The sequence below is a fragment of the Schistocerca piceifrons genome, chromosome 1 (genome assembly GCF_021461385.2).
Source record: "Schistocerca piceifrons isolate TAMUIC-IGC-003096 chromosome 1, iqSchPice1.1, whole genome shotgun sequence".
Classification (NCBI taxonomy): domain Eukaryota; kingdom Metazoa; phylum Arthropoda; class Insecta; order Orthoptera; family Acrididae; genus Schistocerca; species Schistocerca piceifrons.
Genome location: NC_060138.1, coordinates 537,485,198 through 537,773,555, shown reverse-complemented (window position 1 = coordinate 537,773,555; position 288,358 = coordinate 537,485,198). Strand labels below are relative to the sequence as shown.

General features: G+C 41.5%; 1 protein-coding gene across 6 annotated transcripts; it reads right to left on the bottom strand.

Moving 5' to 3' along the window:
- Nucleotides 1-49,177: 49,177 nt before the first annotated feature.
- LOC124799246 (trafficking kinesin-binding protein milt) lies at nt 49,178-265,523 on the bottom strand. Of its 6 annotated transcripts, none has more exons than XM_047262795.1 (14): nt 246,456-246,567; nt 245,378-245,482; nt 228,256-228,360; nt 62,480-62,556; nt 61,888-62,092; nt 61,637-61,807; nt 61,396-61,526; nt 60,700-61,001; nt 59,796-60,092; nt 58,202-58,460; nt 56,002-56,276; nt 54,955-55,241; nt 54,121-54,242; nt 49,178-51,512 (listed from the first exon to the last, which is right to left on the bottom strand). In XM_047262795.1, exons 1-14 carry the CDS (start codon nt 246,550-246,552, stop codon nt 51,063-51,065), a joined length of 2,883 nt encoding a protein of 960 aa, XP_047118751.1. In that variant the 5' UTR covers nt 246,553-246,567; the 3' UTR covers nt 49,178-51,062. The 6 variants fall into 6 exon arrangements, with proteins under 6 accessions (XP_047118751.1, XP_047118757.1, XP_047118791.1 ...); XM_047262835.1 differs by lacking the exon at nt 246,456-246,567 and adding an exon at nt 265,391-265,523 and having other exon boundaries at nt 49,179-51,512; XM_047262821.1 differs by lacking the exons at nt 228,256-228,360; nt 245,378-245,482; nt 246,456-246,567 and adding exons at nt 92,290-92,488; nt 120,179-120,290 and having other exon boundaries at nt 49,179-51,512.
- Between the last annotated feature and the right edge of the window lie 22,835 nt (nt 265,524-288,358).

Genomic DNA, 288,358 nt, shown 5'->3' with positions numbered 1-288,358 from the left:
TAACTGCTACCAGTGTTTGTTCCGCTATCATATAATCATACAATAAAGGATCCTTCTTTCTATGTATTCGCAATACATTACATTTGTCTATGTTAAGGGACAGTTGCCACTCCCTGCACCAAGTGCCTATCCGCCGCAGATCTTCCTGCACCTCGCCACAATCCTCTAATGCTGCAACCTCTCTGTATACTACAGCATCATCCGCGAAAAGCCGCATGGAACTTCCGACACTATCTACTAGGTCATTTATATATATTGTGAAAAGCAATGGTCCCATAACACTCCCCTGTGGTACGTCAGAGGTTACTTTAACGTCTGTAGACGTCTCTCCATTGATAACAACATGCTGTGTTCTGTTTGCTAAAAACTCTTCAATCCAGCCACACAGCTGGTCTGATATTCCGTAGGCTCTTACTTTGTTTATCAGGCGACAGTGCGGAACTGTATCGAACGCCTTCCGGAAGTCAAGAAAAATAGCATCTACCTGGGAGCCTGTATCTAATATTTTCTGGGTCTCATGAACAAATAAAGCGAGTTGGGTCTCACACGATCGCTGTTTCCGGAATCCATGTTGATTCCTACATAGTAGATTCTGGGTTTCCAAAAACGACATGATACTCGAGCAAAAAACATGTTCTAAAATTCTACAACAGATCGACGTCAGTTTGCGCATCTGCTCGACGACCCTTCTTGAAGACTGGGACTACCTGTGCTACATCTCAAGTGTAAAGTTACTCCCTAAGGAAAGGCGAAAACAGACAATGCAAGCCTTACCTTTCCTTTTACAGTGTAGTGGAGACAACAAAGTTCAATAATTTTAGAATTTTTACAATTTTATCAATGGCACAGTTTTTTTTTTGTTCATTCCAACTAATTTTTTCTTGGCATTTACCTGATGCATTTGTCATGAAACAACTAAGAGGAAGTTATAACAACATGACAGCACAAATGCTTTACATGTCACATACATTATATATACGCATGTATCTGTGTGTGTGTGTGTGTGTGTTTCCAGAAAGCTTAAATAATTTTTGATACTTATGTAAAACTTCATCGAAATTTCTGTTAGTCCATTCCAAATGCATCATATTATCTAGTGGCTGGAATTAACATATTTTGTTAACTATGGCCCTCAGCTCAACATCTGTATCCATGTCATTCATTTTAACATCATCATCCACACTTCCTATGAACAAAACAATACCTGATAAGTATGTATTCAAGTATAAATCATTATTGTAGAAATACTTTTAACGTGAATTAACACTAACATATTCAGTCGCTACCAAGTGGAGTCATTCCCCATGAACTCTGAGTTGAGAATGGCATCACAAAATGGTGCCTCATATTGTTATCTGCATCTCACCACATTCAGACCTCTCAGTGTCATTCAGACTCCCTAAAACAAGAGTTTCGATAATTACACAAGTGTAAATTGTTATTATTAGCAACTCTTATATAAATTGAAACTTGTGTATTCGATCATTGACAATGGGAGCCTCTCCATAAGAACTTTGGCTGGAGACTGGCATCATGTCATGCTCATTGTGAACAACCTAGGCATAGAGCCATTTACAAGACTCAATAATCTCATCCAAGTATGCTAAATACAAAACACACTAGCTAAGCATTGTTTTCAAGTGTAAATTATTATTGTAGAAACACTTCTAAAGTGAATTCACACTTGTATACTTGTTTGTTGACATCTGGCATCAGCAATGTAGTTGGCACAATGCTAGCCATATCATCACACTCAATATGAGTAGCTGCAGCATCAGCCCCCTTGCTAATCTCAGTAATCACGTCTACAAAGGCTAACCTCACAGAACTACAAAAGGCCTAATTGACTTATTTTTTAAATATGTTCTAAATCACCAAAATTAAACTTGACTACAGGGATCCACGATTTTAATATGATTGTTTACAGTTTTTAAAGCTCACTATTGAACTTGTTTTTATTGTATAATTTTTAAATTGCTTATACTGCCCAATTATCTGTGGGAGATGATCTAACGTTTTGTATGATATTTGAAGATTAAAATGCATCCTAATATGTTTTTTTTGTCATTCTATTCAAACATTCCACAATACTTGCTGTACGTCAAGTAGTGCTGTATCCTGTACTGTTCCATTACCATCTTAAAATATCTATTATAAAATTCACCTCCATACTCAATTTGAAGGTTTTCTGTCCCTGTCTGCAGCAGCTAGTCAAACACATGTGCAACCTCCTTCCCCATTTTTGTTTCCAAAGATAATACCAAGCCAAATTTGGAATATGTATCTACAACTATTAAAATGTATTTGAAAACATTACTCCCACAAGAACACTGCATCATATTTATGAGACCTGTTTGCTGTAGATCGTCCAACACTCATGTGATGTATTGTTTTGTACACAGGTTTGTGGATCTTGCTAACTACTTTCTCCATAATTATTCAGTGATGAGTCTTTCTCTAAGCTCAGACATGATTGATATGATTTCATTTATGTGAGCCAATTCCTGGTGGCGGTCCCATCACTGTGAACGGTCACAAATGATCATAATATATATACTACAGAGATCGACTGTTCCTTCTTTTATGCTGCGTGTCAATATCTTCAAGGATAGTATATCTAGCATCTAATGTCAGTTTAATAATTCTCTTGTGTTACACACTGGTTGGGCTTTTTGGTCTTCTAGTGGTCTTCTTAGGAACTAGAGTCAAATGTAATATCTCAGTATACATTCCTAGATCTTTTGGTAAATAATTCTCGGGTTTTGGGATCTTAAGAACATTTGCTCCAGTAAACTGAGTGTTCTTTCAAATTCTTATAGGATGCCCAGTATATATGGTTTTTCCCTGTTGACTCCATACATTTTATTTATTTTAGCATTGCTATGACGATTAATGAGTTTGGTAATGCCATTTTGTTCTTCTTTTCTTGCCTTTGAGGATCATTCAAGAGATTCGGTAACTAGTTTAAATGTTCCTATGAGAGACTGATCTCATTCCATATGCATTAACCTTAGCAGCCATAATTTCCATCGAATGGCCTTATTCACCTTGATGACCTTAAGTTTTGTTGACATGCTGTTGCATACTAAACTAACTACAGTACTATACACAACTTACATATTCTCACAAACGTTTACACATTAATTAATGAAGCTTTCTTGTGATATGTCTAAATTGTTTGCAGCCTCGCCAATCTTTGCATTTACCATACCAATTAACCTCAGAAAATTTATTGATTTCTTCCTGAGCATTTCTTTCCTTATTATTATTATTTAAAAGAGGTCTTTTTTATATGTTCTAATATTTCATGAAGCTTTACAGTTACCATACTCATACTATCCACAACGTATCCCAACACTTCCATTACCATAGTATGACATTTAAGAGTTTCGTTGATTTTTCATCTTCCATAGTAAAACTTTGAAGTCTTTCACAAAATACTGTTTCAGTTTTCGTATCCACATGTGGACGAATGTTCTGTCTATGCCAGTGGCGAATATAGCATTTTTTTTTTTTTTTTTAGTGTGAGGAGCGCAAAATTAATGTAAAGATAAGTAATTTTAAGTAGACACCCAATGATATTTTGTATCAGTTTTGCTGCTCATATTCAGAGGATAATTTGCGCTGAAGCCCCTTTTACTTTACCAAGATTAAAGTTTTGTTATTGTTGATATTAAATCATAAGAAATACAAATATTATTTTTAAAAACCAAATGGCGAAAAGACCTCAGTTATTATTGCCTCGTTATGATGGTTGTCCAGCGGCTCGCTTTGTTTCCTCTCTCCTTTTACAATTACAAGATGCTGATCAGAGCGACAATGTCGAATTCAATAATGTACTGTAAACTGTCGCGGTAGTCGGCGTCTTGTGATTTTAACAGCATCGAGGAAACAGAGTCGCTGGAGAACCAACATAGCGAGGCAATAATATTATACTTCAAACATTACCCAATATTTTAAGAATGTTTCATCTGCAAACACTTATTCAAGTTAAAAGAGTGAAAACGCCATTGTGATTATCGTGTTTGAAGTGGTTCTAGCTATAAATATTGGTTTGTTCTGTGATGTATGTATAAATTGGCAACACCCCTATTTCCTTTTTTGTATACATGCGTATGTGTTTTAGAACCATAATTCAGAAGACTGTTTTGAGTAGGTATTGTTCTGGAGTGACCTTACAAGAATGTTTATTAAATTGACTTGACAAATGACAATGCAATAAAATTTATTTTATTAATCGTTTATCGAACTGACAATAAAAAGAATACGTAAAATTGAAAAGGAACTTCACTTTTTGAATAGAATAATATTTACAAAACAAGGTCCAGTTTTCTTCGTGCATTTTCAAACTTATCAAGAACCTCATCATCACTAACTATAATGTCTCTGGCAAGACCGTTAAGCCTACTTCCGTATATACTGTTCCTTAGATAAGTCTCCAGTCTTCTCAGGCTGAAGAAATTTCGTTCTACCGTTGCGACAGAAACGGGAAGAACTGTGAGTAATTTCTGAAGAGCCGGCCCGGCTAGCCGCGCGATCTAACGCGCTGCTTCCCGAGTGGGAAGGCGTGCCAGTCTCCGACACGAATCCGCCCGGTGGATTAGTGTCGAGGTCCCGTGTGCTGGCCAGGCTGTGGATGGTTTTAAGGCTGTTTTCCATCTGTCTTGGCGAATGAAGGCTGGTTCCCCTTATTCCGCCTCAGTTACACTATGTCGGCGATTGCTGCGCAAACACTGTCTCCACATAAGCCTACACCACAATTAAAACATTTGGGGTTACACTTGTCTGATATGAGACGTTCCCGGGGGGAAGGGGGAGGGGGGGAGGAGGATCCTCTGAGGGCTGAACCGCACAATAACCCTGGGTTTGGTGTGGGGCGGCAGTGGCGGGGGGGGGGGGGGGGGGGGGGCAGCTGTGGCCTGTTGTGGGGTTGAAACGAAATCTGTTACACAACTGTGGAAGGATGTTTTGTAAGCATGCAACTGTGAGATTCAAAGCGTTTTTAAATGACTTACAAAAATTGTCCAGGTATGACATAAACATCGCGTTGATAGTATTCTTCTTCTGGGGTGTAAGGAACGTTGCTACATGCTGAGTGAAGGCGGCAGATTCTTGGGATTTCTTCCTTAACGTCAAATTTGGCTGCGAATGTCTTCACTTCATTACACAAGGCTTTAAATGAGTCATTTGCATTTACCCTCTCCTTTGACAGAAGGTGTAAGATGCTCTTAACATTAATCAAGGCCCGCGGAAGATCAATATTGTTGTTTTGAAGCTGCTCATATAAGTTATGGGCGGTTGACAGCATCTAGCTCAATACAAAAAGATTAACAAGAAATGGAAATTTACTAATAGTGCTACTTAGAGTGTGAGCCCTAGATGCCGTGTCACTTAATTCCTCTTCTATTCTGCAAAGAGAGATAAAGATAGACGCCAAAACGTATTTAAATAAAAGTACTGAGTTTTGCCTTTCTACCCATCGGGTTTCGCACAGTGAAGTAAGTTTCTTTTTCTTTTGTTCTGGACAACATTCAGAAATCGTTGATTTCAATATTTATGTTCTTATGGCTGAAAAATGAAAGAATCTACAGACTTCTTTATGACACCCTTACAGTTTCTTATAGAAGGTATTTTACTTGCAGATTCAGAGTATGTAAAGAACAATTTATATACAGGGCCTACGGTAGATTTTCGCCGATGGAATTCTCTGAACTGCCCATCGTCGTGGCAGCGCCATCATACCCTTGGCCTCACATTTTGTTTAGATCAAGCCCTAATGTACACAAAACTGCTCCAGGGATGTGATAAACGGAGACGAATCTTCCCTGAATTTGAAAGTTTGCACGTCTACGTAACGTACACAGAGAGAAAATTCTACGATTTGACAGATGTCAGTGGTTTCATCTGCTAAAACGGAATAAAAAACACTTTCTCACGTTTTCTACAACTTTTGATTGTATTAAGTGACCAAATGTTCTAATAAATTCCTTTTGAATGAAAGAACTTGTATATATCGTCTTCCCATCACTGGTCGTTAATTGGTCTTTAAGAACATTATCTTGACCGTTGGCTCTGAATCTTAACAACGATCGAAAATTCCCATCATGTTCGTCCAGTTATTCAAGGTTTATTCGTCCAGAACCACGATGATCCCTTAGAGCTATTTGCTGCCTCCCGCAAAATCGAATTATTTGTATTATAGGGATTAGCAACTTTCTATTATTGTCAATATCCAGTCTTCTTTGAGCATTTACTTGACTGATAACATTTTCAGATTTTTTTCTTAAATATAACTTCTGTGTTTTCAGCGATCAAAACATATTTCTTATAATATGATAAGTTCTAATGTTTGCTAAACATTTCCCTGCCTTTTTTAATATTGGTACAAGCCTGAGTAACCAACGCCCCTTCTACATGGTGGTCTCTTTTCTCTACATTTACCGGTATGAGAAAATAACATGTAGTACTTGCAAAACATTCAGGTTTTTCCGCTAAATGTTCTAACCACGTAAATGCTTTTAGCCACTTCGTTTGAAAAGGCCTAGTATGGTTTGAACGAGTAACGGAGGTACATTTGCACCCAGGTTCAGGTTTCCAAATATTTTCTAACAAAAATACCTTTTTTCGTTTGTGGAAGACTGAACGTAATTGTTTTGGCAGTAGTTTCCAATATCATACATATTTTTCCTTACTTGATCAGGCTCACTATCCGCTGTAATTGGAACCACAGTAATTGGGCTCGAAGTAGTGACGTCACAAGCAGCAATTGTACCAAAGCAGCTGACTTCAGAATTGACACCGTCAGGCCCATTTGCAATCTGTACTTTCGTAACACTACCGACTTCAGGAGTGTCTCCAACAGGCATATACACACTTGTTTTTTGGCGAAAAAGTTTTGAATTGAAGCTTGCCTCTTCATTACGATTTTGGTTCACTTACTGCCAACTTCAGTACACTGAAAAGTAGGTAAACATAAACACTTAAAACACCACCATACTGCAGTACAAGTACAACGGATGTCGAACAAATAACAACCTACAACAATGAGGTATAGATCGTTTTGTCGGTGTTCTGTTCGGAGAACTTGGTTCCTGCCGTCGTTCTGTGATTATCGGTAACCGTCGCCGTTGAGACAAACGCCAGAGTATATGAAATGACAATGGGTAGCGCTACATAAAAAGAGGCTATTATATCATTACCTTCGTTCACACTATGACAATCACTATACTTGAACATGAACGTGTTTATAATACGCTTTTACGAAACATTGTTACCTCCGAGGCATTCCTACTTGAGCCAATTATCGGTACGACGCGAGTAGTTCGCAAGCACTGCGCATTGCTGCCACTCCGCAACATTCCTTACCTAGTGTATGCTGTTACAACACAGTTTTCTGTTCCTCTATTATTATGCCTATCGAAGGTTATGTGATATGCTTTAATAGTGAACCAGTGTATCGCATGTACACTACGCACTTATAAATAAACTAAAACATCACACGTCAGAAGTTCTTGTAACTTTAAGGTGCTGTTGAGGACGTACTTCAGCTAACAGAACTTAACCACAAAACTTTTTGTCCAAAACATAGCTTCAGCTCAGATGAGGCTAAGATATATGACATTTGAGCAGGATGTCCTAAAACCTCTTTCAGGTATTCCTTGTGGAGAAATCAGCTTAAATTTTTACGATTACTTAAAGACAAATAACATGTTTCGAACGTTGTATATTGATAGAAAATCAAGTTGCGTTTGAATTGGAGCGGTTTAACGGGTATTTTCATATATTCCCTTGTGCTCAGGGTATGAAACTGTTTTTTTTTTTTTTTTTTTTTTTTTTTTTTTTTTTTTTTTTTTTTTTTTTTAATCCATTATACATCTACACTTCGTACAGAAAGAGCTGGACGATCAGAAATAGGAATCTGTCACGTCTACTTACGGAAGGATGACGGAAGCTATTTTGAATGCTACACCATTTTCTGAGACGGAACGGACACTGAAAGGAACAGAAACGAACAGGAGAGGAGACGGGTAGTGTGAACTGGCTTTTATTCCGACCGTGGCATAATTGTCCGCATAGGTGCAGGTGGCCGGGCGCGAGCCAGACTCGGATCGAATCAACCGCAACTGGCACGAACTCCACACCACTAACACCTCACTACCGTCACCAATGCAAGGAAGTACAACTGTCTACCACGGCAATGCCTTCACGCTTCATTCATTCACATAATTCAGATATCGTACTTTTTTTTCATTATATAAGCCCCTGGTCTATGCGCTCCCACCTCTTGGACTGCATGCCTGAAATGCGTGTGAATTTGTCCATGGTGTAATGTGTACTGACGTACTTACCTATATGCCTTACAGTATATATGAGGTTAAAATGAGTTCTTGAAAGATTCATCTATATCATTCTTTGTTCAGTTTTCTAGTTTTATCATTAACCAGAAACCCGTACTGTATGTGATTCTAACAACTTCCACTTTGCTTATAAACTGATTGAATGTTGTGTCAATTACGCCATGTGCTTGATAAATATGTTTAAGGTTCATATTGTCTTTTTTAAACTGATGATAACGTCAGTATTATCCGTTGCCAACAGTTTCGGAACTGTAAAATATGTCTGACACAAACAAAAGAAGTCAGCCCTTGTATGATGGCCAAAACTGAAGTATTTCCGCATTTTATCCTTGTCTTCTCCTGGAATATTGGCAAATACGAGGGTTGGAACTTTAATAGTGGCAACTATTTATTTACAGCTCGTACAAAATAGATACGTGTTTCAAAGTTTTACTGAACTTCAAAGTAGTCGCCAGCATTGTGTATAACCCGTTGCCAGCGATGTGGAAGTCGTAGGATACTCTTAGCAGTGCCAGTTGTTTTGATAGTTTGAGCGGCGCGGTCTATTGCCCGACGAATTTGTAGCTGTGAAATGTTTCCTTCAGTTTAGAAATCGAGTTAACCTTACGAGGGCTTAAGTCAGGGGAGCGCAGTAGGTGTTACAGCACTTAGCAGCCCCATCAGTCAAACAAATCAGTAACTGCTTGCACTGTACGTGCTTGAGCATTGTCCTGCAAAGTGATGGTCAGGTCCTGTAGAAAGTGTTATCACTTCTGTCTCTAAGCTGGTCGCAGGCTGTGTTCCAAAAATGAAGTTAGTTCTGTCACAGTTCGCCACCTGTCTTGTTTTCACCAGTCTGCCCAGCCTACAATGTAAGACACCTGTAATGAGGGGTGGCCACCCAAACCCATGACATCTTGTCATGGTTTTACCTTGGTTTCACCACGTGCTGATGACACTTACCACGGCCCATCACAATCTGCCTTGGGTCAAACCTATTGTTAGATGGATCACGTGCCTCTCCCATTCTACAGAGTGACAACATGCTCACTGATACTACATGCACCGTGCATACGTCTGACTAGCAGTCATTCCTTGACAGGTGAAGCTGCTTGATGTTGAAAGGCGAAGTTTCTTTCCATGAGGACGAAAATGCCTGTTGGAGATGTCATCAGTCTCAGGAAGAATGTGACAGAACAGGGAAAGAGGTACCACTCGTTAGCAACTAACTGTACTCATATGGAACCATTGTGGACGTGAGGGCTGCTGCCATAAATGTTAGTGAAATGGAGTCTTGAGCAAAGTAAACCTTACATAAGGCTGAAAAAAATCTTATGGTGTTGTCTGAAACACGAAAACGCCATTTTCCTTCTGTATGCAGCACATGCAATGAGTTTGAGACATTCTGAAACCATCCTAACTGAACATTTAAGTTGATGAATATTTAACAAACAAAACACAGTGCATTGTACTGGATGAAGAACGTCCACATCCCAATATATGCTCTAAGAATAAGAAAAAAAACCTACAAAGGAATTATCTGAATGGAACAGAAATCGGTAGATGTGATGTACATGTGGATATAAGCAAATGTTTGAATGATTCATTCGAGAGAAAGAGTTTGTCAAATTGAGCAAGCCAACAATGAATTGGACCACCCATGGACCTTATGCAAGTAGTTATTTGGCTTGGCCTTGACTGATACAGTTGTTGAATGTCCTTCTGAGGGATATCGATCGTACCAAATTCTGTTCATCTGAAAAATTAGATCGTTAAAATCCCGAGATGATTGGAGAGCCCTGCCCATAATTCTCCAAGCATTCTCAAATGGGGAGAGATCCGGCGACCTTGCTGGCCAAGGTAGGGCTTAGCAAGCATGAAGACAAGCAGCAGAAACTCTCCCCGTTTAGGGGAGGACATTACCTTGCTGAAATGTAAGCCCAGGATGGCGTGCCATGAAGGGAACAAAACGGAGCACAAAATATCGTCGACATGAGTGCCATGGATGACAACGAAAGGGGACCTGCTACGGAAAGAAATAGCAGCCGTGACCATCACTCTTGGTTGTCAGGTCACATGGCAGGTGATAGTCAGGTTGGTATCCCAATGCTGTCTGGGGCGTATCCAGACGCGTCTTCGTCCTAGAATCTCATTGATCGGTGTAGAATTGTCTTCAGTGATGAGTCCTGTTTCTAACTGAGCCACGCTGACCACCGTAGATGTGTGTGGAGACGCCCTGGACAATGGAAAGATACCGACTTAAGTGTTACATGCCGTTTAAGCGAGCTGACACTTCACACTCCTTGTATGACACAAGGAAAGATGATCGTTACAGAATAATATTAAGTAGGGAGTGAGTCGCAGAACATTTACTTTGCGCAGGTGTTTGTTTTTTGTATGTGCAGACATTATAAGGGAGGTGTGGAATACGAGAAACGGGCAAGGTGAGACGACAAGTAAACAGCGTCACCTACTTTGAGTGGAGCCTTTTACGGTTTGGCGCAGCGACTTAGTGGTGACTTGACCGTCAAGGAGCAGCCACACTGTCCAAGAGTGAAACCAAAAGACAAAATATACGTATCGTAAGCTTGGATGTCATGTTGAGCCTTCGAGGCGTATGGCATATGAAAAGTTGTGACGCATACCGTATGAAAAGTTGTGTTCCATTCTAATTTCCCAGCTACTCTATTGATCTGTACACCTATTCAAGGAAATAAATCTTTGTACAAGTAGTGGACGTCCTTTTTCGTGAAATAAGGAGAAGTTATCTTATTTTACTCCAATAACAGCTGCAGAACGTGAAGAATTCAAGCCTTTCTTCGGCTATACACAGGATTTCAGAGGCACTGATCAGCAGGACCTCTACTTCAAGAGAATCAGTTACGGCGACCGGGTTAAAAAACAAAGGTAAATCCGTCAGATATTACTTCGGATGACAGATCTCATGAAGCTTCAATTACGCGGAGCGAGCCAGCAGCTATATAAAAAACACTTCACTGTGTTGCCAGTGTATAGGACGTGGAGCATTGAAGCAAAAGAAAGAAAATAAAGAACTATAAATTTAAAAAATCTTGAAATTCAACGAGCGATAAATTACGACTTTGCTAAGAGCAACAATGATTAAACAAAAGCTGGGACGCAGTAGTAGCTGAGCAACGCTGCAGAGGTACTGCTGTACGACGCAGTGTAGCCACCTGTCGCTATGCACAAAACGTCAGCTGCGTTGGGTGGTGCAAATCACCGCGGTACATCGCCACATACAGATACACGCCGTTGCGTCGGCTATACAACAAGAGAGTGCGGTTCATCGGGAAGAGCGAGCTCTTCAGAAAATACAGAAATCCACTTTCAAACCCTTTTTCGTCTAGTCAGTGACACAGCGTTTCAGTGTCATCACGTTTAAGAAAACTGTGCAGTGATCCTTTGTTAGCAGAACAGAGGGTACATAATAGAGAATATTTGCATTGTATGCCCGTCACTAGTTGAAAAATGGCTGCAGAGGTTCCAGAATGGTTTAAAGGTTTATTACATATGAAGAAATGAATTGTAATATTAAAGAACTATCTGACAAAGTAGAGTCTAAAAGTAATGAACTGTCTGTTGAGGAGGAAAATACGAAAGGAGAACTAGAATTGGAGATAAAAGAACACATCAAACAGGAAAACAAAAGCTAAATTAACTAACATTGTAAATACTTTGATCTAGCTGTCTCAGGAGTTAAAGAATGAGATTAGTAACCAATGAGATTTAGTTCACGAGGAAGTAAAAGAGCAATTCAAAAAATTAGATGGTAAAATTAACAAAGTATATCAATTTACCATTAGAGTGTTCAATCAAGTTGAAGGGCATATCTCAGAGGCGTATGAGCGGGTAACTGTTTGTGAACAATGCAAATTATTTAGAGAAATAGATAAGACACCTGAAACGCTATCTGATTTGGAGGAACGATTACATGACTTTGTAAATTCTACCATATAAGAGAAGATAGGATCGCTTAGTACAAACACTATTTCTAAGGAAGGTACAGAAGAACACAAAAAAGAATTAACAAGACTATGGGAGGCTATTGAGAGTACTAAGCAGGAAATTCATAAGATGGCAGGTGTAAATAACAGTGGGCTATCGAGAAGATTATTAGAGGTGTTACAATTGGGAACTAATATGTGTTTATCAAAGCAATTTCCGAAATTCAAACCTGATAGAGAAGTTCACTCCACGAATTTTTTGAAAGTATTTTCTAGTTCTTTACCAAAAACCCGGGAGGGTAGCAAAAAGATAGATATGATACAAAAAAGGGTCAGAACTTGTAATGATAAGGCTGTTGCACCAAACTTACAAATAAAAGATTTGGTATTAGTAAGTGATTTTCATCATAGCCCGAATTTAAAGAAGGAAACAGGCAAATTTTTTTCAGCGTTCCAGTGGACCTTTTCAAGTTCACAATATACCACACGCAAAAGCAGTATATCTAGTATTCCCTGACGCATAGCAAGATAAAGAATTATACAGTATCTATGATTAAAAGATTTAAGGCCCCAGGAGAGTTCGCGCCCGTTACGAATTCGGTGGATTGATGACCACCAGCCGTCAGAGTTAAATTGTTTCCGTATTTCTATCTTAGTTTTCTCCGGGGCAATTTCTATCTTCGTTGACTATTCTATTATCTTTTATTAATATTCTATCTTTTACTAGCACGTCTTCCAGAAACATAACTATTTTTTAAAAAATACCTCAACACTGTATGCATAGCGCTAGTGTTTATTCACTAAAAATAGCATCGGTGTGTTTACGAAGCAAGTCATGAGATTAGTTAACAAATTTTACTATAAATTAACGTTTCAAGGATAATTTTGAAAATGTACGAAGTACACGAAAAGTCAAAACAAAGCCGGGTTCGCATACGCATCTAATGCGCACCACAGCTTGTTGGTTGCTGTAGTGCCATCGTGCGCTGCCGTTCACACAAGACGTCACAAATTCTACGCACTAATTGTTTGGCCACGATAACATGACGACTTCGTTAGTGCTGCCAGAAGCGGAGAAAATCGGCACTACTTGAAATATATTCATTTGTCTCCGAGCGCTGCCAACGTCAAGATGCCCCTAGATGCGATGTATTACGAAAGGCTAGTATCTGCTACAAGTACCTTCTGTAAGCACGTGCTGAGATGTTTGCATTAGAACAAAAACTTACTCAAGTTTACTTCTTCAAGTCACTGGGGCAATTTTATTTCAGAAACTTGCTGCAAGTACTTGTTGCAGAAGTGCAGTTATTCTTAAAAACCTGAGCAGTCGCCCCTGTTATTGCATTATTATTAGTGAATAAAAATTGTGAGGGAACACACAAATAAAGTTATAGAAAAAAGTGTTAGAGGAGTACATATTCATGTTATCTAGAAACACTATTCAGTTAACTTAAATCAAGGACTTACCTGGATTAAAAACTTTGAGGATGTCATATGCAAATTTCGCACATCTCTTGTCTATTGTATAATCAAATATTCGATAACGAGAAACAGCGGTATCTCACCAACAGACTATCTTTTAATTATGCTTCCATTTGCGCAAGCTGTATCGCAAATATAATGCATTTGCGCTAACATTTAAAAAAATCAGCTAAAATTTAAAGGCGTCTATACTGCCGTTCTGCTCTCCGTTCTGGTGAAACAAATTGCTAAGTAAAGTCACTTTGCAATTCATTGACTGGTGGTGCCAGTTATGTGTGTCTAGGGGTTCCAATGGACATTTGTTTCGGCCCACCTGTCTTTGTGGCATCCTGCTTTTCGACAGTAACTTTCGCACCGGTACTGAACACACAACTTCTATAACTATGAACGAAACTTCCAAGAAACGGCAAATTTGACAAGTAGTTGCAGCAAGATGCAAGAAACTAGAACTAATTTTCACCCTGCAGCGGAGTCTGTGCTGATTTGAAACGTTCTGACAAATTAAAACTGTGTGTCGGATTAAGACAAGAAACTAGGAATCCTGTCTGGCACACAGTTTCAATTTGTCAGGAAATTTCATGCAAAAAACCGTTTCCACTAACCTGCAAACTTTACGAAGTCGACGAAACTAGTGGACTTCGGTAAGAGGGGCAGAGGGGTATGCAGATATGGTGTTTCCTAATATTCCACCCAGTTCTGTGATTGTGTGGGTTATGAGCCGTACCACAGCAGGAAGTTCGACAGCATAAACATTATTTCAGAATTACAATGTTAGAGTGGTTGCGAATCAGGCGGATAAACTGCAACGATTCAATTAGGAAGGCTGTACTGTTGTCTAAAATAAAGGAAAACAAACCAGTCGTGAAAATTTACGCCGCTGATACAAACGCTGAGAGAGGAAGCCACAATGTAGTCCATTTACCGCCCTGTGACTGCGATCTAAATCCTCTAGAATTGGCATGGGCCAAAATGAAAGACAATTTGAATGAGAAAGAAAGAAAGATAGCAGAATCTTGTTAATGCTGCTTTGCTTTGAGTTGTTGCACAGGACTGGCAAGGTTACTGCGGGAAAGAGGGAAGTTAAAAACGACTACACATTACTCCCAATCACCGGATGAGAAGACAGCTAAAACCAGGGACGTGGAGAAAGGTCTATAAAATACGCCATAAAGAAACGGAGATCCAGAACTAAAAACTAAATGGCCTTCGCCATATTGCTACGACGGATAAAAAGTAAAACGCGGTCGACAGCCCGCGGGTCGTTTGCTAAAACGGCCGGTAACTCAGACGGCAAACACAAGCGGTAACGTAAATGGTAAAAAATGGGCATTCCATCAGGAAGTGGCGGACAGTTGAAACTTGTGCGCAATGTGTACAAAGTGGTGAGGGAGTGCCACTTAACAAATGACAATGGCTAAAAGGCAGTGCCCAATATGCAACCTAGTTAAAATGATCTCTTCGCGGTTGGAGGGCGGAGAGGGGGTTGTCCACGTCGCTGGGAGAGGCTTAATGACCTGGAGCTTATTCCGATGAAGGGAGGACTAGTGGCGATGCCATAGTGACACCACCTCCTGACAGACAGTAACGCAGAAATCATCGGAGGGAATATAGGAACTAGTGGGCTGAGCTACGAGGATTGCAGCCTTGGCAGCAGCGTCAGTAGGCTCGTTTCCTGTCAGACCTACATGACCAGGAATCCACATAAACAGCACAGTGACTCCATCAAGAGTGAGCAAGTGACAGCTTTCCTAAACCCGTTGCACTAAGGGATGGGCAGTGTACAGCGCACAGAGGCTTTGAAGGGCGATGAGGGAGTCTGAACAGATGACGCAATTGAAAAGCCTGTGTCGCCGGATGTACTGCTTGGCCTGATACAGGGCGAAGAGCTCTGCTGTGACCACTCAGCATTGTTCGGCACCAATGACGAAGGCACACCCGACATCACAGTCAGTCAGAGAGTCATTAGTGTACGCAAAGGTACTCTGGCGAAATTCCATGTGAAGGCTGTGAACCTTACAGCTATTGAGCGAGGCTGGAGTGGTGTCCTTAGGAAGCGAATGAAGGCCAAGGTGAACACGGGCCACCACACGAAGCCAAGGCGGTGAAGGGTTCACACCCACCGGGAAAGTTGCAGTTAAGCCGCCAGAGCAAAAGCCGAAAGCGAACTCCAGGAGGTATCAGAAGAGGGACGAAACTCATATTGTCTGTCAAAGCAGTCATCGAATAAGGAGGCACAGAATGAGTGGCTACGCATGACAGACAAATGGCATGCATATCTGTCGAGAAGAAAGTCACAGCAGTAGGACAGTGGTAGTTTGGCAGCTTCTGCATACAGGCTCTCAACCAGGCCATTGGCCAAACGGATGCCACGATGGTGGATAGTATTGAGACGGTGTAATGGGGATGGACGTGCGGATGCATAAACGAAACACCCATAATCTAGTTTCGAATGGACAAGGGACTTGTACAAATGGAGGAGGGTGGTTCGACCTGCACCCCAGGAAGTACCATTGAGAACATGTAGGACACTGATGAATCGCATACAGCTGGCTGACAGGAAAGTCACGTGGGAGGACCAAGAAAGTTTCCTGTCGAGCATGAGCCCCAGGAATTTCCTAATTTCAACGAACGGAGAAGGAACCAGCCCTAGACGTAAAGACAGTGGAAGAAACCAATTGCGCCGCCAAAAATTCGTACAAACGGAAACAAAAGCCATTGTCGATATTCCATGAGTAAAGATGATCGAGACAGCGCTGAAGACGCCGGTCAATGAGACAAATCCGTGGAGAACTGCAGTAGATGGCAAAATCGTCGATGAAAATGGAGCTGGAGATGCCTGGCAGGAGACAGGCCATTTTAGGGTTAATGGCAATAGCAAAGAGGACGACACTCAGGATGGAACCCTGAGGCACACTATTTTCCTGGATAAAGGTGTCCAATAAGGAAAAATCCACACTTACCTTGAAAACTTGGTCTTTTCCTGAAGGAAATGGGGCAGGTGGCCACAGAAGCCCCACGTCTAGAATACGGAGGATAACAGTCCTCCAGCAGATGTTGTAGGCTTTCTCCAAATCTAAATACATGTCCACAGTCTGGGATTTCCGTAGAAAACCATTCATGATAGGAGTGAACAAAATGACGAGATGGTCAACTGCAGAACGGTGCTCTCGAAATCCACAATGTGCAGTGCTTAGTAAATTGCGAGACTCGAGCCACAATACCATCTGGCCATGAATCATATTTTCCATCACCTTGCAAACACGGCGGGTAATAGAAATGGAGTGATGGCTAGAAGGGAGGTGTTTGTCCTTACCAGGTTGAGGTATGGGTATAACAGTGGCTTCATGCCAGCATATGGGAAACATGATCTCTGCCTAGATGCAGCTTTACACATTAAGCAGAAAGTGCTTGCCCACAAGAGAAAGGTGATGCTACAAGTGAATGTGAACAGCGTCTGGCATGGAGCGGAGGATCGGGATGAAGTGAGAGCATGATCTAGCCCAGTCATAGTAAAGATGGCATTGTAGCATGCACAATTCGGAGAAGAGAATGGTATCGCCCGAGCCTCCTCTGCTCGTTTCTCACGGAGGAAGGCATAGTGATAGTGGGAGGAGCTCGAAATCTCCGCAAAATAGCGGCCCAAGGTGTTGGAGATAGCAATACAGTCCACTATGACATCGTCTGCTACTGTCAGGCCAGAAATTGGAGAATGGACCTTGGTCCCAGAGCCGTCAGAAGTTCGCCCATACAACGGAAGAGGGAGTGGAACTGATATAAGAACTAGTGAATGAAATCCAGCTAGCTTTTTTGCTATCCCGAAGAACTCAATGACACTGTGCACACATCCGTTTACAATGAATGCAGTTTGCCATCGTAGGATGACGGTTAAAGACGGGGAAAGCACGTCTCCGTGCACGAATTGAGTCGCGGCATGCCTCATTCCACCAAGGGACCGGGACATGGCGTGGTAAAGAGGAAGTACGAGAAATGGAACGTTTTACAGCGGTAAGGATAATGTTGGTAAGATATTCCTGGTCATCACAACTGGAGAAATGTTCATCGAAGATCGCCAGGGAGGAGTAAAGCCTTCAGTCGGTCTTAATAATCTGCCATTTGGGTGTGCACGCAAGTGGGAAAGGAGTCAGCAAACGGACAGCACATGGAAAATGGTCGCTCCAGTATGTGTCAGTGAGAACAGATCACTCGAGACGATGGGCAGTGAAGAATGTTAGGTCCAAATGGGAATAGGTGTCCGAGGAGTCTGAAAGGAACGTGGGTGCTCCTGTGTTAAAGCAGAAGAGGTTAAGTTAATTAAGAAGATCAGCCAAGAGGGCGTCTCTCACACAGGTTCTGGGAGAACCCCAAACGGGATGGTGCGCATTAAAGTCACTGAGCAGCAGAAAGGGCTGAGGTAGCTGCCCAGTAAGTTGGAGGAAGTCCGTCCTGATGACATCGTATGATGGAGGGATGTAATCGCTACAAAGGGAAAAGGTCAAGTGAGGAAGTAAAAGGTGAACTGCAAAAGCTTGAAGGTGGGTAGTCAAGGAGATGGGTTGACTATGAACATCATCCCGCATGAGCAGCATGACTCCCCCGTGAGATGGAACGCCGTCCTCAAGCGGAAGGTCAAAATGGACCAGGAAGAAATGTAAGACCTCAATGTGGTCATGAAGATGCAATTATGTTTCTTGAAGGCGGAGAACAAGTGGACACTGAAATCCTAAGAGCAGCCGTAAATCCTCTTTGTTGAATGGAAGGCCACAAACATTTCATTGGAGGAGAGTCATGATGAGGAAAAAATGAAGTGGTATCACCTCGGCGGCTGCCGAGTGCCAGTCTTCGAACGCCCGCAGCTACAGGGCACAGACGCAGGAGGATCCTGCCCCATGGAGTCTGCAGAAGCATCAGCATTCTTCTACTGTCGGCCTGCGGCATCCACGGCAGAAAAAGTGTTGGTGGTGTGCACCGGCGACACGGAGGTCAGCCGGGTGAGGGTATCATGTGGCCACATCGTCGAAGAGGATATTTGAATCGGCGAAGGAGAAGACCTTTTGCGTTTGTTTGATTTCTTTGAGCCTCTCCGGTTAGCAGAGGAAGACTCAGGTGTTGGTTGGCTGGAGGGACATAGGAAGTCTTCATGGGAGTATTCCTTATGTCCTTCCCGGCCTGCCAATTATGTAGCTGGTAACATTGCCCCAGCAGGCGAGAGAGTTGGCGTGTTGCACAGCTGGAGGAGGAGACGGGGATGCTACCATGATGCTGGGCGATCTCACAACTGTGGTGCTAAATGTGAGGTCGCAAGTTTGCATGGCCATGTCCTCCATGGAGCTAGATGTAACAAGAACAGTACTGTAGGTGCCAGATGGTAGAAAAAAGGATTTCCAACTAGCCAACAACTTTTTCCTTCACACAGATCTCCTGGACAGTCTGCTCATCGAGATACATGGGACAATGGCGGGAGGAGAAGGAGGCACACAATCGTCCTCGTGAGCATGCCTACCACAGGTTACACATTTGGCAGGGTATCGACAGGACTCTCGAGTGCGGTTGTAACGATGACACGGTAGCAGCACATCAGGTTCGGAATATGCGGTCTGACTGTGATAACTCCGTAATCTGCTCTGATTTTTGACCGAAGAACCACTCTATCAAAAATGAGGTAAAGAGTGCGTGTGGGCACTAAGGAGGCATCTACTTTTTTCATCACCCGATGGACGGCAATGACACCCTGATCAGACAGGTATGTTTGGATTTCTGCCTTGGTCAGACTATCGAGCAGCCTAGTGTAAATAACACCACGGGAAGAATTCAGCGTTCAATGGGCCTCGACACGAACAGGATAGCCATGGAAGGGCGTAGCTGCAGGCAATTATTGTGCTTGAGAATCAGAAGCAGTCTTCAAAAGCAAAGTGCCATTTTGTAAACGAGAACAGAATTTCACAGGGCCAGCAATTGCTTCAACACCTTTCTGAATAATAAACGGATTTATCGTAGGAAAGGATTGACTGTCTTCAGTACAGGAACAAGGAGAAACTTTAGTGCAACTGGTAGGATCTTTGAATCATTAACCTCATTCCTCTTACGTTTCGTAGCCATTGACTGTAAAGACGATTGGCTCGTTGCGAGAAAATCCCCCATGATTGCCAGCGTCTCCGATGGCGCGCTCCTTCCAACTGGGGGCCCCCTTCAGAAGTGGGCGCAGCTGCCTTAAGTGACTGTTTTCACCTCAGGTCACACCTCCCAAACACCTGACGGGACCAATCGGCAGTTTGGGACAGTAGCAGCTCAGACAGTCTCTCCTCCCTAGGCTTGCCTGTACCGTGGGATGCGTGCAAACCCTGCCTGTCGACCCGGGACTGGGAATTACGTGTTACCCTGTCACCTGTTGAGCGTCAGACGCGTGGGCCGGTCTTCTGGAGTGCACTGGGAGGAAGAAAGGAGGAACCTCAAACGCCGAAGCAGAGGGAGGATAGGAAAAGGTGAAAAAAAGATAGAAAAAGGAACAGTGGAGAGTATTCAGATATTGACTACCGAAAATGCAGAATACATTTCCAAAAACAGCCCAGACATGTTCCCCAAGGGAGGGGAAAAAGAGCAGCATGAGGATAGACATCAGCATGGAAGGGAAAAGATGCTGCAAAGGCTGGGGCCCCATAGTAGCCAAGCACGAACCCGCCAAAGAGCGGCGAGCCCCCTGGCGGGACAACGGCTATTGATGAGGTTGTTATCAAGCGATGATGATGGTGATGATGTTGAATTAAACACAAATGATAGTGATTTTTAGCGAACATCATTTTGACAGTTTTTTCAGTCACAGTTAATTACAATTTGTAAACATTACTGCTATGCTGAATTTAACAAATGCAGTGTGCAAACAGGTTCCCAAAACTACTTTTTAACATTCGCTTCACAGTTTTTCATCATTTTTGATAAGTAAATAATACAGAACTTGTAGGTAAAACCCTCGAGCACGAATATGTCAACAAATTAGGTGATTTCCTATCTGAAGGAAGTGCCACTTAGCGGGCAATATTTCCGCGAATATCGCCTGCAACTTCGTATTACGCACAAACCGCGGGTAGCAGCCGACGCTGCCTTTCTCTTAACCGTTCCTCTTCCCTCGGCAGCTGTAATGCGGGGGCACGGCCGTTCTCGATAACCATGGCGGCAATTGGAACTATATGGGCGGGTATACTGCAGCCTCAAAGAGCTGTGACAAGAGTTACATAAAAGGAAGACGAAATCCGAATGCTGGGGATGAAAATAGATTTCGCACAGGGATAAATCAAGGGAAAGAAACACATCTATAAATGAAATAACACTCAAAGACGAAAATGCTGTCTACAATGGCAAACTAACCAACGGCTGGCATATAAATATCACCCGTAGACACGCTACTTTTCCAAGATTTTAGAATCTTGTAATCGTTGATACAGGCATTCCGAATAATTAGTTTTCAGTTTAACAGCCGCCACATCACATACTGGATTTCCTGCATATAATCCACAATTTATACAATGCTCGGTCTCACAAATTACGGAGTTTTATACGACTCGCCTTTTTGGTTACATATGTAAGTTTCCGAAAGGAAAGTGGCGCAACAAAATACAACCAAGCTGAACCTTTCGTGGCGCGACGAAAGTAGCTTCTCTTAAGGTGCACCACTAAAACCTGGGAATTTACACATGCAATTGCTGTACGCCACTAGCTGAGGCGACACGGTTGTTGTGTGTGTGAAAGCTTAAGAATGATTGTAGCTCTATTACCATATGATAGTAACAGAAAGTGGATGAAAGCAGTAAGCTAAACATTCTGGAATTTAGAATAGAAAGTTATTGGTTTTGTACATTTTTATACATAAAGAAAGAAGAATAGAATGGTTGGATTTGTATTTGAATTTTTTTAGGGGAGGTAGAATATCATGTCTGTCAAGTATTGACCGACGAATAGAGTGACCACAGAAATTATACTGATCGATGACTTACGTGAATATGCTTGCTTATTCCATTGCATTTCATAGAGCTTCGTTACGATCAATTTTCAGGGAGTCTACATTGGTGAAGCCGTGGCAAGTCCGTTCTGCAACGAATGCTGCAAGACTTCTCCCTCCAACACCACGGGAAGTACCGTAGCAGGTGGAGTCCCTGTTTAATGTAAGTAGGAGAGAAGTAAGGTTAGACAGACCGATAGAAGGGATGGTCTATACTTTGGTCGGGTGAATCCATTATGAGAATGACCTGTACCATATTTTCTTTAGGGGAATAAGGGGACACCCACATCTATATCGGTATAGAGTTTTGACAGAGTGACTGCCCTTAGAAGGACTGTACGTGCTGTGAGTACAGAAATGACTGGTGGTCACGGTGTGAAAGTTTTCTCCAAACTAGTTCAATAATTGAATAGGCTTACCCGATAGTAGAGACGAAAATGTTTGGACTTGGAATGTTACACGCTTGTTGACTAGAGCGTGTACTGAGATTTGATTCTAGAGACCGAATAGTAGACATAAACACGACAAGCAACTCCTCAGATGATAATAATGTGAGAAAGAGTACAAGGTAAATAACTATGTACATATGCAAGACGTAAACAAGAAACTTGAGTGTACTGGCTTGAAGGAAATGCATTGTTAAATGAATACAAAAACCATAAGTAACTTGAAGTTTATTTAAGTTGGATCATGACACACATATACATTAAAGTGATATCTTGCTATAGAGAAAGACTGGACATTACAGGTCAGTTTCCTGTATCACACAGGATGTGACACACTGTTTAGTACAATTTACCCGAAATGAATTAACAAAATTGAAAATACAGTGGTGACTGTCCTTTTTCATGATATGAGTAGAAATTATCTTCTTTTGCTCCAATAACAGCTGCAAAGAGTGAAGAAATCAGGCCTTTCCTCGGATATATATGGGATTTCAGAGGCGCTGATTAGCAGAACCTTTACTCCAAGAGAATCAACCATGGCAATCAGATTAAAAGAAAAAGGTAAATAAGTCAAATATTACATCAGATGACGGATCTCATGAAGTGTTCTGACCAAACTTCGGCTACTATGAGTGAGCCAGCAGCTACACAAAACCCTAAACCAACAAGAAAAACACTTCACAACCTGACTGTCCCCTCCATATGGCCCGACAATCAGGAGTGATGGTCTCTTGTACCATTTCTTTTCATTGGAGGATGTCTTTGTTTGTCATCCATGGTATCCTTACAGCACAGTTGTAAGTTGATATCCCTTCCCAGTTTGTTGTCCTTCATAACAAGCCATCCTAGGCTTACATTTCAGCAAGATAACGCCCAGCTGCACATGGCAAGAGTTTCTTCTTCTTGTTTTCATGCTTGCTAAAACCTACCTTGGCCAGCAAGATCGCCGCATTTCTCTCCAATTGGGAATGTTTGGAACTTTATGCGCAAGGTCCTCAAACCTGCTTGGGATTTTAACAATCTAGCATGCCAATTGGACAGAATTTGGTACAGAATCCCTCAAGAAGATATCCACCAACTCTATCAGTCAGCGCCATTAATTGCTTGCATAAGGATCAGAGGCAGGTAAACACGTTATTGACATGCTCAATTTGTGAAGGTTTTTCTTTTGAATAAATCATCCAATTTTACTGAAATTGTAATCATTTGTTTGCTGTACATGTACATCACATTTACCACTTTCCATCCTATTCAGACGATGCCTTCGTGGTGTGTCATTCGTTTTTTTCTTAGAGTGCACATAGTTTAGCAGATAGAACCATGAGCTCCATAAGGTGGTTGTTTAGAGGAAGGTATAATTGTTGTGCTATCATAAAGAATAGCAGAAAACCAAAGACAAAATGTATGAGGATCGCTATAATGTAGAAAAAAGATCCTTATAGTAAGTGGCTCAAACAATTCATTATAGGGAGAAATGTATTGATATTGGCAGGGTTTAAGCTGAGAGATGGTAAAATTTTCATCTTGAATTTTTGAATGTTTCTCATAATTACAATATTAACACACAACTTTATTTATTTAGGGATGATACAAGTACCTGAAATGATCATGTTAACTCAGTATTAGGGACATGCTACTGCCACCAATTCTGGAGTATCATTCCAATGTTTTGAGTCCTTGGAAAGGTGAATGGAAGTGTTCTGGGTAAATGCAATGCAGCGTTGAAGGAAACTGCATACAAGCTGGTAGTGCCACAGTTCTGCAGTATTTTCAAGTGTTTGAAGCCCTGATCTAGAAGGCATTACACCAGACATCGAATTCAGAGATGGACTGCTAGATCTTAACAGGCCAATACAGCCCCCATAAGAATGTGCAATGGAAATGCTTGGGAAAATTAAATGGGATTGCCTGGAAGAATGAAGACATAGTTCTCAAAAACTGTTTTGGGTAATGGGAGTGAACTTGAGGATGGAGGAAAGACATCAGCCATAGGAGTACACAGTATAGTGCATACATACAGTGAACTTTGCTGTTTTCCCTCTGTAAGAGCTGTGGTATTGTATAGCATTACCTAGAGAATTCTTGAAACAGGTTGATATCAATACCCATCCCATTGACCAATATAATGAAAGCAAGCAGAAAGGGCAGAAGTGTTTGAGGTCTGAACTTAGTAGTATGCTGCAAATATTATATTAATGTTGTGAACAAGAACACTTGTTCATCCTGATCTATCGAAATAACTATCAAGCAAATGGCTCCAGAAATGTGTACTTAGTGCTGTCAGACTCTCACCATCTCGGTCACAGGCTCAAAATTACAACGGTTAGGAAGCTGAAAGAGCCACAAATAATCATAAAATAAGTAAGTAATAAGTAAAAATCATAAAGTAAGAAGTGATATGAATAACACCTCTCCTTTGGAATACAATTTCTAACTATATGTTGGATGTAGACTTACTCTCTTAGTTGTCAGTGCATCTGCTACTGTTATGGTGGTGTTTAACAGGGTGTATACGTGGACGAGGAGAAAAAATTCCCGGATTTTTTCCTGATTTCCCGGTTAAAAATACCCTTTCTCCCGGATGAAAATACTTTACCTCGGAACTGTAAAATTTATCAATCCTTTCAATGGTTGTGGTTTAATACACCGGCGTAGAATTTCCCGGCACTTTAGAAAACGAAACTCAGGGGAAAAAAACACGGTTTGGAAAGGTGTCTGATGTCCAGCAACATGAACAGGGGTGTAAGCCAAACGTAGCCCATGTCAAGCGATCTCAGCAACCGATGACAGGGATATCCAGAGCACAGGACACTTGATGTAGTCAGCCAATAGCAACATAACTGTTAGGTAGCACAGCACGAACACAGAAAAGGTAATGGTTTAAATTAATATACATAGTGTTTCCACAAGAAAAGAAAAGCTTTCACGTATAATATTGGTCTCTAAGATTAAAAAGCTGCAAGAGAAGCTAAGCTTTCACACATAATGTTGATATTTTTGCGCGTGTTACACTTTAAGATACATCACACAAATGTGCCAGTAAATTTTTTAAGAACGACATAAATGTTTGGTCTTCTGGGCTCGCAATTATTCTAAATGGTCATCCTCAAAGAGTTGATTTTTAAATGAGAGTCAAACGCCCTGTGATTTAAGAAATTCATCGTACATTCGAGCACAGAGTTCATCTTGCGTAAAAGGAAATTTACTTTGAAAGTATCGCTTTTCACACAACCATTCGGAATATTTTTCCGCGACCTGTTAGAAATTGGTTCGCTTTAGCAGTTGCCAGGGAGCGCCAGATATCACGCGTCACCGCGCTTGCACAGCTACGATGACGCAGGAAGCCCGTACGTTGGTACGTGTAAAACATTAAAAGATCTTACATTATGTCAAAAAAGAAACAAGCCATTAGAGGATACTCCAAGAGCATGAGAGTTTTGGGAACCATACTAAAATGCATAATTCGGCTTAAAGTGCACATTCGTATGTCCAGATTCGGATGTAAATTTTCTTGGAGTACCAGTACTGTATTCTCATGTTTGGTTCTTTATTATGGCATAATGCCATACGTGCTAGAATATGAAAACGTGCACCTGAAAAGCAGCGAACAGTTGAAACTAGCCAATAGCGTGGAATTAAACACACTGCCTCAGGAGTAAAGATTAATAAAAGTAAAATTTCTTTAACAAACCGATAAAAATAACTTCATTGTACTGCAGGGCTATTAATGCTTGACTGTCAGAAAGGTGGAATAAAATAAAATCTGAAACTAATAACACATTTTAGCCTTCCGTGATTATGTGAATGTATTTTAATTCACTTGATAGCTCCCGGTCACAGAAATCCGTTTTCTTTTCATTTGGCGTGAGAGCAATAAACGAAGATGAAACAGCAAAATCACTTAAACGTAAACACGGGTCACGCGGAGACTACCACCTCCCCACTACAACTCAGACTGCTCTGTGCATCGGGTCCGGATCTACGATATTCCCGAACCGGGGCAATATTAGATAGTGGCGCTCCTCCTCCCTCGAGCGTTTGAGGCAGGACGCCAAAAGTGTAAAAATCGACTTTTCAAAAATATCTTCATTTTGTACTGCACATCTTTCTCAAAACATGTATGTTCGAGGGAGCGTAAGACATGTTATTTCGCCGTAAGTGTGCCAAAGTGCAGTGCCACGCCTCTTCACACAGCGTTCTTCCACCACGTCTCTGTATTTCGGTCTGTGGAATTTAAACGTGTAATATTTTGTAATGGGTGCCACCAAACTATATTCAGGCCAGAGAAAATTAAAATGTCCTGTGGTGCCTCTCCTGCTCCCAGTCGGCCGGTTTGACACCCTGCCCCTCTTTAAAAAAAATCTCGCAATTAATACTAGATGGGATTATTTGTAACCGGCAGAACAAGAACTCTTCAGAAAACTTGCAGTCTTTATTGCCTATTAGCTAATAACTTGCTGTTTTGTGTGACGTAAAATTAAATATAGGATACATAAAACCAGTAAAGACAAGCAAGACAGTACACATTTCTTCAATCCTTAAGTCCTAGCATTTTTTTCTCTCTTATCTTGCCACTGCTTTATATGACGTACTTCCCTTTCTGGGAAAGAAATTATCACCTCATCAACGTTCGTCAACGTTTTGCTACATGAGAAAACGAAATTTTGTTGTCTAATACTAGAAAAGATGTTAATACAAATAGTACCCAAGACTGGTGTGGTTTCTCGATCTGATTACGTATATTTTGTCATTGTCTGCTAGATAAAACGAAATAGGTCTACCTAATATTGAAGCAGTTGTTACACACACCAAATAAACGAGACTGTTTTGGCACAAATTCACGGACAAGCAGTATCAAATGCCTGTTGGGCCTACTACAAGCAGAAAGTTTTATGTTAGGAATCAGTTTCACATTTCATCCATACTCTCTAGCTTCTGAAGCATGAGATCGAAAAGTGTTAGTAAGAAATTTTTATATAAAATTAGAATCGTCACATTCTTCCATAATTTGTGAGAGTCCCCGTTTCTTCTCCTTCCTCGTTCTAACAATCTTGTCATCACTAATTCTGCAACTATTCCCGCCAGTGTCAAAACTTATTCTCTTGGTTAACTTCACTAACCCTGCCACAATCACCGGTTTAGTTATCCTGCATTTATTCTCCGGTTAGGCTTTATTAGGTGTTCGTACAACGCGTTTTCCGCGCTACTCCCAGAATAGAACTTAAGCGGCTGCTAGCCGTGGACTGTTTTACTGGCCCTTACTAGTGTAGCGCTCTGGTCAAAAATTTTCTGTCCAAATTTCATCTTCTTGGATACACGGAGATCATACGTAATCTTTGTTACCTGTAATTCCTGTTAACGTTTATCCACTCTGGTAGTCTGAATCTATGGATTTCGCTAGTAATTATAACAACGCTGATCATTTGCAAACCCAGTCCACCAGATAAACAGCGATTGGCATTCACCCGTTCGGCTTTATTCCGCTCAGCTCTAGATTCGACGGGGATTCCCCTGGCAGAGACTTCACGTAACTATGCATGTATTCAAAAATCAACTTATGATTCATTCCGAAATCAACTTAGAATTTGTTCAAAAATGCTCACAGACCAACAGGGATGCGTTTCAAAATTATATGAATAATCGATAGACCAACGTGTGCTGGATGCTAGGCGCTTTGTGAAACAAGGTCTTTTTCCTCCCTGAAATTGCCGCCCGGGGCAGGTACTCCGGTTTGTCCCCGTCCCCTAGTTCCGGGCCTGTTGCGCATACGTGAATCTGGCAGCGTAGGCGCACCAGTAAAATTTTTGCGGATAGCATCTGGCTGCTTGCTGCTATTGCTTATACTGCCTCACTTCGGTAGCCAGAAGCGGGAGAAGGTACTACTCATAAGCCACTCAACTGCGCATGCGCATGAGCTCGCTCGCAACCACTCGAACGAATCTCATTAAACAGTTGTGACGTCACCCTCTTCGGAGGCAATTTGCCATTAAGAAGTATTGCATAGTCTTTCTAAAGCCTTTGACACATTTTGCTTTTGGCAGACGCATGTATGAGCACTGTGCTTTGTTGTTGTGTGTGGTGCATTTCCTTTGCAACTTAAGTTTTATTTATTTATTTTTTTTTCTCTCGTTCATGTTTTATTGCTCCATTATTATTCTGCAGTAGCGAGATACAGTAATATCCTTTGTTAGAGAATTGGTTCTTACCAAAGTTAAAAAATTTAATTGAAAACTAAGACAATGAAAAATTCCTGGAATTCTAAAAAATTCCCGGGTTTTTCCCGGATATCGAGGATCTATACACCCTGAGTTAATAATGTGTGATACTTGGTCTAACAAATATCGAATGAGGGGAAATAGGGACAAGCGTCACAAATCTACGAGAGGCATATAGAGATACTGTATCTTGTGTTACAGTAACATACAAGTTCATAGGGAAACTTCATTTGTTAAATGGGAATAATAACTAAAATTAGTTACAGGAGACTGCCATTACGATTATGACTAGGGTCAACAAAAATGTGGGACAGGAATTCGAAAAAACATGTGATATATGGAGCCCTTGTTAGTCTTTTACTGTAATATGGACAGTTTGTTACAATTTTGCTATAACATGGGGTGGCTTGTTACAGTTTTCCTGTATTGTGAGGCATTTTGTTAAAATTTCGTTGTAATATAGGATGTTTTGTTACAATTTTGATGTATGTTAGGATATTTTGTAACAATTTTTGCTGTTACATGAACCGTCTTTTGCACAAGTTCTCAGTGGTGGATGATTGTACATACGTGATTCTAAATTTCCCTCCGTGAGAACTGAAGTAATATGGTGACATAGGATGTATGTGCAGGACATTGCACATCCGACACACTTTTAACCTCCAGCATTCTCAGTTTCCTATTTTTCATTGTGGGCAGGTGGCCTCTTGGGTTCTGTAGTCAGTGGTAACTGATACTTGAGATGCCACTGGACAGAGGATGACTGGAAGTGAGTGATTTGGAGGGATAATACTATACCCTGCATAAATCCGATGGAAAAGTTTGGGTTTGGCAAATGCCAGGAGAATGTTACATTCTATCACAGGTGTAGTGCCAACAGTGAAGTACAGAGAAAGGTGTTCTGATAGGGGTCATTTTTTGTTAGAGTGGGTCCCCTGTAGTGTGCTTATGAAAATGCAAAATGTAAAGGACACAAACACATATTACACCATTCTGTACTATGTAGAGTAGAGGAACAGCTCAGAGATGATTGATTATATTGATAGAACTCCTTGTTGTTAAGCAGCATATGTGAGGCAACAATTTGTGGACAATAACATTCTTGAAATGAACTGGCCTTCCCAAGTCCCAATCTAATGCCTTTGTAATTAGTTAGAATGTCGACTTTCCACAAGACCTCGACATTATCATCACTGTCTTCTCCGCTTTCTGATCTTGAGGAGGAATGGACTGCCGTTGCACCACAGATGTTCAAATCTCATTGAAAGTGTGCCCAGCAGAGTTGAAGCCATCATTAAAGGCAAAGGGTGGAACATCCCATATAAATGTTCACTAACAGGTGTCTGCATAATTTTGATCAGACAGCATACTTCTAACAATTCCTGTAGACTATATGCAAGAGTAACTGAAAAGTGAATACTGAAGTAAATTTCATTTCCTTGTCATATTCCGTTTATTCTTTAACTTATTGCATGACACAATGGTGTACATGTGTTTCATCTGTAGACTCAATTGCCCCCACACTAGCTTGTGTTAGTCACACAGAGACAGCCCAAACTACTTCTGGGCCACGTCAAATTGCTCCTCAGCTGTTTTAAAAAGCTGTATCAGTGATAACAAACTTAAAGTGTCTTGCCTGGAAATCCTGGGTGGCAGCATCTCTCTCTCTCTCAAGTAGGGCAACATGACTTCCTAACCCTTAAAGGCCTTATTTTACTGATATTTTTCCCATTCATTCTTCTAGAATAATTAATCATTCTGTTTCAAATGTTCGGGAATCCAGCATTCTGCTGCCATCTTGCAAGTAAAAGTATTTTTACCTTTTTTTCACTGGCATTAATTTCATATTATTATTTTCTTTTACACAATCTGCTTTTGTGTAGCTAGGTCCAAGCTAATGATCAAGTTTCTCACCTATTGGTAGTAATGTTAATTTTCACAAGTTATTTTGATTCTTAGTATAATGCAGTCAGAGATGATCAGCGCGTTCTAGCCATATCATTTGTTTTCCGGTAGTGGGAAAAAGGTGAATTTAATTTGTATGTAAAAACAAAACTCAGGAATTTGTTACTTGCTCAAATACAGCTCTTTACATCCATGAAAACTCATGGTAGGAGTTATTTTGTACAAAAATTTAGTTGGTCCTTTGTTTTTAAATTTTCCCCCCATGTGGATTTTTATCTACATCAGCAGCAATATTGTGGAAAAGCTACAGATTAATAATATGCCGAATTTTTATACAAAACATACGGTGTGTGTGTGTGTGTGTGTGTGTGTGTGTGTGTGTGTGTGTGTGGAGGTGGGGGGGAGGGGAGGAAGAGGCAGACTTTGTTCAGCATAATAACCTTATGTCACGTTTCGACATCAGTACAGGCTATTTGTTCTCGCTATATCCTGAGTGAGGAAAATCCTGAGTGAAGTTCGAACAGTAGGATGAGTAAGAAGTAATCATAGTATAAGGGCAACTCTGAGCAACGAACAGGCACAGAAACTGAAACTCAGTAACTATGATGACAGACCAGTATTCATCTTTAGACAGAATAGCATATACATGTCATATAGTCTGTACCTATATGCAGTATTTTTCAGCTTACTGTCAATTTCACAAGGAACCTTGCACTCTTTATTGGCCATAAAATACACATAGTATAGTGTTTATTGCAGTGCTCAAACCTATAACCTGTTGATCAATGGTAACTCAAATTAGTAAACAATCCTACAATGCCAGCACCAGGATAGGGGAACACTATATGAATTTTTGTACGCTCTGGACATGAACACCATTTCATAATCTGTGGTAAGTCAGAAAACACCTCACAATCTAAAGGCTGGTTTGTACACCACAAAGCTTAATCAAGCATTGTCCTTTTAGAGATGCTACATTACCTGACATTCTCCAACCCTTGAATTATGGTACTCAGCCAGCTGTGAGCTATAAACTACATTTCCAGAAACAAAGCAGCAGTGGGAGAAAAAAATACTTTTCCACAGAATCACTTTTACTATACCAAAATGCAGTTTCAACATACAGTACAAAGTATGTAATGCTTACATTATAAAACAGAAAAAGTTCGATGAATTCTAATGTGCTCTTATTTCATCAGATGCCTGTAGTATGTTTCACAATAAAGCTATTGACTTCACGTACAGATATTCCAATACCAGGTTCAATTCCGTATCTGAAACTGCATTGGAACTGCTGTGGAACAAAAGTATCATCAACCACAATACAACAGGATATTTGTTGTGTTATGTTTAATTATTATGAGCTTTCAGAGAGGTTTATCATTTGTGGTTTATTTAATTTCTGTACACTTCCTGTTGGACAGGAGTTACAAAGCAAAATGTTGGAAATATATGATGAAGACATGAACCAACTAGAGTAAAGCAAAGTAAACAAAAAAAAGCACTCCGTCTTCAGGCCACAAGAGGCCCATCGGGACCATCTGACCGCCATGCCATCCTCAGTTGATGATGCGGATGGGAGGGGCATGTGGTCAGCACACCGCTCTCCCGGTCGTTATGATGGTTTTCTTTGACCGGAGCCGCTACTATTCGGTCGAGTAGCTCCTCAATTGGCATCACGAGGCTGAGTGCACCCCGAAAAATGGCAACAGCTCATGGTGGCTGGATGGTCACCCATTCAAGTGCCGGCCACACCCAACAGCGCTTAACTTTGGTGATCTCACGGGAACCGGTGTATCCACTGTGGCAACGCCATTGCCCTAAAGCAAAGTAAAGTAAGTAAAAAATCAAATCAAACTTATGTAGGTCAATAAGAATACCTAAAGACAAACAGGAATATAGGCCTTTAAACTAATTTTATGCTACATATGTTACATTATTTGAAGCAAAAAGTCATGTCAACTAGAATGACTATATTTCTGATAAACTTTTAGAGATGTTTACCAAAAAGTAGATTTCTCTATTATCCCTCATCACCAGTTTCATAAAGGCCTCCTCATTACTGCTGTGGAGGCCGAGTTGCCTCTGTTGTTAAGGTACACCAAGCTTGTGGGTTCGTGAAATGGCTCCTGATGCAGCACACCACTAAGACAATATCTCCCTGTCACTATTACACAGCTGTGGCTCAGGGTCAAGTAACAGGACAGGAGAACGAAGGTACTACAACACTCCAACGAATTAGTAACAAAGTCACACATATGAGTTAAAAGCTGATTGAATGATTAAGTCTGCAATACTGCTTGTAATATAACATAAAAAAGGGTCTCAATGACTAAACTTCACAGTACACAGCAAATGCAATTTACAGCAACTGTCTGTTCACTTCTAAGAGTTCACTAAATGACATTCCCTGTCTAAGTCAGTCCAGAACGACGGTCTATAACCAAGTGGGCAAGAGTTGCTCTTCTATCTTCTGGGCAGGCTTCTGTCGTTGTTGTCCAGTCATTGGCAGATTGTACTCAGCTGGCAACTGGCCGAGGCGAAGTCAACATCTTCATCCTCAGTGATGCTGGTGCAACTCATGCAAGTGGCGAATCTCTATGGCATTGGCACCAGTTTGCATCTTTGCACCTGTTGTGCTTTTGCCCTGGCTGTGCCTTGTTTGGACGACACAGCAATTTTACTTCCAGATTTCAAGGGGGTGGGAAATTAAAGTCTAACTGTCCTATTGACAATGAGGTCACTAGAGATGGAACACAATCTTGGACTGTGAAAGAATGGGAAAAGAAATCGGCTGGGCTCTTTTCAAAGAAAACACCCCAGTATTTATGTGGAACAATTTAGAGAAACCAGAAAAAAACAAAGTCTGGATGGCTGGACAAGGATTTGGACAGTCGTCCTCTCAAATGTGAGTCCACTGTGTTAACCACTGCACCATCTTGCTTGGTATATTTCCAAAAAGGTTGTTCACAAGTCACTGACCCATGCAAATAGATTCTAAACATGTTTCCTTGAATGATGTAAACAGAACTGTACTTACCATAGTTTTGAAATTTACCATTGCAAATATTAGTACTGTTTGAGCTGAGCAGTCAAATAATTCATCATTTCAGTTATCTGCAATACTGTTATGTACTTCCTAGCCCAAGACATCTACAGGAACATATTCTTAGTGTTTCACTTAAGGCACTCAAAAATTATTGTATCACCAATATTTTTATGATCACAGAAACCATTTACTGAAGAAATGAATACAGATCAAATTTCAGGTGTTCCCCAGCAATGTCTGTGGACTTTTGCTTTTGTTCTGGCAGCTTTTTATTTGCATAGAAAACCATTCTTTGGGAGTATCCCTGGGGTGAATAAGGCATAGTTACTAGGAGCCAGATGCAGTAAAGATGGAGGATGCAGTAGCACAGTAAACCCTCCTAGTTCACACATTGTGGTAATTGTCTACAACTGGCATGTGGCTGCACATTGTCGTGTTGCAGCAAAACACCATCATCCCATCTTCAGCAGCAGCATTATTGAATGAGTTGGTGCAGTGAACTCCAGTACCAGTCACTGTCGAGGGTTGTACAGAGAGGAAACCAATCCACCAGCAATATTCTTTCCTGATACCAGAACGCAACTGCCACTTGTTCCTGCCAAAATAGTCCCAGCTGCAAGTTCTTGCAATAAGGGCTCCCAGTATGCTTCCACTCCATAGACTGGCATTTCTTTCTTAGAGTATTGTGAAGGAACCACGACTTCTCGAAGGTGACCAGACGCTCAAAGAACTCTGCTGGATCTGCACTGCACTGTTGGCGTATCTCCAAATGCTTCTGTTTCTGTGCAGTGGTTAGAGAAATGGACACTCCTAGTAACACACCTTCATATTCAAATCCTCGTGGATGATGATTTGCAGAGTTCCCGTGGTCAAATTTGATTCACCTGTGCTCCATAATTAAGTCACCAACACTCTGGCCTTTGGTTTGTATGCAGATGCTCTGATAACCAAGTGTGACTTGGTGCTGTTTCCCCAAATGGCTAATAACTTCTTGTGGATGCCTGAAGCTGCCACTCCTTCCATCCAGAGAAACCATGCTGTCCACCATTGCCGATGCTCAAGTGCTTCCACATTGGCTTATCGATGTCCACCAGTGTACTCACAAGCAGGAACAAGTGTTGCTGCAATGCGCCACACATTGGAAGCAGCAATGACACATGTTCAGTTAGCTTTTCAGTCAAATGTGGTTACATCAGCAATGTGAATGTTTTTCAGTGAGGTTTGAGAGGTCTCACTCAGTGTGAGAGTGAAAGGTCTAACAGTTATGTCAATGTTTTCACTCAGTCTCAGGGTTTGAGCAGTTTGTTACTTGTCCAGTCTTTTCAGTTATACGTGACCCACAACCAGATTGCCAATTTTGTTTTAAGACATACATACCATCAGGAAGAGGTAATTAGCTATAATTTTTAAAATTAATTTCTATTTACATAAATATAAATTTTTCATACTAAAGCCATTAAACATTAATTTTTGGTTGATTTTAAAAGATTAATAACTCATACATCATCATAAATTTATATTTAAATACATGAACCTTTACTTTAACTTCATTAGAGCTATCTTTCTCTCCCCTTCATGCTGGTTTACACCCATCACTGATAACTCTCAAGCAGTAAATCCTCAGGTGATAAGAACAGAAAGCATATTGGATACAATATTTTTTTCGTTGACATACACTGCCTCTTGGAAGTATTTTTTGTGAAAATTTATCTATTTTCATTCATTGATTTTCTTCAAAGTTCTTTACATAATATAGTTTCAGAATAGGAACCAACCTTGCACATACTGTATATTACATTGAGTTATATATAAAAACAAAGATGAGGTGACTTACCGAACAAAAGCGCTGGTAGGTCGATAGACACACAAACAAACACAAACACACACACAAAATTCAAGCTTTCACAACAAACGGTTGCCTCATCAGGAAAGAGGGAAGGAGAGGGGCAGACGAAAGGAAGTGGGTTTTAAGGGACAGGGTAAGGAGTCATTCCAATCCCGGGAGCGGAAAGACTTACCTTAGGGGGAAAAAAGGACAGGTATACACTCGCACACACGCACACTTCTGCCTCGACTGACATCTCTGCCCAAACTCTTTGTCTTTAAATATGTCTGCTTGTGTCTGTATGTGTGGATGGATATGTGCGAGTGTATACCTGTCCTTTTTTCCCCCTAAGGTAAGTCTTTCCGCTCCCGGGATTGGAATGACTCCTTACCCTCTCCCTTAAAACCCACTTCCTTTCGTCTTCCCCTCTCCTTCCCTCTTTCCTGATGAGGCAACAGTTTGTTGTGAAAGCTTGAATTTTGTGTGTATGTTTGTGTTTGTTTGTGTGTCTATCGACGTGCCAGCACTTTTGTTCGGTAAGTCACCTCATCTTTGTTTTTATATATAATTTTTCCCACGTGGAATGTTTCCTTCCATTATATTGAATCATTACATTGAGTTATTCTTGATATCTTATAACTTAACTTGATTTCTCCCATTCCCACATTATTGAGCACTTCGGCGTTTTGATCAAGCCACAAAATTCATTATTAAGTGAATGCACTAATCACCAACACAGTCATAAAGCTGAACTAAAAGCTACTACAAAATAAAAAGCATACATCGGAACGACAATAACAGCAACAAGAGGAGATACATGTATATGGTCAACGATAATGATCTAATACCACCATAAAAATCTATTTTTCCTGATCAGAATTGACTGCATCGATGATTAGGCTCACCCAGTTGATGTTCACAGCTGCCCTGGGTGAACTCAATTACAGACTGTTTGTAGTGTTGGCCAGAGATGGGTGAAATTGAAGTACCAATGTGTGAATCTGAACAGTACTACTTCACACCCGTGAAACACTATATCTGCTACATTTCACAGAATGTGAAACATGTATAGGTTTGTGTTCATGGCTACGATCTGTGCTGTGAAGGTGTAGAGGATGGTACAACACCTTGTAAAGGACATGGACTGGGCATGGGTGAGTAATTCTCTGGTGGGGATGCAGAGTAGGTGCACAAGATTGAGGCAGCTGGTGGTGACAATTTATTGTGTTTTTAAGTTGGACAGATACAGATACAGGTTCCACAGGTGATGGGCAGTGGCATTCAGTTAGTGCACTCAGGATGGGATCAACAGCCAATGGTGCCTTGGTGTCAGCTCGGTCACATCCTTGTTAGCTTCACATTTTTTAGGCGCAGATCAGCATCAAGAGGCGGTGTCACTGCTCTTGTAACTGCAGTCAGAAAGAGCCAATGCTCAGCCCAGCAGCAGGTGACTGCATTGTTTGGGGTCAAGCCCTGCAGCGTTGGCTGGAGGGTGGTCAATGATGCTGGTGAGCCTGGAGGTTCATAGCTGAGAGGACTTTAGCTCAACCCCCGGCCTATTCCGGCTGCAGCTGGTCCTCTGGCTGGTGGTCCTGTTGAAATGACAGGGGAAGGTTGGCAGCCTCGCAGAGGAAGCCAACACATCGTGGGTGCCAATTCAAAGCCCAGCTGTGGCAAGAGGCTCAGCCAGGCTGGATGCTCAACTCTTGCTCACAACAAAGCAGGCCTTGTTGTGAGTGAGGCCACATATTTTGTAAACCCTCGTCACCAGTTTTGTAAAGGCCTCGTCGCTACTGCTGTGGGGGCCAAGCTTGTGAGTAGCGAAGTCTGCATCACTACATGTAGTATAATACAAAAAAGCCCCCCAATGGCTAAGTGCAAATAATCATAGATAAACTTCATGTTACATAGCAAATGCAATTTACAACTGTCTGTTCACTTCTAAGAGTTCACTAAACGACATTCCCTGTCTAAGTCAGTACTGGATAACGATCTATAACTAAATGAGCGAGAGCTGTTCTTCTATCTTCCGAGCAGGCTTCTGCCCATTGTAATCTGGTAATTGGCAGATTGTACTTGGCCGGCAGTTGGCCAAGGCAAAGTCGATATCTTCATCCCAGCCGCCCGCGGTGAATCTCTGTGGCACTGGCACCAGCTCGCATATTTGCACCTGTGGTGCTTTTTCCCTGGCTGTGTCTCGTTCGGATGACACAGCAACATACATGGCCTGCCTAGCATCACCAAAATGTCACAAAATGCTGGTTATTGCCACAGTGCATTGGTTGCCGTTGCAGAGCTGCTGGTATTCCCCAAGTGCTGAGCTTGCAGGTGTGGACAAGTGCATGTATTTCATCATCGATCCTTGGCTTGTGCTTGCCCCACTATAGCACATACATACCCAGTGACATAATTTTCTGTACAATATATTTACTGTCAGCATAAATAAATGATTAAGGGCTAGATTCAAATGATATTTAATTTATGGAGATCACACCTTTTCATGACAATGGAATGCAAACTGTCAGTAAAATACGGTAATGTTTCTTTCTTCCTTCAAACACAACTACAGGAACATTTATACTCAACTTCACACTCTCAATGATACATCAGTTGAGTTATTTTCATGTCAATTGCATCTGGACGAACTTAATGCTTGGTGACATAGTAATCAGCTGTAAGTGATGAAAAGAATTAGTCTGTATAGCACATAATTAAATGAACATGTATAATGCATATTTTAATTTTGGATTGTGCTCCGAGATGTTTCACATACCCTTGGGATGGGGGGTAGTTCCTCTGGCAGTATGTGTATCCCATTCTTACATTATTGCTTTACTTTAACCAATGAAAGTTCTACAGACTGGTTACACACACAGGAATGAATGGCTAGCTAGCTCAGTCAACTAAGCACTCAACCCTTTATAGGTTTGTGATTGATATTTTAACCAGGCCGTAAAGGATCCTTTTGCTTTCAGCTACTGCAAGGGAATTCTCAGCGGCCAACACAGCAACCACAATAGGCTTACATTCTCGTCAACAGACAGTAGCACTAATACTTTGTGGTCAATAAAATAACCACAAAACAGTCTTAGTTTTCAGCGCATGGACTGCTTTGGAATTTTGCTGTCAAGTCTTCAAATTTACAAAATTAAGTCAATTTATTATGTTTTTATATGTAATACAGATATGTTGACAGTAATCTGCCACGAGTTTCCCTGTATCTAGAGCAAAATGTAGTGAAACGAATTTTTTGTTTTCTGCGCCGAAAAAAATATACATACCTTCAATTTTCCTAGAATTCTTGTAATATGTCACTTGTAAACAAATACTTCTGCACTAGTTATATCACAATATATATCAATATTTATTTGACACTTTTGAAAACGGTTTCTAACAATTCAGCACTGCACTCAGATGTTACAGGAAATTCTACAGATGCTGACTTCCATGTTAATACAGCAAGGTCAACTTTTTGTGACCAGTGAGCTGGACAGAGCACAGGAAGCCGAAGGAGGAGTTTTCAGAGCATGAAATGTATTGAATTTTGCCGTTAAGTCTTCACATTTACAAAACTGAATCTACTTACCATGATAATATAGTGTACTATAGTTAACAATAATCTGCCTCAAGTTACACTGTACCTGGTGCAAATCACTGTGAAAACAAGTACATGATCTTAATTTCTCACGAATTTATCGTAATGCTGCACACAAATGCATCCGCGTAAGTTACTTTTGGTACGTTACCTCATTATTTACTTGAGACTCTTAGCAAATACTTTCAAAATTATAGTATTGCACTACATAAATTGTTTCACTCTTCATTCCTTCTACTATACGGTATTTTCACATGTCTGTACAACAACTGTTAAGTCTTAACATAAATAATGTTCTTGTTTTATAATTTGTGTCGTCATTTCACAGGGAAAATCAAGCTTGAGCCCTTCTGACATAGAAAAGCTTCTCTTGGAAGATGTGATTGATGACATTGGCTCCAATTCTACGAGGGTAATCCCAAAAGTGAGGTCTCCTATTTTTTATAGGTACATAGACCTGTTTATTTCTACAATGGTTTACATCAGTTTACAGCTTGAACATTTAGCTATTTTTCGACATAATCACCATTTCTGTCGATGCATTTTTGTATGTCCATATCATACCAGCTCGCCTCCATGCTGTTCAGGAAGTTACGAACCTCTTCTTTCACCTTGTCGTTGGAGCTGAATCGCTGGGACCATAATAAACGCTGACAGGTACTGTGAGACTCTGAAAAAACTCAAACGGGCAATTCAGAACCAGAGAAGAGAAATGTTGAGCAAGGGCGGACACATTCTCCATGACAACACTCGCCCCCGTATCGCTCGGCAAACTGTTGCTCTCCTGCAACAGTTTCAGTGGAACATAATCACCCACCTACCTATAGTCCTGACTTGGCACCCAGTGACTATTACTTGTTTTTTTTATTTTTATTTATTTATTTATTGTTCCGTGGGACCACATTTAGGAGAAGTCTCCATGGTCATGGAACGAGTCAATACATGAAATTATAACACGATTGTAGAAACAGATAAAATGAAATGTAAGAAACATATTCAGGCGACAAGTCGTTAGTTTAAATAAAGAAAATCAAGAATGTAACACTGGAATTTGCTTAATTTTTTCTCTCTTCCAGGAGCTCCTCGACAGAATAGGAGGAGTGAGCCATGAGGAAACTCTTCAGTTTAGACTTAAAAGTGTTTGGGCTACTGCTAAGACTTTTGAGTTCTTGTGGTAGCTTATTGAAAATGGATGCAGCAGAATACTGCACTCCTTTCTGCACAAGAGTCAAGGAAGTGCATTCCACATGCAGATTTGATTTCTGCCTAGTATTAACTGAGTGAAAGCTGCTAACTCTTGGGAATAAGCTAATATTGCTAACAACAAACGACATTAAAGAAAATACATACTGTGAGGGCAATGTCAAAATTCCCAGACTATTGAATAGGGGTCGACAAGAGGTTTTCGAACTTACACCATACATAGCTCGAACAGCCCGTTTTTGAGCCAAAAATACCCTTTTTGAATCAGAAGAATTACCCCAAAAAATAATACCATATGACATAAGCGTATGAAAATATGCGAAGTATACTACTTTTCGTGTTGAAATGTCACTTATTTCAGATACTGTTCTAATGGTAAATAAAGCGGCATTTAGTTTCTGAACAAGATCCTGAACATGGGCTTTCCACAACAGCTTACTATCTATCCGTACGCCTAGGAACTTGAACTGTTCCATCTCGCTTATAACATGCCCATTCTGTCTGATTAAAATGTCAGTTCTTGTTGAATTGTGGGTTAGAAACTGTAAAAACTGAGTCTTACTGTGATTTAGCATCAAATTATTTTCCACAAGCCACGAACTTATATCATGAACTACATTATTTGATAATGTTTCAATATTACACACAAGATCCTTCACTACCAAGGTGGTGTCATCAGCAAACAGAAATATTTTTGAATCACCTGTAATACTAGAAGGCATATCATTTACATAAATAAGGAACAGAAGCGGCCCCAGCACCGACCCTTGGGGAACGCCCCATTTAACAGTGCCCCATTGGGACTGAACATCATTACCACTCTCAATATTGCGGAGGATTACCTTCTGATTTCTGTTCTTAAAGTAGGAGGCGAACCAATTGTAAGCTACTCCCCTTACTCCATAATGTTCCAACTTCTGCAGTAATATTTTGTGGTCAACACAGTCAAAAGCCTTCGTTAAATCAAAGAAAACAACCTTTTATTTAATCCGTCCAAAACCTCACAGAGAAAAGAGACTATAGCATTTTCAGTTGTTAAGCCATTTCTAAAACCAAACTGTACATTTGACAGCAAATTATGTGAATTTAAATGCTGCAGTAACCTTGTATATACAACCCTCTCGATAACTTTAGCAAACACCGATGGCATAGAAATAGGTCTATAATTGTCAACATTATCCCTGTCTCCCTTTTTATAAAGTGGCTTCACTACCGAGTACTTTAATCGGTCAGGAAACCGACCACTCCTAAAGGAAAAGTTACAGATATGGCTAAGTACTGAGCTAACATACGTGGAACAATACTTCAGTATTCTGCTAGATACCCCGTCATATCCATGAGAGTTCTTGGTCTTTAGTGATTTAATTATTAACTCAATCTCCCTCTTGTCAGTATCATGGAGGAGCATTTCAGGTAACAGTCTCGGAACACTTTTTTCTAAGAGCGCTATATGATTCCCTGTTGGGACTAGGTTTCTATTTAGTTCACCTGCAATATTCAGAAAGTGATTATTAAGTACTGTACATATATGCGGCTTATCAGTAACACGGACATCCCCACTACGCACTGATTCTATATTCTCGACCTGTCTCTGCAGACCAGCCACTTCCTTTACGACTGACCATATGGTTTTAATTTTATCCTGAGACTTAGCTATTTTATCTGCATACCATATACTTTTTGCCTTCCTAATAACTTTTTTAAGCACCTTACAATACTGTTTGTAATGGGCTGCTGCATTTAGATTTTGACTGTTTCTAACGTTTTGATATAATTGCCACTTTGTTCTACAAGATATTCTTATCCCTTTAGTCAGCCACCCAGGCTGCCTGTTTGTGCTAGTACCCTGTTTTGAACGTTCTAACGGAAAGCAACTTTCAAAGAGCACGAGAAAAGTCTTGAGGAAAGCATTATATTTATCGTCTACTGTATCAGCACTATAAGCATCTTGCCACTCGTGTTCCTTGATAAGGTTTACAAAAGTCTGTACAGCAACTGGATCAGCTTTCCTAAAAATTTGGTAACTTAACATGTGTTGCAGCACAAAAATCTTTTAGACTTAAAATTTGTGCATCATGATCTGAAAGGCCTTTCACCTTTTTGCTAACAGAATGCCCTTCTAATAATGACGAATGAACGAGGTAAAAAGAACATTTGTCCGGAAAGTGATTCAGCTGTGACGATGGGGTGAAAGAAGAGGTTCATAACTTTCTGAACAGCATGGCAGTAAGCTGGTATGACATAGGCATACAAAAACTGCCACAGTGTCTATAAAAATGCATCGAGAGAAATGGTGATTATGTCAAAAAATAGCTAAATGTTCAAGCTGTAAACTGATGTAAACCATTGTAGAAATAAACAGGTCTATGTACCTATAAAAAATAAGAGACCTCACTTTTGGGATTGCCCTCGTAAGTATGGTGGAGATTCTAATGTAGAGGATGATCTGGTTGTGGAAACATTCCTTGGAAGTCTCTGTGAGGATGGATGAAAGTTTTCTATTACTTCACAGATGCAGCAACAGTAAAATCATATATATTTTATAAGGAGACTAACTTTCTTGCTGGGAATCCTAAACCTCTGATACATAAATTTATAAGGACTCTAACCAATTTGTAATTTCTGCTCAAAATCAAACAGGGGACCAATATCCAGCCCAAAAATAGTAATCAGTAGGTCAAAACTTAAGAAAAGAGCTACAGGATTCCAAGGGATGCAGTTCAGAAATGTGAATCAGCATATGCCTACAGCAAGTACATGGAGATGTGTATTTTGCAGCACATAAAGGAAAACTAAACGTAGTAAGCTAGCCTGCACTACTCCCAATGCAGCTTTGTGCAGACAATGCTTTGGGCTCTTCCACTGGGAGAACAAAGCAACAAGGCAAGTCTGGTTTATATTTATGTATTTTGTTTTTATATATCTATATAAACCAACAAAAGAAACAACAAGTTCTGTTTCTTCTATTTACTGCCATTTTAAAAGCCCACATTAGCACAGAAAAAGCACTTGTATGGTATAGACTTGTCGATATTTTGTTGAGCATAAAAATTGATAATAGTAAGTACTACAAAATTTTTTGAAACCTTAAACATTTTTATGTATCTGGATATGATAAATGATCATTTCAATGCTCTCTTTTAAACAGAAAGGTTTTCCCTATTTAGGGTTATGTGTGGTTGCAGCTGAAAGAATGAATAAGTTTCAAGTGATGCTAAAACTAGTTTTGTTTCACTTGAAAAGAAATAATGAATAATTCACAATGCGTAAAATCACAACAGACTACCAATTTTCTCATACAGTTCTTCCTACCCCCATGTTTAACACATTGACTGCCACATGGCTGCCAGCAGCCACAGCAGAGCCCGAGACTGTGGCCTGGCCTGCTGGTGAAACGTCCAGTACTATTCTTGTGGCAGTCAATGTATTGCATCAATCAATGTGTTGCATAGTGTAAAAGCCCTCCCATACCATCCACAGATAACATTTTGGGGCTCTAAGTGTTATCCAGCAAAATCAAACTCACATTTCACCAATTTGAAGCACATGTTTCAGTCATCTAACAGATTGAATTCCACCTTGTTTTCACATACAGAATGATGTTTTTTTATGTAGCATGATTGTCCATCTGACTTTTTCCAACTGATTTGAGCATGTTGACTGTCAATGTACTACACAATTCCTGTCTTCTAAAATGCAATGGCAACAAGTCACAGGTGCAGTTGTAAAAAAAGTCTAGGTGAAGCATTTCACGTAGACGTTTTCAAATGATTTTTGTTTTCCAGAGCTGCTAAGTGGAGCACATTATCTGTCAGAATACTTATTGTTTGCCCTCTTAAAGTCCCAATAATTCAAAAAGCACATTGGTGATCTTTGCTAATATAGAGTGGTAGAGTGTGATTTTAAATTGTTTTGTTACTGTGGTAATGAATCTCTCATAAAACGTGCTTCCTTACTCAAAAATGCCTTATTCTGAAATTTCATTGTTATTTTTGAGAGAATTGTTTGTTGATAAACAAATAAATTAATTTTAAAAGAATCAACCCATGTCCGTAGCCTCCTGCTTCAAATTCCACACTAATTCTATTCTTCTTCCAAATGAAATACAAAAAGCTGTCAAGTTGTGTACTACCTTCATAGTGTACAAAACTTAATAGGGAATTTAAACTCTTGTAACATAACTAAAAGAGCCCTTCTGACTTTGTCCATTTCAAGGTCAATTTCATGTTCTGTGCAGAATGTGGAACCCCTAGATGCCTATGGGTCACAAAGAACTACAGATGTGGGAGAATTTTTTGTATATTGAAAGTTACATTTATGTTCTAATGGTTTATTTTCAAATCTTTAAGAAATAATATATGCAAATTTTACTTTTGTGAAAACAAATATACTGTCATACTGAGTGGTGTACTAAAGTAATAAATACTTAAGTTTATTTTACACAGGTAAATTTCATAAACATCACATTTGAATTTTTTCTTAATACAATCACTAATTCAAAAACATATACCCATTTACAGTGCTGATGTTCTATACACCTAAAGAATTAGCTACTACAGGAACAGACCAAATGATCTGTGTGTTGCACGTTTCAATGGTAGCAAAAATCATTACGGAGATAATTAACACATACCCCCATCCTTTCTGTTATATTAGTCCACATTTTAAGTAACACCTCATAAACAAACTCCATACAAAAAAGAAAAATCATTAAAAAATGATTCAGGCAACTGATTAAAAAATGTCATTCACATTTCGAACATATTCAGGATTTCGACTCAAATCTAATATTCCCTCTTCTCACATCACTTCTTGTGCACTGATTGCAACCTGCTCACAATTATTTGTTGCAAGTATGATTCCATTGTTTCCTCCGTTGTTTGTTTCCTTGTATCTAAGTATAACGTATTAGGTTTTCTTTACATTCTTTGTAAGTGATATTTTATCAACTCTGTTCAATACAAAGCAGTAGCAGCTGGAAAACCATTTATAGGGTGAAAAGATCAAACAACTAAGAAGAAAATTTCTGGCTTATTTACAACAATGTCCATAATTAATTTTGTCTATATATTTACGACTTTGTAAATTAGAAGAGCTCTGCAATTATAAGGTGTTATCTACATGTTCTTGTCATCTGTAGGGTGTGATGACATTGTTATTTTAAATTACGTTAAATGACCCCAAACACTCAAACCAAATCACAAAAGATAAACCAGTAAATCAGTCAAGTCACAGCACATAACCTCAACAAAAAATCTATTTGGCATAATACGAGGGGAAGTAAAAAAGTAAAGGGACTTCTGACATGTAAAGATCAGGAAAGATCAGGCAGGCCATCAACATCAACAACGTAGGACAATTTGCAAATCGTTAAGGGTACGAAGATGAAAAAACAGACAAATCACAGAGGATAAAGCCGCCAATACTTTTAGTTATGGTGCAGCGTATTCTATTTTACATGACGTGCTAAATTTTAGGAAAGTGTGTACAAGGTGAGTACCGAAAGAATTGTCACCACAGCATAAGGCACAAAGGACGGCCGGCCATCTCTCTTACTCATTTGCCCCTTTATCATCGCAATGGAGATGGATTTTTACAGCAAATTGTTACTGTAGACGAAACATAGGTGCATCACCACAAACAGAAAAGTAAGACTCCGAGCGTGGTTCGGAAACACACACCACCACCACCACCACCACCACCACCACCACCAGAAGTTAGCAAATTTATTAAATGTCACACAACAGCTCTTAAGATTATGCTAACACTATTCTGAGTCATTGAAGTTGTGATAGCCGTTCATTTCACCACAAGAGGCGAAACATAGAACAGTGAGAACTATTGTGATGTGTTGCGAACTGAACTAAATCCTGCAATCAGGTATCAGAATATTGCGGAAAACTGTGAAAGCTGCAGCAAGATTATCGTTCAGCCACATTCTGCCAAACACACAGTAGAAGCAATAAAGGAGTTGGGATTCAAAATGCTGCAAAACCCCCTGTACAGCCCAGATTTGGATGCTACAAAGTGATTTCCACGTATTTGGCTCACTGAAGGAAGTGCTCAGGGAAAAAAGATTTGACAAAATACGTTTAATTGCAGGGAGGTTATGTAGAAAAATGTATGTTTCAGTTTTCTGTCATTACAATAAATGTTCCCTTCCTCAATAGTCCCTTTACTTTTTGACTTCCCATCAGAAAATAAACAAACTGACTGAAGCACAATATATGACCAAGAGTACATACAACAAAAATGGTCTCTTAACAGTTTAAAAAACGACAACACAGCAAACAGTCACATAACAAGAAATAAAATATGCAAGCAAAACCACTTTTGAAACTGCTAACACTGCAGAAATAGAATGTTCAAGATAGAAGAATCACAAGATCTATAAACAAAAAATACCAAGAAAATGGAAAAGGTGGGAAGTACAATTGAAACATCACAAAATAGATCAGGACAATAATAAAGAAATTATGGGATAGTAAGAGCAACATTATGTGGATTATAGAAATCAAAAATTTTATGGTGAACTACAAAATTACAGCACAAGTTTAAAAAAGAAAACAGACAAAAACCAAGAAACCGAAAAGACAGACAAACCGAGCAAAGAAAATGGGAAGAGTGATTTTAGACAAAAGAAAAGGAGAGCTTTGAGAAAACGAAATATAAGGACTAGATAACTTAAGAACCCTTTTTTTAAAACTGACAAAATCTGTCCAAGAAGGCCTGACATATCTCAGATGTTATCAGCAGTTTAAATTTTATTACAGCAGACCCCAAAAAAAATTATTTTTTCAAATAAGTCGAAATTTCTTAGTATCTCACGTCAACAAATCTGACCTTTCTTGCTGTGTTTCCTTACACACTCAACAAATACCTGTCTCCATCCAGACTGCATGTTACAAATACACACGGTTTTCTCAAAATCTTGTTGCCATATTAAACATTCAAAAACAAGCAGTAAGAATCATAATGAGAAGTACAAAACAAGCAGTAAGGATCATAGTGACACACACACACACACACACACACACACACACACACACACACACACACTCACTCTTGTGTTTTGAAAGTCAGTAAATTCTGCTCCAAATCCAGCATCTGATATGTAGCCTAAATTTAGTTTTATATGTATTCATATAAGAGCAATAATTTATGTGCCTATCTTACATATCTATTTCTACATCCATGTTGAGAGAGACTTTTGTGGGATCAGCAAGAAAGTTACTATTTACGATGATTTAAGCAATGTAAATACGGTATGGACTGAAATTTATGTAATTGTGTTTAATACTGTAATTGTGTATTTCTAACTTCTACTTCCAAGCGAATGAAATCCATAGTGTAAACAGACTTTGATAAAAGGAAAACTCAAATATAACACTATGGGAATAGTTAAAAAGTGCTAAAAATAAATAATTCATGTACAAACTCTGTCCATTTAGAATGCATCTTGGAAACCAAAATTTTTTAGCTATCTCATCACTACTTACCTCCAGACATTTTTCATCCTTCATCAACAAACTGTGTGTCACTTCAGAGTTTTTCGACAAGATTCAGCACTTGCATAGCTTAGGACATGAACTGAAATTACATGGTTGTCCAATCTCCACTTATACCAAATGTTTTATCTTTAATACATGTACAAGTGATTCTTCTACAAATGTTTGTTTGTGGATGTCCTTCAATTACAAGTGACTGCAATTTGCCCAAGGCAACACAAAGGTTACTTTGGTATTTTGGCATGCTAGTACAATAATTTTCCAACCTACATAGAAACTTAGCTAACATGTCTATTGGTCAACACATTGAACTTTTTTCGGCATGAACACGATAAAAATTCAACAGAGTTCTGAGCAACATAATCCACCACAAAGGCCACTTTGCAGAATGCGGGTACATATGGTATGAAAGAAAAGATTTAATCAAATGTAAGTAGAAATGCCATGTTTAACTTAAGTTATAAAATGTTGGTCTTTTTTACCTGAAGTTATTTTATCTGTTAAACATATGTTGTTACAATATGTTCTCTCCCCAATAACCTTGTCCACATGCTAGCCACTTCCCCACACTTAGCCGTAGGCCTGTTTGCGAGCACTTTCCCCACACTGGAAACATGCAGTCACTTGTATCTTAGGTTTAATCTCTGTCAATGAAATATTAACTGTTAAGGCATTTCAGGGAGTAGCTTGGAAAGTCGTGATAACATTAGCTCTCTCTATTTTTAAATAACAACAACATATTGAAAGACATTTACAGCAACTGTACACTGCAATGCTTTCCATTGAAGGTGTGTGACTGAAGTAACAAACATAATACAGTTGCAGCAGAGCTCAACCTCATCACATACTTTTCTAGATGACTGACTTGTTCGTATCACGTTTGGAAAGAACCATTTCATGTAACAGTTGTAACTTACAGCCTCCAAGATCTATCAATGGCATTTGCTTTTAAGAAATAACAGTGCACCCCATGTACATCCTCCAAGGCTCATTGGATGAAATGTGCTGAATAATTCATTGGTACCCATTGACAAGGTTTGAGAACGACTTCAAAACATTTAAGATTTTGGACAAAATATTAGTCCTGAAGTAGACATCACACATATTCCCCCAAGCACAACTCGCACACACATTACCACTGCCTGCAATTTCACAGTATATCCATTTGTTTTGTAATTTTTTTTTTTTTTTTTTTGACATCCTTTACAATCTTTTGCCCTACATTCTCGTAAGATGTATCAATGCGAAGAAGAAGGAAAAAGAAGGGTGAGGGGTGAAGCCCATCTAGCAACACAACTGTACGCTTAATAAGGGCAGCTTGTTTACAAGTTTACCCTCTGCTGATTGCTGCTTCTGTTACTTTGACATCACATTCACTTGCCTAATTTTTACTCAGTGAAAAAGAATTCAACATCTTTGCTGAATTTGTATAAAGGAAAACTTATGCATAGTTAACTCCAGAATGGAGTGCTGCGATTTTTATCAATGCTTGGAAGTGAAGGTTATTTTGATGAAATGAATCCTGAAGTATATTTTGTAGCAACTGAAATTCTCGTCATTATTAATATCATTTCTTCACAGCAGTAAAGTACTACATAATGAAATTATGAAATGAGATTATACATAGAGATATTTATTAAATATCTTTACATAGATACGTTTTCTAGTCATAGAAAAAAAGCACCATGTTTTTTTACAACACATGTAGAAGACAACACACTAAATTAAAACTATGCAGATGAAACAACATGACAATGCAAGTCAGTTCAAAACAAAAACACTGTAGTGTAAAAAATAATGAACAGAATTCAACCTGACTGACAAATGGGAGAGGCAAAATATATTGATATTATTTCTCAAATATTGCATTTTACATGAAAATAAATACATCTAAAACTTCAAATGCATCACTGTGTACTTTTGAAACTACAGGTCTTTGTAAGTCTAGTTACCTGTTACAAAAATACATAAAATTAAATCAATATGAAATTACAATGAATAAGCACCTACAAAGAAGATATGTGACGTAATTGTTAGTCAATATTTATTATTTACTGAAATGTAAAAATATAAGAGCACCATAAGCACATGTTGTGCCTTTGGAAACAGACCCAATTATGCACAATACAGACTGGTGATCCACTTTACTACACCATTTACCGTATTTTTATATTGTGTACTGTCCATAATTCACATCAACTAGGAACACATCCATGTTAGCCAATACTGGCAATGATGGCACCTATTACAGCTACCAATAAAGTTCACAGTACTGACAATTTAACTCCAACTTAGACAACTTGGTTACAAAATGGACAAACTAACAGCACCACTGATGCAAAACAATAAATAATATTTATGAAAAAATGAATTTAAAACCTCAATAGTTAAGTATCAAATTTCAGAACAATGCTGCTTCAAATGATTAAGAAATGATGTGGTGTCTCCTGTACAGGCATTTCAGAGTCATATTATTTACAATCTGAATAAGAAAATCCGTATATACAACTATATACACCATATAAATTTAACAATCTCAACAAAATGGGCAACACACAGTCAAAGGCTTAATGCACAGTCTTGTACCTAAGACTAGCATAAGCCATATCCCCTAACTTTCGTAACCTATTTCACTCTAGTTCCTTAAAATTATAATACTGCCTCAGTCAACATGGAGCTTCCTGGTTATTACAGAACAAGGAAAAAAATATCTATTGCATGAAATATTGTGACAGACATTCAAGTAAACTCATTAGTACAGATCGTATGTCCCTCTGATATAGGAATCTTATAATAAATACATACCATGTACCAGGAAGCTGAGACTAGTTTATATTTAAATCTGATAAATAACTACATCATTATAACATAATCTACTCACAATTTAAATGCTGTGCTAGAGGCAATTTTAGCAACCTGTAAAATACTGTAGATTGTAGATAGCAACTGCACAAGAAATATTACCCAGAACTATATGCCTGCCATTTAGAAGCCCTTCACATACGGAAACTCCAGTTTTTTAAGGGACATGCTTTTCTGAATTGTGAAAAACATAGCTAATTTTAGATGGTTTTCACAATACAAGTAATACATATTCAATTAATTCAAGTACTGCTGTTATATCAAAACTATCTTAAGGTAATCCAAATGAAAACTATTTCCCTTTGTAACTATGCAGCAATTCAACGATGTGTATAGACAACTGACTTCTACACATATTCAACAAATGTAACACAAGACACAACATAGTATACATAGTTATCTTTCAAGATGCAATATAGTAATCGTAACTTTTAAAAAATTTCACGAACTTTATATGAAATTATTACATTGTAAGCACTTCATCTGGCAAATTATGGTGATCAAATGTTGTAACTCTTACCCATAAGTTTTTAATACATCTTCTCATATATGTAAGAAGACATACAAAACAGTAAAATACAGACGGCAGTTAAGTTCAAATTAAATGAGACAGTTGCTGTCCACAATCTCTCTACTACTGTTCGAGAAGTAGGATTTCAACAACATTTGCCACTATTGGACTTACAGCAGCCCACCCTTGCGTCCGAATAGGAGCTGGCTCACTGTCCCCAGTGCACTGCTCCCCACAGTCCCAGCAGGCCCATCTGCTGCACCAACTGCCACTTGGGGCCGCAACAGTGGAACCACTCCCAAATCTGGACGTACTGCTGTTGCTTGACGCTTCAGGGGAGGTCGCAGTGGCCTCTCGTCCAGTGCTCCGGTGCCAGGTCGTGCAGGAACCCCCAGTGCTGGAAAAGGTTTGGGACTCGAAGATGGTTCCTTCTCTTGTGCAGAGACGACAGGTGCAGTTTTCAGACAAGTCAATTGTGCCATTGGACTCTTCAAGTGGTGTCTTGTGTACAGAGAGCCCTGCAGTGCCAATGGTGTGACAGGTGCCGCTGCCGATGTTGTTAGAATCGTGTCCAAGCCAATGCTCTCCAGTCTCTCCACAAGACGAATGCCCGACAGTGCCTGGAAGGATGCTCTGAACATTAATGATGCAGTCTCAGTCCTAATGGCTACACTTCAGATATGCATTACAACTAACAGAGCTAACACTGCAGATGCATAATAAATGAAAGCACAGAAGATGAGAGCTTAATGCCCTGTAAGTGATGGGGTCATTAGAGGATGGAACACACACACTGGAGAATGATTGGGAAAGAAGTTGATAATGTCCTCAGAAGAATCATCCTATTGCCTGTCGTGACTTAGTGCAGTTTCAAACAACATCATCAACAATTCATTAAGTTATGGTAAAAATCTGAAGGAGGTAGGTTTGGTAGTACCTGAAAGCAGTAAATTGAAAATTTCACTTATTTTCTAACTGCTGCGAAATTATTTGTCAACTCCAATCATCGCCAATATGTACAATTATAAAAGGAATGTGCACTTTTAAGCTTTGTCGCTGTTATTCCATCAATAAGACAGTTTTGCATTACACTGTCTACTAGTCACATACCAGATTTCCTCATAGCAACCACCTCTTGAGTAACGCAACCATTCCTGCTACTACACTGATGGGCCAAAGAAACTAATACACCTGCCTTTTATAACATAGGGCCCCACAAGCACACAGAAATGTCACATGGCATGGACTCTACTAATGTCTGAAGAAGTGCTGGAGGGAATTGACTCTATGAATCCTGAAGGGCTGTCCATCAATTTGTAAGAGTACGAGGGGATGAAGATCTCTTCTGAACAGCACATTGCAAGGCATCCCACATATTCTCAATGATGCTCACGACTGGGAATAACGCTCACGACTGGGAATAACGCTCACGACTGGGAATAACGCTCACGACTGGGAATAACGCTCACGACTGGGAATAACGCTCACGACTGGGAATAACGCTCACGACTGGGAATAACGCTCACGACTGGGAATAACGCTCACGACTGGGAATAACGCTCACGACTGGGAATAACGCTCACGACTGGGAATAACGCTCACGACTGGGAATAACGCTCACGACTGGGAATAACGCTCACGACTGGGAATAACGCTCACGACTGGGAATAACGCTCACGACTGGGAATAACGCTCACGACTGGGAATAACGCTCACGACTGGGAATAACGCTCACGACTGGGAATAACGCTCACGACTGGGAATAACGCTCACGACTGGGAATAACGCTCATGACTGGGGCGTCTGGTGGCCAGCGGAGGTGTTTAAACTCAGAAAAGTGTTCCTGTAGCCACGCTGTAGCAACTCCAGACATGTGGGGGCATCTCATGGTCCTGCTGGAATTGCCCAAGTGCATCGGAATGCACAACGGACATGAATGGATGCAGGTGATCAGGCAGGATGCTTATGTATATGTCACCTGTCAGTGTCATATCTAGCCGTAACAGGGGTCTCATATCACTCCAGCTGCACATGCCCCACAGCATTACAGAGCCTCCAGCAGCTTGAACAGCCCCTGCTGACATGCAGGGTACATGGATTCATGAGGTTGTCTCCCACAGCCGTATGTGACCATCCGCTCAATACAATTTCAAACAAAACTCATCCGAACATGCAACATGTTTCCAGTCATCAACAGTGCAATGTCGGTGTTGATGGGAGCAAGCGAGGCGTAAAACTTTGTGTCGTGCATTCATCAAGGGTACACGAGTGGGCCTTCAGCTCCAAAGGCCCATATTGATGATGTTTCGTTGAGTGGTTCGCTTGCTAACATTTGTTGACCCTACATTGAAATCTGCAGCAATTTGCGGAGGGGCTGCACTTCTGTCACATTGAACGCTTATCTTCAGTCGTCATTGTCTCTGTTCTTGCAGGATCTTTTCATGGCAGCAGCAATGTTGGGGAGTTGATGTTTTACTGGATTTCTCATGTTCATGAAATGGTCGCTGGGAAAATGCCCACTTCGTCACTACCTCAGAAGTGCTGTGTCCCATCACTCATGCACCAACTGTAACACCATGTTCAAACTCATTTAAATCTTGATAACTTGCCATTGTAGCAGCAGTAACTGATCTAACAACCAGTCTTATAGCATTGCTGACTGCAGTGCCTTGTTCTGCCTGTTTACACATCGCTGCATTCGAATACAGATTCCTCTACCAGTTTCTTTGGTGCTTCAGCACATTTTGGAAATGTGAAATTCATTTATATCTGAAAATCAATTTCCCCTCGTATTGCTGACCAGTGGACTTATTCTGTGTAGTTTTTGAAGAACTCAAACATCCACACTGGGAAAGTGTTGATGGCTCACATTAAATGCTATGATCCACCATTATCGAAATTTAACATAATATTTATTTATATTCATACTGGTTCTGTTAATGGTAGTGCCTAGCACGACAGATCTATACAGTAAACTGTAATATTGTTAAAGGCATTGGCTTCTGAAAAATGTAGACCCCAGTCTGGAAGAAGTAATAGGGAATGAGAAAAGTATTTTATCGAAACTACACTTGCAAATTTTAGATGAAAGCTGCACTATAAAATAAAGAAATACACATTAACAAAGGAAAGTCTTACTTCACCTATGAGAGATGACAATACTAAATACAAAAATTTCTAAATATAATTAACAGAGTTAGGATAACAGTATTGGCAAAGGTTACTCACCTTCTTCTCTTGCCTAGAAAGTGCAAGTTTGCTCACTCTCTTCGATTTTCTTGAACGACTTGTTTGATCTGCCTCGGCACTGAAAGTTCTCCTCAAGAAATCAGCTCCGCTTGTCAAGAAACCTATACCCAAGAAAATATTACTTACTAATGTAATGTTTTTCCAATTAGTAATTTTATTCCTAAAAATAAACAATAACAGCATTAACACTTAGCACTTGTGAGTCCAGAGCAAATAACTTTATTCACATGCCAAAAAGGTATAGACAGTACAAATATTACAAAAGGACGGATCAGTGTGCAGTGTAGGAATCATGAGAGAAGACCATTCAGTAACAAGAACTGTCCAAATGCAATGTACACAACCGGGTCACAAAGGAGGGATTGAGACACACGGAAATACACAAATTCTGAAAAAGAAGAGATCAGATATTTTAAATGGTTTTTCATGAACACCTATTTTCTTATCAGACTTATAGCAATATGCATCAGTGTGCCTTCATTTAAGAGAGCCATCACTTGCTTCAGTGTAACTGCTTTCCATTTTTGGTTAGTTCCCTTTATTTGCATTTATCAACAAGTAGATAGTACACAGGAAGTGACAAAGTGCTATGTTTCTTTAACTGTGTCTGTAATAAATTTTTTTCTTGTATGATGGGAAACACTGAAACTACACTAATGATTTCTCACAAAAAAAGCACCAACACCACTGACTTACTGAACTCTGAGAGTTCATTTCCAATCATTCATGCAAATTTACAACAAACACTGAAACAGATGATAACTCTTGCAATGTGTGCTTTCTGAAAGGAAAAGTACATAATGTTTTCTGTACCTGGAAATTTTATGGGATTGAAAGGTGGAGGACTTGGTGGAGGTGAGCTCCTTGGACTACCATCAGGACTGTTGCATGGTGTTGCAGTAGGAGAGAAAGTGCTGCAAGGTGTGCAGACAGTAGATGGAGTCACAGCACGGATACCACGTTCATTCAGTAACTTCGCCAATCCCAAAGTGGTCGAGAATGTTGATGTAGAATTCCGACGTGACCGCGTCACAGGGGTTGGAGGAACTGCGGTGCCTGCGCGACTTGGGGCGGCTGTACACATCTGACTCCCACGTACACTACATAAAGAAAATGATGTTAGTTCAGACGCTAAAATGAATGACATCTCAGTTACTAAGAATATTTGGAATGGTTCATTTTAACAGCATTCTCAGTCTGCAGTAATGATACATGCTAGAAAGCAGACTTAAGACCATAACATAGCTTTCCCGATTTTATTTTAAATTTGTTGTACGCAAGATAATACAAAAATAGACAAAAAGTTTTGCCTTTATCGACTAACTTTCTGAATATTTTTCATCAGGACTAATCGTCGCTTGCAAACAAAATTACAAATAACTTTGTTCAATTCTGAGTACTTATACAGGCTGTAATGTGCTACAAAACATGTTATATAGCATACCTCATGACTATCAGTCACTGAAGAAACGAAAGCATTTCTGCCCTCATTGAGGGCTATCTGTAATGCACTAATTTGCAGAAATGACAAAATATTTCAAGTTCTTGGCCATAGTATATGTTGGCATCACAAGAAATTTGAATGCCCTACACACACACTACATACTCATTCAAAACTGAGGTATTAACTATCACAATTATTTCTTTGAAATTTGCATGTCTACCCACATCTTTAGATCATGTTCAATGGCAACAATAATAGAAACTAAAAACTCACAAAAATTTACTGTAGCAGGTTTTGAGTGTGTGACAAGACATTCACCATCTGCAAAAAGTTTGTTCCATTCCCTGGCTTAAGGAATAAGATATTCATATTATGACAAAACTGACTGTTTTCCAAAATCTTCAAAAAGCACACACCTGGATGTCACATTTGTATTGTCATCTGGATGCAGAACAGTGCTGTTCGTAAAAGTGTAGACTGATCCAGTATTTTGGAAACTTTTTCCAGGATTTTCATATTCTTCATCCTCCTCCAGATCAGACAACGTGTACATCTCGAGACCAAGATCCTCTAGTGGTCTGCCACCTCTAATCTTCACTCCGGGGCGTTCTTCTAAGAGCCCACCCAGAGTAGGTGTAGCTAATTGCGACCAGGCGGCAAGTGTCAGTGAACCTTCCATTGGTTTCACAATCTGCAGAGTACAAAACATAAAATAATGCAGTAATATTAACACAACTGGGATTCGCATAGATGAACACACTAATCCCAGTCAATACAAAGCCATTAGGCATCCTCCACCTCAAAAGCACATGAGCTGTATATGGCATTATTGTGAGAAACTGTCGTAGAGTATCTACATAAATTAATACTGAAGGCACAAACTGATTTCATACCATGCCCTGTGAACAATATTGTGTGTTCCAATGGAGCAAATATTGTAGTAAGTAATTTTTCTGGAGCTGTGTAAACAAAATACTCTATGACAAATCTAGTGAGACACTTTACTACAGTCTCTCAGTGACCCAATTAATGGTGCACTGGGGGGAGGGGGGTGGGGGAGGGAGGGAGGGAGGGGGGGGGGAAGGAGAGAGGGAGAGAGAGAGAGAGAGAGAGAGAGAGAGAGACAGACTTGCCTCCACAGTGCCTTTCTGACACTGAAGTTTCATGTCTGCTATTTACAGGAGCTAGTATTGTGATACAGCTGGCAAATCCAAATTTCAAATCTTTGGGTTTCAAAGAGAGACATGGCATGCCACAGGACTGAAGTGGCTCCTTTGTTGGAGCCTCCACCCAAGTACTTTCCCACTTAGAATGGAAGCTGAGAGAGATTCCTCACACACATCTATACTACATTAAATTATAATGTCGTATTAGGGGATATAGTTTAACAATTACATAGGAAAACTCCTGCTAATGTTAGCTGCTCATGGTTTGTTAGTAGTTGCTCCCTTCCACTATTTTAGCCACATTCCCTGACAATGTTCTCAAGGCACAAATTTTGACACACAACATGAAAAACATTCCCCCTGTTTAATAGAAAGATTAGGGCTTAACATCCCCTCAACTGCCAGGTTATTAGCCACAAAGCTCGGGTTGGGCAAGGATGGGGAAGAAATTGTGCTATGTCTGTCTTGAATTTTGCCTTAACCAATTTAGGGAAATCGTAGGAGACCTAAACCTAGACAGGCAGAAGGGGATCTGAACGGTCACCCTCCCTAATATGAGGTCACTTCGCATGGCCTCAATTTCACAATGTTTACTATTACGAGGAGGAAATGAGAGAGAAATTATCACTGTTTGCATTATAAAAAAAGTAACTTTGATGATGTGTTATTTCACCCAACTTTCTTAATATTTGGTACAAGCTACATTTAGCAATACAAAGCAATAAATATATTCATTCCTCAATTTTTCCTTCTATTTGCTCTTTTTTTCCAGTTATCAATTTTCTGCAGTAAAAGTAGTGCATAAGTCTGATAAAAAAAATTGTCAATTTCATTCAGCACTGTAGTATGCAAAACACTGTGTCCTTTTTCTTGGGATTCAACCAGATCTCTCTTCACTTCACAAATGAAGAGAAAGTCAAGATTGCAGTTGGAGTGATTAAATTTACACTTTCGTATCACAAGCTGGAACAAGTGATCATTCACTATTATTTGCACTCTTTTTGTGTGTTAAATGACATAATAGAGACATAATTTTTTGTGGCCACAATGTTAGCAAACACCATATCCACTGAGGTAAGAAAAGCCAACAGCAAAATGGTATAACTGCAACAATTACTGATCACAGTCCTAATGTATGGCTTTAATTCTGAACCAAATTTGACTATTTTTAACTTTAAAATATGAAATCTGCAAAGAATCTGGTTTTTCATAGTACAAACACTGAATTTCAAAATAAAATTCACAACTCTGTGTATTCCACTTAAGATTTACTGAAATAGCTGCAGTCTCTCTGAATAAATAAAAGAAAATGAAATTGATAATTTAATGTGTATAACCATGAAGCACAATTACTAAGCATGCCCCAGCCAATTTTGTGAAACAATTGTTGGCACTTTTTAAAAAAATGGTCAATTTTCTACACACATTTCATAAATGACTGCTTACATACCTGAAGTTTTTCAGGCAACCTCCAAGCTCCACTATGAGCAGAAAACCCACTACTTCCTGTAGACATTATGCTGTCAGGAGTGCGACAGCCATACGGTAGAAAGTTGGGTGGAGTATGCGAATCGTAATCACTGGAAGCAATGGGACCTGCACCCAGAGTTGCGCGCCTTGCTATGATTTCAGCTGGAGTCAAGCGCCTCACTGCTGCTTCCAGGTCTGCAGCACCAGGTACACCAGGAACACCAGTACGTGGAGCACCACTGTAATTAGGTGGGGAAATAAATCCCAAGTTTGGTTTGACTCAGTTTTTCAGACAAATAGCTTCTAACAATAGCTCAAATTCAGCAATAACATGAGTGACTTACTAAATTTAAAATATTGTTTATACAATTATCTACCACTGAAGTAACTTTATTCCTTAGTTTAAATAAGGATGGAATTTTTTAGTATTCCCCAGAAATTTGCTCATTTCTTACAATTTATATACCTTGTGCTTAGTTATGTTTTAACTTACGTGCAGGCCATGAAAGTATAAGGGCACATACTGGACTTTAAAAAATTATTACTTCCTTCTATAATTTATATATGTGATTATTGTATTATACTTTTACCTTGCGAAAATGTAAACACCACAAGTGACATGAATCAGTCGCAAGTGTACACGCTTATGTATTCATAATCACACCACAAGTTACAAGAAATGGGGGAAGGGGGGGGGGGGGGGGGGGGGGAGAGAGATCTTGCTTAACATCCCATATAATAATTATTTTGTTTGGCTCAATGGCCTAATACAAGTCTTTCCATTGGACACCGTTTAGAACATATGTTGCTTCTGGTGATTCTTCACATCACAGAGGTGAATACTAGATTATAAGCAAACTGAAAAAACCACAGCATATTGGCTATCAGGCACACGCTTTACCATTAAACCATTACATCCCATCAACATCATGGTCTTAAGCAATGTAACACATGGCTCAGATTGGGCAAAGATCCTCTCTCGTATCTATTTTATCTTGTTACTCTGCCCCTGTGCCTTACATTTTACTGCATTTGCTTTTAATAATGATCTACCAATTATTGAAATCTCATGATTATTGGTACTCTGAATTGTAAATCCTAGCTATTATCCCATTTGTTACTGTTAGTAACAATGTTTTATGTTCACTTCAAATAGAAAGGGAAGTTAAAACTATGCACCAGATGAGCACTTCTATGCTTGTTATAAGTACTCCTGGTGCTGTTATTTCAGCTGAAACGAAGGTGGTCACTTAGTAACACTTTAACTTACAATAGGAATATGTGGAACAAAAATTTTGGTCATGCACATGATTAAAGTGGGGGCGGAAGGGAGGGGGGAGAAAATCAATTTCATCTTTGCAGCTTAAAGTGAATGGAATATCTTTTTTGATTTATTTTTTAGTTCGAAATCAGAAGTCATAAGAAGTACTTGATTTTGGATTACTGTCTTGGAAAAATTAAGTTGTTTGCAGATTAAGAAACTCTGGAACAACAAACACGTATGTCAACCCCTGTAATCGGTGTGCTGTGCCTTATATCACTTACACTATACCAGTAAATAAGTTAGAACTTACGGGTAACTCTCCTCCGTGTCTGTGGTAGCAAGTGAGCTGTCGTAGTCACTGTGCGCTGTTCCAACACTATCCAAACTAGGGAAAGCACTGCTGCTGCTGTAGTACCGAGATGACTGCAAGTGTGATGCAGCACTAGCAGGAGGTGCAAACGCACTGACACGTGGACCCGATGACATTGTTGTTGATGTACTCATCAGCAATGACTGGGATCGTGGTACGTGCAGTGGGCTGTCACTACTGGAATTGGAATTCCGTGATGCACATCGCACAGTCTCAAAAACTTTTCTGTAGCTCGCCCTGCATCAAATGACAACAACCGGAATAGCAACATTTAATGATAACACAATGATAAACAATGGGCACAGTTTACTGTAAAATTTCACAGAAAACATAATACAACTGTCATTTGTCATTAAAACATCTACAGTATCTTTCATCAAATACAATATTCTTGCTTCGTAAAAAGTTTGGCTTCAAAATTTGATTCCTCACCAAAAGTAGCTCTTCACCAATGGTACCACTGTCACTGTAGCTGCACTGGTTTCGCTTAATGCAATCGTTCTGTCTACTACTTATACAGATTTCACTCAAACAGCAATAAAAATAATTCACATTAAATAAAGCTATCTTTGTCATGTAATGATGGCACTACAAGGGGAGTTTTATTCTAACTTGAAGTTCAACAGGTCCCAACCTTTCTGAAGTACCTTGTAGCTTGTGTTATAAAAACCAACTGACACAAGCTTGCACAAACTATCTTATACTTTCAATATACCACTAGAACAAATACTGAGCAAGAAACAGGTTCACATGCATCTTAAACTGATTTAAAACATCTAGTTAAGATATCCAACAGTGTGCAGTAACATATATTGAATACTGAATTAAGTTTAACTGTACTCACCCTCTATCATTGCCAATGCCCGAGTCTGTGGACAACTCTGAATAAAGTGAAGTCTCGAGCAACTCTGAAGCGAGAGAATCTGGCTGTGGAGTCCCAGTGGAAAACAGTGGGCCACCTCCACAGCCACGCACAGTGGGCTGTCCACGCTTCCGCTGCTTCCGCAGCTGTTCTTGGGTCTCTCGCAGAAGTGCAACCACTTCATTGTAACGATCTTTGCTGTCAGCTAATTCTGATGCCAACTCTGCCTGTACTTCACGACTCACAGTCAACTGTGTTGTCAGCGTCTCATTTTCAGCTCCCAACTGCCAAAAGTGTAACAAATAGTTTTCAGACATGTTTTTCGTAAGTATACAATGCTACAATTATGAGCTGTAAGCCTCCTCATGTCATGAAGAATGAAAATTTACAATTGAAGGGCAGCAAGCACGTTTTAGTAGAATCACCAGGGGGGAAAAAAAGAGCGATATGCAAAGGGAGTAAAAGTTTTACAACCTGAATCACAAACTATCATTGTTACGAGAAATTAGAGCAAATACGGAGACTTACAAGCAGTCGTTCTTCCCACGCACAATTCGTGAATGGAACAGGGAAGGGGGGATCAGATAGTGGTACAATAAGTACCCTCCGCCACACACCGTAAGGTGGCTCGCGGAGTATAGATGTAGATGTATTGAATATCAGTGGATGAATACTGACCTTAAGAAGCTTCTGCTCTGCATCAGCCAGTTTTGCAGTGAGGCTAGCTATCTGGTCTTGCTGCAGCCTGTTTTCATCTTTACAGCGATCTAGTTCTTCTGACAGCCCCTCCACCTCCATGCTACTGTTCGCTGAAACACGAAGTCAAACCTCAATGACTAAGAACATTATCATAGAACATCCAATAAACCAATTAAGATAATTTTTCTTGTACGTAAACATGTCAACTGTACAATCTCACCTAGTTGCTGTGCGATATCCTGCACGAGCCTCTGCTCAGCTGACTCACATTCTGCCGTATCGGATGCTAACTGGCTAGCCTCTCTGCGTAGTTGCTTATTCTCCTCTTCCAAGGAACCAATGCGTCGCTGCATAAGTTCCACATTGATGCAGCGTAACGATGTAGGTGTTCCTACAATGTAAATATGTTAATGATTAAAGTTCATATTTGGATGCTTCGTGCAAGATATTGTGGGAGACTTTACCACTTACCACCTTCAGAGCCTGATTCATCAACATCATTGGTGAGTATCTGGATGAGTTCTGTTTTCTTGACAAGCTCATGACTCAACTGAGTCAGCTTTTCATTAGCTGCTTTTAGTTCAGCTTCGAGAGAAGCAACATTTGTCTCTAGCTTCTGATTGTGTGCAAGAAGTTCTTTTCCAATGCGAGCTGTCAGTTCCAGGTCCTTTTCTTTCTGTACACAAACCACACAGGCATTTATGATGATGTATGACCCACAGAAATCATGACAGTGCAATGATAGGTATACTAATCACATGCATATTATCTGTGTCACAATAAATGTTTAAAATGCATTCAGCATTTGGTGTCAGTGACAATTTCCTCAGAGTGTCAATTAACTCTCCAAATATACTGATATTCTCAATACTGAAACAAGCTGAAACGATTTTGAAATTTTTGTTTTCTTTCTGGTATTTTACTTCGTCAAGAAGCCTAGCTCCTAAGTGGGAAACTAACTAAAAAATAGTGTAAAACAATAATTAAAACATGTTTGAAAAGACAGCAACATTTTCAATGTGCATATCATCTAATTTTTGCTATGGAAGGAAGTAAAGCCTACCTCTTCTAGAAGCCTGGTAACTGCTTCTATGTCATTGTAGGTCTTGGTCATTTGGCTCACACGGTTGCTGCATAGAACTGTAAACAAAAGAAAGACATAACTCAACAACAAATAAACAACAGAAAATTATGGACTGAAGAAACTAATGCACTGCAGACCAACAACACTGCAAGAAAATATGTATTAAGAAATTAATAAGCAATGACAAACGTCACTGCACCAAATTAAAGTGTGGTTCTCACAATCTTTACAATATGCATTGAATGAGCAGTCTTAATGCCTCACTGCCTTGCTCTACATTCTAATCATTGGAGGGATGAAGGAGTCTGATCAAAGGGTGGAACACCATCAGTTCCCACGACGATTTGGGCAAGACGTGACAGCAGATTCCACTAGATCTTTGAGTTAAATGTGATGTCAGGCAGTCTTACGTTGTGAACCATGACAGATAGTCTACTGCTACTCCTGTTCGTTATATTACGATAAATGCAAAACAATGTTCAGGTGTTTTATTGTGCTCATCTCTTGACCTGTGATACTCGAAATAAATGAGGATCCCTAAGAATGCAAATAAAGATGATATCATAAAATGCAGTTTGATAATATCTCCCAATTTCCACTAACATTAGCGCTCTCTCTCTCTCTCTCTCTCTCTCTCTCTCTCTCTCTCTCTCTCTCTCTCTCTCTCTCTCGTGTTCTGGACTGGTGGTGTGACTGGAACAATCTTTAAACAGGAGTTTAAAGAGGAGAAAAGAATAGGTTTTGCAACTATAAAAGAAATAAGAACATGGAAAGTACCGAAACAAATACTTTAAAACTAATTCAAAGTGAAAGCAGGTTAAAATATGCCATTGGTTTCATGAATGTGAAATGCTATATTTCATTCCCTCCAGATTATTATAAATAAGGGATATTTACATTCTGATGACATTCTGTCACAATCAGTACAACGAACTGGCCTATCTGTTTGCTCCATTTTCTCCTCGACAATTTAATCTAAAAGAAATACAGGCACAATTCTAAAAAGGGAAACAATGGTGACTGACTATTGTGTGACTACCACATTCAGCGGCCTAATATTCAGAAATTCCACAGTCTAAGTATTACAGTACGATACATTTCTGCATGCTGCACCTTTAGTTGTCAGAAAGAAATTGAGGAAAATAAGAATTTGCTTATCATTCAGTAGGCAACAGTGATGTAAACAATCATTTTTCTGTGAAGCTACTAGGAAATAATCTATACATCAAATTCTAACAACGGTGGCAAAAAAAGCATGAAAACCTTATAATATTACGCAATATACACTCACAGTCAATCCGCTGAGTTAAAGTGCGTCTCATGGATAGAAGCTGCTCTGCTGAATCTGTGCGAACGTTCAAGGTGATTCCGAGACTACAAAATTAATCCGTCACGCAATTTACAATAAAGCCGATTTTGGGCCTAGTCCAGGAGCATATTTTCTCGCTGGAATAAACGTCTCTCGAATGTATGTGTGTGTGTGTGTGTGTGTGTGTGTGTGTGTGTGTGTGTCTTCGATATTCTGTCTCAGTACCCTCACGCGTCAAATATATACTATGAAACATTTAATTATTGCTTCAAGAGTTTACAAGCGTCTGCTGCAAACTACTGAAGGCAAAGACGTTCTAGTCGCCGGCAAGAATATATTGGAGTTCTGTCTGCTCTTAGGCGTCAGGCGTATGTTTGTATATTACGTCGCGGTCCAAGCATCACTGTCGGATGCTGGCGCAGCACCCCATGTATCGATCCCGCGCCACGCCGTCTGCCCGCACTCTTGCGCCTGCGTCGCCACGTGTCCTCTACCCGTTGCTACTGGCAACTGCGCCCACCCGCCTTCCAACAGGCCAGTCAAAACAAACGACGACATTTCTTCCGCGCGACCGCCCACAGCTTCTAGATTTCCCGAAATGCAATAATATCGTAAGGAAACTAGCGTCCGACGTAAGTCAAAGAAGTGATATGGCCGTGGGCGTAAAGTGGCACGACTCGAAATTTGCCATTCTCGATAATTAAGTGGTTGAGTATGAGAACAACTACATTCAAAGGGAAGTATCCCTATAAGTAAGTATCCAATTTTTTAAGGTAAATTACTCTGACATCTAAATGGTAAACGTATTTCATTGTTATACGTCCGTCCAAAAGGTTCTGAAACTGCTTTTATTCCCGGAGAATAAGTGACGTCAGCACAACAACATCGGTGGCAACTTGGCTGTACACAACAGATGCGCGTTCGACTGTTCAGTTGCGTGCAGGAACTGTTAATTAGTGAGCGTGAGGGGATGGTGTGTCAACGTTGTCACAAACCACAAAGGAGCAACGAACTGTTCATCTCTACATCAGGTATTCAAGGCATTTTCCAGAATGGTTTGAATCAGACAAGGGAGAGTGCAAAGTTTGTCCCACAGACCTTGACTCCTGAACAAAAACAACGAGCGGATGCCTGCCTCTATTGACAAACGCGAAACAACAGTTGTTCTCTGGAAGACGGTGTTATCAATACGAATCTACCACAAAAACATTATGTGACCAGTTCACATGAAGGATCACTGCTTTGACAACATAACAAACATTAATGCCAATGTGACCCGCGAAATGAACATCATCCCAAAGAACTCCGACGTTTCACACGGTTCCCTACACAAGTGGGAAAAGACTGTCTTAACATCTGAAGCATTAAAATCGCAATCTTAATATCTCTCATTTTTTACTAATAGAATCTCGAAACCTTTTGTACTTTCATATTCTTATGTTAGTAATCCGAATATGAGTGGCACCTTTTTGGTACACCGATCTGAAATTATCCTCTACCATGAAATTCTGTGTGTCCAACGAATGATTCAAATACAATATTTTATTCATATAACAATAATGTTAGGATAACGTTAAAAATGTAGCTGTGGATTTGTGTGTGAAGCTAAAAAACTCAAATTGGATAGCAACAAAAATAACCTGCCAGAAATGCCGTATTAATGCTCGAGATGGAGGAACAGGAAATTAACTTGAAAACTTTTATTTAAATTTGATGCCATCTATTATTACTTACATCTGTCCATAAATAATGCAACAGATTTTCGCCGTCGATTTTGGTTCAGAAATTTATAATTTTGTTTGCGACCTCCCTAAATACCCCGCAACAACTCTCATTTCCCTTTAGATGGCAGCGCTGAAGCAAGTCTTCAAAATAGTGTCTGCAACTGAGGTCCATTAATACAAAGGGCACTTATTGACTTTCTTTTTGTGGAAAACCACACCATCGCAAATATTCACTGGCCTGTACAGAACGCCTACAGGCGGCGGGTATGTAAGTAGCAAAACGTCCGACATCAACGAAACAAGGCGAAGGAAATTTGTTACGCTGCTGTAGCGCCTTCAATTATGTAACGTGCGGACACTTCTTCCAGCGATCGACGAATAACAATCAACAATTAAACTTGACATCTGAGTTGGTAGTGCTGACATGTCCACCAGTCGGCGTATTTCCAGGGTTGTCCCGCTGGGTTCCTCGAAACCTAACTGATGAGCATGAAGCGGAAAGAAGGAACATTTGTGTCTAACCTGCCTGCTCTTTATTGTGGATAATGGTGACGATTTCTCGTCGAACACTGTAAAGCAGATTCACCACTTCGAGCCTGAAACAAGACAGCAATCCATGGAGTGGCACAACAGTCTTCTTCAAATACGTAGTTAAAGAAGCAGCCTCAGCTGGCTAGTCTTCTGAGATTGGGAGGTTACTCTGATTCACGTCCTACACCGTGGTCCAACTATCAACTCCGAAGCCTATTGAGAGACTCGTTGGAAATTGAAGAAATGACTACAGTGGGTTCGCAGCCGTAAAAACGAGCGCGTTTCGCAATAACGCCAAGGCCACAACCAATTCTATCATCCAGAAGCGATCACGAAATTTCGGTGGACTGTTCCTCATCCGCCCTACAGCCTCGATCTCGCGCCGCCTGACTTCCATTTCTTTGGCCCACTGAGGGACATAGTCCTTGGGAAGCATTACAGCAATGACGGGGTACGTTACTGACGCTTCAAAAATTGGCTGAGACGCAGATAAGTTATCCCACACGCAACGTGAGACCATGAAATCGAAAGGCAATTAAGTTGAAAAACAGGGACTCAGGGATTTACAGTCAAAAAATTGCAGAACAATTGTTTCCATTTAATTCAGGAATACACAACCGTCTTGCATGGAGGAAAGTGTTGCATTACTTGTTGAACGATCCTCCATCTAATTTAAAAGGCTAATTTTTATTATTATTTTTTTTTTCAAATGAGAAACTTGTTGCCTTTAGTGGTTACTTCGATTTTAAATCCTTAATAACGAAGACATCAAATTTTTTTTAAAAATTACCGTAAACATGTCAAAAAATTGCCATGTTAACAACAGTCTTTCGCGGGCACTTATTGACTTCCCATAGAACAGTAATCGACTTTACAGCGTGCGATTGAAACAAGGCGGTGTTACTCTACACTGTTTGTCAAATACTTGTGTAGCCATACCAAATGGCATTTCCCTCCGGTTTCGGCAATGTTAAATCTGAGGCTTAGCAGAAACGCAGACCATCACTGCTAGACACGCGTGAAAATTTGGTGATCAGTGAAAGATCAATAAAACGCTCCCCGGATAGAGTGAATGTACCCTCTTGCCGCCGCCCCTCTCCTCCCCTCTCCCTGTAGACACACATGGAAGGGTCGTTCTAGATCGCATATACAAATTACCTGCCAGATAACGTCTGTGGCTGCCCGCAGGTGAAGCTGTATACCATACAGAGTTATACTGTTAGGAAAGTGTTATGAAGTACGCGGAGAGACTTAACACGATGAAGTGCTTACTAGCGGTTGACAAACATTAATGAATAGCGTAACATGTGTAAAACTCGAGAAGGGCCCATGTTCTATGCTCGAACTGCAGTCGACTTGACTCCCTTATTAACCTATAATATACTGTAGATACCTAGAACAAAAATTTGTTCAGGAAAGTAAAATTGTGGACTTCACAAAACGCAGAAACACCATGTAGCGTGAACACAATAGCGACGAATCACAACTAGAATCGATGTTAAGCAAGCAGATGGCCGATTCAGTGCAATCATAGGATACTAGGAAAAAGCAATCGTTTTACAAGAGAGAGTACTTACAAGAATACGACCAGACCTGTAATATTAAGTATATGTGACCCGTAGCAAATGATACTAGCAGGCGATATCGAATGTACACAAATCTTGGCAGCACAAATAGCGAAATGTTCGTTTGACCCTTGGCAAAGCGTCACGAAAATATTGCAAATCTGATGACAACGGAGACTTGAAGACAGACGCCAATTATCCCGCGAAAGCCTGCTTGCAATGCTTGAAGAAACAGTTTTAGGGAGAGAATCTAGAGACATACTACAGACTCCTAGTGATCGCACACTTGGCCCCTGCGAAGACAAGGTCAGTCTAGTTACAGCGAGCACTGAGGCGTGTACATATTTATTCGTCCCGCGCTCCATATGCGAATGGAAAGGGAAGAATCTCTAATGCGTGGTACAATGAGAAGTATATTTCGCCATGCACTTGACAGAAGTTCGAAGGATATGGGTGTAGATATGATTTGACAACACTACCAGCAATCAGTCATCGGAATCTGTAACGGCCGTGAAAACCTGCATGTATATCTGCAATAAGATTTAAGATGGGATGACCAACGTAAATCTAGATGTGATGGACGAAAGGCAGATCACTACCTTTAGACTAATTTTGAATTTTGTTCGTCTCTATAAACCTAGAAGCTGTAGACCGAACCCACCTAAGTGCACAATTACTGTATAATCGTAGTACTGCAGCTAATTTAAGCCTGTTTGAACCAACGCAGAGAACACTGAACCAGTTGCAAGACGTCTTACTATGAGACGTACAAAAAAGAGCAAAGAATTATCACAAAATAATCTATATGCTGGCGCAGCACCGCAAGAAATGGGCGAGGAATCTAGGTTATCTTCTGGCCAATTGAAAAATACAAGAAACCTCTTCGGAAGCGTGAAAGATTACACCCTTGACGAAGCGGCGCAGTCACGCATTGGACAGACACAACGCTGATTCTCTATACGTTGTACTGAACATGTTCGCAACGTAGAACTTTGCCTTCTAGGAAGATTAGCACTGGCTGAACACATCTTAAAGGAGCACACTTTCGATTTCGAGAGGGCGTCTATCTTACCAGCGAATGGTTTCTGAGAAGGTATTATTAAAGAGGCAATCGAAATACGAGCTACACCAAATTTCGTTAACGGAGCTAGAGAGAGGCTCTGGTCTCGGCGCTGCTTCGCAACATTCATTGGAAGAGTGACGACATTCTGCAGTGCTTGGACGGCGACTGGCGCTTACCACGTAAACCGTGTGCGCCGCCGCGATAACTACATAAGTAGGCACACTGCGAGACTGTAGCACTTCGCCAGAAGATGCATGGAGAGAAAATGCCCTCTGAAACGTCGCAGACATACTGCAGCAGATTGACGCGCCAAGAAACCCGACAATATTTAATTGCAGGTAATATTTTGTAGATCTTGACATCGCGAAATGCTCAGAGAACATAAAATAGCACTCAACGCCTGCAAGAAGCTGAAGCAAAGCTGTTGTCTTAATATGAAAGATATTCCTGGAACAAAAGTCTCCATTGTTATTTGATATTTAATCTTCGTTCCACGCCTTTTCTACAGACGAACCTGTGATGTCACCGCAGCCCGTCTCGTGTCCAGCTTCCGACGAAAGTGATTTTAGCTTACTAGCTTAACATTATACAAATTTCTTAGGCTGAAATACCGGACTGGTCCTGTGTCTTCAGGTAGCTAACAAATGCCTACTGTGCCTTTCACGAAATTTTCTGCCGCTAAACAACGGAGAGCAGTTAATTGTCATATAACACATGCAAACCGTTTTTGCCTGGTGTGAGACAGCACATCGCACTACAAACCTTCACACCTGTGCGCAAAACAACGTGGAAAACCCAGCGTCTCCTTGGAGCACTCCGTGTCCTCTGCGGCTCCAGCGGCAGATGCGAGGGTCGTAGGAGTGTAAGGGAGGTGGAAGGGGGGAGGAGAGGGGTGGGGCAGCGAGCAGCAGCTCTCACGTAGGCCAACCTGCACTCCATCCACGTTAGCAGCACTGCTACGCTAAGGAGCAGATTTTCACTACTAAAAATCTACGTTGTCACTGCAGCCAATGGACCTTCATTTCCACAAACAAGGCACAACAACAAGAAGTGATAGCGCCCACTTTCGAACGCCTGTGGTTGTACTTGAAGACACCTCGCCGCTGTGGCCGAATTAAGAGATTTTTCGCACACAGCATACATATCATTTCCATGGGTAGTCACCTAGCACGAGCAACGAGGAGTTGTTCAGCCGCTGCGACGACGAGGCAGGACAAACAAAAGCCGGCCACAGACAGATGACTCTCGAAAAACATGACACACTCTTGCTATTTACGTTCGTGTAGCGACCTGGTATATCTATTTCATTCGCTGAAATTTACTCATTTTGTATTTTCTGCATTGAAGCATAGTTACATGTAATTATTATATGTCCACGGTTTTCTAGCTAGTAATTTCCATAGATATCCTTAATTCAATTGTCACGACGTAACACCATGAGCAGCTCATAGCGATCTGCCAACGCTACTTTAGTAAATATATAAATCTACACAATGAAAGGCACCAATTAGGTTTATTATTCAAATCAGTAATGACACTGCTGCAGTATTTATAAATAAAAGCATGGATTATGGTGAACGAAATTCAGTTCTGAACAATGGACGGGAGGAACAAATCATGTACGCGCAATTCTACTACACACTCGAGATTCCGAATTTGCAGTCAAGTTTGTCGGTGCTAAGTTTAAATGCATTATGAAACGATTTTCATGAACAGTATTCTCTATTCAGTTTTGGCCGCATATAAATGCAGCCGTTCTACCTCAAACTCTGGCAGCTATTGTAATACAGCGAGGACCGATAGTGGCATATAGTTGAACTTTCAATGTTAGATTAAATTGGAAGTTACTATTACCATGTGTTTTTGGGAGCACGACGTTTGATGGTTATGTCAGTACGTCAATGGGCGACACACTTACTTTTGGTGGTCAAGCTGCTGCGAGGTAAATCCACTTTGGGGTACATCTGATGGTAATATCGCTACGAGTGCAAATTGTATGCTTGGATGGATCGCCATCGCGGATGAAAATAATCGAAGATGTAATTGTGAATATAAATAAATAGAATTCTGGTCATACTGTTGCACTGAAATTGTGATATGATGGTCTCATGGGGACACTAGCATTACTGTACGTCGCAACCATTTACAGAATGTGGAGCCAACGTGTCACCACCACATGATTCATTTGTTCTCAGCGCGTTTGCCTCATCTCTAGATGCAGTAACATAACAAATGCAAACCATTTACTTATTTCGCAGATCAGAAGAAGAGTCATAATTTTTTTCCAGGATGGGGAGTAAAACGGTACCGAAAAGTATCAATAGAAACATTGTCAATTACAACGAAATTGGGTTAACATCATTCCATGGTGTACTGCGCCCTTAATGTAGAAACATCGTTAAGTGTCAAATGAGACACCACTGCGGCTCCAAAGAGTTCTCTGGATGGTATTAAGAAGACTGTCACTGTCACGTGGCGCTGTAGTTGTTACGGACTCTTGTCAGTTACAGCTGGGTTCTGTTTGTACAAGTTGAGCAAACAGCATCCCACATGAAACTGGTCCATCTTGTTACTGCTGTCTATTCGTGACCACCAACGCTGCCAAAGATGTGCGTGAGAACGCAAGCGCCACTGTTGTGGGACAGAGAGCTAGCGGAAGAAGGCACGCAACGGTAAAACCACCGTGTACAATGCCTGGGCTGCTGGAGTTGCGGCAGGACAATGGCATGTAGAAGCGTGAGAGGCGGCATCCGATGGCACACCAAGGGGTCGCTTTCCCAGCGCACAGCACCAACATCACTCGGTCAAGGTGCGCGGCTGACTTATTCACTCACTCGCAGACATGCAAGCACTCGTAAACCACTTGCACGCCACAACAAAACGCTTAGCACGAAAAATATTACCACGAAATACGTTTTACACTCTCTCTAGAACGCAGGAGCATTTGACCTTTCAAGTACTAACGTACTATATCACGCCTGAGAAACCTACAAAAGATGCTCACTTACAGCAATGAATGTTCGTGTTGTGTTTAATCTTACATTAGCTCTTCAAATCTAGTAATGGGCATAACTAACTTTAAACATTTTCACCAGTTTGCGCGTCCAGCACTGTATGTGTAATATGCATTAAGTAATGGCATGTTCATTCATTCCGCCCATTGTTCGCAATGCGCAGCAATTAAAGGTGTATCTCAGACGTCCCAACTACAAAAGAAATTGATGATTCCTTAAAGCGAGTATCGTGGCTACAAGTTTCATTTTTCTTTTTCGCATCCAGAAAGTGGAGTGTACATAGCCTTACGTCCTTGATGCAAATTAAAATTAGCTGATTATACTCTTAACCCTAAGCAGACGAAGTGAAACTGTCAACAATGTTACATGGGGGAGCCCAATTCAAGTTTCTTCTCGTTATACTGGCACTAGTTTGCAGTCAATTGGCCAACGGCAACAAAGAGACAGAAGGCAACATTTTTCCTCTTACTCCCTGGAACGAAGACCTGCGGACTGAGGTGCAGTTCTACCGGAGAATGGCTGTTGGCAGTGATAGCTCTTTGCGTGGGCGCCTTATCTCACACAGGTATTTTGCTGAGTGTTTACGACAAGCAAATAAACATTTCTAGAACTTTAAGGCCGCAAAAGATCTCTTATCGCGTCACAAGAGTCCACAGTTTCAATAACTGCTTTGAAACAACTGCGAAACTAAGCTTGTTGAACGCTTCAATAGCAACGCACAAGATAGCCGTTATCTAAGTATTTATTTTGGGACAGAAAGCACTTTAAGGATTTAGGTACAAACTGTAGTTCAAAGAATTCGAATAAAAGAAACGCTCCACACAGTTGCGTTGCCTTAATATAACTACTTTAATAGCATCATGGCACAACGTTTGTTTTCGTAGACGTAAAAAGTAATGTATACGTAAAAAGGTAATCTTCACACAGCCCATAAGTTTTTCTACACAGCAATTTGCTTTCTATTTAAATAGAAATAAGAAGCTTTTCATTAATTCACATGCTCGAAGAATTACATCGATACTGAATGCAACCACGTACGCATGTGCCGATTATTCGGTTTGCGAATTATCGGAGCATAGTTCTGTAATTTCTGAAATTAAAAAAAAAAAATGGAGCTAGAAGTACTCCGTTATATTAAAAACGAATATTTTGGTTTACAACACAGTAGTACGTACTGATAACTTTAATCGTAGGATGAAGATGCGGGGCCACAATTGCACCGTCTGACAACCCCGAAATATTTTCCTTTGTCTCTACATTTCATCTTGGCCTAAATCCGGGGATTCCACCCTGGCAACGTGTTCGCGATTCGGACATCCTCAGTTTCTGGAAACCTCTGAACATGTTCGACGTAATCCACGGCACTTGTAAAGCTTCGAACAACGTAAAACATAACAAAAGCTCGCTCGCGGAAAAAAATTTAATGCCTTCCGCAAAAAGTGGTGTTACTCGTTTGCCCCATCTTACGAAACAAATATTGGACTGTGAAGAGACAGATGAAAACATCCGACAGTGGTTAGTGACGTTTACGAACCGGGACCTGAGCAGCTAAGTGATGTGGATATGGTGGACGAAGTGTGTTCGGTAGAGGCAAAATTAGGTTGACTTTACCGATGTCTTGGTCTCCGGAAAATGAGAACCGTCGTCAGGAAAATAGGGGAAAAATGGACGATTGTTTTTGGAAGTGAACTGACGATTGTTTTTGGACGTGAACTAAAAGAAAATGACAAAACTGTGTTTTAAGTGTAATTTCATAAGTAAGTTGTCAGTTTCCGGCGAATAACGCCTAACAAATGCAGTGGACTTTCAAATGTCACTTTTAGCAAAGTTTGATAGAAATTTCCGATAGAAATGTGTATTTTGTACTATTTGCGTTTTTCGGTTATCCGTCTATTCTTCGGTCCGTCCTCAGTACCGCGGACAATCGGGAGTTGCGTGTTTCATAAAACAGAGCAGAATGTAATTACTTAGGGCAATTATCTACGTATGAAGTTATAAAGTATCAGTACAAAAATGTTTAGCTAAACGCGAGATTCAGAATTTAACGGATTAGCGAATTCTCGTAACGCCTCAAGTATTAAAGATTTATGTTACGTGACACTGAGATGTGCAAAAACCACTTGCTTCCATAAACCGTCACACACCATGTTTTGCAATCACTGAAGCTACATGAAGTATGATCTATGCTTGTTACGACCTGGCAGATGCTACATAATATGATCTCGTATTCGCGTTACTGTAGTATTAATGAATGTGAAAGAACTGTATCCCGAAGTTTCAATGAATCCATTACTTGCAGACAGCTGCGACGGAGGCCGAAGATCATTCGCTTGAAAACAAGTATTGTGCAGGTACCGGTATGCCTACCTAGATCGAAGGACTTACGCAAGGTCGACAAGAAAAACAAACACAGAAAAACCCGATGACGGAGAGAACTCAAGATTACTATTCAAGCTTTGGTGGGCCGTAGCCACCTTACATTCTATGTTCGCTAAATTTATGTCATGGTACACAGGCCCGATTTTTCACTTTGATATTTATACGTTCTGGTCCTTCCGGGTAACTGACGGGGGAAATTTTAAGGCTTCTGTCAAATGGCTGTAACAGATCTCCAAACTTTTGGCTTAACGACGTTGTCAAAATATGAACGTTAAGGCTTCTGTCTCAGCGCCATTTAATATTTAATAACAGTAGCAATTTTCTGACAACCACATTACAGTACTTTCTATATTACGGCTTTATACAAAAATGTTGCAGAGGGAACTACTATGACAGGTGCCATTGTGTGTACACTTGGTAACAGCCATAATTTCGGAAGTTCATTAGAATTTATTACGCTGAGTACTAAGTAGGAAACCAGAAACGCTAACTCTTTTGCCGAATTAAAATGCTGCCGAAATGTGTGAAAACTCTGCCACTGTATGCACTTGCAGTTCTGGTAGTCCAACAACTGTCAATGAACCGGTCTGAGAAAATACCCTCAGACGCCTCGCCAGATGGACGCATTGTTTCTGTAAAATGTTCTTAAACATTCTCATACTGTACGCACTCGGAAAATACTTTTTGTCGTCTCGGTAATTCGGCTGGGCAGTTCGCTGCTTTCCCAAACACCCAGTCTGTCGTGATTTTCAAGATGCGAAAAACTATGCAGCGCGTGCCAAACCACTGATTGCCGTATGATCACGCACTCCTCTAATAAACCGTTAATAATGATGTACTTACACCAAATAAGAAACAAAATAGATTCTTCCGAAAGAGTCACTCTTATGAGGCTCTCATTAAGTTATTGTTCCCAATAATCATCACTCATACTACTACTCCATGATACCTGCACGATGAAAACTATGAAACTGTAACCTAAAATACTGGATGCCTCGATAACAGCGTTAAAACTGAGTAGTGGCAATAAATTTACATAAAATTAAGACTCAGCAAGTGGCGTTGTACAGAATTTCAACACAGTAGCAGCAATTCCGCAGTTGTATCTGGCGACCTCAAACGATCACTGTTTCACTACGAAAAACCTGAATCTACAAAAACGGTACATTGGAATTTTAGTACTACATATGGCACAAATCTTTCAAGCAATCCAGTTATTTCCGAGGGTTTTACTAAGGCCGTCTGTTCAGTATGCCCCAATTTAGTTAACAGACCGAGTTCCAATATCAAATCGTCGCAGGATGTGTGTTTCCATATTCTGAAATCATTTTAATAAATCGATTAAGATGATCAATAATTCATTTACACATTTCCAACAAAATTAACTGCCATGTATCTTAATGCAATCCCAGATTTTCTGAGCGAAAGATTTCCTCGTCACTTGCTATATCGATCCGGGCGTATTATACTGATGAGACAAAAGTCATCTCCTACCTCCTAATATCGTGTTGGACCTCCTTTTGCGTGGCGCTGGCGCAATGCAGCAACTCAACGTGACATGGACTCACCAAGTAGTTGCATGTCCCCTATATGAATACTGAGCCATGCTGCCTCTATAGCCGTCCACAATTGTTGAAGTATTGCCGCTGCACGATTTTGTGCACAAACTGACCTCTCGATTATGCCCCATAAATTTTCGATGGATTCATATCGGAATATCTGGGTCGCCAAATCATTCGCTCGAATTGTCCACAATATTCTTTACACCAATCGCGAATTGTGGCCCAGTGGCACGGCGCACTGTCGTCCACAAAAATTCCATCGTTGTTTGGGAACATAAGGTCTACGAATGGCTGCAAAAAGTCGTGCCTAATTGACAACTTGGGTCTGAGGTTACGTGGAAGGACTTATACTTTTAAAAATATCGAGAATCTGATACAGCGATATTTAAAAAATATAGGTAGTATCGACGTACAAGCCTATAAAAATATCGGCGGCACATTGTAAATATACTGCAGGTTTTAGAGTTGTATATCCAAATACTGATTTATTATTAGATATTCTGTACATCAACAAGCTAGCAGCCTGCCTATCCCCCTCAGAGCAAGAATTGAACGGAAAACGATGCGCGTTCACTTTTGGCGATAACCACTTAGCACAACCTGGTAACTACTGCTTGTAAGTGGCACAATTAAAGATGCCCGATGAATCCGTCGTTCGGTTTCGTTACGTTTGGGACGTGTCCGGAACACTTCATGTAGAATTCCCAGTTTTCATTCCTGCCAACGCCAGCGATCTAGCAGTTCCAGTTTCAAAATTGCATGGTGACGTTAAGCGTTGCTATTTCCGTTGGTAACGACAAGCGCTGATTACGCCAGCATTTTCCCTCAAACATCTCCACCCGCCGGAAAGACCTAATCTTATCATTTACATTTTTGTTCATTTTCAACAACTATTTTTGAAGACTGCCAATCTGAAGAAACAGCACACTAGCTGCATTAAAAATTGTTTTTTAAGGCAACTGGTGAATTATTTCCTCAAATTCGAAATCTTGTCATTCCATTCATCTCCCCCGCACGCCCACCCCCAAATGCAACAGGACTTCTTTGTGCCGCCTACACTTGCTTCGCACACTCAAAGAGAGACTGGAAGTGATGAAAGCTAAAAAAGTAGTATGACTCTTTCACACGTGAAAGTAAGGTTATGTTGTTCTACAATTTCAAAAGAACTACTTGAATATTTACCGAAAGTTGCAAAAAAATATACAAAAAAAAATACTGGCATTCGATTTTGCCATTCTGATACCGATATTCTCCAGAAAAGTATCGATTCGATAATTTATCAACCTACTTCGTGGTCTACGCCTTAGCGTTAGATACCGAGATTTTAAAAATTATCGACATATCGATATTTTAACAACAGTACTACTTTGTGAAATCTACGCTCCAGCATTAAATGTCGATATTCTCCGGAAAAGTACCGAATTACCGATATTTTATCAACATCCCTTCTTCGTGGGGTCTGCGCCACACTAACTTAAAGCGGGACTCATCTGACCACGATACGGTTTTCCAGTCGTCTAGCGTCCAACAGAAATAATGACGAGCCCAGAAGAGGTGCTACAGGTGATGTCGTGCTGTTAGCAAAGGCACTTTTATCAGTTGTCTGCTGCCCTAGCTCATGAACGCAAAATTTCGTCGCAGTCCCGAGGGTGACGACGTGCGCCTCCGCACTGATTTCCGCGGTTATTTCACGCAGTGTTGCTCGTCTGTTGTGCTGAAAACTCACGGAAAACACTCTGCAAACCGTGCTGCTCTAGGTCGTTGTGTGAAGGTTGCCGGCCACTGCGTCGTCCATGGAGAGAGGCAATGCCCGAAATCTGGTATTCTCGGCACACTCTTAACACTTGTGAATCCCGCAATATTTAACTCCTCAACCATTTCCGAAATAGAATGTCTAATGCGTCTAGCTCCAACTACCATTCAGCGTTCAAAGTCTTATTACCCCCAATGCGGACGTAATCACGTCGGAAACGTTTTCACGTGAGTCACAAATAACAGCTTCGCCAATGTACTGCCCTTTATATCTTATGTACGCTATGCTACCACCATCCGTGTATGTGCATATCACTATGTCAAGGCTTGTCATCTCAGTGTAGACGGCTACCTAATTCTTCCAACTTCGCATCTACGTCCACGTATGCACTCCGCAAGCTACCTTAAGGTGTACAGCGGAGGGTACTTCTGGTACTACCATCTCTCCCTAGCCGCTCTTCCCCTTTCACTCACGAACGTGCCATGTGAAGTTCCGTATGAGATTAGTTTCTCAGATTTTCTCGTCGTAGTCACTTGGTGACATATGTGGCAGTAATACTTTGACGGAATGCTCTTGGGCCAAACGCTCTCTAAATTTCAACAGCTAAGCTGTTCGTGGTGTACAAGACATACAGCCTAGCAGTATCTGAGTATAGATCGAACGGGGTTTTAGTAAGCTACCTCATTCGCGGATGAATCGCATTCCCTCAATCTGTGTTCATGACAGCTACTGTTTCCAATGATTTGTTGCCAACAGTGTAATCGAAACGTAGTGCATCTCTCCGTCTATTTATGAGCAATACGTTCCACTCTTCACGTTCTCCGTCAACTACGCTACCCTGTCCTACTGTCGATCTTTACATATTTCGGTAGACTTATAGCGCTGCAACCTACCTACAGATAGCAACATCGTTCGTTAGTAGCCCTACAGACCCTCTAACGTTTTCAACTAGGTCAATGATATAGGTTGGAAAATATGACGGCCGTATCATACTCTTGGCATATTTCCGAAACTACCTTTACACACGTAGATTTTGTTCCGTTAAAAACTGTATGTTGAATTTTATCTGGAAGTAAGTTCTGAATTCATAACAAATGCGGTCCAATACCCGGTTACGTCCGTAACCTCTTCAGTTATCTTCTTCTGTTCGAGCTTTCGTATACTATACCTGCAGATTTTATTTTTCTTCTCTGAGGCGTACGCAGCAAAATTTTTTCTTGCATGTGGTATAATGTACCACAGACAACACGCTTGCGACAGCTCACTCTTCCGTTCCGCCGAACACCATAAGATGTCAGCAGTGGTCGGAAAGTTTGGATTCTGCAACTGCACAGCATGTCTAGGCGAAATACATGTGAAGGCACGTCTCTTTTTAATTACATGTGTTTGGATGTTTTAGTATTGTATTAAAACTGTGCAGACATCCCTCAGTTAATAGTGAACTGTAAATTAACGTTATCCCCAAGCAAAACAATTTGCGCCTGGGCGCGGCTGTTATTAAAGAGCTGCGCGGAGGGCCCGACGAGAATAGCAGGCGACAGAGGTGGCACCGAACGCGGCGGGGCTTCCCTTCCCTCCCCCTGCCGGCCAGACAGGATCAATAGCAGCCGCCGACGCCGCCTCCAAGCCTCCACAGCCGCCGCCCTGTCCACCGCTAGTCCCGCCGCCTCAAATCACATGCCGTCTTTCGCCGCTGAAGAGCCACCTCTTAAGGTTCCTTGAGACCAGCGCAAATGGCAAACGATTAAAACGCATACATAAATAACGTAATCCAGGCCTACGTATTTTAAAAAAAAAACCAAACCGTTTCGTTTGAACACGCAATCTGCTACCGCTCACTAAAATTATTCACTACCTAAAAGCGCGTAGGCGTTTTTCCCCAGAGCAATTTAATGTGGACGACCACATATCGCCAGTCGTGAGCAAGGCATTTAAGAAACTCATTTATTGGAAGAACCCTAAGTGCAATTTGCTGTACAAAGGAGGTCGTTTACAACCCATGTTCAGACATTTATTTATTTAAACTGATTACAGCCATCAGGTCCTCTCTCATATCGGACCAGGATTTCACACATATGGTATTTTTTTTACGTCAGTTACCTAAGAAATAAGTTTTAATATGACAGTATTAAAATTATCTGAGTATTTATAATGGCAACGTGGACAAATAGCAAAGGTAATACTGGTAATACTGCTGCTACTGCCACTACTGGCAGATATAAGAACACTTCATATGTGTACAAAATAGATGTTTTCTAATATAGCGAGTCCTGGAGAGGGAAAATTTAAGGAGACTGCACCAGCTAAGAATACCTGTACATGAGAAAGATCTGTTTGGAAAGACGGATGACAAGGTAGTCGTAGCTGGTTTAGTAGACACGTCATTGGCTCTCTACTGAAGCTCGGTATGTTATACAGTTCTCTTAATAGAATGCGCAGTCGAGTTCCTGCTGCCGAGAAAGACTTCGTGAAAGTGGCTAAAAGTGGGACAACGAATTTTGGTCGAAACGGGTGTTTTTGCCATGTTCTTCAGACAAGGGCGTTATGATCCAGGAGATATATGGGGGTAGTATAGGCTGATAAAATAGTAGAGAAGACAAAGGGTATGGGAATCTCTGCACATAGCCAGCTGTCCACGAGATGGTGAAATCCAAGAGATGGTGAAATGTGATCAAAGAGTCGAAGATCACGGATGTAACGAACACAGGCATTCACAACCAGTTCCAGGCGCCTTGAGCTTTCCTAAGAAATGTCTTGCAGGATAACATCGCTGTTATCAATAACTGGATGTTGAAGTGTTTGCACAAGTTTCTTTTTCAGGTCGAGAGGGAAGAGCTTTTTAAATTTTGTAAGGAATGGAAAGATGCTGATGCCTTCTTGCACACTGCAGTTACTTGCTCACAATCAGTTCAACATATATTTTCATCTATTATTTCTCCTAGACACACTGTTCAATGATAAGTTGAAATTTGTCCTATTTTGGATTAAAGATGGTTGGGATTCTCGATGTTTCGGGCTAATGAGCCTAGAATGATTAACCAGTACCTCTTGGGTTTCGTACGGGTTGAGCTTTAACGCTGTATCCTGCGCCCTCTTCGTCGCCCTGGGACTGTCAAAGTTGGGATAACGTAAATGCGAAAAAAGATTCAAGGAAGAGATGAACAATTCGTTACATGTTTGTTTAATCGGCGTGCGGGCGTCACGAGAAATGTTCAACGAATTGCAGCGGAAAGTCTGAGAAACCGCGTTCCAAATGATGAGAATAATAATGTTATAATGCGTTGCAGTTGCTTGTACGGCAATTGCATTGTGTGTTTTTGGAAGAGAACTCGCGGAAAAAAGGGAAACATACAGGGTGCATCAAAAAGAATCATTCTTAAATTAACAAACATATACAATAAATTTTGTTTTTTGATGAACGGTAAACTCAAAAAGTTTTTTCATACTTCTCATACGTATTTAATATACCCCACCCTACAGTTGCACATATATCAATGTGGTATTCAATTTGTTCACACACTGCAACGAGCATGTCTCAGTTCATTCATTGGTGTTGGTAACGGAGGCACATAAACAGAGTCGTTTATAAATCCCCACAAGAAATAATCATATAGAGTCAGGTCCGGTGATCTTGGAGGCCAGTAATGTAAGGCAGATCATTTAGTCCAGTGCGACCGATTCCGCAATCCTTTGATTTAAGAATTCCCGCACTTCCAGATGCCAGTGTTGCGGTGCCCCATCCTGTTGCTAAATGAATTCGTTCCAATCACTCTCCAACTGTGGGGAAAGAAAGCTCTCAAGCATATCGAGATATATGCTTCCTGTAACAGTATTCTCGGAAAAGAAAATGGAGAGCACACCTTTTCCCGTCAAACAGCACAAAACACAAATTTTGGAGAGTCCGCCTCATTAAGTACAACTTCAAGTGGTTGTTCGTACCCCATATTCTCACATTATGACGGTCAACCTTTCCATTTAAATGGAATGTTGCCTTGACACTAAACATGGAAGGAAACTGTCATCTTCCATCTTGCCAAGAACGAAATTACAGAACTCCACGTGTCGTCGTTTGTCACCTTTGCGAAAGGCTTGCAGTTGCTGAATTTTGTGCGATATCGTGTACATGTCGACGCAACACACGCCACATGGACATCGGCAGCATGTTGGGCTCTCGAGCTGCACAGGGAACTGATTTCTGCAGACTCCTTGTGTGAAACTATGGCGGACGCGTTCGAAGTTCGTGTCATGAGACTCGGGGGCGGTCCGGCACTTTGCCTCTACACGAGCATCCACACCATACCCAGAGTACGAAACTCAAGCTGAACTGTTATTACTGCCTCGCAGTGCGCGAAACGTAGAACACAAAACGCTTTCTGTTGTCCTGACACCATTTTTACTAGAACTGAAGTGGGCACACACTGCTGCTATCTAGCGAGAACCATGTGAAACTCGAGAGTTTGCTCTTTCCAACAGTATGTTGCTCTCGCACTATCTCTAACAACATAACAGTTATGATTTTTTTTAAATCCGGTGATTCTTTTTGATACACCCTGTACTTGGGTGAAGTCGTGGGTTTTACGTCGAAATGATAAAAGTATCCAGCAAAATTTGTTACAAGAGCTGCAACGGAGGCCACCAAATCTTATATAAATTACGAATGGAGGAGAGTTCATTTCAGTATTTGCTCAGTAAAATAAAGTGACTACACATACTACAAAGCACAATAGTCACTTGAGAAATGCTATATGTTAAGAAGACAGGCTCACCGTAACACTGCGTTTTCTCGCTACAGGAGATAGCTACTCTAGCTTACAATATGGCGCTAATACAACTGTGCACATTAACGAAAGGAACATACTAACTAAACTTTTTGCTGCCTTGTTTACAAACAGACCACAGATGTCAAATAGCTGTAGCGATGTCAGCGGTCCGTGTAGTTACATTCCACATTGCAGTGACAGAATGAGAGCGACTGTTAAGATCAAATCTACGGCGAGGCCCTAGATTTGATCATATTTCTTTGACGAAAGGCGAGCTTTGACAACGTTCCTTATCCTATTACACCACCAAATACGTCTGACAAATATTTGAAGTAACAACATATGACAGTGTAATACTGGCCTTAGCACTGATTACAGAAATCAGGGGCTTATGACAAGTTGCTTGACCGTTGTACCACATTATTTTGAACACTACATGGACAGTCATCATCCTAGGTGGACTGTTGATACCACTTTGGAATTCACAAGTTATTTCTCCGTTGATATAGTGAGACTTTTGTAACCAAGTTCCGCAATGCTCGACTGTCCTGTCCGTGAGTACATTAGATCTGTCTCGATTTACCTGTGGTTGTTCTTCGCGTTTCCACTTCAGTCACACCAACTGTCGACTGACAGCTTTGGAAGAATCGGAACGCCCCTGATGGACATGGTACCTAGCTGGCATTCAATATTAAGTTGGATTTCGAAGCCACTGAGCTCTCCTGACCGACCCATTCTGCTGTTACTACAGTTCGATTCAACAACCATTGCGGTCCGCGCACGTCGAGGCATGCACGGGGATTCATTGTTGCCTGTTCCAAGCGACAGTTGCAGTACGTCACGAATACGCATGATTTGCGCTTTAACAAGACATGTATTCTATAAATTATGTCTCTCGCGTGCTTGTGTAGAATTTGTCGCTGACCACCATCAGCGATGACAGCTCGCAACAAATAGATTAAAAATTCACTAAATTACTCGTTGCGATCAAGTTTGACGCTGGTACTGGCTACTACATTCACAGCCGAGCGCTCATAACATTACTGAACCCCAACCGATTGTCGGGGAATGCGTGACGTAGGTGCGCAGAACAAGCCTAAGCTCGACCGCCATCTTCGTGGCTCCAACCATAGTTGTCTATTGACGACACAGTACTCCCCGCCTTCTTTTATACTGGCACCTGCCTCTAGTTTCAGCTAGTGGTCAAACTCGCATCAATAGGCGTGTCTGGATACTTTCGACCAGTATCTCGCGTCAAGACCACGAACCTAAAATTAGAGAAATTCTATTTTATACAAAAGAGTCCCGACAATATGTTTTTCGCGCTTAGCTTACGCGAATAGAATATGGAGGGAGGGGTAACATATGATACTGGCACATAACATAGACCCCCACCCCCACAAATACACCGTACGGCGGCTTTCGCAATATAGATGCGCATTTGGGAGAGGCCTAGTAGCGCAACTTAGTGTCCAGAACACTGCGTTGAAGTAGATTTGTGTGCTGTGCCCAGCAAAAATAATGAGGTTGTAGAGTGGAGTCATTGTAATGGCGCACAAAAATCAAGTCGGTTGTAAAGCGCGAAAAGTCCCGGCGAGGACGTACGCGATATTCTAGCGTAAGTAGCGGAAACTTTAGTTTACGACCAGCCAAAATGCTTTCAAGGCGGAAATTAAGCTGCTGCCGAGTCCTTCTTGGTCACTGTCGGAAAATCGACCACCTATTGTCTTGCATTAATGTCGACGGGCTTGGGGGTTCTGAAGAAAGTTGGACGTCATTAATTCACGAAAATATGGATGTGTGGCATATTTGCTCCGGACCAACATCGGACGAATCAACGAGCAGGAAGCAACAACAAAACTTACAAAAATAGAACAGAAAGATTTATAATGGACCCATCTGTTAGGCACTTCAGTTCGACGAGTAAGATAAGTAACCATCAGGGTCGAAATGCGTAGTAGTTTCCATCCAATTCTTGCGGAGCCCTGTGGCATCAATGCTTCAATCGACGCCAAAGGAAGTCTACACTGAAATTTTAACAGCTTTATGAACACTACCAAAACGTGTTAATTCAACGGCGAGTAAATAATATTTTTATCCAAAATTTTTCACGGAATATTTCTATAAGCAAAAATGGGTATGAGGTAGTGATAAGCCAAGGTTTTAAGCATACTTTGTGAAGGTGGGCAAAATTAATCTCCTCATGGCGCATCTCGTGCGAAAAAATACCCGAAACACACTTAAGCCGGAAAGTAATCCTCACGCTATCAGCACAATAGCACTGTGAATCAGTTATGAAGTGTTATCTAGTGTTTAATCCGTAAAATGTAGGGCAGCACGACAGTTTTCATCTACTACGTTTTATGGAGAAAATCCGGGCGAAAGTGTTTCTTGGAGCTCCCTCTGCCATTACGAAAAACACCACTATGCAGGGACCAACACACCATGGTACACAACTTTCCAAATTCTGACTGCTATTTACTGTGCGCGTTCATTTGGGTTTTCGTCACTATCTGGCTCCCTTTTCAACGAAAGGTAACGCAACCAATGTCTCCAATTTCAGAGAAACTGCATACAGTTTTCATTACATATAGAAATATCTAACACACATTACTTCTAGCAAATGTTTAATCTTTTGCCAAATAATATCTCATTTATGACATGTGGATCTATTTGCCGTAGCTGCTTGTTACACGCCATTATTCCTTCAGCGACTTGTGCTTTCGCAGTCTAGATAAGTTAAAATTCAAACAGATTACACACATGTAGAATTTAACACATTAACGACCTTTATTGCGGTAAAACCGAGACATCTCCGTGTTTCAAAATCATTTTTATTTCAAAAACGGTTCAAATGGCTCTGAGCACTATGGGACTTAACTTCTGAGGTAATCAGTCCCCTAGAACTTAGAACTACTTAAGCCTAACTAACGTAAGGACATCACACACATCCATGCCCGGGGCAGGATTCGAACCTGCGACCGTAGCGGTCATGTGGTTCCAGACTGAAGCGCCTAGAACCGCTCGGCCACCCTGGCCGGCATATTTATTTAGTTTTAGTCTTTCGAGCTGGATATTTCCCTTGTTAGCGAGAAGCTAGAAACATGTAATTTTCGTTTAGAGAGTTTTTCGTGACTACCAACAAACGACACATATCTTGTTTTTTGGTTAATGCTGGATAAGAATTCTTCCATTCGTGTGGATAACATCGTTAGCAATAAACCGCAGTGTTTGTTGGAGCGCCACTGCAATATTACTTCAAGGCCACATAGTACTACTATAAAATGGCTGGAATGTTTGAAAGCTGTTGGATACACGCAAATTCATTGACAGTTTTCAATACAGTCCCTTGGATTAATGTATGTACGCCCACGGTAAACAAATCTGTCATGGAGACAGGAATACCAAATTAGGCAAACTAAAACGAGAAAAACGACGTACATCGCAGCGCTAGGGAAGCGCTAGGGAAATAGGGTAATCTAAATGCCGAGCAGAACACTTGATTAAGAATACTCTTATTTAGCAATGAATGTTGCTATTTGTGCGGAGCGCCAGTGTCCAGTGTTTTACGAGACAAGGCTGTGTTATTACTGTTCCACAGCTTCTGCCGAGCCTGCGACAATTTTACTGGTGTAAGTTTCCCGATGCCATTAGCATCTAAAGAAGGTTGCTTAGCCGATATCCACACTGCTGTTTGCTTCGAACAAATAGCCGTATACCACTCAGTTTCGTTCTCTACCTATGGGTAACAGTTCAAGCAAAGTGTACTTTGTTGATTCAAAATCAAGGGTTTGGCTAGTCATTTTCCCAATGCTATGTCCTCTTTCAACATATGGAAGCCATGATGAAACTGGCTGGCGGACTCTAAAATGTTAATTCTGCGAAATATTACTAGACGGTTTCATGAAACTGCGATATTATTTAGTTCGTTGGACGATGACAGTGGTATTGTAATTGGTCGGTTTTGTTTAAAGAAGACCAAAAGAAGACGGATGAATGGTATAAGGAGTGACAACAGGTCACACATTGAAAATTTGTTAAAGTTAGAACGAGGAAAGTTATAAATGTTTTTAATACATTGATGGTTCAACATCTAATGTCATACTGTATTCTTTAGCTCCGTATAAAATATGAATGGTCTGCATCCAAGCCGAAAACACCTGTATGTTTTCTTCACGTGACCATTATCCTGGAAAGCGAATATTTTTAATCGTGTTCAACATATAATGGGCTGTCAAATGAACACCGACAACCGCCGTAACATTACCATTGAAAGTTTCGATTCAAAGTAATCACCAGACGCATTAAGGACGCATTAAGACATTTATCCCAATGAAGATGGTATCTGTTCTTTCGGACATGTCCGAAAGAACACATATTATCTTCATATAGATAAGGCTTACCGGCCAATGGTCTTCTTCAGTGCGGATGCACTCACGTTGCTCAACTCTTACGGGAATCGGTAGATTGGCTGCCGGGAGTTATGAGTATAGTGGACAGGGGCACTGCACTACAAATGTAGTGTGTGGACACTAAGTTGGAAAAGTGGGTCTCAGGGGGAGCGTGCCAGAGATTAGTCCCTTAAGTCGCACTACCCTGTGTGTTCTCGATGACTCAGTCGGATAGAGCGTCTGCCATGTAAGCAGGAGATCCCAGGATCGAGCCTCGGTCGGGGCACACATTTTCAACTGTCCCTGTTGATATTTATCAACGCCTCTAAGCAGCTAATGGTCTGGATTTCATTGTAATTACATTTATCCCACTTTGAGACGAGACGATCTATTCCTGTTTCGTAGAACGGGGTCGGTCACTGCCTTGTCTACAACTACACCCACTCTTGCACTCCCTCGTACGACTGGAACCGACGTCCACGCATGTCTTTCTTCAGGTCGCCAAAGATGTGAAAATCATACGGTGAAAAATACGGGATGTACGGAGGACGTTGCAGTGTTTCCTAACAATCGCTGAAGCGTAGCCTCCGTCCAACCGGCATTGTGGGGGCGGACGTCATCGTTCAACATGGTCATCCCGTACGACAGCATTACCTAGGCATTTTATTTTGATGGCGCGTCAGTTACTACTGCCAAGTGTCTTCACAGCGCTGCGCACTGATCGTGGTTCCTCGCATGAGGAAGTCAACGAGCAAGAGGGGCCCCTGCAGTCAAGAAAAGTATCATGACCTTACCATAACTCGTGTGACCAGGTTTGGCTTTCTTTGGCGGGGATGATGTGTCGTGTTAGCACTGGTGACTTTGCCGTTTGCTGTCTGAATATTGTCGGACGGAATCTTCCTGTTGCACGAGACCACCCGCCCTCACACTGACAATTGGACGAAGGCTACGCTTCAGCGATTTGCTTGGTAAACACTGCAACATCATCCGTACAGCCCGGACCCTTCACCGTGCGATTGTCACATGTTTGGCAACCTGAAGAAAGATGTGTGGACGTCGGTTTTAGTCGGACGAGGAAGTGCAAGAGTGGGGAGGGTTGTGGATTCGTCAACGACCAACAGCGTTCTACGATACAGGAATTTATTGTCTCCCAGTGGCTGCATGTGTTAATTGCATGTGATGATTAATTTGGAATGGAATCATTCCATGGTCCCGCTGTGCCAGGTGAAATTTTGATGTCCCTCATATTATTGGAAATCTCATCACCAAAATCACTGTTTTCATTTGTGCCCTCACTTTCTTTTTCTACCTGTTGACCGTTCTCAAAAATTTAGGCTGTTCTTTTGTCGCATACCTTGAGAAAGGACTGTGCTATGTATTCCTTCCTCCCCCCCTCCTCCTCCTCTCTCTCTCTCTCTCTCTCTCTCTCTCTCTCTCTCTCTCTGTGTGTGTGTGTGTGTGTGTGTGTGTGTGTGTGTGTGTGTGTGTGTGTGTGTGTGTGTGTGTGTGTGTTTGTTTTTCTCCATTTTGAAATTCCACAAAACTGGTTAGCTGCGGTGCGGCTAGGCGTAATCGATATCTAAGGATGATGGTCAGTTGAAATAATCAATACAGTTGGGCGTTCATAAAGTAAAATTATTCTTTAAAAGTAGAAGTTGTTCGTTGCCTAGAGGAAATATATACCTTTTTAAGAATATTTCCCACCGTGTTTTCCATATTCTGATGGTTTGATAGTTTTCAGATATGAATCTCGGTACTCCATTATTCTGTTCCTCTACCACTTGAGAGTATGATGTTGCGTCCATTAAATGAGGATAAATCCGCAAGGAGGCCTATGGAAATGACAGCATTAACCATGCAAGCAAGCTGGTGGCATTCTATTGAAAGAGCCAATGGTGTAATAGGTAACTAGTACAGCAACCGCACAGATGGCAACAAGTTTCTGCTGTAATCAGAACCATCTGTGTGTTGATAGCTGAAGTGACAGTTTCTCCTATTATTTGAGTTTTCTCAATTTGCTGTGAGATTTTCGATCTTCCGATTGTTTCAATAACATGAGTTTCCTTGTTTAAATTGTGTTCAGCGTGATTTGTCGTGAGTTATAGCAATAAAAACAGCATCTGGGACAATTGATCCAGCGATGAATATTTTCCATTACATTCAAAGTCATCCAATATTAATGTTTTATATTTTCCCATTATTTTACACCAACATTAATAGTTCTTGTTTGGGTGCATTAAGTACCTCTGAGACCTAACTGCTGTAGACAAATTCTCTATTAAAGTAAAATGACAGGTGGCCATTCCTAGCTCACCAATGACGGTGATTTTGTCTCAACAGGAAACTGCACTAAGACTAATATATTTTGTATCAATGACTGGCACACTATTGTTGCGAAGTTAACGGGAAAAACCCTAGTGAGAAAGGAACTAATGACAACTTCTTGTCTATGTAAAACTTGTTGGAGTCTTTCACCAGAAGGACTAGCACTGAAAAACAACCAGTGTCATGGTTGAAGATGCAATGGATTCCGTAGCAAACGAGTGAGCCATTCGCACTCTTTTTAAAGGAAACGCAACATACATGGAACTTCACAAGCTGAACTTCAAGCCGAAATCTAGAAACGGATGCAAAGTTTCTGACAAACATACCACGAGGAAAGCTGTACCCAGGACCACTGGCTGTTACAAAAGCGAAGGACGACATGGAACTGTTCACCCCCAACTTTCAGAGTCTTATTTCGGAAGACAATGGGCTACTGAACTGAATTTGTAGTACTGACGATGAGTGACACCTTAGGTTTAATTATGTACATTCAATGTTATTGACTGCCATATATATTCTTATAGAACATAAAATCATTTACCCACTTATGTCACAATTGGCAGAACTCCATTTAGGGCCTTTATCAGGCCTGGATGAAACTGATTGAAATTGTTAGCTAGAGTCAGAAAAAAACTCTACTGATAATACATAATATAACATAAAAGTACTGCTGAATTCTTTATAACAAACCTAGTAAACTATTAATTATTTCGAAATAAGAATAAGGCGATTTACTTCACTTGTGCTCTAAGGAGCTCATACATGAGAACTGTAGCACGTTTGTTCGGGTGTGGTATGTGTTACGTCCAAGAGTTGGGAACTGCTTAAGCAGGCTAAGTCACTGGCGGGGAACCCCTAGCATTCTCCAAACCACACTTGTCAGCGGCCTTGCGTGATGCAACTTTACTCGTAACGACCTTCTCAGCTGCGCAAGAAAACAACAGGTACGTATTTTACGTCGAAGCAGCGACATTGCGCGGAGCAGACTAGAGAGGGATGCGTACTTTCGCGTTTCAGAGGACCACACACCTGATGGCTCCGGTCAGCTGTCACTATATCCACAACGCGACTCCATCACTGCACTTCTGTCAGACTTCGTAATTGGGGGATACGACTTTTTCCTCGGTAAATAGATTAATGGTGTGCGTACAATTTTACTGCCACTGCAGATTACTAATATTAGCGAATGGGATATATTTTTGACAAGGCAGAGTTTTACTGAGGTCGTAGGCAAAAAATACCTGTTTCTTTACGAAAATGATCAACCTTTGTGTTATAATGACTACCACCGAAATGTTTTGCACGAAGTCTAATTCTTGTAGAAGTATACGTCATTTTGCTTTACCACCGAAATGTGTGTGTGTGTGTGTGTGTGTGTGTGTGTGTGTGTGTGTGTGTGGGGAGGGGGGCGGGAAATTAATACCTTCGTGCCACGTATCTGTAATCCAATTATATCTACCTCTGGGGAAAAAAAACTTAAAAGCTATGATTTCATTCAATGCCATGCAATACAGCGAAGCATGAATTTTCGTTAGTGCAGAAAATGTGATTTCTATGCTAGCCACTATTTTAAATCCATATTACGTACTCCACTGACACGACCGGAATACTACCGATAATCCTCCTACGTGCTTCCCAAAGTGAGAACCTATGTTTTTATTCACGAGGCAGTTTATCCGATATTCCAATAATCGTGACAAGGTAGTGAGTTTCTCTATGCGCGGAGAAAATATTAGACTACAATTCAGCCATTCCTCAACGACGTTATCATTGGAGACGTCATATTAAATTATCTTGAGGAAAAAAGAAAAAAAAAGATCTGATTAGTGACACTCGGGAGAGCCAGCAAAGTGGAGCAGTCTTTTGAACCTCGCGTTCGGAAGGATGGCAGCTCAAATCCCCGTCCAATCACCCATATTTAGGTTATTCTAAATCGCTTAAGGCAAATGCCGAGAGGGCTCCAAAGGGACACTGCCGATATCATACTACAAAATCTCATCGTCGACAAGGCAGGCGATCGTGAACAGTAATATTAGAATAAAGGTATTCTTTCAGATTTAGCCCTGCGAATATTTTTGCATCAAAAAACAGGATAAAAGCAGTTCATTTAATTTCTGTAGTGCTAATTTGTATCGCATATAAGTTGTCATGTAATTAATGAATTTCTGGACATAATACATGCACGCTTGGCAACAGACACTTAAACTTCCGTCAGTCGGATCAATGCTGTTTTATGTAACGAGATCAAGACTTACGTAACGCTTCGCCAACAGGGAGATAATTGATGTCTAGCGCCTGCACGGGACCTGTACTCTATTGTTCACAATGGAAATGACTGTGGTGAGCAACCTTTCTTGCCGCAAAGAAACTTCCATTTCAAGTCTTACGTAACAACATATTTACCCTATCGTACAATTTTTATGTTCTACGCTCTACGAACTAAATAGGTATCTGCACAGTTGGCGAACAGCGAAACGAATGGATGAAATCAACTATTTGTTGCTAGTGTCAAAATAGATGAGCTCTTGTGCTAACATTTCTGAATGTCTCACTGCGCAGTTTGTCGACGAACAAACTTGCATAACTGTGTTATAATAACGTCTGTATTTTCTGCACCACCTGACAGGTGCCTTTCGAGCCTCTGGTCGTACAAGGAAAGGGACAAAAGTTTGTCCTCGACATTGCTTAGTATATGGCACAATACAGGTTAGTTTACACTGAAGAGATTTTTTGACACCAATCTTACTTTTGTTAAGTTGTTTCTGCGTAGTTAACTAAAAGCCCCCACCACCGAGCGGAAATCTTAATGAAAACACTTCAGAACGATAAGATCGACAGCGATGGAGAGGGCATTTGAATTTACAGACAACACCTTTTAACCCGTCAGTAACGATTGCCCCATACGTGTTATGTAATTTATACATGTTACGTAATTTTCAGGTCTCAACAATCAATGTCCAAAAATAAAAGAAACGATTTCTGAACGTACTAGCAATATCTCCTCACAGTCATTCCAAGGGAATTTTGTCTGTCCATACGGAATGGCCTAATATACAGAGGATCAGGACAATGCAAGAGCTGGAGGAACACCACATCATTAACTACTTTCCGCAGTAATCACAAGAGCGACGGCGTCACCCACATCTATGACCGAATACAGAAAATGTACGCCAGAGGACACAAAAAGCTTGAAATTTACCTTAGGGTCAGAGACAAGTACCTATAGTCTTATTTACGTACTGACATGTAAGCGATATCCTGAAATCGTTTTCCTCTCCGAGTGCAGCGCTCGCGTAGACGCAGCTGCCGCATAGCACTGGACAGACGCTGGCGTTTCCTGGAAATCTGAGCTCTAGCAACACCATGCGGTTCTACACGCGCGCTGGCTGACCTCGCAGACGTGCGTGGTCTACCTTCTAAAATGAGGTCATCGTCCAAAGACCTCGGCGGCGGCGGGGGAGGCAGCTCATCGTCGTACTCGTACGGATCGTCGTCGTCGTCGCCGCCCTCGTCGGAGCTCGTCGCCGCCTCGTCGCCGTCTTCCAGCAGCAGCTCTTCCCCATGAGTGACGTCCTCGGACTGCTCCTCGTCCAGCGTGTCCAGCAGGTGCAGCTGTGGGGGAGGACACGTCACCAGAGAGCTCCTCATCCACATGGTGACGGGGTTGCTGCTGAGACTTTCCGCTCTCACTGCTGGACACGCGACGATAACCTCGCCCTGCTCTACGGTGCTTGTCTGTGCTCACGTCTCGGATCGAACTGTCGGCCTGCCGCAACGGCGTCGGTGTAACGGCGCGCCGACCGGCCACAGATAACAACTGAGCGCTTTTATCTTTGCCAGCAGGCCACCACAAAATGCCATCAGGTGCAGATCGCGATATGAGCTGATAGCCCAATATATTCACGTGCAGGATTCTACAGACTTGAGAGTAAAGTATTTTCTCGCAATAGCGTCTATAGGGCATCAGCATAGGGCCATAACAGATGCGTTACTTGCTATCGAAAGTGGTATGGCCACACAGCTTCTGTTCTGCCTCACCTACAAAACAAGAACACGGTTACGGGGAAAAAAATGTAAGTACAGTTGTACTAACAAGTTGCTATCAAGGATAATAAGAAATCTAATTGGTTGAACACAGAGCAGAAAACCCTTTTTTTCCTTTAAGAAGATGGTCTTATGAGAAAGTTTACCATCTCGTCACCTCCAAGCACTCTGTCATCAACAGATATCGTATGGGAAAATTGACAAACTCCACAGAAAATAAAACAATGCAGCTAATATGAAACAAAGCAAGTTGCAATGTATTATGCATTGTAACGGGTTAAGTTATTCTGTCTCGCGTATTTACTGGATCACGTGTTTGACCGATCAAGTGTTTGACCCGTTCATTGGAACTGTAACATTGAATATATCTGTTTTCAGCATGACAACACAGAGCTTCACATCAACTTGACATTGGGAGATATTGTAACAAACGATTCGGGTAATTACGGATAGGCCAAGGTGTATAGCTTGATTCAACACCATAGGACTTTTTCGTATGAAGGATTTAGTTTCCGGAACTCCTGTAGAGAAAGTTCTGCTGGTCGCTGCACGAAAAACTGATGAGAGAGAGTATGACAGAGTTAGTTAGCTAACATGATTCGTAGGACCAATGTGTGTATAGAGCCGCTGTTGTTGTGCAACACTCCCGTGTGCCAATCACAGCGTACTCTTCTTTTTCTTTGTTTTATTACCGGCGAAAGTATTAAAAGTGCGAAATGGATAACTTTACTTTTCCACTGGAATTGTTACTTAATCGAATGCGGTGGTTAGATTCGTTGCACGTCACTCCTAATTAAATTCCTTAAACGTAAGTGGATGAGGTAGTGGCCTGATTTAAAATGGTTACAACAGACTTAGGTTCCTATTCAAAATAATGTGTACTCGGTCCCCTCTCCCACGATGCACAAATTAGCGACCGGAATTTCCGAACGCTCTATATGTAATACCCTGCGTTGGTTATACTGACAAAGATACCAACCAGAGATGAAGCAGCAACTGCTTTAAGTGCTTTGAATCTGGGGAGTTTAAGAGCGTTACGGCATGCTATGCACTCAACGAGGTCGCGCACACACTGATTGCAGAGGTCAGCCAGCGGCGAGGTCGACGGAAGTCGCACGCCCTTGTATCCAGCGTGAATCACGTGCAAAGGGCAGGTCTGTACCGCAACAGGTACACCATGACGCATCGGGCACGCCGCTGTCGTCCGAGGATATCGAGTTTGTACTTCGGTAACCATGCAACACGAATGACGGCACACTACCGTTCCAGGCCTGCTACGCGTGCATTTTGCTTTCACTACGAGCCACAACTGAGTTACGCGAGGGTTCCACTACAAAATGTCTTTCAGCGCACGGAGGGAACAACATTCGTCCGCAAGCTGTCATCAGTTAATTCTGATTTTCCCACGAGGGGGCTGAGGTCTTATTTATGCATACAAGGGACAGGATCTGCCTAGAAAATCTGACGTCCTTATCCGTATTATGAAGTCATTCCTAATTTCTTTCTCTGAGCAGCTTAAATTAATAAGAGTTCGGATGTGTATTTCAAGAAAAAGTACGTAATGTTCACAAGCCTCGTACAATCCCTTGTTTAAACTGGTAACTTATTAGTAGTGAAGAATTTTGTTTGCTGACCCAAGCGTCGAGCTTTTAAAGCTTATGAGTTGACAATGACACTTCTGATGACTTAGGATCGTTGAAACAAGATTTATGGCACAAGGGAAAACCGAGTTGAGGTTAGTGCACGTTTTCTCAGCATGACATCTACTGTAAGACATTCTCCCAGGTAACGATCGTGCATTAAGAGCAAATAGGCTTCTTGAGAGACTGCGCAACGTGTGCACCAGAAGGTCATACCCTGGCAGTTGAGTTTCTTGGAACTGCAGGTGTCTTCAGTTCCTCATCGAACACATTACTTCGTCATAGGTCAAGTGCGTACGGCTGTAGGGATACGCTGTCTACAATTCGTGTTTCGCTACACAGACTACTCGGCTTTCAGTATTCTTGTCACACAGAAAGTAAATAGCTGCCCACTTTTCACGCTGTCTGAAAATACGTCACAATTCGCAAAGCACATGCTGGACTACGCGCTGAGTAGAAGGTTGTCAAATTTTTGACAAAAAAGAATGCTTACCTACATAACACTGCGTGCCTTTTATCCTGTTTAAGAGCCAAGAATACTGCTGACGTGTAATCAAGAAAATCGTTTACTATTTTGTTCCCAAGTCTAAACCTTTCTGACGAACTAGTGACCAGAAGAACAAAGGGCCAACACGGGAGAATAATTTTGCAAATACTGATTACATCCTACTATTCCCGTACATTTACTCCTTAGCATTTAGTGTGAATCCATGAAGTGAGAATGTCGAGGCCTGTTTTAACTAATGTCGTCTTTAATGGATCTTTTTGCAATAATGATCTTAGAAAAAATTTTCATCTCTTAAAATGCGTCACTGTAAAAATAAGACTTTGTATCACTGTCTAGGAAAATATCTGGATGCAAAAGAAACTAGACTGTTCATTTTACTAAGAAACTATAATTTTACTACCTTGAACTGTATGTTCTTGGGCTGTGACAAGGTTGTCCAAATTGACCAACACAGTGCTAGCTAGTGGATGGAAATATACTACGTAAAGGGTCAAAAGTTTACAATGGAGTTCCCGCCCACTCTCACGGAAAACGACTGGCAAGAATGTTTTGAGCAGGGGAAGCGACAAATGCAGTGTTGTGTGGACTCGAATGCACCACACGCTGAAGGCAACCTCAATTATTTCAATGTCTGCAGAGAAAATAAAAAGTATCATGCTCTCTTGTTGTGTGTCAGATTTCGGATCCGAAATTTTCCGGCGGAATTTAATGAGAGGTCATTAGTTAGCCACTCAAACATTTCCAGAGAATTGATCGAATGTAATAAAATTTACCATAGCTAAAGAGCACAATTCACGTTCGAAAACCAGTCGTGCACTATTTCTCCACAAAGTACAATTCCTTAGTACTACGAACTATCTCGTTTGTTTTACGTCGCAATAAAAGTAACACTAAACATGTTCTGCACACAAGCAACGTCTGAATGTTACTGAACCTTAACTTTTTGTCTCCTACATATTTATTACGGAAAAGTAGTTTCCTCTCAAAGTGTACAGTGGACATGTCGACCGCTCAGGTCCCAATCTAAGACTTTAAATGTTTCTTTCACAGTACTTGCTAAGCGTATAAATTTCGGTAAACAGCGTTTAAATGGCGCTTTTTAAGGCGTTTCTGCTCTTAATTCATGTCTTCGTTGTGAGAGTTAAGACCTTCACATCGCTCAGTCGGTAGCGGCAGGAGCTAAATGGAATTGAGTGGTAAAATAAAAACGAGTGTGGGAGGGTGGGAACAGCGTAAAATGGGAAGCTCGTCTAGTGAGAACGCTCTGTGGCGACGGAGCATTGGAGCCAAGCAGAGCAGAGCGGCCGCACGAGTGACCCGCAGCCGGCTGTGACGCCTGCCGGCCTTGGCTCAGGTGGCGGCCCTGGCGGTCGACGAACGAAAGCGCCACGCGGGAGCACCCAGTGGGTGACGCACCGGCAGCCCGCATGCCGTGACTTAACCGTGTTCGCGAGGTATCCCCAGTTATGGGCAGCTTTTTAACATGAACTACATACAATCTGCATTTATCCACCTGAACGTGGTACACTGAGCTGCTTTCTACAAATCAGCCGATAGTGTCATTGACCAATGGAAAACAGCATTTGATGCTTCCCTTATTGACCCTTTTCTCTCTTCCATTGCATCATGATCGTCGATCAGGCTAATGAACCGTAAATTCCTCCATGCCTAACACTATTTTGACGTAAGGATTTCTTTTATTTTTTTTTACGAATTTAATACAACACTATTATGGTGTACTGCAATATGGCCTCATGGAAAAATACTTCACGATGGGAAGAATTAAACTAGATGCGATCGATTTAGAATTGCAGATTGTATGTACAGGACGAAACGAAAATATGAATGTACATGTAGGTATTATAAACAACGCAGGGATAAAAGCGCTCCAGAAAGTTAAACTTCAACAGTCAACGAAAGATGTCGAAGGAAACACACACACACACACACACACACACACACACACACTGGTTATGTCCAAAAATTCTAGCGTAACAGGGAGGCTCCGCGCCAATCAGCCAACAAAAAACACGCACATAGCTTTGGCTGGAAGAGCCGATTATGGTTCTAGGAACTCACATTTCTACTTCACAACGAACAAAGTTCCTTGTCTTGCCAAGAAAACACTTAACACCCAATGCAAAACACTTAAATGCTACCGGGCCGACAGGCAACATTAACGGCGCTGAACAATTGCGTAAACACCGATTACATCAAACACTATGAAACAGCAATTTACAAAAGCTTTCCTATATGGGATAGCTTCACTTTCGCTTACTAAAGACAGCTTTTGGAGAACTACAGGCGGACTAAACAAGCGCTGCCACCGCTAGAAAACCCTGAAAAATTCCTCTCATTGCACTGGACTAGGACACAAGAAACTGTGCATTTACGAATGTAGTGGTTTTATGCCTGTACCGACGAAATCAGTTTGTGAGTACGGACGGAACTGATATGCAATTCAGGACGACAGGCACTCCAGGTAGCTTCCATCTTTCTCGCGTCGGTTTCCGGCGCCCCGTCTGAGGATGTAATACACTCCGTACTAGAGCAATCCGAACAGCAAAAACTCGGTAACAGGCGACCAAGCCGCGTACTGAGGTTACTCGCACATGGAGGAAAGGCAGCGCGTCCGCGGATCAGAGTCGATATGAACTAAATGCTGCACAAGGTTGAAGAGTGGTCCGTTATTCTCGGAGCCCTGCGCCGCGCAGTGGGTGCAGTGTGTCATCGATCGCGTTTCCTAGGTCACGCTTCAGGACGCTGCCGCAACCTGCTGTTGTAACGTCACTACAAGAAACGAAACACTCGCGACTAACAAAATTTGCGCCCACTTTGCGTCTCAAAAATCTCAGGGATGTCACGCTGGCCCCATTATTTCTTTCCGTACATAATTTACACAACACGAGAGTGCAGCGAAACACATTAAAATAAGTTCAGCACTAAATACAAATAATCAGTGTCATTTACGTCCTGTGTGGCGTCATATTAGGACAATGTCAATAATTATTAGGAAAAAAAATACCTAACCACCATCAAGCTGACGCTCTACTCCTCGCACTTATGGTGTTTTCAATCAGTAGCAGGTGGGAAGCAGCATTTGAGACAGGAAATTGGATGACTTCCGCATCATTTCATAATTGCCGTAGTTTTGAGGGTCAACTATTGTAATGGCACCACGAAAGTGTTACCATACCGAGATAAACTTCCATTTATAAACCGTAAAGACAAGTCGCTGCACACCAAGTTTTTTTGCAAGAGAGATTTGCGCCGTTATCCTTGACATCAACTGTCACTCAACTACCACTTGCATCTCCAAACGTCTATAAACATTCCTGCGTGGATCATTTATCGCGTGAGGTTTGACACGCAGGGGCAAAGGAACACGTGGAAGATAAGCTAATAAAGAAGTAACCAACATCTATTCAGATCCTGACGTAATCTTAATGGACTCGGGTCGAATCAGTTACAGTCGCTGTAGTCAACTAGCGGTTGAATCTGTGACCAACATTTCAGGATTCGCCTTCACTTTCCTAAAACCACCAAAGTTAAAGAATTAGCATAGACACAATGCTCCTATTCATTATTAATAAAAACATGGCAATTTTGTTAGTTTGGTGTTTAAAAAGGGTTCTCAATAATTAGGGAATACTTTACACTGCTTTCATATACACCACACTAATAAATGTGACGATACTTTGCACGGCTTTGATATACACCACATTAATAAACGTGACTGCCTTTCTTAGCTGTGCACTCTTAAGGGCGTTACGAATCTGGTACAGGCAACAGGGCAGTGAACGTAACCAACGAACGGCAAATTATGCTCAGAAGAAAAATCAATATTAATAGTAATCAATATTAATAGTAAAGAGAGAATTTAGTGTCTGCGAAACTTTCAGTAGGCCCGAGAGTAGTAGACGTGTCCTAAATATGTTGAGCGCAAACACCTCCGGTAATGTAGTTGGATTGTGCAATGCCAGCTGACGCAAAGGTTCGGTTATATAGCTCTGCTGTGTTACGAGCAAAGATCTTCAAGTCCTTTTCATCAATGCTTTTTCACAATTTATCTACGTCAAAATTTAGTTTTATTTACATGGTAAATGAAACAAACATCGTGGCTCTGCAAACTGTCCCCAGTTCTTAAAGTCATTAGACACGAAAATGTCATTGTTTCCAGAAACAAGGTTCATTCGTAATGACTTCACCTGTTAATCAACACAAATGAAACTTCAACAAAGTGGTTGAGCTACCGTCAATTCAAGGGTTATTAGGCATGTTCGTTGAACCCGTCTCTCTATTACCCTACGAACTGACTTATTCGATTAGAAGTACACCTATAGCTTAACCTGGAATCCATACTAAGGACAACATTCTTCTCACAAACAAAAAGCAATGCCACAGCTAAAAGAATGTAGCCCCTTCCTCCTGTCGAGTACGTGGAAAACGCGTCTGATATCGAAGCAATGTAAGATTTCGTTGACCGTCCGTAGATAATAGACCAGCTACCTACACGTTTGTTTTAAGCCCGTGTGTTCTACAAATCCAACAAAACAGTGTGCAATTATCCGTCACAATATCTCAGCAAAAATGGTTTTTGGTTCCCGCAACTCCTTTGCTATCTGAGCATTGATGACAACTTTGCAGCTTTTCGCGACTGAAGTGGGCTACGAGTTGCTGGTGCCTGCCATATACAGACCACCATAAATACTGAACAACTGCGTCTCCGATCAATCTAATGTAACTAAATCTTTACCGTTTCATGTACTGTTAACAGAATACGGTAGACCGACATTTAAAAATACGTGAAATGAACAACTTACGGCTTAATAACAAATCATTCTCGGTCAGTGTACATGAAAGTGCTGAAGCTGTGTAGACACACACTAACGCTTTTTTTGTCTCTGGCAAACGCAATTATGTGATAGAGGGAATGAGAACGACTGGGCGTGGCTAACCAAAGTGGCGGTGGCGGAAGGGGATGTGTCGCAACGGACGGGCGGTACGAGGACGTGGGACCTGTTTGTGCCAGATACACGTGGGAGGAGCAGACACGTGCGAACACAACTGGCTTGGAGTTCGTTGAACTCTGCTTCGCACCGGAGAAACCTATGACACGATACTGTGCTCACTCTCGCAATGTGCCCTCGCAGACGACCACCCTGCGATCGCAAATCTATGATACAAACTCTAGTACACACAAACTGCATTAGCGGGCAGTCCACGATGCAGATACCTGCTCCCAAGAACGCCGTATCGCATTACCAGTCTGCATGGCCGAACTTAACGGTACATATCTGACCCGGAGAAATTTGATCGATTCGACATCCCCTAGCCTACCCTGCACTCGCTACGTTGTGTTTCACTACGAAGGATAAATGTCTGCAGCGAAATCAAATTTGATAAACGCAGGACTCAGTACGAAGACAACTACCGTGGGGGTCAATCCATCCTATGTCCGCTATTTGTTTGGGTGACGTGTAGAATACCTCTGTCACGCAAGTAGGAACTTCAATCAAACTCGGTACACTCGTGATATATTATCTGCAGAAAATACTCTGGGTTTTCGACATGCCTAGCACTCCTGTGGAGGTGGCTGGGGGTTAACGGAAGGAAAGTGGTGAAACTGAAGAGCTGCTTTGAAATGTAAGCAAAAATTTCCTTAAAACTTAGTACACACGTCTTACTATCCGGGGAAAAATAATGAGAGGGTAAGACACTCATAGAACCCCTGTTTGTGGGGTGGACATTAAGTATAACTTTAGAAAGCCTGGAACAGTTTCAGTCAAATATGGTACGGATATGACTTACTAAGACGAAAAAAGAAATATGGTTTGGACACAGAAAGATTAACTGGGCAGTTAGCATTTGTGTTTTAAAAGGTGTTCTGTTATTTGAGTACTAGAATTATCAAAATGATTCTAGTTTGGGGCCGTTCATGCGAATGTTACTGCTAAAACATAAATACACTGATTACAACTTCAAACATAAGAGGTGGGGGTCGGGGATCGTTCGGATCGGTTAGAACACTTCCTTTGGGGTTCGAGAAAAAAAATGACATCTCTCCTAGCGTCACACTTACAAAAACCGCGAATAAATACTGTGTACTCGGCCTACATACCAACGTAGCATCCTCGAGGCCACAGCCAATCGACACAAAGAGATATGGATTGATAACACGGTTTTCACCTGTCAAAGAGTGTATAACGGACTGCACTGTCAGGCCAAGTGAGATTACCTGAAATGCGCAGTGAATGTGAAACTCATTCTGGCATGCATGCGGCCGACGTCTGCTTTTTGACGTGTTGTTCGTGTACAATTGCTACAATATCCATTCAGCAACAATGAGTGAGGGGCGTTATGGGACCAAACGGTGAGGTCATCAGTCCCGCGATTCCTAAGTTGCTCGCGGAAGAGAGAGGGACCACTAAAAGTGGACGGATCCAGTCAGAGGAGTCAAAACTATAAAGCGAGGAAGTTAAAACACAGTACAAGGCATTAAAACATAGACCATATTTAAAAACTGGAGAAGACAGGGGGGTGAAACAGCAGTCTTTCCACGGGGCAGTTATGAGATTCCAGACAGAGAACGAAGATAGGTCCCAACCAAAACCACTCTACCCCTGCACCAAGAGTAAAGTAAAACCTCGTATCTGAAAATAATCACTTTCACGGAGGAAACTGAGGACCAGTCCAACCATCCACAAATCGAAGGGCCAAAAGATGAGGACCTTCGACCAATATGTTGGATACTGTCAGCCTGGCTCCACAACCACATCGTGGGGGTGGTTCTTTATGCAAGAGGAAACAATGGGTGAGCTTGGTATGACCAATGCGTAGACGGCATAAGACACAGGAGAGTAAGGAAGAGCACCAAGCCGCTGTAGACTCCTTGATTGTGCGAAGTTTCTTACCGAGAGCAGTGGCGCACCAGATGTAATTGCACTTTTGGTCTCAGATTTGACGTAGATCCGCATATGCGCAGCTCGAATCATGAAAGGGAATGGGGGTAAGTATCTGCCTCCCTAGCCAAACGGTCAGCCAGTCCACTCCTTGGGACCAAGAGAAACGCGAATGAGCAGCGGCACGGCCAAGCATAGACCACAGGGTGACGAGAGCAGCATCGGTCGATTACCTGTAGGACAAGGAACAGATCTGACGTAGATATGTATACATATATAGAAGTAATGAATAGCTACGCACTGTGTGCGGGGGAACATTTTGGGGGAGTACCGAAGTTCTTTTGTGGGAGACGTGAATCACACTAAGTACACCGCCAAAAATACTGCAACAATTGCAATGAATAGCTTAGAGATAATTTGTATTTTTGTTCCAATGCTCCATTACTTTCAACTGCTGACAGGCATAACACCATACATACAACATTAAAAGCATCATTTGCAATTTACAATTCTGTTACGTCCGAGGTGTAATTTTGCATTTTATTTCCGTACGTTATGGACTCTTCGCATTGATGAAGATTAAAGTGCTCTGATTTCGTTACTTTATTACAAGCTGGAAGTTTGACATTTTTATGCGGGAGTAACTGATAAAGAGGCTTTAACGTCGTTACTTATGACAAATAAAGCACTCAATTGTGGCTGTGTAATTATTTCCTGAAATGCCACTGGATAACAGATTAACATAATAATATAATAATATAATAACGGCGTGTGACGAGGGCCTCCCGTCTGGTGCAAGTCTTTTCCATTTGACGCCACTTCGGCGACTTGCGCTTCGATGGGGATGATATGATGATTAGGGCAACAACACCCAGTCCCTGAGCGGAGAAAATCTCCGACCCAGCCGGGAGTCGAAACCGGGCCTTTAGGATTGGCAGTATGTCGCGCTGACCACTCAGCTACCGGGGGCGGACAGATTTACATAATCGTAACTATTTATAATGAAGTGACCTACTGAGTCATGTGTATATCTTAACATCAGCCCACTCATCTGAAAAGCTAATACGATCCACAGTAAAATGCTAGACTTGCCAATGTAGCAGATATTCTATGCGCTACCAAGACTGACTGTGCCTCCTTAAAATTTATGACAATTTGTTAGTATATTATGTATAACGCTCAGAGTGCTATTCACAGTAAGACAACTCTTCTCCACCACCTTGTAGCGGACCGAGCTAAGTGGCGCAGTGGTTAGCACACTGGACTCGCATTCGGGAGGACGACGGCTCAATCCCGCGTCGGGTCATCCTGAGTTAGGTTTTCCGTCATTGCCGAGTATTGCAGTAACTTGTTTTTGTTTAATAGCACACGTTAACCTAACGAGATCCATTTGCAGGGCATTAAAATTCCAGCTGCCGAAGCCTTAACGGTGCGCACTCAGGACTTCCGTTACGTAAGACCATCACCAGCACAATGATAAATAAATGTGGTCCGCGCAGATACCACATTTCTCCAGTGGTATCACTGAAACACCTGCTATGAATGCACGGATAGCAGCACTCTCAAGGTAACACAGCTAGTGGAAGCACTGACTCATCCCCAGTATCAAATAGTACTTTATAAGTACGTGCACAGTTAGCTCTTACATGTGGCTGGTTGATGTTATACTACAAATGTTTAGCTTCGCAGGTAGGGTTACCAGTCAGTTCCAGTACTTTTCTTGGTGTTTACGGTGTTTCTGGAAATATATGCATAATGCGAAGTTGCACCGTGGTTGAAATGGCGGAGTTCTTTAGAAAAAATGAGGAGCAGAAAGAATGCATTCTGCGTTAAGGTTAGGACGTCCGTGCTGCTTAACCGACCGCCCATAAAACGTAAACGAGCGTCTGTGTACCGCCGCGTCACGCGGACTGACTGGAGAGGTGTTTGCTTCTTGCTAAATATTGCGGTGACGCAGGGAGCTTTTGCCGAGGTGACCGCGTCACGGAAGGAGGAGGAAACCGCGACAGAGGCGCAAGTAGTCCTTGTGGTGTCGCATTTCGCGGTCAGCCACTGCACAGGCCCCGTCACCCATGATAGAAGAGCGCCATTGAACAATAGGATGCACAACACCTAGCCACACCTAAAGCCGATGGCTGAGAGCTGTGACAGAAAGGTGCTGGCTAGTGGTTACAGCGGGACTGCACAATCCCGAAATACCTGTGACCAGGAAGCAAGTTCATTTTCCGTGGTGCCGTGAAACAAACTTGACCTAGTAGTTTATGCACTTAAAGAACAGGTGACCCAAATGGGCAGGTCACATAATCCGTATGCTAGAGACCCGACTTCTTAAGCAAACTTTCACTGCCCACATTACAACAGAGAGATTCCTGGGTAGGCCAAGAAACAAATGGGAAGACAATTCAAAGAAACATGCGGAAGGTTTGAATGTAGTCAATTGGGAGGCAACTGCAACGGATAGAAAGCAGAGGAGACATTGCTGACGCAGCGCATGGTCAACAGGGCCGGTGACTGCCGGGTAAGCAAAAAAACAAAGCGGGCAATCAGTAGTTTCTTCGTGCATTTCGGCGCCATACGAGGGATAATAAAATAAATTTCACTTCAAGAAAATAAAGTTTGCTCTAATTTTTTGTTTGTTTGGAAGTACGTATTTGCAGTTCTGGTACACACTGAAAGGCTAGTGCCACAGTACCTTAGTGTAGCTTTTCTCCACTTTACAAATGGGCATTTTGTTTTGGCTCGTCTACCTGTGTGCTACGATATTGTCGTGCGACGATTTCAATGTGTCACAGCGCAACATACGCGTATATTTATTTTTTCGTCTTCCGAATACGAAATTGAAACTGTGACCCGCATGCACACAAGTCACAGTATGCTATTTTTGTGGCACATACACACGAGCCACAGTATGCTATTTTTGTGAAAAACAAATGCTTTTCAAGAATGAAAGAAAGGGGGTCTGACATTTCTCGTCGACGACACGCTCTAATTGTCCAGGGACGAGGGAACGGGATCAGCGATGGCCTCGTCGAAGGAACTATATCGGCATTGGTTCGGGAACTGGAGCAAAAAATGAGAGTGGTAGGAATGGGATTATGATCCCGCCATCCTCAATGGTACGTCTTAATCACCACCCGCTTCTGACGCGCAAAATTATTGCTTTATTTCTGACACCAGCTGAAAAAAAGACGCCCGCAAAATACATCAGTCCCTTTCAAGAGAGACACGAGAAAATGAGGAATTACTTTCACGACGATACAATCCGTGACTAAATCCCATTGTCTGCAACATGCGTTTTCCCTTAGCACCTGGGTGCTATTTTGCACGTTCTGTGCACCGAACTACTGGCGCTAGTATGCCAAAGGCTACGGGCTGCAGAGCTTACGTAAGAGTTGGCGTTACAGCCGTTAATAATTACGTGCTACGGCCAAGCGTGAAAACAGCATAATACAGTCACACGCGAACTACAATGTTAACAGAAAACCGAAAATCGTTCGTGCGCAGCCGTGGTCGCAATAAAACTTGTGCTATTTGGCTGCCAGCTTGTGACAACAGCGCAACTGCCATTTCAGTTGATCGACGACAAGCGCTAGGGATGAACAACAACCTCTACTGGAATCTTTAATTTTGCTACTGATCTCTGAAACTTCTATATCGCTACAAGCACTGGCCTAACTGGGGTACGGCAGCCAAGGCGCGTGCTCTGTTCTCGTTGGAGAGGCGTTTTGTGACAGGAAACGAAGGACAAAGAATGGAAATGATTAGGTGAGGGGCTACATATAAGAATATCCGACAGCTGAACGAAGATAATGAGGAGATTCGACAAGGTCTATGTTGAGCAACAGTTCTGTAAAGCTACGCCTCCCTTGTACGGAGACTTTTGTTTCTTGTTTTCCGTCACAAAGTGGAGCCGCTTTCGTCATGCCTTGCGAGAAAATGAAATGTGAGTATATGACAGTACCTTTTGTTGCGGCTTTTTAATGATCAGCGGTGAATCAATGCTAAATGATTGCAACTTTGGACTGCGTTGCTCCATGTAAGGTTGTGCCTACGAAAAAGAATTACTGAAATTTGCAACTTCTACTTCATTATATGGTGTGTTGGTCTCAAATCACTGAACACGCTAACCAGCGATGAGGACTAAACAAAAACTGGGTAGTTACCGGCAGCTCACGGTGGAGTGTAGCTAATAATCAACTTCTATACAGTATTTTAATTTGTTTACTAAGCTGTGCAACAATTCCCATGTAGGTATGGTAATTGCAAACACAAGGTGGAGGAACTGGAGACAAAGCCCAATCTGAGTGATTTACTTTTCCGCCTGGTGCTTACTACTTTATGTATAACGGGTCAAAATGGCAAATTCTACAGTGTACTTTACTCGATTTGGCAGGCAACGGAAGGGAAAACGAACTCCGGGAGGCTGTATGCCATGTGGCAAGAACTCGTCTCTAACATACTACCAAAAATATTCGATAGATGTCTGAACAGCAATCAGGTACAACAAAAAGATTTTTTAGGGTTTCCGCGCGTGATAGATCTAGTATTTATGTTTCAGGTGGTCAACTTTGGACGCTGTCAGCAATGGTGTTAACATATGATCATGTCTCGTAGACTGTTCCGAGTCCAGGAAGTAAAAACCGCAGCCCACAGTACCTGACGATTAAGACTAGGACAAAACTAGAAATATACAAAATATATTAAGTGGGACGGCAGTCTCATGGAAATGAATCTAGACTACTCGTTTCCATTCGGTAAACGAAGAAACATGGGAACCCACAGAACTTGTGGCCGCTGTGTTACGAAACATCTCACTAGGTCTTTTCCTCGGGTTACTTCAAGGAATGCTTCACTGTGACAGAGCTACGTTATGAAGCACACTGAATTGGCGGAAAGCATTGTTCTTAGAGTACACAAAAAAAAACATCACTGTCAGTAGTAGCAGACGCCACAACTGGGCGTTGTGCAGATTGCACGCTGTGAGAAGAGAATTACAGAAAGGAAATGCGAATATTCGCTGACGAATGGAGGTACCGCAGTTCAACGCTGGTAACAGAAGAATTCTTATGAAATGTTATTTCTGCTTACCCTTCTGCTAAAGACAACCAAACTAATTGGTTAGTTCGCTTAAAGTTTAGGATTCGCTGTTCCGTTTGGTTCAATTAGCTTTTCGCACGAGGTTGAAAAAACCCAATCAACCGCATAGTTGTGATAGACATGTACAAAATAGTTTAGAATTTTATGGTTCGTGAATACGAAAGCCACTTGTTGAATCCATGCGTCTATGCATACTATATATTTTGAACATAGATCTATAATATCCACTACGAAAAGTTGCTTCACGTTGCAGTCTGCGAAGAGGAAGGATCACAGGCTTGCCACAAGGTTCCTTATTCAACAATGAAAATTTTATTTAGATGATTATAAAATTGGCATATATTTGGGGAAGATTATATATATATAAAGCAATGCTTACAGAATTACAAGGCTGAAATATAGTTGTAGCACAAAATTTCTCAACACATTCAAAATTTTACAAATAAGCTGCAAACGTTAACAAAATGAAAAAGTCATCTTAAGCACATAAAAGACAAAAAGCATATTCTAAAAACATTTATAGCGAATAATACGTTACACACATTTTCGAATTATCTCTAGACATTACAAATACACAAACGTTTAAGCAGATAAGCAAAGCATGCACATAAAACACACACCAACTACAAATCAAAAGCGAGAAGCTTCAAAACAGCCCACAGTTGTTCGAAATATAAGCCAAACTAAACAGAAGAACAATTGCAGAAAATGTTATATTATTAGAAACGTACATCAAAAAGCAATGCCTGAACGAACGTTATGACAGAACCAGCAGAAAAACGAGAAGAAATACAAATACAATGTCATGGTAAAAGTAGCCAAGCCTGTAATTTGCAAGTAAATTTCATCTTTGCAACAGATAACATACAGCGAAAACCACAACTAATAAATGAAAATGCTAGTCATAGCACGTTGACAGCCAATACACAGAAGTGTCAAAATGAATATAAAATCTGCCCTTTCTGACGTCAGGCAGTGCCGTAGGCTGGCTACATGCAGACGCTTCAGGACAAGTAAAATCGGATTAGTATTATCGGTAAATTGTTGCCAGTGCACGTGCAAACCAAAATTTAATCCAACCTACGCCCAAGAATTACTGGCGCTATTATTTACAAACGATAATTTATTATCTATACTGTTCTTTTCGTAATGCAACGTAGTGTTTATTGAACTTTTCAACTTCTTTCTTTCAAATATCCGCCTGAAGATCTGGCTGTACAAGGTATCTGACGTGTCTACAATCGGTGTGGCATGCAGAAAGAAGAGAGAAAATGCTACAACTAAGTAAGGGAAACGTTCCTTCTCGTCCGTTGCTTGAAGGTTCCACGGCGTTGCGCGCAGCCGCGGCCTCAATACACGTACCTTTGACGATGCGCGGCGCTCGTGACTAATTATTGTGTGACGCAGCACTGTCGAGATTCAATAGCAAACGTTTGTTGGCGGACGCACATTAATTCTCTGCACTGCTAGCATATAAAATCGGTCTAAAAAGGGTCGCCAGTCTCGTTTCCACGGGCGACACAGAATTAAACTTCTTACAACTCTAATGTCAATGAAAGCCTGGTGGCAATCCAACCACTTTCAGAAAGGTGCCGAGATCGGGCCACTAGAGTGGAATACGCACACCACTGACATTTCATACACCGACTCCAACTGCAGCAACAGCATCTAATGACTGCTGCTACAACAACAAAATATGAAAACAGTTCAGAGTCAATAGGGAAGTTACACAAAAACACAAATGAAATTTACACGGAAAAAATGAAATTTATTGGTATCAATTAACCTTAGCCAAGTCCGTCACTTTTATCCAACACCATTACCCGCTACCTAATGGTTGCAAGCTCTGAAGCCTCTTTCCACGGAAAAAGTTCACGCTCACTAATCCGCAAGAAAGAAGAGCAGAAGCAGAATTCTACGCCCGTGCATGTGAGTGCACTTTCTAATACTTCGTTGGCTTTTTGTACCGGAAAATAGCCTTGTTGATCGCGAAGGTTCATGAACTCCGGGCTTAAGAAACAACGATTTAAAACAAACTATCTGCGAGGGACCACGACTTGCCACCTGAGCGCCAATATGTTACCGTCCGATTTCCGACTTCCCTGCGCTCAGGAGCGCTCCACGAAATAATTCTGCATACAGATCTTCCCGCCAAGCCTACTGAGGAGCAAAATTTAGGTATAATTTCCTGCTTCCATTAATGGCGCTGCAGTCCTGCCAGGACTTTTACAACTTTTTTTGCGACGTGTCTGAACACCGGCCGTCATGAGAAAATTTGTCCTTATGACAGCCTAGGTGGCTCCTCGAACCGCCAGCCATTTAGAACGATTAGGTTAAGTCCGGCCCATCTTCATGCCAAAGAAAATCTATTCTTCCCCTGCAATCGTGAAATTTCAGAGGCGACTATATTATAGCGACCAGAGCCAGCAGCCCTGGGTGGCTGGGGAGTGATACAAAAATAGTCATTAATAATGATTCCTTGTATGACTAACCTTAACCTTTCAAGTACATTGAAATAATGAATACGCTTACTATGATTCCGCGCAGACCAAATCACAATCCCCCCCCAGTATTCAGATAATATTGCCGCCTGAATCAAAATCTGTTAGTGGGATATTACACAAATTGCCCATTCGATCTGCCTTGGGAATCCGACCGAAGCACACACAGAGATGACGATACGCTTTGATGTCTGTTGACATTAACATCATGTCATCTGCAAGAACTTCGTCGCTACGCGATTCATTAGTATCAGTATTATTATGCGACTATTGCGAGCATTTACTGTGTGTTCTTAACGAACAAAATGGCAAAAGTGAACGAAATACGCGGAATCTTTAATGAATTTAGGAGTGAGTAACTTCTGTAACTTCATTTACAGGTGATTCTGCTGCAGTGTTCCGTTGTGTTTTGCTATGAATTAGCGGACACAGTGCGATTTTTACAAATCTTACACCGACTATGTAGGTTCCAGAGAAGACATTTCAGGAGTAAGAAAATTGTAATGTAGCTGGGTAAACAAAAAATCGATTGACTGGTAGTGAGTAAGGAAATTGTAATGTAGCTGGAAAAACAAAAAATCTATTGACTGGTAGTGACTTCTGAAGGTACAAAGTAATACGAACACATGCAGTCTCTCCTGACTCATTCGATTAACGAAGGGGGCCGAAGCCGATGACTATTAGTTTAGAGAATATCCATGTAACGATTCATTCATTTGCCAGTCGTTTTTCTGCGTACAGAATACACCATCAAACAAAGCGTGGTGCACTAATGCTATCAAACAATAAGAAGTGCATTACTGATTTAGGTGGAATTCATTCGGGTGTCATTGGGGGGGGGGGGAAATTCGTCCCAAGATTTTGGGAGAGTTCAAAGAACAAGTACTCGAGAAAAGCTATTAACTGCATGACTATTTTCAGCAGGCGACTGTGTTATAATATTCAGTTTCTTTTCTTCCACGATCGATGTAGGCCTGCAGGCGTTTTGAAATGCCTTGGCTCAAGTGACAAACTGAACGATCAATATGAAAATATCTTATGCTGTCAACTTACTAGGCTGCATACCGGACCACCAAATGGAGGATCTATTGTCTTAATTCGCGACGTTAAGCATAGTATCATTACTGAGGCAAGAAAAACTTTGCGCTGGAATACCGTGAATATCGTAATAGAGAAAATCGCACGTCAGTTCATAAATATGTCGTCACTATGAAGGTAGAAAGAGATGATAAAGGCTAATATCAGTGGGCAAGTCATAGCGTTTAAATATTTAGCGATATGGAATGGGATGAGGACACAATATTGTAAAAGGTGGTTGGAAGATTTTTGTTGGATTCTGGGAAAGAGCAGTGCACCTCACGGAAATCGTATAGAAGATGCTAGTACGACCATTTCTAGAGTGTTGCTACAGCGTTTGGAGCATTTATCGAGTAGACACGACAGCAAACATCGAACGACTTAAGAAAAGCATTGCTAGGATCGTAACAGATCGGTATAGCACAAAACAGAAGTATAACAGGTAATGTTCGGAGAACTTCAGTCGGAATCTTCTGGAGAAAGGCGTTATTTTCGTGAAACTCAGGGAACAGGTATTTGAGGAAGACTGAGCCACAATTCTGCTGACACCGTCGTATTTATCGCATAAGGATTACGAAAACAAGAAGAAGAGTTAGAGCGCCTAATTGAGTCATATATAACGCTGTTGGAGAACAGAAGAGTTAGAGCGGGTAATTGAGTCATATATAACGCTGTTGGAGAACAGCTATCTTCATTGCCATAAAATTATTTAAAAAACATCGGCTGTGATCAAGACACTCTTAAATTTAAATCGATGTTTGTTTGATTGTGGTGTAACGACTGGCTAATGGAAGACCACCACGAAGTGAGTACTCTTTCCTACCGTAGCGATACGTCTTGCAACACCGAGATGGACCACAGAACCCACTCTACATCTCCCAATTCGTTCACTAATTTTTCGTCCGCTTTGTCGCAGTCACATTGTTGGATGGACAGACTGAATAGCACCCCACAGCATCCTCTGGAAGGTCTCTGCCGAACCAGAAGAGACGCTTTTCCGCAGACATTGATTTCTGTTTATTTTTATTTGCTTCCGCTCTTCGCCGTGGATTCGATCGCCTTAACGAGGCAAGCTGCACCCAAGAGAAGTTACATCCTAAAACGAAGATGAAAAGTGAAACCGCACTCCCTCTCACTTCTATGTCGCTTTCATTCCAGCCGCCCTTGCCCGTGCATTCACTATATAAGTCGGCTGAATGAGCGGCTGCTGTACTGGAGCCGCCAGCTTTCACGGCTGAGGTCACTGACCAGTGAGCAGAACACCTTCTCCACGCCAGATACAATCACACCACTTTCAACCTACCGAAGTTCCTTCGGCTTAGAGATAACTGTCATTAAGTACAGAACAGATACCAGGTTTGACCACATTATTGCTGCTTTATCGTCCAAACGTCCCAAAAAACGCCGTCATTGCGCTCAATATTAATAGTCACAAAAATATGAGAGGTTGTGGCTATAGGCGCAACAAACAAGCCCTTTTAATGATATACAACGAAGAAGAATGGTGTTTATCGGATATAGACCCTACATGATGTTCTGACGGATAGTAAGCAGCTGTTAGCTAATGACGCTCTGGTGTACAGGAAAGTATTGTCGTTGAGTGACTACGAGGATACAATATGACAAAATTTCTATTTGCGTGGTGAATAACAGCAAGAGGTAAACTGAGAAAAATTTAAGTTAATGCTGATGAGTACGGAAAACTATCCTGTAATTTTCTAATATAGTATTAATGTTGCGCTGCTATACGCAATAACGTCGATTAAATATCTTGGCGTAACGTTGCAAAGCGATATGAAAGCGAGCGAGTATGTGAGGTCGATAGTATGGAAGGCGGATGGTCGATTTCTGTTTATTAGGGGAATTCGATGAAACTGTTGCTTACGTATAAAGCGGCGGCGTACAGAACACTAGTTTGATCCGTCGCGTGTGTGGGATCCGCATCACGTTGAATTGAAGGAAGACATCGAAGCATTTCAGAGGCATGTTGTCAAATCTATTACCGGCAAGTTCTATTAACACGCAAGTATTACAGATATGCTTCGGGAAATTAAATGCGAATTCCTGAGGGGAATGCGACGTTTATTTCAAGGAATACTATTGAGAAAATTTAGAGAACCGGCACCTGAAGTTGACTGCCGAACGGTTCTATTGCCAATAACATACATTTCGCGTATGGATCACTAAGAAAAGAGAAATTAGGGATCATATCGAGGCAAATATATTCGACTTTCTCTATTTGCGAATGCACAAAGGAAAGGAATCACTGGTAGTGGTACAAGGTACCCTCCACCATGCGATGCCTGCGAGAAAATGTGAGAAGCAAATTGCCTGAAATGTAGCGAGACAATTCATAGCTGTTGCATCATGATAATGCACCCGTACATCGATCCCTGTTGGTGCGTGACTATCGAAGAAAAAAATAAAAAATAAAATAAAATTAATAATAATAATAAAAATAAAAAGGTCACTATGTTGCCTCATCCTCCGTACTCTAAGAACCTAGCCCCTTCGGAGTTTTTTTTATTTCGAAGTTGAAAACCCCGTTGGAAGGACGAAAATTAGTAACGACAGACCAGATAAAATTCGCAGACGGTGCTTCGAGCGATCCAGCAAGTGGCGTACTAAGACCGCTTCCGGAAGTGGAAACGCCGTTTGGAGCTGTGTACCAATTGCGGAGGAGAGTATTTCAAAGAAGACCATGCATGGTAAATAAAAGTATTAAAAAAAATGTGGACGAAGTCCCGGAAATTTTTGAACACACCTCGTATTGTTCCCAACCGTGACAGTATCTTTTATTACCACATGACAAGTTTCAATGCCTATGCACTCTCAACAGATTAAAAAAAAGCACACCATCAGGGAGAGTCAATGAGAAACTTGGTAATGTATCAAACAACTGAACACCTAACACTGCAAGAATGTACATTAAATTACTTCTATAAAATCCTTGGCTACGAATAACACGTCCTGTTAGCTGCGAAGTAACTCAGCAACAGACTAAGAGCTGCTCATAGCACGAGATAACAGCTGAAACAGACGCCGCTGGATATTAACAAAATAAATACTGTAACACCGGGAGTTTGAAAGTTTAAATGCGTATTACACGTTTGTACGAGATTGCGATCCACACGGATGTATTTTTTTTTAGTTACAAACAGCATTACGATCGATGCATCCAAATGAGAAACCAACTCACTTAACCTACAGGAACCACAGGCGAGTATATTCTGAAAATAGAACTAATATATTCTGCAATGTCCCATCAGATTGTCCAATGCAACATCTAGGGACTCTGCGAAAATTGTCCTCATTACTGTCCCGCGATAAAGTAGTCTTAACAGAACTCTCTTCTGAATCGCCAGAACGAGACCGCAGAATATTTAATGGTTTTCGTACACAGGGGAGGGGGAGGAGAGGGGGAGGGAGAGGGGGAGAGAGAGAGAGAGAGAGAGAGAGAGAGAGAGAGAGAGAGAGAGAGAGAGAGAGGGGGGGGGGGTTAAAACAGCTGAGAAAATAAGAGCTTGCTCCTCTCCGTTGGCACGCTGCCTTATGATTCTATTCAAACAAGAGAAGGAATTTGGCAGAGACCTGAAAACATTGCTTCCCTGCACAGCGAGCGGCGTCTCGATTCGCAAGTCAGCTGTCTAAGGTCCCGCCCACGTGACTATTTGCACCATGATTTAGTTAGCCTGGCATCTGACTTCAAATATATAGTCACTCGAAAGGAAATCCCCTGCGTTAATGCATCAAGAGTTTTTTCAATTTACTGTCGTTGCCAATCGATATAGTTTTCCTGAACTGACCGTGGGCTGGGCAATTCTGCCACTCGATCGAGTCGAAGCACTGGTTATACAGTTCTTAGATTACAATGCTTATCGCGACACTACAATCATACACAGAATATCCCTCTGTGCTTAAGGGCTGTGTCCTGAATTCCTTCACATTTGCCTGGTCTATCGTAATGAAATACCACAAGCTCACCATGTACTGGAACACCTGACGTTATCAGTAGCACTTCTGTGTCGAAACCAGCAACGTTCCAGAAATTTTGAAGCAGACCTAAGTGCTCAGTTTTCGAAAGATTCTTTTATCGCATAAACTCGCCACAGTGGTTGATTAACCCACGGCATGTCGGCAGTAAATACATTACCATGAGAAGTACGAGGATCACCTCAGATTTAATCATATGTCAACAAGCAGATTCACGCAGACCATTTTAATTTAATGTTAATTGGTGAGTCGAACGGTGCTTTGCATTAGTTTCGAAACTATGGCTGACTATAAGAAAAGGAGCCAATTATGAAAACAAGCTCTTACGTATGTCTTCGTAACTTCATAGCATGTTCTCAAATCAGTAACTGAAACCGTCGCCTCACATTGCAGAAACACATAATGGTGGAATGCTTAACAGAATATGCTATAGATCAGGAGTCGCCGATGGGCTGCGTACTCAAGACTCGCATGGCCGTTGAGCGTACGTATAGTCTCTAAACAAACACGATAGAATAGGTCGGTATCGGAGGCTGAAGCGTCAGGCAACGATGGAAACATGCGAACTATTGACATCTTGCTAACCTAATTTCTTTACTGCTCTTTCGATCAGGTCCATGAACTGCGTGTTCGCATCCTTTACGCCCTAAACCTTACGGGTAACAGGCTAAATGCGATGGGTGCGATGGGTAGAACAAGTAGATTTTATCCGAAACAGTATTTTCATTATTCTTATAATGTGTCTTACGTTAAAATCATCAAACAAAAAACTGTTTCAGTGTTTAATGATGATTCATAACCATCCGCAATTGATGTAAAAGAACACCTGATCGTCTACCCGGTCAGTAACACTATTTTGCAACTGGTTACACTGATGTATTATTTCTAAGCCTGTATTTTATGTTAGTTAATGGTCTCCAGGCATTATGAATTCTGTCTCCGAAACATACTCTAAAAATTGTGAATCATCAAACAATGTTAATTTATCCAAAGATGACTATCTCAAGAACGCTGCGTATTCCAGAATTACCAAATATATTTTATTTGTTGTTCCCTGTATCAAAAGAGATCAGTATCGAAACTTAAGTTACATGAAAGGAGCCTCACGTTAAAACACTTTACTCGTTGTATTTTGCCAATTTAGACATGGGCTGCAAATAAATTCTGGAGGAACAAAGAACCTGGAAGTTGGCTTTCCTACAGTAAGCCGTCAATAACGCAGACACCTCAAAGTGCAATTATCAATAGCGTCCTTGAGATATACAAAAACATCAAACACGTTGTTCTAACAATGTTCGAACTGAGAATTACTAAATTGAAGTGGACTGTTCTTACAATCGTTGAACAACATGAACCCGCGACTATCGCCACAAGTGTATTTTCATTCCTTTCCATAAATTCACGGTTTCCTAGTCCTACATCCGCAACACAGATCTTGCAGAGCAAGGACACAACAAAGCGCTGTTGCTACAGCAATGAAAAGTATTTGCGAAAATCTTAGGAAACGATATACTGACCAAGCCCAACGTCACGTGTCTAATAAATTTACAACGTATTGCAGTGATGACCAGCCAAATATCCGCTCTTTTACAGGACAATTAACTGACAAAAACTGGCGGCCATGATCACGTTTGTCGCTGCAAGACTATATCATGCACTACAATGAAGAACAGCAAATGTTCATAGTAAGCGCAATCCTTGTCTGAGATGCGCGGTGACGTCAACGCCCCGGAAAAAACTGCGTAACTACGCCAGTAAGTAACCACACTATCTCCATGTGGACACCTCTAGCAACGTCACAGATATTCATACACATTCTGCATTTGCTACACTTAATACACGTCAATGAAATATGTTCCAGTGTAATAATTAAACGATTCGTTAAATCCCTTTTGTAGATCCCGTACAAATCTTTAAACTTTTGTCAATAATAACGAGATTTTTATAGGAATATTGTACGTTAAAACAGCATCTTTCTACCGAACGAAAGTCTAGTGGGGAAGACAGATCTGTAAGACTCACGGTTAAGAAAGATTGGCATCACAGAACCTGCCTGCTGTGCTAACATTGCAGTGCTGCAACTACATCTCATTCTGATTGTGTATCTGGTTCATTTCTAGACAGCAGTTCACCACGTGCATTTTGGTGCGACAATTATGTCAGTAACCCTAGCACCACTAGGGGGCAAAAATTGCCCGCAGTATTTGTGTTATGTATCTATTTGTTGGAGTGAAGAAGCAAGAATTTATGTAGTATGTGCCGTCATGGTTTTACAATTTTTGTGAATTATTTAAATCTGCCTATTATATTAAAGTGCGGGCAGATTTGCCCCCCCCCCCTCCCGTCCCGTCACTCATCAAATATCGGTGACAACTTCCGCATTAAAATATTTCTCAATATGGCAGAGAGAAATGTAGTTTCTGACTGTTGGTACCGCTGTATTGTGTTGCCATTGTTGTTTTAAAGTAAATCTCATTTGTTGTTCGAGCAGTTTTACATTACTCGCAGTTCTAATACATGTCAGTATCCGAGGTTTCTCAGAGATGAAGAGGTGTCAGCTATAATAAATGAAGCAAGCGAAAGTGATGAAAGTGATCCAGAAGGTGATACAGTTGTGACATACGACACTGACACAGCAATTGAAAATGAGTCAAGTTCACGGAGTTCATCCCCTGATGAACAGCATGCAGCTGCTTCTAGCATCATTGTTACAGCAAAAAGCGGTAGGGAATATATTACTGCGCCTCCAAAGCAAGTACGCAAGTCAGTACAAAATATATTGAATTTTCGGGAGGGTTTGACTCATGAAAGCTTGACCTCAAGAGTGTCAGAATCTTTCAAAAAGTTTATAACTCCAGAAATAATGAAGATTAAATGAAGATAATCGTGGATTATACAAACCTAGAAGCTCGTAATAAGAACTTAAACTTACAACCGTAGATGAAATGTACACCTTCATTTGTATTTTGATACTCATGAGCACAAATAATGACACTAAACCTGTTGAGGACTTATGGCAGAAAGTACTGGAAAAGAATATCTATACAGCTACAGAGAGTAGTATTCGATGTGGAGAACTTCTGTCCCTGATTAAATTTGATGGTAAGGAAACAAGAACCGAAAGACGAAAGGAGGATAAGTTTTGCCCACTCAGTGGAGTTTTCGACAAAATTGACGAAATGTTTGTGAAATACTACATACCCAGTGCAGATCTAACCATCGATGAAATGCTCTCCCTATTTCGAGGAAGATGTCCCTTTAAGGTCTTTATGAAAGACAAGCCTAGGAAGTCTGGCATATTGATTAGGATGTTATCCAGATACACACACCCAGTGTGTTCTAAAAATGGAGGTCTATGCGGAGATGGATGAACGACCTGCCGAGGAATGAAGTGAAAAAGGCAGTTGTTAGGCGCCTAGTGAATCCGCTGGCAGGAAGTGGATGAAATATAACAACAGATAGACCTAGCCGAGGAGCTTTACAATGACAAGTTAACTTTGGAGGGAACATTGAAGAGTAACAGAAAAAACATACCAGAACAGCTAAAGAAGACACAGGGTCGGGGGCTATATTCCTTTATTAACAGATCCGAAAACAGGCAACGAACCAGTTACATTACATTGGTTTCATACATCTCCAAACAAACCTAGTAAGAATCTCCTACACTTCTTTCCAAACAACACAATAACAAGGTGGATGAATCGACAGAGAAAAATGAGACAAACATTTATCTCTACTACAATGAAGCCAAAGGGGCAAAGCATTGATCAAATGACGCGACATCATTCAGTAAAACGAGGGTCGAGAAGGTGGCCATTATCTCTCTTTTTAACCTTGATAGATATCGCCTGTCTCAATGCTGGAACGATTTTCATGACAAACAACCTAAACTGGAATAAGAAAGAATGTAAGAAGGCTGTATCTACTAGAGTTAGGCCAACAGCTCGTTAGGCCAGCTGTGGAAGAGGGCAAATAATGTCATGGGTTTACAAAATCCTATCATCTCTGCAATGGAAAGTGATCTAGGGAAAATGCTGCCCAGCATTAGTGCAACTGTTCAATCTGTTGAATTTTATTCAAGAGGAAGATGTCACATCTGTTTGAAGAGTAAAAACTCTAAAAAGGAAAAGACAAGATGAAAAAAGTGTCTACAGTTTATTGCAGGTGTACCTAGTGTGTTCCACTCATTCTGCAAAACCAATCATATGCAAAGGTTGAGAGATTGAAAGTGAGCAGTAAGAAAAAACTCAATTGTAATTTAAGACTTTTGATTTTCTGTTTTCTTATTTGTGATTTGCTATTGTACGTTCTTTCATGATTTCTTAATATAACTCTGATGTATATGAAAGTGTTAGTTTCATGTTAAAATATAATATTTCTCATATTCATTACTTTATTGTATTTGTATGTGCTACAATGTTCCTGATAACTATGGAAAGTGGGTAGCAACCAAATAAAGAAATTCCTAGTTCATTAAATAATCAAAACAAAAAAATGTTAAAAACGTGAATAGAATGTGAGGGCAACTTTTGCCGCCGCCGCCCCGCCCCCCCTCCAGACAACCACGTGACAGATCAGAGCTTAGTGGTGCTAGGGCTAATACATTATGAAATGGTGTGCACTACGCCCACTCTGTAGGCGGCAACGGTTCATCGCTTACGAAGTTGGCAGCGCCGCCGTTGCATGTGTCATCTCGTTGCCAAGGACCTTGACTTCAAATATATATCAAGAGAACGTCTCACTTTCGCTACTAGAGAGATCACTGTTCATTGTATTAGATATCCTTCTGCTACAATGACATGTCAATGTACTAGAAGTATATACAAAACATTACGATCTATAGGGCAAGGCCACTTCCCTGAAGTAACAGTTTTGTAATGCACAGTAGAAACTTCAGTTTTCCACTACAACGACTATGTTAGAAAGTGAACGTCTTTAAATTAATGAAAGTATGTAGAGTTTTCAAAGGATTTTTACAACCATTACTGGCGTGAGCTCCCTGACGAGGAGTAAAATATGAATGTGGCAAATACGATTTTTTTTTCTCATTAACAATCCAAGAAAGTACACAAAGCAGTATTTCATAAAGCACCTATCGGCGAGCACAATTTGCCACAATGTTACGAATTATTTGTACTATTGTCAAACATGATAAACTGTTGAAATACAAATTACCAGCGGTTCTTCTGGTATTCGCACTACAATTGTCACACATAAAACTGTTGTCTACTTGTATGTACAATGATAAAGGCAAACAAAAACAGAGATTCTAGCCAAGACTAAAATATACGCGTTCGTCGGTCCCATGTTTATACTACTTACTACGCAGAATACAGAAGACGCGTACATTTTCTAAGGTCTTAAATTGTTCAGGATGCAGCCCCTTCAGACTAACAACGTTGAGACAGCACCGAGACGTGAGCTCCGACTCCACACATTCTCACATATTTCCTTGTTCTGGCGGATTATTTCTTCTCAGCAGCACCCCAGAAGATATTATAATTCTTAAACGTCATTGGTAAAAACAGGCGGAATTTTACCTGAGAGCAAAACGATGTCACATATCTCCCGCTCTACACAGGACTTCCAAAACAAATCCACACACCCCTTCGATCACAAGCACGACGCATGGAACACTGAGCAACTGTAAACGCGTACACTGCCATCTATCGTCCTCGCCAGGGCCGACTACCGCACCGCACAGCAAGAGCCATCTATCGGCCACAGCGGAAACCATCAACATTCGCGCCTGCGCTTACTGTCCGGATGTCGCGGCCTATTCGAAACTACGGGCTTACTGTCCTAACGTCGCACGGCCTATTGCAATTATGGTCTTATTGCGTAATGGATTCAAGGATTATTTTATTTATTTTTTCTCCATTTTGTCAATGATCTTATGCGCAGCTTTTAGTAGTGACAGTTAGAAATTAGGTTGTCCCAATTTACGAGCAAGTATTAATCACACATTAGATCATTCGCATAAGATACGACAGGAAGCCTATCGACTAAATTTAGATATACTCATTACTATTACACGAGATAAACATTAATCGTTATAATACCGGCGAATAACTGACACAACGACTACGAATGATGTTCCATCAACTATAAGCAAACACGTAACTTGGGTACGGCTCGTCTGAAGTTTGCGGCAGCACAGGTCAGTGTTATAAGGCATTTCATCCCTTCGGGCGTCGTCGGTGTCTCCTAAATAGTCCATTTTCGCTATAGATAAAAATATGGACGCGTTAAGTCTGATGAGTGTCCAGATCATTCAGCATTTCTGGAACGACCGTGCCAATGCTCTCCAAATGTTCTTTTAAGAGTGTGTGTCATTGTATGTGCGGAATAAGGGGACATCCCTCTTAGTGACATTTGCTGTTAAAATGCTAAGTTTCATTTCTTTCATGAGTTCATCTCCTTTTCCCTTGACATACTTATTGTTCACACTTCCAGTTTCTAGAAATTTTATTTTATAGTACTTGCAAAGACAGATCGTCCGTGCTTGTCACGTTCTGAATAGTCTCCAGCACCTACTACATTTCTGCTCTTAAAACTCTGGCGATTTACGATTTTCCGAGTATCGTGTACATTGTAAACGTCTCAATAACTTTACGAGCAAGGTATTCCATTGCTATAACAGCAACACAGACAAGAATCATACCTGAGTTACGTGCTTCCTTACAGTTGGTTATAAGACGATAGACGTTTGTGGAACCACTTCTGATCGCCGGATACTGGTTTGCCGAGCTGTTATCTTTATACGATTTGATCAAGTCCCATAAGTCACATTGCTGAATTTCTCTTTGAAACTTCTTTCAAATGCCACAGAGAGAAAGTATACAGCCCCATTACAAAAAGTCGATGTCATATAAACGATAAAAATTATTTGCTGACCTCAGGAAATTCGTCATGTTATCCGCTATAACTTGGCGAAATCCGCACCTCGGTAAATTTCGTTGAGGGTTGCCTGTCTTAGCTGCCTCACCTTGTATAAGTATGATGACCGTAGTTAAAAGAAAATGTGAAATTTTTAGGCATTAAGTACGAGAAAAAAATGGAGACGATGTGAAGGAGCATATAAAAGCCACCTAGCTCTGCCACACTAGTCTCTCCTGTGTAAACCTCTTCGTCTCTGCATAACTATTCCAAAATCTCCTTGATGCCTCAGGATGTGTTCATGATTTTTAGTCAAGTTATGTCGTATTTCTTTCTTCTCCCCCCCCCCCCCAATTACATACAGTATATTGTCATCAGTTATTCGACGTACTCATCACATCTTCTCCATTCTACATAGCTCTACATTTTAAAAGCTTCTATTCTCTTCTTGATTGTATTGTTCATCGTTCACATTTCACTTCCATACAAATACCTCTAGAAAATTCTTCCTAACACTTAAATTTATTTTTTAAAGGAACACACTGCCATTAGACTGTTTTATTGTTCATTTAAGTACAACCCAGCTATTGGCCTTTTATGCCATTTTTAAGTATTTGATGTTATGTCAAACATATACTCCAGGACACTTAACATGTTATTAAGCTAAACGTTGGCCGTAAATTATGAACTTTGATCTTAACAACATGTTAAGTACCCTGAAATATACGTTAAAGACATAAAATTAAATACCTGAAAATGGTATAAAAGGCCGAAACCTGGGTTGTACTAAAATAAGCATAAAACAGTCAAATGAAGGAGTGTTCTTTTAAAAAATATGACTGTTGCTGAGCAACACAAAAAAATTTATATTGGACGTCAACAAATTCCTGATTCTCGGAAACATATACAACAAGACTCCGATGGTTATGTGAATGTGGTTTCTCTTCTTTCCGGGAGAAGTTTCGAAATAGAGGAAATGTTGTTTTCCAAACTAGGTACGAACCTATGTGATTCGGTGTTTGGTATGCGATAGGTAGGACGATCGCGCGTCAGACGTTTGTTAAATCGACCGCTGCTGCCGTTATACACAGATCGCTTATAAACTCTCACGAGTTTGTTCAGGAACGGTGACAGAGACAACACGAGATTTTTTTCCAGTGGCTTGCTGAGAGTGGGGACGATCACAACATGTTTCCTGAACTTGTGACCTCCGCCTCAAGGAAGATAAGCTGCCGATAATTCTACACTCTTATGTGGTAACGAGGGCGTTTCCGTAACAGCGATCAGCGTGTCTGGCTTGCAGACGACCAAGGTTCATTTCTGGGTACTGCGCGGGGTTTTTCCTTCTTGGGAGGACTGCAACTGTGTGGGCACAGCCTAGCGATGACGACTGAGAACCTACTTTGCCAGAGAAGTAGCGGCTTCAAGGTTCTGAAGTTCAGACCGGCTGGGAGTGCGGTGCGCAGGCCACATGACCCTCCATTCGGCATCCAATGACACCACTGGCAGAGGATGACACGGTTTGCATCATGTGGACCTCTGGGCCTAATCTTAGAGCTAAGATTTTGTTTATTTCCTTATTTACTTTTTTACTTTGTGGAGTGCCCTTGTAGGTCGCGGGGTAAGCTACGGAGCACCTGGTCGTGCAATTTGGGCAACTATGGGTTGGTCGCGGTGGTTCTGTTCCGTGGCCAAGCCTGTCGCCAGGGGTCACTGTAGTTGATACACAAGTTGACATCCCTCATAGATCAGCCAGTATAGCATTACCGCGATGTGTATCCAGCCTTGATAATGGTTGAAGAGTGTGAAAAGTCAACTGCAATAATGGAGGTCGGCATTTTGACAACTACTGCAGAGAACGGTTCTGGGCAGTAGCAGCTGAGATAAAATGCAAGGAAAAAGTAAAATAATTGTTGATTGCGTTCCACAGCATCTACATCTACATGACCAAACACTGTTTCGATATGTTTTATATTGTGTCATTCTGATGTAAGTAAAAGTATTTTTGTAAGTACAATCTCTGCTGGATACTGTTCTTTCGTCAAAACCGGTCGAAAAAGAGAGAATAAATTGAGCAGCAGCTTGACATGCCATATGATGTCATAAATAGCAACAGTTGACAAGTTACATTCTTTAGAACATACAGGGATATTGAGGGATACCTTTGAACTGGTGCATCCGGCAATTACAGGGGGATCTACAGCTTAAGAGATCGTCCAACCATGATGACAGTCACCAATTTTCACATCCACAAATCACGTATCATAGCCAGCGATGTGAAAAGAATTACGTGTGAAGAAGAAAAAATCTTACCGCCAATTGGGTATCGAAGACCGAATTTTTGTATTATCAGTCTGACAGCTGTCCGCTGACCCTCATCACTCTTCAGAGACAAGTGAGTAATTAGATAATTTCAGCAGCTCTATGAAATCCGATAGTAGATGATGCCGCGATAAGAAGTGTTGTAGCATTCAGGAACATCTGCAAAAATTTAATCGTCGCTAAAAGAACACAAGTGAACTGGCGTTCTCTTAGCGTGAACAGTAATTCCAGGCTGCATTTCGCTGGGAGTAACGTGGTTAGAGTCGGTTCTCCGAAAAATGTAGATTAATATTCTGTCTTGAAACCATACAAAAATATTTTCTAGTTGTGGGATTTTTATTATAAAAGAGAGTCTGAAGAAATTAAATGTTGAAAGAGGATTTGCATAATTCGTTACAAATTTTTATGTTTGGCTATGAGCACCACAGTCATTTAAGAACACAGTTTTCAGCGATGAACAGATTAATTAGGAAGAAGGAAAATATGTCCGTCATGAACCCTATTGTCACCTATGGTGAAGAAACATGGACAATGACAGAAAGGGACTGGAGCAGACTGCAAGCAGGGGAAATGAAATTTCTCAGAGCAGTTAAGGGAAAAACAAGAATGGACAGAGTAAGGAATGTAGAGATTAGAAAGGACCTCAAACAAAAAAGTATGAGAGAAGAAACTGAAAGAGATTAAGATGGTATGGGCATGTTAAGAGGATGCATGGGCGGAGACTCCCCAAAATTATGGAAGAACGTAAGATGGATGGGAAAAGACCTAGAGGGCGCCCAAGAACACGGTGGAAAATGGGAGTGAGAATATCTGTTGAAAGGAGAGGTGTGACCTGGCAGCAAGTGGAGGAAGAAAAGTGGTGGGAGGACCGAGCCAAATGGAGAGGACTCGTCAGCACCCCAGCACCCAGACCCGGCAGTAGCTGGAGCGGGATTCGGATATAGATAGATAGATAGATGAACCATATAAGTTCAAATGGTTCAAATGGCTCGGAGCACTATGGTCATCAGTCCCCTAGAACTTAGAACTACTTAAACCTAACTAACCTAAGGACATCACACAACACCCAGTCATCACGAGGCAGAGAAAATCCCTGACCCCGCCGGGAATCGAACCCGGGAACTCGGGCGCGGGAAGCGAGAACGCTACCGCACGACCACGAGCTGCGGACGAACCATATAAGTGTTAATGACTACTACTACGAACGGGTCATTAAATACCACGTCTATACTAATAAATTTACTACTGGAACATTAATACGTTGTATTCAATATGTCTAAGTTCCTATAAGAACCGTCGTAATATTTCATAAATATTAATAACAATATCTGTAAAATCGTCGTGTCTGCCTGCCTACCTTTCTTTCTTTCTTTCAACACGTTAATCTCGAAAACTACTGAACAAATTTTCATGCGATTTCCGAAGGTATCTTGAAGATAGTTTGGAGCACCGTATGGACTTTGGTTCATCAAAATCGGACCACAAAAAAAAGATACAGTCATACATATTATCACTGGATCGATTTCAACAAAACTCGGTACGCATTATCACTTACTGTTTGAAAAGAATCGATGTGCGAGTTAAAAACCACCTACATATCAAAGGGGTAAGGGTGGGGGTTAAAGAGAAGTGTAGATGAGCACTTAGTGACTTGCAAAAAACTTTACACGCAATTTCATACTTATACGAAACATTTTTCGCAGATCCCCCTCCCTCACATAACGATGAGACGAAAAAAAGTTAATCGCTTACTACATTTTAGTTATTCATTTTCGCATCAGGTATGACGTTTTAATTTATTACTTCTTTACTACTAACTGTATTCATGACACATGTTGTGGACAGTGTGCATACATATACGTGCAAAATTGTATCATTGTATGAGGCATAGTTCCGGAGATATGACGTCATCAACACTGAGATGTGTAAAAAAACTGCCGCATCGCGCATGGGATTTGAATTTATCACTTCTTTGATACTACGCACCTTTATTCGCAACACATTTAGCATACAGTATCCACATACGCCGCTGAATGTACTAACGAAATCATACCACTGGGTGGAGCAGCGATTGGGAGGTGGACAGGAAGGGGAGACGAGTAGCAGATGGAGGGAGAGAGAGAGAGAGAGAGAGAGAGAGAGAGAGAGAGAGAGAGAGAGAGAGAGGGGGGGGGCGACAGAAGAGGAGATGGGCAAAGAATTGGAGGGGGGGATGGAGGAGGTGAACAGAGGGGAGGAGAAGATTGACTACCAGAACTGACATAAATGGATACCCGGGCAACGCCGGATACTCAGGTAGTAGGTAAATACTAATTTCAGGAACACTTACTGCTGCAGCAACTGTTCTATAGTACAAAGTACAGCGGTACTGATTGCATCGCGCGCATGCTCATTTCCCTTGTCGTCCAATTTACTTTAAATTTCTTTAATAGGATATTGGTTGGTTCTGACAGAAACGGGATTGTTGGGAGGGGGGTGGGGGCTGTTTGAAAGGCGGCGCGTCGGACTGATGTAGGCAGGAGACTGCCGTGGCTAAAACGTGATATCCGGTGGGCAATCGGAGGGGGAAAGCGGAAAGTGGTTCCGTGACAGAAGCAAACAACGAATTGGGGAAGCAGTCGAGGGCGGTGGCCACGCCCTGTTCTCCCGCAGCACGCAGCCTTGTGTGTGTCACGTTTGTCTGTCTAAACAAGCGGCCGAAAGCGAGATACGCTTGCAACTCACTTGTTCATCTCAAATGGTTCAAATGGCTCTGAGCACTATGGGACTTAACATCCGAGGTCATTAGCCCCCTAGACTTAGAACTACTTAAACCTAACTAACCTAAGGACATCACACACATCTATGCCCGAGGCAGGATTCAAAACTGCGAGCGTAGCGGTCGCGCGGTTCCAGACTGAAGCACCTAGAACCGGCCGGCACTAGTTCATCTCATGCGTTGCTGGTAAGAGTCACACATTTTATGCTGCTACTATGTTTAAAATAATGTCACTAGGATCTAATGCCTGGGATCTAGTTTAAAGCTGCTCTCCATTCTAGTCCATTCTGAGCAAGTCCGTCTCTACATAACGACTGTAAAGTGTTCCTTGCCATCAAGTCTCGATCTCTCTCTACAGCTATGGCGCTCCCACCCCTCCCCCTCCAACTTCCTTCCATTACTAAATTATTTATTCCTTGTGCCACTGTTTTTATACCTTCTCTCGAGATCTTGTTGCAACCCACAGAGCGGACACAAAACCACCGCGAGGAAAACTCGAGGAAGATGACTAGCTCAGTGTCTGAAATATTGTGCGTGGAGTGGAATTTTCAATTTGGATATTGCGGTCTTCAGGTTTGATGTCGCTCTCCATGCTAGTCTATCTCTTGCAAGACTCACCATCTCTGCGTAACTACTGCAACCCACATCCACATCAAACTGTTTATTGTAGTCCAGCCTTCATCTACCACTGCAATTTTTACCTCTCCAACTCCCACACTTCCATTCTTACCAAATTAACTATACATTTATGTCTCAGGAAGTATCCAATCAACCTAGTCCTTCTTTCACTCAAGTTGTGCAATAAATCTTTTTCTTCAATCTGATTCAGTACCCCCTCATTAGTTATTAAATGTAACGCTACATTTCAAAAGCTTCCATTCTCTCCTTGAGTGTACCGCTTTTTGCTCTATGTGCCGATTGAGAATTATGGTGGGTAGGCTGCAATCTTATCTCACTCCCTTCTCAACTACTGCCCCTCCCTTTCAAGTCTTCTAACAGTAGGCTAGTTGTACACAGCCCTTCACTCTCTTTAAGGGAAGATTGTTTACGTAATTTTTAATTTGGACAGCTATACACACAGCATACTTTTAGATGATTGTAACGAATTCCTCAATATTTTTCTCACACAGAGGATAATCTTTTCTATAACAAATCCACTGCAAATAATCTTACATAGTGTGACGCAGAAACTGAGGAATGCCGTCCAACAGGGTATTCCTGCACCTTATTCCACCACGGTTAAAGAGCATGAATAAGATAAGAGACGATTGTGCCATATAATGTTCCATGGACAAACCTCAGGGGAAGGCTACGATACTGAAAGGACTTAAATTCATTGCGCCAAGTGGCGCATCTGCGAGTGTTATTATGCCGACTTAGAGACCTTCCAAGTTAGGACATATGTACACCTTTAGTATTCACTCCTTAGTATTCACTAACTACAAAATTTCACGTCTTATCTAATTTTCTTCACAGCAAAGACGTCAACTGCTGTGTAATATTTAACCACCCCTCCGAGATGGCATAACCGATCTGATGAAATGCGCAGTGTGCCTAAGGTGGTTTATTTCTACAGTGTTAGTAAACTAAGCACAACAGACAAAAAAAGTCCCCTTCCTTCCCCAACACATCACATTAATCTGCCAATCTGGAAGTTGGGAATGTCCACAGCATACTCGTCATGAAGATCCATACAAAAGACACTTGGTCACCGAGAATGTTGGAATAAACACACTTTTTCGTGATCATAATAAACTGAATCAGTGGACCCAAGTTATGACACGGAAAATACCGCTAAGTTATCACAGAACTACACCCCTCACACACAGCAGGATAAATGCTTCACTAGGCTGCGTTGAACGCCTTGCATTTTTTTTTTTTAATGAAAAGGCAAAACCGTGACTCGTTTTACCAGACTACCCGCCTCCAGAGAGCTAATGTCATATTTCTGTGGTGTTTGGTCCATATGAAGAGGTACAGCTATCGTGGCACTTGTCAGTAATGGACTTTTGTGAGGTACTCAACTCCAAATGTGCACTGCATGCAGTTCCCTTTCAAATGTTCGCTCGAAGATTGGTTGACATGGACCTGCATTCCCCGATAGCACCAATTTCCGTCTGGTTTGGAAAAATTGGAAATTTGTGGTAATTTCCTATGGGACCAAACTGCTGAGGTCATCGGTTCCTTGGCTTACACACTACTTAATGTAACTTAAACTAGCTTACGCTAAGGACAGCTTATACAACCATGCCCGGAGAAGGGAGCCGCCCGAACCGTGGCAAGGCGCTTGAGACGGTGCGGTTCTGGTTTGGAACCGAATGTTATATACAAGGTGAGACACTTGTCGCCGGTCCGTAACGGTTAGAAAATTTTAATGGTCACTGTTCTTGCGCCGTCTTATATTGCTACGTGTAGTACACGATTCTTTGCAGACATGCTGGACATTCCGCGTTGATATACCAACAGACCGGCCAGCTACACCGACGGTGTGGCGATGTGACATCCAAATACGATAGCTCCTTTTCTGCCATACTGTCACGTATCCACGACAACTCATTTCAGTGCGTTAATTTCGTACTGCCGACTGCCACACTCACATCACTTCACTGTCATGACTGTCATCAATGGGGTCACATGACTGCCTGGTACCAGTACTACACGGTCTACGGCACACCACCGCGACCGGTCAGCTTAGCAGGAGGCTTTACAGTAAGGATCAGATAACAAAACGACAACTGTTCCTTTTCTTGTTCCAGAAAGAGACCTGAAATTAAGCCTGAAGTAGAGAACGCAATTTAAATTCATTCCAAGCAGTGCAGCTACGAGTCTTTTGATGGCGACTACGTCATTCCTACTTTATGAAAGAACAAACAGTCTCGACTGCAAAACTGGAGTTTTTTTTTATCCTCCAAAGACGCGTTTCACTTTACACAAGACATCTTCAGATTGGCACACAGGATGCCGCGGATACAAATGTCCACGGGAAATCACTCCTAAAACAACATTAAAACCCCAGCGGGTAGTTGACCTTATCAATTTTTTTAAAAAGGTCACATTTGATAAAACGGGATCAAGTCTATAATAGGCGCATCACACAGCAAATACGTAGGAGATGCAGTTGCTCATGGTGCCGGCTGTGCACCTGGAGCTTTCATGTGATTTTAGGCGCACAATGTGCACGGCGATTTCATGCTGCGACTTTTGCATGCGCGGCATCCTGTGTGCTTAACACCATATTTTGCCAGCCAACATGAGAACATTTTATATAGGGCGAAACGCATTATTGGAGGATAAATAAAAGAAAAAATACAGTTTTGCAACCAAGACTGTTTGTTCTTTCATATTATTACTTCTGGTTGCTGCACCACACCGCCATGGATTGGAAAAAAGTTCCATTCCAACTTTACTATTCTAAATACAAGATTACACATTCTCGCGCCCGGGTTCGATTCCCGGCGGGGTCAGGGATTTTCTCTGCCTCGTGATGACTGGGTGTTGTGTGATGTCCTTAGGTTAGTTAGGTTTAAGTAGTTCCAAGTTATAGGGGACTGATGACCATAGATGTTAAGTCCCATAGTGCTCAGAGCCATTTGAACCAAGATTACACGTCTTATCTGATTTTCATCAGAACGAAGTAGTTAACAGATACGAGATACTTAACTACTGCATGGTAACGGCATACAGACGTGATGACAAACGTAGTGCGCGTGAAGACTGTTTATTTACATTCCATAGGTCGAATGCATCAACAAAAACATAATCTGTGGAGCCCTGTCTAAGCACGCAACGTGTCCCGACCACCGCTGCTGCGACAGGAATGAAGCAGCTAGTTCCTGACGTGGCAAAGACCACAAAAGTACAGGCAGTTCTAAAAACGTTTTTTAAGAGTAGTTACGTCGACATTGTAACTGTGACTGAGTCGATAGGGTTCGAATATCGTGTATATATACAGTCTCAACTTTTCGATGTGGTGATATTTCCAAAACAAAAACGGCCAAATTTTTCGTATTTATGTACATGGTATCAGTAGTTGCCGTATCGAAAATTTATTAATACTGTGGAACTACTGAAATGTGTTTTTGGTCACGATAAACGTTTCGTTTTATTCAACAAAAAACCGCCAATGGTCATTTATCGTCCGTTTCTTGTTTACAAATGGTTAAAATGGCTCTGAGTACTATGGGACTTAACAGCTGAGGTCATCAGTCACTTAGAACTACTTAAACCTAGCTAACCTACGGACATCACATACATCCATGCCCGAGGCAGGATTCGAACCTGCGACCGTAGCAGCAACGCGGCTCCAGACTGTAGCGCCTAGAACCGCTCGGACACCCCGGCCAGCTCTTGCTTACAACTGGGATGTGATGTCCGCATGCACGTTTCATTACTGTTTTCCTCTTTTACTCTGGTATTGTACATACAGGGTGACAATTACTGAAATATATGAAAAAACGTAAATTAGTTACAAACTACGGCGTGCACACACTTTATTCAACATGTAAACATAGCTACAGATATTCGGATTAAGCTTATCATATGTTCGATATGACTGCCATCAATGGCGATGATGTGGCGCAAACGAATAGCGAAATTCAGCATGAGCCGCTGAAGTGTTGGAACATCGATGCTGTCGATGACCTCCTGAATTGCTATTTTCAGCTCAGCATTGGTTTCGGGGTTACTGGTGCTACGGCTTGTCTTTAATATAGCTCCACAAAAAGAAGTCGCGTGTGTTCAGATCCACAAAATACGGCCGCCAATCGACGCCCATGCCAGTGGCCAGAATGCGATCCCCCAAAGTTCTCCTCCAGGAGATTAAACACTCTCCTGCTTCGACGCGGTCAAGCTCCATTTTGCACGAACCACATCATATCGAGATCAGGTTCACTTTGGATAATGGGAATGAAATCGTCTTCCAAAACCTTCACGCAACGTTCGGTAGTCGCCGTGCCATCAAGGAATAGCGCACCGATTGTTCGTGACTTGACACTGCACACCACATAGTCACCATTGAGCGTGAAGCGACCTCTCGATTGCGAAATGCGGATTTTCAGTCCCTCAAAAGCGCCAATTTTGCTTACTGACGAATCCATCTAAATAAAAGTGTGCTTCGTCGCTAAACCAAACCATACAGCGCATACTAATTCCCATCATGCGCCGCTGCCAACCGTGCAATTTGAAATTCCTAACGCAAACCGTTCAGAAGTATGATGAATTTATTTCATACAGTTCAATAACTGTCACCCTGTAAAAATGAAAGAAAATGGCAGACCATAAACTGCCAACAATTAGAGACAAGTATGACAATGAATATCAGTAAGGCAATCTTTTTCTGAAGGTCAATACCACGGAACATCAGTAGCGGTCTAGTGGAACGAAACGAGGGTAATAATTTCCCCCTTCCCTCTGAGGCACTCTTTTCAGCTGCCTACTGTAAACAGTTCACAGTTTACCGGAAAAGCTCCGCAATCGTTGCGCCGGATTTGCGGCACGCGCCGATGCGTGCGGGAGCTTCCGGCTGTGAAGGCCACCAACCACATCGATTGGGGGTGGAGGTCGCGGCTTCGCGGCATGTGCCCGCTCGCACATCTATCATCCTGCCAGACGATTAAGGCTTCCGTTCGTCCATTCATCGTTTCGCGGAATGCCACTTGGCAGACGCTCAAGATGTTGCTACGGATCGATTGCCACGAGAACCCCTTTTTACCTACAACTTCGATCGAGGCTATATTCATAAACGCTGACGCTTTTTTATAACTTGTACCTGGATTTCGCAAGCTGCTATAAAACGAGTCGTGACGCATATTCGTCGCCATAAAAGAAATGAAGCAATATTATGGTGTCAACACCTCATGCCATCAGAAACGGAAAAGTTGGACAAGGCTGCAGAAAAAAGCAGCATTCCGGCACTAACGTTGTACGATTATAAACTACAAAAAAAATGAATGGAAGGGGAATTGAAGCCCGTTCTTCCCGAAAACGACTCCAGTGCTTTGGCCACTGCGCCATCTCGCTGGTACCTTTAACTGTATTCGTGCTAACGCATACGCATAAGTACGCAAACTCGCTCATTCAAAACCAGAGTAGGTCAGTAGACCGTTCGATTAGAAGATGCTGGACTTGCCGTATTTTGCTAGCGTCACAGAAAATAGAAGAACTCTAATTTAGTGATGCTGACAGCGAGATGTTGAATTAAAAGATCCTAATCGGATGGCACGGTTGGATCGCGCTTGAAAATAACTTTTTGCAGGGATATGTAGACCCGAATAAGAAAAGAACATCAAATGCTCGTTTTTCATCTGGTTATGCATTGATCAGCCATAACATTACGACCACCTAACAGCTGGTATGTCCACTTTTGGGACGGGTAATAGCGGCGACGCTTCGTGTCATAGAAGGAATGAGGCCTTGGTAGGTCGCTGGAAGGATTTGGCACCACATCTGCACACATATGTAACCTAATTCCCATACATTCCGGAGAGGGGGCGATAAGCTCTGACGCCATGTTCAATCACATCCCAGATGTATTCGATTAGGTTCAAATCAGGTGAATTGAGAGGCCAGCATATCAACCGGAACTCGCAACTATTACCTCGAACCGATCCATCACACCCCTGGCCTTGTGACACGACGCATTATCGTGTTGAAAAGTGCCACTGCCGTCGAGAAACATGATCACCATGAAGGGATGTAAATGGTCTGTAACTAGTGTAAATATTCCTTGGCCGTCATAGTGCCTTGCACAAGTTCCACTGGACCCATGGATGACCATATGAATGTTCCCCAGAGCATAATGAAGCCGCCACCAGCTTGCCTCCGTCCCGCAGTAAACCTGTAAAGGAGCTGTTCGCTGGAAGACGATGGATTCCCGCTCTCCCACTGGAATGATGAAGAAGGTATCGGGTTTCGTCAGACTATGGAACGCGCTGTCACTGCGCCAATGTCCGGTGCCGGTGGTCATGTGCCCATTTCAGTCGTACTTGCCGATGTCGTGGTGTTAACATTGGCACATGCATGGGTCGTCGGCTGCGGAGGCTCATCGTTAGGAGTTTTCAGTGCACTGCGTGTTCAGATAAACTTGTAATCTGCCCAGCATTAAAGTCTGATGTTAGTTCCGCCACAGTTTGTCGCCTGTCCTGTTTTACCAGTCTGCCCAGCCTACGACGTCCGACATATGTAATGAGAAGTGTCGCCTAAACTCACGACGTCTGGACGTGGTTTCACCTTCGTTTCGCCCCGTGTTGAAGACATTCGCCACAGCACTCCTCGCACACCCGACAAGTCGTGCAGATGCTGAAATGCTCGTACCAAAGCTCCGGGCCATCATAATCTGACCTTGATCAAATTCAAGATAGATCGCGCGCCCTCTTCGTTCTATACACGGACAGCAAGTTCACTGAAACTACATGCACTGTGTGTGTGTGTGTGTGTGTGTGTGTGTAGCAGGTGACTCTGGTGTCACCTGGACGGATTTATATCGATTGTAGGACTGTTGTCATAATGTTATGACTGATCAGTGTCTGACTCAGGAATGCCACTCCAGATGTTAAAAATCGACATATTTTTTTCCATCCCCAGGTCTTTCAAAGCAGACCATTCATGCTGCGGAATAGTTTGATGTTTTTTTTTCCGGTACTTCTGTATCAGCACAAAGACCTTCTCATTTCGAGCTCCACTTCTTTTTTTTTATCCAGCAATTGCATTTCGAAGTTACCAAGGTCAAAATTTCTGTTACAGCATTAACATTTAAACGTTTTCTAAAAAAGGTTATATCTCTTTGTTATTTCTGATTTCCTGAAATCTGCCGAGAAAAGTTCCCTTATACTTAAAAGTGCTGTTTTGAAATAGAAAATGTCAGTATCACAATTATTTTCGTGGTGATATTTCAACTTGCATGGAAACTGTATCAAAATTTCTCTTCCAAAATCTGAAGCAGAAAAAGAGAATCTATTTCTGAAAAAATAATTTCGAACACCGAGACCGCAGCGACGCACGGATGCACGCCAAGACCGTACAATCCTACGCAGTGCCGTAGGGGACCGCACCGCCACTTCCCAGCAAATTAGGGACACTATTGCTCCTGGGGTATCGGCGAGGACCATTCGCAACCGTCTCCATGAAGCTGGGCTACGGTCCCGCACACCGTTAGGCCGTCTTCCGCTCACGCCCCAACATCGTGCAGCCCGCCTCCAGTGGTGTCGCGACAGGCGTGAATGGAGGGACGAATGGAGACGTGTCGTCTTCAGCGATGAGAGTCGCTTCTGCCTTGGTGCCAATGATGGTCGTATGCGTGTTTGGCGCCGTGCAGGTGAGCGCCACAATCAGGACTGCATACGACCGAGGCACACAGGGCCAACACCCGGCATCATGGTGTGGGGAGCGATCTCCTACACTGGCCGTACACCACTGGTGATCGTCGAGGGGACACTGAATAGTGCACGGTACATCCAAACCGTCATCGAACCCATCGTTCTACCATTCCTAGACCGGCAAGGGAACTTGCTGTTCCAACAGGACAATGCACGTCCGCATGTATCCCGTGCCACCCAACGTGCTCTAGAAGGTGTAAGTCAACTACCCTGGCCAGCAAGATCTCCGGATCTGTCCCCCATTGAGCATGTTTGGGACTGGATGAAGCGTCGTCTCACGCGGTCTGCACGTCCAGCACGAACGCTGGTCCAACTGAGGCGCCAGGTGGAAATGGCATGGCAAGCCGTTCCACAGGACTACATCCAGCATCTCTACGATCGTCTCCATGGGAGAATAGCAGCCTGCATTGCTGCGAAAGGTGGATATACACTGTACTAGTGCCGACATTGTGCATGCTCTGTTGCCTGTGTCTATGTGCCTGTGGTTCTGTCAGTGTGATCATGTGATGTATCTGACCCCAGGAATGTGTCAATAAAGTTTCCCCTTCCTGGGACAATGAATTCACGGTGTTCTTATTTCAATTTCCAGGAGTGTATTTTTGAAGTAACCTATGTTTACTAATACCGCATTTTATTACTCACGAAGTAGGACGCGTAATATTTTGTAAATATAACTGGAAGACATTTACAGAATGGATTTTGTGCCATGAATGAATCAAAAGGTGTAGTTTAATTAATTTAAATGCGACAGCAGAACGGTTTATGATTTATCCACCTATTAATTACACGCTTTTCTTCCTGAACTGATGTCAAAACGAAACGCGTGAGATCATCCAACTTCTCAGAGCCGTCTTTCATCTTTGGATCAACAGGAGGCTTTTACCCTTGATACGTCTTTAACTGATATTTAATTGCTAGCTCTGAGTGACACTCGCTTCTCCCTAACAGAAACGTCCCCCAGGTCCTGGCTTTGTGTCAACACGATCACAACGCCTTTGTCGTTAGATGGGAGACCTCGTCTCTACGAGCCAACTTCGAGCAGAACGCCTCCCATCCACCTTCCCCAAAGTTCTTATTCCCTTCACATACTTTACTTCCGTAAATCACGATGCGAGCACGAAACTGGATAGCAGACGACAAATGTGTTGGAAAGTACACGTCACTTTGACGTCACCTCCGAAATGGGTCGGAATGAAAGTAGCTTCTTCCCTAAATACGCGGATTCGCAGCGAGTGGAGCGGAACAGATGACGGTAGGGAACCTTAGAGGGGATTCGGACAGAGGACGGGTGGAACTGCCAACCATAGGCGTGCAGATTTTAACTACAATTCTAGTCTTTCGCGGACGGAACGCGAAATTTCAATCACACTGCACGTGCGCGACCACACGTGCTGTTTAAGTGGAAGAGCTACACTCGAAGAAGCCAAGGAGCCGAATATGGCTCGCGAGCCGCGGTTTGGCGACCACTTTCCCTGCAAATTACTGTCGCAATTGGGAATACGTATCTGAAAAACAAATTATGTGTCGTTGGGTTGGGAATTAAATCTCTGTTTACCAAAATTTCATTTTTCTGTAGATACGACAAGAACGACAGTTCGATTAAGGGGCGTACCTGGACAGCTCTCTAACTACAAAATGGTTTTCTGTCACCTCACAATACAGCCTCCACAATGCGCGTCACAGTGGGGCGTACAACACAGCATCAGGCTTAGTATTATGTGCAAGACAAATACGAGAATTCAGCTCCAACGGCCGTGAAACTTGACGCGTCATGCCGTGGATCACTGCTCTGAGGACTGATTTCGCGCTTGACTGGCCCAGAAACTTCTTTTCACCTCTTTCTCCTATTGTATGACAATTTTCTCACATCTCGTCCTTTACTTCTCAGTTCCAACACAAAAGAAAAGTATGCTGATATGCATCATCAGAGATGATTAATCTACGGTTTGAGGCCTTGTTGTAACCATGCAGCGTGAACTCAGTCAATTAGTCAAGGCGGAACTTCTTATCCGCCATTATCGAAACAGAGAGATACGTGATTAGTAAAACATAAAAAGAATAAAAGAGAGACTGCAATAGGCCAAATTTTTTTAAAACTATTTGTAGGAACATCAGTCCATTTAACATATATGTTACTTTGTTTTACTTTCCACTGGGCTTGCGCGTAAACACACGAAACGTGTCTGCGAGTTATACCACAGTAAGGAACGGAAGGTAAGGACAGTGTGTAAAAGCATACTTTCAATTTTCGCCGATGAATACGGAAGGAACCGTAACAACGTTACTAGGGGGGAAATTATTTTTAATATATTTAATCTAGGAATGGTAATCAGGGATCGATGTGGAGTTTAGGTATAACGAAACCATACTTGCTTTCTCGTTCGAAGAACCGCGGCAGTTTTATTCTCTGTTCTGCAAAACGTCGACAAAAACTACCATGCTGTAACGCCAAGAAGTATGGCGGCAGGTAAGCTTTCAGAAATAAAATATTGTGGTCATTCATGCCTAATTTGATAGAACCAGTTTAAAAGGAGATTACTGCCTTCGTTAACATGTAATGCCTCTCTGTCTTTAAATTGCTACGTCATTCAAATACGAATCATTACATCCGAGTAGGAAACGCACGCGTCTTTTGTCACCTCTCTCTACTTTCGTGGCATGACGTGAAAGTGGCAGCACGAGGAAAGAAATTATTCTCATGCGATTTAGAGATCCCACGGGAAACTTAAAATTTGGACGACTGTTCGGGGATATGAACTGCTGTCCGCCGAGACGACAGTCCAGTATCCTAAGGAAATGCGCCACGTCTCTCGGTTTATAAAGGATGAAACATCTGCGTTCTCATGAGGCAAACCACTGCAAACAGCAGGTGACTAGTCTGCTGTGAGCAAGTCATCCGGAATTCACCTGCGTGACGCACCTGCACCTGGATGGAACAGGTCCTCTTCATCACGAATGAAGTACCGTTTTCACGTTGAGCCAGCTGCATTATGTGTCGCTGATGATATAACCAGTTGGGCGCCTCGCCCGCTCGTTCATTCGCAGGTCTCCATTCAACGCTAGTTTTTTGCTCGCCAGCGATGAGGCGTGCCTGGAAGCAGACGGAGTCGGCAGGAAACGATCGCTTTGCCGCCCGGAGGCTCGTCGGAAGCGCTCCATTAAAGTGGGAGACACGGCGAGAGAAAGTGCTTTAAACACTTTCTCGCGTTAGCGCTCGGATGCGCTGTGCCCGTGTCCCCACTGTGTATTCGAGCCGTTCCGATTCGTAGCATGCGACGAGCCTCAGCGGTCGGACCGGTCCCGACTGCCGGAGCTTCCGCTGGACAGTCGGTCACGGTCGAGTAACCGCTACACTGCTATCTGTGCCGCCTCTGACACCTGCTGGCTCACAGCTTCTGCCACAGCCATGCGGAGCTGCACATCACAATGCAAAAGGCAGACTGGAGAATTTAAGATTTGCCTCACTTTCCCTCATCTGACCCGACTCAAGAGCATTATGCTCTAATGCTTCTAAGATGAAACGTTATGCGGGTATGGGAGATAACGGAACTTCGCCTCAAACTCCGAAAAGTGGAACATTCGTTTGAAATTCCGCTTCCAAACACGACAGTTTTGAAACGGATATCATATCGATGGTGAAATTCAGAGGTTGAACTTAAAAAGCAGCAGGCAACAGCGTTACCAACTGTGCGTACACCCTGGCTGTTATTTGTTTCCCGATCTTCAACGGCCCACCACTAAGGAATGTCACTGCTTGCAAATGGTCTCACGTATATCCATTGTGGTGAGAATCGGTGAAATTTTCTATGAACCTTCTGTAACACAGAAGAGTATTCGGGATGCAGAAAGGGGTTTTAGGTGACAGCTAGAGGTCTGATCAAGCTAATATTATAGGACAATTCTTAATCTCCTATAGAGTTATTCCGTGTGTGCACTTCTCAGCCGCTACTGACGCTGAAAAACGATCATAATAAGCTATAGAGAAATATGATGTGCATACTTTCGTGACGTTGAAGCAAATACTGCGCAGTGTAAAACTTCCGTGAAATGCTGTTCAAGGAAGAGGACGTACAACTACTTTCAGAGGACATTTAAAACATTACACACTGCTGAAACTGAACTTGATAAGAGATAAAAAATTGGATACATCGGGCCCTAAATAAACATATTTCAAACCATTGTCCTTTCAGACCTCTCATTTAATTTCGTGGTCGAGCTTCAAGGCAAAATGTAACTCGTTAAACCAAACTACCGTTAATGCCATCCCGTTTCGTTTTACTTTCAGTATGCGATTTCCAAAGTATTCTGTAGTCATTAATTACATAAGTAATTTGTGACAAAAATAATTCTCAAAATTACACTGCGCGTTGTTCGTTAAAAAAGGGGAATTACAGAAGTACCAACTCCGCCTCAGACAGAACAACGGCGCAGCCTCAGTCTCTCACAGTGACAGCCGTAATCTATATACAGACGCGAGCATAAATTCCCATTTAACGATCAAAGATCGCCCTCGCTGGTCAGTTGAGGCGCGGGTTTTACTAATTTCTTCTCGGTTATTGAGACAATGCATTCTCACTGCATCTATGTTTGCCTCACATATGAGGATTGGGACGAGGGAATACGTCACGACTTTTTTTTCACTAGAATGCAAAACTAGGAATTTGGAAGCATACCAACAGAATTATGAATCAAGTCAAGTAATTTGTATACTGGTATGAAAATGTGAACGAATTCTGACATCGACCGCATTATCCAGCAATTGCGAGGTGGGGCAGTCGCAACACAGTGGTTGCGATCGGGAGATAGCTGTTGAAATTCCTGTACGGTCACCTGGATTCAGTTTTTCCGCCTTCTCCTGAAGTCGTTTCAGGAAAATGCCGGGATGGTTCCTTAGAAAAGGACACAACTAATTTCCTCCCCAACCTTTCCTAATCAGACTTTGTGCTCCGTGTTTAACGATCTCGTCATCGTGAGACATTAACTCTACTCATGCTTGTTTCCCTTTACTTTAAAGAGTCTCTTGTGTTATCATTCCCAGAATGCTACCGTTATTCCGACGTTTATGGTAACTGGAGACAGTGTAATACGCACACTGCCTACGACGAGACCGCGCATCATTTGTTGTTCATTAATTTCTGCTATGCGTCCGGAACATGTAAAGGAAGACTAGTTGTTCTGATCCAAAAACAAATATATAAACTACGACTGCAGCTCTGTTCGGAGATCAGGCTGGTTCGAGATGAATTTCACCGTAGTGGTAAGATGTCGTTAATGCGACTCCAGTGTTTCAGCCGCTACGCCTTTTTGCTCGGAGTAAATTTAATGTTCGGTATCACAGACGAAAAGCTGCGTGAGGCTTGGCGACGAGCAGCCAGCTGTATAGAAGATTATGAGGCTTCTTTCTTATCAGCTGTCACGCGCTCAACATCTGGCCTCTTTCAGCGTAACTCTTCTTCAAATAGCAACACCCAGATCTAAATATAAGGAACGGCACTTCCAAACATCCACTTCAAACACTTGCCATCTAGCGATTCCCGAAGTAAGCAACGCGCATTATCACGATTTAAAACTGAACGATTCGACGATGGTGTGGTTATATCTAGAATCGCTTGTGTGCCGACCGATTACATAACGACGAACAACTGCATATATGGAAGAAAGTAACTAGTGGACATCTTCGCTTAGTAAAAATATTTTAAGCCTAAGTTAGCAGAAATCTTTGTCTTACTTAAAACGCACTGGGATGTCATGATGTTGCTAAATAATTAGGAAATAAAAGAAATTAGCTAAGCAAGAAGACGGCACCAAAGTAACACCAGTCTAGACAAGCATAGTTCTCGGTGAATACTTTACAAACATACAAAATATATACAACTATTGCATTATGCTGAGTAGCAATGCACAGCAAACACACAAAATGACATGGTGCAACGGTCTGTAAGAGCCATCATTGCCTTAGTTGCTGGCAGCTAACGCCTACTCGTATAGCGTAACGCGCAGGCCCTAGCTTGTGAGAGAGGGAGGTGAGCCAGACCTGGAGTGGGCTGGTAGACTAGCATGAGTGTGATTTTTAGAGGTTTCCCACCCCTTTTTGGGTAAATGTTGGACTGGTTCCGAAATTCCGCCTAAGAGAATAAGGTACACAAACAGTTAAAATATGAGAGCACTCGATTTATAGACCGATGGCGCACATGCTTGCCTCCCTTAAGGTGCGTTTATACCTGTGCGTCTTGCGGCTCGTTGCCGTGTGGCTGTAGCTTGCCCCACACGCAAGTAGAGGCGCCCAGTGTGACTGGAATCACTCGCACGCACATGCACAGGAAGAGTCATGCAAACTGCACGGTTGGCTCTACTTGTGTGTGAGGCAAGCACTGCCGCACGGCGACTAGGCACAAGACGCACAGGTGTAAACGCCTTGACGAAAGTGGCGTCAGGTAGCATATCCGGCCACAAAGCTAAATAATAAAACGAAACTTGCCAAATTCTGAAAATGCGGACTCCATACTAGACGGGATAAACGCTAGAAAAAAGACGAAGAAGAAGGAAGTCATAGATATCTAACAAAAAAAAAGTGATCACAGAAGATTTTCAGCTTTTAAGTACGGTCACCTCTCCGGACAATTAATACATTAAGGTACCGTAAAGAGCGTGGCACGTCTTGGACGATTTAACACGGCAGCCACCTAACTGGGTCGCCCCCCCCCCCCCCCCGCCCCACCCACTGTAAAATATCGGCTGATTACGATGGCGATGGCACTTCCCTCTACGAGGGAGCTCATGGTGTAAAGGGGGTCGCAGCATTTTGTGAGAAAACAGTTGTTTCTCTTATATACGTCCCACAAGCAGATCCTACAGTTAGCGCAGCTTGGTGAATCGAAGCTACTTTCACTCACTGTGTTTTGAAAACAATGTTGGAATACGTGTCACACACGTTGGCTTAAGAGCTCAACATTGCTACAGCGCAAATATCGGATACGGCAATGTGGGAACAAATCTACGTTGTAGCGATGTGCACATTAATCTCAGATGCTCTGACAATAAATTTTGAATGCATCGATGGGAGTATAAATTTCGGATGCAGCGACGCGAGTTCCGCTCTTCCCAATGTCTAAGACCACGCGAACGTCGTCCGGTGCCTCCTAAATAAAATATATCATCTAGCGGGCTGGCGTAGTGGAAGTAATGGACTCGCATCTAGGAAGGCAGCGGCTCAAATCTCTATCCGTCCATCTATATTTAGGTATCCCGTAATTTCCCTAAATCGTTTAAGTAACACGCCAAAAAGGTTCCTTTGAAAAGAACGCGGTCTATTGCATTACGCATTCTTGCCCAATCCGAGCGTGTATCTAATCTAATAGCACCGTAGTCGATTGAACGCTTAAACCATATTCTTCCTCTCTCTCTTTCCCTGCAGCTATCTAAGGTACGGGTACTTCATAGAACGCGGAGAGCGTGTCCTTGAAGTTGCAAGGCTACACTGCCGTAACTGCAAACTTACTAATGTCACTGCAAGACAGTTGCTTTTCTTAATTGTGGCTGTAACGAGTAACTAACACATAATGACGTCGCTGAATGCACCGCTGCTCAACAGTTAGAACTGACAAAGGAGCATCGCCCGAAATATACACCTCTGTCAGCTGATCGGAAACTTAATATACTCGTATGTTTTTCATGATCCGAAAGTCTCTGTACAATCGAAGGGAGACATCAGTTGCGAAGGGAGTGATAAGAAATGTAGCCTATCCTTTATGTTATTCATGCATTGATCAAGTAGTAAAGGAAACTAAATACCTCCCAAACTTCAGCTTAAACTCCAGGGAGAAGAAAAAAATTTATATAAGGTTTTCCGATAGCACTGTAATACTGTCAGATTAAAAAAAAGTCTTTGCTGATGGATAGTATATTGCAAACAGGTTATACCAAGAACAAATCGACGAGATTTGCTATTCGAGAAGCAAAATAGCTTACGGCGACAGAAGCAAAGTGTATTTAAAAACAGCAAGAATAATTTTACTGAAAAGAAGTGTGTTAACACATAACACCAATTTAAATGTTTTCTGAAAGTCACCTTATATGGAAGTGAAAAGCGAACAATATTCAATACAGACAACAAGAGCGCATAAGATTTCGAAATGTGATGTTAAACAATAACGCTGAAGAGCTGAGGGTACATCAGAAGAGCTCAAACTGGGAAGAAAATAATTTTTTGGCACAACTTGACAAAATGGACACATCCTGAGGCATCAAGGAAGAGTTATTTTGGTAGAGGACGGAACCATAGCGGGTTAAAATTGTGGAGGGGGAACAAGGCTTGAATGTAGTAAGCAGGTCTACACGAATGTGGGATGCAGTAGTAATGCAGATAAGACGTCTTGCGCAATATAGACTGTGCTGCATCAAATCGGTCTTCCGACTGAATAATAATACTACTGAAGAAGTAGTTTAATGCAATTTCAGGAATATATTTCACAAGTGCCTAGCACGATGGTTCTTCCACGGTTGTAATACAAGAGCGCAGCAATGCGTAAGGCTAAGAGTCTGTGATTACAGTTAGCTGCTCACCTAACAGTGAACACCAGAAACTTCTAACGTTTAGAATAAATAAGCGTAAAATGACGTGGCCTAACATCCTAGATTTTAGCTTTCCTGAGAGAACTGTTGCCAGTGGAAAGTGACAAATAGTTATATGTAAGCAACAGCAGCAGATAAGTGAAAGGCGGTACGCCACGTACAATAGTGTAATAGTTCACTTGAGTACCTCGGCGTCGCGGACATGGTGAGCAGGTGGGCCCCCCTGCGTGCCACAGCCGTGTCGTAGCGCGGGCGGCAGAGTCCAAGAGGTCCGACGAGAATAGTTGGCGCCTCCCCACGAGAGGTACGCCGGGCACGCCCTCGCTGCTGCTGCTGCAGCAGCAGCAGCTACAGCCAGGAATAGGCGTAAACAGTGAACGCAGCCACCGTTGCCTAGCAACACCACGCCATTAGCTGGCCGCAAGTAGTAGTCCACATATAGAAACTGCTGCCTAGCAACGCGACCCTAAATGGACGATAACGGTAGGGCATAGCTGGTCACGAGTCGCTACCGAGGGCGCATATAAGTGAAGGAGGAAAGGTTAATACTTAACAATCCGTCGACGGCGATAAGTTATTAGAAACGAAGCAAAACCCCGGATTGGAAAATAATGTGAAATTAAACCGGCAGTGCTGTTTACAAAATTAAGATCTCGACTTCAACCTAAATGATTTAGGGAAAACGCAGGAAATCTACCTCTGGATGGCCACAAGGAGGAGATTTGGTCCCCGCTCCGCTATTGCGCCACCTCACTGAGTAACAGTTAGAAGACGCTATATGAACTATTTCTGCAACAATTCGTAAGCGTGCTGCTATGGCTACCGGTAGGTTCGATTAACATGCAAAATTACATAAATTCGCCGTGAACTTAAATAAGAATCTCTGGAGGGAAGAAGATGATGTTTTCGCGAAACACTACTGAGAAATATTGTTAATATTTGCAGCCATTCTTCCGTTGTTATTACTTCAATCACGTTTATGATGCAGGTAACAAATATTTCGCCTTTTCCGACCAAATCAGTTGTTTCCAATCAAACCTCGCTTATTCATGCTAGGCGCCAACAGTGGCCAATAACATAAAGAAAATTATTTAGTTATAGATTTTTTTAGGAGATATTTAGTGATTCTTGACAGTTAGTTTACATTATCTAACTACTCACAGATATATGGTTGTGATTTATCACTATCATTTTTCTTAGACCACTGATGATGTCAGGTATGGAAGACGAGACATGTTTGGGTCGAAACCAAATAAATCTTCCGTTGCAGAAGACGGAATTTTTCTTATCAAAATAATATACGTCATTACCGAGAAGGTATAGGGAATCGATATTTGTGACAAACTACAGAATGAGTCTTACTGCCACAACGCACTTCTCTCGTAACGACCGCAAAGACCAAGTAAGAGGCTCCTTCGGGCGAATGCAGACAGTCTTTTTCCCTCGTGGAACGTGAAAGGGATTGTAAAAGGTATCCTCCGCCACGGTAGCTTCCGGAAAATGTACTGTAGATACATCGGGTAGGTGAATAAGTTCGTAGCGTTTTTCCGTAAGTTTAATAAACACAACGGATACACATAACAGAAACTTTAGTCATCAATAATATACTCTCCTTCACTATTTACAACAGTCTGCCAACGCAAGGGTACCTTTTCGATCACGCAACTGTAGGAATCGCGTGGTTTTGATGCGAAAAACTTGTAGACCCATATTCAGAGCGCATTTTCATCCGGAAAGGAAGTTCCTTGAAAGTTGTTCGACAGAGAGAGGAAAAGTGAAAATCTAAAGGCGCATCAGGTAAGTAAAGTGGGTGCGGAATCACTTCCCAACTCAACTTCTGAATAGTGTTTTTTGTCAGTCTAGCAAACTACGGGAGGGGGGGGGGGGGGAGGAGGCGGCTTTATCTTCCTTGGCGTTGTTTTTGGAGTGAGACTGCAAGACGTACAGCTCAGTTGCAGACAGTAAACGTCAGGAGTGACGGTTACACTTCTGGTAAGCAATTCCTAGTAGACCGTCTCTATTCCACCTGATGCATAACATTACTTTTGTGGACGCGCGCTGGTATTTGTACGGAAAGTTGCTGCTTTGTTTGGGCTCAACCATTCCTTTCTTTTCCTTATGTTTGTATAAAGAAAGCGTTTCTCGTCACCAAGATGATACAATATACGAACGGTCGGTGTTGTTCACGAGCCAATGAATGACAAGCAAGCAGATATGCACTTATGGCCACCAGCTGATTTTTGCGATTTTGGCTTAAAGCATGCGGTACCTCTACACCCGACATTTGAACCTTCCCCATTGCATGCAAACGTCGCACGATGGTGGAATGATCACAATTCATCACATCTGTTAGTTCTCGGGTACAATGACGTGGATAGTTGTGGATTAATGCGTTTAAACAATCTACTTCAAACCCAGAGGTCTTCCTGAACGTGGAGAGTCACTCATTTTAAAAAGAGTAAACCCATTTTCTTGACGCACTCTGTCCAGTGGCATTATCCCCACACAAGGCGCAAATGTTTCTGTTGCCTCCGCTGTTGTAACCCCTCTACTGAACTCAAACAGAAGAATATGTCGGAAAAGTTACGATTTCTCCACTTGACACTGCATTTTCCAGCATCCACAGCTCCTCTCACTATCTCCAAATGAGAAAATGACCAGATCTAAACTCAAATATCATCAGTGAACTACAAATAAAAAATGGCTATGGATAAATTACCGCATAGCAACCGGTATACCAACCCGCAAAACAAAAACTCTACGAACTAATGCACCAGCCTAATACTAGTTATGTTAGAGGAAGTGGTGGTAATACGGACCCCCAGTTTGTTTTTCAATAAAATATTGTATACTAATGCAATAATAGTACCTTAATTGATAGTTATACTCTACTGACAGTTAACTAGGACAATATGTTGATTAAATTCCTTAAAATGTCAGAATATATTTAACATTTTGTTTACCAAAGATCGTAAATTTGACTGCGAACAAGATGTGCAGTTAATATGGCTCCCATGGTGTTTGTTATATGGACCCCCAGTATATTTTAAGGATTTTTTGCTGCAAGAGAAACGAAGAATTGCTTTTTAATTAAGATACGTATTTTATTACGAAATATAAAACCATAAAAGTACAAAGTAACACAGTACTAGCGACAGAAGTCAAGAACATAGTCCTCTTTCTCCGCCCCGCACATTCGTTGTGAGCCCATAAAGAACACATCAGGCATTGAAATGAAATGTCGTGTGGCTAGGGCCTCCCGTCGGGTAGACCGTTCGCCTGGTGCAGGTCTTTCGAGTTGACGCCACTTCGGCGACCTGCGCGTCGATGGAGATGAAATGATGATGATTAGGACAACACAACACCCAGCCCCTGAGCGGAGAAAATCTCCGACCCAGCCGGGAATCGAACCCGGGCCCTTAGGATTGACATTCCGTCACGCTGACCACTCAGCTACCGGGGGCGGACACATCAGGTATTGCACCCATAGTTCGCCACGAACATCATTTGAAAACTTCCCGTCACATAACAGGCAAAGAGCATCGCCTTTATCTTACTGGAGTTTACCAACCGGAAGGTCACATGGAGAGTCAGCAGAACCAGTTGAGAGTCCCACGACGTCATCGTCAACACAATCTGAGTCATCACTGTCCATTTCTTCTTGCTTAAGCAAAGTTTTCTTTAACTGTCGATTATTCTTACTAACGCCTCTTCCACGACCAGATGCACCACGCCCTCTACTACGAGTTTGGGATTGTGTTCCAGAACAAGAGGGCTGTGTTGTAAGTCAAGTTCCTTTTGATAGCTGTTATTTTCCCTCGTCCACGTCCACGGCCACGAAAATTAGCTGCAGCTTTTTTCTCTTCTATGTGAGCTTCTAATTCGTTTTTATATGGAGATTCTGTCACAAGACTAGCAACACACGGTTTTCGCCCATGAGACGATGTTTTCATCTCCTCAGGTATGGGATGGATATCCCTTGGAGACACACTAAATGCAATTTTAATAGGCTCGTGGACACCAATTTCAACAGCATCAAGGTCTCCTTCAGTCTCAACTCTCTTTCGGTTGGTCGGCAGGCGCAGGAATCAGGACTTCTTCCCCAGCGATGAATTCATCATCTTGAAATATATTTCTTTCTATGCATGGTGCTTACATTAACCAATAATGGTACGTTAATAAAGTGAAATTCACATACGTCTCAAAGTTTTGAACAGGAGCTTGAAAAATATAACCTCACTGTCACTCAACCACTGTACTGACCTGCTTCCAGCGCTCCTACAGGCCAGTGAGGATACTAGTAGACTAGTTCCAACTATCACCACTAGAGTTCAGCTAAATGTTATTCAGGTATTACGGGGGGCAATATTTGTTGCAGAGGCTATATTACCGCCACTTCCTCCAATATTAAAACAAGGGGGAAAGCAATAGCAGTGGGTCATACAGATGTGTTATTCAAGAGCATAGTGACATTATATGTCCAAGTTTTTAAACATAAAGTCATCGACCTCGAAACGTAGCTGTATGCTACACACAGCGTCCACTTTGGAATCAGGTAACAAGAAACGAACGAAGTGATACTATCAAATCGACGCTGAGCTCTTTTGTGGACGATATAAGCGTGCGGTGCGCACTGGAAAATTTAAATGTAATCAGTAGTCTTTGCGATGTTCAACATGAATAAGGGTTCTTTATGAACCAAGAATCTGGAGAATTGCGGAAACCACAAAAGGTCGAGCACATTCAGCACAGTGCAGCTGCCGTTTAAGTTCAATACTTTGTTTCCAACCAATATTATCTGATGATGATAAATCCTGCTTATATCACTGTGAGTACTAATTAAAACCAGAGCAGTCGTCACAGAGTGTACCGCGTATTTTAGATAGAAAGTTGTCAGCCTTGTGCCGTATTCATATAGAGTCCTCAATCTTGTAGAAGAAATCGGTAAACATCGTTGACCAACGTTACAGAAAGTTTGTTTTCTACTTCATCGGTAGTGAAGCAAGAGGAGGGGGGGGGGGGCGGACAGGAATCTTGCTAACTAATATATTATTCCGATAACGAGATATCGCATGACAACGGTTTCCTACCTGCGATGGGAACCGCAGGATACAATGCGAAAAAAGCAGCTAATGGATGTGTCGAGCAGAAGTGTTGGACCGTAGCCTCAAAAACGTTGTGGGCTCTGTGGAGAACGTGAGGCAGCAATAAAGCCAAACGGCGCACGAGGCCGACCGTTGTGCAAGTGGGCTGCGCACGAGCGCGTCGCGACAGCGGGGAAAGGCCGGCCAAGCGCACGCGCACAACCCAACTTCCATGTTGCATCTTTCCGCCAGTTTACATCGGAGTGATATTTTCCTACCTCGCAGAACTAATTTCGCACCCAAGATTCCTGCTGCTGCTCTGGATACCTAACGAGGCCCTGTGCACACTGTGTAGAAGCCTCTCTTCAGCGCGATGAGCTGCGTGTCTCACCTTTAATCGTGAGATCGCTGCGTTAATTAAACTTCTAGCATGTCACTGCAGACATCACTTACTGCTTCCTTACTCACTTAATAAACCGACCCAAAGAAAGCCGTCGAGAAATTACACTATGACCGAAGTCCTCCATCGCATATACTACACAGTCTTGTCGTAGTGCTGAAATCCAACTTCAGCATGCATAACAAAAATTTCCGTCGAAGCTACTTAACCAAAATGATGAAGTAAGACAATTTCTTGGAAAAATAAACGCGTCACATGAATAAGAGAGACGCAATCACCGCAAACGACATGCAACAACTTTAGAATCTTCTAGGAGTTTCCATCATCATCCTATCCTACAAATGTAACTGTTTTCCTACTCCCGCAGAGAGCTCCTGTGCGATCCAATCAAACCATGAGTCAGACAGTAGTGCCATTTCAAATTATTGTTTAAGCCCAACCTCCACGGAGGCTATCGAATAAGTTGAAAACATAATAGCAATTAACTTTGGAACAAATTAGTATCATTCTTTATCTCCTTCAGTCATCTAAAGCAATTGCAGTTGTCTTCAACTATGAAGTGTTGTCAGATATTTTGTGGTCTACACAACCCACAGAAGTATTTTTAATCATAAGATGTGAAGCCTTTGTAATAAGATGCTGGCTGCACGATGCACATATCAAATGCTAACAAAAAAAAGTAAATACTAAAATACAATGGTATGACAGGCCCCTACGGATTCACAATCCAGATGCCAACAGTTCACGAAGAACGTCGTGGGAGCTGCAGATTACTGCGGCCTCGTGGATAACGTCACATTATCGCGGAGCGGTTTGTTAACATTTGGCAATGTTGCCCTAAAGCAACATCAAAATTTCATAATGTTTTCTGCAACGTGTTTCAAGTTTCCTCCTTGGCAACGGGGCTTACAAGCAACATTTAAGCTCTCATTAAAGTGATTTTCTGTTGTGCCTGGTGAAAATTTTCTAAGTAGTATGCGGCTTTAGCAGTCACTGTAGATTATGCCAACATGAGTAACCGTTGAAGCAGTTTCATTCGATTTTGCGGCACTGTTTCTTCCTGTGCAACGAAATATGCTTCTAAACAGAAAGGAAATCTTGTAGGTGAGTCTTTAAACACATATATTAGCGAATTCTGGGGCATTGCAAATGGACTGAGCTTTCCTGGGACGATAAAGTCTACCTCTGACTACTGGATGGTCAAAACGTGAAGAAGAAGAAGCAGTGAATGATTTATGATTATTAAGATTAAGTCACTGGCCAGAGAATGGACAAAAAGGAAGATATAGAGATTGCCCCCAGGGGAATTCGAATGTAATATGGCATTATTCTGTACTTTGTACCAAAAATGAATTGTTTTAAGTTATTTAACAAGAAAAAGTGCGAAATGCAACCATTTTTCAGTCACAGGAACAACATTTCAGTATTTATATGGTGGACCAAAGTGCCTTTTGCGGGCAATGACACATGCAGGCAACGTACCGTATTTTGAAAGTGCATGGAAATACAGGGTTAAGGAAGGAATTGTACGATTTTTGCGGTACGTCGACACCCAGATCATAAGAGGTAGGCGTACAAACTCGGTTTCGACAAGAATGTCGAATGAAACCGGATATGGCGTGGTTTAAGAAAACACCTTAGCATTCGCCTCAAATGACTTACGGAAATCTCGGAAGACACATTTTAGAAGGTTCGTCCAGAATAAGAATATTATGTCTGACACAACTATACCATCTTGGTCGATGCAGTGATAAGCGACTTGCTGAAAGACAGATGATGTAACAGCAGACTCACTCAGCATACCAGGCCCGGTAGCTGATTTCTTTGAAGCTTTAGATTTGAAGAATGAAGGAACGAATACTCACGGCTAACAGATTTGTATTAATACGTCTTTGCGCGTCTCACATTAGTTCTCATACGTCTATTCGTTAAGCTCACTGAGTACCCATATCTTCCATATCCAACAGAAAACGAAGAATGGGGCTACGACTGGGTTGTCTTTGGACTATTGTGTACAAGGGCCGAATACAGTTTCCTAAGAACGAAGTCAAGTAAGTTAAACGACGAGGCACTTCGACTGAAAATACGCTCGATGAAGGTTGCCTTTAGATGAGAAGCAAAAACAATGACACCGTGTTATTGTCAGACACTTCCATAATCGTTCAATCACCATCAGAAGCAAAGGCAATGGACATGAAAGCAGCTTGTGGCGATTCGTTGCATGTAAAATTGTCCACAGTGTGAGCACCAAGACAACTGGAAGAGAGTACATGCTCCTTACAGATTAATGAGGTACTTTCTAAATACAACAGTGATGTGTTATCCAACGAGCTCACGTTTGTTAAGCCGTTTATTTCAATCCATTTTTCTGGTATTCCTGAAAATCATCTCAAAATAATATCATCAAGTTGAAGAAATTCATAAAGAGGTGTCTCCTGATTTTCTGGTAAGCAGAAAGACCGAACATGCATTAGTTCCATTTTACAATACTGAAATGAAGGTAATCACTGCGGAAAGAAAAAAAATACAGATTTGCCGACAGTACCGTTAACACGTGAAGCGGTTTACATAAATTCGCAACAAACTGAAGGTCGTGGAAAAGAAATGTTAACCCGCGTTAGTTCCGTAAGAATGAAAAACTATTTCGGAAGGTATGTCCATAAGCCTATACGGTTAGTTTAATCAGAGATGTGTTCTGAATACATGTTCTTCACCCATACGACAATGTTATTCTAATAAATTTAAAAAGCAGATTATGAAGGGCAAGAGAAAACTTTGTTGAAATTACAGGTGAAGACTGAATCACTGCTAAGCACAGTCATCGATTATGACTATGTCATACTAAAAATCCTGTGTAAGATCGAGACATGAGGTCATAACTCGTAAGATGCAGAGCTGACACAAGGTAGTTTGCCAAGCTTGCGGTCGCCAACGGGTCTGAGAGATTGTCACACCTACCAGCCTCGTGATTCATGCGAAGCCAGCACGCTCTGCAGCCACATTATCTATTCTCCCAGCACCCCTAAAAGAAAAATGAATCAAACTATTCGGCAAGCTTAAAAGTATGTAAGTACGAAATTATGCTTCCCGACTGTACTAAATCTACGAGGCTGCTCGCACTGGTAGTGCAGGAATAACCAACTGCAAACCAGTATATAGTTCGTTGTATTTCGGTGCTATAAAGTAATAGAGTGCATCGATTATTACTGGTTTTTCCAGGTTAAGCTTGAAGCAATTAAAAAGTGTTCTTCTCATGACTCGTTCGCTTTTACTTATAAAGCATTGTATGTCGTCATTCCGAAAATATTTATACGTAACGTTTCTACATTTTTGCATTTATCGAATAAAAATAGTAATTCCTTAAAACTGGTGTACAATTTACTTGCGGTATTTATGCCTCTACTTTACATGTGCAGCAAACCACTGCTTTTTCCTTTGAGATTGTGGAGGTTCAAGTAGAAAGAAATTTCGTTGAACATTCACTTTTCGTATTTTTTACATTTTTAATCCACTTTTTTCTATACTGCATTGATCTTTTTTCACTTCACATCACTTCTGAAAAACTTCACAAGACAAATGGTATTGTAAATGAACAGAGTGTTTGTGTTTAATCATTTGTTTTCTCTGTAGGTTGTTAAGACTCTCAACCTACACAGAAAACAAATGAATAAATACGGTGCTGAGCGCGCTACACGTGAAACTACAGTACTATATTCCAATAGTGAAGTTTTACACGAGTGACGTAGAAAAACCAATGTAGCGTAAGAAAAAATGGATTTAAAAACAGGAGGGAAAAGGCCAGAAATGAACGTGGAACCCCCGTTCTTTTCCGACCTCAAACTCCGCTAACAACGAAGGAAAAACCAGTGGTTTGCAAAATATGTAAACAATAAGCAAAAACAAAAATGGCTCTGAGCACTATGGGACTAAACTGCTGAGGTCATTAGTCCCCTAGAACTTAGAACTAGTTAAACCTAACTAACCTCAGGACATCACAAACATCCATGCCCGAGGCAGGATTCGAACCTGCGACCGTAGCGGTCTTGCGGTTCCAGACTGCAGCGCCTTTAACCGCACGGCCACTTCAGCCGGCCTAAGCAAAAACACCGTCAGTACAATGTGTACCAATGTTTTAAGGAAATGCTGTTCTAATACACGAATACCAAAATGTAGAGCCATTCTGTATCCATATTTCCAGAAAAAAAAGTGAAGTGCGTCTGGTGAAAAATACTCTTTATTTGCAGTAAGCTTAAGCCGAAAAAAAACCAGTAATTAATTGTAACAGATGCTGCGAAACACGGACATGCAAACAAATGTACTAGTCGAGTGCAGTTTCCATCTGCGAGGTATATGTCAAGAAACGTTTGCTTCAGTGTTTAACGTTAGATAGGAAACTGTTTCTAGAGAGTAGGACAGTATTCACCTTAACTGCACTTTTACAGTTTGCCTAGCTACACATACAACCACGACGATTTGAATCTTGGCCAAGTGAAAAAATTCGTTTGATGTTAAGGAAAGATTCTGTCACCGGAGGTCCACTAAAAGCTACTAACAGTTCGACACACGTAAAAACAAACCTGCTATCTATAAATCAGCTGCACCGAGAGATGATTGTTTTTACACTGTACTGCCATCACCGAGTGACACAACAGTTCTGAAGTAGATGGAACAGCATGCCACCTTCTCAATGACGGCTCCACTGCCGATACGATACCGTGAAACAAGTCTGGAATTGCGAAACCCGATCTCGCCTGCCTTGGAGCGCCGACATTCTGCTTTAACCTTACGGGCCCGTTAGTTATTACAACGACAGCCGGCTCTTCCTTGCCGTTTCCTTCGCTTCAGATGATTTTTTTGTGAAATCGCTACAGAATATTATGCCCCATTGTAATGAATGCTGAACACAATATCGTTTGACGAACGCATATCCATGCTGCCCAAGTTAATCACGTCACGACTTCCGAAAGGTTTTAATATCGTAATAAAATATTTATCTTTTTATTTTCGTTTCCATCACTATTATAGTAGTAAGTATTACTCTCGAGCAACAATAAGGATTTCATATTTTACTGTAATCTGTCATAATATGCCAACTCGCACACTGGCTGCGCAAAATTAACCTGCAATTTACCGAAGTGGCACCGTTACCAGTACACGACTCTAATTAAAGACTATCGGAGTTTTCCCACCAAATAAGTTAATAGAGACGTTACTCTTTCCTGATTCTCTCCATGGGGGAACATGAGGTTTCACATGACTTCTTGCATATTTTAAGCCTTTAAATACTGTACGTCAATCACAGCATCCAATCGCGTTTCAGACCCTGAAACGATTTCTCGCCGATTTACGCACTGGACGCTGACCCTCAGTTCTCACACTCTGTGTGAAGCTGTCTGCAGCAATTATGGTTTCTAGTCATTTCCTTTGTCATTGTAGCTCACATCGCATCGCAGAAGGTGCTACTGGGTTCACCTACGTATTCCAGCGATTTTATTCGCTGGTACTGTGTCGCCAGAGCGTATAAGACGATTACTGGTACTGTAACTATTCGTAACGATAGACTTACTGAAATTTCGAGCCATTTGCTGGAGCAGTCCCTAACTTTAATGTGGGTCGGAATGTAGGCGAATGGGGAAATAAACTTCGGTATACCCCCACAGATGCTAGTACTTTGCAAAAGTTGAGGTTTACAGGAAGACTGACGTCTGTGATACGCTGTTGCTTATGCAACCTTATATTCGTTCCGTTTAACCCCTTTTTCTTCATCAATGCTATGAACAAACCAGTCAGCTTCCATTCGCTTTTTGTGTGTTTCAACTTCCAACATACTGTCGATGTGTGCCAGTGTGTCATTCTGAAACACGACATTCTGGAAGGACAGCCTTCAACTACAGGCTGGTCAAAATAAAACTGACCAGAAATGTTTCCGGGTTTTGGTGCCAACATAATCCAAACAGCAAAAGATCCAATAGAAAAGGCTAACTGCGAAAGTGCTAATTAAAATTACGTCGCTTCAGAACGTTCTCAAAAAATACCTGCACCGTACACTCTTACAAATATTTTATTGAGAATGTATTGAAGCGTCTAGATCGGCCAGTCAGTGTTTATTTCTGTCGTTGGACGTTAAATTTAGTGGAACCAAATGTTGTCGGGACGAACGGCTCCTCAGTTCCTTTTTATTTATTTTTGGTTGAGGTGAGGCCTAGCTCAGTCCGACCAGGTACATGGCCGCACAGAACACGCGCCATGGTGCATCTTCAGGAAATCATAATCTATACGTTGAACAGCCTTGCACACTATAGCTTCAGAAATGACACCTTCAAAAAGTCAAAAGCTGCCATGCTAATAATTTTTTATTATTTTCGACTAGTTTCGTTCTGAAATTATTTTCAGGTCGACAAATATTATCAGCCGAACAACGGAGGGCGACTCGTTGACGTCAAAAATAGAGGCAGAAAACTGGAGTCGACTGTATCAATCGCCATGGTTTTACAGTGTAGTCCAGCTTGTTGACATCGTGTGAAGAAGTTATGAGTGCCACTGCAACTTTTGGGCTGTGCAGTGGGCACTCATAACTCGTTTATTTGGTATCAACAAACTGAACTATATTGTAAAAACATGATTCTTCGTACAAAGGACTCCGGTTTTCCGGCTCTACTTTTGACGTCAACGACTCCCATGTTCTGTTGGTATTTGTTGATCTGACAATGAATTTAAGAGCTGGTTAACTTGTTAAGACAATAGCTTTAGGCGGTTTTAATACGTATTTTCTTAATCTACTAGGTGCCGTGGGCTAGAACGTACCCAAGATCTGAGCTTGGGGGGGGGGGGGGGGGGGGGTGCGGCAACTGATATTGGTTTCGCGGTGAACAGTGAAATTATTTTGAGATTTCAAGACAAATGTTTCTAGGTACACTTGCTACGACATAGTACGTACCTATTACTCGTTCCACCTATCTTCTAACTGATACTGAAGTGATGGGGGAGGATGCGAGTTCCCCGGCAGAATACTAGGTTTTATTTTGGCCACGCTGTTGCTGTGAGTTAGGCGACAGGTAAGCTACTGCTCAGCCTCAGCCTCAGCCTGAGTCAGCGAGGGCGTGGCACCACCCAGACTGCGACGTGACGGCCGCGCCCAGCCAAGCTAAACACCTGGCGCCGCGCATCTGACACGCTAAGTGACGTCTTCCGGACCGTCAACTGATTACCTGCTGTCACAGATACTGTATCGACCTTTCTGCGTTCGGTTATCAGATACCCTATCTGAGTATTGATCTTCAGTATGGTATCCTGAACGTCTCCCTCAAACGTAAACAACAAAGTTCTTTAACTGAAGCTGCTACATTTAACACAAGAAACAATTTACTACTACTACTACTACTACTACTAATAATAATAATAATAATAATAATAACTGGTTCCAATACAACCCCTTTTACTGTCGTTAACGTTGGCATTCAAATTTTTCGCGAAAGTATCCGAGAACTGCATTAACATTCAATGGCAAGGCGGCCGGAGTTGGCTGTTGCCGTGAACTCCGCCTAGTTGGGGTCTCGTGCCAGGCTTCATCGTCACATACAGCAAGATAGGCCTACGGAACTCATATAAGGCGTTTTCCTCCTTGCTCCCTACTTCATACGTCGATACAGGAAAAGCTATCGTTGTTGTAAATGGAGCAGTAAGCTAACTCCTAGCTTAGGAAAACGATTTCCAATGTGTGTACATGCGTTGAGGTTACAACTTGTGATAAAAAGTAGTAAACAGCTGAAAGGCCTGGCGCACCGGCGGAGCCTGGCACGAGACCCGTCACTTGGCGGAGCTTACACAGCAATAGCCTACTCCGCCACTTCGTCTTCAAATTTGAGAACATTTCTCGGATACTTCTGAGAAAAGTTTCATTGCCAATTCTGACGAGCGTTATATCCCTACACTCGTGCTTCCAAAAGCTCTCTAATGCCGTTAAGAAAAGTATATCGTTCCATTTAGAACAGTCATACAATCTTCAACATCTCGGTTCATAGGAAGGTTAAGAATATCAACAACAACAAAAAAAAGCATGCCAGTATGCCTCCTACCGTTTGCAGGGAGCCTTATTTCTATATTTTGAAAAGTTCACCAAATAAAATGTGCGCAAACTTTAGGCGATAAAATTAAAAATAACAACAATAATTATTATTTCTCAAACGACCATGGACATAAAGTGGAAACAGCAACAAGGTTGAAAGTCCAGAAGCACGCCGTCAACAACAGCTCTTTCATGTAGGGCAACTCTCGAAAATCTACGCTAATTATGTATTAAATCTTGAAAACAAAACAGTGGGATTAAATCAATTCTCGCGCATGCAGTCAGGTATTAGGGTCGTGCTAATACAATATTTTGATAATGTGCGAGCTCATCGCTATTGTCGCATACTGTAGTTGGGAACTAATAGTTTGGCACATCACAGAATGCCTATTATTCACTGCAGACCAGTGCTGTAGACAGGGTACACCAAATGGCGCAGGAAAGCGTGCACCATGTACAGGTCCAGTTAAAGGCGGATGATCGGATCGCGACTACACAGATGGCCGATCTGCAACCCGCGATCGCCACACATTCCGCCAGTCATCCTAACCCCTCTCACTCATCTACCACTTCTTCCCACTGCCTACTAGATTATCGCTCTCCGACGAAAGCTCCGGCCGTTCTGGAACACGATTTGTGAGCATGGTTTATCAGAGGACTTACGCGACAAGCACCAGAGTTTCGCAAGAGAACTGACAATCGGTGAGTCTGGCACGCGATTCTCGATTACATCAAAAGCTTGGAGTACCTCCCATATCCGTATAGTATGCTGTGCAGAAGTGTTAAAAATCTCGCAATGTTGGAAATCCGGACAGAAAATGATACCTACCTGCCATGCTACCCTAATTAGTGGCAGAGAGTTGAGACAGTTCCACCCTACTTCCATCTATCCCATGCGCCTCGTAATATCTTAGCAGCTCTCCATGCTGAAAGAAAAATTTCGTCTCTCGTGCGCTGTTATCTGTACAATAAACACACGTCCACAACACTGCCTTTCTAACATCCAGTTTTCTTAGGAAAATGCTGTGTTTCTGTGAGTCTCGTTGCCAGATAAAAATGTTCGTGTACAGCAACGCGTACGTTATCGTCGCATCAATAGCATCCATTAGACTTGGTCGAGCTTCTGAGTATCTGACGTATGTATCGGCTTTTCTACTGCCAATGTAAACAATTTTGTAATAGTATAAGATTACTGTCTGGTTAGCGTTAATGAGAAAAACTTTCAACGTGTATACATCTAGAATGAAAACTTAAAATCTGTTGTAGGACTAGAAGTCTAACCTGGATTTTCAACTTTCCCTGAGCCGTCGCCTTGACGTTAGGCTATCCAAACACGCCTCTTTGACCGACTTAAATTTTCTGTTGCACTCTATGCTTCCTCCTATATACTGAACATTTTCAGAATTTAATTATAACTGTCAGTTCGCTGTTCACTAAAAGGGATATGCACATCTCTTCAGTGCAGCCAAGAAGGTCTACTGGACGAAACCACGTCAGTCAACGAGAGAAATACTAAATTCACACACTCTAGTTTACTGAATGTGATAATATTTTGTCGTCACAGAACAATGCTGTAAATCAGACTTCAAAGCTGACGCTAAAGTTTCCATTTAACACGAATCAATCAATCCTACAATTCAAGTAAGCACCGTCTCTCTCTCTCTCTCTCTCTCTCTCTCTCTCTCTCTCTCTCTCTCTCTCTGTCTGTCTCCCTCCCATGTCAGTTCAAGTTTTGAAGTAAGCCCAACGACACGCTCACAACAGAGTATCTCTGAGGCTTTACGGTCTCAGACACTGTGAAACGTGACTAGACTAGTGGAAAACTCCGCAACGGCTGATATATCTGCATTGCTATAAGCTAATATCCGGGGGCGTCGGGTTTTAAATGTTGTAAAGGAGACTGAGGAAGTCGGTAAATACTGGGCCGACACTCGAAACATCTGAAGCGAACACACTGTTTTGTCACAACTTAAACAGTTCGATGACGCGATCGTCTCAATCTCCTCTTAAGACAATTCTCGCAAACCCTGGTTGGACCCCAGCCTTGTAGGGAGATATTTTCTGACATTTGCGACTGACTGTGTGTTACGAGATTAACCTCGCATGCAACAGATTTCACACTACACAGCAACGGAAAAAATACATAGTCCTGGTTAAGTTTTAACAATGCAGTCGTATGTAAACAGGAGGCTGTCAGCATTGCACCGAAGAAACAGCAACGTAACGAACGAAACTTCCAGCTCGTGTTTACAGATGTTACTGCAGTACTTATGATGAAACGAGAGGAGACAACAAGTCACACAAAGTGGGAATGTCTTTCAGGTGGTATATAACGCTCGTAGCTCTTAACTGTCCAGCTTTTCCAAATATTGGCATATACAGTAAAAGTAGGTCTCTTCATTTATAGACACACTGCAACGGATGCGTAAACCGTGTAACGTTAAAAAAAAAATAGTAGTCTGCTATTGTAGTAACTACACCTTCTTTTCATTTTCGTCTTTGTTGATAGTACTAAAGCACACAAATTTACTTCAGGAACATCTCAGGTACGAAATTATGAACAGATGTTGGGTGTATTTCATGTGATACAGTACTTAGATACTTGAATGAAAATAATTTAATACTGAAATTAACTTTATTATAAGTGTCACGTTGCCATCAAGTGCGAAAGTTTCACAAATGTTGTTTCATGTGTGTCGTCCTTCTGCACGAGACATGCCTATCGTATCACAGTGATGGTAGAGTATAGAGAAAGAGCATCGGATATCGAGCAAAAAATACTCGCTAAATGTCCAGCACGTTGCAATAAAAACTATCCTTTATATGGTATAATGTTATTTTCGCCGTCAGCAGTTTTATTCTCGTAGGCACTTGCACCATCACTAAAGAACATCTGAAAGGAAAACTAAATTAGTCAATCTTTCTCTCCCCCGCCAAGTCCCTCACACTGTTAGTTTGCCTACAAGTAACAGAAAGACAGCAAATGACACAAGCTTCCCCCCTTTTTAGACCAAGTAAATGTCTGCAAAAACTGTATAATTACGTACCAACAACTTCTGCGTGTCGTTTGTGATAAATCTCTGACTTCCAATCCATTACGATCAGTGCAAGGAGCAGATCCATAAACTTAAGCTGGATATTTCATATCCTGCTCCGCTGAATAATGGTCCCTACGCTGACGTCTTTGCGCTTTTAACGACTGCACTGTGGAAGATTAACCTGAATCAAATTAGTTTCCTGTTACTGTATTGTGAGAAATCCTACAGTTAAGAAAGCGATGTCTGGGAAAATCCTTGTATTTGCTGCGAAGGTTAAGTACATAACACGCGACCAAGGGCAAAAGTTGGAAAATTGTTCCCTACGAAGATACATCGTCACCTTACTTGTAAGAACTGCCACAAAAGAAATTGCAGTGATGTATCGTGAAGACGGGCCCTAACTTGGAAGCATTTTCAAGTTAACTTAGTTCTTAAAAAATGGTATCATATTTAAGTCTTGGCAAATTGTTGTTAAAGTATGTATGAACAGAGTAATAGTCTTCAAATAACCCCCTCCCCTGAGATTACACAATTATGACACTGTAAATCGCGACCGAGCAGGGTGCATAATTACATCTGCAATACACTATCTAGTCATGAAGGTAACAAAAACGGAAATCAGCATTTCTCGGCTAAGCAATCAAATGAACGGACCGTTATAGAATATATGCACATCTGTATGGCAGTTATACCTACTCGCGGACGCAATTTTATAGGTCTGACTCGTGTAAAATGAAGGAAGGCTGAGGTTTAACATCCTGCCAAAAACTAGGTCATTAGAAACAGGGCTGAGAATGGATAGGTTTGAGAAAGGCTATTGGCCGTGACCTCTTCATTGGAATCACCCCGGCGTTTGTGTTAAGTGAATTGGGGAAATCACGGATAACTTCAGTCAGGCTGAACGTGTGAAGATTTGAACCCTGATCCTGCCCAATACGAGTCCAGTGCGAGTCACTGTTCAGTCTCGCTCGTTTATTTGTATTAACTTTTCCTTGTCACAAAAATATAAGAAGTAGTCAAAAGAAAACGAAGCAGTTGGAAAAAGGCCGCATCTGTTACTACGTGTATCCCAGTGTGAGACAAGACGGCAAATACTTGACATGGAAAAATGTTTGCGGTTGCCAATGGAACTCAGGCGTACACCTCTTCGTCCGAAGCTAATCTACGGCAATGAATGTCTTTTTTCAAGGCTGCAAAACTATGAAAATTGCATGGGAAGATACTGGGAGTGTATGGAGGATGTGTAAGTGCTTCCCAGCGAAACTTCTACAGCGTAGTGGGCGGGAATTTGGTGGCAAGTTGTTTCGCCTACGCTGCGCAAGATTACCAGCCTGTACGCATCCTCCATACATTCCCGATCTTTTCTCCTGCGATTTTCACAGTTCTAAAACCTCGAAGAAAGACATTCGTGGTCATATATTTGCCTCCGACGAAGAGGTGCACGCCAGGATACAGTAAGGTTCCATAGGCAACCGCTATAATTTTTCCAGAAAGGCACTGATCATCTTGTCTCACTGTTAGATATATGTACTAACATTTACCCAGGCGATTACTTTTGAAATAATAAATACATTATTCACTTTTTTCCATCCGAATTGTTTTCATTTGACTGCCCCTTGTAATAAACGTCAAAAGCAGTCGTGCTTGGAACTGATGTGCGTTGAAAGTCTTTTAAGTAAGCATAGCTTACTTCCAGTACACTCTATTTTGTGTCTACACAGATTTCTGGACAGAGAATAAAGAATGCATTTTCCGGACCTCCCAGTGCCCTCGCCGGTGCTTTCAGAATGGTTTACACTTTGTGTCAGCACTAGGTTTCACTAAAATTTCCTACCACCAAAAGCACATGCCGAAAAAGCATTCAACACAGCTGTAACAGCCTTCAGAGAGATTATTTAGTATTTGACGTAAAGATTTCAGCAATCATTTCAATGAATGGGGCTGGGCATGTGGAACTGCTGCACCGACATTCGATGTGAGGTCCCTGAATGGTCTCACTTCACACAGTGCTTAATCCTGAAATTCATAAACGTCACACTTACACCAAACTATTGAGGTAATCCGGTCGTAAAAATCGAGCAGTCGAAGTCAGTACTCCTAACACCAAGTCGGAAGTGAGATCTGCTTTAAAAGCTGCATCTCATGCGACAAATGTACTTCAGACGTGCATCAAACACCACAAAACGTACCCCCAGCTGCCAGAATACTTAACGCTTTCTACGGCATTCCATTCGCTCGGGTTGGCGGCGGCCCAGATGCTCATTTTCTTCATGGTGCACCCAATTAACGCCGGTGATGTCACATCCGACGCGCTCTGCTTTTCATTTAGTTTGCTCTGTATCCAGCAGGTCACGTATAACTCTTCATTCTTGCCAAATTATTCGAGGTCATCCATACAAACGGATTTGAAAATCACGCTTGACGCACAGCCTAGCACTCCGAGTGAATGATAAACTGCGAAAAGAAACACTATAAAAAATTACAGTACATACAGTGTGTCACTTGTCTACATCTGCGATCCCACTGCTAAGACATTAAAATTTCCTTCTAAGCGTAGCACGACCAAATCAATAGGAATATTTTCAATCGTTGTTGTACAAGTACTTCACGCCATAAACAAAAACTTTGTTAATTTATTAGGCCAAACAGATCTACCTTCTACCTGTGCTCCTTATTCCGATGACCAAATTTAACTGTGATCTGTTTTGGATTCACATAATTCCACCTCCAGTCACCTGCAAAGCAAGCTCCGTTAATAAACTACAAGTTAAAACTGTTTGAAAAACTCAGAAAAAAGATGAAAAATCATATACGCATTCGACATACACCAGGGTCATCAATTTTGGTGCAGTTTCAAATATTCGTATTGTTAGAGATAGTTTGGAGTATCAAGAAGATGATGATAACAACGATAATTCCAGCGAATTTCTGTCTTTATAGGCAGACTGATGGTTTTCCTGATACGAATGCATGTTCGGAACTCCCTATAACGAGTCTCTTCGACAATCTGGTTTTGTTAATTTGCTTTCCATGATTACAGTTTCATAGTTTGTCTATCGTGCAACTCAAATAGCCTGGAAATTATTACGGACGGTAAAGAACCTGTGTCCAGATGACACAGACACAGCTAAACTGCCGAAGAAACGAAAAAATTGATTCTGCTAACGTGACCATAGTTACTGAACCAATTCTACCTCGTTTAGAAATGAGCCATCGTGAAGGAAGATTATTCGTATGACTCTGTAATAAAACGCCATCCGAACAAGTGATAATTTCTATTCTGCATTTATATTTTATCTGTCGGTGGTGTGGTGTGGTGTGGTGTGTGTGTGTGTGTGTGTGTGTGTGTGTGTGTGTGTGTGTGTGTGGGGGGGGGGGGGGGGAGGGATCAGGATATACCCTCCAACATACCAGTGCACACGACGTAGGAGTTTTCTATACTATGTACTTCTGCTTCACAGTAGCCTTCGTTCAGTTCGTTATGAGCATTTGTAGTGGATAGTCATTGTTGCGAGCTCGTGTTAATTTGACTTGGTAGGTAGACTAAGTTGCCGCGCATATGACACGACCCCACCACACGGTTTACGTTACGAACTCAGTAATTTTATACACTTCATATCTTGCATTGCTAACAGAAATATCACTCGACATGGCTAACAAGTGGGTGTTTCACATCCAGATTCTGAGGCTAGTGTCACTCTGTGGTTAAGCGCTGATAGCCAAACACTATGACCACTGCGCATCGCGACACGGCAACAAAAGTATGTTAAGCGGATCAGGCAAGTAAGGGGGATCATCCTAGCGAAGATGGGGAAGTGCATTGAGGTAAGCGACTCCGACAAATGGTAGTGAAAGAGTATCTCGAAAAAGGCGGAGCTGGCCGAATGTTCACATGCTACTGGCGTGAGCATCTACGGAAAGAGGTAGGGCAGCGAAACTAACACTAGGCGGCAAATGGTTGGACGCCCACGACTCTGCACAGAACGTGAGGTACAGAGGCTAGTCTGCTCTGTAAAGTAGTATAGACGGTGATCTTGGCATCTCTGCCGAAAGAGCACAATGCTGGTGCATGCACAAGTGTTTCGGAGCACACCGTTCACCGTACATTGTTGAACATGGAGCTCAGCAGCAGTCCTTCCCTACGTGTTCACACGTTGACCCAACGACATCGTCAATTACAAATGTGGGGACGGGACCATCGGGATTCGGCTCTTCGGATGAATCACATTTTTGCTACACTAAGTCGATGGTTGTCTCCACAAACGCCGTCATGGAGGAGAAAGGCGGCTCGAAACGTGCAACACGCCACGGACGCCGGTTGGTGGGAGCAGTATTATGCTACGGGACACATTCTCTTGCGCTTGCTTGGGACCTGTGTTAGGAATCGAATACACGCTGACAGCTGCGAGCCATCTCCATACCTTCCTGCTTAACGTCTTCCCCGACGGCAGTTATAACTGTCCGTGTCTCGGAGCCAGAACCGTGCTACAGTGGTTTGAGGATCATTATAGTGAACTCAAGTTGATGTCTCGGCTACCAAATTCTCCTGGTGTAAATCCTATGCAACCCATCTGGGTTGCTATCGGGCGCCATCACCGTGTGCGCAAATCAGTGGCCCGTTATTTACGTGACCTGTGCCTAGATATCTGAAACTGAGCATAAATTGGGAGACAGATAAGCAGGCTGGCAACACTTCAGGCGATCGTCGACTATAGTGCCTCGTCATTGATATTAGTTGTTGCTATTGCAGCGAACGTTTCAAAAAGCCTAAAGATAGCTGTAAACGCAAATTTTGAGAAAATTACCTAAATGAATTTCTATTTCTAAGAGAAGGAAGAACCGCATAGAAGTATATGAGGCAGTATACGCGTAGGTACGTCTCTATATAAATAATCATGTGCAAGAAAACAGTGCGTGCAGCTTTGCTTCCTGCGTGACCGGTACCGTATCTTATATATTGCTTACTAGTTGTCAAAATAGGTTATTTACTTCCAGATGTTGCTTCCCTACACAACATCTTGGGAGATCAAATATTATGGATAATGTTAATATTAAAATGCATAAAAATGGAAAGAAGGCACATTACGAAATATCTGTGAATTTTTCCCACAAACCTACAGTGTAAGTGATCTGAAAATAGCAGCAGCTGAGGAAGCATATCCACTTCATATTGCAAAACACCATCACAGTTTAGTTCGAAGGCTTGTACCAATTGACTTTCGATGAAAGACTTTCGAGGGCTGCAAAATTGCTGAAATCTTCGCCTTGTGCTAGGACGTAATGTGAGGAAACAGTCAGCAACGTCTTAGCCCCCGAGTGACTAGATCAATTAGTAGTAATAGTTACCCGCACGTCTTTCTCTAGGCAAAGGGAAGGGGGGTGTTATGTAGACTAAACTTATTCATATACAAAATCTTCGAAACGAAATATCAGACACAGTTGTCAAATATACACTGGAACTGCTTCAGAAAAACAATTGTCACAGAAGTGTGTTGAATTTAACAGTGACAGCACCAAGGCCGCCTCTGGAAGACTAGAACGATCCGGTTCCAACAACGTGTTCAGTAAACCGGAAAACGAATTGGGGGTCAACATTTTAGGTAGTGGCTGTTCCTGCCACATTATTCACAATGCTGGGAGCAGTGCTTCAGACATTCTGAAGATGTATGTGGAAGTTTTTGTTCAGAAAGTGTTCTCTCATTTTTCTGTTTATACTGTGAGAGCACGAGACTTGGTCGAATTTTGAAATTTTGTAGAAACTGAGAATAAGAAAATAGTTTTTCATAGCAAGACACGGTGGCTATCTGTCATGGCTGCAGTTGAAACAATTTTGCAAATTTACTTCGTAGATGACAGTGAATTGTTTGATGAAGTAAGCCACCTAAAAGATTTCTAAACGAACAGCACAAAACGGAAACCAGATCAACATTTTTATATAAAAACTGTATCTGACAGATGGTGTGATTTCATGAACAATCGTACAGGTGACGAATATTCACAACTTTTCAAAATTGCTATCCTTGCCCACAACGCAGCTGTGGAAAGAAACATACTTTCTGCACAACATGTAAAAAACTTTTTGATTGTCAGTTATAACCATAGAGACCTCACTTGTTCTGAATACTATGATAATATCAAATTTAAGAATGGGTTGCTTAAGAAAATACGAAACGGCGAATTTTGAGCAAAAGTAAGCCATTGTGGTTCACATAAAGATAGATTTAATCCCCCCCTCCCCACGGGCGGCGGTTTCATTTGGAAATAAGGTAACCAACTAGATGAAAGGAAGGTAAGACTCGCTCAACACTGAATCTTTTATCTAGACACTACACTAGTCCACACAGACAACATGGCGATGGGAAAACGGGGGACTTCAAAATATGAATTTGTTGAGCCACCCACATTATTGACCAAACTCTGTACCTCTTGATTTCTACCTAAAGAAATTTGTGACAGAAAAACTTTCTGGAGTCCATTGCAGCCGTAGATGGGTGTTTCACAAAGCTTCAGGGATGGGATCTGCTCACTTGGACAAACTGCTTTTGACACAAACCAAGTTCACTGATAGGTGTTTTCACCTTTCTCTCACAAGAATAGTGAGAAAAAATAACTGAGCGAAGACCTCCGCCAATTTCGCATATTCTTCAGGATGCATTTTAAGCAGGAGTTAAGGAAGACAGCGCTACACAGGCCACTCCTGCCTGGTGACTAAACGATGGTGTGAATCGTCGCCAACAGGACCTCGAGGGCGTTGCGCGTCACGCGCTGCGCTGCACTCCCACTGGAGTGGAGACTCGGTGAGTCACTCGTCGTGGCGGTGAGTAAAAGAAGCCAGACAGAAGCGGCGCAGCGGCCGGCAATCCCGGCTGCGGCTGACCGCCAGCCAGGCCAGCGCCGCGTTTGACCGCGGCCCCAATCCGGCTACTGCAATCGGGCTGCCGGCCAGCTAGACGCAGCTGCGCCATTCCTCCGCCCCTGTTTTCCGCATTGGCAAACACCCCTACCGTCCTCGTTCGACCATACAACCGAGACTTCGTTAGCGATATTCGGTAAGTTCAAATTATTGGAGAGCCTCCACACAAACTGGTTTGAAAATAACGCACAACCTAACTCCCCGAGTTATTCGGTTGGGTAGTTTTGTGGGAGGGGACCAAACAGCGAGCTCATATGATAAACTGGGAAAACAAACACTATCCAAATTTACAAAGCACGGTCGCAGGTTCGAATCCTGCCTCGGGCATGGATATGTGTGATGTCCTTAGGTTAGTTAGGTTTAATTAGTTATAAGTTCTAGGCGACTGATGACCTCAGAAGTTAAGTCGCATAGTGCTCAGAGCCATTTGAACAATTTTTACAAAGCAAACAGTGTCATCAGTTTGCATCCGTGATCGCAATGTTAGGCATACAACGACCAAATACATGGGAATATTTGAAATCGGTGTTTCGGAAGGTTATTATATGTGTGCTCCTCATCACAAACAAAAACCTGGTTAATTTATTAAGCCACACACATTTTACACCTACCCGCGCTCCTTATTCCGACGACCAAGGTTTAACTGTGATCTATTTCTGATTCACCCAAGATTCGACCTACAGTCAGTTGTATAGCAAGCTCTGGGTATTCAAATGCACGTTAAAACTCTCTAAGGAAATAAGAAAAAGACGAAAAATCATCCACGGATTCGACATGCACCATGATCACCACCACCAACACCAGTTCAGTAACAACTGGTACACTGACTACGCATCTAATTTAGTGGTTCCACTCAAGGTAGGATTTTGGTCGAAATGCTATCGAGGAGGCCTGCAGGGACTCCACAATGTTACATGTCAAATTCGTGGATTCATTAATCTTTTCTAGTGTTCAGGTTACTTTTAACTTACGGATACTCTTTCACTCATAGCATCCTTCATACATACTTGGATTGGAAATTTTGGGATTCCCAAACAGATCGCAGAAGACGGCATACATAACATAGCTTAGACAACAAAATATATTTGGCACTGTAGATTAGTAGCTGACAACCTCCGAGGGAGGGAGGGAGGGAGGGAGGGAGGGAGGGAGGGAGGGGGAGGGAGAGAGAGAGAGAGAGAGAGAGAGAGAGAGAGAGCGAGAGCGAGAGCGAGAGAGAGAGAGAGAGGGGGGGGGGGGGGGGAAGCGATGGCACAATAAATTTATACACGAAAATTGATAACAGTTCCAAGCATTCGAATGTGACAATAGGTAAATCTGTAAAATTGACGTTTACAATATTAGTCGTAAAATATTTTCTGTTCTGTATTACTTACGGTCTATATTAAATGTTTCAAGATCTTGTTGGACAATACTGACATTCGCCTAGTGGTTCTTGGGCACAACATCGACCACGCCAGGAAAGAAATGAGCTTACATATATATTCATCCTGGGAGGTGGAATATAATACTAATCCGGTCATTCAGCTTACTTTCGCGACGTTACGAAAACGTTTTGTGTTGTCTGTATTAAACAATAATTTATGTCTGCACCCATGTCCTTGTCCGGTTCTGCTACTAAAATCTTTACTGAAATGTGTTATCAACCAAATTCAACAATTATCTCATTTTCAGGAGAACAGCTTCTATTGCTTTAACGCAATTAATATGACATCTCACACGTAGGCCGTCCGTAAGAAAAGGCCCAGAGACTTACTTCATTCCTGGGATATAAACGTCGTCAGTGCAGTGACTACGGTAGCAGTTCGGATTAACACCTGTAAACATAAGACGTGCATTCGACCAGCCAGCTGGGCAAGCTCTGATAAGTAGTGGGTGTGGGACTGTAGTGTGTCAACATTGTTGACCTTCAAATCACAATGGAACAACACCTCCAAATAAAGTGTTCAAGACATTCTCCAGAATGTTTTGAAGAATAGAAAAGGTGCATCAAAGCTTTATTCCGCACACCTTAACTCCCGAACAAAAAACGAAAACACATGGACGCATACTGCGACTTGACTGAAAACAGAAATGCGCACAATTCTCATCTAGAAAAAAAAAAAAATAAAATAAAATTCATCACGGGTAACGAGACTTCATGTTATCATTGCGAATCTACTACAAACGGTAAAACATAGAATAGGTCTCTGATGGTTGTGCGAATGTGACTCGAGTTGGAACATTCCAAAGAATGTCTTTTTAGGACAGTTTCACTCATATGTATGAACGCCCTGTGCGTTGTACAAGAGGAGGAGGGAGGGGGAGGAGGCCGACATACAGACTATATGTAGAACAACTGAAGCATTATCACCACCATCTTAACTTTTCCCTATTTTTTCTTAATCCAGCACTAGAACTTTTTGGACCGATAGGCAGCCTACAGCAGCAACCGTCCAACATCATAATCGACACAACATCGTCAAACTGTACACTTGTAAATGTCCATGTGAAGATTGAAGCATGGTTTACGGTTAGGCACTTGACAGGTGTAGTTTTTACTACACGTACGAGACGGCGATATACAATTCGTCTTCTAATTTGAAAGGGCTCGCTTAAAAATGAAACGTTAGTTGGAATCAGCAGATATGTATCACAATTAAGAATTTACAGTCAAAAGCAAACACTAATTTCTTCTAATGACTGTACAAAATTCGTCGGCCATTAACAAACGAATTTTAAAGCAAAATGAACATTTTCTTTTCCTTAAGCTATCGGATTCGCGATGCTCTGATATTATTATAAAACATAAAAAAGCGTCAATGTTACTTTGCAAGATAGATTCATACTATGAAAGCCTCGGAGCTTCAGAAGCAGATAGATAATATAATTAAATGTCAAGAAAAGTTATCTGCGGGAACCAGGCTGCCGACGCCAGATCTAAGCGATCGTCCTTGTAGACTGAAAGGAAAAGTCGGGCCTTCAGCGCGTGTGCTGTCAAGGCCCGTACGTTCCAGTCAGTCGTTCTTTTCGGACAATCCGAGGGACATGGCGCACTTGTTTCAACACAATGACGATCCTATTCAAGAAAAACAAAATCTCGTCCGCACATCTTAATTTACGTTTTCCAACGTTTCCGTAGATGTCAGGTGAAAGCTTTAATCACTGCGTCAAGAAGACCACGGACGATTTGTTACCTCATTCTCAGCAACTTGGCTAGCGTCTTATCTTCTACAGCAGAAAATTATTATTTTTTAAATGAAATCGGTTTAGCTTTTCATACGTTACTCGACAGAAATTGAGTTAGCCATACCGACTAGCAGAACTTCATTTCGTAAAAGAATGAAAACCGTGAACGTTGTAGAATATGCTTAGGTTTCGAGCCGGCTTTTGGCTTACGAAGCCACACACAGTAGTTGTTACCCGTAAGCCCTTTTATAGTATCACGAGCTGTTCCGCAGTGTTATTCAATGTGGAAATGTCCTACCGACGTATGAGGGATAGTCCACTGACACAACTTAGCTTTTATTTTGACCTACGAAGTACCTGTTATGCGAATATTTAAAAAACGTATCCATTTTACTTTCAATACTTAACTTGACACGTTCTTTTACAGGCAGAGACCTCACAATGAGAGCCCTCAGTTTTAATGTTACTATCATTTCCCGAGCTTTGGATGGGCCTGGAGAAACGGCGCCTTTATACATAGCCACAGACCTTAATACACATATACTTTGTACATTTGTCACTAGACACGTAATTTTGGATTTCACATCGCCTTGGGTAAAGCGTCATGAATTTTCTCTGTGGGGAAATGGAAACGACACGCCAAGTTTACATCGAAGAATGAAAAGATCCTGCCGATTAACCCATACGACTATAGCAAGCGATTCGTGGTCACTCTCAATACGATTGCAATATGGTGTGGCTTATCCTCGACGATGCATCTGTAACATGATGAATATGTATTTGATGTGGACTACCGAAGCTTCGATAGCCCTATAGTCTTGTGGAATTTTTCATATTCCATTCCTTTATCGGTTCTGTCCATCACACGTTCACTGAAAAAGTTATGCATTTACTGACTTGACTTTCCTTCCTTCCTTTCCTTCACATTTCGACACTGAACTGCGCTGATAGCTTTAAAAGATATTACTCTTACCACAAGCAAAAGAACCGAGACGAGGGCTTATGGAACACAAGAACGTTATGCTTATACGACACTCTCGTGCTCTCGAAAGGTACCTACGCCTTCCGTTACAAGAAATAAAGCAGCCGAACATTATGTTAAATTCACGTCAGCAGCTGAGTTGTTCGTGTATATCTGAAATTCATATACGAGTGTAGAAATGTTTCGCTGGTTTCAAAAATGCAGAATAGTAAAGCCTTGTGTAAGCAATATTTGTATACCTAATCGAAGATTTGCTGGTCTCTTATTATAAAGATAACGCTATAACTAGGGTACGAGGGCTACTTGTCTCTTTCAAGATTGTGAATTTTACATCCCTAAAAGCGAAATGGGCATTAAGTCTTACAAACTCATTTACAAGAGAGATAAATGATAAGCCTGGCACCAGTGACATTAATGTAGTGTGGGAACAATACGGAGGAAAAATCGTAATAATGCAAACGAAACCTACAGAACGTCTCTTCAGTAGCGGATCCGTTTCACCTAGCACACATATTTCATTTCAGTTACGCTGTTCTTTCACCTTTCGCGGTCGTCTAACCTCACATCCAGGGCAACAGACTTTGTACGGTAAATACAGCTTCAACGCTCTTGCTTGTCCTGTAACTGTTTTCATTTTCTCGGGCCTGGCATTTCCACGTTTTGCTCCTCTCGCCACCGATGCCGCCTCGCAGTCAAGCGTTAAATTACAGTTACGGCAAATGGCACAACCAACTTGCAGCAACGGCGTTAGCACAGTTTTACATCATTTCTTTGAGAGTAAGATTCCACAAAAAATGCTCCTTTTACGCTTCACTTGTTCTGAACGGTAATCCGACGAATGAACATTACCAACGTCTTAATCTGGTTATTCGTTTAGTGTTCAAGATATCGCAGCTTGGGAGAAGGAAAGGCTATTCAGAAACTTGCTTTGTCTACTTTACGATCACTAAAGAGCGCGTAATTGAGGTTGCAGCACAGTTACGTTACTTTAGGAACAGTTACTGAAGGCGCCGAAAAATTTTGCTGGCAATTTCATAATTACCATAGAGTGTCTATAGCTGAGTGGTCAGCGCGACAGAATGCTATGAAACGAGCCTAGGTTCGATTCTCGGACGGATCGAGATTTTCTCCGTTCGGGTCTTGTGTGGTGTGGTATGGTGTTGTCTTCGTCATCGTTACATCTTCATCGACACGCAAGTCGACGCTGTGGCGTCAACTAAAAACACTTGTACCAGGCGACTGGTTACCCAACGGGAGGCCCTAGCCACAAGCACATTTCAGTTCACCATAAGAGTGGAGATTAAGCAATAGCTTCGTTCTGAACCGGCGCTATTGAGAAATGACCCCATCGAAGTATTTACAACCAAGACAATTCTGCAGTGCATAAACACTTAACTTAAAGCATTCGTGCCTCTCTGGCAGATAATTACTATGCAGTTCGTATAAACACCTCGCCGATCCCTGCACTCATGTTTGAAACAGTGGAGCAATTCTCGTATGCTCTGCTAATCGTGAGCAAAATCTGGTTGTCCAGTCATTGGGACCGCACTTTTGGCGTTGAATTCGTGGGCAAGCGGCAGAGAAGGGAGCAGAGGCAGGTGGGGTCTCCGATTCTGAACCTCGGAGCAACGCTCTTACGTGTATCCGACGGAGTTCTCACTTTCTGTTCTGTTTCTGAACCACGGTTCATCTTCCTTCCGGGTCGTCCCACCAACATGACACAAAAATCAGATCTCTAAACAAATCCATACCCAATTTATTCCAGAATTTATATCACTATCAGCATATTTCTGAAAGTAAAATAATAAGAATCTAGTCAACAAAGATACAAAGAAGTTCTGTCTTCTTTGCCAGCACACCAGCTTCTGCGGTGTGTCGCACTGGAGGATTCGTTGTGCAGTTCTGAATTCGAAGATTTGAATTCTCAAGTGTGCAGAGCATATCGTGTGAAGACAAAATGATTGAAAATTCAGTGTAAACTACACCTTTTTTGCTCCTTGAAGGTAAACCCCGTACAGTGACCTAGGGAGACCGATGCCAGAAATCAAGGTCGTTAACAATAAGTAAAAAAAGGAGATGACCAGACATTTGTGGGTGGTGGTAAGTTCATATGGGACCAAACTGCTGAGATCATCGGTCCCTCGGCTTACACACTGCTTAATCTGACTTTAACTTACGCCAAGGACAAAATACACACACACACACACACACACACACACACACACACACACACGCCCAGGGGAGGACTCTTAACCTCCGTCGGGGAGGGGGGGGCGAACCGTGGCAAGGCGCGGCTACAGCGCGCAGACATATGTGGGGAAACAAGTTGTCTGTGTGGTTTTGATATCATAAACGAAGTGTACCGTATTTCGTATTTGTCTGTAAAATACAGTGTTGGCTGCCAAACGATTTTCAAACTACTAGGCATCGACAATTTCGAATATTTATCGCAGAAACGACTATGAGACATGAGCACTCCAAATCACACATGACTGCGAAGCTGAAGAACAGCCTGTTCGGGAAATATTATATTCGACACTAACCGTACACCATCATAGGTCATACTGTTGAACGCTTTTGACTTCACATGGTACCTCGGCCCCTGTGAATTAAATTCCAAAAGCCTTCTCATATACGTAACGCAATTCCTTTGCTTCAGAGGTCTCGCGAAATATATGACTCTCTTGAATGCAGTCAACTGAGAGCGAAGCTTTGGATTCTCTACACGACTAACGAGGTTAGAATTTTCACAAGTGCTCTTCCACTTCTGCAATTCCTGCTCGAAAATAATTTTTAGAAATCTACTAGCGAAACAAATTTCTGAATGTGGCAGTTACTATGCCGAAGACTACGTAGGAGGCGGAGCGGCGCTCCTCTCTTCCGTAATGCACTATGAGTGAAGGGCGACTAACAGCACTAGTTTCCATCGAGAATAGCATGCAGCATCATACACGTCATCAGTAAATGTGTCATCGACTGATTTTCTGGTCTTAAATAGAGGATGGATTTTTCGTACAAGCATTCAGGGAAACGTAAGCGTGTTCTGTATAGAATTCTTCACTATGCTACTACGTTTTAGATATTTGCAACTTCACAGACCATCCTACACTGAAATATCTACGGGAAAAAAACGCCATTGCTCTGTACGAAGGCATATTCTGTTCAAATCGCACTTCCCTAGACTGCTGACATTACACCCGCTGACACAATCGTGTGAGATACGGGCAACATATTCTGCAAATATATTTTCTAAAACAATATCGATTCTGTTTACATTCGACGTCAAGCAGCAATATTCTTCCCAGACTCTGGTTGTACAAATCAAAGTCTAGGCACAATACTTGATTCAGATATTTACTCGTCAGTAGTTAATAATAGCAGTTCATTACACACATTGTGAATGCTGCCTTACTCGCAGTTTCTGAGCGGGTCCAGACAGAGAAAGCCCATAGCGCTCGCTATTCCCACGGAGGAGTTTCGCCACGTCGGGGAGTTTGGAGCCGCCCACAGCTGCCGCTATGTGGGGCACCACCGCCATCTGCATTGTTTCCCTCGCTGCCAAAGGTGCCAGGGGGCCAACAAACGCTGAAGCTATTGAGCAACCAACTGCACAAAAGCTTCTACCGATGTAGTAATGTGCACTTTCTAACGAACAGTAGCAAGACTTTCTGTGCTACAAATGAAACGGACATCGCAGTGGAGAAAACTAAATTACGCTATGAATAGCACAGTTAATGCATGCAGCCATGTGAAATACTTTGCTCTGCTAAGTTACCGCAAGCCTGTCAGTAATCAAAGGCATCTCTATTACGAAGTGGTGATGCAACATATGTTCAGACTATCTACAAGCTAAAAAAAGTATAGCTTTCGATCAACGGATATGGTCTGCCAATCTTCAGAAAAGAAGGTGTTGTAACAATTTGAAAGAATGTCATTTCGGCGTGGTTGGATATTATGAAGGAAAGAAGATGAATGTTTAACGTCATGTCAACGACGAAATCATTACAGACGTCGCAGAAGCTCAGTTTCCAGATGTAAACTGACGTAAACATTTGGGAATTTGCCGCAAGCGATTAGGGAAAAACTAAATCTGTATATCGTTATCCCGAATGCGAATCTGGTGCCACCCAGATCAATGAATACTGTGACGTGCCAGAAACATACGACAAAAATACGGAAAATGGTAGCAGTGACGAGAGAGAGAGAGAGAGAGAGAGAGAGAGAGAGAGAGAGATTGTGCTAATGTTGTCGTGAATTGGGAGATATTACCAAAATGCCTATTATGATGTCATCTTCATTTATATTCTTAGGGATACTCAGTTACTTTGAGGATCGTAGGTCAAAAGATGAGCACAATAAAACACCTGAACATTGTTTTGCATTCATCTTATGTTGTAATGTCAGTTATGCACTGAACTTTGCTGCAAATTCTCTACTTTGCTGGGTTCATAGAAACTGCGGAAAAGTTAATTTACTTTTGATATAATTCATTTAGTAATATGACAAATAGGAATAGCAGTAGACCATTTGTCACGATTCACTACGTAAGACTGCCTGCCATCACATTTAACTCAAAGATCGAGTGGAATCTGCTGTCACGTCTTGCCCAAATCAATTTCAGGAACTGGTGGCGTTCAACCTTCTGATCAGATTCCTTCATCCCTCCACTGATTAGAATGTACAGCAAGGCAGTGAGGCATCAAGAATGCATCGATTAAAGATTGTGAGAACCACATTTTAATTTGGTGCAGTGGAATTTCTCAACGCATATTATCTTGCAGAGTAGTTGTTCTGGAGTGGATAAATTTCCTCAGTCCACAATTTTCTGTTATTCATTTGTTGTTATGTCTTTCTTTTGTTACAGTTCTATGCAGCAACCGTGTGGGCTAAATGATCAAGTCTAAAAATGACACAATAGCAGTCATCAGGCTTCTAGAAGACACAACAGAAAGTATGCCACTCTTATGCGCTGCTTTGTCTGCTGCGTTTCAGTTCAAAACCAAACTCCCGTTGTTTGTGCCTCATATCTAGACTGACTGAACAAGAAAATCGCGTGTGTATACTTTTAGCTGATAGAACAAAATTTTTGTCTTTAGTGCGAATTTTAAAACCATTTGTTGGTGTAAAACCAAAAGTGGCATGGTTTAATAGCAAATATCATCTGCGTGTACAGAGTGAGCTCATAAATATAAATGCTGCTGTGAAATGATCTGAAAAATAAGTGTGTGGAGAACTGAATATTCTCAAGAGGACCATATGATCGACACACCTAAAAATGTTGTTCTTAAATTAACAACAAACGGGGAAGTCAGTACGTGGAGACAGAGATTGAAGAGAGGAATACAAAACGATATAGCACTTACATTAAAAAAAGCCAGTGTTTTACATCTGAATTTTTTTATGCATCTGCAAGTACCTTACGTTGTGGAAATATCCACGGCCAAATATGGACAATCATAATTACTGAGCTTGATAGCCCGATAAACAGGATGAATCATACAGCTCATATCTTCAGATTTAATATGATAGACAAGACAATGACAGAAAACGACGACTCTGATGAATGCGCGACGAATCACGAGGCAAATAACCGAAAGCATGAAGATACACAGTAAACATGAACTGCCTCGGTGAAGAAAATAATATGCAAAAGCGAGTGCTAGAATGCACGCGAAAAAAATAGTCCACATGAAAAATGTTGCAAGTCGTCGCGAAAATTACTGAACATTAATGTTGCTTGGGAACGGAAGTCATAACCGTCCAATCCGGACAGCAGCATGTACGCCGTTTCTCGACGGTTCAAAGCGTGCCATCGCTGTGGATTGAAGCAGATTTGCATGGCACGTTTTCAGTTCTGCGAAATCCGTTCGGAATAGCGGAACATTTCTTACAAGTTGGCACCTGGTCTATTTTCCACCCTTTCACTGGATGCACTTCTTCAGTTTAATATTTTAAAATCACAATCAAATTAATTACGATATTTCATGTTTTAAACTACAACTCATGAACGGGCAGTAGCATTCATGCGTAATGTAACTCAATGGGTCAAATTTCATTTCTGTATGACCTAAAGGAAAGGTTGTACATTCCTTACTCTATTATTATCGTACGAACTGGTGGTCTTTGGATAACATCTAGCAGTGCTTTGCGTGCATGGAAAACGACGAACTGTAGACATCACACACCCCCACACCCCCCGCCATGACGATGGTTCACTAGCTAAATAGGACGGCCGCATTATTATTCTTCATTTCGTTAACATCCTCCCATATGATTTCTTTAAGAACCACATACATTATAGGAGATAGCAGACTTACTCTTTCTTTGATTCCAATCAATGATAACAAACAGTCTTCAGGCTATCGATTTCATAATGACCATATTCAGCTTTCCGTAGTATTTTTCAAAGGAAATGAAGCCGCCTTTCATTTTTAGAGAATAATTAATACCTGTCATTCAATTTAAGTGATTATTTGACCAGTGTGCTAAACTAGTACACGAATGCGGATACTTGGCCTTCGCGGAAGTGTGCCCTGTCTGTACCATTAGACGACGTCTCTCGGTCTGACTCAGACCCATAACTGCGAACAACATTTTTCAGATCTTGTATTCACTCTTTCAAACGAAACGCACCACCATAAAAGTGGTTCTGTGACCTACGGCAGCTCTAGGGAGAACGAGAATAATGAAACAAAAAGGTTTTCTGGCTACCTGCGTAGTGCAAACCTTTTTACTTGAAGCTACTTGGGCACCTTGTTTGTCAGTTTCGTTGCTTATTTACTCAAGCGGCTTCTCCTTAGGCATCATGAGGTTGAGTGAACCCCGTTTCAGACCGTACTACATCAGAAAAATCTGAGGTGGTCACGGGATTCGAACACGGAAACTCAGAGTTAATAGCCAGCGACGCTAACCATTAAACCTCATAAGCGGCCGAGAATGAGGACAGGACTTATTAATTTCATGTGCCAGCCGAGTAACATTTAGTCTCGTCAAGTTCTAAGACATGGCCAAAACCGTGTCAATACCGACGCATCAACAGTGCCCCCCCCCCACCACACACACAAAACTGCAATTTTTATATTAAATTTTCTTAAGTAAGTATAATGAAAATTAAGTACAGTGAAATAGATTATCCAACGAGGTTTGATGCAAGACTACATGGCTTAAGCATTAACAATGCCATTAGCTAATTCTGGAGACCTGAGTCATAAGTAAGAGAGGAGCTTCTTAGGTCAGCTCTTCAAAAAACCAAAGAGACAGAGTCAGGGACAAATACGTAAGGACAGACCTGCAGGGGACCTTGACCACGGAGGAAAGAAAGAGTGCTGTGAGACTGAAGTGCTTAGGTCATGTGAAGTGAATGCACCCGACACGAACTCCACGTCAACTTCTGAAGATAGAGGTGCCAGGCCTTTGATGAGATGGGCAGACTAAGTAATAAAGATCTGAAGACGAGACGGGTAATGTGGGATGCAGTGGAGAGAGAAAAGCCATAACAGGACAGAAATCAATGGAGGCGCATATGTATATGTACTGAGGTGATGGGATAGCGATATGGCGGTAGTATTGCGTACACAAGATACAGAACGGCAACCATTGGCAGAGCTGTCAGGTGATTCATGTGAAATTGTTTCCGATGTGATTATGGCCGCACGACGGGAATTAACAGAATTTGAACACGGAATGGTAGTTGTAGCTAGAAGCAGAAATCGTTGGGGAATTTAATATTTCGAGATCAACAGCGTCAAGAGTGTGCCGAGAACAGCTCCCATCACGGACAACGCAGTAGCCGACGGCCTTCACTTACCGACCGAGAGCACTGGCTTCTGCGTAGAGTTGTCAGGGCTGAGAGACATGGAACACTGCGTAAAATAACCGCAGAAATCAATATGGAAAGAACAATGAAAGCATATATTAGGACAGTGCGGAGAAATTTGGCGTTAATGGACTATGGGAGCAGACGACCGACGCGAGCCTTTGCTAGCAGCACGACACCGCCAGCAGCGCCTCTCCTGGGTTCGTGACCACATCGGTTAGACCCTAAACGACTGGAAAACAGTGGCCTGATCAGATGAGTCCCGATTTCTGTTGGTAAGAGTTGATGGTAGGATTCGAGTGCGGCGCAGATCCCGCAAAGCCATGGAGCAAAGCTTTCAACAAGACACTACGCGAACTAGTGGTGGCTCCAGAGTGGTGTGGGCTCTGTTTACATGGACTGGACTGGGTCCTCTGTCCAAATGAAACGATCATTGACTGGAAATGGTTATGTTCGGAGACCATCTGCAGCCATTCATGAACCTCATGTTCCCAAAGAACGATTGAATTTTTATGGATGCCAATGTGCCATGTTAAGGGGCCACAAGTGTTCGCGATTGGTTTGAAGAACATTCTGGGCAATTCGAGCGTAAGATTTGGCCACCTAGATCGCCCGACATGAATCCCATCGAATATTTGTGGGACATAATCGAGAGGTCAGTTCGCGCACGAAATTCTGCACCAGCAACATTTTCGCGATTATGGCAGCTACAGAGGCACTATGTCTCAACATTTCTGCACGGGACTCCGACGACTTGTTGAATTCATGCCACGTCGAGCTGCTGCATTCCGACGGCCAAAAGGAGGTCCGACACAATATTAGGAGGTATCCCGTCACTTTTGTCACTTTAGTGTGCATATAAGTCAGGTGTTAAGACGAAAGATGCTTTAGCAAAGCAACCGCTGATCAATGGCACAACATACGTTTGTTTGTGCGAGGATTCAACATATAGGGTGATTTACGAAGATATGCAAATATTTTAATATATTATTCTACAAGTAGAACTAAAGAAGATATTTCACATAAAAATAGGCCCGAAAATGTTTAGTTACGGAGTTGCGGCTAAAAAAAGATATTGCCTAAAATTTAGCAACTTCGCTGATATGAAGCCATCGCAAAATCGTACGAGGTAAAAGTAAAGCGCGATTTCCATTATTTTGTGTTACTGATCTGGTGAATCTAATAAAACATGTCCCAGACGTGTGTATCTGCAGCAGTCTCCCAGAACATTCAGAGAAGCAAAGGCGTAATTCCGTAAAATTTTTAATTTATTAACTACATGGCTGCCGAGTTTGTCTTTTAAATTTCAGACATTGCACAAAGTTTTCAACGGAAGTTTTAGAGAATTTAATTTTGAAAGAATGTTAGTAATAACGTTAACTAAAACTGTATGAATGTGTCGGATAATCTGCTTTTATTAATACCACAGCACACGTGAATTCATGTTAAACAGGAAAAAACAAAAGCTAAGTGTTAAGGAAGTTGTACACTGTATATATAATTTCACAAAACATTCACAATAAATGTTCAAAAATGTCTCCACTGAGATCAATGCATTTAGCTGCACGTGTATGAACAGATATTGTTGCTCGTTTCAGTTTCACAGGGTTGTTTTTAATTTCGTGTATCGCATTCATAATGCGAGCAAGTAATCTCTCACGTGCATTGACTTTGTCCTCGTAAACTATGTCTTTCATCCATCCCCATACACAAAAATCCATTGGTGCTAGATTCGGGCGATCTGGCGGCCTGGGTGGCCACAGACGTGTAGCACCACGACTAATACATTTCTGGGGAAAATGTTCATTTAAATGTGTAATAACGGCGTTGGTGAAATGTAGAGGCACACCATCATGTTGAAAATACATTTGCAATGGCGCAGCAAGTGGAACATCTTCGTGCAAGCGGGGCATTTCTTCTTGAAGGATTTGTAAGGACGTCTCGCCAGTTAGCCGTCCAGGAAAAATGAATGGTCCAATAAAGTGTGTGTTGATTATAGCACTACATACATTTATGTTAAATCGCTGCTGGAAATTGCGTTGCACTGTTGCATGTGGGTTTGCTTCAGACCATACGTGCTCGTTATGTAAATTGTTTATACCATCTCCAGTAAACTGCGTCTGATCAGTAAAGAAAAAAAAAGTATTTGTGTAACCGCCAATTAGTATTTAACCAGGGGTGCATAACTCCAAGCGAAAGGCAGGATCTCCCGGATATAGATGATGAACTTTTTGTTTATGGTAAGGATACAGATTATTGTGCCCCATTTCTTAGATTGTGAAATGCCTATCATTGAGAGATAGGTCGTGTAACTATACAGTAACGAAGTAGCGCCAAGAACTGAATCGTTGAAGACGGGCGAGCTGTGTGAAACAAGACTACTGCTGCCACATAGAGCGTGTTAGTGATGGACGTATTTTCGGTGGCAGTTGTTCGTTTATGAAGATACTTGGAAGAAACGGCACTGTAGAAATGACACTGTGATAACAATGAGCGCTTACTCTTGCGGGCTGAGGAAAAAGGCTCCTCCTCACAGGCATACGAATACCTGTCCCGGTTAATTCTTAAGCTGTCTAGTTTTCAGTCAGTCTTTGCCCCCCTCTGCTCCCGCCATCCCCTCGGTACGGCCCTCATAACGATGTAAGGGCGTTGTCTGGCGGTGCGGATGAGCAAAGCTCTTGGTACTGAAACGCCTGCAGTAGCTCTCTTAATGAAAGAAGGAAGGAAGGAAGGCAGCTGATTAATGAGCGGCCAAGGGCTCTGCCGGTCGACCACTCGCCGGTAATGAAGCAGCGAGCGTGAACGCCTGGGGGGGGGGGGGGGGGGGGGGTCTTGTGAGGGAGACACCTGGACAACGCCCAGCGATCTCCCGGATAGCGCACCAGGGCGTCACCCTTGTTCTGGTGTCCGCCTCGCAGAGTTCGCCGACTGAACTGTATATCCAGTTAGAACCACTCCTCACACACAGCGGACTACTTGGAAAGGGTATTGCAGTTAAGTGCTGGCGGCTACTTTACCTTTTTCAGCGTTCCAAGTAAAAGAGTATAAGTGTGCTGATACAGGCAAACCAACCAGAGATTTTGGTGGGACACTTGCGGCGCGAAAATCACTTGTAATGCAGAGAATACATTGGACGCTATATTCATACGAGGGTGAGAAAAATGAAAACCTTAAATTTGTAATAACAAATCGAAATTTCGCACCGTTATCCTTTAAGTTGGTAAGCGTGCTACAAACTGCGTGCAGAATAATGCAGATGCACACATACCGTCGCAATATCAGTATAAAGATGGCCGTCCCACTTGCGACTTGCACCAGGGAAGAACAGCGTTCTGTTATTCTGTTTTTGCGTAGTGAAGGTGTGAAACCCATTGAAATTCATCGGCGAATGAAGGTTCAGTACGGTGATGCATGTTTGTCACAGCAGCAAGTCTACGCATGGAGTAGGAAGTTCGCAAATGGTGTGACCTCAGTGGAAGATGCTCCTCGTCCAGGTCAGGCACAATGAGTTGAAGCCATAGTGAAGGAAAACCGCCGAGTGACACTGAATGACATTGCAGCATGTTTACAGATTAGTCACGGGTTAGCACACCACATTGTGCATGATGTGCTCCAGTTTCGCAAAGTGTCTGCAAGATGGGTGCCACGGCAGCTGACTCCTGAAATGAGAGAACGACGTGTTGATGCTTGTGAAGAACTGCTTCGGCGCTTTGAACGAGAAGGTGATGGCTTCCTTGCAAGAATCGTTACTGAGGACGAAACCTGGGTTCACTTCACCAACCGGAAACGAAGAGAGCGAGCAGGGAATGGCGCCATTCCTCATCACCAAAACCAAAGAAGTTTCGAACAGAACCATCAGCAGGGAAGGTTATGCTAACTCTCTTTTGGGACGAAAAAGGCGTCATTTTGGAGCATTACATGCCTAGAGGGACCACTGTCACCAGTGTATCATACACAGATCTCCTAAAAAATCATCTGCGGCTTGCAATCAAATCAAAGCGACGTGGACTGCTGACAGCAGGTGTCCTTTTGCAACATGGCAATGCGAGGCCCCACACTACCCGTACAACAGTTGCAACAATCACAGACCTGCATTTTGAGTGTCTTCCTCATCCACCATACTCACCAGACCTTGCCCCAAGTGATTTCCATGTGTTTGGACCACTCAAAGACGCAATGGGAGGAAAGAAGTTCCGTTCTAATGAAGAGGTACGCCACGCGGTGCATGAATGGTTGCGTGGACTACCATAAGAATTTTTTTCCAAAGGAACTTATGCACTTTGTAAGCGCTGGAGGACTTGCATTGAGCGTGGGGGAGATTATGTTGAAAAGTAATACAGCTTTGTACCACTTCTGCACAATAAATAATATTTAAAAAGATATTTAAGGTTTTCATTTGACTCACCCTCGTACAAAACATGCACCTAAGGCAAGCTGAGAAGAATAAAGGTACAGGCCTGCTTGGGAACGAGCAACAATCGACGAAAGCTAGGCAGTTTGATAAATGAGTGGGCTCGTAAGAATTTTAATGAAACTGGTATTAGTAATGTAACTACGAATACGATTTAAATGAAACCTTCTGCCGGGCAATAAGATTCGCCACAAAACTGTTGATACTCCACTTAACGATGTCGAGCAGACGGTCCATCTCGGATTTTACTTCAGTGATACCTATATTCGTGCCAGGGTGTTGACACTCCAAATCAACCGAACCAAACTCAAGCGACATGATTGGTACGACGAATGCCCTATAGGAAGAAAAGGAAAAACCACCACGTATCCAAAGACATCTAGTGTCAGACGGCGAAACACGGCCAAGACCAGCTGTCGTGATGGCTCTGGGATTGTTGGACGCAAGTCGCTACAGTGACGCGATTATCGTAAATGAGCAAACTAGCCAAAACTGTCAAGCTGCTGCCACTGGATAACACACTCGTATAATCAAAACAGAGAGGAAATTCCAGTCAGTTCTCCTTCTCCCCTGGAATGCTTTACAGAAGGAAAACACGCTTCTCTCAAAAGAAACTGCACGCATTCAGAAATAACAGGCCTTTTTATACATAGACGACGTATTGCAAACAACAGATTCTACAAAAATTATGCGACACAACTTATACTCTTTCCAGCGGTACTTTATCGAAGAACGCTGGAGCAACGACTGTTGTCCAGCGACTGGAACAAAGCACAGGTCATTCCTGTTTTCAAGAAGGGTTGTAGGACAGCTGTAAATAATTACAGGGCCGCGCGGGATTAGCCGAGCGGCCTTGGCGCTGCAGTCCTGGACTGTGCGGCTGGTCCCGGCGGAAGTTCGAGTCCTCCCTCCGGCATGGGTGTGTGTGTTTGTCCTTAGGATAGTTTAGGTTAAGTAGTGTGTAAGTTTAGGGACTGATGACCTTAGCAGTTAAGTCCCATAAGATTTCACACACATTTGAACATTTTATGAATAATTACAGGACTATATCACTGACGTCAATGTGTTGCAGAATTGTGGAACATGTTTTATGCTCAAGGATTATGATGGTTCTTGCAGAATAAAAACTTCCTCTATAAAAATGGATATACCATTCCCCAAACAGAGAATCTCAGCTCACTCTGATCCTCCATGAGATCCACAGTGCTGTACACAACGGCGTTCAGGTCGACGCCGTGTTGCTTGACTTCAAGAAGGCATTTGATATCGTCCCGCACTGCTGTTTAATGAAAATAAATAAATACGAACTTACACTGAGTACGGGACCGGGTTTGGGACTGGATTCAGCAGTTCTTTGCAGATGTAACTCAACTTGTAGCTCTTAGCGGAACAAAATCTACACATGTAAAGGTTATTTCCGTAAAGGTTATTTCCGGAGGGCCCCAAGAAAGTGTGATACGACTGTTACCGCTCACAATGTATAAAAATGATCTAGGTTATTAGTTGAAAGCGAGGAAGCTTTTTTAAGTCTGTTCGCAAATGATGCAGATAAATGTAACATATTGCGCATACTCACGCAAAGAAATCCATTACTGTACAACTACACTAGTGACGGCAAATCGCTGGAAGCAGTATACAAAGTAAAATATCTAGGAGTAGCTATCCAGAGCGACCTTGAATGAAATGACGACATAGATCAAATAGGAAAAGCAGACGCCAGAATGAGACTCGTAGGAAGAATCTTAAGGAAATGTAACTCATTCACGAAAGAAGTGACTTACAATGTGCTTGTCCGACCGATTCTCAAGTACTGTTCGTCGATCTGGGACACTTACCAGGCAGGACTGATAAAAGAGAGAAGATCCAACGAAGAGCGGCGCAAGAGCGTTACAGATATTCTTAAAAAACTCCAGTGGCAGAAGCTACAAGAGAGGCGTTATGCATCAGGGCGACGTTATGTATTAAAATTTCAAGACAGTACTTTCTAGGAACAGTTGGACAACATATTACCTCCTCCCACATACGAATTGCGAAGTGACCCTGATGAACTAAAAATAAAAAAATCGAGACTGTGCAATAGTTGTGCTGTCACCATCGTGTATCTCGCGTAACGATCTTGACAATAAGATACGCTATTGCATACAGAAAAACCATTGCTACAAAATTGTAGCGAAATGCGGGAAGAGCTTTAGCAGATCGATGCTCGGTGGAGAGATTGTCAGCTCACCCCGCAACATAACAAAAATGTAACTTGTCGCACATAAATATGCGGAAAGACTCATTATGTATGTGACTGTTGAAGAATGACTGCAAGCAATCTCATCCATTAAATATGTATCAGAGAAAATGCATACGCGGCCATTTGTTGTGGAACGACAACTTAAAACAAACCGCAAGATTTACTGGGTGGATCCTCAGGAGGCGTAGTCCACCCACGAATGAAATAGCTTTCAAAACTGCTGTTCGACCTATACTTTTATAATGCTCGTTAGTATGGGATCTCCAACAGAAAAGATTCACATAAGAAATAGAAAAGATGCAAAGAGAAGAGCACCGCTTCTGATCAAAAGATCGTTTGGTAAGGGCGAAAGCGCCAACGGAGATGATACATTGCTTCCCACTACGTCTAGTTCGCGGAAAGGCATTGAGGCAAAATTTGATTGGTTAGGACTCACAAGGAGGCTTACCAACAATCTTTCTTCGCGTTTCCAAACCCATTAAAGAATATATATATATATATATATATATATATATATATATATATATATATATATAAAATAAAAAGAGAGAGGGAGAGGGATGACGACAATCTTATACAAGTACCCTCTGCTACATACCATAAGGTCGCTTAGCGAAATGCCTTAAAAGGGTATGGATGCAGACGTGCGAGAGATTAAGGCACATACAGAGGCATACAGTTATTTTCCTTAGGCAAAACTAGACTGGAATAGGAAAGAAAACGGATGATCATGATACGATGCATCATCCGCCGTCTGATAACGAGGAGCGGGATGTGCAGGCAGAGTACATACCCCCAGCTGGCTGCGAGTCGAGGTAACATTTTATGGCCTGGCATCCCTGGCAGTGGCGGTAGGCGTGGAAGACGAAGCCTGGTTTCTGGCCGGAATCGCTGTGCTCCATATCCGCGCATCGCCTCCCGGCCAGTGGGGCGTCGCGCACGTCTGAATCACTCACCACCTTATGACCGGCGGAAATGACAGTTCTCCGCTCAGGTCCGGCTTGTTGCTGTTCGATATCACGTACCTGTATCGCGGATGGCGTGATAGTTGCACGCCGCCACTGATAACCGCACTTAAGACGCCGCGTGCGGTGTTGTCCTCTCGCGCGTCCGCAACAGATTGCAGCGTCCAACACACGACATTTTCGCGATCACCGATACGAACACAGCCCAACTGCAGTTCGCGAAGGCGGGACAGATCTTGAGTTCACTTGTGGGCGGGCAGGAGGCGGACTGGTGTTATCTCGAGACTGCTGTGACGTTCCGCAAAGAAGCGTTGTGCCGCGTACCAAATTTCCCGTTGGCGTGTTATCACCACGTATTGCAGTCGTTGAGGCTCGGAGTTATTGCCACGACGGCGCATTTTATGGGACGTGAACACAGTGGGACACGCACTATATGCAATTCACTGCTGTGTAACGACACAACGCAACTAAAAACTGGCACAACCACATAACATACACCACTTGTTTCTCGAGTGACACATCTGGTGTTATTTACATGGCAGACATTTACTCTGCTTTTATTAACCAATGCCAACGAACGACCACTACTGTCGTGTACGTTTACATTCCACATCCGTTCAAGCAATCGTTACGAAACTGGAGGCAGCGTCTTGCGCATTTCCGTTCTCGTAAAATGCTACGATGTACACAGTTAAGTACTGGCAATTTTTTTTTATCTGAGCAGACGTGAGCAAAAGCGGTTTATCACTAACGCGGGTGAAATGATAACACGGTGCTTTGAACTTCGCACACGCAAAACGAGACACTGAACAGCAGTTATCTGGAGCAAGGAATAGCACTGTGCTGCGGAAATGGAACACAACTTTGCTTCTCGAGGTCTTCGAAGAAGGCGCGGTCGTCACACCCTGACAGATCGACGAATCGAGGTCAGTATCGAACAGGACGAGTCACGTGACCGTCCAGTCAACCCCTGCACGGGTCGGTGGTAGCGGCGCCCGCCGCCGATTACCGCAGTCGGCGAATGTCAGTGCGCAGAGACTGGCGTCTTGGCGGCAGCAGCACTGGCTCGAAACGAGGTGGTGGTGGTGGTGGTGGTGTGAGCTGCAGACGAATGCGATACGGGCGTGTTACTCGCGCTGCGGCCAGCGTGCGACTGGCGCGCCTGGCTGGCGAGCAGCCAGTGCGGTCAGAGGGCGCCCCTCCCCCCGGCGCCACGTGCTCGCCACTGTCGCCCTAACGCCGCTTTCACACTATACGGTTTTGACCGTACGGCAAAAAGCCGTACGAGTTTTAGCCGTGCCTGTGTTGCTTTCACATTACACGGCTTTTTGACGTGACCAGTTGTTGGTGTCTATTCAGTTTGCTTAATGTGTGTATCAAGATGAACCGTAAACGAGTTGTTGCTTTGTGGTTGCTTCATCGTCGCCGCAAAAGAAAAGGTCGTCTTTTGTGGGTACACCCCATTAACCAGAGAAGAGACGAAGTGGGTTTATTTTATACACTCTTTGAAGATTTGAGGAACGACGGAAATAAATTCTTTAACTATTTCCGAATGTCTATTACCTCGTTTGACGAATTACATAGAAAACTAAAGGATGTGTTACAACGACAAAACACACAATTCCGCAATTGCATCCAACCTGTTCAAATGCTGGCTATCACGTTAAGGTAATTTAATACATAAAAACTAGTTCTGTTTATTTACTTATTTATTTGTGTTTTACATTTTTATTACGCTCAGATTATGAAGTAGAAAAGTCAATATCAATATCAGCAGTTGAAACCAAAGAGTTTGTAGCAGGACTGACTGTACTGTCACTTTGTGGCGACAGGCTCTCTGCAAAAACGTTGTAGAACTGCGTTGTTGATGGTGGGCCTTCATGGCTACTTGTGGAAGGCGAAGGGTATGGTGGTGGCACTTTATTAATTCGTTGATAAGAACTGCGACCTTGAGAAGTCTGTAATGGTTGTTCGAGAAAAGTAGTTGGGTTTGGTGCAGCTGGAGGAGGACGAATCTGATGCGTATGGTAAGAGGATATTGGAGCAGCATTTTCCATAGGTGAATAAGAATAAGCTTGAAATCTATTATTATAGGGCATGGGAGGTGTGTAATGGGTAAATGGAGGAGGTTGAGCTGTCAATATATTTCTCCTTTCATATATATTTTCTATAACTTTGAGGACTCCCATCTGAAACTGAAGATAATCCTGTTCATCAAATTTTTCCAGATGAGGCTTCAGACTAAGTAAAAATGACATTTTGCTGCAAGGTTTGTCTTCTTCCAGAGCTCGTAATATTTTCATTTCGATTGCATCAGGTTTTCTATGTTTTCTGTTTGTATGGCACTCGCTTTTGGATGTTTGTTGTGTGGGTGCTGTATCAAATGGCCCAGAAACATTCTCAGTATTTTCGACGGAGCCCTGCGTTTCTATATCTTCTTCCAGTCTGGCGGTGCGTTCCGATTGAAAACTGTCCTCCGTCTCTCGAGCATCATACAGCTTTTTTAGAAACTGCAGCTGATCAGAATATACATACTTTTTCATTTTCTTTGCTGCTGAGCCACTTTTTTTCGCAGCTTGAATTTTTATGTTTGACTTCACAAAGGAGTCTCGTAGATTGGTCCACCTCCGTATTACTTCTATACCTACATCAAAAGAAAACAAAACTGTATGAAAACATTTTAATTTTGTATAGAAAAAAGCAAAACTGTAACAAAAAATGTCCACTGCAAACTAAATGTCACTGATTTTTTTTCGTTTTGTTCAGGTATCTGGCAAGCGGTTGTTCCTTCACTGACTTACATTTCCAGTACAGAATTGGGATTTCTACAGCAAGTAAAGTGGTTAATGATGTATGCACAGCAATTTGGTCATCACTGCGGGAAGAATGTATACAAAGACCGACCAAAGAGGTATGGGAATCAATAGCGGCTGGATTTGAACGTACTGCTAATTTCCCCCACTGCTTAGGAGCGGTGGATGGAAAACATATCCGTCTTACTGCCCCATTTAATAGCGGATCAATGTACTTCAATTACAAAGAATACTTTTCTGTGGTTCTGATGGCTGTAGCGGATTCCAACTACAGGTTCATTTATGTCGACGTAGGAAGTTATGGCAAAGACTGTGACTCTTCAGTGTTCAGACGGTCCAGTTTATGGAAGTCAATAGAAAGTAATTCCCTGGAATTTCCAGACGTCCAATGTCTGCCTGGTACGGAAGGTCCAAAAGTACCCTACTTCTTCGTGGGAGACGCAGCATTTGGCCTACACACGCATTTGCTCCGGCCTTTTGGGGGAACAAACTTGACAGTTGAGAAACGTGTATTTAATTACCGTTTGTGCAGAGCAAGGAGGTATGTGGAATGTGCTTTTGGCATCCTCACCAATAAGTGGCGGTTGTTTCACCGACCTTTAAATGTTCATCCAGATTTTGCAGTAAAAATGGTTAAAGCTTGCATTGTTTTACACAATTTTGTACGTCAGAGAGATGGATTTATAATTGAAGACACCACATCCTTCACTGGTTTGGAAGACTTAGCCCAAGATGCCAACATAAGAGGAGGACTGACAGCCAACGCCATAAGGAACACTCTTTGTAAATATTTTATGACAAATGCTGGAAGCGTGTCATGGCAGATGTCAAAGATATAAATTAACAAGCCTTTTCCTTTTTGTAGATTGTTTGTGAAAGCCTGCGACTGTATAGTAAATAGTTTTCTTTATAAATAAATTACTGCTACCACTCACGTTTTTAATCGTTTTGTTTATATTTTGTACGACGCGTTTCGGGAAATAATTCCGATCTTCAAGTGCGTTTTTTTCTCTAAGTTTTCATTATGTGTAGTGTTTTTTTATTTGTGAGGTCTTGTGCGTGTTTCTCTTATAAATTACAGTAAAGAAAACAGAATGCAAGACCTGACACATAAAAAGACACCACACATGATGAAAACTTAGAGAAAAACGCACTTAAGGATGGGAATTATTTCCCGAAACGCGTCGTGCAAAATATAAACAAAACAAAAAAAACGTGACTGGTAGCAGTAATTTACTTATAAACAAACGATTTACTTTTAGAATAAAATTTATAACGTTAAATAAAAACTGTTTAAAACGTATTAAATGTAATATTAATATATTAAATAAATACTTACCAAACGCATTTTTATCTTTGTCTTCCATCTCATCAAAATCTTGCTTCAGTGCTACGCAAACTTCCCGCCAAGCATTCTTTGTAGCAATACGATCTCTATACGCATCTAGAGTTTTGTCCCACAGAACAGGTCTTACTTCCACCAAGGTTATCAAAAGTTCAGTATCAATTTCATCCATTCTTCTACACTTTTCAGTAAACAAGAATAAACACAAATGAATAAAACGACACTACAACGAACTAGTCGACGCCGTACGGCTCAAAACCGTCCAGTGTGAAAGCATGCACTTAGTCACGTAGGCCACTGTTGTCGAACTTGCCGTACGGCGACCGTCTGTTGTAGTGGCAAGACACGGCTGCAGCACGGCACGGCAGCGGCATTTTGCCGTCGCCGTATAATGTGAAAGGCGCCATACATTTCTTCACACCTACAGCCGTACGGCTTTTTGCCGTACGGTCAAAACCGTATAGTGTGAAAGCGGCGTAACGTCCCGTTTCCGGGCATGCCTTCCTCGCACGTGCTTCTCTTCCCGACAGTCGTCCCCCCTCCCCCTTTCATTCTACAAGCATTTCCCCGAAAGTTATTGAAATTATAACGTTGTGCGCCAATGGTTACGAGAGCAGTTGCTTGCTAATTCAAATAATTGCCAAGTCCTCTGAGAAAATGCTGTGGGTTTTGATGCATTCCATACAATGAAGCGATCATCGTGACAGACCGCATTGCTAATAGTCAGTGCCTACGACACAAGAAGTACGGGTGTTCGACTTTGGTAGAAAAGGAACGGGTCACTGAATCCGAGGAATGAGAACTATAGGGTGTTTCAGTCTTTACATCAAACGTCTCGGCATGATAGATCCCGTTATTAGGTTTGAAATGTTCACTGTTGCATCTTGGGGATGTTCGCCGTCCTTTAGTATTTGCTGGTCCTGGGACGACGAGATTTAGTCGAACTAGCATGGTCTGATAAGCATGTGTACTGCATACGACTTAACCAAGTAAATTGAAAGAGTGATTTTCAGCGAGAAAAGGTTGAGAGTGAGTGACTCCAAGCGTAGAAAGATATTATTTTATGAACGAATCACTAACTTCAATTTTGCTGGGCCTACCGTCTTTCATATCAGACAGACGACTGGATTATAGGCGCCGACACAACAGCATACACACGCAGCAGGGTGCCTTCACTCCGCTGCCTCTCAGAGGCATCATAACTACAGAAATGAACGCTTTGTCTCTTAACAAAAGTTGTTCCCCGTGACGTGACATATCATCTCCAGACGTTTGACTCAAATACTTTTAAAAACCCTAAACACGATTTGGCGAAAGCTTTCGGGATTCCGTCAACCATGCCATCGACAATCATGATGTAGACAGATAAGATTTCTGGTAACTATCATAAGGAAGGAGGTAGCAGATACGGCAAGAAGAATATCGATGAAATGGCTGTCAATGTAAAGGTCAAAACATACCTGTCGGATTTGATATGCTTAAAAAAAAGCTTAAGTCATTCGCTGCCAGTCTTGGCATCAAAGGGTTCATTAAAAAAAAAAAAACAAAAAAAACAAAAACCACATACACGACTTCGATTTTAAGAAGATTTTATAGAGAAAATGCGATCATTCATGACATTGTTCGTTCTGCGTGGTAAAAACGAATGAAACTGAAAAATTTTAATATATTAACATGCGCCTGCCTTCAGTTCGAAGTGTCAAAAAAATAAAAATAATAAATCTACTATAAATTAACTTATTTTGAGTTTTGTTATTTCATGCTTCCCTTTATAAAGAAATATTTATGTTACTTAAACCTACAAAAAAAATGGTTCAAATAGCTCTGAGCACTATGGGACTTAACTTCTGAGGTCACCAGTCCCCTAGAACTTAGAACTACTTAAACCTAAGTCACACTCATTTCGATTTTTCCCCTATTCCACCTCGATCAGTCCAACTCGCGTTAAATCAAAGCCTACACTGTTCTAACTTTTTTTGGGCCCCTTGAACTTCGAATTATCACGAGTAAATTGCACACAGAAATTTCGGACGGTGTTTCCCTATGTATTCTTGTTGAATCACTGCGGCAAGCGCTTGCGAACTGAGTGGTTTGGTTACCTATCTGTGAGCATATTTCCATGGTCGTAATTCCAAAGCATGCCGTTCTGGTACGAGCAGCGTCTCCGTATAAAACTGTTTTTAACGTGTCAAATTCACAGCAGAAACGCAAGCCACTGTTGACGCAAGCTTTTAGAGCTAACGCTTTAGGTCAGATACAGACTTACTAACGGGTTGTTACCCAAAGAGGCAACCATCGACCAATGATGACCGTTCCGGTCGTCAACTGGCATCACTCCAGAAAACGTTCAGAAAGTAAGGTAGCTGATCCTCCAATTTAGTAAATAGGCCACAAACACTTTAGGAATAAGTTACGTATGGTACATAAGAATTTATTATGTTGGAAGAATTTAATATGAGGAGGATTGTTGCGAAGTTTGTGCGACGATTGCTTCTGGGGGATCGGAAGCACCATCCCGTGAAAGTCTGCAGGTAACAAATTAGTGCTTCACAACGACTAAAACCTTCTTTGAAGGTTGTCACTGGGGCCGAAGGTTGGGCTTTTAGCTGTGATCCCACAACTATGCACATCGTCGTTATGGAAGAGTCCTTCACCTCATCCATAAAAACCTCAACGGTTCAAGATCATAATTAAGTAATCGTTAAATTTTTTTCTCTCTATTGATCCTCCTAGTCAGATGGTCAGTAAGAAGATTTAACGCGACGTTTTTAGGTGTTTTGAAGACATCAGGAGAAAACAACAGAAATGGCATACGAACGACTGGGTACTCTACAATGACAATGCACGACCGCAAACGGTCTATATTGTCCAGGAATTTTTTAGTAAGCACAAAATGACAGTTCTTTAGTTTCGTGTGAGTTTTTCCTCTACTATTAACATAAAAAACCAGGTTCCAGGCGCGAAGATTTCGTCCAGTCGTGAAGATTCAAGCGGAATATGACAAACGTAAACTAACAACATTCAGTTCAAAATTGGCAGAAACGTTTGAAGATGATGGCGCGGAGCAACTTCAACAACTGTACTCCGGAAACTTTTGGATATTATCTGTTGTGTTTAGTGCCACAAGAGATAAGCTTTTCCTCCAGTTATGTCAATACAGTTATTTTCTACTGCGTTGCCAGTCATCACACTGCTTCGAAGTTCGGCTGGAGTAATGTTGAGAAAATTTTTTTTCATCAAGCTAACTGGGACAGATAGTGTGTGTGTGTGTGTGTGTGTGTGTGTGTGTGTGTGTGTGTGTGTGTGTGTGTGTGCGTGCGCGCGCAATAAATTAGTATAATATAGCTGGATTTTATGAGAAAGGTCACAAAGTGAATGATAGAGGAAGTCTTGTAAGTCCTGCGGTAATTTGAAAAGAAAGCTCAAACGTGACAGTACTTGCTTACCTTGGATTAACAATTATTACGTTTTTTAACGGGAAGAAGCTCTTGTCGCTAAACCATTATTTATACTTGGGGGGAGGGGTGTCGTGCACAAACCACACAAACAACTCCGTATTTGCCTTCAAGACTAATATTCAAAACGTAAAGCTTCGGGTAGTTGGTATTACTACGCCAACAGTGTTTAATCTGGCTCCAGGTCTGTCTCAGACGCTAACCCGGTATAAAAATGGAAATGTCGTGTGGCTAGGGCCTCCCGTCGGGTAGACCGTTCGCCTGGTGCAGGTCTTTCGATTTGACGCCACTTCGGCGACCTGCGCGTCGATGGGGATGAAATGATGATGATTAGGACAACACAACACCCAGTCCCTGAGCGGAGAAAATTTCCGACCCAGCCGGGAATCGAACCCGGGCCCTTTGGATTGACAGTCTGTCACGCTGACCACTCAGCTACCGGGGCGGACTGCTAACCCGGTGAGCGTTAACCTCTACGCCCAACAAACTACATTATCTTCCGGTAAATAATGATTTATCTGGAATAAAATAAAATTCTATACATGCTTTGCGAGCGTGCGAAGATAATAGCCGTTGACTCACCCCCTCCGCCAATAAAAACCACTCTCTGTTAAAGACACACGTGGAGATGGAGGGGGAGGGAGAGAGGATGGGCGTAAGGAGGCACGGCAGGGATGGAAATCGGCCGTTTCCTGTTTAATTCAGTATCATTTTCGACAAGCGATCACCTATTTTCATGAATACACATAACTACACCAATATTCCATTTACCAACACCAAGACATTTTTGTGATTAAACCCATTATCAATAGTTAGAAGTGAGAATGTGCAGAACTGACTATGTTTTATGTACACAGCACACTATTCTGCATATTTTCACGTCTCGAGGTGCTGATAAAGATAATTTTGGTACAGTTGTACGGTATTTGTAAAAAGGAGCTTGGAAAATGTCTGATTTCAGTGTCGGTTCGACAAAATAATGGTAAACGTTCTTGATGGGGAAGGTGTGCTGGTGCTGGCCCAGATGGGGTATTGATATTTTGTAGCTGGCGAGTGGTGCTTCCTGGAAATAAAGAGTGAAACCGTGCAGCGGCTGGTTTCTCTTCGTGCCGAGCGAGGAAAGTCCAGAGTCATGATGGGGCCTTCTTCCCCAGGACGCGACAGGCCGGGCGGGCTGCGGAGAGCCAAGCTTTCTTTCCGGTGGCCGCTGCTAAAGGGATCTGCCGGCTGTAACCGGCCTTCCGCCGGCGATCCTATTAACGGTTGAGCATCGCAAATATTACTGTTTTACAATTGGGCCACACATAAGAGCTAGAAGGCACAAACAAAGCAGTACGAACCGAAGAGTGTTCCGCGCAGGCAGTAATTTGCCCACGTAAGAATTTTGTCTATGCTAAACATGATCTTCCATTGCCTGGCCGGGTCTGGGGTGGGGTATGGGGCTAGTATCAGAAAACAAAACTGTGCACTTGGTACATATGACTGTCCATTACTAACCTCTTGCTACCGATGACATGCTTTAACCAGGCATTCCAAGTTCTGTGAAAGAGAGTTGTTGAAAAAATGTCTTCAGGGCAAAACTCAAAATCTCGAACAAATTAAATTCATATCTCTTTACTTACGTGTCTGAAATTCTTTGATGAGGTGTGGGCGACTAGACTCTTGCGTCTATGGTTTAATTTAGATTTAATGAAATAATTTCAACGACAGCTGAAATTTTGACTAAACCTAAGACGTTGTTACAAGAGTTAAAATGATTGTTCTAAAGATGGATACAAGAGCTGTGTGCAGTTAAAGCAGGCAAATAAAATCAAGGAAAGTTAAGGCTAGTTTACACGACGACAATGGGTTGCGCCATTCGTTGGGTGGAATGAGCTGCACGCAAATGGTTTCATGTCTGACTGCAGAGACGGCGCCGCCAGTACACACTTCAGTTTCGTCGTTTTGAGGGTCTCTTGAGTGGTTCTCTGAAATGAAAGTTTTGGCAGCTGCACGTCGCACGAGTTATGATGGAGTTAAATCTAGTTGAGTGGAATCGCTGCATAAGAAAAAAATAAGAAACGTGTTTCGATTCGTGACTGGATGAAGAACCGACGTCAGCTGGGTTACTCAGCATCCTTGCTGAAATAATTTATAATCGAAGACCCACGAAGTTCTTTCAGTTATCGTAGAACGTCACCAGAACTGTTCACGTTTCTTCTAAGCAGTGTTAATTAGGCGATAAGGAGTAAAGATACAGTAATGCACGAAGCACTGCTCCCAGAATTGAAATTACGTATCACATCGCGTGCAAAAATTGTTCAAATGGCTCTGAGCACTATGGGACTTAACATCTGAGGTCACCAGTCCCCTAGAACTTAGAACTGCTTAAACCTAACTAACCTAAGGACAGCACACACATCCATGCCCGAGTCAGGATTCGAACCTGCGACGTAGCGGTCGCGCGGTTCCAGACTGAAGCGCCAAGAACCGCTCGGCCACACCGGCCAGCTACTCGTAAAAGCCGTGACAGACTGCATCAGCAGAATGCTAAGACGACACAGTGTGTAGACCAACAAGACAGGTGCGCGAATATGTGAACACCGCAAAGGACCTACGATTGCCGCTCCTCACAGGAGGAGGATATAAAATCCCTTGCACATGCTGACAGGGGATTATGGGCAGTACAAAAAGAAGCATTAACATCGGGCTTAAAGTCAGGTTCTTACTCAAAACGGTAGAAAATTCGACTGTTTTATTGCATTTTCTAAAAGGTATGTGTGTATAGTATCTTCGGACGAAAAGGTTTTTTAATCCGTGCGTTACAAAAGTTTCTACAGCCCATTGTTCGAAGCACTGCCACGGCCGCCGTGGGACGTTCTCAGCCGAAGACGCACGGCTCAGGTAGAAAACTTGTGCCGTGATGCACGTTCGCAAAATGATTTATAATATGCGTGCAACCATATTTCAAGAAAAAGCTGACGAACAATTTGTGCAACAACGTGTGCAGGCTGCCGAATGCACAATATCCAGCTCAATCAGATCGTCTTTTCTCTTCAAGAAAAACGACAAAACTGCCCTCCAGGGCAGAGTTAGAGGAAGGGTCCTGGAATTGAAAACTAAACGTAAGTAACGAAAACACTTATTTGGGTCAAATTTTGGTCAAAACATAATTTTTGGTCCGCCTTATTGGATTAGCCATTTTGAAAATGTGTTCAGCGACATCAAAAATACATAAAAAGTTTTCCCTAAAGTTTAAACAAGTTTTTCTCTAGAAACGATATTTCAAAATTTTGTGCAGCATAAAATAAAAACAGTTAAACCTATCAACTTCTACCTTCGACCATCGAAAAGAAAACATTTTTCTTGGGAGCTTATAATACACAAAATTTGTTAATATTGATTATTTTTCGAAAGCCATAAAGAGTGAAACAACCCTCAAAAATCGAACTCAAAGCTCGAGTTAGCACCGTGTAGTTAAATTTAAGGTTACTTCAATGTGGTTAGGTGTAAGTTCCCATAAACTTAATGTAGTGCCGATTGATGTTATCCATTTTTTATTTCAGGTAACTCCTAAGGGTCTATCCCGCACGCAGTCTGCGCACTGCAAACTCGCGGGCCCTTGATCAAACCATAATTACGGGCGCCATTTTTTTAATGAAAATCGAAAATGAAGTTCTAAGTGTGATCAATGATACTTCCCAAACAGATCCTTTCATTGTCTCAAAAAAATTTTCAAACTCTGCCTAATTTTTGCTCACGTGAATGAGAACCTGGCCTTATAGACCATAATAGCAAACAGTGTGTCAATTCTTCCGCATTACACCCTACCCAACACGTTAGCGCGACTGCGATTTAGGCAAAGGAGCGATGACGTCACGACCCAACCGTTGCGTGGATAGGTGTTAAGACTTTGATGAACGTTAAGCTGAAACTGCTATCTGAGTCTTATAGTCTCTGATAATTTCGCCAGCATTAGGAGACGAAACGCTAGGCACAGAAATATCCCTTTGAGTACTGCTCAATGCTCATAAAAACAAAATCCACCCAGAACACACATACCGGCCGGAAAGCCTTCATCGTATGAATTAAGACTTACAGTCGACGTTAACAACATTTTCTTTTTGAGAAACACTTCTGCAGGTATTGCCATTCTATATATTGTACCCTATCTAGTTCTGTCACCTGTTTTCCTATCAATAATTATTCTTATAATTGTTTTGCTCGATGACGTGTGTCCCATGTTAAGTTGAAGCAAATGCTCGCGTCTGTAAAGTATTGCTGATAGTTCATTCCAAGGTTATCGGATTCCTCCACTTTTGCTTTGTGCAGTATATCGCGTTAGTTCACTTAAAAAGAGATCAATCAGGCCGTCCACTCAGCTGCTTATCTGACAACAGCACAGGACTGGAAGCTGCGGAGACACTGGTGGGGAGGGAGTTGAGCAAACTACTCGATGGGTGCTAACAGCGTTACGTGACGAGCGGCCATCGACGTCGCAACGGATTAGAGCCTGCACTGACGCTAGCTGCCCGGTGGATAACGCCCTCTACAAGTGTGCAGGACAAATTAGTGAACCGCGCGCGATGGTGTGTAATAGGCCACAACCGCCGCGTCTGGGAATTACGGCCAGTTTCCCCAGGCAGTTGGCGACAGCTGCACCATCAGTTCCTGGTACAGTCTCTCTGACGCCTCTCCTCGCCATGTTTTCCTCCGTCGCAAAACGGCTGACACAAATGTGCGAGGCAAACTCCAAATATTTTGAAGAATTGAATTTGCGCTGCGCAGTGAGCTGCGGGGAGTAAATTCCAAATACCAGTGATAATATACATGACCTACATACACGGGAGGGGGGGAATACCACAGCCCATACGTAGTTGCGTACACAGGATGGCGTAACAGATAAGGAACAACAAGTACTAAGTGTCTGTTGCCGACGATCAGCGAGCAATAGTTGATTTACTTACGCTTTGAAACTGGTTCTATGAAACAATAGTCAACTGTTCTGGTCATCGAGTGCGTTCGTAATTCTTCTAGAAAAACATTTAATTTCACACAATGTAGACGGGATTGATGAACATAAGCGACTCGCACCAATAAACAATAAACTTGAAATTTCCGTTCACACACACACACACACACGCACACACACACACACACACACACACACACACACACACACACACACACACGGTTATGAAGATTAATCAGCGTTATCTTAACATCAACAACGAAATATTGAGCACCGGTGATCCTCAGGACTCCTCAAGAATTGTACTGGAGTTCCAATGGCCGCATGGCGTTACACGCTACTCTTAGTGAAACGCTAGACAATGTGTAACAGTGCAAGACTAAGCACAGTATTATTAAAAAAGAAGAAGCAGAGACTGCGAAGAAACCAGTAGTTATGTAAGAAACATTATCAATTTACAGTCTTCCCCCCCCCCTCTCTCTCTCTCTCTCTCTCTCCCACTCTCGACATAAAGATGGAAAAATTGTGTAACGACGGTCCTCTATGATTTACAGCACGAATAAGGCTAGGCAGATAAAATGTTAAACGGTGGAAGGTGGAGGACAATTAGCGCTTGAAAAACAGAGCACAAGTTCGGGTTGGATGCCTTAACTGTTACGCCTCCTCGATCGGTATATTCTCTCTAATATTGTCTGCTGCAATACAAAAAGTTAAACACACGAACACATTAGGAGCATTTCTGCAGCAACATTTTATCATCTATTTTTCCTTCTCGAACCCAAGGTAAACAGTGATTTTATTGTGTGTCGCACATTTTTGAACAGGTACGTCTGTTTCCAGTTCTGAATAGTGATAGTGAATAACGTTGCTGCGCATTATCTTATATCGTGGCCTTGATCTGCGGATCGATAGCCAGGACGGCAACAGCAACGGAGATGGGACGGTTTATTCCTGAAATGTGATAAGAAGCTATATTTCCATCGTGGATTAATCTGTCACTGAATGGCCAGGTAGCGCCATTTGAAGATTAAGATTCCCATCAAAACATACGTCACATTGCACATGACCACTAAAATACTGTCGAGAGCAATATACTTAGGAGAAAGTTACAACTGAGGCATCTACTTCGTACGAGTTTGCTGCTTCGGCAATATACCACAAGATTGAAACACTCATCAAATTTTTAAAAAAATCTCAAACTGGTATTTTACCTGAACCGTTATTAAGACAAACTACAAACTGTAATACTCTATTGTCTTCGCTAAAATACGTAAAGAAGTCAAACACTTAGGGTAGATTGTATAAGCATCAGTGACTACAGGTCAAATTTACCATTAGATAAGAAACTGAACTATGTTCAGGACTCAGCTCTATTGTATAACGCTGTACTTTTGGAGCCACCGAAGCAGGTTCAGAATTGATCTTAGGTAGCATGTAACATGTTTGGCAACACGGCGAAAATCGGCTATCGGCACGTTTATCGCGCTTCAACTGCCGATATTTATCGTACATCGTCGATGTGCAGTATTTATTATCGAAGGTGTGCTTTAACTGTGGGAGCACGTACAGAAAAAAAACCGATCGTCAAGCTTCTCTCAATACGAGAAGGATTTGCTGCTGGAGACTGTGTACTGTGATGGGCTAGTATAAAGATCTAATTGAGGGGAAAAAAATTAAAAAAGTAAAAACACAGATGAAGTCGCGCGGTTCCAGACTGCAGCGCCTAGAACAGCTCGGCCACTCCGGCCGGCCATGTCTACTTTAAAGAAATAACCAACCACTATTTGAAAGATTCCTGTGGCACAAAATCTTAAGTTTAACAGCAACATGCACATTGCAGTCAGTGGTTGGTTTCATTCGATAGTTTTTAACCCATAGTTGCAACTGCTTCAAACGAAACCTCAGCTTAAATGACTTTTTATGTAACTCCAAGAGTGGGTTCATCCTTCCACGCAACATGCGGAAACTCGTTGGATCTCGTCACTGTCGCTCTCTGTGGACACATTTGAATGCCCAAATATTTGTAAAGTAAACAAAAGGAAACAATGTAATTCACGTCGCGTAGGTTACTGCACACATAATTTTGCCCAACAGTGATCCAGAACACTCGGATGACGGAGGGTATGGTATGGTATGGTTTCAATGGTATGGAATAGCATAGTAATGTTGTCATAATTACCTTTACAACCAATAAGGTAGAGAAAATAGTAACAAATAGAACATATGAACTTCTGCACTGCAGTCCACAACGCAACCTCTGAGCCACGAAATTAACGACGTAGATTAATGTAGTTAGTTTATTTCAACATACTTGCTTGTGTTCTATTTATCAACGCACGTGGAACTGTCATAGCAGTTAAAGGACGTATTCGGTAATTAAAAATTTAATGCGGATTATATAGTTACTGCTATTCGAGCCGGAAGAGAAAATGTATGTAAGTGATGTTGAATCGTTACTGGTTGCTGTCAAAATTCCCATACTTAACTGTTCATTGCAAATATTTCGAATTTTCCTATTCTTACTCTGATGCTAAGTGCCTAAACAATGCCTTTGAACTAATCGCATAAATTACGACTCGTCTCTCAAGAGATGTTACGAGATTGATCATGAAGTACACAAGGTACCCGGTAAGTTCCTTAACTTAACCTTCCAGAACGAAAAAAAAGTATTTTGAGCATCAGCGGCGTGGGAACGACGTAGTCATATATTTACTTGGCTTTTTAGTGTTAATAACTTTATTATTTCGACTGGTATCCGCTAAAAACAAAAGCGATGAATCGTAGTGCTACTACACTATAAAATGACGATTACAGCTGAACCTGACTTTGAATCGCTAATTTTCGGCAGTCAAAGATGATCCGACTTCACGGCGATATGATCCAGGATAAACGTTTAATTTCCAGGTTAAGCTTGATCTAAGGTTATTTTCTGTCTTAACCTAAGGTTAAATGCTTTACAGGATCGGCCCTTAGTCTTTAGTTCAGGATTCATGTTCTGTAGATTGTAGTGGCAATTACACAAAGAAGACTTCCGTCGAAAGAAACTAAACCGAAAAACAAATAGCTTGCTAAAATTCTGCTCTGGAATTCCGTAAGATTAGATTTTCGTTTTACGCAAGGACAAAATGTAATGTCACATGTCTCCATGCCATTTTAAACGTTATGAGTATGGACATCATAATTTGATTTAAGCGACAAGGCGAGAAATTACGTGGAAACAACTTTTGACAGTATAATGTAAATGCAGCCATTTTAACAAGGTAAAAAAATTTTGCGTTTTTGCCATTTCCATGCAAAACTGGTGCGAATATGAGGGAAATGATCAAATAATGTTAACTTTTATAGTTCGTGCATGTGATTATAACTATTTCTCCTGATTTGTCGCAATGTATGCTGAATTCTGTTGGTATTTTTTAGGGATAGCCAAAAACTGTGCTTTCAACTGAAAACATTAAACTCAGCTACATTACGCGTGCGACTCAAACTTTTTATTTTAACGAAATCGGATGGATATGACAGCAGCAGCACACACCAACATAAATACAATAATAGAAAAGCATAGAAATGTACAACAAATATAAGGGAAAATTAAGGATGTAACAAGTGTGACATACCAAACACACAGAAAAAAGGTGTGTAGTATACGAAATTAGTTTTTGACTACATGTAGATGTCCAGATCTTGTACCCACTTCAGAGCATAAGGTGTGGCTTCAAGAGAGTCTTCAGCTGATCCACCGTATTTTCTCACAGGGCACACTTTTATGATATCCGGTATCTACCCAGGTGCCTCACAGTAACAACTACGGCTACCTGTAAGCCCCACTTATAAAGTATTGCCTTACAACTTGTGTGACCGTTTCGGATACGGTTGAGCTTACTCCAGTTTTTCTTGGGAAATTCAACCCACTGCATTGCTTCCGAGGAATCGAAAATAAGATTATGATTACTCTATTTCCCCAGTTCTTCTTCCACGCCTCTATTCGGTTAACGGTGTTATGTGCTCTTACACAGCTATTGCTCCATATTGGCTTCCGCGATTCCAACCGTGTGTTTAGCAAACTCATTACTTCATCCTGAATGGATACATGTTTCGCGTGGATTATCTGCAGTATTTTGCCCATGCTGTAACATTGTTTCTGTCGTCTTAACTTTGGTGAAGCTATGTCACTGGAGACGGACAGCCGCGGTATCGCAGTAGCCCTTAATGTATCGGTGATTGTACACATAACTTTGTGGAGCTGCATGTCCATCTTGTTGGTATACAGACTTCCTTGCCAGACCGTAGCCTAGCACTCTGCAGTGGTGAAGACAATTTACGTTGCTGCAGTTTGCACTGTGGATCCATCTGCAACCCAAGAATTGCAAGCCAATTTCCTAATGATATCTTTAGCGTGATTGACTCATTTGTTATTGTTTGAAAATAGCTTCACAGCAGGGGCAGTGCCTGGTCAAAACATCTCACGTAGAAAATAAGAAGAGAAAATGAAAATGTCGTGACGTTTTCAGCAAGTATCCCCCAGAGACTGCGGCACTTTGCGAGCGCGAGACGGAGACTGGCGGTAGGCGCCGTCGCATACTGGAGAGGTGCGAGACGGCCCACAGCACGCCGCAGGATCGGCATTCGCGGCGCGGCGCGGCTGGTCTAGGCGCAGGAAGCGGGGGAGTGCGTGGGTGGGTGGCTGGCATTTGCTGGCGTCACGACTGGACTGCAGCGCCGGTGGCCGGGCGCCAGCGCGGTCGCTCACTGTGCGGCTGGCACTTTCACCCGACACAAGGGCACAGTTCTTGGCACGTGCTTCACGTACAACCGTTATTATATCACGGAAATCACAGGAGCAGCTAACGGGAAGTTACCGTGTCACTCTAAATCTTTTTATTCAAAGGAATGAACGCTGAGTTAGTTACATGATGGGCTGTTTATGGGGCTAAAGCGAGGTAACAAATCGACGTTACGTTCCACATTCATTTAAAAGACGTACCAGCTTTTCTCTAACGTTCACCCCACAAAATGGTATGGTGTTAGTGGGGGTTTCATTAAAACTGGAGGATTTTCTTTGTCGTGGAACCAACATTTTCGCCTTACTTTTCAAACTGCAGTTCGCTTTGAAGTCTTTAGATTCGCCGTCAATACGACAGCTTGAGCGCTCAACAAAGCTAATTATGGAGGTCATACAATGTAGGCTTTGACGGACAGCGTCTTCGTCCGTTAAAGCTTCCGGGCTGGGTGGCCGTGGTCGATGTATAAAACTACTGTACTTCCTGATGTTTTGGCTCCAACTGCGGGAGAAATCTTCCGACATATACGGCTACTGCCACTAAGGCTTGAGGTACTCTCGCAATTATAGAGCGCACAGAGAGTACCACTATAAGTCATGTGATGCCGACTGTGTGACTATCTCTGAATGGCGTCATCATTTTCGATTAAAAATAATCATCGATTGTCATTCTGTAGGCGCAAAGTCGACATCCATATTTTATCTAACTCCAAATCTTCTTCTTTTCTACTAAAATTATTGTGGTGTTATGAATCTCTATTGCTTCTCTATACATGACTGCATTATAATACGATGTGCTTGCCAAAACGCTCGTCTCACTGAATTTTATTTCGCGGTTCCATCTCGAAAAACATGTTCTGCTACGGCCGATTTTCGGTATGTCCCAGATGACAGTTTCTTTTGTATTCGGCTATGCGTGTGTTGTGACACTTCTTTTCGTGGTTGTCCGGAAGTGCACGGAATTTTTATACACTTTGTGTTGTTAAGAGTGCCGTGCATCTTTTGCCATTCTTACATATTCGTTAATCTTCTTGATGGGTCTAAAGATAGTTTAGAGCCAATACGTGGAAAAACCTTCCCGATGCGATCCTTAATTTTATTAATGAACGGGAGGAAAACTTTTCCAGACGGCAGCCGTTTGATGGAGTGCTCTTTCAATCTCTCTACCAACGTATCGATTTTTATTGAAGACCGATCGTAAGCGATTTAATTCATCCCGCAAATATCCCAGCTCGCAGATTATGTTGGTTCTGTCCACCAAAGTTTTAATGACACCTCCCCCTTTTGTCTAGATGGTTTGGTTCCTTGTGGAGGCGTGTGTGTGTCTTTCCCGCATGCCATATGGTCTAGAGTCCCGCCCAACCGTTTGATTACAAATACATCTAGAAAATTAAGTTGATCGTTGCTCTCTTTCTCCATCGTAAAATGTATCTTTGGGTTAACACAAATGAGATGCACCAAGAAGACAACCAGTTCCTCATCACCGTGAGTGCATACTATCTGGTCTGTTACAGGACGTCTGCAGCGCTCCCTGCATCTCTCTTTCTAACATTAATAGTATTTGGAGCGAAGCATTAAGTCTCCATCCCACCCACCGCCATGCTTAAAGTCCCTATCCAGCACATTGATCACCATCAACATCCCCTGACACTGTCCTAAATTTTGGTAACAACGCACATCACGATGGAGAAGCAGGCATAGTTTCACAGTTGCCTACATTAACGTTACCATATTGTAGTATATTACAAGGAGATACACGGCAGTGAATTCTGCTGTGACTGTCTCAATATTCACTACCGGTGGAAAGAAGTTTCAAGCGAACACAGCAGCGTCTGGGAGCCCCCCCACCCCCCTCCCCCCATACAGCAACCTAGAGTGGCTCCGTGGGAAGCGGCGCGCCTGTCACCTGTTCCCATCGTTGCCGTGTCAAGTGAGAAAACCTAGCATCGGCGGATCATAGAATTTATCCGAGAGAATGGGAATCCGGAAACGTCGTCTGCATGAAGTTCTTGCCTACAATAATTTTTTGAAGTTCAATATATCCACGAAAGTTATCAAAATTAGAAGAAAATTTTAATTTTATCGCCAGACTACTGTATTTTGCTGGTGCGTGACAGGTTAGTTAGGATGAAGGCGAAAATAAACAAGCTAGCCTCTTTGAACTGGAATAGGGGCTGACACATTGCAATGCACAGAAGCCTAATAAATGTTTTAAGTCGACCTTGGAGTTTGTTATATTAAAAGCGTGTACCGGAGGCAATTTATCACTTGGGCGTATGACGCGGGGAAATTGACAGTATATCGGCACTAATATGGGTCGTTGTCTGGAGGAAGGGCTTGACGCGTCAGCGATAATGGACGATAGGATTGTCCTACGGGCAGCCTGGGACCCACATTTGATTAGCGAAGACATAAGGGATAGAAGCTAATACAAATGTTTACGTATCTCATTCTGAATCATCAATAGTTCCCTGTGGGCTCTGATGCTATATGCAAACATTGCGTAATTCTTTGTGACGTCAGTGGAAATCTGATATGAGTGTTTGTTTCAAAGGTTATCCCAGAGGGCGGAGCGGTAGTTGGAGTTGGGGAGGAATCAGTAGGAAAGGACTTAACTGCCATAGAAGAAACTTGTCTTTAGTGTAGTGTGTTTTGTGACGAGGCTGAATGTGGGGATAATAGGTCCCCAATAGCTGAGAACAATTACCAAAACATAGATTGCATTGAGAGTCATCGCAAGCACAAGTCTAGAAGAGATACTATGTATCTAACGTAAGTTTTGTACACAAATTACCCAGTGAAAATATGTGTCAGTGCATCACCGAAACTGATACAGATAGAAGAAATCGTCTCCTATGAACTTTGTTTTGTTAGTGAATGGTAGTTACGTGTTTTTCGAAGAGAAATGAATGAATCTCGACTGTTTCTTTATGTGATTAATCCAGGTTTAAACTTTCTGATTTAGCCTTCTCAACACGTTGGTGATTGAAATGAACTGTGGACGTGTTGTAAACAAACTTCTATGCAGTGAGCAAATATCGGAATTTTCTGTGGATTTTATGATATGTGCAGGGAGCAACTTGAACGCTGTACTGCAGACAACTAGACTACCGACCAACACGGTGTTGTGGCTTCAGGGTGTATCAGTGACCACGCTGCGAACTTTGTGGGACGGAGTCAAGAAAATGGTGGCAGAAAGTTGTTACACGTTCACGCAAGGATTGACAAGCGTAGCGTTTGACAACTACCTTCTAGAATGCTACATTATAACAAATTGTGCCCAATCCTGTAGGCTACTTTGACTGGCGCTCGGTGCCGAAAGCATTCGTAAATCTTAGAACGACCGGTGATAATATCTAAAAATCCTGTTATGAACAGTTTTGACAAAACTGAACAAGTTTCTGTACTATCGTTATTGTTAGGCACCCCACCAAACTGCGTTATATACAGAGTCTTACGAAAAATCTTTGAGGTGAAGTAAGTGATTACACAGGAAAAAATTGATGTTGCTTATTGTCTGCTAACGGCAGGTATTGAGAACAATTTTACTAGATAACCATAGGTTAGAACTGCAGCTTTGTTGCGCTTCTGTCGCAAACTTGCACTCAATCTGCACTTGCGATGAGCTTGTTACAAGAAACTTTGCGGTCGCAACCATAATTTCTTCAACGACGCAGAATTTTGGCGATGTTGAAGGCATAAGTTACGGGCAAAAAATGTTCAAATGTGTGTGAAATCCTATGGTGCCAAACTACTGAGATCATCGGCCCCTAGTCTTACACGCTACTTAAACTGACTTCAGCGAACTTACGCTAAGAACAACACACACACACCCGTACCCGAGGGAGGACTCTGACCTCCCGCTGGAGGGGCCGCGCAATGCGTAACATGGCGCCTCAAACCTCGCGGCCACTCCGCGTGGCTAGTTACGCGCATTTAGGCCTACTGTTAAAATGTGATTTGAGAAAACAAGATACTTTAAATTTTAATTTTCATCATTATCTTATGGCTATTTCTTTGAATAAAATTTCGTTCACACACTTCGTACATTAGTTCAAAAATTACAAAAACCGGTAGCTATTAGTGTTCATTATCAAAAATATTGCACCTCACAGCACCACACGTAGACTAAAATACTGGAGAGCTGTTTCAGTAGTAATGTTTATTATCTTAACAAATTCATGACATTACAATGCTTATTGCTTACCCAGCACTCTTACAGGAAAATCTGATTGACATAATCAGCTGTGGTATGTAGGAATTAAAAGTTTGATTAGTTTTGACTGTTCAGCTTAAACTACTATCTTGAGCTAACTTAACCAGTCACTGAGTTCAGGTATGAACCGCAGCATGTAACATCAAATCTACACGCTTCCGTGCGTTCGTCGCTAGTTGGGTGATATTTTATCGCCGTAGGTCCACACCGATGGATTTTCGCCGTACGGTTACTTGGAAAATCTTGTTCTAACCTAGTCATCACGTTTCTTTTCTTGCACCCTGTACATTGATGAGCCACATCATTTGACCACCAGCTTAATAGCTTGCTTGGTGCGTCTTCGGAACGAAACACATCACTAACTCTACGTATCAGAGATCCAACAGCTTGTTAGTAGGTTTATGGAGGTAGGTGGCATTTGAAGTCTACGCACAGCTCATGCAATTCGCTGATTTGCGTACGCGGTGATAGCGCCCGATAGCGACCCAAATGGGTTGCATAGGATTTACATCAGGCGAATTTGGTCGCCGAGACATCAATGTGAGTTCACTACAATGTCCCTGAAACACTGTCCGAGATATGGACAATTATACATCACCGTCGGGGAAGACATCAAGCATCAAGGGATGCAGGTGGTTCGTAGCTGTCAGCTTGTCATCGATTGCTACAAGTCCCATGCATGCGCAGGAAAATATCTCCCAGAGCTTAATACTGCTCCCACCAACCTGTGTCCGTGGCGTGCTGTACGTTTCGAGGCGCCATTCACCTCGATGACGGCGTTTGTGGAGACCACCAGCGACGTAGTGTAGCAAACATGTGATTCACCCGATTCCATTGATCGACCGTCGAATTCCGATGGTCCCGTGCCCACTGCAATCGTAACTAACGATGTCGTTGCGTCAACGTGTGAACAGGTTGGGGTGGTCTAACTGCGGAGCTCCGTGGCAAAAAGTGTACGATGAACGGTGCGCTCCAAAACACTTGTGCGTGGACCAGCATTGTACTCTGCAGAGATGCCAAGAACACGACTACCCTTCTTTGACAAGCCTAAGAACCCCACATTCTGTGAAGCGTCGTGGACGTTCAAGCATTTAGCGCCTAGTGGTAGTTTCATTGTCCTCCTACCTCTTTCCGTAGATGCTCATGACAGTAGCACGTGAACATTCGACTAGCTTCGCCGTTTTCGAGATATTCGTTCACAGACTCTGCGTAATAATAATCTACCATTTGTCAGTGTCGTTTATCTCAATGGATTTCCCAATTTGCAGCCCTTATCTACGTTAGGGTGATCCCCCTTTGGTGTCTGCTCCTCTTAACATAGTTTCGTTACGCGTCACGTGCCAGCAACGCCAAGACGCGGCATCTAACGTCGCGGTGGGCAGTGGCCCTCTTGTTTTGGCGTATCAGTGTGTAATCTAAACGTGCTTTATTGGTACCATGTTTAAAATGTTGCAGTTCTCCAGCAAGTCTATATTCGTCCTAATATTTGTATCAGTTAACAGAGGCAACCTTGAGTGGCGACACATGAACGGATGCGTCCACGGCGGCAAGTGGTAAGGGCTCGGTGCAGATGGCAGGCGAGGCAGATGCGTGTGCGAACTGCGCAGTGACCGGCCGCACCACGTCACGTCAGGTCCCAGTTTAGCGCCTAGAAGCCTTCGCACTGCCAGAATAGCATCCGCTGATAGAAGCGTATGCGCACCGCCCCGTGAACCAGCTGGCGGGGGCTTTACACGCTCAACGGTGACACCTGCGAGGAGGGCAGCGCTCGGATACTAGCGGAGACTGTACGAAAGAAAAACCGAATACGGCGCAGGGCTCTTCTGCCTCTAAAATAATTTTAATTATCCTGAGAATCGAAACACACACCTCCCCTGAACTGTAGTCAATCGTATCGGTAGTTACTTAAAAGAAGTGCTGAACGAAGGTAACAGCATGTTGAAATTTCCTCTTAGCAGACCAAAATGATTCGATAATGATAAAAAGCTGCACTTCTAGGAGGGGCATGGGTGGGTTGAACCTATTGTCACCGGATACCGGCTTTCACCCGCGATATAATTTTGTGGCGTGTGATGTCATAGGTGTGGAAGGAAGGAAGGAAAATTAAGATTTAACGTCCCGTCAAGGGCGAGATCATTAGCGACGAAGCACAAACTCTTGACTGGGCAAGGATGAGATAGATAATCAAGCGTACCGTTTTAATGTAGCCGTTTGGGCATTCGCCTTAACTGATTTAGGAAAATTGCGGGAAACCTAAAGCTAAATCCCCGGACGGCGTTTTGAAATGAAGTCCTCCCAAATATGAGACCAGTGTCTTACCAGTAATATGTGTCCCACGGGGATGACCAGTACACTGGCGATATTTATTTAGCTTTTGTATTATTTTTTGAATAAAGGCTGTGGTGATGTACTGATCGGTAATAGTGCAGCCCGGGGTCCACAGTAGCGGCATTAATTCTGAACACTCTGTAGAGACTAACTGAACACTGCATTCGGTAGCTTTATTACAAATTTTCACGAAACGTACCCTAATGTCAGATGTTTGAAAATCTGAATTAAAATATTAAAAAAAGCAGTTAAAAATCAAATCAAATACTCACAATCCAACAATTTCTGAATGTTACGAATGATTTGGCACAAAAATTATTACACTGTTTATCAGTATTTCGTGGTCCCTTTTGATTAAATCATTTCCTCGATCAATCTGAACCATGAATTGACAACGGCCTGTTGAGCCTCCTCTTGTCTCTGGGATTCCGCCGTGGAAACTCAGTTTTCAGCCTTGATCACAAATTCTCAATCGGGTTGAGGTCGGGACTATTGCCAGTTCAATACGGCGCACACGATGACATGGTCAGCGAAGTACTACTAAATAAGCGCCGAGACGTGACGCACTGTTGGGTTGTGTTGGGGGGAGGAGGCCAAACTGCGAGGTCGTCGGTCTCATCGGATTAGGGAAGGAAGTCGGCCGTGCCCTTTTCAAAGGAACCATCCCGGCATTTGCCTGAAGAGATTTAGGGAAATCACGGAAAACCTAAATCAGGATGGCCGGACGCGGGATTGAACCGTCGTCCTTCCGAATGCGAGTCCAGTGTGCTAACCACTGCGCCACCTCGCTCGGTTGACGCACTGTCTCGCTGAGACACGCACTGGTTTCCTTGAAACAAATCGCGAACAGCGGACACCAATTTTAACACTAAGACTACTTCTTGGTATTTCATGGCGTTAATGTTACCCTGGAGCACCTGCAGACATCCAATCTTGTTACAGCCCCACACCATGACATTACTGGGATGATTCGCAGTGGCAGTGGTGCATTCAGGTATTTTCGTCGCTTAAAAAGATGCTGATCTTGGTCTTGTCACTCCAAATGATATTAGAGAGTCTTCTTGTGTCCACTCCACATGGGCTAAAAACCAGACCACAATACACGATTTTACCCCTACATTTTGTTCAGCGAAGGTTTGCTCGCTCGCTCGTAAATCATTTTCACAAAATTTTTGTTTGGTTACTCGATTAGAAACTACTACCCATTAAGTTTTCAAGATAGTCCGGCGATCTTGCAGAGGAAGACTAAATATTCTGCGACATCAGTACTGGTTCTAGGACCAGTTTCATTGACGGTTTTTTCATGCCGCTTGTAGGCTTTCCGCACACTCGACTATGCACTGTCTCCACCCAATCTTTTTGCTGTTTCTGTGTACATGTAACATTCTTCAAAGATTACTGTTGCTTTGCTCCGTTTACTCGGTGATCAATCAGTACTTTTCGATACAGAAAACACTGGTTTCAACACTATCTTCTGTCTCGACAAACTTAGAAGAAATGTTACACTTTAGCAACAATGTATTGTTGACCACTACAGTTACAACATTGATCAGGACGCTTTTTCTAAATGATAAAGCAATAATAATACACATTCTTTGTTTGATTTCTCGGAATAGAACAAATAACAAACTTGCTTTGTTCCTGCACAAGCATATTAGAAGTAGTGAAGTTCGTAAATTGTTGTCAGTTAAGTCTATTTATTTTAATAAAATATAACATCTCATTTTCTAAAAATGATAATTACTTAGTTTACATTCGTAAACAATACATAGGTGCACAATCTCGTGTCACGACTTTTGTTACGGTAGATTTCGAAGAGTGATTTTCGTCCACCATTTTGATCACGTCAATGGTCAAAACGCAGGTGGTATTGGTAGGCTCAATATTTCCCAGACATCAGTAGTAAGTTCTGAACCAACCACGACACATTCGTTCGAGAACAGTGAACTTCGTTTCTTGCTGTATCTGAACTTTGTACAGTCTCATCCTCATTACGATATGAATAATCTCTCGGAACCACTAAAGCTCTGCAACTAAACAATGATACGGCAGAACGCTTTCTGTTTGATCAGTACCGACGGTCACGTACGCAATTGCTTGCAACTGTTGCCAATACAAAACATTATCGAAACGTGTTTCAAGGCACATGCCGATAAATGACTTAAATTCTTTGTTTGTAAACTATTCATGTTCATGTGGCCAACAAGCTGTGCACAGGCTGACGCTACCATATAAATAGCTGCGGCTTGTGAGTCACTGAACATTATATATGACACCATATTACACATTATAAACAATTCATTTTCATGACTTACCGTCTGTCTTTCTGTAACTCATGTTATCCTTTGTTTCTTTCATGCTCTGTAACATATCTGAAAATAAGTTTCTAAACAGATGACTGTAAATATGAGGCTACGGTGTAAGGAGTATTGTCTTCGTTCCGTTCTGTCTGCGCAAATGTAAGGCACACGCCACATCATCATTACGTCACCGGTCAAAACCAATGACTGGTATCGGTAAGTTAAATTCACCAGACTTCCGATTCTTTCCCCCGTCCCTCCTTCCTCAATCGTATGATGTTAGGGTAGGAGGCGATAGAAGAAAATCGTGTGCATTGTGCGCATCGCATAAATGAAAGAACATTTTAATAAAGTGCGTAATTTGCAAAAGACAACATTAGTGCGAGACATGCCTGATGGTACGCCAGAAAACTGTTCCAGTTACAAAGTTACAAGATAATCATAATTCTGACACTGGATGATACAGCTATATTAAAGTTGGTCTCTCATCTCAGCATTACATCGGCTAGCAGCTGTGCACGACGTGCGCCCATCCGCTCGTGAGAGTTGGCCCGCGCTCACGCCACAGCCGCAAACAGGTGGTTCAAGGTGACACATGGTATGGGAAGGTAGGGAACGGTGAGATCGGAACAAGGCAGTTTCGCAACGATTCTTAATTTTACTGCCGATAATGTGATACGGAGATGTATCGCTCCGCGGTAGCTCAATAGTGTGTGTCGTCGTAAATGTATTTTCTACGCCTGTTGTACCAATGAGAAATGTCAATGGCATGAAGCATGATCTTCCTTGTGACTGATGCAGCCTTACGATGAATGCCAGTTTAGGGCGAAATTTAAAATGACAAACTTGTAGTCTTTTAAGTTTAACTCTGTTAGTGAGCTGTTTTGTGTAGATTTCGTTCCCTTCACTGCGGACAAAATTTGCTCGTACAAGTAAGAAGATCAAAACATCGACATAATCGTATCTGCAAACTTGTAAAGTCGTGAAAATTTATATTGAGCAAAATTCTTATAGAAGTCGGAGAGATTAACTCTGTTATGAATCTTATCACGCAATTGTCACACTGCACGTCTGTAGCAGTTTCCACATTGTCGACAACTGGAAATCAGTGAAATTGCACATCGCTTTGGCAACCTGAAAAGCAATATGGTAACTAGCTGGAATTGCAGATTCACTTGTTGAGTGTTCCTTCAGAGGGGAATAAAAATCATAGTGAAAATGCTGGATAAAACTATTCAGACATTTATTTCTCTGCTCTCATATGAAGCTTTGCTTAACAGAGTTTTCTTTAATTTTGCACTTCCGATTTTCGCTGTTAGCATTTCAAGTATTCATAATTCTTTGCACGGAAGCTTTTGTAACGTCGTTGTAAAACGATTTTTTTTCGTTGTGTTCAATCACACTGTGCATATCAATGCACCATCGCAAACCATAAAAACACAGGCATTCTGCACTGACGTGTTGTAAATTGATGTTGCCGGCTATTATTGTGCTTTTCACCGATTTTGAAAGAGCTACTCTCAATTTTAATTAAGCACTGCACCTCACGGAAGTATGGTCTTTAATTTGGGGCCATGGTTGACTTCTTCCCCTGTGCTCCGTAATGATGTCTGACCACACCATTCCCCCTGGAGGCTGGCGAATGAGCATGAAACCTCTTGTTCGCCCAACCGCATCCTGAAAAGGCTTGGCGTATGTGGCCGTGTCTCAGAAACGAGGATTTTTTTGTTCAATCAATTCATTCTTACCGTAATGAGGGTGTGCAAAGTCTTCTGATCGCCATAGTTACAGCCGATTGCCTCTGTACGCCCTGGTGTATCGTCGCGCAAGGCGGCGGGCATCACACGCACTTAGCGACGCCAGTGTTAAGTGGCCGCTCTAACGAGGAACGTCACGCTGTTGGACTCACTAGCAGCGCCTTAATTACTTCTCATACAACGTGACGCCGTTTGCTCTTCCCCCGCCTGACAGCTTCAGAATCGCCTTGGAAAACACGTATCCTACACCGACTGAACACAGCGGTGCGAAAAACAGGTTGACGACTTCCATTGACGGAAAAAGTCGCGCAGTCTTAGGCAACGGACTGATTTCAATTCTCGTACTTCATATCTGATTATTACAATTTGCATGTGTTGTTGTTGTTATCCACTAATGGGCCCAATTGGACCACGCAAGGAACAACCAATCAATGTCGCTTTTGATGGTTGGCCTTCCTTTTCCCCAAATCTGTTTCATCCTTTCGGAATGAAATATCTTTCTTTCATCAGACCACGATGTTCCAGTCTGTTTTCTAATTTCCCTCTGACCAACTTTCCAATCACATATCTTTCGTCTGAATGTTTTTCTATCCGTAACGTCTGCCGGAGATACACTGGCTACCTAAAGATCCTCCTTAATCGCAGTGAACCATTTAATTGGCTCAATTTTGACCTTACTTTTGTTTTCATAGAATTCTATTACATGTCCTCCCCCCATGAACCATGGACCTTGCCGTTGGTGGGGAGGCTTGCGTGCCTCAGCGATACAGATGGCCGTACCGTAGGTGCAACCACAACGGAGGGGTATCTGTTGAGAGGCCAGACAAACATGTGGTCCTGAAGAGGGGCAGCAGCCTTTTCAGTAGTTGCAGGGGCAACAGTCTGGATGATTGACTGATCTGGCCTTGTAACATTAACCTAAACGGCCTTGCTGTGCTGGTACTGCGAACGGCTGAAAGCAAGGGGAAACTACAGCCGTAATTTTTCCCGAGGACATGCAGCTTTACTGTATGATTAAATGATGATGGCGTCCTCTTCCAATCCCACAGAAAGCAGGTGTTGACAGATGTGAAAATTACCGAACTATCAGTTTAATAAGTCACAGCTGCAAAAAACTAACGCGAATTCTTTACAGACGAATGGAAAAACTGGTAGAAGCGGACCTCGGGGAAGATCAGTTTGGATTCCGTAGAAATGTTGGAACACGTGAGGCAATACTAACCTTACGACTTATCTTAGAAAAAAGATTAAGAAAAGGCAAACCTACGTTTCTAGCATTTGTAGACTTAGAGAAAGCTTTTGACAACGTTAACTGGAATACTCTCTTTCAAATTCTGAAGGTGGCAGGGGTAAAATACAGGGAGCGAAAGGCTGTTTACAATTTATACAGAAACCAGATGGCAGTTATAAGAGTCGAGGGGCATGAAAGGGAAGCAGTGGTTGGGAAAGGAGTGAGACAGGGTTGTAGCCTCTCCCCGATGTTATTTAATCTGTATATTGAGCAAGCAGTAAAGGAAACAAAAGAAAAATTCGGAGTAGGTATTAAAATTCATGGAGAAGAAGTAAAAGCTTTGAGGTTCGCCGATGACATTGTAATTCTGTCAGAGACAGCAAAGGACTTGGAAGAGCAGTTGAACGGAATGGACAGTGTCTTGAAAGGACGATATAAGATGAACATCAACAAAAGCAAAACGAGGATAATGGAATGTAGTCAAATTAAATCGGGTGATGCTGAGGGGATTAGATTAGGAAATGAGACACTTAAAGTAGTAAACGAGTTTTGCTATTTAGGGAGTAAAATAACTGATGATGGTCGAAGTAGAGAGGATATAAAATGTAGACTGGCAATGGCAAGGAAATCGTTTCTGAAGAAGAGAAATTTGTTAACATCGAGTATAGATTTAAGTGTCAGGAAGTCACTTCTGAAAGTATTTGTATGGAGTGTAGCCACATATGGAAGTGAAACATGGACGATAACTAGTTTGGACAAGAAGAGAATAGAAGTTTTCGAAATGTGGTGCTACAGAATAATGCTGAAGATAAGGTGGGTAGATCACGTAACTAATGAGGAGGTATTGAATAGGATTGGGGAGAAGTTTGTGGCACAACTTGACTAGAAGAAGGGATCGGTTTGTAGGACATGTTTTGAGGCATCAAGGGATCACAAATTTAGCATTGGAGGGCAGCGTGGAGGGTAAAAATCGTAGAGGGAGACCAAGAGATCAATACACTAAGCAGATTCAGAAGGATGTAGGTTGCAGTATGTACTGGGAGATGAAGAAGCTTGCACAGGATAGAGTAGCATGGAGAGCTGCATCAAACCAGTCTCAGAACTGAAGACCACAACAACAACAACTATTACATGTTTTGTCAACCTAGTGGGTGCCGTTCTTTTAATGTGCCCATAAAATTTATGTCTTTGTTTTCTCATGTCACCATATGTGTCTGTGTATTCTCCTGTTTCTTTATTACTTCCCAGCGTATTAGTTTCCTATCAGTAATTTTGGGGCCTAATATTTTCCTAATAATCTTTCTTACTTTTGAATTTCTTCAATATGCCTCTTTCTATTTAAAATCAAAGTTTCTGCTCAATGAACACATCCAGGTTTGATTACAGTGCTGTAATGCCTAAGGTTACTGAATTTGGAAAGTGATTCTTTGTTATAAATATTTTGTGTTAATCTGAATGCAGTTATTGTTTTTGGCAGCAAACTTCGTTTGCAGCATTTGCCAGACGTTTTCTTGTATGATTTCTCCTAACTATTTAAACTAAGAAACTCTGTTTTGTGTTCAAAAACTTTGCTGCCACTCAACAAACCAGTGTTACAAATATACACATAAAAGACAAACATGGCTTGAGGTTTTTGTGTGTTTTTTATATACCAACAATATTCGTACCATAAGATGCCTGTTGGACTAAACTGTCAAGAGTTCTTGGAAGCACTTAACTTTCATTTGGTCCATCCCCATTCCCTGATTACAACCACAGCCCCAATGAACCCACACTACAGTACACAGGACACCAAGCAACATATGCCAGGTCTCAAGCTCTGACAGATGGCTTACTTACCATATGAAACATTCCCTTCCCTTTAGTCTTTGGATTTGAGATGTAGTACCACCTCAATTGCTCACTCCTTATAGAAATACACTGTTGGTCTCACCTCAGACCACACAGCCTGCAATTGTCGTCTCACCTCAGGCCACACCGCCTGTAAATGTCTCACCAGTTTAATTTTGTTCTCACCTCAGCCTAGTTCTCATCAGACTAGTTTCAAAATATTTTTCCAAGTTCTGGTACAGTTGGCGGTATCTTCAAAAGACAAGCTAAAGAGTGCACCAGCCACCACCCAGTACCAGCCTGTTTCATAGCAGACTAATCAACTTCCTCAGCTGCGGTTTTACATTTATGGTTAAACACTGTCAAGCCTTTTATATGGGTAGGATGACTATGGAGTTATCAGCAAGGATGAGTGGACCTAAACCAAGACTGGAAAAGTGTGCTCACAAATCATTCCCCTCCAGCGATTGCTTCGCCTACCAACTCCATCCACACACTGTCATCACAGCCTCGCCACGGCTCAGTGAAATGATGTCAAGTCAGCTGACCTGGATTGCAAACCATACCTACTCCCTATAAGGCAACATGAATTCAAATTCCGAAAGTGATCTGTAAAATTTGTTAGAAATGCTAATCCTGAAAAAAGAAAAATGAACTCTTCAATTTCTTTTCAAATTCTAAAGAATGCGATTTTATGTTTCTATCTAAAAACTTGAAAACTTCTAAGGCGAAAAAAGGAACTAAACTGTTCCTGCATTCAATCAACAATTTTCGAAATGAAGAATACTATGTCCATATACCGCATCATCTTCCACCAGAAATTGCTTAAGCTTTCGATGGCATAGTGATAGGTTTTTGAAAACCTGAATTTTGTCAACATACTTTTTAACAGCACTAAAAATATGAAAGCTATTGTTCCTAGCAATGGAACTAAAGCTTTATTATGTGAATGAGAATTAATGGTTGATTTAGATCTGTTTGACTAGTACTCTCAACCAACAGTTTGCAATTAAACTGTTTAGTTTTCAGCTATGACCCGTATCATGAAGTAGAATTTTTACACAGTTACATTACGAAGTAACTATTCTTAAATATTAGTGACATCATCATAACCAAATGCTTTTGCCATATATACTGCACATTCTTTCACAAGTATGCCATTACCGAAGCACTTCTGGTCTTTTCCGAATAATGAGCGTACATCACATGTGCTGTTAAAACACTTTTCTGTAAGACTTGATGGGCCAGGTAACTTTTCTACTTCTATTTTTAGCTTATTCACTAAAGCACATCACCCGTCATGAAAGTAACACCAGCGTGTACTTTCATGGAGTGAAGAGAAATGAGAAGTAAGATTACTATCTTCATTTTGACTTAAGCACTTTTTACACCGTGTATATTAAATGTTGGTATTTTTCATCAAAAAAAAAAAAAACAACAACACCACCACCACCACCACCACCACACATACACTTAATCCACCACTCATCACTGAAAACAGAGCTTTTAGTGTTCTTTCTTTCCGATATTCTCAAAAGCAGTAGCAGTCATAGTGATGACAAGAATAAAAACCAGAAACCAGAATAGTAGCCACAGTAGCAGCCAAAATGACAACATGAGCAGTAGACAGATATTAAGGAGAGAAAATCTGAATAAATCGTTGAGAGCAACCGATGCCTGTCAAGGTGTGAGACTGTGCCGGTATGCTTTGAGGAAGCAGTCGAAGGAAGAGTAACTTTTCCCGTCTTGCTCTTCTTCTTTTATCATTTCTCTTCCTCATCTCTCCTCGTACTCTACACGTTTTCCAACAAGTTAGTTCCACCTCTTATTATCTTGTATAGTATGTATGTACTTACATCCATCTTTCTCTCATCTACTACCTTCTCTGCCATTTCTGTTCTCAGGTTTTCAAATTTCATCCAACACCAACAATCCAATTATATCTCTCATCCAGTCTGGATAATCTTCTTTGAGTGGGTTTCTCGGTGACTTTTCCTATGAAATTCCTTGCATTTGAAGTCTTACCAATTTCTTTTCCTCCACTCTTTTTCTCTCTTCTGTCATTTACTGTCTTACGTATCATCACAGGAGTTCACGAAAAATTATGCTCAATGGGAGGGTCATTCTGCCAGTTAGTGGCCATCATCATCACTATGTGGACAGTCACATAGTGAATATATGTAAACTGGTAAGGAACAGAGTACTTTCAGTGTGGCTTTCTGTTAATTTTGTATGTTTACCAGTAAGTAACTTTTAGACATACATGATAGTAGGCACAGGAAAGTTAGGGTGGGGAGGATAGTCTGGAAATGTCATGTTCTTTGGCATTAATGTTGTGAAGGGTACAAGAACATCAGAAGATGGACACTTCGTAGCTCCTCTGCTTTCAGAAACAAAATTCCAGCAACCAAAGAAAAGATTAAATTTAAAGGCTACATGATACATGTTGGTAGAGCAGCATCTCAAAAAGCATTGCTAATGCAGTGAAGTGAAACCATTCCAGACCACAAAATTAAAAAGGTAAAAGTAACTGATCACCTCCCCCCCCCCCCCCCCTCCTACTCCAGAATGGAAGGCAGTTAACCTAGTTTTGGTTATTTAGTATCAGTCCATGAGACCCCATTTAACTTTTCCATCCTTTTTTACTTTTCAATTTTTTATGGAGTAGTCTTGTGAAAGCCTACATGAAGTTAAATGCAGCATATTTATATGAAACTGAGTGCACTTTAAGACTAGTATGAAGATGTCTATATATGTATTTTTACAATAAATTTTGAAATGGATAATTTCTCCTTCAGTGCCCCCTGTCTTAATGCTGACAGAATTAATCAATGTAACTCCTATTTCCATATTGAACAACACTATTATACTAATTCTTTTTTTTTAAAAAAAAAAACACAGTAGTATGTTCTTGAACGTTGCAGTCAACACGCACAGTACTAGTACAAAATAATTTTTCTCATCAAACTTTACAAAAAGTGTTTCAAATTTCTCCAGAAATATTTCTGCTTGAACAATGGGTATACTTAGAAATTCAAAGATAGCAATACTTCTTTCACTGGCACATTTGGGAAGAACCTTAAGTACATAAAAAGAAAATAAACAAACTTAGTGACCGAACTGATATTCATGGGGTTTAACTTATTAACTACACCTCTGAAAGATAGGTGAACAACCTGTTCTATCCTAAAGGAGCACTTCACTTCATAACCTTAAAACTGTTTAAAACATTTTACACATGTCAAAGATTGCCTTGGAAACAGCTAAAATCACAGAATAGAGGCAGAAATTTCACACTTTACACACAAGGAAATCACACTGTGAAGTCTCTTGAGCAAATTTTATATTATTAAACCAACTTTCATTATTTTCAACTAGTGGAGCCCACAAAAATAACATATTAAAACAAATATTATTCTGCTCTACAGACTTTATGTTTCTTTTTTCAGTGTTAGCAATGTTGTACATTAGAATCTTCTAATATAATGTTGTTATGTTCAAAAATGGACTAATAGCTCAATACCTAGGTCACATTAAAACAGAAATTTTTGTGAATGTAAGACATAGATACCTTGGCACGTCAGAGTTACATGCCGGAGATGATCCTTAGACAGTGGTCTTACCTGTGATGTACTACTACATCTGCAGGGCTGCCACTCACAATCCACTTTGTATGCTAGTGTAAATACTTACCCGTAATATCAATTTCAAAAGATGCAATCCTGGCTCAATACTTACTTGCTGTATCACTCAAATGCAAATTATGCCTGATTAAAAAACTGCCAAAAGCCTTACCAACTTTAAAGCTTACTATCCTTTGTTACATTCATATTTAATTTTAAAGCAATATAAAAAACATGAGAACAGCTGCCACGAACAAGTGATGATCGTATTGGAAACACATTGAGTGAGTTTCCACCTCGTGTTCTTTACGCGTTATCAGCTGTATGATTGCTACAAGAGTATTATGCTGTTTGTTGTTTCCATGTCAATTGTGTTTTTTTTACTTGGTTCAGTTTGTATAATTTGTTTAGTTTATAACTATTTTATGTGGAAATCTGTCTCATTATGTTTAGTTATTGTGTGCAGCTGTTTTTATCCATTGGGATTACGTTCAGTCAGTCTACGAGGTATTTGAGGCTGGCTTGATTGTGTGCTATGGGATGGTTAGATCTGTTGTGTGTGATTGCACTGGTTGTGAGAGTTTTGTATATACTGAGAATTGGTATGGCAGTTTTTGTTTTCTGTTCTGAAGTTTAGAGAGTCTATTTTCTTGTATCTTTTGGTTCCCAGTGTGAAATGGATCTTTGGGTGGGCAGTACTGAAGTCACTGTGTAATTGCAATATCTGATCAAGTGTTCCATCTACCAAGCAAATTATTTCAGCAACATGGCAGTACCAATATATTACTTTATACTTCTTAGGTTCTAATATTTTCTCGACCACTTTGATTTCAAGATGGTTAGATAACACATCCATCAGTAAGCCACTTATGGGTGATCCCCTTCCTGTTGGATATTGAATTGATCTTTAAGCCTGAAATAGTTTTGTCCTGTGATAAAGTTCAAAATGAGGGAAACTTCTAGGGTGTGGTAAAATGTTTGTCTTAGCTTTCTTTCAATTATTTTCATTGTTTCTGAAGTTGGTAAGTGGATGTATGAGGTTTGCTCAGAAAATAACATAAATTTATTTATTTTTTAACTTTATCATCATTTTCACTGATTATTGGCCGGTTACCCCTTTAAAGTCTCCCCTATTCATACACTTCTCCCAGATGTGTTTCAGTTTCGTGAAGCAGTCCTTGACAGCTTCATGTAAGATGCCTTTTAAGGCCTGTGCAAATTTGTTTTTATGTCATAAATACTCTGAGAATAGCATCTTTGCAGCACTGGACATAATTTTGGAAATAAGAAGAAATAACAAGGAGCCTGGTCTGACGAGTAAGTTGTGGGAGTAGAATCATCTGGCTTTTGGCACAAAACTGATGAATTGGCAAAACTGAGTGTGCAGGTGCAAGAACTAAGAGTTTACTCACCACAACACTAGTCAGTTTTTGCAGATTTTTTCATGTAACCATTGCAAAACACCCTGATAGTACACACAGTTTACCGTTTCACTTTGAGGCAAGAATTTCAAATGTACAATTCCATTTAAGATGATAAAAATGGCAAGCAACACTTTGAGATTGGACAAAGACTAACTAGCTTTCTCGAGATGTAGAGATCCTTTGTCAATACACTGTGATAACTGCTTTTGTCTCAACGTAGTAGCCGTAAGTCCAGATTTTGTCTCCTATTATGATCCTTTGCATGAATGTTTCACCATCACTGGCTTTTTCAAGGAGTTCTCAACAAATATCCATTCTATTTTCCTTCCGTTGTGCTATCAAACATCAAACTGCAGACCTTGTGTGTTTGTGAAGCAGACGTCGTAGCCACTAAACGACGGAAAAAACATAGTAGCTCATACTTGGCACTTGTGGTAACCACAGCTTCTTTTCCATTGCACACGACGTATACTAACCTCTTCTGCTATTACTCTAAAGGTTGATCAATGATTTGCAACCACCAGATTATTGATTTTCTGAACATGTGGGCTCATCTGTTGAAGTGGAAGGTTTTCCTGGTCAAGAATCATCTTGTGTCTACTGAAACCCGTTTTAAATCATGTAAACCATTTGTAACATCTGGTATGACCCAGAGCATCATCTCAGCAAGCCACAGTTTCATACATTACAATGTTCCTCCATAAAATTGCACATTTCAAAAATGGCTACCAACACTTGAACACATTGCATTCAAACAACAATATCACTAAAACTAAATTATTTAGTAATACTTCAAAAACAAGTGATTACAAAGGAGATAATGTGCAATGCAGTGCTGCCAAATGCATATCTCTAAATCTCCATTTACGCTTAATTCAAAATGTTCCATTATTTTCTGAACAGATTTTGTACACTGATGTAATGTCAAACGACGGTAGTGTAGCTGCGTTGGGTATTTCCGTGTCTTTGATTTTGAGGATAAGGTCATTGGCATTTTATAAGATACTGTTGTTTGTACACGCGTAGTGTATTATATATTTATTATTTATTTTTAAATAGTGAAGTGAGCATACACCCACTAAATATATGCTGGTACAGCTCCGAAGTTTACCACTGGTCACATTGGCACACCAGGTTTGTGAATTGTTGGTAAATTAATGTGCATCTCCTTATTTTGCTATACATTCACTTTTTGTAACAAGGCCTTCTATTTTGCTGTGTCCAACGAGGGTTAGCATTGTGTTTTGGCTTCTTTTGGAGTAGTTCTTCTTCCTGAGTTGCAAACTTCATTTCAATTAAATTTGCAACCCTCTCATATAACATATTTTTTATGTGCTTGTGTCTGTTGTTCCTAATATGTGGGTTTGTATTCAACAGTTTCTGTTCTTCATTCTCCTGTTTCTTTTCAATTACTGTAACTATGTGGGATGTCACCCGCTCAGTAACCTTGTAAAGCATTACTGATTGTTCAACGTGACTGCCTTGAAATAAGTGTGTCTTGTAAAGTGCAGTGTTGGGCAGCTGTTTCTTCGAGTATAATCCCTGGATTTCCTTTCTAACTCATGAAAATTCCTTTGTGCATTGAGTGGATATGACATGCTGTTTACATTTAACTTTGCATAGTTAGGAGTAACATTATTAGCTGTTTTTTTTATTAAACTTTATGTTTGGTATGGTTTTGTGGAGGTGAACTGTTGTATTCCTGTATTTCTTGTAGAGCTTTGAGGGAAATGCCAAACATGGAAAAGAAATTAGGCAGATTATGATTACCAACAGAGAAACCAACAATGATCACAAGATAATCACAGAGGAGAAAACAGTCCAATACGTACACAACAAACTCAAGACACACCATGCAAAAATCACAAAAGCAGACAAGAGGAGAACATTGGTCATCTTGCATGAAAGGGACTATACTGAGAAAACACTGAAGTACGTAAAGTAAAGTAACAAGGCTGTAAGGTGAACCTACCGAAAGATTCTAAAGAAACCTACAAAAACTACTAAAAACATTAAATCCACTGTAACAAAGCCAACAAAAAAGGACACCATAGGAAGATCAAGAGCACCCACACTCAATAGTTTATAAAAAATTTGCAAGTCTGGTGTGCCGATCACACCAGTGATAGCATCCAGCACTAAGCGCTCCCATAAGCGGCTTACTTACCAATATCTTCTTTACCAAACTGAGCACAAAACTAACCAGCATGAAGTAAATGAGAAGATACTACAGTTACACAGAGACATAAATACTGCACACCTAAACATACACTCTACATGTGAAATCAGAACGGACAAATGTTTGCAAACTAAACAAAATATGCAAACTGAACCAAATAATAGAAACACAAATGACACAAAACACAGACAACATTATTACAGCACAACACACTAGTAGTGACTTAAGGCAGAGAAAACACAATGCACGCATGAAGAAGAGGCCACAAACAACATGTGGCACAATAAATGACATTTGACAACTAAACAACCCACAGAATACGAAACATTATGAGAAAACAACCAATGCTACCTAAGATAAAAATGGCCAAAGCAGGCATATCAAACTTAACATGAAAAGATTGTAATTCACTGTAGTTGGGACAACACACAGAAATTTTAAAATAAGATACTCTGACCATTTAAGATCATTGAGAAGAATGCTTCACATTTGCAGACCACCTCATTGAAAATAACTACCACCCTATTGGCACAGAAACAGATTTCCAGATTACAAAACACAGTAATAATTCATACCACTTATTAACAATAGAAGAAAATTACCACATCAGAATGTTAAAATAATCAAAAAGGACCCTGGAACAGAAAATTATTCAACACTCTAAGTAAAATACAAATTCAAAATTCATGGGGAGAGGGGTACCACCACCAACCACTAGTGAAACAAATGACTGTCTTATCTGAATGTAAATGTCTTGTCTGAAATGTAAATGTGCAGGGAAAACTGTGTATAGGCCACAGCCAACAAGCATGAGAAAACTTAACTAAACGTTGCTCTAAATCCACTGCAGAATGTATATAAACTACATTAAATAATTTTTTAAACCAAAAACCTCAAAGTTTGACTGATTCCGCTCAGTTCACTTTAAACATAAATCCAATAGCAACAAAACATTCAGCAGGCACAAAATAGCTACTTACGGCTCTGGGAAAGTCAACTACAGGAATAGTAAAATGGGGCATATGGTACTATTTAATCAGAATACATCGTTTACAGATTATATGCTAAACAAAATTCAATTCAAATGTTGCCTTAATATCCCCGAGTTGCAGATCGCAAGCTGTATTTGAGGGTGATTTCTGTAGACAGCTGCAGGGCAAAATCAATTTATTGCTAACCTACACAAAATACATTCATTTCAGAAACAAAAGAAAAATATCCACTGATGATGCTACAACTGAGGTGAAATATGCTTGAGTATGAAACAAAATAAAAAAATTAAATAATTTATTCATGCAAGAATGCAGACTGGTGGATCCTCTTCAATTCATTATCCTTTTTTAACACTGGCTGAAATCTCAATGTACATTTAGTCTTTTTACACATTGCAAGTGTCAGAGAATGAATTACTAACGATCCTCCTAATTCTACACCATAAACAGGCTTAAATTCTGAAGTAAATAACAATTCTGTCTAGACGGTTGTCCTATAGTAAATATGGACTGTATCTATCACACACTGTACGTGACTTGCTGCACCATCCTACCGATAATAATACAGTTTGCTCCATCAGGCGTGCCAACTACTGTCGCCAGAATGCAGCACGACAGCATGATCTGAAAATTGTGACTCCGCAGCAGCGCATGCAAACAGAAGTGTGGTTTGCAGAAACAAAATACCTGATTACTGTGCAAGGAAATTATCATACATCAGATGGACATGATTCACCTAATGTGGAAACTATTACAGAATGAAGTTTCTGGCAACTGGAAGTGTTCTTAAATATTCTGGCGGTTTTGGAAGAGACAGTAGATAACATCAGATGAATGTTTCTCAGGGACCCATGTAAGTCAATTCGGCATGCATCTAAGCAACTTAATGTACACCAAGCAACATTGCATCCTCTAGTACACTATCACCTACCATCTGTATGCTTAAAAAGTGCACATGCTGCAACATCGCATGTCCAACTATGAGAAACCATGCCAACAACAATTTGCTAAGCACATGCTTCAGTGTACTGACATGAATGCCAGCTTCTGGAAATGTCTTTATTCTCAGATGATGTAAGCTTTCACATGTCAGAAACGGTTAATCAGCATACCGGTATGTTTGGATTTGGAGTTCGCAACATTCACAAACACTCAATCAAAGTGTTGTGATAGCCCTAAACTGAACATCTGGTATGGGCTAATGCACAACAGGATTACTGGACTGCCCTTTACTGAAAACATTGTGAATAGGTCAATGTATCTGAACATGCTGGAGCAATTTGTATACCTTTGTATATCCTCTGATACAAAACTTGCAGCTCAACATCATCTCTCAACAAGACGGAGCTCTGCTGCAATGGTCAATGGCTGTTCTGAAGTTCCTGGATATGAAGTTTCCCATTCGCTAGATCGGGTGTGGTGGACCCAATGCCTGGCCACCACATCGCGACATAATGCTAGATTTCTGTTTGTGGGAATTCATGAAGGACTACATGTATACCACCAAAGTGGATATTATTCCTATGTTAAAATGTCATAATGAAGATGAGACTGCAACAGTGAAAGAGGACATGTTACTAAGAATGTGGTATGAAACTGACTGCAGGCAAACGGTTCACATGTAGAGAAGTAATTACGATTATTGAATAAATTCTTATAAATGTTCTAGCATATGGTGCAACCTCATTATCATATCTACTGTAGGTTTGTTTATCCTGGGCCTTTGAAATGCAGGAAGTTTGAAAGGGACACCCAGTACTTTCCTCTTGCTTCACAATTTGTGGAGTTTGTAAAGATAGTCAGGCAAGAATCAATCTTGAAACAACAAAACCCTAAAAATAATAACATAACTTGCCGAAGCCAGATATACCTGTATCGGAGGGGGGGAAGAGATGGGAAACTTAACTGTGTATGAATATGGAGTGAGTTTCTGAAATAGCATTAATACTTCAGTTGTCATTCCGGAATGTAAAAACAATGTCCCGCACAATGTATTTAGAACCCACGTCCTTACATCACCAGCAATACTATGGAACACACAATGAGTGAGTTAGTTGTCCAATGACATGGGTATTGTATGGAAAACAATGAGCTATTTTGGGATTGTACACTCAATGGATACTTTGACATTTCATAATTTCGTAGTAGGAAATCACAATACTTCTATTACATTCTGAAATACCATTTTAGTGAATAATCCTGCTAATAATTCCGGCAGAATTCAACCAGCACTGATAGCCACCATATTGCTTTTCTGAAGTTACATATTCTGAGAAAGTACCAAGCTCTGTCTTCTTTTCATAAACAAAGTCGCACATGTGTGTGTGTGTGTGTGTGTGTGTGTGTGTGTGTGTGTGTGAGCATGCACGCACTTCAGAAAAAAGATAAACATGGAAGTAGCATTAATACTTACGGAAGTAGTTTAGTGCCTCTCGGATCTGATCCGGATTTAGATTTAGATCTATATCGTCTGGTCTTAGGGCCGGTGCAGGAATGTACCAATCCTTATTCTCGTATCCTAAAAATGTGTTTATGTGAAAATATAAGAGCATATACATAACACAAGAAGATACATACAATGGCAAAATTTCCTAAGTCACAAGAGTTTTAAGACAGAACATTTATTATACAAGATTTGTTCAGCAAACGGGGCCAAAAGAGACGATGTAATAAGACAATCAACAATACAAGTTTTCTCATTTACTGGTTCCTTGGTATATCACAAATGAATTATTTGGATACTGCTTGTTTTTGTCAACACCTGAATGAAACTTTTATAGAAGTAGCTATAGTAATTTGAGGTAGCTGCATTTCATATTTGGCTTTGGACAAGACTGCAGAATTACAATATTTGAAACTGACATTCACCATATTTTCAAAAACTTATGAATTTAATACTGAAGCATTGTTTTAATTATATGCACAGCAGATAATTTCGGTTAATTGTCATAGCACTGCTAAATATACCGTTTCATAGTTTGTTTTTCATAAAGGATGTGTCCAAAAGAATAGTAAATGGTAGTATAAACTAATTTGAATAAAACATACCATATAACAAGCATGCAACTTTTACTGGTGAGAGAGATAAAACTTTTCATTTCACATGTTGGTATTCCAGATGCTATGGGTTTAATGGCTGTTTGTCACTTCTGTTTGGAAGATCAAGATGTGAGGCTGTGCTTCAACTTCCAAAGTTGAATTGTTCAACTGAAGTTGTGGCTATGGTTTGTTGGACAATTTTACAGAACTGTTTAAGCATGTTGCATGTATTTAGAAAATGCTGGGTATGCCAACACATTCAAACTTGATTTTCTTCCAGGGTATAATATGTTGCAACAAGTTGTGGGGACTACTATCCATATTTCAACAGGTGCATCATTTTCTGGGCACAAATGCGATGAGCGAGTTCTATGGAAGAAAATTTAAAACCTTGATATGTAGGACATATGCAGAAAGATAACATATACAACATAAATACTAGTACCACCACACAACCAAAGCCAATGGCAGAAGTTATCAGAAGTGCATATGAATTACTAACAGGTTAACACAAGTAGGATTAACTCTGTTCCTCTGTTGTCTGACTAGGGAGATAACAGTATTCGAGTGGAATTTTAGTAAAAAATCTGCATTTCTATTTGTAAGGTCACATGCTAGTTTGATCTCTTACTGCATTTGCAAGAGCAGATTTGCTTGGTGGTTGTAGGTGTATGGACCACAATGGATATGGTAAACACATGCCTTACACGAATCAGAATTGTCCTTTATAACCCCTGAAAGAACCATAATCTTAGATGGTGGGCGAAATTCAACTTTTGCATTGTGTTTCCGCATAATACAACCAATCCTTTTGGAAATGCTTCCTGTGTAAGAGAAAATGTCTGTAGACTTGGTGCCGCCTTATTTTCATCGACACCTGATACATAGATGGTTGATAATGCAACACTTATCTGATCCACCTTTTGCTATAAACATTCTGGTGAAAGACGATTTTGAGGTGGGCCAACTCAACTGACAAACTTTCAAGGTCTGAAATGAAGTGGGTTCTATGAACTGAGGTATGAAATCACCTTTAACACTGAGCCAGATGGTGACGATAATCTGCCTAGCGATAGGAATCAGTAAGAGCTGGCATCCTATAAATAGAATGACCCTCAGTACTGTCAACCAACCTCCTGACCAACACATCAAGAAAGCAAAGGCAGCCAACCCTTTCCATCTCCATCATGAAACACACTCGGTATTCAATGCCACCTGTTCCAGAACATCTTCCTTGAAATGTTCTTTAAACAGATTAGCAATAATAGGTGACAAAGGGTTCTCAATCACCAACTCAATCTGTCTGTTCATAGAACTGATCACAGAATAAAAAGCAAGTGGAACTGAAACATGTCGAAACAGGTTCATTTTTCACTACAAAAAATAATCTCCATGCTGTATAACGTATCAGACAGAGGGATGCAAATGAACAGGCAGGCCACAGCAAACCTTATTAAAATATTAGAGTCATTCAAGCATAGACCGTCTAACAGATGCAACAAATGTTCCAAGTTCTCAATGTGATGTACACACTGACCTAACAGTGGTCTCAATATAGTAGCAAAGTGTTTCAGTGCATGGTATGTTTGAGCACCAACATAACAGACATTAGGCTTAAGAGGAAGCCCTTCCTTGTGGATCTTTTGTAAGTTCTTTTGAACCAGCTGAGGAGGTTAAGAGAGAAGTGTTTCATTTGTCAACAGGGGCCTGTCTGTCCAAGAGTAATATTAGAGTACCCCAGAGGATACTCTGTGCTCCCTTAGGACGGATTCTAATACTGGCAACTTACTTGCTAACAAGGGGTACTCAATATTTGTATTGGATAAGCAGGATTATGTGTAAAAATGAGGTGTTTACAATCTGGTCCAGTGTGTTGAAAACTCAGTGATGACTGGACAGAAAGGGTTGAGAGGAAGACTAACAATCTCCTGAATGAAAGTTTTTTTGTAGCAAGAGACTATCAAGAGTCTTAAGTCTTGCTGTGCTGTTCCCCTACATTATATAGCCTTCCAAAAACCATAAGGAACAGGTTCCTCTTAGGCAGTTACAATGCTGCTCCTACATACCATGCAGTAAAAGAACTTGTTACTCTGTTAAGCCCACTAATATATCAGTGTGTGTATCACATTAAGAACTTGGCAGACTTCATACGTCACTTGGAGGGATTCCATCTAAATGATTATGACACTTGAACGGTAAGTTTTGTTCTATTCGATCTCTCTCCACTCATGTTTCTCTGTCTGATTTGTTATAGCTGACTGAGGTTAGGTTTGATGTTCAGTTCCATTTACTTTTAATCCAATGACTAGTTCTATGAACAGACAAAAGGGGTTAGTGATGAAGAACTCTTTGTCATCAACTACTACCAATCTGTTTGAGGAACATTTCAAGAAAGTGTCGGCATTGAATCATGAGCACTTTTTCAGATAAGTGCACTATAGTTTTGTTGTTAGAGCTCATCAAAGTGAAGATTTAAATAACTTTGTGGAACATCTGCTTTCCATCTACTCGAATATTTGCTTCAAGGTGGAGGTGGAAAAGGATGGCTTCCTTTTCTTCCTTGATGTATTTATCAGGAGGAAGGTACACTGGAACATTCCATTTATAGGAAGCCAACCTACACTGATTTTTTTATCTTCAGGCTGACAGTTGTCACATCTGGTTTAGTATGAAGACTTACTTCATACCATGGCTTATACAGTCCACATCTTATAGTTTGTCAGCTGAGTTATTCCACCTTGAAGTTATTTTTTGTCATTATGGTTATGGTGAAACACACATCAGACACACATTGTGCTATAAACCAACTGTGAATCGGGTAAGTGATAAGAATAATAAGGTGCATTTAAGTCCACAGCCTTTCTGCCTTACGCAGGTAGCATTTCCAACACGAGTGCCATATTCTGTGGAAACACTGTGTGAAGTGAGCTTTTTGACCACCATTTAAGATTAGGGGACTTCTAAAGTCTGTAAAGGGTGATACTGGTTTGTATAAGATGGGTGCTTACTGTGTCCCTTGCAGTTGTGGAGAGCTGTATAATGGTGATCCGATGAAAATCCACATGCCTTTATGGAGACACATTTTCAAGAGTGTTTCTCTGTAAATACATCATGTGATATGTAAGCACATCAACTTTCAGGACTCCACTATCTTCACTTCCTGGAAAATGTGCTTCCGACATTGCTGGAAAATGTTCCTTTGGCTATAAGGATGGGTATGTTTTTTTATGTACATTCTGGCCATCATCTAAATCTAATATCCCCTGTATACTTTATCATCAGATATTGTCACATTTCTTGGCCACCAAGATCCTCAAACTATACCCATTCAGATTTTTGGTTGTGGGAATGCTTGAAAAGATGAACGGATTGTTTGAATTAGAATGTCAAGACGAGCCACATATTGTGTTGTCACAAGAGTTCAAAGATGTAGTGAAGTTGGAGGTGGAACTTATGAAAATTAACTTTCAACTAATCATCTGTCTTTGTTAAACATCTTCTGTGGGCATTCGTTTGGGTTCCACTCTCAACAACAGTATCTCTGTAACCAGTAACAACTGGACACATTTTATATGAAATGTTCCACGAAAGTGATTTAGTATATACTATTCCCAACTAAAATACACAGCCTTAAAAAAAAAAAAGCATCAAGAAGATAGTCATATGTCAATGTAACTTCGTACATGTACACATAATTGGCAGGCTTGTGAATTATTAGAGTTTCAATTATCTGTAACAGGTAGAATAGCCACCCAAGTGCATTAGTATTGTTTGTGTTTAGTGTTGTTACCAGATACTGAGTGATGACTGTGAAACACCTGGTATTTCTCTTGGGATGGAAACATAATGTAGTAGTATCACACATATGACACTGAGAAGTTCCCAAAAATAATTAAAAGATAAACAAAGCAACAAAAAAATGGGAGCCCGACATTGTCGCCTCCCTTGCACAAAACATTGTGTCTGCCATTTCAGAAGTAGAAAACTTGTTTGGAGCCACATATTTCATCTATTTGAGAAAAAAACATTACTTCAGCTATAATTCAAATCAAGGACAAATTACTGATACGCTTAGAGACACTAGAGATCTAAACCATACATCAATATCAGATTTATTGTTTGTTCTGTGTACAACAAACCACATTTCATTCAATTCCTCACAATAAAAAAGCACTAACACCAATCAGCTCTCTCCTGTATTGGGCCTCGCCGCCCCCTCCCCCCAAGAAAAAAAAGATTCTTAAACTGAAGTGTTCATATAATTATCATTAAATTTAGAGAAGGACAAATAGCACAATGGTGTTTTAATATAAGATACAAATTAAATAAACTTCTTTTATTAGCAACAGAGCAGGTAGTAGTTTTTGTGAATTATGATCATTAAATTATTGTCTGTAAAACTGAGCAACACCAAAAATGAAACAGCATTGATGTAAAGTAAAAATACTGAAAGACAAAACATAAAAAGGAGAAAACTGCAATATCATGGAATCACATCACATAACTACGACTGACTGTTGCAACTTTCAGAAAAATAAATTGCTAAAGTAGACAAAATTTAAGACTGATACCATGCTATGAGTGTTTGCCTATGGCCGTATCTTAATATATCAATCATCAGATGACGTCATTCCAAAGCAGAAAAGCTACGTTGTTCCTGCCTGCTTCTACAGTCAACATAGGACTTTTAAAATACAGCTCATGTCAACTGTTTGTGATTCATGTTCTACCCATGTTTGCTGAGTCATACAGCATTATAATGCAAGAAGGGTTTTAAAATGTAGCATTATAGTGCAAGAAGAGTTTTAATATTGTTTACAAGCTAAGCAAAGATCAGATTCATTTTATTGCATTGCTCTAAAATATTATGTGGGCAATGGATATGTAGAGTTAACACTTACTTGGAATATAATTTTTTGTTAATGTTATTTGCAGGGCAATTAAAAATATGCCACTGCAACATCAACATTTATATTATTTTTGTGTAATAAAGTATATTATTGTTTGTCATGTTTAATAATGAAGACTTTATTTTTATATTGAGGAACACTGGTGGGAGACTTGCATTTTGTAATTATCATGACAGGCACATTTCCACATTTCACTTGTTACTATGAACAACTTTTCAACGAATGCCTAAGAGCAAAAAAGGGCTTGGAGTTATCTATTTTCTAAGCCTTCTTACCACATCAGACAACATTCTTGTGGACAAATAATAAAACACTTCAGTTGCACAATGAAGTACCCGATTTCTGATTACTAAGCACTACAGCATATGACAACATCTGATCATGTTGGAGTAAATATTTCATACGCAAAGATTTGGTTATAGTCAAAGGAATAAGTTTAGGATCATGCAGTACACATGATAGAAATAAGGAAATGAATTATTTCCCTGCTCTAAGACTTACAGAACTAATAAAAAATAAATTCCACAATAGTCAAAAGTGCTCTATTGTTCCCCATTTTACAGAAAATATCTTGGTTGCTACAGTTACACCATGAATTATCTCTTCAGTTCACTGACTGAGCTACACGATACACAAAAGTAAGCCACGATAGAAGTTTCAGCAACAAGGTGAATGTAGTTCCATCGACAAAATGATCTATTAGCCTCAGCAATTAAGAATCCAACTGGTGCTTTGTTCCTCAAGAGTTTTTTTTTTTATTTGTGTGTGTGTGTGTGTGTGTGTGTGTGTGTGTGTGTGTGTGTGAATGTGCACGCTTCTACCAACAATTATAAATTATGTTACACTGCTCACAAAAAAAATGCACAATTTTATCAGAGTAACATCTACTAACTACACTATAAAATCCAATGCCGAAAATTTTCAAAATGCAAGAAACTGACAAAATAATAATATGAAGCAGAAAGTAAAAGTATAAATTTATCTTTACTTCACATTTTCAGTTACACATTTATTTTTAAATTTAGTTTCGAAGAATGATCATTTTCAGACCTAGGTAGTCATTTAAGGCACCCACCATATCCACACAGTTTACAAAGTCGCACACAAAATTTATCAACTATCCCACATTTTTAGAACAAGAATTCTGGATATAAGAGTGTGGTACATGTGCAGAATTTTATGTATGCCATTGTTATGCATAGTTCTGTGTGAATATGATAAATCTTGTCATCTCATGATAAAGACGAGATAGCAGAAAGCAGAGTGGTGTTGTTGTTGTTGTTGTTGTTGTTGTTGTTGTTCTGGTCTTCAGTCCTGAGACTGGTTTGATGCAGCTCTCCATGCTACCCTATCCTGTGTAAGCTTTTTCATCTCCCAGTACCTACTGCAACCTACATCCTTCTGAATCTGCTTAGTGTATTCATCTCTTGGTCTCCCTCTACGATTTTTACCCTCCACGCTGCCCTCCAATACTAAATTGGTGATACCTTGATGCCTCAGAACATGTCCTACCAACCGATCCCTTCTTCTGGTCAAGTTGTGCCACAAATTTCTCTTCTCCCCAATCCTATTCAATACTTCCTCATTAGTTATGTGATCTACCCATCTAATCTTCAGCATTCTTCTGTAGCACCACATTTCGAAAGCTTCTATTCTCTTCTTGTCCAAACTATTTATCGTCCATGTTTCACTTCCATACATGGCTACACTCCATACAAATACTTTCAGAAATGACTTCCTGACACTTAAATCAATACTGGATGTTAACAAATTTCTCTTCTTCAGAAACGCTTTCCTTGCCATTGCCAGCCTACAAATGGTTCAAATGGCTCTGAGCACTATGGGACTCAACTGCTGAGGTCATTAGTCCCCTAGAACTTAGAACTAGTTAAACCTAACTAACCTAAGGACATCACACACATCCATGCCCGAGGCAGGATTCGAACCTGCGACCGTAGCGGTCTCGCGGTTCCAGACTGCAGCGCCAGAACCGCGCAGCCACTTCGGCCGGCCGCCAGCCTACATTTTATATCCTCTCTACTTCGACCATCATCAGTTATTTTGCTCCCCAAATAGCAAAACTCCTTTACTACTTTAAGTGTCTCATTTCCTAATGTAATTCCCTCAGCATCACCCTACTTAATTCGACTACATTCCATTATCCTTGTTTTGCTTTTGTTGATGTTCATCTTATATCCTCCTTTCAAGACACTGTCCATTCCATTCAACTGCTCTTCCAAGTCCTTTGCTGTCTCTGACAGAATTACAATGTCATCGGCGAAGCTCAAAGTTTTTATTTCTTCTCCATGAATTTTAATACCTACTCTGAATTTTTCTTTTGTTTCCTTTACTGCTTGCTCAATATACAGATTGAACAACATCGGGGAGAGGCTACAACCCTGTCTTACTCCCTTCCCAACCACTGCTTCCCTTTCATGCCCCTCGATTCTTGTAACTGCCATCTGGTTTCTGTACAAATTGTAAATAGCCTTTCGCTCCCTGTATTTTACCCCTGCCACCTTTAGAATTTGAAAGAGAGTATTCCAGTCAACAGTGTCAAAAGCTTTCTCTAAGTCTACAAATGCTAGAAACGTATGTTTGCCTTTCATTAATCTTTCTTCTAAGATAAGTCGTAAGGTCAGTATTGCCTCACGTGTTCCAGTGTTTCTACGGAATCCAAACTGATCTTCCCCGAGGTCCGCTTCTACTAGTTTTTCCATTCGTCCGTAAAGAATTCATGTTAGTATTTTGCAGCTGTGACTTATTAAACTGATAGTTCGGTAATTTTCACATCTGTCAACACCTGCTTTCTTTGGGATTGGAATTATTATATTCTTCTTGAAGTCTGAGGGTATTTCACCTGTTTCATACATCTTGCTCACCAGATGGTAGAGTTTTGTCAGGACTGGCTCTCCCAAGGCCGTCAGTAGTTCCAATGCAATGTTGTCTACTCCGAGGGCCTTGTTTCGACTCAGGTCTTTCAGTGCTCTGTCAAACTCTTCACGCAGTATCATATCTCCCATTTCATCTTCATCTACATCCTCTTCCATTTCCATAATATTGTCCTCAAGTACATCGCCCTTGTATAGACCCTCTATATACTCCTTCCACCTTTCTGCTTTCCCTTCTTTGCTTAGAACTGGGTTTCCATCTGAGCTCTTGATATTCATACAAGTCGTTCTCTATCTCCAAAGGTCTCTTTAATTTTTCTGTAGGCAGTATCTATCTTACCCCTAGTGAGATAGGCCTCTACATTCTTACATTTGTCCTCTAGCCATCCCTGCTTAGCCATTTTGCACTTCCTGTCGATCTCATTTTTGAAACGTTTGTATTCCTTTTTGCCTGCTTCATTTACTGCATCTTTATATTTTCTCCTTTCATCAATTAAATTCAATATTTCTTCTGTTACCCAAGGATTTCTACTAGCCCTCGTCTTTTTACCTACTTGATCCTCTGCTGCCTTCGCTACTTCATCCCTCAAAGCTACCCATTCTTCTTCTACTGTATTTCTTTCCCCCATTCCTGTCAATTGTTCCCTTATGCTCTCCCTGAAACTCAGTACAACCTCTAGTTCTTTCAGTTTATCCAGGTCCCATCTCCTTAAATTCCCACCTTTTTGCAGTTTCTTCAGTTTTAATCTACAGGTCATAACCAATAGATTGTGGTCAGAGTCCACATCTGCCCCTGGAAATGTCTTACAATTTAAAACCTGGTTCCTAAATCTCAGTCTTACCATTATATAATCTATCTGATACCTTTTAGTATCTCCAGGGTTCTTCCATGTATACCACCTTCTTTCATGTATTGTTGATGTAGAGCATTCATGTTGATGTAGAGCAACATAAATGATACACAGCACTAGTTAACAATGACAATTAAATAGTCTCCAGTATTTACAGATTTTTCTTTCATCCATGTAGTCAAGTATCCTCCAATCTCAAGGGACACTATCACACCTTTTTTCTTTTGTTTCTGTTTTAGTGGTGGACACAGCATTCTCAATTTGTTACATTTCACCAATACATATTCCTGTCTTACCTGTCGACACAGTTTCTGTTTTTGGTGACCAATGACGTCACAAGTGTCTATGTTTATTTTCCAATTTCCATTTCTCGTTGACAATGAATCAACTGCATTATTATAAAATTCAAAGTAAAACAGTCATTAAAATGTGTGTCTCATACTGGCTCACATGCCACTTTGGTGTGTTTATCGCTGTATGGTAACTGGACACACACACAGTCCAGCTTGTTCTGTACCAGTTGTTCATTACAATTAAGGATAGATATTGTAGCTGCAGTGGACAATGTAGAGAGAGAGAGAGAGAGAGAGAGAGAGAGAGAGAGAGAGAGAGAGAGAGGTAGAGTGTGTGTGTGTGTGTGTGTGTGTGTGTTTTCCCTTACTTCCATCCTGCAATGTCAACTGTCATTATATTCATAAAAATAAGTCTTCAAAAAGAGAAATTTGTATTTCTGAAGCAGTCACGAGTAGAGACTTAAAATTCTCTATTTATCCTTGACCCAAGATTACAGGCAACATCTTATAAAAGAACAGATACCTAACTGGAGCATTATTTTGTAAACATCAAAGTTAACTAACAGTGGTTCACTGTAAAGAGAACTCTTTTATCGCCCACATGAGTTTATCATGGAGACAAGTAACACCTCTGCAACGGAACTTTCTTCAAATAACGGACACGGACGAAGTCTGAACTGTACTACACTTCACATGCAATCACTAATTCAAATTCAATTATACAAACTGTTTGTGTTCCTCTTTCTTTTAACCTATCAGGCAAACTTTTTATAACACATGCTAAAATCACAAACTGGATGACCACAAACAGTTATCCAAGAGGTCATTATTAGGGCGCAGATTTTAATGACCTAAAAAACAGTGAAACATGCAAGCATTTATGACCTAAAACTTACATAAATGTGACCTTAAAAATAAAATATGACTTAATATAAGTTTATTTAAAGCATTCTTGGTTGTTTATTTAATTTTTTATTCACCATAAAGTAATACACGATTCACTTCTCAAAATATTGTAAGTATAGTTCTTTTTTTCTATAGGGTTTGTGGCTAATTTGCACCTATTTTTAGAATGTCTGAACGTTTTATTTTCTAAACACAAAGTACAGTGAAAAGATCATCTATAGAAACAGTAAAACAATGTTTTTATTTCTAGATAGTATTTAAAGGGTTTCACATTATTTAATACCGTACGTCAATCTTCAGTATCTGCAAAGTTGCACTGGATCACAAGGTGCATTTTCAGGTTTTCCATAGTCAATGATGTACGGTTGTCGCTGAGGATAGTTTTCTACCTGGAAATGCTCCTCTCCACTTCACAAGACGTCACTGGAGCGTATTTGAAGGCAGCCAGGTCACTGGAGTTCAGCTTTGTTTCAGTATCTTCCATTGTTGTGGCATTCCCTCAAAGACTGTCACTAATTTTGCACAGTGCAGAATATCCAAGATTCCGTTGGAGAAAACTTTGCAATTTGGTTTCCACTTTGTCAGCCACATGACCACGAGCTCGACCCAACTCACTCTGTACATGTTTCACAATACTCAGGGCCTCACATAGCTGAGTGCAAACAGCTTCCAATCATTTGATGGCTTTTGATATCACTGAAAAATTGGCATTGATGTATTCCAAGTTTGAAGACAATGTATCTGTAAAAACTTCTTTCACAATTTTGATAGCACTTAATTCATCCCTATCAAGCTCACAGAAGATTGTCTTTATTTGGGTGTAGTAGGCACAGTAATACTCATCAGCATTAATCCAAGAACCCCATCGTGTAAGAACAGGTTTAGGTGGGAGGGGCATTGAAGGTGCTTGGTTCAAATGGCTCTGAGCACTATGGGACTTAAATTCTGAGGTCATCAGTCCCCTAGAACTTAGAACTACTTAAACCTAACTAACCTAAGGACATCACACACATCCATGCCCGAGGATGGATTTGAACCTGCGACCGTACTGGTCGCGCGATTCCAGACTGTAGCGCCTAGAACCGCTCGGCCACTCTGCCCGCCGAAGGTGCTTGTTCCTTGAATTTCTGCACCCATAGCAGAGTCTTCACATAGATTTTCTTGCCACAGGAAATGAATTTGTCCACGTTAGGGTAATCTGATCGCACCTCTTCAGCAACTCTGTGCAGCGCATGTGCAAGGAAAGTGGCATACACCATACTGGGGTAGAGAATATGTAGCTCTTTGGTTGCTTTAGCCATATATGAAGCACCATCTGTTACAAGCAGCAAAACGTTGTCTCCCTTCACACCATCTGGCCACAGTAGCTTCAGAGAGTTGTCAGACAAAATAGCAATCGTCGAATTGTTTACTCTATCGAGAGCTTCACATGTTAGTAGGAACATATGTCCAGGGCCATCAACTTTTAGAACACCAACAACAACATTTGCAATATATCACCCAATAATATCCGTAGTTTCATCTATCGACAGCCAGATCTTTTGCTCAGCAATAATAATTTGTATTTTGTTGAGCACATAATTGTAGCATACGGATAAATAGTTCTTTCCCAGTGTAGATTCATCTGGAACTGGATTTGTTGTGTACTTCTCCAAGAACCATCAGAAGTGTGGATTCTTCAGCTTTTCCAATGGGGTGTTGCAGGACACCATCATCTCACACAAATCCTTGCAGAATGATTGCACAGATGACGATTTACTTCTCTGTTCAAATAACAGCACTTGCCTGCTGTTATTTTCAGCTCTTCATTTCACACAGCTGTTGTGTTTAGTGGTATTACAGTGTTGTTGCACATTAAAGCGCTTTTCTGCACTAACTTTAACTTCACACAGTTTACAAAATAATATTTTCCTATCAGTACTAAAGAACTTCTCTCCAAATTCTCGAACATATCCTCGCAACTTCACGCTGTCGGAGCACTTTGCTTTAGGCATGTTGAATGAGGCAAAGGCTGTATTCAAACTGGTTTCTGGGAACACCTGTGCGACTGCGATGATTATTACGGCAGAAGCCGCCTTTGTTGGCTCTGAGAGCGTATTGTCGACTATGCGCAACAATGTTTTATGTTCACGAAACGACTGTTGTGGCACACCGATTTTCTGCTACAGTCCTGAGAAATAAAGCTGTGTACTACTTTATCTGTTTATCTTTCATAATAGCATGTTAAATATTGTCTTGTGAGCAACATATTCATTTTCTTATTCATGTGTCCCGTAAGATACGAGAAAAACGGTATATGCATTTTTGGCAAAAGTTGACGGAAATATGACCTACTATATTAAAAGTTAGCCGCAGTATGACTTATTACTAAAATTTGTTGAAATATGACTTCATATGCACAATCAAAATACATTTTTTGACATTAAAATTCCTAGATTTGTGTATAAATTGTTCTAAAATTCACCCTATAGTCCAGAAAAAAATATGACTTTATCACTAAAATCCGGGCCCTAGTCATTATACACAGGTGCTGTGAGTCAATTCCTTACTGCAATCTAAACTGTGAGCATTAATGAAGGAAAGGGAAAATAAAAAGTTGAAAACAAGGACAGTCGAAGAAAAAGTAACGAGAGTAATGACAGCATATGGCTGAGGAAATAAAAGAGAGAGAGAGAGAGAGAGAGAGAGAGAGAGAGAGAGAGAGAGAGAGAGAGAAGGAGGAGGAGAAGAAGAAGAAGTCAAATGCAAGAAACACAAATTGGATGACCATAAACTGTTACTGAACAGGGAATTATTTGCAACTGCAGTGTGTCATTCTTTGCTGCAATCTGATAAGTGAGAAATAATTCAGTTAAGTGAATATAGGGGAGACTGAAAATAGACAATCAACTTGAGCACAAGTGATACACTTCCTACATTCCAAACCAATCTTTAACTAAGTAGAAGCTCAATATCTATATAACAAAGAAATAAACTGAGCTCAAAATAAGAGCAAAAACGCAACATCTCAGAATCATCTTTAAGAAACAACAGCTGGAGCAAATACGAAATCTTTTTCTGTTAGAACTAGTGATGGGGCAACTGACTGGTTTTAACAACTTACTGGCCAGACAAATTTTTCAATAAAAAGAAACAGTCGAATGGAACTAGTCTCTTCACCCACATTAACCACATGAATATTTTCACTCAGTCTCTGGGTTTGAGTGATTTCACTTGCATACTTTTTCAGTCATATACTGCCCAGGAGACGACCGATGTCTTTGAGAGCGGGTGCAGATGCTGCCACTGGCAGCCTTCAGTAGCCAGGAGGGCTGCTGCTGCAAAAAGATGACCCATTCAGTGATGCAGTGCAGAGAACTATGCAGCCTCCTCACACCAGAAGCACTCCTGGCGGCAGCAGCAGACTGCAAGTTTCACAAACAATCTGAGAGGGCCAGATTCAGATAGTTTTTAATTAATGATCTTCATCATGTCGGAATGCAAATAGTTCCTAAAATCTGGCAGTGTTCTTTGCTTTTTCAGATACCCATAAGCGAACTTTTATGCTCAATTTTGTTCTCCCAACATAACATCAGCTTAATTACTTGTGTTGCCAGGTGTAGAATTATGAAACCAGAATTTCCCTACACATGGTGCTACCCGTCAGTGTAGGGCCCACGAGACCGCGTCTGCAGCACCATCTGCTTCCTGTATCGGCTGACGATGAATTTCAACACTCAGTAACCCAAGTTCCATACATCGGTATCTGTTTAAAACCCGTAAACATTTAGAGCTCTATGTCTACGAACTATGATTTGCAGGCAGCATTGGGTTTCTGTTATCACTTGAAGAAAACTGCTGCAAAATCGCATCGAATGCTTATCGAAGCTTTTGGCAAACATGCTGTTGGGAAAACAGTGTTTCGAGTGGTTCAAAAAATTTGAAAGTGGTTATTTTGATTTGAGGAATGACGAGCATGGGAAACCACCAAAAAAGTTTGAAGACAACAAATTGCAGGCCTTATTGGATGAAGATGGTACTAAAATTCAACAGGAACTGGAGGAACAACTGAATGTGACACAGAAAGGCGTTTCTTTTCGGATGAAAGCTGGGGGAAAGGTGCAGAAAGTGGGAAAATGAGTTCTGCATCAACTGAATGAAAGGCAGCAAGCAAATCGGAAGACCACTTGTGAAATGCTGCTCGCCAGATACGAAAGAGAGTCGTTTCTCCATCGAATAGTGACAGGTGATGAAAAATAGATATATTTTGAGAATTATAAGCGTCGTAAATCATGGGTGAATCCTAGCAAACCATCGACAACCACTCCAAGACCTAATCACTTTGGAGAAGACAATGCTCTGTGTTTGGTGGAATCAGTAGCGTGTCATCTATTATGAACTGGTAAAACTGTTAACAATCGCTACCAACAGCAAATAATTGATTTAAATTGAGCAATATGTGAAAAACACCAGGAATATGGAAAAATGCAACACAAAGTCATACTGCTCCATGGTAACACTCCTCACACACAGCAAAACGGGTCAGGGAAACGATCGATGCATTCAATTGGGAAATACTAGGGCATGCGGTTTATTCTGCAGATTTAGCTCCATCCAATTATCATATATCTGCGTCATTGGGGGATGCTCTCGCTGAACAATGCTTCAATTCATATGAAAATGTACAAAAATGGCTCACTTTCTGCTTCGCTTCTAAAGAATTTTTTTTTTTTTTAGCCTGCCAGAGAGGTGGGAGAAATGTATAAATAGCTACAGAGATTATTTTAAATAAAATATTGTTTATCAGTTTCAAACAACAGACATGTAATTACTGCAATCAAATTCCGGTTTCATACTTCTACACCTGGTAACTGCATCTGGAACAACTTAATCCACAACAATACATTAATTAATTTTAAGTGATGTAAAGAAGATAAGTCTATACAGCACATAATTAAAAGAACAAGTGTAAAGCTTATTTTAAATTTGGCAATCCCCTAAACTGTCTTACCTACGGGCATGAGGGTACTGACTGCTTTACTGCTTTAGTTCAACCAATGAAAGCACCAACGACTGGTTTAATTCCAAAGAGTGAAAGGAGAACTCAGTCAACTAAAGATTAAAGGGTGGTTTTGGTTGATACAACGAATACGTAATCCCACGGACACGAAAACTTCACATTGATTTCACTGGAAAAGAAAGAATGAATGAAAAAAATAATTCATTTAATGTGTAAAATTACGACTGGCTGTGTCAGCTGTTTTCAATCGGCTGCTGCCACAGACTGGTATCGCTCAATTCAATTGATGCGTAAAACTACAACCGAATGATTCACTTTCCAACAAGTGATTGAAATGATGATTTTAATGTAATTGCTCCCAACACTAGTTAGAACAAGGCATAAGGCAGTAACTGAAGCACAAATCTTTTTTATTCAAAAATACCCTCATGCCCATGGGTACAAGAAGACATCTCAGGGGATCCCCAAAGTTAAAATAAGCATTATACTTTTTCTTTTAATTATGTGCTGTATAGATTGGTCTTCTTTACATCACTTAAAAGTAATTAATATATTGTTGTGGATTAAGTTGTTCTAGATGCAGTTACCAGGTGTAGAAGGAGATAATGTCCTTAATCAATCAACTTTGTAATAAAATAAAGGGTGGCCCACATATAGAAAGGAAGAAAATCGAGACTCAATTGAGCATTTCTAAAACTGGTCACCCAAGAAAGAAAACAGAAATGCAATAGAAGTCTACATATTAATGACTGAACAACAAAGTGGACTCTAAGATCAGCTAATAGCAGCTAATACTACTAGTACTATCACTAACTCAATCAGCTATTTTTTAAAATATCTTACAGAAGAAATCCTATAACTTATTTTATGTTTCTATGTTTTGAAACTTACAATCTGATGATAATGTTAAGAATTTTCAACAGATATTTTTACATGTAAACGGTATAAATTGTATATTTATCCCTAAACCAATGTCACAACACTATTGTTTCGTGATGTATCAAAGACTATATTCCTAGCTGGTGCAACAGATCCATAATTATTCAGAGCTTGAGGAAAATAACTTGGCACCTGCACAGAAACACATTCCTGTCATCAGCTATAGACGAGTCCACCTCTTTGTTACCAAGGGGTGGCCACATTAATTTGGTGTCACCTGCTTAGTTGTCTTCTTTATCCATTAGAAGGAGTTGTCTCAATTGTTTATGTGCTGATTTTCATTGGTATACGCTATTCAGGGACTCGCATACTGACTTGCCAAATTATTGGTTGTACTGGCATAACTGGTGAATATGATTGTTTGCAGACTCACTAGCTATAGCTTAGAACTTCTGCTTGTAAACAGGCTTCAGCTATTGAACTGCACCTTCCATATTGTGTAGTGGCCACATGCAGTGGAGTCCCCACCGGTGGCCCCTCCCCTACCACGCTGTCTGCACAGGTATGGCATAAGTTATTTTGGGTGCACTCTATCACCATGTGGATTCAACCACTCTCCATGTCACACAAGTTAACATCTCTCTTTCTAACAGCTATAAATTAAAGCACAAATATCAGATAATAAGATGACTGTTCTCATACACACACCATTGTCGATTTATAGTCAAATCTATCACCTAATGTGCCTAAACACTGAGAGAAAATACCTGTAAATTGAGTGAGGGTATCAGCTCGTAGTCGATAGCGAGGTATCTGCTCCTCCAACAGACTGATGATTTCCACTTCTGGAAGTTCCCCTCCACAACACACGTCTGAAACAATAAATATGTTTTATGACTTCAGCATGTCCAACAATAACTGTTAACAATAAATACATCACGCCGGGGTACACAGTGTTAAGAAAGAGGAAAATGTAAGCATAGATGGTATTGTTTGTTTTGGTCTGTTCAGATGCATTAATTTAAAAAGGAATACATGAAATTCTTGTTTACTGTGTCACAAATGAGCAACTGCTGGTGAAGTACAACTGGGAAAATGTACACACTCCAAAATGTGGAAGCATGAGGTTAATGGTACATAATCCCATGTTAATAATACTGATTTTCTTCTCAATAGATTGTAATTCATCATGTATTAACTATTAAAATTAATTATATATTGCAGCCTGTGACAAAGCCTTTAACAAAAATCAGCAGGCAAAACTGAGTCCAACAAATATAGGAAATACCTATTTATTTGCAAATATTTCCTTTATGACTATGTGCTTCTTCAATGTGTTCTTTAACTGATGGATTTCAGTTCCTCATTGTTTCTCTTTAAATTTAACCTGTTCTTTCAGTAAACGGTTTCGGTGATTCAAAAATAACAACAAATTTGATTATTCACGAAGTTAACAAAATGCTGAACTACTGCATTCTGCAATGGTGTATAATTTAGAAAGATATTGACCACTACAACTACTCAGTCAAATAAATAGAACTGCGATCTGGTACCAATGATACAAATACCATACACAGTGTTTCCTTGAACAAGGGCAAAATAAGGAGTTAAAAACATCGAATTGCGTTACCAATGCCGGCTCAGTGACTTTTATTTACTTCAACAGAATAGATGAATTAAGTAGTTTGTTAAACAAGTATAGATTTAATTTTTTTCCATTAAGCTGCACTCATTGTTGTCTACAACTGTACATGTTACTCTGAGAAGCATGCTAACTACAAAAAATAAATGTGACAAATTGGAAGTCTATTACTCTCACGCAGTTGCAACCACAATAGAACATACCCTTCTGCCAGCTCTCAAGAATAGAATCCCTACGTGCCTGGAGATCTCCAGACTTTCTTCTGTTCTTCCCCAATAGTTTGCTTTGGATGGGGAACATCCTCTCAGTTTGAGAGTTCCCTCAGCACTGAGCCGGAGGCTGGCATATAGCCAGGAAAATACTGCACACCTGTGCTCACTGATGTAAGCCAAATCCATCCCACCTCACAGACACAAAAATAGGTCAGTCACAGCTCTGACTGTGTTCTGAACTCATGCAGACAGCTGCAGTAGTTTTCACCTAAATCGTCCCATTAAGAATAAACAACACTGGTCTGGTTACTACAAAATATGTATTGCACTGGTATATCACACACATTTCCGATATATTTACATGTATGATTAAAGAACGGAAAATTACTGAAACTTGATATATAAATCCACCCTTTGCATTCTTTGATGTCCGTAAAGTACGCAAAACAATGTCGCACTACCATATCAATAAGACCATACAGAACATCACAGCCTCACTTCTGAAACTCCAAATTACATTATCTGAGCAAATAATGTGTACATTACAATATATGATTTGTGTGGAAGCTGCAACCAGTCACTTTCCTGAGCCACAACAGGCATATTAATTCCATGATTAAATACAATAAATTCTGACTCTAGCCACTGATACAAATTCAATGCCGACAAGTAAAACTTGTGCCGGACCAGGACTCAATTTCAGATTTCCTGCTTTACACGAATGGTTGCCTTAACCGCTTCGGCTACCCGAGCATACTATCCATCTGGTCCAAATTCCCATCTTGTAACACACTACTCAAATAGCGGCCGGTGTCCACTACTCTTGGACCGAGCGTGGTGGCGCAGTGGTTAGCACACTGGACTCGCATTCGGGAGGACGACGGTTCAATCCCGTCTCCGGCCATCCTGATTTAGGTTTCCCGTGATTTCCCTAAATCGTTTCAGGCAAATGCCGGGATGGTTCCTTTGAAAGGGCACGGCCGATTTCCTTCCCAATCCTTCCCTAACCCGAGCTTGCGCTCCGTCTCTAATGACCTCGTTGTCGATGGGACGTTAAACACTAACCACCACCACCACCTCCACTACTCTTGTTGCTCACCGCATTATGATACGGCTTGATGGCCATTAAGGTCATTGCAGTGTGGACGCACTGTCTGTCCTGAATTCTCGTGGAAATCCAGAGTGATGCAGCAAGCAACGGGTGTGATGGACAGGGGGGCTACGTAAGTAGTGCGTGACAAGGTGGGAATTTGGATCAGAAGAAAAGTGTGTTTGCGCAGCCAAAGCAGCTAATGCTACTGCTTGCACATAGCAGGAAATCTAGGTTCCAATCTTAGTCCAGCACAAAACTTTCACTTGTTGCCATTGATTTCATTTCCATGCCCAATTGTGGCCAACATCAAAATTCATTTCATTTCATTATCATATCTATGTATGGCTGCAGTATCAAGAGTGACGTCTATTCTTTCAGACAGATATAAATCAAAAGAAGAGCCTGAAGTAGCTCAAGAGATGGCTAGTAAGACAATAAAAAGTACAAAAATCTCATGAAACAACTGCCTGAAGTCAGAATGTGTAAGATAAATTTAAATTAGCCGTTGAATATTAAAATTTTAAAAAAGTAAAGTAGATACAGTACTTAACAAGAAGGAACAATTCTAACATTATCATTAGTATTTCTTTTTAAATTGAAAGCAGTAAAGGCAAGTAGATACAGTACTTCACTTTTATAAACACCTTTGACATTATCCACACATCCATTGCACAAAACACGAAAGAATGTCACCTCTGAAGATGCATTACCTACTGAACAACCAAAATATTGAACACACACACACACACACACACACACACACACACACACACACACACACACACAAAACAATTCAGACCTATGTTGCACTGAAATGTTTGCCAAAACTTTTGAGTTTCTGGGGCAATATATCTCCACTAGGCTACAACAGCTAGGCATTTTGCCAGTATCTCATTCAGACTCTAGTTGGCAGTAGTAAATGCTGTGAAAACACCAAGAATAAAGGAAAGAATAAAAGTTAAAGACTTTAACATATTACTGAAAGTGTCCAATTTATTAGCAGGTATTGTACATTAAGTAACTCAATAGCTGTATGGACTTTTTCTAAATATAATGACCACTATGGGATTATTCCACCATATTTCTGTGCACCTATTATCAATCTTTCTTGTAAATGTTAAATTGTTGCAATATTTACTCACTTGTAGTAAGCTACAAAAATTCATACTTGCAAATTATTAATTTCAATTCAAATTAAGAATTTTCCCACACTAGGATGTGGGATACTGCATACAGCATCTGTTGTTTGACTTCACAGTAAGAATGAAAGTCTTAAAAAATAATATTGTTATGCCTTTTATATTGTGTATAGACTAAGATTTGGCACTGACAAAATTACATTATCAAAGCCAGCAGTACAAGCCACTAAAGAATGAAATCCTTTGATAACAAATCTTACAAAAGTTTCCTTATCTAAGGAATGTTGCTACTGGTGTTTTGTTTGTGCATGTGTGTTCCTTATAAGCAGCTGGTTGCTGCACAATGAAAAGTGAAAGGACAAGCTTGTCCGCTCTGAGAGGAGACAAGCTATACAGGCAATGACCCACTTTTCCTTACTTGGCCATGAGCTGACTGCAGAAGTGGTTACCACTCCACGGAACAGTATCAGTCTGTCATCCACGGGTAGATTCCACAGAATGCATGGAATGATTTGTTCATCAACAAACAGTATTACTTATAACAGAGGAGGAAAGAAACAGATTTGGGATTTAGTAACCTCCACTGTACTTACATTATGCAACACACTTTTTTTCCCTCTCTGTGGCATTTAACAAGAATGTACCACTTACAAATGTTGCAACTAAAGATAATGAAGCTTAGTAGAAATAGCTGTTCCAGATATTTCTTCAGTATATTTCCCTTTGAATCATTTTCTGTATTCTCCTCCCCTACACCACTATGATCTGTAGCTATTCAAATACAAGCGTAATTGAAACAAAAATCTTAAGAGTGTAAAATTAAAAAGATGTAATCCAAGGTGGACTCCTACTTCTAAGAACTGTTGACAGGTGGCAGCATGGTTCAAAAATCTAAATCAGGCCAATTATGAACTGAGAAAGTAGGACATCAACCGACATCTATAACCGATAAAAGTATTGGAGAGAGAGGGAGGGAGGGAGAGAGAGAAAGAGAGAGAGAGAGAAAGAGAGAGAGAGTGGTGGGGGGGGGGGGCGGTAATTATGTTTCAATGAGCAAATTTACGGGTATCAAAATATGTAACAAATGGCTGTATTGAGTGACTGAATGACGTAGAAGCTTAAATTTTTTACACTGCCACAGGACTGTAAACTTCAAATGGATACCTCTTTCCGTTCTGAGAAAACGAGTCTTACCAGATAGACAACAAAGTGATCCTATAACTATTCTGTTTTTACCGGCTGGGGTAAGGAACACTAAAAGCTAAGAGAGCTAGCTCTAAGCCTAAAAAAGCATACAACCATCAGCATGAGAACAGTCTGACTCTCTGTTGTGATTGCAAAGGAATAGTTTTTGTCTACTATATGGAACGAGGTGGACAAAAGTGTCAAATAGCTTTCTATGGAGATCTTCCAAAGCATCATCAGCACTGTTCTAAAATAGGAAGTAATGAACAAGTACTTATATGAGTCTGTGTGTTCACATGTAATACAACTATTTTCAACTTCAATTGACTGTTCAGTTATCACGCCCATTCAGCCCATGAAATTCACAAGCTTTGTCGAAAATATACTTGTCAGACCTAGAACCTCCTCCTTCCGAGATTTCTTACCTTACACAACTTAATGAGGCATTGGGAGACGTTTTTGAACAGAGAACTGGAAAAAATGGCACACAAATATTAACAATTTTTATTGAAAGTCCCATTCCCCAAAGTACATTTCAACTTTGTGATACTTCGAGACCATTGTAATCGAACACTGTGTTAAAATACTGAACAGGAAAAGCTACAACATTTTTTTTTTTTTAATCTGTCAATTATCAAAAAAGGTTTGTGTGTTTTAATTATTTCAAACTCCACACAATATCTGATATTACATTTGATCCTCTTCAACCAATTAATACATCAGTGAATTGGATGATTTATTTTGTCATTATTCTCCAGGTCCATTCGTCAATTACCTCCTTCAATAAGATGTTGCACCTTAATTTTCCTTTCATTTTTCGAAGACATATCTCACAACAGGACCTATCAGTACAAAATTTATTTTATTAGTTCTCATTACTCTTCAACATAATGTTTTGTGGCATACAATAAATGATGTTGCAGTGTCTACCTGTAGCAACACCACCTAATTTCAGAATGAGACTAAACCAAAGTTCAATGATATCAATGCAAAAACAGTGTCTTGAACTTTATTATAATCTGTAAATGTCTTTCTTTCAATTCAAGTATTCAACATCAGACATAAGTGAAAATTGTTGAGCAAGAATCTGGATTGTGGGATTGATGTGCACAAATTTCCACCCAAAAGACTGTAACTTTACTTGGAATGTGCATGAGAATAGTGGCAGTTCCTCAAATGGCAGGAGTCATCCACCACGCAAAAAAATTCGAGCACAGGTGATTTTTTTCCAAACAAAAGAAATGATTGTATTTTTTTCCAGTGTATCTAAAAAGTAGCTGCACCAGTATTCTTATGAGCTTTTATCTGAACATTCCACCAACCTCGTACTTTGTGTTTATCATTACCTCGTTTACAAAAAGAAATGAACCCCATACCTATAAAGTTTTGTAATACATCAGTTACTTATTTACAGCAGTGATTGCCTGATCCACTCGACACACTTGTCAAAACATAATATCGTATTGCTCCATCTCTAATTCAGTTTCAAATAAAAGAATGAATCTGCATGTCTAATATAGGTGGGCGGACAAAAAAATCTACACACAAAGCGGCAACGGGAGGAAACACACATTAAAGTTAAAGAAATGTGCAATATTCTGGAGCCAGTGGCTCCTCCTTCTGGCAGAAGGATTGAAGGAGGAGGAAGAGAGATGAAGGAAAATGACTGGTGAGGTTTAGGAAATAAGTTGTGGAACAGTCGTTCAGAACCCCAGGTCAGGAGATGGGATGAAAAGAAAGAGACTTATTGTTGAGGACAGCCATGACAATCCTTTTCATTCAATTGGGTATGAAAACAAGACAGATTTTCAGTGAGCAAGCTGTTTATTATTTCAACAGTAATCACCATAACTGTTAATACATTTATCCCACTGAGTCAATGAGCAGTGGCTATTTGAAGCCAATGGAAAAGGTCATCATGGCTTTCCTGGAGGTGGTGTGCCTCTTGTCTCGACTAAGCTTCGGAAGTTTTGCTGGGAAGTAGGTCTCTTGATAAAATGTCGATAAATCGATATTTTTTCCGAGAAATATCGGCATTGTTTTTTTTTTCTACGAAATATAGTAGCGAAGTGAAAAGGAAAGGAAAGGAAAGACATTTTTATTTCTTTTGCAATTTTCGGTAAATAGTTGAAATTATAGTAGAACATAATTGTACTTTCACTGTGTGAAGGAGTCTTTACTACTTTCTGAACTTTCACCACTCCTGTCCTCTTTGTGTGAGGCCAGTATGGATGACACAAAATAGTTTCATTGCTCCACAGTGGGGGGATGGAATAGGTTCCTGTTGTGATGAAATAGCACACCCGTTGCGTTAAAAAACTACTAGTGTGCAATTTCTTCACATCAGCATTCTTCAAAAACAGTTGTTGGAAATGATGAACAAAACTCTAAATGAAAGGATTGGTCTCTGCGATGGGCACAGACGTGTGATGAGGAAATGTTGATGTAATCGGCGCTAGCGAGAGTAACTACAACGTGTAACTCCACTACGCAGTTTTGAAACAATTGCTACGTCGCTGGCGTTGGGAAAAAAACATGAAGTGTTCCGGACAAATCCGAAACCGGACGACGGACACCTTTATCGTGCCACTTACATGCAGATACCATCATTAGCAAAGTCGTTATCGCCATGGATGTAAGTGCGTCGTTTTCCTTTCAATTCTAAGGGGCTGCTAGGTTGTTGAGTACAGATTCATCTAATAATAAATCAATACCTAAATACACAGCTCTAAAGCCGACATTATGTTTACAATATGAAGCCGAAATTTTTATAAGCCAGTACGTCGATTTTTTTTTACCGTCGATATATCTATACTATTTTCGATATATTGAGGACTGATAACGATATTTTTTTTTAAATATCGATGTATCGGATTTTCAGATTTTGGAAATGTCAACGGTCCTAACTGGGAAGCCCGTAACATCCTCCATACCGACCCCATCTCACCCCCATGCGATTTCCATATTTCTGGAGGCCGTCGACTTGCTGCGGACGAAGATTTGCTGTTCTCGGTACAGTCATGGTTCTGTTGGAAACCGCAAACATTTCTTGTCACACAGATAAATTTATGAAGTTATGGCGATTACTTTGGAATAATAAATAGTTAACTTACTTTTTTCCTCATGAGAATTTGAAACTGCAATTAAACTTACAAGAAATGGCTGTATAATACGATTAACCACGAATATCTCTCTACATCGAGATGTGGGTACCAACTATTGACGACCTGAACTTGTGCAGTACTACTACATACAGCGTCCACGAAAACTAAGCGAATAATATTTAAAAAACGTATTGTAATTAAAGCGTCTAGGACTTCGTATTGCCTTAGTTTCATTTCGAGCTTGGAGAAGATTGTATCAAAATACATTTTACTGTATACCAGCAGGTAACCTCGTCAATATTTGGCGAAATTATTCATCGTGCTTGGTTTTCTGCCAAACTGAGCGATGCGAGAGGACCTTTTATGAATGTGTGACAGCTTTGTTTTTCTATAGAAACTTCAAAACAACGATGTAATTGTAGAAGTGCGGCGTTTATGACGTGTGCCAAACGCCGAGAAAATGATACCTTTCCCTGTTTTTACGACGAATATCACTCAAGCATGTGTAAATTATCGCAATAAAAGTATCTAATTTCATACATGAAGTTATTGTGTACCCTAATCAACTGATTGAAATTTATTGGCAATCTCAAATTTTCCTTTGCTTTTCATGCATTTTATGAAATTATTGATAAATAAGATATACTGAATATTACTTTGGTTTATTTGTAGCGTAAGTAACGTAAAAAGTGAAAATAAAAAAGGACAAAGTTTGCACATAAGGACTCGACCCTAGGATTACCGGCCTACGTTAAACGCTGCCTATAAACTTCGCTAGCTAACTTGCCTGACCAGCACAAAAAAATCCTTTTTTTTCTAAATTCTTGGCCATCTGTAGCTCCCACTTCTGTCACTTTCATTTCTGATCAAGGGTTGCATATATCATAGGCTTGGATGAAATCGGTGGTGAAGAGTAGGTGGAAAGGCGTTAATGCATAATGTCGGTACGTATCCCACAATGACGAACAGGACAACGTCCTATTTGAGATCGATTGTCATATGACTTTATGTTACAAATGATTTTGTCAGTTTAGAGACGTGTCGTCCCACAAGAACTAAATTTTATAGGTGGCCCTAAAATCTTATTATACCCTACAGAACTGGTGGTTGCCTACTCAAAATTTGATACAGCCAGGTGACTTTGATACTACACTACTTAAGAACAAAGCCAAAGGTCACAGGTTCTATTCCCAATGATTCCTAGGAGTTTGTCACTTACTACTTTTTTCACCTCTGGCGATGTTCGTTAATGTGAAAAATACCGTGTTATACCACAGTTCGGATTTCACGTTAAAGTGCCGTTCCCCCAACAACTGCCTGCAATGTCACTTCAAAAAGTCGCTGGTAGGCAAAGGCATACGATTTCCAATGGGACCATGCTTACTAACGTACTGTGAAGTTCAAACCAACCTTTGTGTAGATCACAGCTTTACTTACTACTCTGATACTTAAAAGGTAACCATTATTTCCGGATTATCTTTAAAGTACAGCTTTTGTATTATTAAAATGATCAAGGATGTGAAACTTCAGAAGTTGATGGTTTGGAATTATATCGTGATATGATTAAATCTGACAGTTGTCCCACAAAATTGTCAGTAAGTTAAGAAATAAAGCAATACACATTTAAAAATATAATTTTATTCGTTTACCAACAGAGCCCGATTGAAACTGAACATAAAAAGTCTGAAGTAAGAAAAAAATGCTTTTACAATTGCACTATTGTTTGTAAAACTGATAACACAGCATACGAAAACGTTCACCTATTCATTTTAATGAATGTAATACATTATTTTCATGTCTTCAATTTTTTAACATCGATTCCCATAACCAGAATTTAACAAACGTGTGTTGCCACGTACATTTATGTTTCGTTTGTGTAATATGTAAACCAGGTCCAGAACTTGTCTGGATGAATGTGGAAATGTTTAAAAAGCACACTCAAAAATTGGCGAATAGAACTAATGTATAGCCAAATACAGGTAGCATTTTGGATTGCAAAAGGTGGAGTAATTTTGATTGTCAAGTATGCTGTATGTATTAACACTCTCTTGAAAAATTCTAAGTTGTAGACCTTCTCCCACTTGGCCGTTACCGGCTGAGAGATGGCATTTTTTTCAGTTTTTCACCCAGTAACTAGCTTCCAGTGCATTTGAGACAAAAATACGCCGTTATCAATTTTAAAGAGAGGTAAATTTACTGCAAGTTTCATTTATAAGATGCTGGAACCGACTTTCAGTGAAAAATGGTATTCCTGACCGTATCATCATCTTCCAACCCTTGTGTGCAATATATACATGTAGTTCATGAGATTCATGTAATTTGTGGGGAATAACAATTTTTGAAAAAGAAAAATACTAATTTTTCAACTCTTTTATATACGCTTATATTTCAACAAAATACAGTTTAAAAATAATCTTAAATTTTAAGGATATATACAAAATTTTAAGTTAAAAATTCATCAATTTCTTGTTGTTTTAGCTCAGATGTGGTTGATGCGTAAAATTCATCATCCTGAAACATCCCCCAGGCTGTGGCTAAGCCATGTCTCCGCAATATCCTTTCTTCCAGAACGCTAGTTTAAATGGTTCAAATGGCTCTGAGCACCAGAGGAGTTAACATCTGAGGTCATCAGTCCCCTAGAACTTAGAACTATGTAAAACTAACCAACCTAAGGACGTCACACACATCCATGCCCGAGGCAGGATTTGAACCTGCGACCGTAGCAGTCGCGCGGTTCCGGACTGAAGCGCCTGGAACCGCTCGGTCACCGTGGCCGGCTGCCGATGCTAGTTCTGCAAGGTATGCGGAAGAGCTCCCGTGAAGTTTGGAAGGTAGGAGAGGATGGAAGATAGAAGAGGATGGAAGGTAGGACACGAGGTACTGGTGGGAGTAAAGCTGTGAGGACGGATCGTGGGTCGTGTTTTGGTAGCTTAGGTGGTGGAGCACTTTCCCGCGAATGGCAAAGGTTCTGAGTTCGAACCTCAGTCCGGCACATAGTTTTAATCTGCCATGAAGTTTCATATCAGCGCACACTTCCGCTGCAGAGTGAAAATTTCGTTCTGAAAGTTGATTACTTTCACCAAGATGCAGTGCATCACCTAAGCCCTTTTGTTCCGTGATGGATTCAACCATCGAATTCCTCCTTTACAGCTGCATTTGTTGCCGTAAGTCTTTTAGCACTGGCATGAAATCATGTTCAGCAATGCCTGTGCAGCTGGTTCTTTATTCGATGGGATTGGGGTTCGACCAAAATATCGTCCTTCCAGCCCCACTCCAGGGCGTCTTCTTCATATCCCACCCACGTCTGAACTTGCCGATAAGTTCTATATGTGTGATACTGAACTGCATCCCTTGCTGAATGTAGGCGTGCCAAATCAAATGTGGTGTTTGCAGAACTTTTCGAAAAGCCAAGACATCTCAACTCATCTATAGAAGTGTTAAAGGCACCTCCATAAAGTGCCACAAGGAAAATTTCAGTTGCTTCTACGATTTTCTCTTTTTCTGCAGCTGGATCTTTGAAAATAGAAACAATTAACTGCGGGAAGCATGACTCTCGCGTGTGGCGCAAAATTTAGTTTTAACCTGTTCAAACACAGTGCAGGTGGTATCGCAACTACTTACGGCAAGGAGAACTAGTATATTTTCCCACAATATCTTTGTGTCTGAAGAATGAGTTGGAACACAGTGCATCTCCTATGTTGCCCCTTCCACAGTCTGGCGCTGAAGTCGTCCCGCGTACGGAGAGCAACGAAATGACAGTTTTCACAATTAACTCATTTGCATCTTCTATTGCCTCCTTGGTGACATCTGTGCTCGCTGAAATTCTGTAGCAATGAGATGAAGGGCCGGCCGTAGTGGCCGTGCGGTTCTAGGCGCTGCAGTCTGGAACCGAGCGACTGCTACAGTCGCAGGTTGGAATCCTGCCTCGGGCATGGATGGTTGTGATGTCCTTAGGTTAGTTAGGTTTAATTAGTTCTAAGTTGTAGGCGAGTGATGACCTCAGAAGTTAAGTCGCATAGTGCTCAGAGCCATTTGAACCATTTTGAGATGAAGCGGAATTTGTTTTTTCATTCGATAACAATTTATCTTCTGGCATCTGCGGATACATTATACTATCAAAGAGAATTTCTGTATAAGATTTTAGCAACGACGAGTTCTTTCGGGTGCTATTTCCGCTTCTTTTATTTTCATCTGTGGGGTACCCTTCGAAGACCAGCGCTGCATTTTGACAATGATACCGCTGTACGTATGTCACAAATGTTTTAAAAATTGGAGAAAAACATTCGTCCCGATTCCAATGAACTCTGTGTAGAAGGTGGCCACGATCTAGCACATCAACTCTGCTCTTTCCCATTTCCGTGTCACTAAGACAGAGTAAAATGCGAATGTTTTCCTCAGAAAAAAGGACAATGAAGAGGGAGCAAGCTGTTATTTGAAGTATTTTTCCAGGTCATTCGCAGACTGCTTAGAGACGGCCATGCTGAGGAAAAGGATCTGAGGATCCAGAATTACTTTTTCTTTCTTCGTGTCTACATGGTTAGCAACTACTTCCAACGACACCGCTGTGTCTTTATGTCGGAGATGCATGTTCTCGAAACTGCTGTTCAAAATTCCATTCTTTGCTCAAGACACCAAGTTACCAGGACAGATGCTAGTAGATATCGTCACCTTCAAAAAGACTGTGGCTGGAAAACCACTGAGTTAGTTTATTAACTTCAGTATTTTGTTGAAATATAAGCATATGTTAATAGTGCTGAAAATTTAAAATTTTCTTTTTCAAAAAATATTTATTCGCCATAAATTGCGTAAGTCTCATTGCACGTATATATTGCATATGTAATTGTTTAAATATGATACTACATACAGGGTTACTATTTTTGCCTGAGGACGGTATTTTCAGTGTCGAGTGGACTTTGACTAAAATTGGTAATACAATAATTCTCGGCGTGTATAGGGAGTGATTACAAACATTTTGGACGAATCCTGAAGGAAATTAAATCCCCTACAACAATGGTTATTATGCATTGTGCACAAAACTGCACTAAATAAGTTATTAATGCGAAACCACCGGTATGTCTAATTTTTTGTGATTCCTTGACGTTTTTGCAGATTTTCACAGCGTCGTACTTAGCAGCTGTTATGAATTTTCCAACAAGTTATAAATATAACTTTCAGTAAATTTACTTCTCTTCAAAACTCATAATGGCATATTTTTGCCTAAAATGCGCTGGAAGAAAGTTACTGAGGGAAAACTGAAACAAAGCATAATTTCTTAGCGTTTTTTTTCTTTTCAAGATGGCGGATAGCGCAAAAATGGGAGAAGGCAAGATCTTCAATTTTTTACGAAGGGAGTAATACATACAACATACTAGAAAATAAAAATTACTCCACCTTCACAACGGAATCCCTTATTCAGAGCTATCTCTACTGGGCTATAGTCTCAAACCAAGACAGTTTTTACCTCCACAGTTTAATAAAATTAGTTCAACGGCGCAAAAATGTCAACAGGATGCAGAAATACGCGCATGCTGAGTGGTGGTGCCATGCCGCCATCTAAGGGAGAGGACGGAAGTTTCATATTACTTCTAGTGCCAACGGATGCATTCTGGACCATAGAGTACGAACCAGAAGGAAGTAAATAATTCTTTAATTTCTCATATCTCATAATATAATTATGTTAGTAAGCATGCATAAAGACAAACCTTTATTTGCCTCAAGAATTGAAATCGCTCATTGGGGAATGGCTCTGAGCACTATGGGACTTAACATCTATGGTCATCAGTCCCCTAGAACTTAGAACTACTTAAACCTAACTAACCTAAGGACATCACACAACACTCAGTCATCACGAGGCACAGAAAATCCCTGACCCCGTCGGGAATCGAACCCGGGAACCCGGGCGTGGGAAGCGAGAACGCTACCGCACGACCACGAGCTGCGGACGCTCATTGGGGAAAGCGAATCTTTGTTCACTGTCAATAGCCCCAAATTAAGTGCAATGGTGACGCCTGTGCGTCCTCCCCCTTCCTCCAGTGATATTTGTTGTAAGTCTGCAAAACTACTGATTTTAGGAGTCGCGCCTTTCAGTAGCTGTTCGTTTATTGCTGATGTTTGTTATTGCGACGGTAGTACACTTCCGTTTCACGTCTACAGATTGAAGAAATAAATTCTCTTCGTAGTAGCGTGTTTATGTGATAGTTGTCAACAGCACGCCTATATACGTAACAAGTAAACTATCACAACGCCCAAAGACGGAGACAGCAGAAGATATGCATATTGTTGTACAGTGGCTTGAGCAGGAATAGTCGGAGGTGTTTTCTAACGAAGATGATCGCGAAATTGACCACGTAAAATAATAATAATAAAAATAATAATGATGAAGATTTCGTGTGACTCAATGGCCTAGCGCCAAGTCTCACAATTTGAAGCCACTTCACCGGCCGTTGTGGCCGAGCGGTTATAGGCGCTTCAGTCCAGAACCGTGCTGCTGCTACGGTCGCAGGTTTGGATCCTGCCTCGGGCATGGATGTGTGTGATGTCCTTAGATTAGTTAGGTTCAAGCAGTTTTAAGTCTAGGGGGCTGATGACCACAAATGTTAAGTCCCATAGTGCTTAAAGCAATTTCTTCGAAGCCACTTCGGCGTCTTGCGCATCTCTAACCTGCACCGGTTATTCAACCGGGGAAAGCGGACCTCCAGCTTAACGTGAAATCACGTGACTGCTAGTGACCACAACACCGAATCGGTATAAAAGGTGAATAACAAAAATAGATCCAGTTCGTCTGAACTGAGTATGTATCCAGTCCAAATTTTGTTATGAAAAGAATCGTAAAACAAGAAGGGGCAAAAAAATTTCCTCAAAAATTGTGCATACTCCATCAAGTGACAGAATTATTTATTTTCCTGGCTTGTTCGGTAAAAACTCCAACAAAAATACTGAGTTTGTATCTTGGCGATGACATAATAAACGTTGTATACTGTACTAACGTATAGATTGAAAAAAGTTGGTTAAAGATTTACCAGAGAGGTAGATGACAGATAGACAGTTGGCACAAAATATTATTCTTCATCAGTATCATTTTTGTCATTGGTCGATGCGTTGTTCAGAAAAGCATGTGAAACTGTTGTCGAATAACTCTAAAGGCAATGGAGTGGAGTGTTGTTTTCTACTTATGAATAAGATTTTATTTTCTGTATCGATGATTGCGTTTTGATAATGTAATTACGAATAATTTTCGGTAGGTGGAAGATAAACTAATTCCAACGTGAGAGTTATGGTTAGAAGGTTTAGTGATCTTTTCTCTCTATATGAGAGCAGCTTCTGTCTTTCAGGGGAATTGCTACTTTAGGCAGTACATACCGAGTACACCTGCAAAATATGAAATAAAAATATTTGCTCCTGTTGACGCTAAGAATGGCTATGCAATTAATTTGGAACCCCATGACGGATAACAGCCGGAAGACAACTTTTATATCAGTAATGGTGCCAACGAAGTTGTGAGACTGTGGAACATACTGTATTTCTCGAACAAACAGGAATATAACGTTAAGTTGGCACAGGCACTATTGGAAGAATAGCAAATCACGTACTTGGAGACGAAGAGAAAAACAAGAAGAGAGAGTCCGCTACCAAATAATAACAGATACTCCTCCGTTTTTGGCCACATAACAAATGCATACTGACCACCACGAAAAAGAAAACTGTACTCACTTTAACAACCATGCTTCGTTTCGTCATTCGCTCGGCTGGAAAAGATCTATTTGAGAGAGTGAAAAGCGGGCAAAACTACCAATAAGGTAAAAAGCAGTGATTTGCCTCAAATTTTTTGTACGGCGTTATCCGTGCCGTTGTTTCACTTAAGGGTGTCAGAATAGTGAACCAGTAATTGTAGGGCATAAATCTTCGTTTGGAAAAAATCAGGAAACCATGAGCGCATGACTAGCGCGACATAGTGCCTACCGTCTGACGATCTCCATCTGACGGAGTAAGGCGTGAGAAGTCGAATTTCTGCGTATCTTGTGTGAAATCACGAAACTGTTCCGCTCTCTGCATGAGGAAGCATGACTCCACGAGTCATCTTATGCTGTGTAGCGGAGAGTTCTCTAGAGTCACTGTCAGTTCCCCATTTCCCGTTCCGGTCGAATGGTCTGCGGATACGATCGTACGTAAGCATCCGCGTGAGCTCGAATCTCTCTAATTTTATTTTCACGGTCTTTTCACGACACCACACCATGATGCACAATGCGTCTCCTGTAGTGTCTGCAACTGGAGTTCGATGAGCATCTCCGTAAGGCTTTCGCCCTTACTAAACGAGCTCGTGACGATACGCGCTGCTCTTGTTTGGATATTCTCTATTTCTTATATCAATCCTTTCTGGTGCGGAGCCAGTATTAACGAGCAATATTGGTCAAATGAGGCTACCTCCTTTGTGGATGGATTACACTTCTCGAGAATGCTTGCAGTGAATCTGTATTGCACCTGTGATAAGTTTTATATGGCTGTTTCACTTTTAATCTTTCCGTATGACTACTCCCGTATACTTAATGGAGAATACTGTTTCCTGTGATTGTTCTGTAATCATACAATAATGGATGTTTCCGCCTATGTATTCGCAATCTGTTAGATTCGTGTATGTTGAGAACTGACTGGCAATCCCTGTTCCAACTGTCGATCCTCTGCAGTCTTCGTGGATTTCGCTACCATTTTCTACAGTGCCACTTTTCTGCATACAAAAGCATTATCCGCGAATATCCTCGTCGAACTTCAGACGTCATTCACGTCATCATTTAATAACTAGATGATCCGTTTAAGATGTCAGAAAAATATAAGGGCATATTTATTAAGTTAATGTACACTGGTGTCCAAAATTAAAGCAACAAATAGAAATTTTGCAAGGTTGCGTTTATTTTGCCACAAAACAGTATAGACAGGTGACAGCAAAGTAGAAACAATGTACAGAAACAAGAAGTAAACAACTGCATAGGAAATAATGGTAGACAAAAATTTTCTTCGTTTTTCCAACTTAACAGATTTGCACACACATTTCGACAACCGGTTAATGTGGCCAGTATGGGTTGTAAGCACCTCTGGCAGCAATGCAGGCCTGACAACTACGGGGCATGCTGTGAATAATGTTATCAATCTCATGTTGAGGCAATAACGCCCATTCTTCCGACAGAGCTGCTCGCAAGTGTTGAGGAGTGATTGGTGAATGCTTACGTGATGCAACCCGTCTCGTAGTGCATCCTAGACATGCTTTATGGGATTCAAATCGGAAGAGCGAGCAGACCATGTCATGTGTGCAATATCTTCCTTTCCAAGAAAACATGAGCCACTCGTGCTCTATGAGGTCCAGCATTATTGTCCATCAATAAGAAGTCTGGGCCCACAGCACCTCGCAACAACCGCACATGAGGTTTCAAGTACTCGTCACGATGCCTGACAGCAGTTAAAACTTGTTGATTCACCCATACAATTTCATCAAGAGCTGTTCGAGAGGTCAATATAATCCCTGTCCACACCATTAGGCATCCTCCTTGATATCGGTCTCTTTCCACAACATTTGGGTCCCGAAATAGCGTTCCACGTTCCGAAGCCGTCGAGAATCACTCTCCAGACCAAATCGGGACTCATTTGTGAAAAGAATATAGGCCCTCTGTTCTATCATCCAGGGCATGTTGACAACTCCACTGTCGACGTTCCCTTCTCTGAAGACGCATCAGAGGTACACATCGAGCAGGTCTCCGCCAATGAAGACCGCTCTGTCGAAGCTTTCTGTACACCGACTGTCTCGATACAACACGTCCAGTGGAAGGCACGAGATCAGGTGCCAGTTAGCACGCAGTACTAAGGCGTGCCCTTACAGCCAAATAACGGCACTGTCTTTGTGATGTCACACGTGGTCGATGCTGCCCTGGTCTTTGGGATACAGTTTCGGTCCCTATGAACTGTCGCCACATCCTGGAAACAACAGAACGAGTCACTTTAAGCCATCGGGCCACATCAGTTTGCGAGTGTCCTCTCCATTGCAGAGTGTCTAGCAGCCGCCTTCTCTGTGCCATACTGCACCGTCTGTGACTGCGTGCCCATTGTACATGCAGGACTACCCGACAAATACTGCCCCGTTTGATGGATGCCCTGACGTCATCCCTGGGGTGGTTGCCCGTTGATCCGAATGCCGTTTTCCGTGCAGAACACGATCGTACGGCCATCTGTTGACGGTTTGTATGACTATATCGTGAATCGGACAAAGGACGGGGAAATAGCAGTTCGTTGCTTTAATTTTGGACACCAGTGTATACAATCCAGAGCTATTTTCTGTAATGTGCGTGAAACTGATGGGAGGTAACAATAAATGACCATGTCCCAGGATGCAAGCCAACAGCGCGTAGTTCACAGCGCAAAAACCAGATGTCAGAAACACAGTACACGAGGTAGCACCAAGTTTGCACGCTGAGTGTGTATCGACTGTTAAGTGAAAATGGAAGTTATGCCATAACAATGCGCTCAATTTGTCGTGTGGTGTGCGAAATTTTCGAGTATTTTTTTTCCGGGAGAGAATTTTCGTGGTGTCAATTACCTTGAAATGATGGATTAGTACGTGGTCTCTCAAATTACACGAAAATAGGATACTGGACACTATTTTGTATCAACAAGACGGCGCTCCACTGCACTGGGCTCTCATAGCGGGGGAACAATGACACCAAAGATCACTGCTGCGGCCCTGATGGACCTATCCTATAGTGCATAGTCAATCTACTAGTTCGGACCTAACGCCTACATTTTTTCCCTTGTTTTGTGTGTGTGTGTGTGTGTGTGTGTGTGTGTGTGTGTGAGTGAGAGAGAGAGAGAGAGAGAGAGAGAGAGAGAGAGAGAGAGAGAGAGAGAGAGAGAGAGAGAGCGAAAGGGGGGGGGGGGGGGAGCCTTCGTCAAATGAACAGTATATGCACGAAGGCCACAGAAACTGGCCGACCTACGGAGGCAGATTATAGCGGCTTTTCAGTAAATTACTCCAGAAATGCTGCGCGCCACGTGATACAACATGGACGCGAGTTATGGTATGCGCCGCACTCGCAATGGCGAACATGTTGAATGCTTATAAGACACTAACACCAGACTCTTCTCCACATGCATATACCGTTCATAAGCAATATATTTGCATAGTTTCTTGTATATAATGCTTTACTTTTCTGTCATCTCAAACGGATCACTCTGCATAAAAGTGTTCGGAAGTTCCCGTTAAAAACTTCCAAAACTTGTAGAGGGGAGCGAGTAGATAATTTTCTGAACTGAAACCCATGTCCGGAAACATGCCGTTTCTATGCTACACCCATTTGAAAACGTGTTGGTAACGCGACCACTTTTACAGGTAACAGAGTAGGCGTAACTCATTACATCAGTTGTTTTGTAGTTCCACTTAACAGCCACAGAAATTGCTCGTGTAGTCGTTGATGCAGTACGGCCTCTTCCGATTCGCGTGTGTGGCGTCTCCTTGGAGCACCACAGTCACGCCTGTTGACGGTGAAGGTACCCTTCCAGAAGCCGTTGCGTAACTGTGGTGAAAAGGGTATGCAATGGAGTCGGACGTTGTGGAGATCGATCTTGATAGAGGGGAGTCGGACGTTGTGGAGATCGATCTTGATAGAGGGGACGAGAAGATCCTCCATTACCGCGACCTTCGAGATTCGGAAGGATCATGTCGGTGTATTCTGCAAACGTGTACTCAACCATGTTGCTGTAACAGTCACAGATAGGTGAATGGCGCTCGAACCATGAAGGATAGATGTCAAATTTCATTTGCCACCGGCCGCTGTGGCCGAGCGGTTTTAGGCGCTTCAGTCAGGAACCGCGCTGCTGCTACCGTCGCAGGTTCGAATCCTGCCTCGGGCATGGATATGTGTGATGTCCTTGGGTTGGTTAGGTTTAAGTAGTTCTAAGTTCTAGGGGACTGATGACCTCAGATGTTAAGTCCCATAGTGCTTAGAGCCATCTGAACCAAGTACTAAGTTATTTTTACGCCTGGATATTTCTCTCGGTTACGAATCTTCAATCTCCCATGTGGTTTGATAATCCGTACGCTCGTATTTTGTTCAGTAGACGTCAGAACAGGATTGGTATTGTAGGTCTTCTGGAAGTCAAGGAACACAGAAACAATCTGGGTGCAGTGTCTATTGCCTTCTGTGTCTCGTTAGCGAACAGTGAATGACCTACATTCTGCATATTTTCTTATGTTTCAGTTGCTTTTGCTGTGAGCATATTGTTGGACTCAAAGGGCGTACTGATCACAAGGAATTAACAAAGATATGGAGTTCTTTTGATATTGAGGAGGACTTCACGAGACCTAGCCAGATCCCTGCTAACTAGGAACCGAAGTAGTTGCTATAAAGTACGCTGAGGACACAGTACCTGTGAGCGTGGCGCTGTCGGTGTAGGAGCGCCGCGCGCGCCCCGCCGACTCCAGGGCCGCGGCCAGCTTGGCGCCTCCCTCCCCGTCTCGCGCCGCTGGACGCTGCTGCTGCTGCGGAAGCGGTGGCTGGATCTGCAACAGCGGCACGTCGCACCTTGCGTTAGTCTGCATCACCAACAAGGTGTTTATAAACTGGTGTCCATAAATCTTTGAGATTTCTTCCTGACACCAAAACATTACGAAAAGTCTGAATGAAAATCGATCAAAAAATCCTTTTTTGACGAGTCACGAAAGGTATTCCCTGTAACCCCTGTTATGAAACGCATTTCAGTCGTGCATTTTTACATCAATTCTTGATTAGAGATGGTCTTGGCATGTGTTTTAGTTTGTCTGTCTTTTGAACGTTCAGCATCGACATGTGGGGAGGAATCAGACATGGTCATCTTATTGCTCCCTATTTCCTCGTCTTACTACTCAAACGTACCCAAGGAAGTTTCAGACATGAGGTGCTTCATTTACTTAATAATGTACCTCTATCCGTCATCCAAGGGATGCGGTTAATGCACGATAGTTCTCCATATCACTTTAAAACTCCCGCCGGGGCCTCGATAGCCAGTTTCCAAGTCGATTGATTGAACGAAAGGGATCCAATGCATGGTCTGTCCGATCGCCAGATTTGAATCCAATGTACTTTATCTCTGGAGACATTTAAATGCTTTGGTGCATTCAACTCTTATACCTCATGTCTATTTGCATATACAATATGGATTTGACGAAATTTGAGGTACTCTGGAAATTGTCAACAGAGTAAACAAAAGTGTGGAGCACAGCTCAGGGCACGTATCGAAGCTGGAGGAGGTAACTTCGAACAATTTTTGTAATTGTACGTTGTTACTGTATCACATATAACATACAATAAACCTACGGATTCCCTAACGAAGGATTTTTGGACCCATGATCTTTTGGACTTTTGTGATGTTTTGGTGTCAGGACCACACCTCCACATCTATGAAGAGCAATTTATAAGTATCTTGTATGTATACAACATTCAGGAAAGTCAAGTTGTCGACCATCTTCAAACTCATTGCATCCATTAACAGCACATTAAGAAATAAGGTGAACTTATTTCACAGAATGGAAAAACAATAATTATTGAAATCTTACGTGCTATTGTGTGATGTAACATTTGTTAGACCTTGCACTCAAATCTTCGCAAAAAAAATAGCTGGGTAATTTTCTAAATACCAGTGCTATAGCACGCGGCAAGACCCTGTCTCTCATCCGCTTTTGGCGTGAATGTGGCTGACTTTTATTTAGAAAAAATAGCTACCTATTTTTGGGAAAATTTTACTGCTAACCTTAACAAATTGAGGAGATGGAGCCTGGATAAACTGAAAGAACCAGATGTTGTAGAGAGCTTCAGGGAGAGCATTAGGAAACGATTGACAAGAATGGGGGAAAGAAATACAGTAGAAGAGAATGGGTAGCTTTGAGAGACGAAATAGTGAAAGTAGCAGAGGATCAAGTAGGTAAAAAGACGAGGGCTTATAGAAATCCTTGGGTAACAGAAGAGATATTGAATTTAATTGATAAAAGGAGAAAATATAAAAATGCAGTAAATGAAGCAGGCAAAAAGGAATACAAACGACTCAAAAATGAGATCGACAGGAAGTGCAAAATGGCTAAGCAGGGATGGCTAGTTGGCAAATTTAAGGGTGTAGAGGCACATATCACTAGGGGTAAGATAGATACTGCCTACAGGAAAATTAAAGAGACCTTTGGAGAAAAGAGAACCACTTGTATGAATATCAAGAGCTCAGATGGAAACACAGTTCTAAGCAAAGAAGGGAAAGCAGAAAGGTGAAAGGAGTATATAGTGGGTCTATGCAAGGGCGATGTTCTTGAGGACAATATTATAGAAATGGAAGAGAATGTAGATGAAGATGAAATAGGAGATATGATACTGCGTGACGAGTTTGACAGAGCACTGAAAGACCTAAGTCGAAACAAGGCCCGGGGGAGTAGACAACATTCCATTACAACTACCGACAGCCTTGGGAGAGGCAGGCCTAACAAAACTCTACCATCTAGTGAGCAAGATGTATGAGACAGGAGAAATACCCTCAGACTTCAAGAAGAATATAATAATTCCAGTCCTTAAGAAAGCAGGTGTTGACAGATGTGAAAATTATCGACCTATCAGTTTAATAAGTCATGGCTGCAAAATATTAACAACACGAATTCTTTACAGATGAATGGAAAAATTCGTCGAAGCCCACCTCGGGGAAGATCAGTTTGGATTCCGTAGAAAAATTGGAACACGCGAGGCAATATTAACCCAACGACTTATCTTATAAAATAGATAAAGCTTTTGACAATGTTGACTGGAATACTCTGTTTGGAATTCTGAAGGTGGCAGGGGTAAAATACAGGGAGCGAAAGGCTATTTACAATTTGTACAGAAACCAGATGGCAGTTACGAGAGTCGAGGGGCATGAAAGTGAAGCAGTGGTTGGGAAGGGAGTGAGACAGGGTTGTAGCCCCTCCCCTATGTTATTCAATCTGTATATTGAGCAAACAGTAAAGGAAACAAAAGAAAAATTTGTAGTAGGAATTAAAATCCATGGAGAGGAAATAAAAACTTTGAGGTTCGCCGATGACATTGTAATTCTGTCAGACAGAGCAAAAGACTTGGAAGAGCAGCTGAACGGAATGGACAGGGTCATGAAAGCATATAATATGAACATCAACAAAAGCGAAACGAGAATAATGGAATGTAGTCGAATTAAATCGGGTGATGCTGAGGGAATTAGATTCGGAAATAAGACGCTTAAAGTAAGTAAATAAGTTTTGCTATTTGGGGAGCAAAATAACTGATGATGGTCGAAGTAGAGAGGACATAAAACGTAGACTAGCAATGGCAAGGAAAGCATTTCTGAAGAAGAGAAATTTGTTAACATCGAGTATAAATTTAAGTGCCAGGAAGTCGTTTCTGAAAGTATTTGTATGGAGTGTAGCCATGTATGGAAGTGAAACGTGGACGATAAATAGTTTTGACAAGAAGAGAATAGGAGCTTTAGATATGTGGTGCTACTGAAGAATGCTGAAGATTAGATGGGTAGATCACACAACTAATGAGGAGATATTGAATAGGATTGGGGAGAAGAGGAGTTTGTGGCATAACTTGACTAGAAGAAGGGATTGGGTGGTAGGGTATATTCTGAGGCATCAAGGGATCACCAATTTACTATTGGAGGGCAGCGTGGAGGGTAAAAATCGTAGAGGGAGACCAAGAGATGAATACAATAAGCAGATTCAGAAGGATGTAGGTTTCAGTAGGTACTGGGAGATAAAGCTTGCACAGGATAGTGTAGCATGGAGAGCTGCATCAAACCGGTCTCTGGACTGAAGACCACAGCAACAACAACCTTAACAAATGTCATAACAGTGAGCTCCTCTTGTGAAAAGATTTGGAATGTCGTTATACAACATATCGTTCAATAAAAACACAACATATTTCTTGTACCTTTGCACATTATCCTTTGCCGGGAACTACGTCGTCTTGATACCTAGAATAAATGAAATATTCGCCATGCCCATGTTACGTGGCTCACGCTTCACAATAATGACAAGGCGAATAATGTCTGCAGCCTTTTGAGATTACTCGCGGACGGCGTAGTAGTGTACAGGTGGATAACATCATTGACAACTTCTTACGAAATGGATATAAACTTGCAAATGATAAGCGCCTGGTACAGAGATTAGCAGGTGACGACACACAAATTTAGTGGCTTGCTCTACACGTAAATAAATCTAATAAGAGGTGGGTAAGAAACATAATGGTCCAATATCTTTTGAATATATAAACGGTGATGAGTCACTGAAATTAATGACGAGTTTCAGGAATTAATTGTTCACTCTAAGACGCTGGACGCGGTGGCTGACGAGGGGTGGGGGTTGACAGAAATCAGAAGTATTATGACTTCTGGGTCATATGGGGGAGCAATATATAGCGTGACTCTTTTAGGAGCGTACACTCTCGGAACTTCGAAATACCTTCATGGACAACGCCTCTCTTGCACCGTCTGTCACTGGAGTTTTACGAGAATCTCCGGAGTGCTTTCGTGATTACGAAATGAATATGTAACGAAAGACGCAGCTCGTCTTTGGATCGTCACTACTTCTACTATCGGTTCTATGTGGTACGGAACCCAGACTGACGAGCATATTCAAGTATAGATCCAATGAGTGCTTTGTAAGTTTCCTACTTTGTGGATGGACTACATTTCCGGAAGATTCTTCTAGTGAATCTTAATCTGACACTCGCCTTATCTGCGATCTGCTTTATGTGGTCGCTCCACTTCAAGCATATTCACAGATATTTAATGGGTGTGACTGTTCAAATGACTTGTGTATTCGCGTAGTAATACGATAATGTGTCTTTCTACATATTTATGGTCAATGCGTTACACTTGTTGAGGGTCAACTGATAATACTTACACCGAGTAACGATCCTCTGTGGGTCCTCCTGTATTTCGCTACAATTTTCAAGCGTTGCAACTTCTCTATATACAACAGCATCATCCGCGAAAAGCCTCATGGAACGTTCGAAGTTAACCACCAAGTCATTTACATATTTTGTGGTAAGTAATGATCCGCTAATACTCCCTTAGGGTACGCCCGAAATGGCTTATTTCTTAAGTATTCTCTCCGTTAAGAATGTATGCTGTATTCTGTTTGCCAGCATCAAAATTCACTTGTTTCAGGTCGCTGTCAACATCAGCTTTCAATACTGCGTACAAACAACATGTTTACTAAAAACATCAATTAATTTAAACTGTTTCATACTCAATTACAAGCAACATTTATGTGATTTTTTAACTCCGCGTGTTACGTCTGTCGGTAGCGACAGATGCCATTCGACTTCTATAGATGTGGTTATTCCAGCCGGCCACTACGCTGAGAGTCCTTTTCAATGAACAACCAAAATGTAGGAGGTTTTTCCGGAATGATTTAGGGTGAAAGAAAACATGAACCTAATGACGTGGAACGCAGATGACAGACTCAGATTTATTGAAATAATATTAGACCCGATAGTACACACAGGTAGAAGTTCGAAGCTATGTCATCGACTTCTTCTATTTGTGGTAAGACTTTCGACCCTCAGCAAACTGTTTCATATCTACTACCTACTCGATGTTAAGAGAACTTACTGGCGAACTAGTTATTTGTGCAGTCGATGACACGTTCTTCCAAATAAACAGTGGCGAATTTGCATGTGTTTTAGCGAGACCAATCATCTTGAAAATGTGTCTACAAGGAAAATAAATTAGATGCAATATCGTGGTACACTATGTGAGCAAAAGTATCCGGACACCTGGCTGAAAATGACTTACAAGTTCGTGGCGCCCTCCATCGGTAATGCTGCAGTTCAATATGGTAGGGATGTTACTATCATGTAACCATTCCGGCACAGGCCGTGCATTATGAGCAGGTGCTCGATGGTGTTGAAAGATGCAATCTCCATCCCCGAATTGCTCTTCAACAGTGGGAAGCAAGAAGGTACTTAAAACGTCAATGTAGACCTGTGCTGCTATAGTGCCACGCAAAACAACTACGGGTGCAAGCCCCTCTATGAAAAACACGACTACACCATAACACCACCGCCTCTGAATTTTACTGTTTGCACTACACACACTGGCAGATGACATTCACTGGCATTCGCCTTACCCACACCCTACCATCGGATCGCCACATTGCGTACCGTGGTTCGTCACTCCACACAACGTTTTTCCACTGTTAAATTGTTCAATGTTTACGCTCCTTAACCTAGCGAGGCGTCGTTTGGCGTTTACCGGCGGGATGTGTGGATTATGAGCAGCTACTCGACCATGAAATCCAAGTTTTCTCACCTCCCGCCTAACTGCCATAGTACTCGCAGTGGATCCTGATGCAGTTTGGAATGCCTGTGTGATGGTCTGGATAGATGTCTGTCTATTACATATTACGACCCTCTTCAACTGTCGTCGGTCTCTGTCAGTCAAAAGACGAGGTCGGTCTGTACGCTTCAGTGCTGCCGTGTCCGTTCACGTATCCACTTCACTATCACATCGGAAACAGTGGACTTAGGGATGTTTAGGAGTGTGGAAATCTCGCGTACAGACGTATGACACAAGATACACCCAATCACCTGACCACGTTCGAAGTCCGTTGAGTTCCGCGGAACGCCCCACTTTGTTCTCTCATGATGTCTAATAACTACTGTTTCGCTAATATGGAGTACCTGGCAGCACAATGCACCTAATATGACAAACGTATGTTTCTGGAGATGTTCGGATACTTTTGATCACATAGTGTCCATGGAAGAAGAAGAAGAAGAAGAAGAAGAAGAAGAAGGGGGGATTGTATGTAACACCCGGTCGACGACGAGCTCGGACTGGAAAAAAAGACACAGATCGTATCCTGGCATTTCCCCTAGGCGATTCAAGGAAACCATGGTAAAACTAAATTCTGCGAAACTTCACTGTGTGATGTGTAGAGAAATAACAGGCAACTGAAAACGTAGAATTGTTCTACAAGTATAAGTAATAAGCACTGCAGCATGAACACACAACCATCTCTTCCCCGGTATGTTTCTCTGTATTATCCAAAAACGTATCCATCCTTCTCTACGTGGAGCTAGGTGAGTAAATCGCGTTGCTTCTTAACGTAAGAGTTGCTCGTTCGCATCGAGCTGCCATCACTTAATGGAACCAGAAGCGCCATCACAGGGACCAAGCTTCAGATTGCGGTCGCTAAAGCTCGCTTGTGGGTTGGTGTTAAACATCGAGGTTGCCGCTTCGAATCCTCGTGTAGAACAAACGTTTATCGCCAATATTTGGCCGTCGAGGGGAGGAGACACAGTTCTCAGGTTAAATTCCAAACCTTTTGGCAGTGTTTATGGAGTGTAGGTATGCGCCCTGTTGACAGTGACCCGTCCGTCGGATGTTGACGTTAAACTTAGTGGTCCGAGCCAAAGACCAAAAAATGTCACACATTTGGTCTGACATGCTAATAAATCACACTCACAAAAAGCGGCACTCTCATATATATTCCAATACATTGCGGAAAATGCACGCCATACAATTTCGTGCTCTCCAAAATCAGTTTAGATAACCAACAACCATGTGAGATAAATAAAAATCTGTAAATGTCGGAAAATTTAAAAAAAAAGAAAAAAAAAAGAAAAACGCAACATGATGTCATCTCCAAATATACAAAAGTGTTGGTGAATACCTTTAACGTTTTAAATCTGAAGATGATATATTGTGGGTCGAGCTGGCTGTCGGTACATTTTTTTTGTAATCTACGTAGCAAATTCTCAAGGTCTGCTAGCATAACGTCGATGTCGAAATCTTCTGAGAAACTCATGATTTCTTTGAAGGAACCACCTCCGTATATGGAAGGAAGGATAGAAGGAAGCAAGATTGGGGTTTAACGACTCGTAGACAAGTGTAATAGACGCGGATCGAGAGCCAGGACTGGGAAAGAAGGGACGAAGGTAATCGACCGTGTCCTTTTCAAAGGAACCATCCTGGCGTTGTCTTGAGCGATTCTGGGAACTAATGTGGCTAGGTAAACAGGAATTTGAACCTCGTACCACCTTGAATCTCGGGCATTAACCATAGGACCGAGTCGATAAGCAACATTCATACAAACACATCTAAACATTCATGGGTTCTGTGACCTTAGGAAAATATAATAGCTTCTGTTCGGCGAATGTGTCATAGGAGTACCACATGGGGTGTCTGCCAAGGCATTTTACGCTTGCTTCCGCCTTCTTTGCGATGTCTACAGAATCGCTCTCAATACCGTTAATGAATCAAAACAGAAGTTTCGAAAAACATTCGCAGACAATGTTTTATCTAACCCAAGTCGCGAATCAATCCGCTGTGTTTCGCGAACCGCCATTATCAAATGTCAGTTGTTTCGGAAGCTTTGAGAAAAGGATCCTGCTTATAATTAGTCAATCCAGGAAATTTACAAACAATGGCCTGGTCACATCAGTCAGTTCCTATCCGTTTGTACTTTCCTACGCCGTAGTTCAGTAGCTAAATAGGCAACCGCTCGACACGACGCCTTTCACAGCTGATGGAATTATCAATCCTGTCCAGAAATTTAATGCAGCATATATGTAGGACGCCCTCATTAACTGCGTTATATTTGAGTACTACCCGTGAAGCTCTTTCACGGAAGAAAATATACCAACTAAGCATCTACTGTAGCTTCTCGCCGAACTATAGGATTACCGAACGCCATCCACAAAAGATGGTGATCATTATAGAACTTAAAGTAACGAACGAAGTCATTTACTATGGCGTTGACCGACATTGATCTCAGTGGTTTTCATTGTTCGGACTGCATGACATTTCGGGAATTATTTGCAGCCGGCCGCGGTGGTCTAGCGGTTCTAGGCGCGCAGTCCGGAACCGCGCGACTGCTACGGTCGCAGGTTCGAATCATGCCTCGGGCATGGATGTGTGTTATGTCCTTAGGTTAGTTAGGTTTAAGTAGTTCTAAGTTCTATGGGACTGATGACCACAGATGTTAAGTCCCATAGTGCTCAGAGCCATTTGAACCATTTTTGAATCATTTGCACACCCCATGGTACTGATAAGCTCAGATTTGTATGTATATATCGATCATATAATTGAATTATGCAGCGAATGAGTGGTTCCCAGAGGCCGACGCCCTAATGAGAGAGCACTTGTTTATAATTTGTAACTCAAATTTCATGTCTGGAGATCATTACAACTACATCAAATAGACCCGAGGAAAAAACTGTGACCTTTGAGTTCACTGTGCAAACCAAGCCGAATTCTCAGGCAGAAAGTACAGAAATTCCCCAGACTATGTTTGATACCGCAGCTGTTCCAAGAACGTAGGAAGTCGAGATCTCCTGCGCGCATCTTATCAGAATTCAAAGACATGAGTGATGCGGAAACAAAGTTTACCTGTTAAACCTCTCTCCGTAGAATTAAAGCTACGAGGGTTCAAATCAGTAAGTTTTTGTGATGTAACTGATCTAATTACGCCCTTTCTCAGCATGATACCCTATCTTCATCCGTTATGGAGGTCTTGACATCAAACTCTCCGAATAGGTACTGAGCATCTAGCGTTACATCTGACCGCATCATTTCAATTCTTTCGCTCACACGATTGCTACCATTATTGTCTCGTAAGCTATTGTGTTTCAGACGTCATATTTAAAAAAAACACTATTATTATTATTATTATTATTATTATTGGTAGTGGTGGTAGTAGTAGTAGTCGATGATTCATCATATAAAAAATAAAATTTTGATAATTAATAGGTGCTTACGTGATCGGAGGACTGCATCATGTATACTCGTCACGCAATACTTTTTTGTCAGAGGAGTGATTCACTGTAATGGGCGTAAATACAAGGTGAGGGGAATAGTTGACAACAATGAATTGCAGCATCCGTAACACACTATGCATACTAGCAACACTTCAGCATATCTGTTTTTTATGCGGGAAAAGAACACAGCTCTTTTCATTGATTATGTCCTGTGGTTAATTTAACGATAAGCTGCGAAAAATCTGCGATGAATCTGGAAAAAAAGGAAACTACCATGAAAGTCAGTGCACGGATATCAATTTTCTAAAGCAATTCTAGAAAGTATCGAAATAATCGCCTTTGAAAATTTTCGAGTGCTGTTAAGTACAAAATACTTGACATACTTCAACGAAATCATCAGTAACGTGTTATTCTACCAATCCTGAAGAAGATGGTTCGATTTTCGATAAGTAAGATCTGGTTTTTTTTTCTTTTCTTGAAATCATATATTATCAAATCGGAATGTTAGTTAGCACATATTGTATACTATTGTTAACGATATCTTCATTTTTAATCAGTGATGCCATTAAAATTCAAGCATTCAAAATAAATTAAAATTTGGTACAAAAATGAGAACATGAAAAACAAAATAAAATACGCTTTTTATTTTACAGGGACTCAACAGTATTAATAATCTATGTAATTTTTTCGTTTAGCAATGAAGAACTTAGTATGGCCGAATTAATCTTTCATTTCAGAGGGTACTTTCCTAGAACAGCAAGTATATTTTGCTTGTTCCTGCGTACAGTATATCTCGCGAGAAGACTGTGAAGGCAAAAATTAACAGTGATTCGAGCACACACGGACAGGCTACCAGCAACCGTCTTTCCCGTCAGCCATTCGTTAATGGCGAATGGAACCGGAGAAGGAGAAAGTGGCAGCGGTACAAGAAAGTGGCAGCGGTACACAAACTACCGTCTGCCAAGGTGCAGATGAAGAATTTATTCTCGTGCGAGTATAATAAAAATAAAAAAAATGTTGTCATTAAAAATAATAATTCAACATTTGTTACTTCATATTTCCGTATCGTAATTAATACTTAACACAAATAAAAGTTTAAAAAAGTTGCTATTAGCAGTCTAATCAGCAATTTTGTACTTAACAGTGCTCGAAAAACATTAATTTTAAAGGCGATTGCTTCCGAGTTTTTCTTTTGTATCGTACTGCTTTAGGAAATTGATTGCCGGGTACTGACCTTAGAACCCTGTACGTAAGACGGAAATTGAAGGTCCCCTTTTCAGTCCACCGTGTAGCGTGGTCGCAGAACCCGTTTCCGCCGATCCTCTCTCTGGCTTGCCTCTACTGAGCTAGCCGGCATCAAGAGAATAATTGACGAGTTACGAATTGCTTAATACATTTTTTTTTCTTTTTCTGTGTGGCGATGCAATGCAAGAGGCGCAAAACCATGGTCTGTCACGTTCCGTGTCAGCGCGCGCAATGAGTCGCTTTTCCTTTTTACCCCCACCACCAGCGTGATTACCTGCTGCGGCTGGCGCCGCCCCCGCCGCTCGCCGAGCATCCGTCGCATGATTGCCGCGCCTTCCACGGGACTGCCACCCAGCGCGCTAGCCCGCTCCACCTTGCTCACCTCCGCGGCTGATTGCCGCTGATAACGAAGGCAAACCAGAGAGGATGACGCGAGCGGCGAGTCTCTGTGCACCGGCCTAGTCTGCAGATAGCAGGCGACAACGGCAAGATGCGCCATCGTCCTATGCACGTTTCTCAAGTACCGCTGATACTGGGATGACAATGGCTCAAGTTGTCCGAACACTTCCTTCTCATACCTACATTTTATCATCAAGGATTATAGTCTTTTGTGACTATAGATCATTCACCTTTGTCTCCATTTAGATCGAATTAATTCTTCCGCGTATTACAAAACAGATCTCCATCATTCGATGTACAAAAAGGTTAGTCTCGTTCCGTCAGCGGTTTATTAATGGGCTTACATTTTCCTTCAGAATTTATTGCGCGAGCTTTTAAACTGCAGCTTCCTCACTCCCCTCCTTCATCGTATTAGCTATCCCATGATGCCTCAAGATGCGTCCTATCAACCTATCCCTTCTTTTTTTTTCAAGTTGTGCCACAAAGATAGCTTCTTCCTGATTCGACTGAAAACCTCTACATTACAAACCCGATCTACTTATCTTCAGCATTCAACTCTTATATTCACAGATAACACATCTGTTGCTGAAACAGTAAACTTCCCTCAAATGTAATTCGTATTCGAGTCTACGAGCACTGAAGAAGAGTCGATATTACCACACAAATTCTTAAGAGTCGATATTAGCACACAAATTCAACATTCACCTAAGTACAAACAGAAAATACCACAAAGGTACACTCTGAACTGCTCAACTGGTCCGCAATATAAATTTGAGTGACGGATTATAGTGCAGAGCGTAGTCGATTGGAATACAAAATGAGTCACCTTCCTTCTTCTTCCCCCAATCTAGCAGTGACTCCTCCCGGATGCAATCTAAGACACTGAAAAAAAAATCGAATTGAGCCATAGATAAATACTAGCTTGTTTATGTCGATAACCTCCAACTGTGTACTAGCTCTCTACGTAACATGTGATGCAGTACACAAATAAAGCAAGAATTTTTCCTCTTCTTATATCAGAAGAATAAGTCAAATTTCAATAACTTGCTAAGGGCCCTTATATCCTTCTGTCTTAAGTTCATTTGTATTTGTGCATGTTTTTAAATACTATTTATGAATGCATACCCTTTGGCCTGTAGAGGAGCAAGTTGCAGAAAAGACCTCCATTTGGAAATGCAATGTACAAGCACTTACACTTACAGGTAAAGAGGACGGAAGATAAGATATTACACAGACAGCTGACGCAGCTAATGTTCTGTACTGAACTACCGAACATGGGCGACAGCGTACTAGCAAGATCCAACAATTCTCATTCAAAACCACACGTAAAGTAGTGAACCGTTTAAGCCAAGAAATCAATGCAAATCTTGTGTTTAGATTCCGAACACAACGACTTCTCCCATCTCTACAACTTAATACCAATGGTAATGCATTGCACCAAAGCAGGTATGATCGACGTAGCTGCAGACAGAAATCTACAACGGCACGTGCAAATCGGATTATCGGTGGAAATTTTCCTCGGCGCTGTAAAGTCAGTATTATCGGAGTATGATTTCGTCTCTGTTGCTGACCGCTTATCTGTACGTGCCGGGGAACACGATGGCCATGGAGGGCAATGTCACAGCCGAGCTGATAATAACAAAGAGCCGCCGCATATGCGACAAACATTTTGCACCTTCCGCAAGATTCCGAGCAGTAGGAGGGCAGTGCAACCAACAGGGGTTACAAACGAACTAGAAGGTAGGCCTATAATTGCACGTGTTAGGAAGAGATGAACATCGAAATCAGAAAATACACTACTGGCCATTAAAATTGCTACACCACGAAGATGACGTGCTACAGACGCGAAATTTAACCGGCAGGAAGAAGATGCTGTGATATGCAAATGATTAGCTTTTCAGAGCACTCACACAAGGTTGGCGCGGGTGGCGACACCTACAACGTGGTGACATGAGGAAAGTTTCCAACCGATTTCTCATACACAAACAGCAGTTGACCGGCGTTGCATGGTGAAACGTTGTTGTGATGCCTCGTGTAAGGAGGAGCAATGCGTACCATCACGTTTCCGACTTTGATAAAGGTCGGATTGTAGCCTATCACGAGTGCGCTTTATCGTATCGCGACATTGCTGCTCGTGTTGGTCGAGATCCAATGACTGTTAGCAGAATATGGAACCGGTGGGTTCAGGAGGGTAATACAGAACGCCGTGCTGGATCCCAACGGCCTCGAATCACTAGTAGTCGAGATGATAGGCATCTTATCCGCATGGCTGTAACGAATCATGCAGCCACGTCTCGATCCCTGAGTCAACAAGTGAGGGCGTTTGCAAGACAACAACCATCTGCACGAACAGTTCGACGTCGTTTGCAGCAGCATGGATTATCAGCTCGGAGACCATGGCTGCGGTTACCCTTGACGCTGCATCACAGACAAGAGCGCCTGCGATGGTGTACTCAACGACGAACCTGGGTGCACGAACGGTAAGACGCCATTTTTTGGGATGAATCCAGGTTCTGTTTACAGCATCATGATGGTCGCATCCGTGTTTGGCGACACTGCGGTGAACACACATTGGAAGCGTGTATTCGTCATCGCCATACTGGCGTATCACCCGGCGTGATGGTATGGGGTGCCACTGGTTACACGTCTCGGTCACTGCTTGTTCGCATTGACGGCACTTTGAACAGTGGACGTTACATTTCAGATGTTTTTGGCTCTACCCTTCATTCGATCCCTGCGAAACCCTACATTTCAGCAGGATAATGCACGACCGCATGGTGCAGGTCCTGTACGGTCCTTTCTGGATACAGAAAATGTTCGACTGCTGCCCTGGCCAGCACAATCTCCAGATCTCTCAGCAATTGAAAACGTCTGGTCAATGGTGGCTGAGCAACTGGCTCGTCACAATACGCCAGTCACTACTATTGATGAACTGTGGTATTGTGTTGAAGCTGCATGGGCAGCTGTACTTGTACACGCTATCCAAGCTCTGTTTGACTCAATGCCCAGGCGTATCAAGGTCCTTATTACGGCCAGAGGTGGTTGTTCTGGGTACTGATTTCTCAGGATCTATGCACCCAAATTTCGAAAAATGTAATCACATGTCAGTTCTACTATAAAATATTTGTCCAATGAATACCCGTCTATCATTTGCATTTCTTCTTGGTGTAGCATTTTTAATGGCCAGTAGTGTAATTACGTTGCACATTTCACTGTGCGTTCAACGAACTTCCTGAATGATACGGCGATTTAAATTTCTGCAGTAATCCACGGATGTGAAACACGTGCCTTATCCAATAATCAAGAGCAGCAACTCCAAAACATCTGAATGCAGGATTCAACGCAAGCTCAATGGGAAATTTCTGGACAACTAATGTTCCTACCAATTATTTTTTGTTTATTTTATCAGTGTTTGTGTACATTTCATGCAATCAGCATCTATTTACGTATGTACACCTGACGATTAGAATAAATTCACATGAATACATACAGCTCACTTAGTAATTTAGAACAGAAATAATCTTCAGGTTAGCTCCGTCTATGTGCAAGTGTTGCAAATGGACGGACCTAACCCGAAAATTATCAACACAACTTCATACGCGAACTGGTTATAACAACACATGCTGTTACTTTCTTTTTAGCGCATTGAGGGTGGAAAGGTAAAAAGTATACTGATCTGTTCAGAAATTTTGAAGCGACATTATCTCCAGATTATGCCAAAGGGTAAAGATAAAGCAGTAAGTTGATTTACGGGGCGATGACAATGGTGACACACGTGGAAACAGCTTTTTCAGTTTGCTTGGCCTCTTACACGGTTACCGCTCAAACTAAAAGGCATATGATTTTCGAGTAAATCACACTCTGATGTCGAGTGACACGAAAAAGCTGAGAGAATCTAACACCTTTCTTGAGGAGGTGACGTGGGAGGTTTCCGTGAAGTGAACGCATCCTTATCATGGACGTTTGGTTTGTGTCCTGCGTGTTCATACGTGAACCACCACCTAACGAATTTCCGTTGGCGTATTATAAAACTACGGTTGTTTCTTCTCACGGAATGTATTGCATACGAAAGTGCTCGCTGCGTGTTGTGTCCTTTGCAAGGTCCTCGTATTTGTTTTGCAAGCGGTCTTGGTTCGATAAAATTCAGAGCGCTAGTTCCGTACCGCTGCAGTTCATTATTTGCTGCACTGTGTTCGTAAGATGGATGTTATAGCTCCTCCGTATTGCTAGGTTATCGAGAGCTGATAGTATACGTAACGAATGAGATATTACTGAGATATTCGTCAGTCGAAGCGACCTGACGAATTGGTGATCTAGCACGATGGCCACTGCCTCAGCTGTAAATACTGAGTCGGTCCGACGGAAGGACTACGACCGCTCCGTTTGGAGATCAGGACAAAAGAAGGTGCCGCCTGTTTTTTATAATGGATCTGTTGTGTTCTACTCGTCAGTGAATATTTACCTCGTATCTGGCCACTGCATTAATCCGGTTGTCTTGAATGTCTTGTTAAACTTGAAGTTCTCCTGGAGAAAGCTGGCTTAGACTGACCTATACAAAGAGATGAGATTGTACGTCAATAAAAAGTTCAGTAGTGCGGCATGGATGTGTCCTTAGGATGACCTCTGGAAGAATGATTATAAAGATTTTTGAACGGAGGCCAACTTGAAGAAGGCAGAGAGAAAGAGCACGAAAGCAGGCCATAGATAACGTGAGAGAAAGTATAAAAACTCTCAGAATTGGAGGAGAAAGAAGAAGTCCGTTGGAGAAGACAGAATGCAGGTATTTACTGACGGGGCTAAGATCACACGGGGTATTAATGGCATGAGAAGGAAGCAAAATTCTGCACGACTTTAAGACAGCTTACCAAGGAAGTTATGGTACTGAAATCTTTACTGCGAGGAGGCTTTGCACAGATTCTCGTACAAAGAGTTTCAGACTCTCCGCTGTTTTCCACAGATCACATTTGAGTGCAACCAAGTACGTCCTTCAGACGTCTAAGGCTTCTACGTTGCTCCTTCACTTACAACAGAGCCTCTAGTGAAATGGCCGTAAGCTGGGGTCCAATTACAAGAGAAAATGAAATCGCCAAACGTGTCTTTCCACATTTCACTTGATGAGCTTATCTCCGTGGATACGTCTGGTGGTGTAAACAACTACGAAAACAATCAGGCGATAGAGCACACAATAATGGTTTTGGCGTCACCCAATGTTGAGATTATCTATGGGCGCCTAACTGTCGGTTGCGAATACGAGGTCTACCAAAATATAAGACGAAAACAACAAGTTTCCTTGGCGACTGTCAGCAGTGCATCGCTGTATCTGCCCGCTGCGCCCGTGACCAGATTAGACAATTTTTTCAATCTCTGGCATATCGCACGGCCAAGGTCCGGGGCTATCATCTGCCAACGATAGTCAACTACGAGGCGACCGCCAATCCTCACTGACAGAGTTACATCATTGGTCTATTTATCAACGTCGCTTCTATAAACTGGTAGGTCGACCAACTAAGACTCACCCTCTAAACATTTCACGACCGTGTCCGCGTGCTACATGTTTAACGAACAAGTCCAATTCCAAAAATCCTATCACACGACGATCAAACAATATAATCTGCCAAGGTCAATGTGGTGGTGAGGCACCGAAGTTCTTAAGTATGGACAGCGCACGGTACTTTCTTAGATATGAAGTTCGCTTTTCACTAACGTCTACATGCCCAAGGGCACATACTCTAGAAAAATGGAGTCGGATAATCATAGAAACTGAGAATCCGTCATTTAAATTTCAATTCAGCGGAGATGAGTTCTTTAATATAATAAAATACTATGTCAACCATAATTTTTGAAAAAGCGTTCAATACTATATCATTTAATACAGTACCAATCTTCATTACCGGGTTTCAACGTGTTAAATACCGGTGACGATGGAAGACAACATGTTTTTCGATGTGTAACTTCTGCCGCAATTCCGGACGAATCAACAGAAGTGTGGCGGCCTAATCCAGCAATTGGGTTGAAAGGTAAAAAGAGAAGCAATGACGACATATTGTTCCTATTTACAAAACGCGTGAGGCACTGTGGATTATGTCCTGTCATTTCAATTACACTTGATTCTACAAAAGTGTAAATGAATATTTTCAAACAATGGAATACGCAAACCAAGATTAAAGTAATTGAGTTAAAGACGGTATTTCCTTCTAGTTAAGACTACTTTACCGTTCTGCCACAACACTTGCAAATTACCTACGCGCTTCTCAATTATTACGTCAGCAGTTAACGACAGTCAGATGCTTTTGCTGAAAAAACACTGTTTCCCATTTTCTTTGTTTTGTTCACAAACAATAAACACGCTGAGGACCGTCCCATACAGGGGATATCAGACGCTAAAAACAGTTCATGACACTGCATGGCGTGTGAGAACATATCATAAGAGTATCTGTTACTAGCGCTGGCCATTGGTGAGAAGGTACCTCTCTCGAACATCTTATCAATATCAACATTGTGTTCTCTGATAACAGTACCGTATCTGTTCTATCGTGCATTAGTACTCGCTTCGTAATTCGTGATTTTTGTCTGGGAAGTTTAGCTGTACGGGGGGGGGGGGGGGGGGGGGGGGGGGGGCGCACTCAGTGAATGAAAGGAGACAAAGATTGAAAAATGCACAGCAAGCTGGCAATTATTAGTCCACCACATAACTTGTTCAACAGATCTATGCATTTTACAATAAACGACTAAATCAGTGCAAACCATACGCAATGCCAACGGAAGACTGCATTCAGTTTCTGTATCACTCGGAGAATTTGATACGAATTGGTTACCAACTGGACTCCCAAACGCCACGGTTGACTGACACTAATAATAAAGTCGCCGCGGGAGTTCATCCAAAAATACTGCCAGGCGTCGATCTCGCACGAACGGTTCTCACTAAATTCCGACCACACTTCTCAACGAATTCTGACTTTTGCCAGAGGGAAGTTAAAACACCATCAAAACACCGAAGAAAAAGAGAAAAGGGTCAGACATAACCATCTGTCGCACGAGATAGTTAGGAAAAAACGAACGCGTGTACTAAACAGGTACACTAGCGACTAAGGATACAATTTTACATTTATTTGTGTGATAGGAAAACAAACCAAGATTTGTGGTACAAGGAAGCGAAAAAACAATTTTTACATATGTACCAGAAAAGCGTACATTACAGTAATGTGCAGTATCGGTATATCACTTGTACGACAGTAAATTTAGTTAAAAAGTTCTCCGAGTGCCACGGAGAATTCTTCAAGGCCTAGGGCGATTACTTATGCCGCCTTTACCAAAACTGAAATAGTGTATCGTCTTTACTTTACTGACATTACAGTCCAAACGCAATCTTACTCGCTATCACAATTAAAATATATATATATATATATATATATATATATATATATATATTTTACGATAAGCCTCGGCAAGTGCTCGTGAAATTGGTTGGTTGGTTTTGGGGAAAGAGACCAAACAGCGAGGTCATCGGTCTCATCGGATTAGGGAAGGACAGGGAGGGACGTCGGCCGTGCCCTTTCAGAGGAACCATCCCGGCATTTGCCTGGAGCGATTTAGGGAAATCACGGAAAACCTAAATCAGGATGGCCGGACGCGGGATTGAACCGTCATCCTCCCGAATGCGAGTCCAGTGTGCTAACCACTGCGCCACCTCGCTCGGTGCTCGTGAAATTGTTCGGGTATTTTTCTGTAATTATTAAGGGTCATGGGTCGAGAACCTTCTTGCGTGTCGCTTTGCGTGTAGGGAATGTTTTCGGCCGAACTAACCCTGTGGGGCACTGCGTCACTACAGTGAACAGCTCCTTTGGCACTTCCAATCAGTCTTGAGGCTCCAAATGCACACAGTCCACTGTAGTGGACCCTCCCTACTGGTATTGTGCCCCGCATGCATCAGCAGCCTCAAAACTGACTGCAATCGCCAGAGAAATAACCATTAAAAGCTGCCCATTGCAGCGAAAATAATGTCTAATGGGCTGCGGAACGCAACGCTGAATCATTCCATCGATGTGGTTCGTAACACAAGATCGGCAGCTGCAAAGTTGTATTCCATCGGCAATGGTGAAACAATGCACGACTCTGAACTCGTCTAATCTTTTGTTTCCCAACTACAGAAGTGGTTCGGACTAATGACTGGATTTTTTATGCATTCCCGCAATCGTTCGTTGTCCGATGAAATTATTTCCCACTTTCGACTGAAGAACAAACAATAAAAAAATACTCGAAGGCACGTATCTTGCTCGAAGGGTAGTATACGCTCTATAGTCTATAGAGCCCAGCAACAGGGAGGGGTAACAGCGTTCATCTTTCGAACATGAAGGCAGAAGTGGCTGAGCTGCAGCGGTATGGAGTTTCGGAGAACTTCCTTTGGATTGCTTCGCATCGAAGTATCCAACAAAATGAGTACCTGACGAAGGACGCAACGCACAACAGACAATTACCTATCTCCGATTTTATGAATCATGTGCTACAGCCTAATAACCCCTCGCCGAGAAAATCGCGGTTTACGGTTTGGGCTACATGTCAACGATAACTGTGCGTTTTCATCACAGGAACTTTACCAATCATCTATGCATGATATACTTTAAGAACTCTCTAAGTTGTTCGTACAACTCAACCACTTAACATGAAATGAAGTGGTAAGTGGTCTTGCGCTTAGCAAGTAACTTTGTTCAAGGCACTGAAACATTGTGAAAGATATTTCCGACTGTTATCACCTCAGACCTCACATTAAAAACTGCAGAATCTTACCTAACTATCACGGAGTTTTTAAAGATTATGATCTGCATGTAGAACGGACTGCTGATTCTGTCAGTGTTTCTACAGCGTTCCATAAAGCGTTTGTCATGCGACAGTGCCACGTCCGATTAATTTTGACATTTAGAAGCCATCGTTTAGCCAGAAGATAATGACGCAGCATCCCTCCCATCAATAATCTAAAATAATTGTATTTGTTATTCAATGTCATGATAATCGTTACAATATCTGGACAATTGTGCGCGTCATATTTACTACGACACTGCTTACAAGTTATATACACTAAAATCCACAAAAAAAAGGCGCCGCTATTTATCTTACCAAAAGGTAACGAAAGTGACTATCACTCTTTCACAAGCTACCGCCGCATATACAGCATAGAGAAGACCAATCGGATAAAAGAGATCTCTCAGAGAGTCAATGAAAGGTTCACGAGAGTTAGGCGGAACAAGTATTCAATTTCGAACGCCATGACGAAAACCTGGCACTTTCATTACATAACCGTCCAACCACAACGGACACGGCACCCACTAACAGCGGGTAACGACAAGTGCGCGAAACGGTTACCTAGTCATACAGAGCAGAAGTACAACATAAAGCCGTGGCTCAGCTCACCCGAGGAAGCGGAAGGCGGCTGCCGGCTGGGCGACGGGACCGCCAAGTACTTACTCGTCACTAGCGGGCAGGCTTCCGGCCGTGGCCCACTGGGGCAACCCGCACTCACGTCGAGGTTGCCGCGCCCAGACTCGCGCCTCCCGCAACCGCGCCTTGTCCGCGCTAAGATTAGCGTGGCTGACGCTGACGCCGGGACAACAGGAAGCGCGGTGAACGGACTCGCGGCGACACCGCCCGCCCGGCGGCGCCTTCTCAGAGGTGCATTCAACAAAACGACGCGAGCGCTTGAAAAGAACCGGCTACCGTCACTGGTCGGTCACAAAGTCCAGTTTGTTGGAGACTATGGGAAGCTGTGTCTTTTTGAAGGGAAAGCAAATGAGAGGAGATTCATCACAAGAACACTACCACGGTAGTTTACCTATTCACGAAAAACATTTCATTGCTAGAAGAAATCACCTACTGCAAAACACAAGCTTATATTTATTTTTATTTATTTATTTTTCTACCCGAACATTTTTCAACATGTGTGTGTCATCTTCAGTCGGTCTCGTAATATACACTGCTCAAAAGAATTAGAAGGGTACGTGTACCAACGTCCGAAACGTTAAATCTATTTTGAGACAGGCGGTACCTGTGGTCTTATTACATGGCTTGAGATCTTAACTTTTAATATATGCAACAATTAAGATCAATCGGCGTCTATTGGCTGTGTCATGCGTTACTGTCTCAAGTGACCCCTCAGAAGGAAGTGAGTGCCGTATCCCACTGTTTTCGAGTAAGGTACACAGATGGCAGTTGGCATTCGTGGACCTCGTATTCAAGTTGCAAGGGCGGTCTGTTCGATCCAAAAAGGATGGGCTTTCGGTCGTGCTGCTCCATCTGCCATCCACTGGCTGTGTACACACTAAAGGGGGAGAGGTCAGTACAAAAGGCGTGTTGGGCAAGGTCGCAGACGCGTTACAGCCACACGTTAAGACCGATATCCGGCTATCTCTGCCTTGCAGTGTCGTAAGGTTACCGCCAAAGCGCTGCCAAGACGATCTCAGACGGGCCGCGGGAGCTGCTGCGCCCGGTCAGACTAAGGAAACGATTACGAGACACGACCTTACGAACCAGACGTCATGTTCCGAGTACCCCACTTGACACGACATCATCTTGCAGCTCGCTTTCAGTTCTGCTGTTCCCATATCAACTGGCAACGTTGTCACTGGCGAAACATGTTATTCACAGACGAGTCCAGATATCCTCTTAAGTAAGGTGTTGGCCGTGTTCGTGTGAGCAGATGTCTTGATGAGCGGTACCAGCCAAATGTTGTCCAGGAAATCGACAATTCACTCAAGGTTCTGTGATGGTGTGGGGAGGCATTAGTGTTGACAGCCGTGCAGATCTTGTCGTTATCCATGGTCGCCTTACCGTCACGTTGCACACCGAAGAGATCCACTTGGGACTATGTGGTGGCTACTGCATACTGTGGTGGCGTTGAATTCCTTCTAATTCCAGGGCACATGAGGCGGATGTCTTGCGAAGCCTGGATAGTGAAGTAATGGAATGGCCGGCTGCAAGTCCCGACTTAAACCCCATGGGGCTCTCATAGAAAGATGGTAACGGCTACTAAAGTGGAACCCCCTTAGCCCTTTACGGAGCATGTCACGTAGATATCAGGAGCGATAAACGCGTCCCTGAAGCTCTCAAAGTCCAATGAAAAGCATTCAGGATGACGGGATCAACTACTGTTTCCCCTTTGTTTTCGACACCTGTCTGACATTTCAGGTTCTTTTTTAAGTGAACGATCGAGGATGTAACGATGCTTTAACGTGTACTTAATTTGTGAAAGATAAAGCAATAATTTAGTAGCATACCCAGTCCTTAATTACTGCTCAATGGATTACGGCAAAAGCGCCAAGTCTTGTTCCCCAAATCTCTTAAGACCTGTATTTCTGTAAAATCTTCTACAAAATTTTTGTTAGTTTTTTATTTTCGACCTAAAACTATATGACATGCACTCATTTTGACTGATCATGTTACGCTGGATTAATCTAAGGCGAGAAATCACAGCAAAATAACTGCATACTTTAAAGAGTTTTAGACCCTAACTAGAGAATTATAACAACAACAATTATTATTAGTATTATTTGTATTATGTTTTACATGCATTATGAGAGGCAAGGAAGACGACAGGTTGGTGTCGAAACTATAGTGGTACAAAATTATGACAGTAATATCTATAATCCAACGGCTGCATAATCAAAGCTGATCATCAGATTTAGCTACGCTTTGTAATTCAGCTATCGTCCGTTGACACATATTGTGTTCTTACTGCACTACTACTTTAATATGTGTAATTTGGATTGTGGAGCGAGCGGAGAGCCGCGGTCGACAAAGCTGGTCCGCCGTGAATCGTGACTGACCATTATACCTGCCGTGCACATGCTATTCTGTTTTCTTTTTTAATATTTTTTGTTTCCTTAAAACAAAATTCGAAGAAAACGAGATTACACATGTTACTGACCTACGCTGAGCAGAATGTAACATCCATCAAAGCAATAACAGTCACGCA

Coding starts and splice junctions, on each gene's coding strand:
- LOC124799246 (XM_047262795.1), bottom strand. CDS start 246,552: ATGTTCCCCATCCAAAGCAAACTATTGGGGAAGAACAGAAGAAAGTCT. Junction 61,808..61,887: donor TGAATCAGGCTCTGAAGGTG/GTAAGTGGTAAA, acceptor TTTACATTGTAG/GAACACCTACATCGTTACGC. Junction 55,242..56,001: donor AATACAAATGTGACATCCAG/GTGTGTGCTTTT, acceptor TTCTTTATGTAG/TGTACGTGGGAGTCAGATGT.